This window comes from Staurois parvus, unplaced genomic scaffold, assembly GCF_062004578.1.
Source record: "Staurois parvus isolate SC_StPar_1 unplaced genomic scaffold, SC_StPar_1.0 ptg000701l, whole genome shotgun sequence".
Classification (NCBI taxonomy): Eukaryota; Metazoa; Chordata; class Amphibia; order Anura; family Ranidae; genus Staurois; species Staurois parvus.
In genome coordinates, this window is record NW_028318497.1 from 379,486 (window position 1) to 667,843 (window position 288,358).

General features: G+C 41.0%; 1 protein-coding gene across 3 annotated transcripts; it reads left to right on the forward strand.

The window, feature by feature from the left end:
- Positions 1 to 63,802: 63,802 nt before the first annotated feature.
- On the forward strand, positions 63,803 to 210,558 carry MACROH2A1 (macroH2A.1 histone). 3 transcript variants are annotated; one of them, XM_089653135.1, is made up of 9 exons: positions 63,803 to 63,992; positions 77,303 to 77,488; positions 90,676 to 90,782; positions 102,383 to 102,580; positions 108,882 to 108,992; positions 116,703 to 116,802; positions 148,723 to 148,812; positions 159,934 to 160,108; positions 160,727 to 163,140. In XM_089653135.1, the coding sequence occupies exons 2-9, from the start codon at positions 77,317 to 77,319 to the stop codon at positions 160,746 to 160,748; spliced, it is 975 nt and encodes a 324-aa protein (XP_089509261.1). In that variant the 5' UTR covers positions 63,803 to 63,992; positions 77,303 to 77,316; the 3' UTR covers positions 160,749 to 163,140. The 3 variants fall into 3 exon arrangements, with proteins under 3 accessions (XP_089509261.1, XP_089509259.1, XP_089509260.1); XM_089653133.1 differs by lacking the exon at positions 160,727 to 163,140 and adding an exon at positions 206,863 to 210,558 and having other exon boundaries at positions 63,806 to 63,992; XM_089653134.1 differs by lacking the exons at positions 116,703 to 116,802; positions 160,727 to 163,140 and adding exons at positions 122,370 to 122,460; positions 206,863 to 210,558 and having other exon boundaries at positions 63,808 to 63,992.
- The last annotated feature ends 77,800 nt before the right edge of the window (positions 210,559 to 288,358 follow it).

A 288,358-nucleotide genomic window follows, 5' to 3' on the forward strand; every position in this document is an offset into this window, starting at 1 on the left:
CAGGGGCCAGCAACACAGTGCCACCTACAGAGGTGGGATAGACTGCACCTATCTATAGGTTATTGAGTCCTGTGCTAAAACTAGCTAAACAGTCCTAGATCAAAAAGAGTTAACTAGAATAACCGCTTTAAGTGTGCCCTATAGCAGAAATACTGCTATAGGGCAGACTCCCTGCACAAAATCACATATATATATATATATATATATATATATAAATATACATAATTTTGCATTTTCGGGTAGGGGGCGTACACGTGCCACCCACCCGTGCTGCCATTTGTGGCCTTGATTTTCGATCACCAGGTCCCGGCCAGTGATTCAGCACCCGGCAATCGACAAGTATCACTGAAGGGGGAGAGACCTGTATGTAAACAACACAGATCTCTCTCCTGTACTCTGTACTCCTGTACTCTGCTTTGTATGGTTCTACAGAGCCATGCAAATCAGTGTGCTTACAGTGTAAAGCACACACACACAGTTAACCCTTTGATCGCCCCATATGTTTACGCCTTCCTGCCCAATGTCATTAGTACAGTGTCAGTGCTTTTTATTAGCACTGATCACTGTATTGCTGTCACAGGGGATGTCAGTTCCCCCAGTGTCAGAATGTCCACCGCAAACCTGCTATAAGTCGCTGATCGCCACCATTACTAGTTGAAAAAATTAAATAAAAAATTCCAGCATATATATCACTATTTGTAGAAGCTACAGTTGTGTCCAAAATTATTCAACCCCCAATGCTGTAAAGGGGTTTAGGGACTATAGTGTACATTTGGAATTGTATTCAGAATCAAATCCTACAAGGACGTTGTAACTACCCAAATGCAACTAAAATGACATCAATTGTTTATGTAATACAGTAGTAAATGGTTCTTATGTGGTTTCTTCATTGCCACAATTATTCAACCCCTTAAAGACTACCACTCTGAAGAACAGAGGTTCATACAGGTGCTTTCCATCAGGTATTGAAAACACCTGTGGATGTCACCGAGCAGCAATCAAGCATAATAAGCACCAATTAGGCAGCTTTAAAATGACTGTGATACTCAGCTCCTTCTAGACATTTACTGGTGTGGTTACAAACATGGTGAAGGCAAGAGAATGGTCCAGGAAGACAAGAGAAGAGGTGATTTCTCTTCACAGGAAGGGCAATGGCTATAAGAAGATTGCAAAGATGTTAAACATACCAAGAGACACCTTAGGAAGCATCATTCGCAAATTCAAGGCAAAGGGCACTGTTGAAACGCTACCTGGTCGTGGCAGAAAGAAGATGCTGACTTCGACTGCTGTGCGCTACCTGAAGCGTAGAGTGGAGAGAAGTCCCCGTGTGACTGCTGAGGAACTGAGAAAAGATTTGTCAGATGTGGGTACAGAAGTTTCAGCCCAGACAATAAGACGCACACTGCGTAATGAAGGCCTCCGTGCCAGAACTCCCAGGCGTACCCCCTTGCTGTCTCCAAAGAATAAGAAGAGTCGACTGCAGTATGCCAAAAGCCATGTGGACAAACCACAAAAGTTGTGGGATAGTGTTCTGTGGACTGATGAAACAAAATTAGAACTGTTTGGGCCCATGGATCAACGCTATGTTTGGAGGAGGAAGAACAAGGCCTATGATGAAAAGAACACCTTGCCTACTGTGAAGCATGGTGGAGGGTCAATCATGCTTTGGGGCTGTTTTGCTTCTGCAGGTACAGGGAAGCTTCAGCGTGTGCAAGGTACCATGAATTCTCTTCAGTACCAGGAGATATTGGATGGAAACGTGATGCAGTCCGTCACACACCTGAGGCTTGGGAGACGTTGGACCTTTCAACAGGACAATGATCCCAAGCATACCTCCAAGTCCACTAGAGCATGGTTGCAGAGGAAAGGCTGGAACATTTTGGAGTGGCCATCGCAGTCACCAGACTTAAATCCGATTGAGAACCTCTGGTGGGACTTAAAGAAAGCAGTTGCAGTGCGCAAGCCTAAGAATGTGACTGAACTGGAGGCCTTTGCCCATGAAGAATGGGCGAAGATACCCGTAGATCGCTGCAAGACACTTGTGTCAAGCTATGCTTCACGTTTAAAAGCTGTTATAACTGTAAAAGGATGCTGTACTAAGTACTAAGATTGAATGTCACTTGGGGGTTGAATAAAACTGATAATGCTGTGAGCACAGAAAAGACATTTGTGGTTATTTCATTATAACTGTTATGTTATATTTGTCTCACCTACAAGTGCCTCTTTAATGTAAATGTAAGCAAGATGACTGAATGATCAAAAGCAATGTCAAACTGGCCAAAACACTCAATTTCAGTGGGGGTTGAATAATTTTGGACACAACTGTATAACTTTCACGTAAACCAATTAATCTACACGTATTGGGATTTATTTTTTAGCAAAGACATGTAGCAGAATACATTTTGGCCTAAATTTATTACAAAATTAGATTTTTTAAAATTTTTTCACTGGATATGTCTATTAGAAAATGTTGAAAATATTGTTTCTTTCAAAATTGTCGGTATTTTTTTGTTTATAGCGCAAAAAATAAAAAATGCAGAGATGATCAAATACCATCAACAGAAAACTCTATTTGTTGGAAAAAAAAGGACATAAATTTAATTTGGGTGCAGCGTTGCATGACTGCGCAATTGTCATTTAAAGTAACGCTGAGCCGTATCACAAAAAATAGCCTGGTCAGGAAGGGGGGTAAATCGGGAGGGCATGTGTATAACATGGGCTGCATATAAACTCTACTGCAGTAAACAGGTTTACCTATTAACATACAGCAAGGTGACCACTACACATGCACATTGTGTCACAGACCGAACTATCTGGTATAGTATATATGAGATAACAACAAGGGGACAGATATACCTCTGTTACCAATCTTTAAATATATACATATATACACCCCTAAGCTATAGGCACAAATAGTAAACTGTTAAATATAGGAACACTTGTCTAATAATCCCTGTTCCTGGCCGAGATAAAATACAGCAGCTCCTGCATGGATGGTCATGTGTTTAATTCTGTCTCTACTTCCTGGAAACTCCCCTTTTTAAAACATCAAGTCGTCTAAGTAGGGTTTCTGATCCAGCTAGCAGGGGACAGGAAGTACTAGTCTATTATTATTATTATACAGGATTTATATAGCGCCAACAGTTTGCTCAACGCTTTACAATATAACGGGAGACAATACAGCAAAAATACAGTTCAATACAAGAGGGATTTCAGGGCCCTGCTCCTTGGAGCTTACAATCTAGAAGGGAGGGGCTAGTGGTACAAAAGGTAGTAACTGTGGGGGATGGACTGGTTGGAAGAGTAGAAGATTCCAGTATTAGCTGAGGGCAGGATAGGCTTCCCTGAAGAGATAGGTTTTCAGAGATCGCCTAAAAGTGAGCAGATTAGGCGATAGTCTGATAAATTGGGGTAGAGAGTTCCAGAGAATGGGGGAAGCTCTGGAGAAACATGGGAGGAGGAGACAAGGAAGCTAGAGAGTAGGAGGTCTTGCGAGGAGTGGAGAGTACGGTTTGGGTGATATTTAGAGACAAGATCGGTGATGTAATTTGGGGCAGAGTTCTAAATGGATTTATACGTTATTGTTAGTGTTTTGAATTTTATCTGTTGGGCAATGGGAAGCCAGTGGAGGGATTGGCAGAGAGGGGTGGCAGATACAGAACTGTTAGTAAGGTAGATGATTCTGGCAGCAGCATTCATAATAGACTGAAGAGGGGATAGCCTTCGATGAGGTAGGCCAATGAGGAGGGAGTTACAATAGTCAAGGCGAGATATAACAAGGGAGTGGATAAGTTGCTTAGTGGTTTTCGAGGTTAGGAACGGGTGTATCTTGGAGATGTTGCGGAGGTGAAGTCTACAAGATTTGGACAGTGATTGGATTTGGGGCTGAAAGGATAGATGGGAGTCTAGGATTACACCTAGTACCCTGGCATGAGGGGAGGGACTGATGATTTTGTTATTGATCTTGATGGAGAAGTCAGGGGAGGGGGCACGAGCTGGGGGGAATACTAAGAGCTCAGTTTTGGAAAGATTGAGTTTGAGGAAGTGGAGTGACATCCATGCCAATATGTCACTTAGTAGGTTAGTGATGCGAGAGTAGACTGAAGGAGTGATGTGAGTGGTAGAAAGATAGATTTGTGTGTCATCAGCATAGAGAGGTACTTAAAGCCATGGGAGTTTATCAAGTGACCAAGGGAGGCGGTGTAGATGGAGAAGAGAAGGGGTCCAAGGACAGAACCTTGAGGGACTCCTACAGAAAGAGGGAATGAAGAGGAGGAGGCAGCATTATAGGTAACACTGAAGGAGCGCTGCAATAGGTAGGAGGAGAACCAGGAGAGAGCAGAGTCTCTGAGGCCAAGAGAGTGGAGTTTTTTGAGGAGGAGGGGATGGTCAACTGTATCAAAAGCCGCAGAGAGGTCAAGTAAGAGTACGGAGTAGTGGCCATTGGTTTTAGCAGTTAGTAGATCATTAGTGAGTTTTAGTAGGGCCGTTTCAGTGGAGTGTAGTGAGCGAAAGCCAGACTGTAAAGGGTCAAGAAGGTTGTTGTCAGTGAGGTGGGAGCTCAGACAATTGTAGACTAAGCGTTCTAGGAGTTTAGAGGTAAATGGCAGCAGGGAGATGGGTCTTAAGTTGTTCAGGTTGGTGGGGTCCAGGGAGGGCTTTTTAAGTATGGGAGTGATGTGTGCATGCTTTAGAGGGGAGGGGAAGGCACCAGTAGAGAGGGAAAGATTGAAGATGTCAGTGAGCATAGGATGGAAGAAGAGGGTGACCGTAGTAGTTGTGAGGGGACAGAATCCAGGGGGCAGGTGGTAAGACGGGCTTCTGACAAAAACCTTAGTGACCTCTTCGGTAGTGGCAAGATCAAAAGAGGAAAGTGTTGAGGGAGGTTTAGTATAAGGTATGCTAAGTGGGATGGATCTCTGTGCAGTGGCAATGCCCCTACGAATTGCGTCAATCTTGTTTTTGAAATGATTTGCAATCTCGTGAGCAGTGAGTGAGGTACTGGGTGGGGGTGAAGAAAGTAGAGAGTTAAAAGTAGAGAAGAGACGACGAGGACTATATGACAAGGTATTAATGAGAGTGACAATGTAGGCTAGTTTGGCAGCATGAAGGGAGGACTTGTATGTTAAGAGAGCAGCAGATTTATATAGGGTGAATGCTTGTTGAGATTTGGTTTTACGCCACAATCGCTCCAGCGCACGACTATGTTGTTTAAGATTTCTGGTGTCGTCAGTCTGCCAAGGTTGTAATGGTCATGGCCTGATGCTTGTCTAGTACCAACTAACTCTATGGTAATTACAAGCAACAGCTACTTACAAATACAGACAGCAGAGAGAGAAGCAGATCCATACACTAGCTAGATGTCATGGTCACAGAACATATTTCAAGTCTGGTGGTGGATAGGTGCAAAGAAATGCTTTGTCCAGACTTTGAACATAAGAATAAAAGAGTAGGAAAAACTGTCTCCCTGTTGTGATAGAAAATTAGATCTAGGCATATGGCCCAGGCAGCATGATCTTTGTATGTAGTGTCCTGCCCCTACCAATGGTGATGTGCTGCCCCTACCTATCCTGCAGCCACAGCCTATATTGCATAAATCTGGCCTTGCATACAAAAAGGAAATGAATATGGAGAATGAGGGGATAAAGATAGGAAGAGGGAGGAATAAAGATGGAAATATAGTGACAAAAGCCAAGTATAAATTATGCTTAAGTTAAAAAGAAGGCTTCAGAAATTGGTTGCTGCAATTTAATGCTCTGAGTCCAACATAATATAATATGGTATTGCAAATTTTTTATTAGCACATTACATTATGATGCATTATTATGAATAAGACATGCTACCAATCAATCAATTTTGTTCTTCAAGTTATACAAGGTTTTATTTAATAATTGTTTAAATTCTATTTATTAGGCTACGGTTAATGCTATATATAAACCATTTTTTATTCCTTTTACACAAGACATTATACAAATTAGCTATACAATTCCTTCATGCTTTTTATTTTTAGCAAAATCTATTACTAGTTAGTAAGATTAAATCGCAAAATCACTTAATGTTTTAACCTTGTAATTTGTAATGATATTATTTATATGATTTTTATTACTCAGTTTTATATTAACCTGAAATATGGCTAGTATAGTAACTGTTAAAATGAAATGCTGTAACCTCCATGGTTCATTTTGTTTTTAATCATTATAACTATAGGCACTTATACATGTATAGTTGGCCATTCATTCTTGTTAATATTAGGTTAGCATTGTAGAAAGAATGCCACAAGTGTGTTTGGCTTACAAGTGTAAAAAATGTGCATACTTTGAGTAAAAATGTTTGATTCAGTTTTTCTAAACAAAACAATTCCATTATTTCCTAATTTTTTTTATCTTCAATTGTTTGCTTTATACTGTATATACACTATATTGACATAAGTATTGCAACACCCCTTCAAATCATTGGATTCAGGTGTTCCAATCACCTCCATGGCCACAGGTGTTTCTAATCAAGCATGTAGGCATGCAGACTGCTTCTAAAAACATTTGTGAAAGAATGGGTTGCTCTCAGGAGCTCAGTTATTCAAGCGTCGTACTCTGATAGGTTGCCACCTGTGCAATAAATCCATCCGTGAAATCGGGAAAAACCCCCTTCCTGTTCCAACATGACTGCGCACAAAGCAAAGTCCATAAAGACATGGATGAGTGAGTTTGGGGTAGAGGAACTTGACTAGTCCTGACCTCAACCCGATAGAACAACTTCGGGATGAATTAGAGTGGAGACTGCAAGCCAGGCCTTTCTCGTCCGACATCAGTGCCTGGTCTCACAAATGTGCTTCTGGAAGAATGGTCAAACATTCCCATAGACACACTCCTAAAACTTGTGGACAGCCTTCCCAGAAGAGTTGAAGCTATTATAGCTGCAAAGAGTGGGCCAACTCAATATTGAACCCAACAGACTAAGACTGGGATGCCATTAAAGTTCATGTGCATGTAAAGGCAGGCTCCCCAATACTTTTGGCAATATAGTGTATTCACAATATTCATATAAATAATACCCTTCATTCTCAGCAGTTTTGCATTGAAACTGCAAAATATATTAGAATTTAAACTTCTGTAAGTCTTTACTTTACTAGGTGTGTTGAAAATGACAAATGTATTGGAATTTAAACTTCTGCACCATATAATGAATACACGTTTTCAAAATGTCAATAATACATTAAAAATATATTACTAGCTATATTAGCAACCTTTTTTTTATATTTTTGAGCCAGGTGCTGGCTATATCATTATACCATTCAGGGAAATTTACAGATGAGACTATGATTAATCCTTTTCCCCCTAGTGCCCAGTACTGGGACTGCTACATCATTTCCTGTTACAAAGATAGAAATGATCCCATCCTGGATCTAGGGCTGCTATGTCCCTATATTATAGCCAACTAGAAAATTGTCTGCTGTGGGACTTCAATGCAGCCATGACACCATGAATACGTAAAAAATATGTTTTTATTGATACAAAAATTACTTATAAAAGAAACAATAAAACCTTTGATTTGTCTCTGGCATAAATATTTACAGTCTGTACCTTTAGACAATATTAAATACCTGATATAATCTTCATCAAGGGAAGCCTATTCAAAAAGTACCTGTAATGTAAAGAGAAAAACAGCAGAGTACTCGTACAACTCATATTTAGCTGCATCACAATACATATATACCATAATGATTCAACTCCAAGACTGTAATAAATTACCAGAAACCAAGCAAGGTCATTAGAGAGTTGGCCTGTAAACCCTCACTTACCCCACAGTTCGTCACCCAACCCCCAGGGAGCCAAAAAGAGCCACTCCAGGCAGGGCAGATGGGACCTGTTCAGCTGCCAATACTATGTGTAAAACAAAATAAAATTTAATATTAAATTATATCATTATACCTTTCTCTTTGTTCTATAACATTGTTGTCAAAAGTAGAAGTTATTAAGATTAAACATAAATATTTAATATAAATATAAACTAAGGAAATTAAACCATCCATTTACCCTATGCGGTATAGTGCTAGGAGGTGGAAATCTGTTTGATGGCTTTTTGAAGGAAGATATCAGAGTATTTGTAGCCTCCTCAACCTTCTGCAAAATCTAATCCAAAATCGATTTGGTCATTAAAATCCATTGGTACGTTCTCCTCCAATAGGGATGACAGGTCTCTAATGGCCTTGAATTCCGCGGTGGTACAAGATGACCAATCAAAAGAATTGGGATCAGTGTAAACGTTTAAATAGAATTTTCTGAATAAATAATTGAAGATCTTTAATGAATACAAATTTATTCGAATTTTGTTGAGGACAAAAAAATCAAACCTCGAGCGAATCTCCAGCGTGAGTACATACGAGGACAAATTAGCTACATTGAATTGGTTCTTTCTTTCTGTATCTGCACTACATATGGTTCCATACCTTGACCCCTTCCTCGAAGGGAAAGAGGAACTCCCCGTGAAGATAAAAAATGTTAATTAGAAGAGAATGAATCACGCTAGACACGTCCGAAAGGGAAGAATCTGAATCCCCCATCCCCTCACCTTGTGCGGGATCTGCTGCATGTGATCCACCATGTGAATCATGTGTTCGCTCCAATGGAGCAACTATTTTTTTTATTTTTTTTGTGCTCTGTGTAACTGTATTATCACCATTATAATTATATTGTTCATGTTTTGGAAAGCTTTTGACCTGAATGAAAGAGGAAGAAGAAAAATTAGAAGATAGATACATGGTAAAATTGAATGCACGTCTTTCAGGACATTCAACAAGACTACTTTGTGTGTTGAGCCATTTATTCTCTTTACCTGCATTGAGTGCCATTTTATCACGCCAGTATTTCTTTTCTTTCTTTTGCAAATAAGTCCTGTAGTTGAATCATTGTGGTATATACACTATATTGCCAAAAATATTGGTACACCCCTCCAAATCATTGAATTCAGGTGTTCCAATCACCTCCATGGCCACAGGTGTATAAAATCAAGCACCTAGGCATGCAGACTGCTTCTACAAACATTTGTGAAATAACGGGTCGCTCTGCAGAGTCAATAGCTAAAGACCTCCAAACTTCATGTGGCCTTCAGATTAGCACAACAACAGACAGTGTATAGATAGCATCATGGAATGGGTTTCCATTGCCAAGCAGGTTCATCCAAGCCTTTCATCACCAAGTGCAATCCAAAGCGTCCATTGCAGTGGTGTAAAGCATGCTGACAATGGACTCTAGAGCAGTGAAGACATGTTCTCTGGAGTGAGGAATCACGCTTCTCTTTCTGGCAATCCGATGGATGTGTCTGAGTTTGGCATTTGCCGGATCAGTACTTGTCTGACTGTATTGTGCCAAGTGTAAAGTTTGGTGGAGGGGGAATTATGGTGTGGGGTTGTTTTTCAGGGGTTGAGCTTAGCCACTTAGTTCCAGTGAAGGGAACTCTTAAGGCATCAGTATACCAAGACATTTTGGACAATTTCATGCTCCCAACTTTGTGGGAACAGTTTAGCGATGGCCCCTTCCTGTTCCAACATGACAGCGCACCAGTACCCAAAGCAAGGTCCATAAAGACATGGATCAGCGAGTTTGGGGTGGAGAAATTTGACTGGCCTGCACAGAGTCCTGACCTCAACTCGAGAACACCTTTGGGATGAATAAGAATGGAGACTGGGAGCCAGGCCTTCTCATCTAACATCAGTGCCTGACATCTCAAATGCGCTTCTGGAAGAATGGTTAAACACTCCCATAGACACACTCCTAAACCTTGTGGACAGCCTTCCCAGAAGAGTTGAAGCTGTAATAGCAGCAAATATTGAACCCTACAGACTAAGACTGGGATGCCATTAAAGTCCATGTGCGTGTATTGTTATGCAGCTAAATATGAGTTGTATGAGTACTGCTGTGTTTCTCTTTACATTACAGGTACCTTTTGTATAAGCTCCCTCTGATGAAGATTATATCATATACAATTGAAAGGCATCAGATAAAGATAATCACAAATATTTATTGTACAATAGGGTCCGGTGGCCAATCTGTTATCTGTTGTTATCAAGGTCCTACCTTTCCTCAGGGCTTGTGCTGCTCCATGTGCTGGCATCCATCTTAGGTCTGCAAAGCATTGTGGGATCCTTTATGCTTTCAGCCCTCTGCGGCTCCTCCCAGGAGGTGGCGGCTTATCACATTTAAGTCTGCTGTTTGCTGATGTCCATTGCATTCGTGTCCTGTCTGTTGCACAGAAGCAAGCTCCTGTTTAGTTAACTCTTTGCTCTCCTGGATACCGACTCGACTTTGGCTAAGACTCCTCCTGGCTTTTGACCCCGGCTTTGGCGACCATTCTTCCTGGCTTCTGACCCCGGCTCTGGTGACCATTCTTCCTGGCTTCTGACCCCGGCTCTGGCGTCCATTCTTCCTGGCTTCTGACTCCTGCTCTGGCGATCATTCTTCCTGGCTTCTGACCCCGGCTTTGGCTACGATTCCCACTGGTTCTCGACTTGATTATCCTGGAAGACGACCTCGACAGGGGAACTTCTGTCCTACCAAGTCATCCGCTGTTGCTGTCGGACTTGCATAGACTCTTGCCTTGTTTCTGTGTAAATAAACCTACCTTTAATTGCACCTCCTTGTGTGTCTGGCTCCTCACTCCCTGACAGTTGTTTAACCCCTTGGGTTTAAGGGTTTCAGAACCCAGGAGGCAGGGCGGGGTTTAGGGTCATGTGACCGCCGTGACACACCGTCACGGCGGTCACATGATCGGGAAAGGTCCTGATCGAAAGAGGAGATCGGGACCTTTCTGTGAGTACCGGACATGTGTGCTGGGAGTGTGCAGGGCGTACGCTCTGAGCACATATGTTTTTTTTCAACAGAACGGAAATGTGCAGCCATTCGGCGTCTAGCAATTATATAGTTGAAGCCTATTACTCATGACTGTATAACCTGTTAAAATTTGCTAATTGGTTATTTTTAATTTACCAGTGTTCTGATTTTATGTGTTAATTGGGGTGGTATATCCTAAACCCATTATTTCTGTAGTCTACTCTTTTGAGCAAGTCTGATATACAGTAGAGGTGTTACTAAAGAATTGTTTCTCTTGCATTATTATTCTATACTGTTGAAATATGTCTGAACCCATAGTGTCAGAGGTGTCGGGAGGTATCCAAAGAAAAAAAGGTATACAGCTCAGGCAAACAATCCAGATCAATTCACAAAAGGTGCAGGCTCTGGCTCGACACCACACACAATGCAATAGAAAGAAGGGTCAGCCGCACACCAGAGGATAGATGAATATAGTGTGTATTTATTGATCCATAGAACACACAAAACACCAGGACATGAATACAGGACCTGTTAACATGTTTCACACGATCTCGTGCTTAATCATATGGGGTATGATTAAGCACGAGATCGTGTGAAACGCGTTAACAGGTCCTGTATTCATGTCCTGGTGTTCTTCCTATTGTGTCGGGAGGTATGCAAGGTCTGGGCAACTGCTGGGGACAAGCATTATCAAGCAGCCCCTGAGGGGGTAGTGCTACGTGATTAAAAAAAAAAAAAAGCAGATTGTTAATGTGCCCCCTAGAATGTGTTGGCTTGCTTTTTGGATGGATTTTGGAAGAAATCTAAAAAAAAAGAAAAATTTAACTTTGAACCATTGCTTTCTCCTATCCTTTTTGATCTGCTCTTTTGCAAGTTTTTTTTGGCAATCGGGTGGTGCATCTTGCTATATAGGTCAATAAATTCTGTCTCTGAAAGAGAAGAACTTTTCTCCAAGCAGCCAATCAGCTTCTTTAGCTCATGTTGCCGCTGGGTGTTAAAACAGTCAAGGGAGATTCTGATTGGTTGTTTAAAGGGACACAAACAAATCTTTTACACTGCAAAAATGAGGAAGACTGTGTTTCATTACATTGTGTTTACAAAGTTCCAGGGATGGGGTATAATAGTAACCTCTCGTTGGGTTTGTCTGTGACAGAGCACCCATTAACCTATCGGGAAATGCTAATTGTTGGTAGGAAGGAAACAGATCAATCTTTAGTCACTTTTTATATATATTGGAGTGTCATTTCATTCCATCATTAGGGGGTGGGCCCTATTTAATAGAGCACCTATTAGCTTTTTTATATGCATTTGTTACAGAAAATGACTCTAGCACTACAAACATGTTTAGAGCTCCAGAAAAAATCAGGCAACCCAAAACGATTATCATCAAGATTGATTTATCATTATCTTGAAAAAATACTGCATCACTCAGACCCAGGCAGAAAGTGCATGCAGTAGAAGACAGAGGCTAAGCAGACCTACTATAACCACTATCATTCACTATGTGTACTTTGTCTGGTTCTGAGTGAGTTGCCCATTGTCTTGTGCTATTCACATTACCTATTATGCTGCACTTAGATTAACACCCCCCGCTGTTCTTCTCAGCTGTTACAGGTTCCACATCTGTTAATTCTGTGTGTATGCCCTGATGCCTTGCCTTTGCTGACACATGGACCTATGATCGATGAAAAGCATATTTTTACTGATTTTATGTGATTTACTATTTGTTATTTTTAATAAATGTACAATATCCACTACACTTAGATTGTGCACTCTGTTGTGTTTTAGCTGCCATTATAGAGATCTCTTCAATCTGCTGGAGGTGCTGCATGAAGGTTTTCTGGATTCAGCTAAAATTTATCCTCAAAAGCTATGAGGATATGTTTATGAATTAAACACCAGACTTCTCTAGATTTTAGAATTTTCTCTAAATTTCCATATGCAGTTATGGGCTAAGAACACTAGTTTTCCCTTGGCATCATATCACTCCCTATACTCCTCTATGATGTAAGAAAGTTGAGAACGACTGCTATCCATCCCTCTCAGAAAACTAATTTGGCAGGTGATCTGAGCAGTTATGTGACCACAAGCCTTTAGAGCAAAAAAAAAAAAGATATTATAATTATCATAAAGCTAAATATTGTTTGCCATTGCAATGAGATAATCAATGGTATTCTCTTTACCGGTCAGTGGTGATAAAGTTATGGCTGATCAGTATACCATTTATTGATTAAAATGAACATATATTCATTAAAGAAGTATAAACCCAAAATAAAAAATGTAATATTTTACAGCTTACCAATTCCTTGATGTGATGGCTGCATTAGTTTTCTTTTTTTTAGGCTTTCTTTTCTTTGTTTTCACCTGTTTTTAAGCAGTAAGTACCGTATTTTTCGCTCCATAAGACGCACTTTTTCCCCCCCAAAAAAGGGGGAGAAATGTCAGTGCGTCTTATGGAGCGAATATAAAGCGGCCGGTCCGGTATTTCTGCCGCCACCATGTCAGAATACCGGGCCGGCCGCTCAGCTGTTCTCTCCTGCAGGGCCTTACCTGTTCCTCGCTCCAGCGCTGCACAGTCTTCCCGCGCTGGCTTCTGTGACAGCCGGGTGCCCACTGCGCATGTGCTGCCCTTTGTGAATGATCCGGTGTCTTCTGGGACACATGACAGGTCCCAGAAGGCGCCGGGCCATTCACAAAGCGCAGCGCTTCCCGCGCATGCGCAGTGGGCACCCGGCTGTCGCAGAAGCCAGCGCGGGAAGAAGAGTGAAGGACAACTCCGCGGAAGTGGGAGCGGGTACCTGTCAAATTCAGGTACCCGCTCCCCCTCCCTCCCCAAAGGTCAGCAGTCTCTGGTCATTCCCTTCACTGTCTGCAGTCTCTGGTCATTCCCTGCACTGTCTACAGTGTCTGGTCATTCCCTGCACTGTCTGCAGTCTCTGGTCATTCCCTGCACTGTCTGCAGTCTCTGGTCATTCCCTGCACTGTCTGCAGTCTCTGGTCATTCCCTTCACTGTCTGCAGTCTCTGGTCATCCCCTGCACTGTCTGCAGTCTCTGGTCATTCCCTGCACTGTATGCAGTCTGTGGTCATTCCCTGCACTGTCTGCAGTCTCTGGTCATTCCCTGCACTGTCTGCAGTCTCTGGTCATTCCCTGCACTGTATGCAGTCTCTGGTCATTCCCTGCACTGTCTGCAGTCTCTGGTCATTCCCTGCACTGTCTACAGTCTCTGGTCATTCCCTGCACTGTCTACAGTCTCTGGTCATTCCCTGCACTGTCTGCCGTCTCTGGTCATTCCCTGCACTGTCTGCCGTCTCTGGTCATTCCCTGCACTGTCTGCCGTCTCTGGTCATCTCCTGTACTGTGTCCGCAGTCTCCAGTCATCTCCTGTACTGTGTCCGCAGTCTCTGGTCATCTCCTGTACTGTGTCCACAGTCTCTGGTCATCTCCTGTACTGTGTCCGCAGTCTCTGGTCATCTCCTGTACTGTGTCCGCAGTCTCTGGTCATCTCCTGTACTGTGTCTGCAGTCCATTGCTTCAGAATATTTTTTTTTCTTGTTTTTCGCCTCTAAAACCTAGGTGCGTCTTATGGTCAGGTGCGTCTTATGGAGCGAAAAATACGGTAATTTGTATTTCAACAGAACTAGCTGTCCTTCCGATGTAACAGTTAGAGGGATGAGACAAGCCATTTACCCTTCACAGAGATGCATACCATGATCAGTTTTTACTTATTTATGTCAAGCCTTTTTCTCAAAAGGAACAATTAGCTGTAATTGCTTAAAAAGTAAGAGTTTGGCTTCAATTTATTTAGTGTAACTAAATGTGCTAGTCTATCTAACTCTCCCCTGTCCCCTGGACTAACAATGCTGCTATCCAAAGGTGTCTCTGTTGTTCCTTCATCCAGAGTGTAGACAGACACTCTATTAAAGGAACTGTGTTACTGGCTCAATTACCAGGTGAAAACAGAGGGAAAAAAAGAATAAAAAATGAAAACGAATGCAGCCACCACATCTAATGATTGGTAAACTGCAATATATAAAATTTTTGTGTTTAATACCTCTTCAAGATAAGTGAACATTTTCCCTATTACGTGTTATTACTCAATTAAATACACCCCTACGTATCAGTGTTAAGATCAATTACACTAAAATATATGCAACTTTTTGGCATCCAACTAAAATACTGTATGTTGTACATACTGGGAATTCTTATGGTAATCATTTTTATTAAAAGCATGGTAACGCACCAGCAAATAAACATCTAGATCTGCTCAGTCATGCCAACAAATAAACATCCAAGTGTCTATTGCTGTAATTCCTTAGTTAATGTAACTTATGCTTTTCTACAGAGCTGTATCATTTCAAACATAGTTTCAATACTTTTTTAGGGAGATGAGTTTCCCATGGCTTTGTTACAGCATGAATTCACTATAAAGCCTCATGCACACTGGGCGTTTGTCCAGGTCCTCTACAGAAAAAAAGACACGTTTTGCTAATGCGTTTAGGCATGTTTAAACGCATCAAATGTTTTGGAGCTCATTCATTTCATTCTGTATCAATTTATTCTGGCCATTGGAATGAATATATGCTCAAGGCCTAAATTAACCTAGTTTTTAAGTGCATTTACACATGATTAGGCGAGTCAAATTTTTTTTTTGCCCAAAAGGTCCTCTCCTGAACATGCAAGTGATGGTTTTTTTTAGCCTGTAAACCAGGGGTCTCCAAACTTTTTAAACAAAGGGCCAATTACTGTCCTGCAGACTTAAGGGGGGGCTGGACTGTGGCCATTGGGAGTAGAAAAGGTCCATCAGTAGGAAAAAACAATGCCTCATCGTTGGGTGTCGCTGGAAGAATTAGTGTCCTATAATTTCTTGTCATTGGGCCCCATTGTTGGTGTTATTGGGATGAATTGTGCCCCATCATTGGTGTCATTATGCCACATAATTTGCCCTATAATTTCTTGTCATTGGGCCCCATTGTTGGTGGCACTGGGAGGAATTGTATCCCTTCATTGGTGTCGGTGGGGGGGGAAGGGATTATTTCTCATTGTTGGTATCAGTGGATGAAAACAGTGCCAGAAGGGCTGGATAAAAGTAAGCAAAAGGCCGCATCTGACCCCTGAGCTGGAGTTTAGAGACCACTATTCTAACGTTCCTCTTTTAACAGCCTGTAACTGCCCATGTGTGCCTTGGTACATAGGCTAACATAGAGGTGTTTTTAGAGGCTGAAGAAAAGCCATTAAAAATCCACTTGTGCAGTGTTGTCCTTGGACTCTACTCTTGCTTTAGGACTTGTATTGCATGACAATAGACAAAACTCTTATTGTATCCTTTTTCTTGCATTTAGTTTCTGCCTTTGTTTTATTCTGGTACTCTACTTTCACAGACTTTACAACCAAATAGTATTCATTCACCATTAAACATTTTTAGAATTGAGCAGGGAAGAACCAGGTTTCTGTCCTTTTATGAAAAATACTAGCAAATATGTGGTCAGGCCTGGAATATATAATACAGGATAACTCCATTAATTGGACATGATAACATCATATTACAGAATCTAGTGTGTTTAAATAAACCATACAAAAATATAAAAGGTGTGTGGCCTTACAGAATATCCAATGCATTTAAAAGGTTGAAGGTTGTATGAAACGGTCCCAAAACATTTTTCTTCTAGAATTGGCAATACATGTTACATTCTGATCATACAATCTCCTCTAGCTTTACCAGCAAATGTAGTGTCAGGGTCTAAGCTACTGCATATGAATGTAACAGATTGTTTTTGTAGAATTTGTATTGTAGTTTACAATACTTTTTACATATTCTGTTATAACCTGTAACTTTCAAATGATGAAAGTGTTCCTTTATTTTCATGTTTTAAATGCCATTTTCCTATTCTCTAAGTTTTTTTTTTTTTTTAACTTCGGACATGAACCACATTTACTTTAATCCTTGTAACCCATATAGGATGTAAAAGCAATCATTTCTCTTTCTCTCTGTCTGCATTCTTGCAGCCATTGAGAACTACTGAGTGAGCTGTGATTGGTCACAGCTTGTCACATGGTACAATGCTGTTGTGAGTAGCCTTGTACCATGTGACCTCTGAGCATTCACAGATTTCACACGTAGTAAGCAATGATGTCACAAGTGACATCTTGCTTACTACTTTGCATGTGATCACTGATTGGCCAATCAGCGATCACATGATCGGGACCTCGTACAGAGGTCCCGTCCGACGATCGATGTTTCCCTGTGTCCGGAGGACACAGCGGGCACCGGATCGCGTTGCTGCACGCTCCCACGGAGCGCGCACAAGCAAGGTGCGGGGAGGCTGTTTATAAACGGCCATCCGACCCTGCAGTGCCACTGTCTGGCCGTTTATATACAACGGCCGGACGGGAGGTGGTTAAACCTACTGCCCATGAAAATATGCACCGATTTGCCATAACATTATGACTAATGACAGGTATAGTGAATAACACTGAGTATCTCTTTACAATGGGTGGGATGGTAGGAACGTGGGTGGGATATATACTGTGAGTGAAGATATTGTCCCTGAAGTTGATGCGTTGAAAGCAGAAAAAATGGGTAAGCATAAGGATTTGAGCGACTTTGACAAGGGCCAAATTATAATGGCTTGACCAATATTTCTCATATATATTCAATTGAGGCACCCTTTAGAATTGTGCACAATCTAGGGGGACACCAGTCTGAGGCTTAGCGTGCCAGAATGCTTGTGCATTTACTGAATGTGTGGAGGTGCCATTAAGAATTAATGGCATCTATGCGTGTTTGCAAAAGGCAGTGCAATTTCTTCCCCCAAATCCCCCTTCCTAGCACAAATTCTGTTCTTATTCCCGCCTCAAAGTCTCCTAAACCTCTCATTCCACCACATCCTTCTCATCACTACAAGAGTAGCGATAGCAGCAGAGAGGAGAAAGAGAGCTAGGAGGAGGTGTGGGCTGTGCTCTCCTGACACCCCCAGCTCGTCTCCCTCCTGTCTGTATACAGGAGATAACATAGAACAATCTACCATAGGGACTGTACAAGGTTTGATTACTGCCCCCAGCCACAATTTCTGCTGCCAGAAGAGAATGTGTAGAGGAGAATGGTGGGCGGTAATCAAACCCTGTACAGTCCAATTCATTCCTGTTTACAGACAGTAGGGAGACAGCACAGTCCAAACATCCTTCTGGCTCCCATCTCTTTTCTGCTGCTATATGTACTCCTGTCAGCAACCCAGAATGCTGTGCTTATGTCCTTAGCAACCAATGATGCGATTGGTTGGAAGGATGCAAGAAGGCAGCCCACATAGCATTCTACAACTCAAAAACTGCACCTCTTGGGCATGTTCCCAGTCTGCAGTGGTCAGGACCAAGCAAACGTAATCCAAGGAAGGAAAACCAGGAAACGGCAAGGTCATGGGCGACAAGGTCAGGGTAGACCAAGGGTCATTGATGTACAAGGGGAGCAAAGACGTGGATTGAACCTGTAGTCCAATCCAATGGAAGAGCTACTGTAGCTCAAATTGCTGAAAAAGTTAATACTAGTTCCAATAGAAAGGTGTCAGAACATACGGTACATCCCAGTTTGTGATGTATGGAGCTCAGTAGCCGCAGACGGGTCAGGGTGTGTTATGTTTCACATGACTGACATATGCCTTTAAGTGTTCTTTGTATTTTGTCTCTGCTCCTCCCTTTCCTTTGGTTTAGTTCTTGCTGTATACATAGCCCACCCTTTTTCCCAGTAATACATTTCAGCTTCAAGCCTCATGTCATGAAGTAGATCACATTATGATCTTTTGACCTATCCAATGTTCATTGTTGTAAGATTTTCTCAATTTATGGAATAAACTTCACAAGATCTACAAGGTGTCATCTGGATCAAGTCACTGCCTGTGTTATTCATCTAAGATTGGAGTTATCGCTATCTCATCACAACTGTAAGTTACAGAGATCACACTTTCAATGCTTAGATTGGAGTGACAGAACAGGGTGCCTATGCTGAACCGTGTCCACAGCTAAAAGTGCCTACAATAGACACATGAATATCAGAACTGGAACAATGGAAGAAGGAGGCCTGGTCTGATCAATTCAAGAATGATTAGAGGAACACAACAACGAGTTTTGGTTGGTAAGGTTGAATAAAGACATTGGTCCATCCAGATCAACACAAGGTGTGTGCGACTACTGTTTTCCATATCCTTGTATATTGTGTTCGCCAAAAAAAAAAATCTAAAAGATTTTTGAACTATTTATACTACACAAAAATATATTGTTAAGTTGAGCAAGGTTGCACAGGTTAATAAATACTGTATATTGCGAAGAGAACAGTAAGATGTGAGTCAACTATCTATAGTATAAATATTGTTCTCTATGCTAACTTCAAGCATCAAAACTCTGAGGGCTCATTTATACTTTCTTTGATTTTACCACACATTAATACGCCTACAGCTTCAGCAGGCATTTTGTATATCTTTTGGAGGCTTCTGTGATGCTTTTTTGAAGCTTTAATGAAGTTTGGCAAATTCCCTGTGTGTTTTGAATTTCTATTTGTTTTAAAGGTTAAGTGTCGGGACCCTTGCTTTTTTAATATTTCTATAAATGATATAGGGTCTGGGATTGATAATACTATTTCAGTCTTTGCAGATGACACCAAGCTTTGCAGCGGAATAACGTCCTTACAGGATGTCTCCAATTTACAAGCCGACCTCAATGCACTGTTTAATTGGGCAACTATGTAGCAAATGAGGTTTAATGTTGATAAATGTAAGGTTTTGCATCATACATACTGGGGGGGGGGTAAAACTGGGGGGAATCAATGGAGGAGAAGGAACTGGGAGTTCTGGTAGATCACAAGCTTAATAATGGCATGCAATGCCAAGCTGTAGTTTCTAAAATGAGCAAAATCCTCTCTTGTATTAAAAGAGTTATATACTCCAGAGAGAGAGATATCATATTACCCCTGTACAAATCATTAGTAAAGCCTCATCTGGAATATTCAGTTCAGTTTTGGGCACCAATTCAAAAAATAACATTGGAGAGCTGGAGAAAGTACAGAGAACGGCAACCAAACTGATAAGAGGCATGGAGGAGCTCAGCTATGAGAAAAACTTAGAGAAAACTGAATTTATTCTCTCTTGAGAAGAGGAGTTTAAGGGGGGATATGATCAACATGTATAAAAACATCAGTGGTTCATTTAGTGAACTCGGTGTAGAGTTATTCACCCTTAGGTCATCAAAGTGGACAAGGGGGCACTCTTTACGTCTGGAGGAAAAGAGATTTAATCTCCAAATATGGAAAGGTTTCTTCACAGTAAGAGCTGTGAAAATGTGGAATAGACTTCCTCAAGAGCTGGTTCTGGCCAGCTCAATGGATTGCTTTATTTGCTTTATAACTTTTTTAATTTTTATGGTTGAATTAGATGGACTTTTGTCTTTTTTCAGCCAGACTATGTAAAGGGGCTCAGCAGATCCCCAGCTCATTAGTATCCACGCTCAACAGACCCCCAGCTTATTAGTGCCCTTATTCAGCAGAGTTCTCGCTCAGTAGTACCCCGAACTCTGCTAATACCCCATTCAGTAATAACCCCAGCTCTGCTGATCCCCCACTCAGTGGTAACCCCCCACTCTGCTGAGCCCTCGCTCAGTGGTAACCCCCAGCTCTGCTAATCCCCCACTCAGTAGTAATCCTCAGCTCTGCTGACCCTCTGGTTTGTTGATCCTCCTCTCTCTCTGGTCCCCACTCACCTATCACTATATTGCTCCTATACTGCACATCATGTGTGACATTGCTAGTTTCTCCTACTCTGGTCTGCCAGCTCTGCTAATCCTCGCCGCTCAGTCCTCTCTCTCCAGTCCCCACTCACCTTCCGATATAGCACTCCCACATTGTGCATCACGGGTGCCATCTGCTAGTTGTCCAGACCCTGCTCACCTCCCTGCTGCTCCACACTGCACACCAGATGTGACATCTGCACCAGACACTCTCAGTGTGCACATGAACCATAAGTGACTGCTGCTGATGTCTTTCCAGTTTGCTTGTTGGTTTCCCAGTGCTTCCTGAGATATCCCATACCTCCAAAGCAAAGCTAACTCTGAATATATACCCCTAAAATACTGCAGATGCTGCTAGTGTGCATTGTAATAGACTTCTATGAAGACTTTGGAGATGCTTTGAAGCACCAAGAAAGAGACATGGGGTATAATTTTTTAAGCAAAGCAAACGCAACAGTGTAAAGAGGCCTGTAAGGTAACCATTTTGTTTAGTGAGAGACACTTTGGTTGACATTAAAGGCTCTTTCACACAGGTGTTAAACTCTAAAGCAGCCTTAAGGGCTTGTTCACACGACTCTTAACAAATGCACATATAGAATTAATGCACTTTAATAGTAGAGTTTGATTTGCTTCTAATGCATGTTCAAACCGCTCCCCAAACGCCCTATGTGAATTTTTGGTGCGTTTGACATGCATTATAGGCATTTGTGTTGTGGCTTTAACGCACCTTTAATAAATTGTAGTGTTGTTAACACGCCACAACAGCACTGCAAACGCCTGCCAGCGCGTCTACCTAGCTTTACCATAAACTTGAATGGGAGGTGTTGAAAGGCTTCAAACTCCTTCACACTTGACATGACGCTTCACTTTTGATTCGAAGTAATGCGAACGCTTCATGTTTTGATAAAATGAATAGCACTGAGTGCTGTCCATATTAACATTTGCATAGGCATTTGAAGAGTGTTAAAAACGTCCCTCAAATGCTTGCTTTCAATGCCAGTGTGAACTAGGCCTAATGGGAGGTGATTAGGGACCAAAGAGAGAGAAAGATCAGCAAACCAGAGGAGCAGCAGATTGTGGTTAATACTACGTGGGGAATTAGCAGAGCTGTGGTTGCTACTGAGTGTGGGATCATCAGAGCTGGGGGTTACTACTGAGTGGGAGATCTGCTGAGGGCACTAATGAGCTGGGGATCTGTTGAATGGGGGTATTAATGAGCTTGGGATCTGCTGACGGGGTGTACTACTGAGTTGGGGTACTACTGAGCCCCTTTAAAACAAATAGAAAATAAACACACACAGGGCATTTTCATTAAAGCTTCAAAAAAGCATCACCAAAGCCTCAATAAAACACAAAGTCTTAACCAAGTGTAAATGAGCCCTTATATTAGTCCCATGCTGAGAACCACGTGTGATATCATCTAGTTTCTGCCACCTCGGTCCCCCAGCTCTACCTATTCTCAATCCTGCTCAATCTTCTCTCCAGTCCCTGCTCACCTCCTGCTATATTGCTCCCATGCTGCTCACCACTTGTGACATCTGCTAGTTTCTCCTGCTCTGGTCCCACAGCTCTGCTGATCCTCCACCGTTCAGTCCGTCCTCTCCAATCCCGCTCACCTTCCGCTACAATGTTCCCATGCTGCCCACCACATGTGCCATTTGCTAGTTGCTCCAGCCTAGTTCCCACTCACTTTCCTGCTGCTGCATGCTGCACACCAGATGTGACGTCTGCACCAGACACTCCCAGAATATATATTGTACATATAATCCAGAACTGACTGCTGATAATGTCTTTCTGGTTCTCTGGTTTTCCGGTGCATCCTGGGATATCCTCATATCTCCAACACCTCCAAAACAAAGCAAAGCTAACTCTGAATAAATGCCCCACAAATTCTGCAGGTGCTGTTAGCAAGCGTTGCGATACACTTCTGTGGAGGCTTTGGAGATGCTTTGAAGCCCCAAAAAAGCAACATAGGGTATAATTTTTTAGAACAGCAAACACAACAGTGTGAACAGGACTTTTATTGATTTATTTTATTGATTGGCATTCAGAGTGCCTTAAAAAAGCGTGTCAAATGCCACATTTTGAAGCAAGTGTAAATGAGCCCTAAAGGCAGGTAAAGGATCTAGATTTTTTTTTTTCGATGACACTTTTTTTTAATAAAAAAACAAGTTTATTACATATCCAATCTCTAAAAAGGTCTGAAATTTAGGAGTGGTTATGCGATAATGTGACCATTATTAACATTTCATTTAGGTGTCCGTTTATGAACCAGCGGTAATAGATCGCTGCTCCGTTCTCCGGCATTCTCGGAGAACACAGTTCTCCTGTGAATGCAGTTTATGAAGCAGTTCTCCGAACGAAGGGAGAACGGTCTCCAAACGCTGGAGAACGGTCTACAAACTCTGGATAACGGCTGATTTTACTATAATCTCGCGAGATTACAGTAAAAGATCAGTTTACTAAACAGAGGTAAATTATCTCTGCTTAGTTTGCGGTCCCTCTGATTCTCCAGCTCTGGGCTGGAGAATCTGGAGGGAGAACACAGATCTCCAGCGAAGGGCTGACATGATCTCCTGAGTGTCATAAACTGTGAATGACCAGAGAATAGCTGAAATCCCTTGAATCGCAGCTATTCTCTGTGTCATAAACGGACACCATAGATGGATGTCATGCTGCTCTTCTGGCTTCAAAACTATGAGTCTCTACATACAGTATAAGGAGCTATGACTCATGTGGCAATCCTGTCAGAAATCTTGTGTCCTTGTTACCTCCTGTGCACTGAACTAAAACATCAAACAGTGGTATTGGCCTTCCCAGCTATCCTCTGCGAACTATAAACACCTTTCCCTTTGTGTAATGAAGGAGGGAGTGTGTTTGCAGTCCAAATAAGGAGAGCAGCAAAATGACAACACTGCTCCTCCATATATACAGTATAGTGAGTGAGCAACGGCACACAGGACAGGAAGTTTATTACTAGCAGGCTCACATGGTGAAAATAAAGGAAAAAGGAAAAGCCTGCAAAAAAAAAGAAAAACTAATGCAACCACCAAACGTAAAGGAATGGTAAGCAGCAATATATTACATTTTTGTTCCTGAGTTTAGATACATTTTAATGTGTGGGGAGGGAAGTGAGAGAGAGGGCGGGGAAGAAAGAACGAGAGAGGGGGAAGGGAAAGAGAGAAGGGAGAGAGGATAGAAAGAGAGGGGGAGAAGGTGTGGAAAGAAAAGTAGAAGAGATGGAGTGAAAGAGGATAGAAAGAGTGGGGAGAGAGGGGAAAGCTTGAGAGAGAAATCTGGGGAGGGATAAGGATGACAGCCCAAAGAATTCACAAAGCTCATGATCCAATAATCAAAGATGTGCCAAAATTAATTTCTTCTTCTATATAAAGTGTCCACCAAACGTAAAGGAATGGTAAGCAGCAATATATTACATTTTTGTTCCTGAGTTTAGATACATTTTAATGTGTGGGGAGGGAAGTGAGAGAGAGGGCAGGGAAGAAAGAACGAGAGAGGGGGAAGGGAAAGAGAGAAGGGAGAGAGGATAGAAAGAGAGGGGGAGAAGGTGTGGAAAGAAAAGTAGAAGAGATGGAGTGAAAGAGGATAGAAAGAGTGGGGAGAGAGGGGAAAGCTTGAGAGAGAAATCTGGGGAGGGATAAGGATGACAGCCCAAAGAATTCACAAAGCTCATGATCCAATAATCAAAGATGTGCCAAAATTAATTTCTTCTTCTATATAAAGTGTCCAGTGCAAAAATATATATTTTTTATAGTAAAGTGTCCAGTGCCAGAAATATATTAAAAGCGTGCTAAGAAAGTTCCAGCCATCATACTCCTTATATCACTCCAGCACGACCAGATGTCCGTTAGGTGTTTCGTCTCCCAACAATCTGCCCCTTGAAGACGTCAGGAGACGAAACACGTAGGGTGGGTTTGTGGACGGGATATCACAATACTAGCCGGGTCAGTGCTCATAGCCAGATTAATGGCTGATGTCAGCTGTTCACAGTATATAGTGTGCTGTTTACTAGTGTTGTGAGCAGCACTAGAGAATATAACTGATTGCTGAATGTTTCATTTTGATAAATAAATAGTGGTTTTACATTATGAAGGCTTTCTTTTCTCTTCCCTTTCGCTGGTTTATGTTGGGAGCTGTTCATCATTACCAACAAGCCAAGTGACATTGCCGGAAGAATGATTTCTCCAAGTGGTTATTGAGCTAATGCACCTGTGGTTGGTTACCAGCAAATATCTCTGGTGAGTGTTTGGTGTGAATGGTGCTAGAGGACATCTGGTTTCTGTGGAGTGATATAAGGAATTTGATGATTGGAACTGTCATCTCATATAGTTAATATATATTCGGCTCTGGACACTTTAATCAAAACAATAGTGTTTGTACTGGACACACACACATATATATACAGTGGGGATCGAAAGTTTGGGCACCCCAGCTAAAAATTTGTATTAATGTGCATAAAGAAGCCAAGGAAAGATGGAAAAATCTCCAAAAGGCATCAAATTACAGATTAGACATTCTTATAATATGTCAACAAAAGTTCGATTTTATTTCCATCATTTACACTTTCAAAATAACAGAAAACAAAAAATTGGCGTCTGCAAAAGTTTGGGCACCCTGCTGAATTTATAGCATGCACTGCCCCCTTTGCAAAGCTGAGACCTGCCAGTGTCATGGATTGTTCTCAATCATCGTCTGGGAAGACCAGGTGATGTCAATCTCAAAGGTTTTAAATGCCCAGACTCATCTGACCTTGCCCCAACAATCAGCACCATGGGTTCTTCTAAGCAGTTGTCTAGAAAACTGAAACTGAAAATAGTTGATGCTCACAAAGCTGGAGAAGGCTATAAGAAGATAGCAAAGCGTTTTCAGATGTCAATATCCTCTGTTTGGAATGTAATTAAGAAATGGCAGTCATCAGGAACAGTGGAAGTTAAAGCAAGATCTGGAAGACCAAGAAAAATATCAGACAGAACAGCTTGCATGATTGTGAGAAAAACAATTCAAAACCCACGTTTGACTGCACGATCCCTCCAGAAAGATCTGGCAGACACTGGAGTTGTGGTACACTATTCCACTATAAAGAGATACTTGTACAAATATGGTTTTCATGGAAGAGTCATCAGAAGAAAACCTCTTCTACGTCCTCACCACAAAAATCATCGTTTGAACTTTGCAAATGAACATATAGACAAGCCTGATGCATTTTGGAAACAAGTGCTGTGGACCGATAAGGTTAAAATTGAACTTTTTGGCCGGAATGAGCAAAGGTACGTTTGGAGAAGAAGGGGCACAGAATTTAATGAAAAGAACCTCTGTCCAACTGTTAAGCATGGGATTGGATCAATCATGCTTTGGGGTTGTGTTGCAGCCAGTGGCACAGGGAACATCTCACGAGTAGAAGGAAAAATGGATTCAATAAAATTTCAGCAAATTTTAGATGGTAACTTGATGCCATCTGTGAAAAAGCTGAAGTTAAAGAGAGGATGGCTTCTACAAATGGATAATGATCCTAAACACACCTCGAAATCCACGGGGGATTACATCAAGAGGCGTAAACTGAAGGTTTTGCCACGGCCTTCACAATCTCCTGACCTCAACATAATTGAAAATCTATGGATAGACCTTAAAAGAGCAGTGCGTGACAGACAGCCCAGAAATCTCAAAGAACTGGAAGACTTTTGTAAGGAAGAATGGGCAAAGATACCTCAAACAAGAATTGAAAGACTCTTGGCTGGCTACAAAAAGTGTTTACAAGCTGTGATACTTGCCAAAGGGGGCAGTACAAGATATTAACTCTGCAGGGTGCCCAAACTTTTGCAGACGCCATTTGTTTGTTTTCTGTTATTTTGAAAGTGTAAATGATGGAAATAAAATCTAACTTTTGTTGACATATTATAATGTCTAATCTGTAATTTGATGCCTTTTGGAGATTTTTCCATCTTTCCTTGGCTTCTTTATGCACATTAATACAAATTTTTAGCAGGGGTGCCCAAACTTTCGATCCCCACTGTATATATATATATATATATATATATATATATATATATATATATATATATATATAATAATGGGAGAAAAAATGAATTGTGGCATATCTTTGATTATTGGATAACGATCTGTATGAAAGCACGTCACTTTGATTGAAACATTGATTGCACTGTATTTCACTTTTGAGCACTGGACACTTTATTGGATTATGCATTTTGAATTTTTTTTTGTAGTATTTTTAATTATGTATCACATTGCATAGCAGCTAATGAATTTAGTTTGACTGTGTAGCACATTTTACATTTCATATTCTATTTGGTGCTAGCGCTGTTTTATTATCTATTTATTTCTGGGTGAATCTCTCATCTTAGAGGCAGCAGCTGCACAATTTTCTGTAATTATTTATAACATCTGTGATGCAGTTCATTCTTTTTCAATCACAAGATTGCATTATCATAAACAATTCAGCAATGGCAGCCTCCATGGTTTCAAAGTGACTTTAATGTGGCTGGATAAGGAATTCAAACTCCTAGGGCTCATTCACACTAGTGGTTCGGGGCAGCAGTAAAATTCTGCTGCTGAGCTGCGCTTTTATGCCCCCCCCCGCTAACTCTTTTAGCTGCAGAGGCAGTGGCCAGGGGTGTACCCCCAGTTAATTTCAAGTGAATGGGGCTACTCTACAAGTGCTTGCACATGGTTGTGGTACGCTAGTTTAGAGGTCTAGGGTTTAAGGCAGGTGGTGAGGAGGCAAAGCAGGGAAGGTTGGGCCAATGAGGTCAGCAGTAGATGCTGGGGAAAGGATGTACCTAGACAGAGGGCAAGAGCGTGGTGTGAGGAGAGGAGGGAAGTCACTAAGTAAAGAATGTGAGTAAAAAGCATTGAGCTGTTTCCAGCATTGAGTCTGCAAGTAGCCAATATTTTAAGAGGTGCGTCCCCCTGTTCACAGAAAGGTATGAACAAGAGAAAAATAATCTCTTTTTTTTTTTACGGATAGTCTGACCTCTGAACTGTGCATCACTTATATGTGTGTCACTAACACAGATCACAACTACAGTAGCTGCTGAGACACAGAAGGGAAATTGAACAACATTTCCCCATAGTTGTTGTGCAATGTAAGGGCAGAGTGGGTCCCACTCCCTGTGGGGCCAAGTGAACCACGCACTTTGCACACCTGGAGGATACTCTGCTGCTAAGTAGTTCAAGTACCCTTTGTGGAGCTCTTTTTTTTTACAAATTTTATTTGAAGCACACAAAAGTGACACATCATTCATGTCACTGTACAATGGGTGCATTACACTGTAATACGATCCTATCCAATGCGCTGCAATAAAAATCAGCATGTCTGCATTTATTTATTGCAGCTCATTGCAATGCACCTCCAGGGTGTGTTGCGATGTGAATAGGATACATAGCAAACAATTGTTTTCTGTGTGTCTTAGCAGTGGCCTTTGTTCTTCTAGTGCAGTAAAACACAAGTCACCACACAATATGCAAAAAGGGCCTAAATAGTCTGTTAAGCCTAGGTTTGTATTAGTGCTCCTGCATAGTCATGCTATTTTAATGTGTTTTTTTCACGCATACATTTTCAAGCATTTTTTGTAGGATGAAGAGGAAAAAATGCGTGTACCCTATATTGTCAAAAGTATTGGGTCACCCCTTCCAAATCACTGGATTTAGGTGTTCCAATCGCCTCCATGGCCACAGGTGTATAAAATCAAGCACCTAGGCATGCAGACTGCTTCTACAAACATTTGTGAAAGAATGGGTCACTCTCAGAAGCTCAATGAATACAAGCGCGGTACCGTGAAAGGTTGCCACCTGTGCAATAAGTCCATCCGTGAAATTTCCTTGCTACTAAATATGCCACAGTCAACTGTTAGTGGTATTATAACAAAGTGGAAGCAATTGGGAACAGCAGCAATGCAGCCACGAAGTGGTAAACCACGTAAAATGACAGAGCAGGGTTAGCGCATGCTGAAGCATACACTCTGCAGAAGTCACCAACTTTCTGCAGAGTCAATAGCTAAAGTCCAAACTTTGTGTGGCCTTCATATTAGCACAACAACAGTGAGTAGAGAGCTTCATGGAATGGGTTTAAATGGTCAAGCAGCTGCATCCAAGCCTTACATCACCAAGTGCATCACCAAGCGCAATGCAAAGTGTTGGATACGGTGGTGTAAAGCACACCGCCAATGGACTCTAGAGCAATGGAGTCGTGTTCTCTGGAGTAACAAATCACGCTTCTCTGTCTGGCAATCCGATGGACATGTCTGGGTTTGGCCATTGCCAAGGGAATGGTACTTGCCTGACTGCATTGTGCAAAGTGTAAAGTTTGGTGGAGGGGGGATTATGGTGGTCGTTTTCAGGGGATGGGAACTCTTAAGGCATCAGCATACTCAGATATTTTGTACAAGTTCATGCTCCCAACTTTGCGAACAGTTTGGAGATGGCCCCTTCCTGTTTCAACATGACTGCACACCAGTGCACAAAGCAAGGGCCATAAAGACATGGATCAGCAGGTTTGGGGTGGAGGAACTTGACTGGCCTCCACAGAGTCTTGGCCTAAACCCGATAGAACACCTTTGGGATGAATTAGAGTGGAGACTGCGAGCCAGGCCTTCTCGTCCAACATCAGTGCCTGACCTCACAAATGCGCTCTGGAAGAATGGTCAAACATTCCCATAGACACGCTCCTAAACCTTGTGGGCAGCCTTCCCAGAAGAGTTGAAGCTGTTATACCTGCAAAGGGTGGGCCAACTCAATATTGAACCATACGGACTAAGACTGGGATGCCATTAGAGTTTATGTGCATGTAAAGGCAGGAGTCCCAATACTTTTGGCAATATAGTGTATAGTGATTGCATATTTTAAAATAGTATTTGTAAAGTTAAGCAACTAATCTGTCTGTCACTTTGCCCAATCAGGGCTGGTCAATTACATCATAGTGAGTCCTCTATGGCCAGTCCTACCTTTTTATTAGTAAAATCAGAAATACATGAATATCACATTGAACTTTAAATGGACATGTGACCCCAAGGGGGCAGACACAGTTGGAAAAGACAGTCTTAATTCACATACATTACAATGCATTCTTAAAGTACATGTAACCCCTAGCTGAATGACATTTAGTTTGTTAGTTTTCACCATGTATCATAAACCATCGCCATTTTTTTCTTTTAGAAAAATACTGTTTTTCCTTATTTATTGCTTCTCAGTGTTGCTGATTCATAAAATCCTCTTTGGGGTGGAGGAACTTGACTGGCCTCCACAGAGTCTTGGCCTAAACCCGATAGAACACCTTTGGGATGAATTAGAGTGGAGACTGCGAGCCAGGCCTTCTCGTCCGACATCAGTGCCTGATCTCACAAATGCACTTCTGGAAGAATGGTCAAATATTCCCATAGACACACTCCTAAACATTGTAGATGGCCTTCCCAGAAGTGGTGAAGCTAGCTGTTATAGGTGGAAAGGGTGGGCCAACTCAATATTGAACCCTACAGACTGGGATGCCATTAAAGTTCATGTGCGTGTAAAGGCAGGTGTCCCAATACTTTTGGCAATGTAGTGTACATACATTTTCATACATAATGAAGAATAAAGTGATTTACATTTTTGTGCATTGCAGCATGACGGCAGACACAGGAACAGCCACACTAGTAGGAAGAGGACCTAAAAAGCAGGACACCTCATCATGAGCCAAGCATATTAAAAACTTACTATACTATACTAATGTTATTGTATTTGCTTATTGAATTAAAAAGGACAGTACACAGTGCCTGGCTAATGCAAGCCAGTGACTGGCTGATGAAAAAGGTACATAGACGAATGATAAATGCACATGCAAAACTGATGGAAGAAAAATTAACTAGACATATCTCTTAAACATATATCAATCTACTGTATGCAATATTTATAAACAAAAAAAGAAGTATAATTAAAATAATGATTATTTCCCAAACACTGGGATGTATGCAGGTTGGTTGTTGTAGTCAGTCAACACATCATAGTAATAAATCCAAAGGAAAAAAGTGCCTGGGGATCTGAAAGCACGCCAATTAGCAAAGTGTTTTCTATTCTTCAACAAAGCAGGGTGAAAGGAAACAGATAGGTCATGACCCTGTCAATAAAGGCATGAGTGGATGTTACAGGATCACTGACTGAACTGAATGATATTTCTGTTTGGAGTTGGACATATATCAATCAAAAGAACACATGAAAAGATATCCAAAATAGAAAAGATAAAAAGTTTAAGCGTGAGATGTGTTTGAAGGTACATGATTAAAAATTACAAACTAAACATGTCTGATTTTTTTTAGGCCAATTTAATACAGTGCCCCATATTTATATTTTATTTAGTAGTGTGGTTAGTAGGGATGAGATTCAGATTTAGGTTGAACTTTCATTTGCAATGAATTTTCATGATTCTAATTTGATCAAAGTGCTTACCCAAAATGCCTTGCACAGCCTTTGTCCCTGATTAAAGACTCACAACAGCAAAAATGGTGTAGAAACTGGGTAAGCTAGTCCTCCACTATACATGTTTGTAAGATGGGTCCACAACTTCTTTCCATATGGCCGATATGCTTGGCTGGGTCCCATCTATATATACAGGGTCTCAGGGTGTCATGCTTGGGTTCAGTCCAAACCCACATACTAAATCTATATCAGAAAAGGGTGCGTGTCCCTACACACCATCTAGCCAATTGATGAATCTAAAATATAACCTTTATTCAAATATATAAAATGTATGCTCAGCTGAAATTAATACCTATTGGAGTGGAACATATTGCGCACAACAGTGTGACTGGATATCATTGCAATTATTTACCTTACATCCAAATTGTTAATAACACCAGACCAAATCAAATACCATACCGTTTTAGATAAAGTGACGCTTGAATATATAATCTCTGTTAAGGAAATGGAATTACCCCATGGACAAAACTAATTAGATAGTATAATCTGTCTTGTTACAGATACTGTATGTAATACGGGTACACTCATCCACGGGCTTAAATGTCAGCCTCTCATGGTCAAGCCCCACATACTGCCACATGAATGGATGCTAGTCCTAGACCTCTTCTCCCCATCCTACTGGTCACCAGGGCAACCGATAAAGCACTATAGCCAGCCCTCCTGTATGGGGCCTGAGCCCCATCAGTTCAACAGGGGGGCACCAGAACCTGACAAGTAGGAGGGCTGGCTGTACCGCCTAATTATTGAAACTATGCTTCAGTTTGTGAATGAACTGGACACCTCTGTACAGAGTGCTTCCTAATCATTTACTCTCCAGTGCAGCTGGGGCTGCAGAGAAAGGGACTGAGGAATGTCCTCAGTCCTTTTCTCTGTCTCAAAACTGAGACATCAGGGGTCGGTTTAGAAATGTTTCATATTTATTTCATATGTTTTCATTAAACTCCCCTAGCAGGACTGACAAAAATATATTAAAAACCTGTTAGATGTGTAAACAAAAAAAGTGAAAAATATCAAAGGAATGCTGATCACTGTTCAGAGAGAAAAGAGTGATTACATGTAAGTGGCCGCTATTAGCTATGGGAGCTGCAGCCTCCCATTCAATAGGGCTGTCTCTTGCAGCTAATCGTGGGAGCCCCTGTTAGGATTCTTCCATATAATTGTGAGCCGGTGCATTTGCAAGTGTGTATGCACCCTAAAAAAAATGTCTCATTCTAAAGAAAATACCTACTGATCCTGCCAGCTGCATCATCCTCTGTTGTGCAGAGCTACGCTATCTTTATATACCTCTATCTTCCAGCATTGTAGCACCTGCGCTATTAAAACTATGTAAAAACATTATGTCTGCTCACTGTCCCTTATGCAACTTCACAGCAACACCTGTGAGGGTTTCCTGAAAATGATTATTAGGGGTTCTAGCTAGGAGCATCTGTCATTTACTCTTGCAGCAGTCCCACAAAACTGATTTTGATTACTATGCTCCACTATACACCATCAGTGCTCAGTGAAGATATTTACAGACATAAATAGACAAAATAGCAAACGAGCTTTTTAAAGACATTAAATAAAGGCTAATTTTTGCTTGGAAGCTTTAGCGTTTACAGATGCCTTAACAAACTGTGCTTGAGTGTTCACAGATGTTTACAGAACCAAAAAGAATTCTAAAGCTGGCCATTCACGCATCGATTTTCAGATGATTCATGCTGAATCTGACAATATTTGATCCATGGGTGGTCCTGTTGACAACACCTGAATTGGTTTTTCAATTGTTTTTTTTTTCTTCAAACAAGCTGGGTGGAAAATTGCTGACCAAACAACGCCTGGCTCCAATCAGATGTGAGCACTTTTATTTGTTTGGTAGTAGGGGGGCAGTCAGCTTCAGAAGCAAGTCCTAAAAGCCAAAGTGGTGGCAGTGCTGCACACAGTAGAGGCCACATACTGTACAACAGCAATTCCTTGGTCAGAGTAACCAATCCACACAAAGTAAGGTAAAACTTTGGAGTACAGTATTGGCCAGCACTACAGAGGAAAAAGGGTACTCATTTCAGATGATTGTAAAAAGAGCACAGTGTGACAAGGCAGTGGGAAAAGCGAATAGAATTCTAGGATGCATCACCAGAGGGGTCACCAGTAGGAGGAAGGATGTCCTGATACCCCTATATAGATCTTTGGTGAGACTTCATTTAGAATACTGTGTCCAGTTCTGTAGACCTCACCTACAAAAAGATATTAATAAGATAGAGGAAGTCCAGAGCAAAAAAAATGGCGAAAGGTCTGACAGATAAAACATATCAGGAGAGACTTCAGTAACTTAGTATGTACAGTCCTAAGGAAAGAAGGAAAAGTAGAGACATAATTTTAACATTTAAATACATCAAGGGGGTGAAGAAGGTTCAATAAGGCAGCATTTTCAATATGAAACCAAGATCAACAACACGAGGACATGACCTCAAACTATGGGAAAGTTTAAATATAATCTTAGTAAGTGATATTTTACTGAAAGGGTTGATGCTTGTAACAGAATTCCAGCAAAGGTAGTCAATCAACAGTAAATGGTGTCAAACATGCATGGGGCAAACACACATCTAAAGAAACAAAAAAAAACATTTAAAAAAAAAAAAAAAAAGAGTAGACTCGATAGATCACTTGGTCTTCTTTCTTCCATCACTTTCTATGTTTCTATGTAATTGTCTGGTTCATGAAGCTGTATTCATTCTCCTTCTTCACAACTACGGAGCAGTCATTATTCAGTCAGTTTTGCTGATGTGCTGATTCTTCCTCCATTATTCCTACCATACCCTGCCAAACTAGCCATGAGAAGTTACTGGAATGCTTGCTTGAAGAAGTCCCAAGTATAGAAAGGTTAAAATGGTGTGCATTTGGTGTTCTTTTCTTCTCATGAGAAGGACTGGCAATGGCAAATGGAGGAAGAGAATAGGTTGAGCAGACTGTGAAAGGATTGGTTAGTACCTGTTAGTGATCCTGAAGAGTCCACATTTCAGTAAGGGCACAACAGGTACACAGTAGCAACAACAATACTTTAAAGGCTAAGTTCAGCTTTTCAGACAGAATTTCACTTTTCATAGGAAATAGGAGCCTTTTTGAATGCCTTTTATGCCCACGCCATTCCATTGTGCTTATCTCTCACTTACCTAGTCCATGGCAGCCTTCAGTCTGCACCTCTCTGTTCAAAATGTCAAAAAATGCATTCTGAAGCCTGACTTCCTTATCCCAACCTCATATCCCATCATGCACTGCCTTACTGCATCACAGAATGGGCCATTTTTTACCTCTCTGGGACACACCTCCCTCATTACTATGCCACCTCTTTTTTTTTTATTTCCATCCACTTTCCTACTTCTGCCTTTAAGTGTACCATACTCTGTATAGTCGAATTGTACAATCTTCTTTAGATCTACCATCAGCTATGTAGTGCAAGGGACTGCCCGATTTGATACAAATGAATTAGATTGTTCAGGTAGGTCCTCCAATTACATAGTTTTGGTAAATCTAAGGGAAATTGTACAGATATTGTACAATCAGATTGCATAGTTTATGGCCAGCTTTATACAAGTACATGGGAGTGAGTGGGTGGAGACACTCAGCTGTCATCGTTCTAGTTAAAACACACCAATTTCACTTTCAGGTCCAATTCACATCTAGCATAGTAAGGAGCACACATTTTTTACAAAGGTGCTCTAGTGCCAAAAGTGTAATCATACCTGAGTAGCAGAAAAGAGTCCTTAGAGTCCATTTAAGGCAGAGTCCATAATTAGCAAGTAATCCACAAGAGATAACAAGGAGTCCATAGTGGGCATTAATCCTTAAGTCAAATAGTCCATCCATGGTATACTAAAGTGCAGCAAGTTCCCAGGTTCCCATCCCCTCAGGAAACCCCATGCTGGAGCGTAGTCCTATCGCCTAACAGCTTACATTTTGGAAGTATTTCAGAAAGACATCCTCCAGAGGACACTCTTTGAGGATAGAAGAGCTCCTATTTATTTGGAATGATCCATAGGGGGCAGTGTATTTTAGGGATTTTGTCAGGAAAACTTGGCCTGCAGCATTAAACCCTTCCTCTCAGATCCATTCACCTAGCAAGTCATCCTAAGGACACAGTGTACACAACAACATTATAACAGTTTCACAGGAAAGACAGCTGACCAAGATAACTGCAGAACTTGAGTCAGCATAGACATAATAATTAACCTATTACGCAGCCACCATTTTTTTTTCAACAGAAGGCTGTCCCTTCTGGGCTCCAGAACTAACAATGACACCCTGAGGGATGAGGACCCCATGGACAGATGTGTTTCATGGATGGAATGTTTACTATAGCTGGCTTAATATGTGCTTGAGGTGTTGGCCCTGCCTGCTACATGTCTCCTTTTAGAGAAAGTCCATACCCATGGATTCAATTTTGTAGGAAAATATCTGCCTGTGCCTATAAATGTCTCTTTGACCTGCCACCAAACTGTAGTGTCATGTCATTGGCCAATTGCTACCCAACCATACCTGAGGGCTGCAGGTCTAATGTATTAAAATTATTTTATTATATAGAGAAATGTGCTTATAATTTTTTAAACTATGCAGTACTGTGCTACAATCCATTTTTTACACATCCATACCTGAGGTCCTAAAGACCCTTTTTTAGGATGAATTTTGGCTGATTCACTTATCACTACTGGTTTGGGTTTACTCCTAAAAATTCATTTATAAATGGTGTCCATTCTCTTTTGGTTCTCATCTTAAAGTGGTTCTAAAGGCAGAAAGTTTTTATCTTAATGCATTCTATGCATACCCCCTTTATACACACTCCCATGTACTTATGTTCCTTGTGTACACTTCTAGCCCCATCAATTCATCATGTAATGGAGATGAAGACAGGCAAACATGTTTTTAAGTCTAGCCTGTGTAACATGTAGGCAGGTGCCTACTTTTTCATGTATTTATTGTGTATTTATTGTGCATTGTGTACTGTTTAAATTTTTGGCTGTTGCTGTAAAGGTTGGGTTGTGACACAGCTTCTCTTGCAGCTATGTCACTTCTTCTTGTAAAGAGTATAAATGTAGGGGTGTCAACCTTGTGACGGGGAGTCCAGTGTGGGAAGTAGGCTAGTGAGGAGCTGTATCACCATGTAACTTTTCTTCAGGCCTCAACCCCTTCAATGTGACCCTTATTCTTTAGGTTCTCCACTTGCGATGGACTTGTTGCTTTGGACTACTGCACCTTAAGGCACCATTCATTTATGCATAATTATTTTTAAGCACCGCTAGGGACAGCGTAACCAAATCAGCACAGCCAAAAAAGTAAAACCATAGATCCTATTCATCGATATCTAATACTGTACTGTACGCATGTGCAGGAGAAGAACTATGTATTTATTTATGCGCAGCTGTACAACTGCTATTTTTAAGTCTGCAAGTAAAATATGTTTTACTGGGGAAGAAGCAATTGGAGTGGGGAAACAAGGTGTATCCAATGTGTAGCATGGTGTATGCAAAATAACTTTATTCTAGGTGTTAACTCTCCAGTCTAAGAGGAGATGCAATTGCAAGTGTAACCAAGTGAACCCTTGCGGTTAAGTGAATGTCAAGGAACATTGGAGTCAACCTTTATGGTTGTGGAAAGGTAGAGGTAAAAGAAAGAGTAGAGACCAGCTGGCAGTGGAAGCAGGTGATGGTGGCAGGTGAGGGAAGCCCCAGTACTGTGAAAAAGTATGTACTTCATATTCTCCATTTAGTAGCATGGTCTCTTGGAGTCTTCTATGGTACAGGAATCGCTTAGGGACCTAGCCTGGGGGTCACGTTAGGCTACGCCTAACATTAAGGCAGTTCCCCAACTTAGAGAAGAGCTTACACTGTGTTCAGTATAAATACAAAGCTCCTCTGAAGACATAGTGTCCAATGTCATACACACTGTGCCCTAGTAGTTGTTGAATTAGGAGGGATGGGCTGAGCCTGCACTCATACCACCAGTGTAGCATACCCGTTAACTCCCTCCAATCGAGCACATAGCAGGGAACTCATACGTGCTCACTGTTAACTCCTTTGCTTCCAGCAACCTGTGACCAGGTCATGAGTCTTTGTAATGCTAGTTTGCTCCCGGTTGCTATGGGAGACAGACTGCTCAGAAGGGAGCCAAATATTGACCCTTGCTATCGGAGGGCCTGCCACCTTACCAGGTACCATGCCTGCAACTTGTTGCTTCTTGTCTTGGTTACACTTAGTAATGGCTTTCCTCTTCCTTGACTTGCTAAGTAAATTTCTGGTTGTTTAGTTTAATTTCATGTAGTGTGACTTCATTCCCCATATGTGCTTTACAGACCCTGGCTCTTTAGATATGCCAGTACTAACATGCACCCCTTTGGATAACTTCAGACCAGGCTCAGAACAGTTAGTGTAACTTTACTGGAGAAACGTCAACATTACAGTCCAATATGAACAAGTCCATTCCCTAACTAAAGTTGTGTGCTGCCCAGGCATACCTCTGTAAGCTGATAGCTCATGCAAGTAATCTCCATTGCTAGCTGTCCTTTAAAACCCCAGTGTCTTCTATGGACTGCAAGGTGCAGAAGCCCCTCTGATGAGTCAAGCCAAGAGCGGGAAAATCACTGGCCCAGGACCTCAGCCTTCCCATATTTTTATAGCACAGGTGAGACCCACAAGCCCAGGAACAAACCATGCACAAGTTAGCACTTTGTCTTTAGCCTGGGCCATCGGCTAATTTCCTAAACCCAGCATTACAACCTGCTTACAAACAGTCCTTGCAACATGTCTTTGTTTATCACCTATCACATTCTGTCAAGCCTTCCTGAGGCTTTTACTCACCAAACCAGGAACAAAAAGATTACATTCTCTACTTTCACAGGGTCTCCATCTAGCAGAATCCAGAAGTCTGGTTACAAACTCCTAACTAAATTGTATAGGGTCCCATGTACCCTACACAAGATTTTCCCCTCCAAAGTGTTGGAAAGGTCAGAAAGAAAAACAGACTTTAAACCATATTTATTTTCCTAAACATTTATGTATTAAATAAAGCCATGATAAAAAAAAAGTAGTTGTTCAGTGGGTCATGTCAGGTTTACATCAGGTTCAGGACAGGATTAGGTCAGGATTTTATCCTGTTCAAACATATGCAGTTTAGAAATGGTTTCCATTGAAGTCAGTAGCCTGAACCTGACGGCACTGCTCAGAAATCGTACATGACTCTTTTTCAAACCGCAATAAATCCACACTGCCAGTGCACCAAACAGGTGGCGCTTGGTATCCAGCTGCTATGAGCCGCCAGGGTGTCATATGATCACTATGACCAATCATTGTGATTACATGAAAGCCATTCCTGACAGCTTGTTTACTATTGTAATGCTGTGATTGGCTGACAGCTATCACATGGTACCTAGCACCCTGTGCCATGTGATTATGTGTAGCCAATCACAGCATCACAATAGTAAGCAGGCTGTCATGAATGAAAGCCATTCATGAAAGTTAAAACTAATGCTTATAACAGTTATCATCACTGTTATAAGCAATAGTAGTAGTACAGTATCACACAGACTAAATAATACACACTGATTTGGGTTATTTTTTCCAAAATTAGATTTAGAACCCATACACACTAAAGTTTTTTATTTATTTTTTTTGTTGGTTGTTATTTTTACCAAAGAAATGTAGCAGAATACTTTTTTGGTCTAAATTTATGAAGAAATAGTATTTGCCAAATGGTATAACAGAAACTAAAAAATAAACAAACCCAATAGTGATTAAATGCCACCAAAAGAAAGCTCAGTTTGTGTGAAAAAATTATATAAATTTAATTTGGGTACAGTGTTGCATGACCACACAATTGCTAGTTAAAGTAGCATAGTGATGAATATCATAAAAAATGTCCTGGTCTTTAAGGGGGTAAAGCCTTTTGGAGGTCAAGTAGTTAAAGTGATACTAAACACACACTGTATAATTTACATTATCCCTCTCACTGTATGTGGATGATGGCACTTTGGGATACAGAGTAAAAATAAATAATATAAATAAACTGTTTTAAATTGCCATACAAATATATCTACTTCCACTCCAAAAGGTTCTACCCCCTTCATTACTAGGCCTTTTTACACTATTTAGCAATGTGTTAATTTAAATGGTAATTGTGCGGTCATGCAACACTGTACCCAAGCAAAATGTATATAATTTTTTTCACACAAAGAGAACTTTCTTTTGGTGGTATTTAATCACCACTGGGTTTATTATTTTTTGCGATACAGACAAAAAAAAAAAAAAAAATCGAAAAAAACATTCATCATTTTTTGCCAAAATATATTCTGCTACATGTCTTTGGTGAAAAAAAGTCCCAGTAAGTGTGTTTTGATTGGTTTGCATAAAAGTTATATCATCTACATACTATGGTATATATATTACTATCACAGCAGGTATCATCGGGGAGGGGGGCAAGTGGCACGTACCACAAACCTGGAAGCCTTCAGCAACGTGCCAGTACGCCGATTTGCCTGCACGAGCCACCCATTTGCAATACATTTGAAATCAAATCAAATGCTCAGAGTAGAAGTACATTGAAATACAGAATATGATGTGTGTTTAATGATACTTTAAATAATATTCCTGGGGTTTGCCCTTAACCTGTTTGTGAAGTGGTCCATCTGTACAATGTATACAACCTTCTAGAGCAAACCTGACATTTACACAAGGAAATAAAAATTATGTTTTAATTGCCGCTAAATGACAGCTTTAGCCACTTACTTTATACACAAAGCGGCCAGGGATTCTCTTAATCTATGCCAGATCCTATTCTAGAGGAGGACATAGACGTTAAGGGTGGGTCACCCACAAAAGAGCACATGCGCCCCCCTACTCAAAATCCACATTACACAAGACCCTTATGATGCAGCACCCCCTCCCCTCCCTGAACCATACCAGGCCCTCTTCCCCACAACCCTAGCCCTGGTTCTGCTGGCAAAGGGCTTATCAGAATCTAAAAACCCCTTTTAAAAATTAAGGGGCACCCAAATACCAAGTCCTTTATTTAAACATAGAAAAAAAACAAGAATTTCTCAAATCTAAATCACATCATTCAGCAACGTAGATCTACATCATTCACAGTTAATGACATCCACTGACTACCAAAGGAAAAAATTTGCTGACCAACATTCGGCACAATCGACATCTCCTGGTCCCTGCCTCTAAATCTAAAAAAAAGGGGTAGAGTCTCCAAGATGAGGTAATTGACCAAATATAGCCATATGGCCATATTTGGTCAGTGGTATCAGCACTATCCCTGCCCCTTTGTTTAAATTGCTGGGTATTCCCTGACAGTAAATGAATAAGGCTAGGTGATGTCACTAGTTGCTAAGGACACAGTGGGTGCTGGTGCTTCCTTAAAAAACAAAGTCGAGAAGCTCTCAGATATGGTAAATGTAGAAATACCACGACTATACATGATGCTCAGCTCTCACTGAAAGAGCTAACACCTAGTGGCCAATTAGGGAAATCACACTGGGCACCTGTGTCCTAGCCTACAGCATTGTCACAGACATAGATACATAGTCCTCTATATTCTGAAGTACCAAGCATTTTCTGCACTATCAGCAGCTGAGCAGAGGAGCAAAGGATGCTGTTGGGGGTGGGAATGTTAAGAAAAACCGGTTTTGCCCTGCACAGTTTCTGCTGTATTGCTTGGCCTTCATATATATGCATCTCGCTTAGTGTTCAGATGCATATTTATGCCATAGGACTCTGAAATTAAGAAAATATATTTCACCTAATAAAATACATTCCAATGCTAAGAATGCAAGATTCATCCTGATTTTTATATTGCAACAGTTACTAAAACATGATTTTTAGATGCATTATAAACAGAATTGATGCTAACATTTGGGTTCAATAACATATAAGATGCCTAATAATGTACACATATAACAAAAATCGAGTAAGAAGACAGTATGCATCAAGAGATCAAGAATTACTGTCCTGCACAAAAAGAATTCTGTTCTATACTAGCAAAGTCAGATTAAATTAGAAAAAATACTTTAAAAATGCTGTTTTTGTGCGAATCTAAAAAAATAAAACATACTGTAGCGTCAGAAGAAAACTTTATGGCTGCCACAGTTCAGAAAACTACAAATAAATCCATACAGTAATTTCTCTACCTATTTATATTGCGGCTGAAGTTTTAAGTACCAAGGATGCTAAATTATATGTAGACATCATATTTATGTATAAATTTACAATGAAATGGCCTACGTCTTTCAGAGAAGTTATATTTTATGTATGTAAACACATAAAAACATTTCCATATGACTGCTGGAATGGGCACTTTATTGTACACTGCTTTGTTCATTCTTTTTGAGGACAATGCATACCCGATCGGCACCATCATTTTTATGATGTAAGTTCTATGCTAGGCGTCAGTAAATGTCTGATATAGCTGATGTTATTCATGTGTTTTATTTTTTTTTACTCAGATTTTATGTATCTATGCAGTTTTACCAATGTAACAATTACAAAAAAAAAAGGAAAAGAGTGGGAGTTGGGCTGTAAGGGAAGCAAATGTAATAGCAGCAACTAAACATAACACTCACCATCCATTGTTCAGAATACATTTACAAGATGAGCATTGTATATAGTAATAATTGTACATAATAATAAACAAAGAAAAACCTAGTCTATTAGTTGAGCAAAACAGATCTGAGAGGACCATGATAGGTAAAACTCTCTTTCCACAAGATTGAAAGGCTACAGGAGAGATCTCTAAGACTAGGTATGGTATACAATGTTACCCCTAAAATCCATGTATAAGCCAGTTGTTATAAAAAGATGTATAAAATATGTTAGGGGGACGTCTAGTTTATATTTCATTAGAGTCTAAGGCCATTGTTTTCTAACCAGCGTGACGAGATGTTAGCATTTTCTGGCACTATCTCTCTGCTGGTAGGCAAGTTCCTCAATAGTAACAAGTAGGCACATTTCTTCCAACTATTCACCAAGTGATGGGTTTGAGCCACCCATTTTTCTGCAATAAGTTTTCTGGCAACAAATAGCTTCTTTATTGAAATACCCTAAAATACAAATAAGACAGTTACAGTCTAACTACATATAAAAAATATGACTACTATATTAGATATCACTGCCCAATACTGAACCAGTTTGGGGCATTTTCAGGATCCTCGATCCTTACCACATTTAGTACAGCAGTGGTCCTGAAAGTCCATTGTAATAAAAAATGTGGGTGTTCTATAGGTCTTTTGTAATGTAAATGAGTAAGTCCACACATCCAGGAGGAGGAAACCTCAGTAACAAAGTCAATAATGAATCTCATTTCTGGATGGAGATAATGCTTGTTTACTGTATATTTGCATTGGAGAGGGTATTTTGAGACATATTTAAGAGTGTAGGTATAAAACTTTAGTAGAAGTAGCTTGTGTAACAATATCTAATAGTGCCATTGGTGTCTAGGGTAAAGACCCGTACACACAACAAGAAAATCGTCTGAAAATTTTCATAGAAGGACCAATCATCCGATAATCGGATAGTTAGTACACAGCTTTCGAGAGCCAATCATGTCAATTCATGCGACAATATCCAAAGGGACAAGCGCGAAAATTTGACTGTATGATTTTCATTTAATCAGTACAGTAGTCATCTGAAAATACAATACAAATACATGACATCACTTTCAAAATTCTATTCAGCTGCATGTAAGTTGAGTAACCTCTTTATTTTTGATATGGACTTACTGATCTGCTAAAAAACGGCAAACAAAATTGCTAAAATACTGCCAAAAAAAAAATGGACGATCATTCGTTCATAACTCTCATCGTGTGTACTAGGCATAAGGCTTTGGGTTTGTAAAACATGCCATATTTGTAGGTATTGAAGAAAATGATTGTTGAGCTGGTATTCCTTGGGTAATTATTGAAACAATTCAGGTATCTTGAGAATACAGCTGTGCTACTGTTACCATGCCAGCGTTCTGCCATTGCAGAAAGAGGAGAAGCCTGGCTAATTGCAGGAAACACTTATTGGATGATAGAGAAGAGTATTTACTGAGCAAAAAATATCAGAAACCACCAAGCACGGACTGTTCCAATACTGCACCATCACACTATCCAATATTTGATTTATCAAGAGAATAATTAATGCAGTCTTTTTGACTGGTGTATTCGCAGGGTAAGATGTATTTTATGACAATGTCAGTTTCATACGATACATCGTGTAACAGGGAAACTTTAATTCCAAGCTGGACTACAGGCAAATGGTAGAAAACAATTGCAAACTACATAAGCATTTACACCTTTTTGTAATTCTTTCATACCAACCTTGTGATTTATGTACCCTTGCTGCATTACACAGCCAGTCATACATATCTGTCTAGCTTCTGCTGAGCATTTTTTTTGTTTGTTGTTTCAAGACTAAAGAGTACTTTAATAATTTTAGTAAGGTAATTCTGAAAGATATTTGTAACGCCCTGCCCTAAATTTAGTTTTTGGCTCTGCTGTACTCAGCTGAGCAGCATTTTTGCTTCTAGGTCTCATCAGGTCCCCCTAACCCTGGTGGTTGACTACTCCTGCCTGCCTCTGGAAGATGCTTCCAGATATATAGCAGGAGGGTTAGCCACTAGGTTATGATTATTTATCTGACCTCAGCCAATTCCAGGGAGGGGGTGCCTGGAAGGTGCAGCTGATGAGAAGTTAAATGTTTGGGAGGGTCTGTTCAAAGGGCTCTCCTGGGGCCTCTGCCCCTGGGAAGCTGCCTGTGTTACTGAAGAGCTGTTGCTGTCAGCCTTCAGGATGTGATTGGCTAAAGAGCTGGAGGAACCTGGACTGAAAGGAATTTGCTGGAAGAAACTGTGCTAGGAAGCTGCGCTGGAGAAGGACCCCTTTCATTGAAGAGTGTAGCAAGGAAGCTGGTTGGGGACCCGTCTCTGGATACTGTGAGTAGGGCATTTTGCCTAGAGATCCAGGTGAGCTGTTGCATTGAAAGTTAGACATCAGAGGTTGCTACAAGGACTGTGACTGCTCTTACAGAGTCTTATGCAGGCCATAGATGGGTCAAAAATCGGCCGATTTTTCGGCCGAAAATAAAATCGGCCGATTTTCGGATCGTTAATGGGCGATTTGGTCGGCCGTTTTTCGGTATTTTGGCCGGTTTTTTTTTCGGTAAAGTTGGAAAAAAATCGGCCGATTTTGCCGATCGGCCGATTTTCGCGGCAATTAGTGGGCAAATCGGCCGATTTTTTACCGATAAAAAATCTGCGCATGAGCAGTGACCTGCAAGAGGAAGACAAAAAGAAGAAGAGGATGAGGATGAAGAAGAAGAGGATGAGGATGAAGAAGAAGAAGAAGAGGATGAGGATGAAGAAGAAGAAGAAGAGGATGAAGAAGAAGAGGAGGAGGATGAAGAAGAAGAAGAAGAAGAGGATGAGGATGAAGAAGAAGAAGAAGAAGAGGATGAGGATGAAGAAGAAGAAGAAGAAGAAGATGAGGATGAGGATGAGGATGAAGAAGAAGAAGAAGAAGAAGAAGAAGAGGATGAGGACGAAGAAGAAGAAGAGGATGAAAAAGAAGAGGATGAGGATGATGATGAAGAAGAAGAGGATGAAGAAGAAGAAGAGGATGAGGATGAAGAAGAAGAAGAAGAAGAAGAGGATGATGAAGAAGAAGAGGATGAGGAAGAGGATGAGGATGAGGAAGAAGAGGATGAGGAGGAGGATGAAGAAGAAGAAGAGGAAGAAGAGGAGGAGGAGGATGAAGAAGAAGAAGATGAGGATGAGGAAGAAGAAGAGGATGAGGATGAAGAAGAAGAAGAAGAAGAGGATGAGGAAGAAGAAGAAGAAGAAGAGGATGAGGAAGAAGAAGAAGAAGAAGAGGATGAGGAAGAAGAAGAGGATGAGGATGAAGAAGAAGAAGAGGATGAAGAAGAAGAAGAAGAGGATGAGGATGAAGAAGAAGAAGAAGAAGTAGGATAAAAATAAGAAGAATTCCAGTCCAGCAAAAAGTGTCTCTGCAGAGAGCTCCGCTATTTCTGACAGTTCTCTGACAGTTCCTTGACATTTACAGCAGTTGAAACATTGTATCTATTTGTTTCCGAATAAAAACATCTGTATCCTAAATGGAAACAAATAGATACAATGTTTCAACCGCTGTAAATGTGAAGGAACTGTCAGAGAACTGTCAGAAATAGCGGAGCTCTCTGCAGGGACACTTTTTGCCGGCTGTAGAAGGGCTGAAAATCGGCCGATTTTTTTTACCATTGATGGTAACGTCGGCCGCTTGAACGACCGAATTTTCATTTTTTAAAAGAAAAATCTGCCGTTTTTCTCCCCATCTATGGCCTGCATTAGACTAGCTGTCTGTCCCCTCTGCCTCCAGCAATACTTAAGGTTGCGAGTAAAGGGCTTTGCCTGAGAATTTGTCCTCTAATGCCCATTTGTGCTTTATTTCCTACGTCCTCATCCCTCCACCTGCCTGTGTTCAAGTACTGCAATAAAAGTTCAAAAAAGACACCCCTAGACTGAGCATGTGTTTGTTGGTGTCCTGGTGAACTGGTGAACCGGTACCTGGGCTGGCAGCTTCTGAACAGGTAAAGGAGACCTGGCTCATTTTTAGACACCCCTCTGTGGGATAGCGCAACATATTAGTTTCTCCATTTGATCCAACAGGACATATGTACTGTGATGCAATGCAAAGCATATGCTATAGAGCTGCATTGCCTATTCAAAATGAAAGGCACTGCAATGCATCAACATAAGTAATGTGTGTTAACATGTGTTGTTGTAATGCATATGATACTGCAACACACTGAACTGGAAGGGTGTTAATGGGCTGGTAATATTATTAAACATTTAGAATGTGTCATATGGGTGACTTGTCTTCCTTTTCAAATTATAGATAGAATGAATATGAACTTAAAAGAGCTGGCTCATGAAGCATTTTGGATATTTCAGTTTAATACCAGAACACTTGTAATATTGCTGGGTATAAACTTATTTACTACTCTACATATTAAATGTTTGTAATTACGTTTTGCATTGCTTTGCGATCATAGTTGATTGTATTGTGTTGATAGTTATTGTTGCACAATTGACTTTATAGTTATTTTATATTTTTTTCCTTGTTATGCAGCGTTAAGCTTCATACATGATTAATTTAATTACTACAATCCTCTCCTTTACCATTAAAAAGAAACTAGAAATCATTCCTCCTAAACTGAAATGATGGCACGAGAACAAAAAATATTTCCTGTGTCAATGCTTAGTGAGAAGGATTAATAAAACTTCATAAGTGATATACAATGGATCACACTTGGGTCATTACTGCTTCTGCGGCTAATAATTAGGATAAATCTGTAGAAAAATTAGAATCATAATTAGAGATGAGCGAATCGAAGTAGGCGAAGTGGAATTCGCTTCGAATATTAGAAAAATTTCGAAATTTTTCCTAAAATTGCGGCGACATGTGCGGCGACGGAGCGGGGATGTCTGGGAAGGCGCGCAGACAAGGCGCGCTGACCCATAATGCATTCATTCATGACATGTGATCGCATTAGCCAATCAGCAGCCAGCCAGCCAGCACTGTGTAATGGTCGAGCTATAAATGGCGGCCATTTTAGAATTCTCCATTTGCCTCCAGTCATTCAACAGAGGCAGACCTGGCTGTCTTCAGGGAGAGAGTTAGGGACACAGAAACGTTACTTAGGGACATAGAAACGTTAGTTAGGGCCACAGAAACGTTACTTAGGGCCACAGAAACTTTACTTAGGGACACAGAAACATTACTTAGGGCCACAGAAACTTTACTTAGGGACACAGAAACGTTACTTAGGGCCACAGAATCGTTACTTAGGGCCACAGAAACGTTACTTAGGGCCACAGAATCGTTACTTAGGGCCACGGAATCGTTACTTAGGGCCACAGAAATGTTACTTAGGGCCACAGAATTGTTACTTAGGGACAGACACAGAATTGTTACTGAGGGACACAGAATTGTTACTGAGGGCCACAGAACTGTTACTTAGGGCCACAGAAACGTTACTTAGGGCCACAGAATTGTTACTTAGGGACAGACACAGAATTGTTACTGAGGGACACAGAATTGTTACTGAGGGCCACAGAACTGTTACTTAGGGCCACAGAAACGTTACTTAGGGACACAGAATTGTTACTCAGGGACAGACACAGAATTGTTACTTAGGGACAGACACAGAATTGTTACTGAGGGACACAGAATCGTTTGGGGGAGGGGCTCTGACGTCACGACGCCAATAGCAGCGGAACGGCGAGTACTGTCTTTGTGTGAGGGCACACATCTATATAAAAACGCTCTGTATTATCTTGTGGAATGTGAGTTCGCATTTGTCTGGAAACTTATTAAACCCCTTTATAAAGGATAAAACACCATGTGGGTATCTCTTTCTTTTATGGCCTAAACCAGAGGAATACAGGGAAGGAAGAGGTGATAGGAAATAGACCCCGGACAACACGAGGGGAGATATCTATATCCATCCATCCAGCCCTTACAACCCAGAAGGAATTGGGAGGCCATCTAGTGGAAGGAAAGTAGAACCACAGACTACCTCAATAATAATATACTTTCTATATATTTGCACAAATAAATTGGGACTATCATATGTCATTTAAAGCTAAAGGATAAGAAATATACAGCTTACATCACCATTTTTTGTTGCAATAAGTGAAGTATTGTTTGCACAGTTTTCCATTATTGTATATTTTTTATTTTTATTGTTATTTATTTTTCTATATATTAATTTGATTATTACACTCCATTATATATATATTTAGCATACATTATTATTTTGGGGCAATATTTGCAAATTTGCACATATTTATTTTTTGCACATATATATCACGGTGCAAGGAGGGTTTCTTTGCACATTTTTTATGTTATACAAATTAATTTTCTGCACAGTATTAAAAAATTTTTTAATCACAATTCAATCAATTACAGCACTGGGAGTTTTTAATATATATCACATCACAATGTATTAATATTTATGTAATATTTATTTAGATTTATTTATTTTATATATCACACATCACTAAGAAAAATTTCTTTTTAGGAGCGCGACACATCCAATATCTTATTTGTTCATTGTCACACAGAATCGTTACTTAGGGCCACAGAAACGTTACTTAGGGCCACAGAAATGTTACTTAGGGCCACAGAATTGTTACTTAGGGACAGACACAGAATTGTTACTGAGGGACACAGAATTGTTACTGAGGGCCACAGAACTGTTACTTAGGGCCACAGAAACGTTACTTAGGGCTACAGAAACGTTACTTAGGGCCACAGAATCGTTACTTAGGGCCACAGAATCGTTACTTGGGGCCACAGAAACGTTACTTAGGGCCACAGAATTGTTACTTAGGGACAGACACAGAATTGTTACTGAGGGACACAGATTTGTTACTGAGGGCCACAGAACCGTTACTTAGGGCCACAGAAACGTTACTTAGGGACACAGAATTGTTACTCAGGGACAGACACAGAATTGTTACTGAGGGACACAGAATTGTTACTGAGGGCCACAGAACTGTTACTTAGGGCCACAGAAACGTTACTTAGGGACACAGAATTGTTACTGAGGGACACAGAATTGTTACTGAGGGACACAGAATTGTTACTGAGGGACACAGAATTGTTACTCAGGGACACAGAATTGTTACTGAGGGACACAGAATTGTTACTGAGGGACACAGAATTGTTACTCAGGGACAGACACAAAATTGTTACTCAGGGACAGACACAGAATTGTTACTGAGGGACACAGAATTGTTACTGAGGGACACAGATTTGTTACTCAGGGACAGACACAGAATTGTTACTCAGGGACAGACACAGAATTGTTACTGAGGGACACAGAATTGTTACTGAGGGACACAGAATTGTTACTGAGGGACACAGAATTGTTACTCAGGGACACAGAATTGTTACTGAGGGACACATAATTGTTACTCAGGGACACAGAATTGTTACTGAGGGACACAGAATTGTTACTGAGGGACACAGAATTGTTACTGAGGGACACAGAATTGTTACTCAGGGACACAGAATTGTTACTGAGGGACACAGAATTGTTACTCAGGGACAGACACAGAATTGTTACTCAGGGACAGACACAGAATTGTTACTCAGGGACAGACACAGAATTGTTACTGAGGGACACAGAATTGTTACTCAGGGACACAGAATTGTTACTCAGGGACACAGAATTGTTACTCAGGGACACAGAATTGTTACTGAGGGACACAGAATTGTTACTGAGGGACACAGAATTGTTACTCAGGGACACAGAATTGTTACTGAGGGACACAGAATTGTTACTCAGGGACAGACACAGAATTGTTACTCAGGGACAGACACAGAATTGTTACTGAGGGACACAGAATTGTTACTGAGGGACACAGAATTGTTACTCAGGGACACAGAATTGTTACTGAGGGACACAGAATTGTTACTCAGGGACAGACACAGAATTGTTACTCAGGGACAGACACAGAATTGTTACTGAGGGACACAGAATTGTTACTGAGGGACACAGAATTGTTACTGAGGGACACAGAATTGTTACTCAGGGACACAGAATTGTTACTGAGGGACACAGAATTGTTACTCAGGGACACAGAATTGTTACTCAGGGACACAGAATTGTTACTGAGGGACACAGAATTGTTACTGAGGGACACAGAATTGTTACTCAGGGACAGACACAGAATTGTTACTCAGGGACACAGAATCGTTTAATTAAAGAGTATGTCAGACAAGATGCATAGGAGTGGCAGAGGAGGCAATGTTTTAGGAGCGAGCAGACGTGGCAGCAGAGGAAGGGGTCGAGGCAGCACTAGTCGCAGCCAGAGGCCAGTGCTCCCGGTGTCATCCAGCGGTCGTGTCTCCACCGACAACCCTGCCGTCATCGATTGGTTGGCTCGGTCGTCTTCCTCTTCCCAGGTCACCTCTGACACCTACAGCCAACAGTCGGTGGGTACGTCAGACACAACCGTTAGTTGGCATGGCCCGGGGGCAAGCCCACTGAAATCACGTGTCCTCGACCTGCCCCTGTCCTTTGGTGTTCCCTCACCAAGCGAAGTATCGTATGCTGTGGGCTCAGCCCCACTGTACAGTGAGGAAGAGGTAACAGAGGGCGGTCAGGAACGGGGGGAGACATCCGCCTCTTCAGCAGCCAGGCGAAGAAGTAGTGGCGAGGAGAGTGGCGAGGTAGCCGGTCTAGAGACAGGTCTGTCTCCTGACCCACACGCAGCCGAGGGGGCTAGTAGTGAGGCGGAGACCCTAATTGATGATGATGAGGCTGATCGCACTTGGCAGCCTCGTCGTCATCAGGCTATTGCTTCCGCATCATCAGGAGAAGAGGGTGCCAGCTTGGCAGCGAGCAAAACAGTCGGTGGGTTGCCCAGGAGGCAGCAGGGTCGCAGCAGTGTCAGTGGAAGCAAACGGCCACGGAGTACAGCACCAGCTCCACTGCAGCCTACCACCATGGCCAGTAGTGGTGCCGGTGTGCACGGAGGAAGCAGCAGTCAGCCAGTGAGGAGTATCGGGGGCAAAGTTTCCTACTCGGCGGTGTGGCAATTTTTTGTCAAGCTGCCCGAGGAAGTAAACATAGCCGTATGTCGACTATGTGGCCAGAAAGTCAAGCGTGGCCAGGGGGCCCATGTTGGCACTACAGCTTTGCGGCAGCATATGCAGCGTCGCCATTTGGTGGCCTGGGAAAACCGTGATAAAGATACGGCGGTTCTGCCTGCCCCAGCCCAGGGTTCCATTTTGTCATAGGGTGCTGGCAGATTACGGGCCTCCCATAGCTGCTGCCAGGCCCCTAATCTGCCATGGGCCCCTGTACCGCCTCCTCATGCTGCTGCCAGGTCCACAGTGTCTCATGCCATGTGCCACTTTCAGGTCTCCTCACACTGCTGGTGTGTTCCATTTTTTGTCATAGGGTGCTGGCAGATTACGGGCCTCCTATAGCTGTTGCCAGGCCCCTAATCTGCCATGGGCCCCTATACCACCTCCTCATGCTGCTGCCAGGTCCAGAGTCTCTCATGGGTCCCTGTACGGCCTCCCATTGCTGCTGTCTCCATCGCCACACTCTGCCATGTGCCACTTTCAGGTCTCCTCACACTGCTGGTGTGTTCCATTTTTTGTCATAGGGTGCTGGCAGATTACGGGCCTCCCATAGCTGCTGCCAGGCCCCTAATCTGCCATAGGCCCCTATACCGCCTCCTCATGCTGCTGCCAGGTCCAGAGTCTCTCATGGGTCCCTGTACGGCCTCCCATTGCTGCTGTCTCCATCGCCACACTCTGCCATGTGCCACTTTCAGGTCTCCTCACACTGCTGGTGTGTTCCATTTTATGTCATAGGGTGCTGGCAGAATACGGGCCTCCCATAGCTGCTGCCAGGCCCCTAATCTGCCATGGGCCCATGTACCGCCTCCTCATGCTGCTGCCAGGTCCACAGTGTCTCATGCCATGTGCCACTTTCAGGTCTCCTCACACTGCTGGTGTGTTCCATTTTTTGTCATAGGGTGCTGGCAGATTACGGGCCTCCTATAGCTGCTGCCAGGCCCCTAATCTGCCACGGGCCCCTATACCGCCTCCTCATGCTGCTGCCAGGTCCAGACTCTCTCATGGGTCCCTGTACGGCCTCCCATTGCTGCTGTCTCCATCGCCACACTCTGCCATGTGCCACTTTCAGATCTCCTCACACTGCTGGTGTGTTACATTTTTTGTCATAGGGTGCTGGCAGATTACGGGCGTCCCATTGCTGCTGCCAGGCCCGTAATCTGCCATGGGCCCCCGTACCGACTCCTCATGCTGTGACGTTGCAACAAGGTGGAATTCAACCCTACATATGTTAGACCGCCTTTACGAACAGCGAAAAGCCATCACAGATTTCCTGATGTTACAAGCGGATAAAGGTACTCCCTGTGTAACTTAGATGTCAGCCATTGGCAGCTCATGCGTGACACCTGCGCTTGCTCAGGCCCTTTGAGGAGGCCACGCTATTCGTGAGTCGGCAGGACTATGGGATGAACGACGTCATTCCTCTGTTGCACGTCCTGGAACAAATGCTGTTAACAATGGCTGGTCAGGGTGCGGTAGACGTGGCGCACAGATCTCAACGCCACATGACCCCTGTGGGGGCAGGACAGGAAGAAGAGGAGGAGGTAGAGGAGGACATTGGTGCTCAGGAATTATTGAGTGAAATGGGTGGTTTTTCCACTCAGCGGACAGGAGTGGAGGAGCAGGAGCATCTGGTAGAGGAGGAGGAGGAGGAGACAGAGGACCCAGACGCACCGTGGCAGTATGCTGTGGAGATGGAGGCAGGGAGTCCCTCGCATTCCTTGGCACAAATGGCCCATAGCATGCTCGGTTGCTTGCGTAGCGACAGCCGAATAATAACCATCAGACAGAGGGATGACTTTTGGCTGTCCACCTTGTTGGACCCTCGCTACCGTTCAAAAATGGTGGCCTTTTTCACACCTGCTGAGAGGGAGGCCAAAATAACGTACTATAAAAACCACCTATGTAGTCAGCTGGTCTATGCCTTTCTGCGCCAACGTCCATCCTCAGACACTGTGGGCCCTGTGCGCTCGCGTTCCGCTGCCATGGCAGCAGGGGAGGGGTGGGGTGGTAGGAGCAGTGGCAGCTCCACCAGCAGCGGCTGCCTCAGTCTGCAGTCGATGATGAGTAGCTTTCTTCACCAGCTCAGTGAGGAAACTACTAACCAGCCGCAGCAGCAGCAGCATCAGGTGGACCTGGAGCAGGACCTCAAACAACAGGCTCGGGCCTACTTGGACAGCACCCTGCCAACCGAGGTAGACAATCCCCTTGACTACTGGGCAACGAAACTTGACCTTTGGCCCCAACTAGCTGAATTTGCCCTTGAAAGGCTGTCATGCCCGGCCAGTAGCGTGGCATCGGAGCGCGTGTTTAGTGCGGCAGGAGGTATTGTAACTCCGCGGAGGACACGACTGTCCACCCAAAGTGTGGAGAGACTCACGTTTGTGAAAATGAATCAGGCGTGGATTAGTCTGGATTTCAAACCACCAGTTCCTGACACAACTGACTAAATCCGCCATGAATCATGCCTCAAACATGTGCCACTTTCAGGTCTCCTCACACACTGCTGGTGTGTTGAATTTTTTGACATAGGGTGCTGGCAGATTACGGGCCTCCTATAGCTGCTGCCAGGCCCCTAATCTGCCATAGGCCTCTATATACCGCCTCCTCATGCTGCTGCTAGGTCCAGAGTCTCTCATGGGTCCCTGTACGGCCTCCCATTGCTGCTGTCTCCATCGCCACACTCTGCCATGTGCCACTTTCAGGTCTCCTCACACACTGCTGGTGTGTTCCATTTTTTGTCATAGGGTGCTGTCAGATTACGGGCCTCCCATTGCTGCTGCCAGGCCTGTAATCTGCCATGGGCCCCTGTACCGCCTCCTCATGCTGCTGCCAGGTCCACAGTGTGTCATGCCATGTGCCACTTTCAGGTCTCCTCACACTGCTGGTGTGTTCCATTTTGTCATAGAGTGCTGGCAGATTACGGGCCTCCCATTGCTGCTGCCAGGCCCCTAATCTGCCATGGGCCCCTGTACCGCCTCCTCATGCTGCTGCCAGGTCCACAGTGTCTCATGGGTCCCTGTACGGCCTCCCATTGCTGCTGTCTCCATCGCCACACTCTGCCATGTGCCACTTTCAGGTCTCCTCTGGCCACTTTATTAGGTACACCTGTTGAATTGCTTGGTAACACAAATTGCTAATCAGTCAATCACATGGCAGCAACTCAATTGTTTTAGGCATCTAGATGTGGTGAAGACGAGTTGCTAAAGTTCAAACCGAGCATCAGAATGGGGAAGAAAGGGGATTTAAGTGACTCTGAACGGCATGGTTTTTGGTGCCAGACGGGCTGTCTAAGTATTTAAAAAACTGCTGATCTATTGGGATTTTCACGCACAACCATCTCTAGAGAAATTGAGACTCAGTAGACTAGGAAACGTTTTTCCAATCTTCTATTGTCCAATTTTAGTGAGCCTGTGTGAATTGTAGCCTCCGTTTCCTGTTCTTAGTTGACAGAAGTGGCACCCAGTGTGGTCTTCTGCTGCTGTAGCCCATCTGCTTCAAGGTTCGACATGTTGTGCATTCAGAGATGGTATTCTTCATACCTTTGGTTGTAAAGAGTGGTTGTTTGAGTTATTGTTGTCTTCTTATCATTTCAGACTAGTCTGCCTATTCTCTTCTGATCTCTGACATTCACAAAGCATTTTCATCCACACAACTGTCGCTCACTGGATACTTTCTCTTTTTCGGACCATTTTCTGTAAACCCTAGAGATGGTTGTGCATGAAAATCCCAGTAGATCAGCAGTTTTTGAAATACTCAGACCAACCCGTCTGGCACCAATAACCATGCAACATTCAAAGTCATTTTAATCCTCTCTCTTTCCTGTTCTGAAGCTTGGTTTGAACCTCAGCAAGTCGTCTTCACCATATATAGATGCCTAAATGCATTGAGTTGCTGCCATGTGGTTGGCTGATTAGCAATTTGTGTTACCAAGCAATTGAGCATGTGTACCATGAGTGTACATCATTTCTTTGATGTTTAATATCAAACATGGCTGCAGCTAGATGCCATTACAATAGTATTAATTCTTCCCTTAGGTGCAGGACTTTCTGTTAAAAGTGATCCAAGCGCAAATTCGCCACTGAATCACTTTTAGAAAAAGCGGGAGGGGTCACCCCCCCCCCCCCCCCCCCGCTGCTTTCCAGTGGTTCCTGGGCTTACCTGGACAATTGGTAGCTCTGGGAACCAATCCAGCGCAGGCTATGCATGAAGGTAAAAAGTTTATGTGTGCAGATTCCCCCCCAGTACTCACCTGAGCCCAATCTTGGTCCAGCTATGTGCAGGAAAGCAGTGGCTCCCCCGGGTCTCTGCTTCCTCTTTGGCTCAGACACAGCAGCAGGAGTCATTGGCCATTAGCCACTGAGGAGAGTGAGGGGGGCAGGGTTAAGACACACTCTACAGTGTTTTATGGAAGCAGATAATGGGGCTTGAGAGTGAACATGCACCAGTGCCCCCCATAGCAAGCAGTTTGCAATGGGGGCCCTGCTCAGGGGAGAAGAGCTAGATGCGCCAGTAGGGGACCAGAGAAGAAGAGGATTGTGGCTGCACTGTGCAAACACACTGCACAGAGCAGGTAAGTATAACATGTTTGTTATTTAACAAAAAATAAAAACCTTTAATATCACTTTAAAACTGCTTTAAATGTTATTCCTCCTGTGAGAGAAAATAAGCACAGCAGAATAGTTACATGATGCAAAAACCGTATTCACGAATTCCAGCAACAATTCAGTTGTTCAGGTAGGGCTTCAAATGATCTAGAGATTTGCCTAGGTTTTATTATTGCACCCTAAATATTTTGTGTAGAGTACACAGCAGGGGCGGACTGACCATTTGGAAACTCGGGCACTGCCCGAGGGCCCGGGGTCAGTAGGGGGCCCCATGAGATGCCCCTGCCCCTGGTACCTTTTTCATAGGCTTTTTTGAGTTTGGGCAAGGACACAGGGGCCCCATGATCCCCTATTGCCCGGGGGCCCCATTAGTTGTCAGTCCACCCCTGGTACACAGTACATCATGGCAAAGAAAAAGACACACAAATACATCTCCACAATGCATGCAGATTTGCCATATTTTAACCTGTTGAAATGCTGCAAAAACAAAAAAATACCATTTGATCTGGCAGAAATTCAGTATGCTCATATATTCCTTTGTGGGCTGATTTTGCTACTCTGAAAACCCAACCAACATTGCCAGCCCTGCCTACAGGACTTAAGAACTTCAACTATCCCTGATCCCTCTATGTCTCCTAAAATAGCCCTGAAGAGAGGTTTAGGGGTATTTATGTGTAGTATATACTCTTAAAATAGGTAGTTGGAAAAAGATTAAAAAAATAAACTGCTCACTCTAAATGAATCAGTTCTGTGTATCCCTTTGACACAAATGCTCTTAGATGCTGTGTATGCAATACTGGAGCTGTGAAAAATCTTTACAAAAATGTTGTTGGTGGGCCCCTTTTGTTGGTTTATGTCAAATGTTCTTTTAACCTTTTTTCTTAAGCAGTCCAGATGATTATTACAGCTCCTGACAACTGGGTTACTAAACCCATACCAGTAAAATCAGCCTGTATATGCAGTAAAGCATGCTTGTTATACTCACTGTGGAACTTAAGGGGTTAATCATCTGCATTGTGTAAAAAGGATGTTTGATTCTGTCTTCTCTGCTCCTCCCCTTCTACTGTCCCCAACTCATCTCCTGATAAAACAGAACCTTGGAGGCAGGCTGCACATGCACTCTTGGGAGAGTACATATGATCAGAAAAGGCCAATCAGCACTGTCCAGACAGAGGGTCAGGGGTCCTGCAGTCTCATAGGACGGTAAGAGGCAAATTAAAACTCCTCTTATAAGCTTTAACCAGTGCTCTGCTGGACAATGATAGAAATCACAAGACTGCTCTAACTGCTAATGAGAAAAGGTATTTAGCAGTTTATACAAAAAAGAAAAAGTGCCAAAATACCGGGTGTAACCACCCATTGAAATGCATTTCCCTGACTCACCACTAATAGGGTGTGGATTCTTAAACCAAACAACATAGAAATAGATATTAGCAGCTGACAAGAGCAGTCCTGCCACAAAAGCGGTATATAATGAATCCCATGCGGAGTAATAATTCACTATTATAGTGGATGCAATTATTGTTTATTAATTACAGGAATAATTGCATCCACTATAATAGTGAATTATTACTCCGCATGGGATTTGTTGTATACCGCTTTTGTGGCAGGTCTGCCCTTGTCAGCTGCTAATATCTATTTCTATTTAGCAGTTTATATTTACTAAAATAATTGCATCTCCATATTGTGTGTACTGTGGGAGACCAGATATAGTGAATACAGGGCTCTGGGTTTATTAACACTTTAATTTTTTATATATGATAAATAAATGTAGATTATTACATAATTGATCATGGTTAGTTCCGTTTTTTTAACATAGCTGATTGTTGATTATGAATGTAACATGTTGGAAAATAGGCTTTGTAGCTTAGAAGCTTTGGATGTTTGTGCACACATATGTGTTCACATTAAAAAAATCATTATAAATGAAGTGATATATTTGTGTCAGCCATATGGAACTTCACTATTTTATGAAATTGGCTTCTTCGATTCATAAAAATCCAATAAAACGCACATTTTAGCTTTCAGTCAGTTTTAAAATATAGCAATAAAATTATCTGTGCTGGCTATACCTGTTACTTAGTTCAACATGAATTCTTGACTCCTCCACCGTAAAGTTATGTCACAGCTGTACGAGGGATACTCGAGGCAGCAAACTCAAGGTGATCGCAAATCTTCCCGTCATAATATTAAACTCTCCCTCATGACTTCTGGACATGTTATTCATCCGATAACCAGAAACACCTGGCTACAAGGAATTTTCTGCTACAATTCTGCCTTCATTTCCTCCGACAGTAAAAACTTAATGCTTGCAAAGGTGAAAGAAAACAGCCGTTAATCATGCAACTCACCATGGTTGCCACCATTACACTGATACTAGACTTTAAATTAAATTTTAATTCCCATTTGATAGTTCACTATGAATTATTTTTATTTGTACCATTCTCTTCATACATTTGCACTGGGGATGATTTGTTATGGTTCCATTAGTAAAGACTATACTATGATTTTCAGCCTAAAATTTAAAGTGCCTGGAAGTGTTGAACAAAACAGAATATTCAATAGTTTGGCACATTAAGTATATAGCAATAGAGCTTTTATTAACAAGTTAGCACAGTGTTCATAGTACGAGTATGTGTTTTGTTGTGAGTGAAAATGTAAGCTTACAGTAACTCCAACTATATTTTACTTTGAATTAGCCCATCATTTCAGAAGCACTAGGCTCAGCTGCTACCTGGGTGCTACTTGCATGGAGTTTTTAAGATTTCTTTCTGTTTGCATGGATTTTCACCATGGCTCCTAATACCTCATACGTTTCAAAATTATACCCATGATGTCTGTAGAAAGTAGCCCAGAATTTATGGGTGTGTAGAGTGGCAACTAGTTTTCCACCCCGCGTGCACTGTAAGGGGACATTTATACCTGTCCAGTTTGATGAATTGCATGTGTGCTATATTGAGAGCTTCTAGGCAGGTGTAGGTTGACCTCCCTGCACAGGTGGTGCTGTTGCAACCATCCTGCCAGGAAAGGGGAGAACAAAGGGAATGTACCTTCATCTTAGGCTTCCATACCTGTAATCAGGTGGACTGCAGTCCGATTGGACTCTGCCACCCTGGCTGACACCTGCAGCCATCTTTAGTGAGGGAAGTGCCTATAAAAAGTGCTGCCTCACTTTAGTTGGCATGCAATTTGCGTGTAGTTAGGTCAGGGACAGGAACATGCTGGATAGGGAGAGTGTGCCTAGCATGAGGGAGAGGTTCCAGAGGAGGAGGAACAGCATAAGGGCTGCTTTGGGGTACCTTTCCGCTACTAATCTTTTGCTGCCTACTTCTTCTCAGCTGCCCTCTGCGTCAGGTGCTGTCGGTCTCCATGCATCGCTCTTCGCAAGTACTGTATGATCTTCTATGAGTGTTGCTTCCAGCTCTGAGCCACTGCATAAACCCTGTTACTGAATCTTGGGATGTTTTTAAAAATACATCTCTTGTAATTTCATCCATTGTGTGTGTCGTTCCTTCCCTCCGGGGTGCCTACTGCCTGGGCCCCCACAGTCTACAGGCAGACTATTCACTTTGAAAGTGATGACAATGCTACGCAGTGACACAGATGTATGGTGGAGTTGCATTGGTGTGCCATACAAAATGACATTCAAAATTAATGGCACTGCAGCATACAAATGCATGTAAATTTCTTTAATGTAATGCAATGACATGAATGGGCCCTTGAAATTATTATAATAGTCTACAGCTGGGTTTGCATCCAGAATTGTTTTGCCAGCAGCAGTTGGGTTGTGTAAGCAGTTTGGCATTGTCCAGTGCCACCTTTTAATTTGCCATTAATCAAGTTTGTTTTTATTTTTTGGAATTTTCATGAATCATCTCAAGAATGCCCAATGCATAGAGCGAGGTTTATACTTTATACCCTAAAGTGGTATTAAACACGAAAGCAAACATTATATTGCAGCTTACCAAATCTTAGATGTGATGGCTGCATTCATTTTCTTTTTTAGGCTTACTTCAATTTTCATGTGGTGACTTGGCCAGTAAGTCTGATGTTTTTCAAAAGAATAAGCTCTCCAGCAGAATGTTTCAGTTACAGGGATAAGAAAAACCATTTACCACTGACAGAGGTGCTTACAATAATTAGCCTTTATGTAAATTCTTTAATGCCAAAGAAAAAAAACTGTTTGCTGTACCTGCTCTCCTCTTCCCCTGATTGAGAATGCTGCTGTCCAACGGTGCAACCTGTGCTCCTTCATCCAGAGTGGTATCTGCATAATACAGAAGGTGTGTTACTGACCAGATCTCCAGGTAAAAACAGAGGGAAAAAGGCCTACAAAAAAAAGAAAAGCAATGCAGCCACCACATCTAATGATTGGTAAGCTGCAATATATTACATTTTGGGTTTAATACCATTTTAAGCTGTTGTGTCCTGCCCTCTACTACTACAAATAACAGGCTAGCCTTAGTATTACACTGAAAAAAATCAGACATCATGGCACCTTCTCTTTTATCACAATGCTGTATAAATCTCTAGATAGCAGCTGAAAAACTTTGCGTAAAAAACAATACAAACAGGGATGTCAAACTCAATTTCATTGCGTGCTGCATCAGAATTATGGTTGCCCTCAAAGGGCTGGTTGCAGCTGTAAGACTACACAAATGTATCTACTCTTTATCATATTAACCCCTTGACGCTGAGCACACGCAAATATGCGCCCTCTCGGTGTCTGGGCCTTGATGCCGAGTGGCCGCATATTTGCGTGCAATTAGAAAATACATATGTGCTGAGAGCACACGACCTGCGCGCTCCCAGCACATATGTCCAAGACTCACGGAAAGGTCCCAATCTCCCCTTTTGATCGGGACCTTTTCCGATCAGGTGACCGCCGTGATGATGAATCACGGCAGTCACATGACCCTAAAACCCCGCCTCCCGGCTTCTGAAACTCTTAAAGGGTCAGGAGGTGCAGGCGCTAAGAGGTTAAACAACTGCCTCTGCATTCGATTATTACTGGTTTTAGTAATCACTTAAGACACTTAAGTAGAACTACAGGCAACATTTTTAAATTTTTTTTTTTATTTTGGATAGAGTGAGTCCCCAGTCACACTGTTGCAACTTTTTCAAATCGCATGACAAGTCGCACCCTATTGTCCATAATGGAACGGTCATATTGGTATGATTCTGACTCCGTCAGAATCGCACTGATTTTGAAAGTACTTCATGTAGTACTTTTTACAAGTGACTTGCATAGACATCTGTGCATGAAGTCACACAGATGTATTCCAAGTCGCATCTGAAGTTGGACTGACATCCAACTTTGAAAACGTACGAATTCAAGTGAAGTCGTACGATTTCAAAGTGGAATTCAGTGTGACCAAAGGCTAAAGGAGGGTTATAACCTCTGTCAGATTTTTTTTTGCCATATGTGTCCCATTGCAGAGATTTCCCTTCACTTCCTGTTCCATAGCCAAGCAGGAAGTGAGAGGAAATCCAAGCAAATTAAGGGAATTCTTTGGGGACCCCAGAACCAGTGTTCCTATTGGAAGATTTCCTCTCTATTACTTTTCTGGGGACAATCCAAAATTTGGGATTTTCTTTTGCTTTCATATTCAATGATAATGGTAAATAGGACAAATAGAGACTTAACGGAGCAAATCTCTCTCCACTCCATCCAAAACTAAAAAAACGTTTTGCCTTTAGTTATACTTCAAGCTGTGAAGGACAAGTGCAGACTGGCACAGAGCCCATTCACACTCCTATAGCAGATGATGCTAGTCTGAAAAGGAAGGTAGCACACTGCTGGAATTATCCACAAGAAACTTTTCTGGTGACTGCACAGACAGAACAGGTTCTGCCATGGTGTTCTGTATAACAGTCTCCAATAAAGTTTCTTGTGAAATATAAGAAAGGTGTGCCTGTAAGTAGGTGCTTACAAGGGTTGTATGAAAAATAAAGTTCTCTCTTATTTTTGGGTCACCTGTTATAATATGTTAGTATTGTGTATACTTTGTATGTCGGGTGCTGTGAGTTAAAGAAGTTAGGAAGAGGTTAAGGTTACTAACTCCCAGGTGTTCATGGTCCTGCCCTTTTTGTGGGCCCATAAATACACAGGGAGGTAGCCATTCAGGCTCCTGGGGCCTTCGGCAGGCCTTGCCTCCCCATGGGAAGAAGCAGAAGAGGTGCTGCAAGATGTGTCCTCAACTTGGAGGTGCCTTGACAGGGTGCCAATTGGGGGTGCAAACTAAAGGACTTTGCACTGCTTTGAGGTATGGGATGGCAGCCAGATTAGGAGCATCCCAAATTGGGAATAGAGAGAGAGGAAGAATTAACTGTACAGAGACTGTGTGCTGTATCAACTGAATACTTATTGAAGGTTCCAAGTTAACTGTTAAGTGCCTGGTCTGAAGTTCTTTTAAAGGGGTGCACTAGGGACATAGTGTGTCCAAAGAACAGAACCTGTAAGACAAAAAGGGGGATGAAAAGGGGAAGCTAGAGAGCCACCATGAAGGGGCTTGCGGGAATTTGGCTACAATGCCATTGCTATGAGTATTCTATGAGTAACCAGGACTGCTGCAAATGCTACAGCAGCCAGCCAGCAGGAAGGGTGGTACCAAGCATGGGCAATGCTTGGTACCTCCTAGTAGTGATGGGGTTGGTGATATGACCCCCTCCCTAGCGTTCGGTGCCCCACACGCATCCAGGACCAATATCACGGTACAGGGACCCTATGGACCTAGCTGGAGGTACTGGGAAAGAGAGAGAATTGGATCCTGTGACGGACTGCCTGATGCCCCAACTGGGCACAGCTTCCTCCACTCTGGAACTAGAATATAGCAAATTTACTCCAAGCATCAGACAGAACCAATATTGGAGTAAAACAAGAACTGATTTTATTAATATTACAGCATTTTTACACAAAAACCTTCCCCCTAGATTGGTATCACTCACATTACAAATCCCAGGACAAAATTACATTACATAAACAAACATACACAATAAAACAATGGGTCAAATTCCAAACTAATTTTTTTAGAAAATTGGAAATTCAGTGCATTTTGTAATCCGATCGTGCCACCAATGATTTTGAAATTTGATCAACCAAGCCTTTAATTTCACCCTCATGTTGCTACAGAAAAGAATTTTTGTGGCCAAGAATTTTCTTTTCTTTCCAGGTCACGGCTCATGCTCATTTTTTTTCAAGTACATTTCTCCCATGATTCTTCCATCATTGATTAGAAATTTGTTCGTTTTTCAAAAAATTTCCAACATGCCCGATCACTCAAATTTGATGGTTGCTTGAAAATCGGCTGTTTATGTGGCTCACTAATGGTGCGAAATTCAAATGAAAATTCTTAGAAAAGATGTTCGAAAGAAAATTCTTTCGGAATTCGACCCGTGTGTTTGGCTTTACTTATGTTCAGCCTGCTCCGGTCCAGTCACATGATCAGCTCCCCAGTGTCAGCTGCAGTAAAGAAGAGGGAGTGCTGTCAATGGATGGGCCATAGAAGCCTATGGGTGATGTCAGTCCCAACTTCCACGGTGGGTGCTCTCTCCTCTCCCCTGCAGCCACCTCTGGCTGACATAGGGGATCACATGACCAGAACTGGGGGGGGCTGAGGATAAGTATACACAGGTTACACAAGTTAATTAATATAGTTGTTAGGATAGGGGAGGGGGTTTTTGTTAAGACTAGTTAGGCTTTAGCTGGAATTCCTCTTTAAAGTATTACTAAACCCATGACCCTGCATTCACTATATCTGGCCTCCCACAGTACACAGAACATGGAAATGCAATTATTTTAGTGAATATAAACTGTGAAATACCTTTTCTCATCAGCAGTTAGAGCAGTCTTGTGACATCTATCAGTGTCCAGCAGAACACTGGTTAAGACTTATAGGAGGAGTTTTCATTCTCCCCTGATTGTCATATGAGCCTGCATAACCCCTGACCCTCTGTTTAGATAACGCTGATCACATGAAAAACAAAACAAAAAAAGCACTATTTAGCAATACACACCAAACTGAGCATGTGCAGATGGATTGGGGACAGTGGAAGGGGAGGATCAAAGAAGTCAGGATCAAACACAATGTGGAGGATTAACCCCTTAGATTCCACAGTGAGTATATCAAGCATGCTTTACTGCATATACAGGCTGATTTTACTGTCTGATTTAGTAACACTTTAACTATACTTTATCCAAAACAAAAAAAGTTTGGGCTTTCCATACACTTTAGAAAGTGTCTTTTCAGTCAACACTCTGCTGTCAGGCTCTGTCCCCAGCACTCAGTGTACTTCTCCATTTGCAGCTGTGTGTAGACAGGAGGAATTCATGTACAGTAATAGACAAGGTAGAGACATATTGCTGGCCAATGGAAGTCCACCTTGTATTTTACCAATGAGGAAGACTGTAGGCCGGCCAATGGAGGAGTGTGTTACACCGTCAGAGCACAGTTGTAGGGGAGAGCCGGCTCTCAGGCTGCAATGAGCCATTTCTATTGCTCTGTCTTGTCTGACAGACCGTGTACAGTAGAAGATGGGATGTGACGCTCCGGGCCGCGGTGGATTGTGGGATGTGACAGACACAGCCTAGTCTTCTCAGCTCATACAGGAATTGAGAAGACACACAGTAGACATATTGCTGGGAGCTGGACTGTAAGTACATGACATGCACTGGAGGGGGCATTGCTAGAGCCGGGGGCAGCATGTCCTGTGCTGTGCTGTGTAATGGGGGCCAGCACATGGAATGACAGGAGTGCAGTGACACCTGCTTCTTGGAATTCAGGGGAAGCTCCCCGCACCTGTTTCCCTCCTTACCATGGCGCTGTCATAGGCGGATCGCACCTTCTTCTACTCAGATCTCTGTAGAGGTGATGTCAGAGGAGCACCGATCTGTGTATGACAGTGTGCTGAGCAATCAGGACTCAGCAATGTGCTCTAGATCACTTCATCCAAGTGTATAGAAATAGAAAATACCGCAAACAGCTGTGTTATAATGTGATCACATTGTAGAATGAAACAACTGATGGAGACAGGTGATCCTCCTCTCTATTAGCAGTTTACTGTTTATGACAGCTGGGGTGGTAAACAAGTTATTTTGGAAAATCAGTCAACTCTTCCTATTCATATTATTATTATGATTATACAGGATTTATATAGTTTGTGCAGCGCTGTACAATATAAGGGAGACAGTACAATTACAATACTTTCAGTACAGAAGGAATAGGAGGGCCCTGCTCCTATATATCTATATATATATATAGCACTATATACTGTATATACACACATGCTTATGGGTTAAATATAAATTTACTTATGTGTTCATTTATATATATATCACACACAACTTTTTGCAAGTATTGCAGGTATAAGATGTGCATTATTATTTTTTACTAGGAGCCTGCAGTGCATTGCAGCAGATCACAGGTGCAATCTCAGACTTTTGCAGGCAGTCTCTGCAGGCAATTACAGAATTGCTGACCATACACATGTAGATTTTCAGATGAGAATATTCATACGAAAGGTCGTATGAAAATTCTTTGCACATTCGATGAGTGGACGAATGTCGTTCAAAAATTGTCTTTTGCTTTTAACATTTGTGAACTAGAGCGCCATACACTGTCTGAAAATTCGTTTGATCGAGAAGTTTTCCTTCATGCCCCTTCTACAGCTGGCCATACACATATAGATTTTCGGCCGAGAATATTTGTAAGAAAAGTCGTATGAAAATTCTTTTGTCTTTTGCTTTTAGCATTCGATTTTCAAATGAAGGTGATTTCTTAATGATAACCACATACACTGGCCGAAAATTTGTTTGATCGAGAAAAGTTTTCATTCCTGCCCCTTTGAATTTTTCTGTCACTGCTGTCTAAAACAAACATCAATTTGACCTCGCTAGCGATTAGAAAATCAAACGAATATTCTTAAAAAGAATGTTCTCGACCGAAAATCTATACGTGTATGGCTAGCCTAATTATCCCGTCCCTGCTGTAGAAAATGAACATCGATTTGACCCCACAAAAAATTATAAAAACTTACGAATATTCTTAGAATGAAAATCCTCAAAAAAAATCTATGTGTTTGGCCAGCATTAGTGTACAATTTCTGTGCGATTTCTGAAGACTGTATTGCTACTTGTGAAGATTTTCAACGATTTCTTGCAATTTGCAGTGCGATGTCCATTGTATTCTATGTATGTGAAATCACAACAAAACTGCAGAAAAAGTAATGCAAGAACTACTTTAGAAATCATGCTGCAGCAAATCGCGCATGTTAAGACACTGACATTCACATTCATTAGATGCAATTTTAGGTGCGATTCAATTTACAAATCGCACCTGAAATCAAACTGGTGTGACCGGGCAACTAATGAACTACCAAGAGCACTCTCTAGTGCCCCGGTAGTATATTGAGAACTACAAGCTGGCAACCACAAAGGATGTCGGTACTTGTAGTTCATTCATTCACAGACCTCTGTAAATGAATGACACAGCTGTGTGGGTGGAGCCCCGCACAGCCACGTTCTTTTCAAATTGTGACAGTGGGTGCAAGGAGAAGATCCCCTGTCTGCTGTCACAATGAAGGGGGGAATCGGCGAGCAGCTGCTGGGGCGCTAACATGTTACTACCCCTAAAAACAGGTGGAACATGAAACATGTTCCCAAAGGTGAAATTATCCTTTACCCCCTCCTGCCACAGCCCTTTAATTGGGTCTTAGACCGTGTTCACATTAACTTGTACCAGCTATGTGATTTAAACAGCATATTTTTACATGTTTCTTTGTGTCGCATAGGGCAGCCCATTCACTGGAATGGGCATATCAGGTGGCCACAGTCATCATGTCATTGGAGACCATCTCAGAGGTACCTAATCACAGCTAGGGACAAGGAGCTGTTGATGACAGCTTGGTCAATGTGTTGGAAGTGGGCAGTGAACGCACTCTCAGCACAGAAACCTCAGCCGCCATAGACGCAGATGTGCAGCATGTGGGCATTAAAGCAGAAGTAAGGATGTTTTGTTTTTCATAAACCAGTACATCTATGCTGCTGCATCGCTGTGATGCTGCAGCTGTCCCACGTCAGCCCCAAGACCGAGAACTGAGTAATCACATGACCGCTGATCGCTTAGCTCTCAGTCTACTCAGAGCAGAGAGTGCTGACTGTCAATCAACACTCTCTGCTCTTCCAGCACTCTGAAGGGTTAGATGCAGCTGGCTCCAGCTCTCAGTTAGTTCACACCACTAACTGTGTAGCTACTGTATATCAAATCACTTTCAATTGTATATTTACCAGACCAGAAGCAAATAAGATAACTTTATGGTAAGAGTTACACTTTAAATGCCCTATCAGCTTATGTTTACATGGTCTGTCCCATGGGAGAGATTTGTTTTCAGCTCTCACCTAGAAGTTAGAGAAAATGTCTACAGCGTGAGAGGTGTTTCCCAATAGGCAGATATCGCTAGAATCCGTGAAGATTACCCCTCATCTCTTTTGTTCGCAATTGAAAATTTTTTATTTTTCACATCACTTTCTGTCAGTAGTCACCTGGACAAATAAAGGGTTAAAGCTTTGCAGGGACATAGCAATAACAGCTTAACAAGGGGGTCTAAATCTTCCCTATACCATCCAAACGTAAAGAAAATAAGTCAGGACATGCATACATTTACTTCCATTCTTACACTGTTGCATTTATCGCACACATTGCAACACACTAAACGTGTCTAACTTCCCCAAAATAAAAATAGTGCCAGTTTCCATCTCAGTGCAGTAGGTTTTTAGACATGTACGTTTTTTTCCCCAAACTTTTAGTGTGTTGGGAGAACCATAGAAATCAATCACAACACATCAAAATACATGCTCAATGTGTTAAGACATCAGATAATTAAAGTGGTTCTAAAGTCTAATTGTTTTTTTACCCTAATGCATTCCCTGCATTAATCTAAAAAGGTAAAAAAAATCCCACTGTTTTCTACCTTCACCCTGCAACGCTCATTTGTTTCCTCCACCGATCCAGCGCTGCCCCGTCTACAGCACAGCTCTCCTCTCTTCCTGGTCACACAAGAGATACTGAGAGCATCGTGAGCCATTTGCTTCTGCTGCTGTCAGTCAAATCCTGTGAGAAGGGAGTGGGGGAAGCATGGCTGAGCTGCACGGTGAGCGTTTAAGGACACACACAGCCTGCCTCGAGAGCGAGTCTGCACAGGTGCCCTGTCAGCAAATGGCTTGCTGAGGGGGAACTCAGAGGACAAGAGGAGCAGACAGTGAAGATCGGGGACCACCAAAGAAGAGATAAAGGGCCGTTCTGTGCATTACCATTGCACAAAACAGGTAAATATAACATCTTTTTAAATTTATTTTTTTAAAAAATCCTTTTGAATCACTTTAAGAAACATTGCTCTTTGATGATCCACCCTATCCACTCCAATTTCTATATTTAAAAGCAAATTAAAAAGTGCATATCAATGCACAAAAAACATGTTGACACATAGCAATGCACTTGCCTAACAGTGCAAAAAGTGCACCTCTCTGCAAAGACATGGATCTAAATGAGCCCTAAAAAAAATACACTATGTTGCTAAAAGTATTAGGACACCCCTCTAAATCATTGGATTCAGGTGTTCCAATCACCTCCATGGCCACATCTTTCATCTGTGAAAGAATGGGTCACTCTCGGGAGCTCAGTGGATTCAAGCATGGTACCGTGATAGGTTGCCCCCGTGCAATAAGTCCATCCAGCAAATTTCCTTGTTACTAAATATTTCACGGTCAACTGTTATTGGTACTATAACAAAGTGAAAGCAAATGACAGAGCGGGGTCTGCGCATGCTGAAACGCACAGTGCGCAGAGGTCACCATCTGTCTGCAGAGTCAATAGCTAAAGACTTCCAAACTGTGTGGCCTTCAGATTAGCACAACAGTGCTTAGAGAACTTCATGGAATGGGTTTCCATGGCTGAGCAGCTGCATCCAAGCCTTACATCACCAAATACAATGCAAAGTGTCAGATGCTGTAGTGTAAAGCACACCACCACTGGAATCTAGAGCTATGGTGATGTGTTCTCTGGAGTGACGAATCACGCTTCTGTCTGGAAATCCGATGGAAGTGTCTGGGTTTGGCAGTTTCCAGGAGAATGGTACTTGCTTGACTGCATTGTGCCAAGTGTGAAGTTTGGTGGAGGAGGGATTATAGTGTGGGGTCGTTTTTCACGGGTTGGGTTTGCCCCTTAGTTCCAGTGAAGACATTTTGGACAATTTCATGCTCCCAACTTTGTGGGAACAGTTTGGGGATGGCCCCTTCCTGTTTAAACATGACTGCTCACCAGCGCACAAAGCAAGGTCCATAAAGACATGGATGAGCAAGTTTGGGGTGGACGAACATGAGTGCCCTGCACCGGCCCTGACCTCAACTTGATAGAATGCCTTTGGGATGAATTAGAGTGGAGACTGCAAGCCAGGCCTTCTCGTCCAACATCAGTGACTGACCTCACAAATGCGCTTCTTGAAGAATGGTTAAACATTCCCATAGACACGCTCCTAAACCTTGTGGACAGCCTTCCCAGAAGAGCTGAAGCTGTTATAGATGCAAAGGGTGGGCCAACTCAATATTGAACCCTACGGACTAGAACTGGAATGCCATTAAAATTTATGTTTGTGTAAAGGAAGGGGTCTCAATACTTTTGGCAGTATAGTGTATATGTTTCTGCACATGATTACTTTATTTTTAACCTAAGAATTTTAAAAAATACAGCTTGTAAACACATTCTTTTGTAATTTAGTAAATATAAAATATTGCATATGAATATTGTGTAGTTTTATCCCCAGAACAGGTGAAGTGTTAGGGTTTTTTTCACGTCTTTATTTGCTTGTGTCATGAGCATTGTTGGCCAACACCGCCTTTTGTGTTTAAATGCAGCACAGCTCAAGCATATATAAGTAAAAGGGTGCATTTGACCCGCTTCACCTGGATTTTAAACACATCTCTATAGGAATTGTCATACAAACTAAACTATTTAAGTACATAGGACTCTGCTGACGGTGGAAATACATTTCAAAGTACGTTAACTGCGTACGTACACAAGCCCTATCTCTAGTAACAGCCAGCTGAAAAGGCTTTTGTTTACAGGCTCTGTAGCTCAGGCTGTAATCCACACACAGTGGATGACTCCTTATTGGACATGGCTCAGACATCTGTTGTGGAACTGCAGCTAGTCGTTCTGTGTGAAGTTACATCAGATCAGCAACGGCAGCTGTCAGCCTATTCGTTTAAATGGGCTGAGCGATCGATGCTAATGGCATAACCCAGTCATTCCTGCAGTAGGAATCCACAAATTCGTGCTGCAGGAATCTGGAGGCTGCAACAACCCGGCCTCATGAAAGGGGTCTTGTTCACCTAAAAGAAGTGAATGGTAGCACACCAAACTCCCATATGGACAGCTGTTGTGAATGATGGCAGGGAGACGTTGGTGTTCAGTGGAATATGTCATGCCTTGTGTTTGCAATGTTGTGGATACAAACAGCTATTTTGTGAACTGCACCTCATTGTTTTGAAAAGGAATGCATGAACTGTACACTCATTCATTCTCAAGTAGTAATTGTGCAATAGACACGTCCAGACTTGTTTCAATGTGTTTGCAGTTTAGGTCTGCATGAGTATGTACAGTTGCTGCAGGTTTCACCTAGCATTTCCAAATGGCTAAAGTATATATAAACTCAGTACTGTACATGTCTCTTATTTGCTCCCTGTTGAGTTGTTAAATATACCACTGAGTTTTTTTTTTTTCAGCTATTCAGCTATTTTATTCATTTGAGGTAGTTATATAGTGCCAACTATTTATGCAGTGATTTTCAACTATATACACTCACCAGCCTCTTTATTAGGTTCAGATGGTAGGGTCAGAATTTGTCGTAAACCAATGTTTCTCAACCTTTGTCCAGTCAGGGCACCCTTGAAAAGTGTTTTTGGTCTCGAGGCACCCTAGTCTAAAGGCTTGGTTCACATTACAAAATCGTGTGTTCCCAACACACAGACAAATCTGCTACTGTTTAGCAGATACACAGGGGTGCCATTAATTCTTAATAGTAACCCCGTGCACTGCTGATTTTTTTTTTTTTTCTTTTGGTACAGTGTGATTTTTTTTAAAAAAGGATGGGCGACTTCTTCCCCTGCCTTTCTGTGGGTAGCACAGCCCATTGAAATGAATAGGCTGTCCAATATGTTGTGGCATCGATGTGAACAAAAGGCTCATTCACACATGATATTAGGGGGCGGTAAAACCACAGGGTTGAGCGACATTTTTACTATCCCATCTGCTCCCCCTTAGCAGCCATGGTCGTATACTTGCTGTGGCTGTGGCAAGAAGTATACCCTCAGGTGAAGAGGACCACACTGCAACTTCCCTACAACCATGTGCACTACACATGGTTTTGGCACGGTGATTCTCCATTTAAGGGGTTACAACAGGAATTAAGGAGGCACCGTCTGTCAAATTCCTTTGAAAAACGATCCTTCAAGGATCGCTTTTCAGAGAAGTAGCAGTCCTTGCCGCCATTTTGAATGACCCCTAAAAAGCATTTCTGATTGTACAGGATTAGGGGTCAAAATTGTAATGTACACACATGCATATAAATGTACTGTACATTCACAAAAATACATTTTGTATACTGCTGAACTAGGAAATAGAAGAGTGGCACAAGACAGTTGTCTTAGGAAGGGGGGGCAAACGTGTAAATCTGTCCCTGTCGGTAAGCAAATACAGGGCTTCTCTGCAACTTTCACCATTGCCATGCAAGCCTGAGCACCGTCATGCCACCAGGAACACCTGGACACAGTACGTCACATGTCAGACATGGAGACACCTATACTTCATTATCACAGTAATGGCAGCCAGCATGTAACAGAGTACATAGCAGGATGTCTTGGGCACTGTCCCTGCCTGTCACCTCTGGGTTGTGCAGTCTGGTCAGCCTCACCTGGTGCAGACCACTGATGCCATCTGTGTTGGTACTAGTGCTGTCATTGATCACCTTTCTGAGTTTGTGCTCTACATCTCCCCCGCCTCCAGCAGATCTCCAGTACAGGCAAACAGGAACTCAGCCCCCCCAATACAATTGTACCGTGTGTCCATCATCTCATCTGTTCAGATTTCCCGATGGCAGATGCCTCCTCTGCCAGTGGGGTTAAGTCTTTTCCTGGTTGGTGCAGGACCCTTCCACTGGCGGAGCTGCCCCTTCTGCCTGCCCCAATCGAGCACTACTTATGCCGATCTACACTTTGGCAGAGCAGTGGGAGCTCAGTCAGATCTGATTGCTATTCTCAGGCAGGATGCCAGGGCACCCCTGACGACCTCATATGGCACCCCGGTTGAGAAAGGCTGACGTAAACAACGTGAAAGCATGGATCTACCCTGCCTTGTTTCAGCAGTTCAGGCTGGTGTAATGATGTGGGGGATATTTTCTTGGCACACTTTGGGCCCCTTAGTACCAGTTGAGTATTGTTTAAACTCCTTAACCTACCTGAGTATTGTTGCTGACCATGTCCATGCCTTTATGACTTCTGATGGCTACTTCCAGCAGGATAATGCACCATGTCACAAAGCTCAAATCATCTCAAATCGGTTTCTTGAACATGATAATGAGGTCACTACTCAAAGGGCCTCCACAGTCACCAGATCTCAATCCAATAGAGCACCTTTGGGATGTGGTGGAACAGGAGATTCGCATCATGGATGTGCTGCTGAAAAATCTGCAGCAACTGCGTGATGCTGTCATGTCAATATGGACCAAAACCTCTGAGGAATGCAACTTGGTGAATCTATTCCAAGAAGAATTAAGGCAGTTCTGAAGGCAAAAGGGTGTCCAACCCGGTACTAGCAAGGTGTACCTAATAAAGAACCTGATGTAAACTTGACGTGAACCTGTGACCAGCTACTGTATCAATTAGTTGTGAAACCTGAGCTCAATTCGCCCTGCATATCTGTGAATCAGCTCATACTCTCTAAATCAGCATTGACTATTTTAATCCTTATGCTACTAGCATTAGTAAACGGATAGGAAATTATATCATATTTACTTTTTCTTTAAACTTTTGTTTTTATATTTCTTCTGTCACTTCCTGATTTCCATGCTTAGGCGAATTATGCCATTCATCCCAGCAGTCTTTAGGAGAGGAGGGATGATTCTCAGCTCAGCCTATGCCTGAGCTAAGGGCAGATTCCAGGAAGTAGTTGCTACATGAATCAGCTGCCCTTACTCTGGCCATGGCTAGAAATGCCAGGGGGTCTTTCAGTATGATTTCTCAGCATAATAAAGCATGGAGATATGGATGGGGGAGTTTGCTTTAAATAATAAAATTGAATTAAATCGCATTTTTGGTTTGTGGTGCACAGATGCAGTTCCACTTTAAGTAAGATGTAAATCCACATCCTGTTGTTTGTTAGAATTTATTATAAATGCCTTATTAGGTAACTAAAAATTTACTGATGGTTATGAGGAGTAAGAGAAACTTACAAAGAGAATTTTGTACCTTACATTTTTGTGGGATTTTGAAGGCAACCTTGAAACATATACAAAGAAGTCACTTGTTAAAAAAGATCAACATTTTATTTTAGCAAAAAATATTTTTTGTTTTGACACATTGAAGTATATCTGATAGGTAGTGCATACCTGATCATTCCAACTCTGGAATTACATATTTCTGGAGACCGGACAAGGCGCCATGTTGGAGACTGCAGCCGACACGGAAAGAATGCGGACTGCACAGAAACAGGGGAAAGAGTACCTTACCTCACTGCTCTCTGTGACTACAAATGCAGATCCCCCAGAAATTTAGGGGACCCTTTCCATGATGGGGACATCAGTATAAGACCTCCCCGCCAGAGAATAAAGAGCCAACCTTCACAAGGAAAGCATGCACATTACATTTGAAAAAGTGGCTACATAATCTGGACAGCAAAACATAACTTAATCAAAAAGAATATACAATAAATGAATTACATTGACAAGAGAATCCCTGCAGCACAAAATAGAATGGGAACATTCCCCAATTGGGAGGGAGTAGATCATTCAATGTGAGAACGCCTTGAGAACAGTATCAATCAGTTTTACTAGAAGCAAAGCCCTCTAAAAAGGGTCTGTAGCTTTCAGATTCATTTAAACCGGGATGGTGAGTAGCGTCAAGGCACCTAGTCCAGCGCATTTCTTGCTGTAATAGTATCTTGTTCCAGTCGCCCCCTCTAACAGGAATATGCATTCTGTCTAAAGCTGAAAAATTCACTTTGGCATTTCGTATTTAATGAAATTTAGCAACGTGTCTTTCCAAAGGTACATAAAGATTACTTATTCTCATAGCATGAACATGTTTGTAGATATTAAATAAATAAATAATGCAGCGCTTAAACTATAAAAGTGACAATATGTAAAAGTGAAGCACAGAATGATGGAGTGCTGGAGTGACCACAGAACATAAAGTGTTTCGTCAGATGTTGACGAGATAAATAGTGACTGGAATATTTAATGGTGACAATAGTGAATAGTCCCAAACAAATTATTATGGCCATACCCTTGTAAATATTGATGAGCAAAAAGTCCAAAGTATTCCGTAAAATATCCGTGCACGTGACTCCATGATAAGTGATTGCTGTATGAATGCACCCACCAGAAGCGCAATAAATTTGCGCATAGAATCATATCCAACAACTCCACGGTGGACATCTGGGCACAGGAAAGGAACTCCACTGGTTTACTGACAGCACACAGGAAAATACCCCAGACATCAATCACTGGACCCTCACAGCATACAGGAGTTGCTCCACTTGTACCTCTCCACCATAGATAAATGTTGATCCCTTTGACAACGTGCATGCGCACGAAACGCGTCAGTGAGGAGCCTTACCGTACTGACCTCACGCCACCGAGGCCGCATGGAAGGCCGGCGGCCATCTTTGTAAGTGTGCTGCCAATACTCTGTATCCACGTGGATATCCTTTCTTTTACAATAAAATACTACACTATCAGTACTCCTATTGTGGCTTGTGTTTGCGAGCCATTTCATTTAAGATGGAACATATCCCTTTTGGCAACATATATCCATGGTGGAGAGGTACAAGTGGAGCTATCCCTGTATGCTGTGAGGATCCAGTGATTGATGCCTGGGGTCTTTTCCTGTGTGCTGCCAGTAAACCAGTGGAGTTCCTTTCATGTGCTCAGATGTCCACTGTGGAGTTCTTGGATATGATTCTATGCGCAAATTTATTGCGCTTCTGGTGAGTGCATTCATACAGCAATCCCTTATCACGGAGTCACAAGCACGAATATTTTACAGAATACTTTGGACTTTTTGCTCATCAATATTTACAAGTGTATCACCATAATAATTTGTTTGGGACTATTCACTATTGTCACCATTACATATTCCAGTCACTGTTTATCTCGTCAACATCTGACAAAACACTTTATATTCTGTGGTCACTCCAGTGCTCAATCATTCTGCGCTTCACTTTTACATATTGTCACTTTTATAATTTAAGCGCTGCATTATTTATTTATTTAGTCACATTTGAGGATGTAGGCGTTCATCCTTTGCTGCTAGCTGCTTGAAAAAATCATGCGCTTGCTTGCTACCTACCTTGTATGTTTGTAGATCCACATTCACAAGACACAAGATAAACTACTCCTTTTGTCTGACAGTTTACAAAATGTTTAGAGATAAATTTATCTCCATTCGGTAGGATAAATTGTTTATGATTGCTAAGTAAGGAACATTCTCCACAAGGGAAAGTGCCAACATATTTGCATGGATCACATCTCTGATCTCCTTTATATTCACATTGTACAAAAGAGTCCTTTAGAGATCCTGTCCTTCTATAGGTAATGGAAGGATTCTTACCCACCAATTTACCAATAGTTGGGTCTTCTGGCAAGACTGACCAGTGTTTTTGTAATATTTTTCTTATTTTGATATGTTCATTAGAAAATGACTCTGACACCTCTTCTTTATCAGCCTGTTTCTGATATTTAGAACGAAATAGAAGACTGTGCCTGTCCAAATTCGTTACACGATTGAAGTCCTTTTTTTAGGCCTGTTTTGTATAACCTTGTGTTAACAATCGTCTAGTGAGCTCATTAGCCTCTCTCTGAAACATGCCATCTGGTGGGAGGAACCACAGCAAGCAGCAGGGACATGTTAAACAAAACACCTAACATACAGCAATAGCAGCAGTATCCAGAGAACTGGAGAAAGTGCAGAGAAGGGCAACCAAAATGATAAGGCACAGAGGAGCTTAGCTATGAAGAAAGATTAGTTGAACTGAATATTCAGTATACCTACTTGAGAAGAGGCAATTTAGGGGGGATATGATCACAATGTTCAAATACATAGGTGGTCCATTAGTAAACTTGGTGTTGAGTTATTCATCTTCACGGTCAAGAAGGCACTCTTTATGTCTGGAGGAAAAGAAATTTAACCTCCATATATGGAAATGCTTCTTCCCAGTAAGAGCTGTTGTACTGGTTTAGTTTCTGCAAACATGTTTCTGGTTGCGTTTTTACAGTACTGATTGTTTTGAGGTCTGTGATCTAGTGTGGGAGACTGAGGTTTGTGACAGACTGTGGGATCCTCTGGTAGATTTCAGAATGCTGCATCACTAAAAAAAGCCATAGAACTACTACTACATTTTATGAATGAAAGTAAGAATGAAATGACTCTAAAGGTGGAGTGATCTGCAGATCTGAATAGTTCTGGTGCTGCTACACATTCTCACAGATAGACACACATAAATTGGGAGAGGCACTGGCAGGTATCATGTGTTATCAACAGTTTTCATCTACAGGCTGTGCTGGCTCCTGTCCTAAGGTAAGTAAATTACCACCATTTACTCCAGTTGTTTGGGTGTCAGTCTCTTCTGGGGCCCACCATTCCATGGACATCAGTGGTTTAATAGGTTAATCTTCCCTGGGAGCCACTATCCTTATGACACCAATGATTTGAAAGACTTTTTTTTTTACCTGGGGTTCACTGTCCCACGGACACCAATAATTGGGTGGCTATTCTCTACTGAGGGCCACTTTCCCACTGACACCAATGAACTGAGCAGCTTTTCTTTCCTGGGGTCACAGTCCCATTGACACCAATGGATTGAGGCACTATTCTCTGCTGAGGCTACATATCTCACCAATACCAGTGATTTGGGGCACTATTCTAACACTAGTGGCCACAAAGCCACTTACAATAATTTGCCAGCTGTTCACCCATTAGTGGAGTAATCTGCTGGCTGTTCTCTCACAGAGTCCCACTGACGTGAATGGTTCAGTAGGCTATTCTTCCACTGAGGGCAACTACTCCACTGACACCAATGATTTGCAGGCTATTTCCCCACTGGTGGCCACAGTCCCACTGATGCCAATTCTTTAGAAGGTTATTCTTTCACTGGGGGCAACTATCTCACTGACACCAATGATTTGGAGGTTATTCTCCTACTGAAGAGCAGCTCTCCAACTTTTTTGTGTACTTTTTTGTTATAATGTCTGTTTAAATTACAGTGAATTGTATTCTTGACTGATTACCCATTTTAATATATATTCTGCAGGGTTGAAGAGTTGAGTATCACTGCCGTGAAGGACCCAGGAGTTAACCAGTATCTTACTGGGTCCATTTACTGGTAGACCTGTGGCAAATGCCCTTATTGCATATATCATTAAATGGCTTTATGCATACTTTGTACAAATTAGGTTTCAATCACTGGCAGGCATATTGATATCTATCACAACTGTAGTACACAGTGACAGTACGTTGTTCCTCAAACCAAAAAGAACCTGTTTGTAGTAGCAACAGATGTTTTTGGAAGGGTTAAATCAAGCTAAGACTTTCAGTATTTCTTCTGTTTCTGTCTACCATATTACAGTATTTTTTATGGATGTGTTATACTTCCAGTTAGGAATGCACTAACTTTTTTTTGTCTTTGAATCATCTATAGTGTGATAACTTAGGATGTCGAGCAGAGGTGGGAAAAAGAAGACCACAAAGACCTCAAGGTCTGCAAAGGCTGGGGTCATATTCCCAGTGGGAAGAATGCTGCGTTACATAAAGAAAGGTCACCCAAAGTACAGGATTGGAGTTGGGGCTCCTGTGTATATGGCTGCAGTCCTGGAGTATCTGACCGGTGAGTATTGCCGCCAGTAACTTTACGATAATATTTATGTGGTCATATTAATTTTCCTTTAATAATTGTAAGGATTTAAAGACATATTTAAAGTGACACTAAATTATATCCTTATTCTCCAAAAAATAATTCATACACATCCACTATTTAATGGCTCTGTAATCTATTTTTAATGAAATTATTTATTTTTTTCTACCTTCTTGTAACATCCTTTGTGGCTCAGGAAACTCCCTTTCCCTCACACTTCCAGTGCACGTCAATTCTGGTCATGTGCATCGCTCTATACAGACCCCATATTCCATACTCCATAAACACTGGACTGTCTCTAACAGGAAGTTATATCACAGCAGCCAAAAAAAAACTTGGAGATTTGGAGGAGGCTGACAGCAATAGAATGTACTTTTTGAGTTAAGAATACAAACTTGAATATTTTTTATAGTCAGACTTTTTAAGTTTTGTGAGCTGTATGGTAGATAAAATAAAACTAATGTATTTTAGTATTTTTTTTTTTACAACATTTACTTGAATGAAACGTTTGGCATGCTTACTTTCTTGCTTTTCCACATTTTTTTATTTTGTTTTCCATATATAGGTTTTTAAATGCTACCTTTAGTGATCACCTGTGGGTGATAAATGTGAATAGCTTATAAATCATATCCACAGGGAAAGTAAAAAATCCTTCCTTCCTTGAACTGCAAGAATGAATTGCTTGTCTACAAAAGCAGTTTTAATTACCCCATCCTCTGAGTTCAGGGCTCGTGCAAGGAATTTTTCTATATAGGTAAAGGTGCATTTTGGTGCCACCCCTTCGCCTCCCCCAGTGCCGAAAAAGTTCCGGCACTTGGCTCCACTAACTTGCCCGGCAGGGAGGTACAAGTTTGGGCACCTGGGGCAATTGCTCTTTATGTCTATTGGGGTACCCGGGGGTTCCAGATGCTATGATTTTCCCCTCTGTGGCAGCTGGCATCTCTGATTTGAAAGAGCAGGGATGTTAAGAGGATACTGTAAGTACTAGGGGGTGCTTTGGGAGGGCAGAGGACTTGTACTGGGGGGGGTCAGATTTCATATACAACCCCACCTCTAGCACAAGTCCTTTCCCCTCCCAAAGCACCCCCTAGTACATACAGTATCTTGTTACCCTCTCCCCCAAATCATTGCTAGTATTCATTTTTGTTTCCCCCCTTCCCTGCGTCCCCCTCCCCTGCAAGTGTCATGTATATCATACTCACTACAGATCTCAGATCAGCGCACTACATGTAGAGTGGCCTCCCTCCTCCCCACCTTTTCCTCCTGTCTGTGTACAGGAAATCATCACAGCTGGGGAGGGAGAGGCGACTCCATTCTGCAGTGTGTCAGTGTCAGGAGAGGCAGCTGGTGAGATAGATGCCGGCTGGCATGCAAAAATACAGTCATATCGTGAGGAACACCAAATAAGCCGCAGGGCAGCCAGCTGTCACTAGTGCCCACACTAGTGTGCTCCTGCCCGGCATTGATTTACCGTTCTGGGATTTCTTGTAATAATCAAGCCTGAATCCGGAAGCGGAAACTAGTGCCTTGACGGGTAGGAGCACGCTAGTGTGGACTGTTAGGAGGCATGGGAATGGAGAGCAATTAGTTAAAAAATCCCAATCTGTAGCCACCCTCGGGTTTTACCGCCCTCAGGCGGTTGCCTTAGCCGCCTTAGGCTGGCGCCGGCCCTGTTTGCATTTTTCTAACAGCCAGTGCTGTCCTCTATTCCCCTACACTTTTTCTTGTGTACTGTTTTTCTGGATCCTCATGTCCAGTATGGGCCATGTATTGTACTTGGTGATGTCAGAGGGCATGCAGCTACTGTAGCACAGGGGAGAAGAGACTGTAGAAACCAGTTTATAAGCACAGAGGAACCCTGGAGGAATGGAAGATTGGGTAAGCTAAATTGCTTTTTCTAATCCTCTAAACGTAATTGAGTATTTCACGCTTGCAATGTAGAGGCAGTCCCTGGGTTCACTTTAAAATTTGTCTAAAGAAACCTCTTTTCCCTAATTTTGGATAGAATAGGGAAAGGTTAAAATGGCGGTCTTTTTTTTTTTTTTTGCTATCTTTTCAGCGTGATGGAAGTCTAATTTTAGGGCTCCTTCATATGAGCTGCCTGGGGGCAATAAAATCAGACAATTGAGTCATGGTTTTATTGTCCACCAACTTCCCGCCTCAACTGTGGCAAAATTAAATGGCATGTTGCTTAAGTCATGCGGCATTGCAACCTATTCAAGTGAACGGAACCACATCTCAACTGCCCTGCAGCCGCATGGAAAAACAGATGGTGAGGAGATGACATATCTCCTCCTCAACGCATGTTGAATGCCCTCTGAAAAGGTATCCTCCATGATCACTTTGAAGAGGAGTGGCGATGCAAGCTGCACATTTAATTGAGCCTTAGACAGCAGTCACCTGAAAAAGTGTTCCCAGTGGAAGATTTCCTATTTCTAGTTCTGGTGGTAACTCAAACTTTTTGACTAACCTTAAAAAACCCTGACCTTCATTCTCAGAGACATTGGTGATCAGGACAATTAGAGAGTACAGTAATTCTTCCTGATGGGGACACAGACAGCAATAAAAACCTGACTTTAAAATATTTTTCTCAACACAGGTTTATTTAAAAGCATCTAGAAAACACCATATAATTCAGATTGACTAACCCTTTTTTTTTCAGAAACTTAATTCTTGTGTTATTTCTTTACCTATTACTGGTTTTATATTTTGGTTAAAGAATTGGATGTTATGAAGCTGTTTGGGTAAAGAGGGGTAATGCAGACACTAGTCTGGAGGAGGGATTCAGGGAAAAATGTCTCTTCCACTCAGTACCACCTATTGAATGTACTGCAATTGTAATGTTACTGTGAATGAGAGAGGAGGTGTGTCAGTGACCTCACTTTTCCAACTTGGGCTTCTGAGCATAGTGGTCACAGACATTCACCTGCTTCCATTGAATGTCAGTATGGGAAACTGCAAGTGATTAAAAATAAAATCTCTGAAATTCAAAGGTAATTAATACATTTTACAATATAGTTGGGCTTCAGAAATATAAATACAACTTTACTGGTGTATCTACAGGTAAGCTTTTAGGTGATTAGAGATTAGGGATTTCAGGTTCACTGCTACCATGGGTTTATGGTGAATTCTGCAAGTTCAAAATTTTTGGGATTGGGCAATTTTTAAAAAAACGTAATGCACTTAAAGGCCTTTAAGTCATGACGAGCAGGGTTAAAAGGGCCTTTAAGACGACTGTTGGATAAGCCAGACCCTTTGCTATAAAAGGGGGGGTCTTAGAGCATCCAGTGTCAGTGTATTGAAAGTTGCTGTAGGAAGGTGTTGGGTGGAATAACAAACTGTATGGAGAGAAGCTAGGATCATTTAGGAAAGGTAATGTGTGGAGTCAGCTGGCGGCGCTCGGGGCGGATCGTGTTATCACAGCCTTAAAGGCACCCCAACACCTGGTCATGGTTTCAGGAGAGAGAGGAAAGGAGAGTCCCTAGTGGTTTGAAGGAAGAAGAGACCGAGTTGGTGGAACCTGGATGGAATTATATTTATACGCATTGAGAAAGTATTTTGAGGTGAGAGTTCTGTGAGCACAGAGGTGGCACTTTTATTGTGCAAAGTTATTAAGGAGCATGTGTGAAAATTATGGTGTTGGATAAGCACGCACAGAATAATATGTGGACTTTATAAACTGATTTATTTGCACAAGGAATAATACCAATTTTCACATTTTATGTCTATATCACATACAGTTAGGTCCATATATATTTGGAAACAGGCACAATTTTAGTTTTTTCAAGGTATTTTCCAAAACATATTTTAGCTATAGTTATATAATGGATATGGGCTGAAAGTGCACACTCTCAGGTTTAATTTGAGGGTATGTACATCCAAATTGGAGGAAGGGTTTAGGAATTACAGCTCTTAAGAGTAGCAATCCCCCTTTTTTTAAGGGACCAAAAGTAATTGGACAAATGAATATAATCATACATAAAATGTTAATTTTAAATATTTTGTTAAGAATCCTTTACTGGCAATGACTGCCTTTAGTCTGGAACCCATGGACATTACCAAAGACTGGGTTTTCTCCCTTCTGATGCTTTGCCAGGCTCTAACTGCAGCTGTCTTCAGTTGTTGTTTGTGGGTCTTTCTGCCTTTAGTGTTGCCTTCAGCAAGTGAAATGTATGTTCAATTGGGTTGATATCAGATGATTGATTCAGCCATTTCAGAATATTCCACTTCTTTTCCTTTAAAAGCTCCTGAGTTGCTTTTGCAGTGTGTTTTGGGCCATTGTCCATTTGTACTGTAAAGCGCCGTCCAATCAACTTTACTGCATTTGACTGAATCTGGGCTGACAGTATATCTCTAAACACTGCAGAATTCATCTGGCTGCTGCTGTCTTCTGTCACATCATCAATAAACACCAGTGACCCATTACCACTGGAAGTCACGCATGCCCATGCCATCACACTGCGTCCGCCATGTTTTACATATGATGTTGCGTGCTTTGGATCATGAAATGTTTCAATCCTTTTCCACGCTTTTTTTCTCCCGGTCATTCTGGTACAGATTAATCTTAGTTTCATCTCAGTTTCATCCACCGAAAGAATGCTTTTCCAGAACTGGTCTGGCTTTTTTAGATGTGTTTTGGCAAAGTCTAATCTGGCTTTTCTATTCTTCAGGCTTATGAATGGTTTACACCTTGTGTATTTGCTCTTGTGAAGTCTTCACTTGATTGTAGACTTTAACAATGATTCGCCCACCTCCTGGAGAGTGTCCTTCAGTTGTCTAGATGTTGTGAATGGTTTTTTCTTTACCATAGAGAGGATCCTGTGATCATCCATCACTATTGTCTTCTATGGACATCCATGCCTTTTTATGTTGCTGAGTTCACCAGTGCATTCTTCTTTCCTCAGAATGTACCAAACTGTTGATTTGGCTGCTCCTAATGTTGCTGCTATCTCTCTGATGGATACAATGGTCTGCTTCACTTGCATGGACAGCTCCTTTCAACGCTTGATGTAGGTTCACAGCAATAGATTCCAAATGCAAATACCACACTTAGAATCAACTCCACTGTAGAATCATCTCTAGACTTTTTACCTGCTTAATTGATGAAGAAATAACGAAGGAGTAGCCCACTCCTGGCCATGAAACAGCTTTTGATTCCATTGTCCAGTTACTTTTGTCCCTTTAAAAAGGGGAATGGCTACTCTTAAGAGCTGTAATTCCTAAACCCTTCCTCCAATTTGGATGTACATACTCTCAAATTAAACCTGAGAGTGTGCACTTTCAGCCCATATCCATTATATAACTATTATTATTAATATTATATACAGGATTTATATAGCGCCAACAGTTTGCTCAGCGCCTTACAATATAATGGGAGACAATACAGCAACAATACAGTTCATTACAAGAGGGATGTGTGAGGGCCCTGCTCCTTGAAACTATAGCTTGAATATGTTTTGGTAAATACCTGAGAAAAAAACTAAAATTTTGCCTGTGTTCAAATATATCTGGACCTAACTGTACATGGTTATATTTATTTATTTACTTAGCGTTTGTTTATATAGGTTTGCACATATGAGTGATTCACATAAAATAAGGTAATGAGATTAGAGCAGCACAACATTACTTGCTGCAAGTAATTAAGGCTGTGGGAATTTCCTCATTGTTGGGATCGCTCAGCGCCTCTAAAATTACAGTTTGCGATTGTTTACCATGGAAGTAACCCCTTTTTATTATGCCAAATTATGCCAGTGGTCAATCTCTCAGTGTTAACCCACACTGAGAGATTGACCACTGGCATAATTTGCTGGGCGGAGTGTCCCGTGCACTCTGCCAAGTGTCGGAAGCATCTTCCCACTGCTGCTCCTACATTTCAAGACTCACAATGAACGCCAATCTCCACTTCATTTCTACTGACAGTCTTCAGGAACAAGGTCACCTCCTGCCATCTGACCTTTGCCAGATACCCACAGTCTGGGTTTTTGTGATTACCTAAGCCCCTGAGCTTAGTTGCATCACTGCCACAACATTTCTGTATCTAGACACAGAAAGGACAGTACCAGTGCAAACGGTGACACCAGCTCACACTCCTCTAATGATTCCAGGGACATTTGTTATGTTCTCTCCAAATGCACTGACATCTGCAATCCTATGACCATATGACCACATGACCACCTCGTCATCAAGTTCTCTTTAGCCCTGTCGGGTGAGACCTGTCTTATTGTCCTGACCTCTACTGCAGTCACTTATGACTTTGTAGCCAAATTAACCCAGTTTCTCTCTGGCGATGACTTGCAGGTGATCCAAATGAACACTTGCACCACCCCATGCATAGTCTATTGCTGGTCAGCCTGCAGCCTTAGAAGCGGCCAGACCATTGATTCTCCGGACTATCTCTGACACAGGGCCTCCTCAGTCTCCCCCCCCTATGAAATTGTTTGAGGGTTCACAGTCTTCTTCCATTACATCAGATTTACAACAGACTGTTTTGGCTCTGCTTGACGTGTTATCTGTATCTGTAGGATCAGCCTGCTGCTCCAATCTTGGGTCTTTTAGAACTTTTACTGCTGAAAAGACCTCACACCTGTTTTTAAGGTATTCCTCTATGGGGTTTGGAAGCACTCCTAGACACTGCTAAATGTCTCCTGAAGGAGAATGTGCCAGTATGTAGCTGCATAGTTTTGCAGGGATGCGGCCAGGCTGAGCAGTGTGTAGCAAGGAAGCTCCAGAGATGGAATGTGGCGCTTACTTTCTTTTAGCTGGGGGGAAAAGTGACAGCTGAATCTCTGAGCTATAGTGAAGAAAAAAAAGCAGTAATTACATTTTAAAAACCGGCACCATAATAAATAAAACAACGTTGTGGGGTCACCCCTCCATTCATACCAAGCCCTTTGGGTCTGGTATGGGTTTTGAGGGGAACCCCCATGCCAAAATAATCCATACCAGACCCTTAGCCGAGCATGCAGCACGGCAGGTCAGGAAACGGGGGGGGATTGAGCGCCCCCTCCTGAACCATACCAGGCAACATGCCCTCAACATGGGGAGGGTGATGTGGGGCAGGAGGGACTTCCCCCCCGAAAGCATTGTCCCCATGTTGATGGGGACAAGGGCCTCTTCCCCACAACCCTAGCCGGTGGTTGTGGGGGTCTGAGGGCAGGGCCCCCAGATCCTGCCCCCCCACGTGAGTGAGTATGGGGTACATGGTCCCACTACTCATTCACAAAACACAAAAATTGTAGTGTGAAAAAAGACAGAACACTGTCTTTGACAAGTTCTTTATTAAAAGAAAAAAATAAAAGATGTCCCCCGCAGTAGATCTAACGTCAATCACGATGTCCACCGCTGCTGACCCGAAAAAAGAATAATAAAAAAAAGGCTCCGCTCCCGATGCTTTCTCCCGGCCGTCTGCCTACTCCACTGGCTTGACAGCCCTTAAATATGTAAGGGGGGGAGGCCACCCAGTGACATCACGCATGTGACCCCACCTCCTTGTGGCGTTATCAACTGGGGCATGCTGGTCAATGATGTCACAAGGAGGTGGGGCCACACACGTCATGTCACTAGGTGGCCCCGCCCCTTACATATTTAAGAACTGTCAAGTCAGCTGAGAGGCAGACAGCAGGGAGCTATCATCGAGAGCAAAGCCTTTTTTTTTTAAATTCTTTTTTCCGGTTTGGCGGTGGCGGACATCGTGATTGGCGTTGGATCTACTGCGGGGGATATTCTTTTAGTTTTTTCTTTTAATAAAGGACTCGTCAAAGACCGTGTCCTGTCTTTTTTCACACTACACTTTTTGTTTTTTGTGAATGAGTAATGAGACCATGTACCCCATACCCATTCACATGGGGGGGCGGGATCTGGGGGCCACCTTGTTAAAGGGGACTTCCAGATTCTGATAAGCCCCCTGCCTGCAGACCCCCAAAACCACCGGCCAGGGTTGTGGGGAAGAGGCCCTTGTCCCCATCAGGGGGGAGTGAACGATTGCGTGTCCCTGCAAAGCTGGGAACACGATTCTTCACTTTCCCCAGTAAAAGCACCACCTAGTGTACACCAAGCACATAGCTAGCCACACAGTTAACCTTTGATCACTCTAGCTGTTTACCCCTTCCCAGCCAGTGTCATTAGTACAGTGTCAGTGCATATTTTTAGCCCTGATCAGTGTACTAGTGTCACTGGTTCCCACAAAGTGTCAGTGTAAAAATGTTCGTCGCAATATCCCGCTATAAGTCGCCACCATTACTAGTATTAAATATAATTCCATTATATGTACCATAGTTTGTAGACGCTATAACTTTTTCGCAAGTCAATCAATATACGCTTATTGGGATTTTTTTAAATCAAAATATATAGCAGAAAACATTTTGGCCTAAATTTGTTTATAAACGCAAAACATAAAAAATGCAGAGGTGATCAAATGCCACCAAAAGAAAGCTCTATTTGTGGGAAAAATGGCAAATTTAACTAGTTGCCGACCGCAGATAGCCGAATGACGGCTAAACTGCGGCCGGCCAGTTCTGAGTGGACGTCATATGAGGTCCTCCCAGAACGCGCTCTCCCAGGGGGCGCGCACCCGGTGATCTCCGTGATCGCTGTGTCCTACGGACACAGCTGATCACGTGATGTGGTAAAAGGCCAATCATACCGGCCTTTTACCACGTGATCAGCGGTGTCCAATGACACGCTGATCACAGGGAAATGCAAGTGCCGGTTCTCGGCTGCACTTTCCTCACGCTGTCAGATCGTGAGGAAAGTACTGCCGAGAACCGGCAGTTGTCAGAGCGAGGATCGGCACCGATCATCAAGGCACTGATTATCAGTGCCCTGATGATCGGTGCCCAGCAATGCCACCCGCAAGTTCCGCCCACCTGTGCCCAGCAGTGCGCCCACTAGCTCCGCCCACCTGTGCCCAGCAGATAACCCACCTGTGCCCAGCAGTGCACCCACCTGTGCTCAGCAGTGCACCCACCTGTGCTCAGCAGTGCACCCACCTGTGCCACTCTGCAGTGTCACACACCTGTGCCCAGAAGTGCCACCTACCTGTGCCCAGCAGTGCCACCCACCTGTGCCCACCCACCTGTACCCACCAGTGCCGCCCACCAGTGCCACCCACCTGTGCCCACCCACCTGTGCCCATCAGTGCTACCCACCTGTGCCCACCCACCTGTGCCCACCAGTGCTGCCCACCAGTGCCACCCACCAGTGCAGCCCAGCAGTGCCGCCAGTCAGTGCCACCAGTCAGTGCCCAGGGGTTGTGCCAGTCAGTGCCGCCAGTCAGTGCCCAGCAGTGATGCCAGTCAGTGCCGTCTATCAGTACCCATCATCAGTGTCACCTATCAGTGCTGCATATTAGTGCCGCCTATCCGTGACACCTCATTAGTGCTGTCTATCAGTGCCCATCAGTGCCGCCTATCAGTGCCCATCAGTGCTGCCTCATCAACGCACATCAGTGAAGGAGAAAAAATACCTGTTTGAAAAATTTTATAATAGAAACAAAGAAACTTTTTTTTTTTTTTTCAAATTTTTTGCACTTTTTTAATTTATAGCGCAAAAAGTAAAGCGCCCAGTGGCGATTACATACCACCAAAAGAAAGCTCTATTTGTGAGAAAAAAATGATCAAAATTTCATATGGGTACAATGTTGCATGACCGCGCAATTGTCAATCAAAATGCGGCAGCGCTGAAAGCTGAAAATTGGCCTGGTAAAGAAGGGGGTATAAGTGCCTGGTAGGCAAGTGGTTAATTTATGTACAGCATTGCATGACCGTGCAATTGTCAATTAAAATAATGCAATGCTGTATCGCAAAAAATAGCCTGGTCAGGAAGAGGAGTAAATCTTCCGGAGGTCAAGTGGTTAAAGTATCTGTTTACCTTACCTGTTTACCTTCGCTTCTTGTCCCAGATGCACAACAGGATCTAAATAGAAATCTCTCCAGAGTGAGGGGACCACTTTGTCATCAGAATAAACCTCCCCTTTGAAAGATTTTCTCTCACCTCCCATTCTGTAAAGTTTGTGTATTCCTTTTTTCTGTTCCAGTCACAACGATCGCCAGGAAAAGTAGAGAGTGAATCTCACTTGCTGGGGCAGAGGGTTCTAACACTTTTCTACTCTAATTTAAACTTTAAAGTTTAGCTGTGGATACATGTTCTATGATTGGAGAAAAATTCCTTTACTTTTAGGTACTTTTGTAAAATCTGATGGAGTTGATGAAGTGATTGTAAAGCTTAATTTGTTTTTAATTAAAATAATAAACATGTTATACTTACCTGCGACATGCAATTGTATTGCACAGAGCGGCCCTGAACCTCCTCTTCATAGGTCCCCGGCTGGTGCTCTAGGTTCCTCCTCTTCTCAGTGTGCCACCACAGGAAGCCACTTCCTATGGGGGTACACCTGCAGACTTGCTCCTGGCCTTTGTGCATCTATAAAGACATAGCGCAGCTTGGCCATGTCTCCTCCTCACAGGATTTGATTGATAGCAGCAGGAGTCAATGGTTCTGTTGCTGAGTCCTATGAGGAGTTTAAGAGCACTACTGCACTGAAGCGAGATAGAACACAGGTTAGTATTTAGGGAGGTGAGGGAGAGATATAATAAATGGGACATTTTTTACCTTAATGCTGAGAATGCATTAAGATAAAAGATGTCCTGTCTTTAGAAACACTTTAACATATGTCGAGCCATTCTGCTTGTTTAGGCTGTTGGGTGCTGGCATCACCACCTTAACTAAGGGAAACCATCGGTTTCCTGCTGCGCTTTGCGAATAGGCCACAGTCCTGTGGGACCTTGGAAGTGTTGGAAGCGGAGGGGGGAGGAGGCAGAAAAGCGCAGCTTCCACTTTTGGGTGGAACTTCGCTTTAACCGCTTCCCATCTGTCCTATAGCAGAAATACTGATACCGGGTGGCAGGGGTGCAGTAAATCACGTATATATACCGTATTTGCCGGCGTATAAGACAACTGGGCGTATAAGACGACCCCCTACTTTTCCTGCTAAAATGTAGTGTTTGGGCTATACTCGCTGTATAAGACTACCCCTCTTCCAATGCACACCAGTGGGAGGAATAGTGCCCCATCATCGGTGTCAGTGGGAGGAATAGTGCCCCATCATTGGTGTTAGTGGCAGGAATAGTGCCCCATCATTGGCATCAGTGGCAGGAATAGTGCCCCATCATTAGTATCAGTGGCAGGAATAGTGCCCCATCATTAGTATCAGTGGGGGGAATAGTGCCCCATAATTGGTGTCAGTGGGAGGAATAGTGTCCCAACATTGGTGTCAGTGGGAGGAATGGTGTCCCATCATTGGTGTCAGTGGGGGGTGGAATAGTGCCCCATCATTGGTGTCAGTGGGGGGTGGAATAGTGCCTTATCATTGGTGTCAGTGGGGGGGGCGGAATAGTGCCCCATCGTTGGTGTCAGTGGGGGGGAGGAATAGTGCCCCATCATTGGTGTCAGTGGGAGGAATAGTGCCCCATCATTGGTGTCAGTGGGAGGAATAGTGCTCCATCATTGGTATCAGTGACACCAATGATGGGGCACTATTCCTCCCACTGACACCAATTACACTTGCTGACCCTGTTCTAGTATGGTGCTGCTGCAGCCAGCATATGTGGTTGCAGCAGCACCTCTACACTGAACACTTACCTGCTGCTCCTGCACTCGATTTTCGCAGGGCCGCTCGGCTCCGCCCCCTCGTCGGTGATTGGCCGCCTGTGTTCCTTTCCTGAGCTACAGTTCTGGCGGCCAATCACCGGTGAGGAGGCGGAGCCGAGCAGCCGTGCGAACATCCAGTGGCCGAACTGAAGGAGCAGCCACGCTTCCTGGACCGGATTGTCGTGGGAAACAGGCCCTGCCCACCCCTGTAATTAGTGTCCCTTCCGTTGGAAGGAGGGGGGGGGGCGGCGGCACTGCGCCGCCCCCCTACAAAGTGTCAGTATGCCGTATACCGGCGTATAAGATGACCCCCGACTTTTGAGAAGATTTTCAAGGGGTAAAAAGTCGTCTTATACGCCGGAAAATACGGTATGTGATTTTGCATTTTCGACCTCGGCTGTCAATCGCTGGGTCCCGGCTGGTGATTACTCGCTGGCACCTGGTGATCGCCAAGTATCTCCGACAGGGAAGAGACCTGTGCATAAACACATGTCTCTCCACTGTCAACTCCTGCACACTGCTTTGTATGGCTCTGCATAGCAGAGCCATGCAAAGCATTGTGCTTACAGTGAAACACAGACACAGCCAACATAATGAAACAGCGCACAGTTAACCCTTTGATCACCCCAGATGTTAGCCCCTTCCTGCCCAGTGCCATTAGTACAGTGTCAGTACTTTTTATTAGCACTGATCACTGTATTGGTGTCACTGGGGATATCCGTGACACCAAGTCAGTTCCCCCCAGTGTCAGAATACCCGCCGCAGTCCCGCTATAAGTCGATGATCGCCGCCATTACTAGTAAAAAAAAAAAATCCAGTACATATACTGCCATTTGTAAATGCTATAACTTCCAGGTAAACCAATTAATTTACATATTGAGATTTTTTAGCAAAGACATGTAGCAGAATACATTTTGCCCTAAATTTATGACGGAATACTGTTTTTTTTTTTTTTCTCAAAAATGTCTTTTTTTTTGTTTATAGTGCAAAAAATAAAAAACTCACAGGCAATCAATTACCACTTAAAGTTCTATTTGTGGGGAAAAAAGGGACACAAATTTCATTTGGGTGCAGTGTTGCATGACCGCGCAATTGTTAGTTAAAATAACGCAGCGCCGTAATGCAAAAAATGGCCTGGTCAGGAAGGGGGGTAAATCCTCTGGAGAGCAAGTGGTTAAAGTGTTCTCACAGTAAGCAGTTTCCATGGCACCCCTCAAGTTTGGTGATTGGTCACTAGGGCACTGCGTAGTGAATGTCACATCTTCTCCCATACTCAGGAGTTTCATGTTTTACCAGATTTCCATGAGGAGTTTTAAGTGCTGAGGAAATGCTGGAAAGGTATGGACAGTGAACATATAGTGCCTGGAATTAAACACTGAGGTGTCACACTGTACAGAGATCATTTAACACTTCAAATAGGTTTTAGTTTAGTGTTTGATTCTTTCTAGCTAAATACTGTATTTTTTAGTTACCGTATTCATAAAACTTATACATTTACAATTTTTATATTACAGCTGAGATTCTTGAGCTGGCTGGAAATGCAGCTAGAGATAACAAGAAAGGCAGAGTCACGCCCAGGCACATTCTGCTTGCTGTAGCCAATGATGAAGAATTAAATCAGGTAAGGAATCTTGGATGTTGAAAGAACAATTTGATTTGAACCTTGATAAATAAATAGTGTTACATACATTTAACAGTAGAATAATTTTTATCAGTAGCTGAGATGACGTGACCTGTGGAAGTAGTTCAATAGTTGATATAATTTAATCCTATGTTATTAGAAATACGGTATTTAATCAGTCAGAGATATGTTTTGAATTGGCATTTGAAAGACAGCTTCTAGGCTAGAGTTGACACCTAGATGTCAATAAAACTGTCTCATCTGTGTAGCCATAGATTGCCACCTTCTTGAACCTAAAAGAAGAATCCTAGGCATTTTGGCTACACAAATCAGCAGAAGACAGGGAGAAGGCTCCTGAATGTCTGTCAGCTTTGATTCATACAAACAATTCCGAGGAAACCATTTCTCTCATAAAAGCTTAAATATTAGTTGCAGAGAGATGAAAATAATTCCTTCTGATTGGACACATTGTAGGCTACATGTACAAGTAAAACTGTATTTGTAGCCTATGTAGAATCCCAGAGCAACACACAAAATGGTTATATGGCACCTGATTGCAACAGCTGAACAGTCACGATTGGACTGACTCATTGGTGTTGGAAAATCCTATCCCTGACCAAGTTATTCTGAACCGTTTCTGGCCCATTCAGCTCTGGGCACTTCAGAGCACAGACGTCCTATGGGCTGGTACAGGAACATCCCTCAGGGTTGATTGGCCAAGGGCTAAAGTCTAGCCCGCATCCATATTTCAATAAATTGAGGAACCTGAGATATGGACAGCGAGATTCGTACGGAGTCAGTTCCATTTGACTGCCAAATCTTGGACTTTCTTTGACTTGCTCCAGCTCCAGGATAAATCTTGGTAAAAGTTTTATTTCTGTTTTTATTCCCTTTTTATTTTATAGCGAATAGCCAATTGTGTGTGTCTATTTTGTATTTTCTGTAACCCTTTTTTTTCTTAGCACATATTTAATGCACTGCCCACTTTTGGAATATTAAATCATAAAATGAAAAAGTGACTTCTCTGTACTAAATAGGGCTCATATCCCTGGAGAGATTGTTGTATTGTAGTGCCTATGTGCTCAGTCTAAGTTCATTGCCAATCTGTATGCTATTGCACTGTGTGTTGGCAGATTGCATGCAGATTGTGTGTGTGTGGTGGCCCAGCAGACCAGTCTGCAGATAAACTGTTGGGTGGTGGCAAGCTACCGTTTGTTGTGTGTCTGGTATGTGGAAAGTGGAAGAGTGATTAACTTTGGGGTTCTAGCTTGTAGTATAGCTGAAGGAATCCTAGAAGGGTATGCCAATTGCTAGACTGCTCCCCAACCATTAGAGTGCACCATATTGTATATAATATTCTTATCTGCCTCTGTGTGCTCAGCCAGTTAGCTTTGAGTGGAGTCCCCCTCTAGTGGTGGCCAGAGGTAATGCGGGATGTGAAAGGGTTTCACAGCCAGTCCTATATGCTTAAAGCGGAGCTCCAGTACCCCTAATAAATGTTTGGTAAAAGCAGATCCATGATAACCTTTCAAATAGCATTAACAATTGGAATAATTCAATAGTAAAAGCATTGTAATTACTTAGTAATTATTAAAAATGTACCATGATCTCGGAAGCAAGCAGGCGCCATGATGGCTGTGGGCATCAGAAGCCCACAGGTATTTATTTCTCGGAAGCGGTGCTGCTGGCTACCCCAGCATGCACCACTCGTTTTCGCGCCTGCGCAGTACAGACACTGCTCAGCGCGATGTACACACTCTGCAATTCCAGCATAGAGCACAGCGTAGGACACAGCAAGATACAGCATCCATGTCTTCCTGTAATCTGGACTCCGGTAGAATACCGTGAAACACCTCCCATTCGCGTCATTTCCGGTTTCCAAGTCCCACGATTACAGGAAACCAAGGACTGGGATACAGGAAACTACATCCCAGGAGACCTTGCAAATTGCCTTATGACGTCATTGCCTAGGCGGCCGGGACCGGAATTGCAGGCTTGCAGTGGATTTAAAGGTATGTATATAAAGAAAAAAAATATCCAACTTGTTCTTTGTTTCACAGGGACAACATAATCAAAAGTATGAAAAATGGGTAGAACTCTGCTTTAAAGTAAGCCCTCCTCATTCCCTCTTTAACCCAAGCCACAGACCATGCCCCGGTTAGCTAGTCGCTGTGGGTGTGCGTTTATTTGTAACATATAGTATATATGCTCAAATGTTCTATTCTATACAACGTGTAAACAATTATGCTATGCAGATTTATGTAGCAGATTGTATGCAGAATGGGCAAAATAAAACAAAATGAGAAGTGCTTAAAATATACTAAAGTAATTCAAAGCACAGACAAACTTCACTGCCTACACCCCCCTTTCACCTGCACTTTTTTAATCCTCTCTTACCTTTTAAGCGGAGTTTTCTTCAAAAAATTAACTCAGGCCGTCCACTCTTCTTTAGCCGCTGTATTAAAGCTGATGGCTCCTGGTATTTGGAAGGTACATATCCCAGGAGGTTTGAAGAGTAGAGGAGATATCATTCTCACCTAGGCAAGGGGTGGGTGGAGCTGAATAAAAGTAAATAAAACAAAAAGAGTCAACATTTTAGATTCTGGGGTAGGTGAGGATTGTAATAAATTAAAGTCTATTAATATTGTGAAGGTCCCCTTTAACTTGATAGAGATTAGCAAGTGTAGATGCCAAATATTATTGGATGCATACTCTTCTCTTTTCTGCTTATCAGCATGTATGTTTGTCAACATATTTGCATGCCACACACTTTATAGCAGCACAGGGCAGGACTAGAAGCCAATAAAGTGCATTGTTAGAGGCCACTGCAAAGTTATATTTAGGTACTTACACTGTGTTAAAAAAAAATTAGAACATAATGATTTATTTATGCATTTAAAGCTTTCTTTTGTATAATTTATGACTGCCTGGAGTACAGCATTAAACATTCAGGGTCAATTTATACCACAATTTATGCGTTTCCACATACGTGTTTTTGATGCACTTGATGCATTTTCCCTTCTTTTTTTTATTCATCTCAGTTCAGGACATGTGTGTTCTGGTGCATTTTTGATGCATTCTGGTGCACTTTTCTGCATTTCAGATGCATTCCATACAGAAAATGCATTATGTTCTAATTTTGTTGACGGCACTGGAAAGCACTGCACTTGTGTGAACTAAGGCTATTGAAATACATGGAAAACACTGTGCATGTATTTTTTGGTGCAGATTAAAAACACACTGGACTGCATCAGGTGTGAACCAGCACTGACTGCATATTCAACAGTTAAAACATATGAAGAATAGTGCCAGTAAATGTGCAATGAATGCATGGTGAAAGTCAGTTAGACCAGATGAATGTTTTGCCAGGGTATTTCTTTTTTTCCCCCCAGATATTACCACATGTTCCATGAGGTATGTGTATAACCATGCATCATAGATCTTGGGTAATAGTGAATAGAATTAGATTACTTCTGACACTGTTTATTGTAATTATACATTTCAGTTCTATGTGCAGTCACTTCAAATAAAGTGCATTAATCATATGGACCTGTACCTGATTGGGATAAAGTCCTAGAGTGAAGGAGTGGTGGCACCCTCTGATGTACTTTTAGCACTTTTAGATTCGGTTAACAAGTGGATCTAAGTATCTGGTGACTGGCTTGTGCAGGTGGTGGTGATCACATGGTGATTGAAGCAAGAACTCAAAAATACAGCAGTTCAGTGATTGTATGGATATTTATAAAAAGGACAATGGATATTAAGCATTTTGAAGCAATATATTTCTTTTTATTTGTTCAGTTTTCCCAAGGTTTGCACAGTTTAAAGGTATAGGCCCATATGATTGATGCACTTTATTTAAAGAGGTTGCACATATGTAAATGTATGCATGGATGCACTTTATTTAGAGTGATTGTATGGTTTGCACACTTTTAAGTTACAGGTCCATATGATTAATGCACTCTATTTAAAGTGATTGCACATACAACTGACATTAATACATTTTATTTGAAGAGATTGCACTGTTTTTGACACCTTGGATTTTCATTGACATGTACAATACATCCAGAAAGTATTCACAGCGCTTAACTTTTACCACAGTTTGTTATGTTACAGCCTTATTCCAAAATGGATTAAATTCATTTTTTTACTCAACATTCTACAAACAATACCCCAAAATGACAACGTGAAAGAAGTTTGTTTTGAAATCTTTGCAATTTATTAAAACTAAAAAAATAACATGTACATAAGTATTCACAGCCTTTGCCATGACACTCAGAATTGAGCTCTGGTGCATCCTGTTCCCACTGACCATCCTTGAGATGTTTCCACAACTTGATTGGAGTATACCTGTGGGAAATTCAGTTAATTGGACGTGATTAGGAAAGGCGTAAATTGGTCTATATAAGGTCCGACAGTTAATAGTGCATGTCAGAGCACAAACCAAGCCATGAAGTCCAAGGAATTGTCCGTAGACCTTCCCAGACAGGATTGTATCAAGGCACAGATCTGGGGAAGGGTACAGAAAAATTTCTACAGCATTGGTCCCAATGAGCACAGTGGCCTCCATCATATACAGTATAAATGGAAAACGTTTGGAACCCCCAGGAATCTTCCTAGAGAGGGCCGCCTGGCCAAAATGAGTGATTGAGGGAGAAGGGCCTTAGCCAGGGAGGTAACCAAGCACCCAATGGTTACTCTGAAAGAGCTCTAGCATTTCTCTGTGGAGAGAGGAGAACCTTCCAGAAGAACAACCATCTCTGCAGCACTCCACCAATCAGGCCTGTATGGTACAATGGCCAGACGGAAGCCACTCCTCAGTAAAAGGCAAATGGCAGCCTGCCTGGAGTTTGCCAAAAGGCATCTGAGGGACCATGAGAAACAAAACTCTCTGGTCTGATGAAACAAAGATTGAACTCTTTGGCCTGAATGCCAAGCATCATGTCTGGAGGAAACCAGGCACCGCTCACCACTTGGCAATTACCATCCCTACAGTGAAGCATGGTGGTGGCAGCATCATGCTGTGTTTTTCAGCGGCAGGAACTGGGAGACTAGTCAGGATCAAAGGAGAGATTAATGCAGCAATGTACAGAGACATCCTTGATTAAAACCTGTTCCAGCGCGCCCTGGACCTTAGACTGGGACTACGGTTCATCTTTCAACAGGACAATGACCCTAAGCACACAGCCCACATAACAAAGGAGTGGCTATGGGCCAACTCTGTGAATGTCCTTGAGTGGCCCAGCCAGAGCCCAGACTTGCACCCGATTGAACATCTCTGGAGAGATCTGAAAATGGCTGTGCACCAACTCTCCCCATCCAACCTGATGGAGTTTGAGAGCTACTGCACAGAAGAATGGAAGAAATTGCCCAAAAATAGGTGTGCCAAGCTTGTATCATCATACTCAAAAAGACTTGAGACTGTAATTGGTACTAAAGGGGCTTCAACAAAGTATTGAGCAAAGGCTGTGAATACATGTACATGTGTTTTTTTCATTTTTTTTATTTTTAATAAATTGCAAAGATTTCAAAACGAACTTCTTTCATGTTGTCAGTATGGGGTATTGTTTGCAGAATGTTGAGGGAAAAAAATGAATTTAGTACATTTTGGAATAAGGCTGTAACATAACGAAATGTGGCAAAAAGCGCTGTGAATACTTTCTGGATGCACTATATGCCTTGTTTTTGATCAAACAATTTAGATTTTATGCAGCTGCTAAGGAGTTTTTTTAATAATGGGTTCATAACACTAGTTTTAGATCTGTTATCCAGTGTATGATTTCCAGCTGAACACTAGAGTGCGCTGTGGTAACACTTTTCACCTCACCCTTTTGCCTTTTTAGTATTTGGCTAGCTGGTGTAGTTATTTTTTCATACATCAAAGTTTTCAGTCAATAAAGTTGTAATGTTACTATATAGATTCCCCCCCCCCCCATTGTAACAGTCTAGGGATATATATATATATATATATATATATATATATTTATTTATTTATTTTTGATAAACTACAATTCTCTTCAGCTTACGCATATGTACATGTTAGGGTCGGTATTAGTATTTTGTCGGATAGAGTTGTTGCAGTCATCTGAGAATTCCAGGCATGATGCAGAACTTACTGTAAATCTACCTGGTGAACATGAGTGAGATTTTTTCTTTTTTTAACACTGGACGCAGTGCAGGCACTAAATGGAACTGAGATTTACTCAAGTAGGTCGAGGGATTTTATCTGACACACTTGATTATGGATCCTTTAATGCAAGGGTCCCCAACCCCCAGGCCATGGCCTTTTGATGAAATGAAAACGAGAAGCGCACCAACCTTGCGCATTACCTCAGTAACCAAAATTTATTAATTGTAAAAAATATACTCACAAACAGCGAATAAAATCAGGCATGTAAGTCCTCACAGGGACTTGAAGATAACATGAGTCCCATCAGGAGAATGGGTGTTCAGTATAACTGACGCGTTTCGAAGGGGGTCCCTTCTTCATCAGAGCTAACTGAACTGTGAGTGCTCTCTCCTATATATACTCCTGGACTGAACCTAGGCCCTCCCCACTGGGTTGGGCAGTCTCAGGTTAGTAGGAGGGGCCAAGATATCGTCAACAGACAATCACTATTTGTAATGCCATCAGAGAGAAATAATATAGACAAACATGTCACTATGGACACCTATCCATTAAGACATCCATTGACTAACAATTTATGTTTATTTTTACATTATTTGCTATATACTCATCCAGCATCATGACAAGCCCTCTGGATGAATTGTCCATTTGATACATCGCCCACTAATGAATCATGGAATAAGACTAACTATTTACTATCTATTATGTTTCATCATGTATTATCTATCATCATCATTTCCATTGGTGTCATCGCTAAGTTGATATATTACATGCATACTAAGTGGTGTATGCAAAATGTGGTTTTATATATTTTATATTTTACGTTTGTCTATATTATTTCTCTCTGATGGCATTACAAATAGTGATTGTCTGTTGACGATATCTTGGCCCCTCCTACTAACCTGAGACTGCCCAACCCAGTGGGGAGGGCCTAGGTTCAGTCCAGGAGTATATATAGGAGAGAGCACTCACAGTTCAGTTAGCTCTGATGAAGAAGGGACCCCCTTCGAAACGCGTCAGCTATACTGAACACCCATTCCCCTGATGGGACTCATGTTATCTTCAAGTCCCTGTGAGGACTTACATGCCTGATTTTATTCGCTGTTTGTGAGTATATTTTTTACAATTAATAAATTTTGGTTACTGAGGTAATGCGCAAGGTTGGTGCGCTTCTCGTTTTCATTTCATTCTGCAGTGTTGATTGGGCTTCCCCAGCCTTGTTTTGGAGCCGCACAGCCCTTTATGCATTGGTGGACGATCCCTCCAGGCCTGGTTTTATCTATTCGCCACCTGTCTGAGTCCTAGAGCGCAGGAGAATTCGTCTTTGATTTACCATGGCCTTTTGATGACTGAGCAGTACAGCAGGAGGTGAGTAGTGACTGTGGTTGCCTCATATCTCCTGTGCGGCCATGCCATGAGGGGATCAAATACTTATTTCCCTCATGAACATGCAAATCAGTGCATAATTTGTTAGACATGCATTTCTTTTGAATTTTTTGTTGCTATTCTGTCTCTTAGTGTTACAATTCACCTAAAATTCGATTTTTAGACTGGTCATTTCTTTGTGATTCAAAATCAGCAGGGTATCAACTATTTATTTCCTTCACTGTAATACTTTCATAAACACTGCATTTCATATTCCCAGAATGTTTTATCAATTTTTCCAAAAATTTCCATCACCCCCAAAAAAGAAAAACAGGCTTCAAAATTTCTAGCAATCTTACATCTCTAGTAAAGAGTGCCAACTCTTAGCCAAGGGGGAAAGTACAGCCCGGAGGCCTATGCAGCTATTTGGCCCCCTTCTCACTCTCCCTTTTCCCTGCCTCCTCCTAACCCCCATCTGCCACTTTCGTCATCCATGTAAATTAAAACACAAGAAAAAATGAAACAATAAATCACATTTTAGGACTGATCACAATAAACAACTAGAGAACTCTTTAATCTTTAAAGCAGAGCTCCACCTAGGAGATGAAGCTCCGCTTTTCTCTCTTCCCCCCCCCCCCCCCCTCTTCTGCTGCCTTATTTGGCACCTTTTGGTGGGCAGGGGGGAGTTTTGACAGATACCCACTCTCAGCTCATTTTTCCATGGAAGTTCTTCCCCCGCAGCCTTCTGGGACACTTCACAGGTCCCAGAAGACTGCGGCCCATAGCAAAGCTCAGCTCGTCATGCATGTGCAGTAGTCAAGATGACGTCTCTGGCACCCGATAGCTGATTGAAGAATCTGCTTGGGTGAGGACACTGCTGGATGCCTGGACAGGTAAGTGCCAAAATATTAAAAGTCATCAGCTACAGTATTTGTAGATGCTGACTGCTAATTTTTGGGGGGTGCTGAACCCCTTTTTTAATCTTGTACCTACAAAATACTGCATAATTACTGTGCTACTGAGTAAGAGACTAACTTACATAAACCTATATTTAATTTTAAAACATCCTGCCATTTATACACTCAGATACAGTCAGTGGCTGAGAAATACTTTGTTGCCAGTATTAAACAAAGTATATTTAGTCGCCCTTATATTAGAAGTCCCCCCTTCACATCTGGAGTCCCCTTATACATCTCTTCACATCAGCAGTGGCCGTTAAAGTGGTTGTAGAGGCTCAAGGTTTTTTTTTACCTTCATGCGTGCTATGCTTGAAGGTAAAAAACGTTCTGTGTGCCGCCCCCCCCCCCCAATATTTACCAGAAATGTGCATGCATACCTCGGCTCTCTGGGGACTCTGCCTCTTCATTGGCTGAAACAGCCATTGGCTCTCGCTGCAGTCAGTCACAGCCAGTGATATATGAGGAGATAGAGGGGCGGAGCTGAGCCTGTGTGTCAATAGACATGAAAAGCAGTGTCTCAAGAGCAAGCCTACTTGGATGCTCCTATAACAAACTGCTTGCTCTGGTGATACTCTGGGACCTGAGAAGAGGAGGATCAGGGCTGCCCTGTGCAAAACCACTTCACAAAACAGGTAAGTATAACTTGTTTGCTATTTTTAATGCCTTAAACCCTTTTGCTGCCAGGCCATGTGCTCCACTTTTAAACTCAGGTGGCCAGACCATTTTTGCAATTTTTTCCATTGCTTTTTATTTTATTTTTCTCTTACAGCTTTCCGAGCTTGTAAAAGTCCACCCCCTACCCAAACCATACATTTTCAGAAAGCACATGACTAGTAGAATAAAAAGAAGGTGCTACTGATTTTTAAGGCCCTACAATATATACACAACTTTATATTAAACTATATTTTCTCTAAAAATACACTAAAATCATTATTAGCAGATAGAAACACAGCAAATGTTACAACATTCTTCTAAATTTCTACTAAATTTAAAAGCTTAAGCTTTATTGACTTAACAACAAATATTTGTCAATTTTAAATTGTGCCTTTTTGCAAAATGGTGAAAATCGAACTCATGCAAAAAAGGAAATAACTAAAGCACTCTAAATAAATTGAGGTTTCATTTTTCACTTACAGCTTTCAGAGTTTGTAAAAGACCCCCTAAACCATATATTTTCTAAAGCAAATGACCAGTAGCATAACATCACCATAGGCTCCGCCCCCTTGTCTGAGCTCAGCCGAGTTTGCTCGATACAGGGTCGTCTTCCGAACTGTGCATGTGCAGTTGCAAAGTCGGTCGAAAGCCATTTTTGTTTTTTATGACAAACGCCATCTGTAACAGCTGAACCTGCCTTTTTCCGGGGCATGAGAGTGGCCTGGGGGGCAATTGCCACCCTGCCCTAGGCCCTGTCCACCTCTGCCCTTGTCCTCTGTAATGACCTGAGAGTGAATAACTCTACACCACGTTCACTATATGGACCACTTGTGTATATCTACATGGTGATCATATCTCCTTCTCCATGCCTCTCATCTGTTTGGTTGCCCTTCTCTGAACTTTCTCAAGTACCCCAATATCCTTTTTGTGAATTGGTGCCCAAAACTGAACTGCATATTCCAGATGAGGTCTTACTAATGATTTGTATAGGGGTAATATGATATCTCTCTCTGCAGTCTATACCTCTTTTAATACTTGCATTATTAGGTCTGTGATCTACAGTACTAGAACACCCAGATCATTCTCCTCCATTGACTTCCCAGCTGTTCTCCTGCTGTGCTTATCTTTACATTTATCAACATTTACCACTTCAGTCCAAGTGACGTACCGGTACGTTGTGGGGTTGAAATGGTCATACCAGGATGATGCTTGTAGTTACAGACACTATCCTGGGAACTTTTTTTTTGGCCGTAGATGCTCTTTTTTCTAAAAGTAATCCTACCGGCTAATTATCTGCTGGGTTGCTTTTACAGGTGACGGAAGCTCTCCCATGCCTGCGGCGATTAATAGACATGTTTGAAGACTGGACCGTCCACAATCATCTCTATGGTCTAAGAGGCTTTTGCAAACAGGGTGCCTTCTGGTTTCTATAGGGTGTCTTGGCAAAATAACCAGAAATTTACACAAATTTCTCAAAAGTTGTTGACAAGCCAGCAACTGAATCAAGCCTTACTTTTTCTTGCACAGAGCCACAGGTTTATATTGTGCAGCATTAAAACCTTGGGCACCATGCAGGCTAGCCACTGGCATTCTAACAGCCAGTGACGTCATCAGTTAATAAGCAGGACATCGAGCGCCTGCACAACATCCTTGTTTGCCCTCCCCCCTGCAGCTCTGGTGTCATGTTAGCAGAGAAAGGAGAAACTGAGGAAGAATATAAATGCTGGAATACTAGTCAGTGCTAGTTTAGGTGGAGGAATAAATTAATAAATCACCTCTAATGTTGGGTTTCCCACCACGTGTGTGGATGCTGCTGCATTATGTAAAACTATTAGTTTCGTAGTGAAGATTACCTGTCGCTACCCGTACTATTACAAGGGAAGTTGTTCATCCCTTGTGATAGCAATAAAGTTGATCATTGTTTTTTTTAAGAGACAATGTAAAAAAAAAAAAAAAATAATAATAAGAAAAAATAATTGTAATCAACCTATCCCACCGTGCTTGCGCACAAAGATGAATGCACGTGTTGCTATCGGACGCATTAGTAAACAGCGATCGCACCAACATGTGAGGTATCACCATGAATAGTAGATTGAGAGCCATAATTTTAGCACCAGACCTCCTGTGGAAATCTAAAGTGGTAACCTGTAAAGGCTTCTAAAGCGTAACCTATGGATAATTTAATGTATCATAGTTTGGAGGTTCTAAGTAATTTTCTATTAAAAAAATGCAGATTTTTACATACAGTATATGTAAGAAGTGTCAAAATAGGCCTGATCTTAAAGTGGTTTAAAATGAACACAAGCTCAAGTTATTTACTATATTTCCCTATGCAAAGTAAACACACACTTCTCAAAGAAAACCATTCACTTTGTATAGTGAACAGTCTCTACTCCTTTAGTAAACAAATCTACCCATACATATACATAATATGTGATTGCATCTTACCTAAATCTGAATTTTATAAGATTTTTTTTTTTATTATGTTGTGTTAGCTATTAAAAGGTGTCACCATTGCCAGCGGTGGCGTGTTACCAAATATTCATCCTGAGCTGTTGGCAAAGAAGCGTGGATCCAAAGGAAAGCTGGAGGCTATTATTACACCGCCACCTGCAAAGAAAGCCAAAACTACATCACCAAAAAAATCAGCTTCAAAGAAGCCAGGTGCCAAAAAGGGAGTCAGAAAATACAAGGTATGCATCCACTACTGGTCCAACATAATAAGTTATGATGATATACTGAGAACATGTAAAATATAAGACTAAGGCTTCTTTTGCCAAAATTAGTGCTAATCCTATATAGGTTGACACGTGAATATTAGTGCCTCAACTGAGACTGTAGCAGTTCAGTTCTGCATGATACACTGAACTTTCTGAAAATGGGTTTATACAAGCAATATTGCAAGAACCTGTGCATTGCACCTGTGATGAACTGATCTTGGTCACAATGCTCTGCAGGCTTTATTGAAAAAAATTAGTAAATGCACATTGATTAAGAGATCAGTATCCAGGGCCGCTGTTAGATATCACAGCCTACCTGACAGGGCTCATCTCCAAACTGCCAGGGCCCCCCCCGCCAGAGAAAATATAAAAATTATATTTATGGTAAAAAATACACTAAAAACATTATTAATGTACACAATCCCAACAAAATTTATGTTAAATCTAAATGATAAAACTATACTGAGTTAATAAATAAAGCTGTGTGTGTAATTGAGGTCTTGGGGCTCATTCACATGGGTTCTGTGGCCTGTAGAGTGTGGATCATTGGTTTGTTTTTGTGTGTGGAGCCGCTTGGACCTGTTTGCAGACAACCTATGTTACACTTTGGAAACACTGCAGGTCATAATTTGACAGGCATATGGGTGCAGGTGTAAAGTCCTGAACTCAGACAGTGAGCATTCAGGGCCACTTCCCCACGCCTGCACACCTGTCAGATTAAAACCTGTGTACATACAGCTGCTGTGTCCCCATAGTGTAACAGGTGGCTCCAGCCACATGAACAACCCACTCATTCATGCTGTACAGGCCAGAGGACCTGTGCGAATGTGGCATTTTTGACAATTTTTTTTCCTCAGCCCATTCATTTCAGTTGGCTGCCTAACGTGTGGGAACATGCAAAAATGCTGCAGGCATATTATTTTAAAAGTGTGTCGCACCTAACCGCACAGTAGTGTGGTGCCATGCGTTTTGGTGGCTGTGAATGCATCTGTGTTTGCTAGATGTGTGGAGGTGCAATTAAGTATTCATGGTGCCTGCACACATCTGCAGAGGGCATTGCTTTTCTTTGCTGTGCAGGAAAATGCCTGCTCTTACATGCTTTTCTGCACCACAAATAGTGTGAACAATTCCTAAGGGCCAGTTCACACTATAGAAACACAGTCTAGATGTGTTCTGGATGCGTTTTTGCATGCACATTTTACGCGGTTTTAGCACGTTCCGGTGCATTTTTGATGCGTTCCAGTCCATTTTTCCCCTCTTTTTTTCTTCAATTTAATTATGGGCATGTGCGTTCCAGTGCTTTTTTTGGTGCGCTTTAGTGCATTCCGGTGCATTTTTGATGCGTTTTACCGTGTTACAGTACAGTTTTGTGCATAAAAAGGGCTTTTTTTCTGAAGCCAGAACGCACTGGAACTACAAGCACTGATGTGGACTATGACACTGACAACCATATAACCTACTTTCTGTGCATTTTGGATGTAAAAAAAAATCAACTGAAATGCATGTAGTGTGAACTGGCCCTTAAGTTTATTATAGTTAAGGGAATGGGACTGACTAGGAATTGTGAATTCAATCAGACTAGTGGTGAGATACAATTAGGAATCTTATAATAATACTAGATTTCAGCTGCAGGTGATAAATTAACAGAGTTGAGCTGTGATATATAGATTTGCAGAGAGAACAGGTGATGACAATGGGGGGGGGGGGTCAAGTTGTATAAGGAAAGAGGTTTGTAGAAGTGAACTGAAAGGGATCAGTCTGGGGGAGAGGAGAGAAACAAAGTTGCAATCAAATGTAAACAGAAAGAAACGTGAAAGTGTCTAACTTGTGGAGCAGAGCAGGAGCACCTGGAACATTGACAACACTGAGCCCCTGTGTGACAGGATGCCAGGAGGCTAACAATGGAATTTATCAGCTGCAGATGGGCCTGTCAGCTGTCCATGCCTTCCACTGCAGCTGATGGGGCTGGGCCCCCTACAGGAGGGCCAAGGGTACGCCCTTATCAGTGGCCCTGTCAATATCCCTTCATTTACTACTCTTTTGCAAAAGGTAGACTAAGCTTTTGATATTTTCTCTCTCACTCTTTTTAAATATACACTGCTCGAAAAAATTAAAGGAACACTTTGAAAACACATCAGATCTCAATGGGGAAAAAATATCATGCTGGATATCTATACCAATATGGACTGAGTAATGTGTGAGGAATGTAAGGATGCCCCATCATTTCATGGAAATGAAAATGATCAACTTACAGAGAATTCAAAGACACCCTGAAAATCAAAGTAAAAATATGATGCAGCAGGCTAGTCCATTTTGCTGAAATTTCATTGCAGCAACTCAAAATGGTACTCAGTAGTTTGTATGGCCTTGTGCTTGTATGCACGCCTGACAACATCAGGGCATGCTCCTAATGAGACGACATATGGTGTTTTGGGGTATTTCCTCCCAGATCTGGACCAGGGCATCACTGAGCTCCTGGACAGTCTGAGGTGCAACCTGGCGGCGTTGATATCCCAGAGGTGTTCTTTTGGATTTAGATCAAGAAAGCGTGCGCTCCATTCAATGATATCAGTTCCTTCATCTTCCAGGAACTGCCTGCATACTCTCACCACATAAGGCCATGCATTGACGTGTACCAGGAGAAACCCAGGACCCACTGCACCAGCATAGGGTCTGACAATGAGCCCAAGGATTTCATTCTGATACCTAATGGCAGTCAGGGTGCCATTGTCTAATCTGTAGAGGTCTGTGCGTCCCTCCCTGGATATGCTCCCCCAGATCATCACTGACCCACCACCAAAATGGTCATGCTGGACGATGTTACAGGCAGCATAACCTTCTCCACCATGGCTTCTCCAGACCCTTTCACGTCTGTCACATGTGCTCAGGGTGAACCTGCTCTCATCTTTGAAAAACACAGGGCGCCAGTGGCGGACCTGCAAGTTCTGGTGATAAATGCCAATAGAGCTATATGGTGCCGAGCAAGGAAGCACAGGTCCCACTAGAGGATGTGGGTCACTCAGGCCACACTCATGAAGTCTGTTTTTGATTGTTTGGTCTGAGACATTCACACCAGTGGCCTGCTGGAGGTCATTTTGTAGGGCTCTGGCAGTGCTCATCCTGTTCCTGCTTGCACAAAGGAGCAGATACCGGTCCGTCGGATTGGTTAAGGACCTTCTTTGATGCTCTCCAGCTCTCCTAGAGTAACTGCTTGTCTCTTGAGACTGTGCTGGGAGACACAGCAAACCTTATGGCAATGGCACGTATTGATGTGCCATCCTGAAAGAGTTGGACTGCCTGTGCAACCTCTGTAGGGTCCAGGTATCACCTCATGCTACCAGTAGTGACACTGACCCTAGCCAAATGCAAAACTAGTGAAGAAGTCTCAGAAAAGATGAATAGGGAAAAAAATGTCAGTGGCCTCCACCTGTAAAACCATTCCTGTTTTGGGGGTTGTCTCATTGTTGCCCATATAGTGCACCTGTTGTTAATCAGTTTCAGCTGCTTTGGTGTTCATGATATTAACAACCCCCTCTGTTACTTAAGTGAGCAGATCAATATCCCAGGAGTTTAATTGACTTGATTTTATACTCTGATTAAAAAGTTTTTTTGAGCAGTGTATATATGGTACACACATTTTTCTTCTTTTATGGAGAGGGGGGTATCACCATGGAAGATAACTTATTTTGATAAAAGGGGGACTAGGAGCTATTATTCCCATTTTTCTTTTAACTACATAGTAGCCACTGATATGAGGCATAGGTGTACCAGATGTTTCAATTCCCAATACAGGCATGCTAGTTTTAGGTTTGTAGGTTTGTAATAACTCATCAATGTAGAAAGGATAAGAATGACAGCCCTGGAACTTGCTCCTATAAATCCAATTCAGCATCATCATCTCCCATATATTCCCAATAGGTCTCTTTTATGATGGCCAGCAGATTTGTTGATTTTAACACTCGGATGTGGGCTGAATCTTAGTTTGCATGGATCACTTCACCCATCTCTAATCTTAATGTCATACAAGCAAACTTTAACTTCATAGGTCTACTGCACAGTGGAAGATACTTATAAAAGTGTCACAAATAACTGTTTTTACATACATAACACCAGTCAACAAGTTTCAAACTCATTTTTCTTTGTAAGCTGGAGTATAAATGGTTACTGTAAGGCAACACAGGCAGTTCTTATTTTATGCACATTGATATATGTGGCTCTGTGTTAATTTATACATGTATTTCAGTTAATGTGGAAATGTTATTTAACTGCTAATAATTTGAAAGTAAGCATTTTACTTCCTTGTACTTATTTTAGGTATAACATCTCTTGTATTATAAAATGTCTCATAAAGACAAAGCTTTCTCTGTCTAAGTTGCCTTGACTGAGGTCACATTAAATAGCCACTTCCTGCATCCTGGACTTGGCTTATTATAAATGTCAGAAGGTTGCATGTCTCTCCATTAAAATAAACAGTGACATTGAAATGATACACTATTTAAAGGCAATTTAGCTAATATGTGTTTTGAGTATATGGTTGTAATAGGAAATACAATATTGCACAAGAACCTGGTGGGAAGATTATGTAAAAGGTCAAATCAAAAGAGTGGACTATGAGCAAAACCAAGTGCTTAGTCAGGAATAGGTTACATTTACTGACATTATTAGCTGTGAACATACAAGTAAAAAGAGGAAGTAAATCAAAAATTAACAAGATCTTTGCATGAAGTTGCACTATTCAATGACATTAGAAATGAATTGCACAATGAGACACATGAGTTGATTTACTAAAGTCACATAGGCTGTTCACTTTGCAATGGAAGTTACACTTTGCAAGGATATTTTTTCGCAGAGCTTAGTGAATGTGGAGACATTTCACTTTGCAAAAATATGCAATCACATGCAAGGAAAAAAAAAAGTTTTTACTTGGACATGATTGGATGATGAAATTTAGTAGAGCTTCATCTCATTCACTAAACTCTGAGGAAAATTCCCTTGCGAAGTGAACAGTCTATTTGCCTTTAGTAAATCAATCTCACAGAGAACAGAACAGGGAATAAAGGATATTTTGTTAGACCTTATTATTCAAGGGACTTTAAGACTGGCCATTGATGGAAATATGTCTCCTCAATCAAGATTGGCAAGGATTTATCTGTTCATCCTTTATTGAATTGCCGGAGTGTCAGTATCTGCTATATGATTGTGGTAGTAGTCAATTTTGATTCTTTGCTTATCACAGTAGCAGGGAAATGGATTTGAACTGCTGATGGAACTGCTGATGCAAAGGTGCATGTTAAGGCTTTAAGAGTATTGTTTATAGAAAAATACCTTTTGATTGGCTGAACATGGACTTATTTCTCTTTTCAGTCTGGCTACCTAAGACCTGCCAGAAATACACTCAGCTCCTAATTTTCTTTTTTAAATTTATACCAAATGCCCTTTGGTGGACTGAAATGGACTTTGTGTCAGCCCAGGCTAGTTTTCTTTTGTTAAAAGAGAAGTATAGTCAAAGCATTTTTGGCTATACCTTTCCTATAGATCACAGGTGCAGTTCGTTCTGTGTCCCATTTTCAGCTGACAGAGGGCTAAAGCTCACTGTTGGCTGATGTCACAGAGCCGGTTCAGGCTCTGAAAAGATCCTGACCATATGGTTGGGATCCACCCAGAAATCTGGACCAGCAGCTGACTCCCTCCACTGAGCGCTGGAGGGACTGTGAGCTGGTGACTGACAGGCATTGCTCTCTGCTCAGAAGAGAGGGGAGAACTGAGCGATCAGTGGTGTTTGATCGCTCAGTTCTCAGTGCAGAACCGGAGCTTCGAATCAATACTGCATTCACCAAAGTGAGTTTGTTTTTTAATCCCACCCAATTGCTTCATCGACACAGTTAGGAACTAATAGTTCTGTAGTTCAAGATAACTGTTGGGAATCCTTGAGATAACATAGGAAGTGTGAACAGAACACAGAAAAGCTCTGAATTTCTGACGATCAATAACAGATATGACAAAATGCTTTCAATGTTATATTAAGCAGGCCAAAAAGCAAATAAGAGAGGATTGGTTGCACTTTACATGCACGTCAAAAGGTAGGTATGTTTTGGTTCCTGCTTTCATGTGTTGTTCACTTAGTAGTTTTGGAGATACTACAGGTTTAGTTTAATTTATTTGACAAGTTCATAGATATTATATACTATAATATTTTGTACATATGGTATTATTTAATATAATTACTTGTTCTGTATAACAACATCCTCTGTGTTTAATCATTGTATGCATGCAGAAGAAGCAAGGGGAAGTTAGCAAAGCTGCAAGTGCAGACAGTACGACAGAAGGGGCACCGGCCAATGGATTCACTATCCTTTCTACCAAAAGTCTTTTCCTGGGACAGAAGGTATTTCTCACTTTATTAAATGGCTACAGTACTGCAGTCTAGACAATATACAAAAGCAGAAAGAGAATATTTAACCAGGCTACAAATACATCACAATTTTACTTTATGCATATATACTAACTAATCAAATTATAGTAATGAAGGAGCAGAATATAAAAAAAAATATGTTGAAGGTTTATGTACTTAATGTGGCCTATTTTTAAGGCACATGGTCACTTTCTACCTATAACAAATTTGCTATGCTTTATTGATTTTTTCAGTTGTGTGTTATCACTTTTAGTTCCCTCTTTTTATAATTCTGTACTTTGTCCTTTTTGATCCCACTTGAATTTTTATATTTTTTTGATTGCCATGTGTAATTTATAGGCACATATAGCCCCAATGTGTAATGAACATATGGCTGTTGTAACCGTTATAACTTGATTGTAGATCCCACTCATGAACAGTGAAACTTACAACATCCTCAGGAGAGGAACAATAGATGCAGGAGAGTTTGAGATAAATTAAATTAAAAAAATGTAAACAAGCATACAGGTAGTTTGAAAACATAAAAAGAAACCATATATCTATTTCCTTTATTTGAGGTAATAAAGGTAACTTACATTTAATACTGTGTGGCCACTAAACATAATATGCAAGTTGCTTGCAAAAGATGGTTGATGATATTCACAAACAAATATGTAAAAGTTTCAAGAGCCCATCAGAAAAAAAAAAAAATTTTAAATTAAAGTTGATATTGTTGGAAAGACTTTATCTCTAGTAAAATAGTATGACAGTTAACAATTGATAGTTTCAAATGGCAATTCCACTTTAATTAAAAAATATAATTGCTGCAAAAGCCATTTTGGTATTTGGGCTAAAAAAAATGTCTTGTTTAATCTGCAACCAACACAGATTATCTAAACATGGCTTCCTTGTATGGGAGAGTCGAGTTCTGTACACTCTCAGTGTAGAGAATGACCCCAAAAATGTAATTTTCTGTTTTATGATTGGCTCACTGCTTTTCCCAGTAGTCCATCATGTCATGTTTACGCTTCCATACAAATAGTGACAGATAGGATCAAAGAAAAACTAACTCCACAAAAACGTTATTTAAGTAATTTTAGATAGAGCAGCAAAGGGTTAGCCAGGAAGAAGGGTCAGCTGCGCATCGGAAGATTGATGAATATAGTGTATATTTATTGATCCATAGGACACACAACACCAGGACATGAATAGAGGTCCTGTATTCATGTCCTGGTGCTTTGTGTGTCCTATGGATCAATAAATATACACTATATTCATCAATCCTCCGGTGTGCGGCTGACCCTTCTTCCTGTTGCATCGTGTGTGGAGGCGATCCAGAGCCTGCACCTGTTGTGGATCGATCTGGCCTGAACGGTATACTTCTGTTCTTTGAGGAAAGTGTTAGAGCCTGAGTCAGGCTTTAATTGCTATATCTTTGTCAGATAAATTCATCCCTCTATTTGTCCCAATGGCTATTGTCACAGAGATAGAAAGTGATGAGAAATTCAAGATTATACAGTCCTGAGAAAAAAAAAGAGATGAGGGGTAGTCTTCAAAAGGCAACACCTATTATGGTGACTACTGACTAAAAGGAAAACTTGTAAATATTTCCTCTCACTTAAATCTATAGGACAAGAAATGAATGGAAATCTTTCCAATAGGAGATCTGTGTTCCTGTTTTGGAGATTTCCTGTCACTGTGAGGACAGAAGTGATGGGATATCTTTCCAATGGGAAAACAGACAATAACACCTTTTTGTTGGAGTGGGGAAAGTTTAGAATTTTTGGCAAGGTTTTTATTGCTGCCTGTTCCTTCCTGGTCAGGTGATGGCAAGAACACACATTTCCAATACGGGTACTGCAAGGACAGAAAGTAAGGGAAATCCACCCTAGTGGAGCTAGACTAGAGACAGAAATATAAAACATGCAGAAAGTTTAACTCTTCCAACGTCTGTTGCACTATATTTCTGACCAGGGATAGGCTATTATAAGTATCAACAAAATATACCAGACTTTTTAGGTACCCCAATGACACATTTAGTTTATATTTAAGATCATTTTTATTAATACCATTTAAAATACTTAAACACCAAAAAGTAAAAGACAATGCTTCGAAGACACAACTGCTGTAATGCCCAAGCCCTCCTTCCAGCACTTATTACTAGCATATATAATAGCTATATCATTACATTATTTCATAAGTTATTATGAAATTAAAATTTTTATTTTAAATAACCATACACCACGTTGTGTTGTACTACTTGTGGGGGGTGATGAAGATTTTTTTTTTTTTTACACTGATTGCTTTTACACCCATAGAGGCTGTAAAAGCAATCATTTCTCCTTCTCTCTGGCTGCATTCTTGCAGCCATTGAGAAAAACTGTTTGAGCTGTGATTGGTCACAACTCGTCACTGCTGTTGTGAATAGCCTTGTACCATGTGACCTCTGTGATCATTCACAGATTTCACACGTAGTAAGCAATGATGTCAGAAGTGACATCATTGCTTACTACTCTGCATGTGATCACTGATTGGCCAATCAGTGATCACATGATCTGGACCTCGCACAGAGGTCCTGTACGACGATCGATGTTCCACTGTGTCCGGAGGACACAGCGGGCACCGGATCGCGGTGCTGCGCACTCCCAGGGTGCGCGCACAAGCAGGGGTTTAGGAGGCCATTTATAAATGGCCACCCGCCCCTGCACTGTTTATATACAACTGCCGGACGGGAGGTGGTTAAAAGGTCAGGTTTCTGTGATGTAAAAAAATGAGACAAAGATAAATAATTTCAGAACTTTTTCCACCTTTCATGTGACCTATAAACTGTACAACTCAGTTAATCAACAAACTGAAATCTTGTAGGTGGAGGGAAGTAAAAATCTAAAATAATATGGTTGCATAAGTGTGCACACCCTTAAACTAATAGTTTGTTGAAGCACCTTTTGATTTTATTACAGCATGGCACATCTTGACACTCTTCCTTGCGAAAACACTTCAGATCTGTCAGATTGCAAGGGCATCTCCTGTGCACAACCCTCTTCAGATCATCCCACAGATTTCTGATTGGATTCAGGTCTGGGCTCTGTCTGGGCCAGTCCAAAACTTTAATCTTCTTCTGGTACATCCATTCCTTTGTTGATTTGGATATATGTTTTGGGTCATTGTCATGCTGAAAGTTCCTGTTCATGTTCAGCTTTCTAGAAGAAGCTTGACGGTTTTGTGCCAATATTGACTGGCATTTGAAACTGTTTATAATTCCCTCTACCTTGACTAAGGCCCCAGTTCCAGCTAAAGAAAAACAGCCCCAAAGCATGATGCTGCCTGCAACCATGCTTCACTGTGGGTATGGTGTTGTTTTGGTGATGTGCAGCTTGGATGTTTTTCTTTGTAAGAAAAGGCTTTCTTCTTGCCACTCTACCCCAAAGCCCAGACATCTGCAGAATACGGGAGATTGTTGTCACATGTACTACACAGCCAGTACTTGCCATATATTCCTGCAGCTCCTTAAATGTTGCTGTAGGCCTCTTGGCAGCCTCCCAGACCAGTTTTCTTCTCGTCTTTTCTTTAATTTTGGAGGGACGTCCAATTCTTGGTAATGTCACTGTTACGCCATATTTTCTCCACTTGATGATGACTGTCTTCACTGTGTTCCATGGTATATCTAATGCCTTGGAAGTTCTTTTGCACCCTTCTCCTGACTGATACCTTTTAACAATGAGATCCCTCTGATGTCAGGAAAGTCCGAACAGCTGAACTTTATTTGAGGTTAATCAAAGGCACTTTAAATGATGTCAGGTGTGTACTGACTCCTATTTAACATGATTTTGAATGTGATTGCTTAATTCTGAACACAGCCACATCCCCAGTTATAAGAGGGTGTGCACACTTATGCAACTGCATTATTTTAGTTTTTTGTTTGCTTTCCCCCTAAAAGATTTCAGTTTGTTTTTCAATTGAGGTATACAGTTTATAGGTCACATTAAAGGTCTCATTTTTTTTTACACACGTTTTATAAGTCACAGAAACCTGACATTTTAACAGGGGCATATAGACTTTTTATATCCACTGTGTGTGTGTGTGTGTGTGTATATATATAAATACATACACACACATATATACATACATATATATATATATATATATATATATATATACACACATACATACATACATACACATATATATATATATATATATATATATATATACAGATATACACGGTGTGAGTGTATGTGTGTGTAAAGCTGTAAAGCGCTGTGTAAATTATCCGTGTCTTATAAGAAAAAAAAAATTTATTAATTAAAATACGTTTTGGGTTTGATGAGACTTTATCTAACAAACTGAAGATAAAATTTGATTGGTTTTTATGCACAGCTGCTCCAGAATCTGGCTACTCCTGTTTTGATTTATCCCCTTCAATATTTGTTTTGAGTTAAGGGAAGTGGTTATGTCCAGGGAAAAAGGAGGATATGGTCTATCACCATGGATGCATTTCTAAGCTTGCAGGGGGTTTCCACACATGCATGGTCTCTTCGGGGATTCTGTGCATGCATAGTTCTTACCTCCATGTCATGGAGAGAAGGCTTGAAGGCATAAGCCCACATTTGGAGGCATGTAGAGAAGGGAACTAGGGACTCGGCCCAGACTGCATGCATATAGGAGAAGGATGGGATTACCCTCTCTCCCTCTTCCTCCCCCCAATCATTTTAGCTTAATGTTTTTGATGGGACACTGGGGCTTGAAAATGAGCAGGTGAATTTTATATTTTGTACGTCTATTACATGACTAGCATCAATGAATTATTTGTTATATAGATGCCAGCAAGCATGGGAGTTAGGATAGCCAGGATAATATGTGAACACTAATGTAAATTCTCCCTTTTTGTTGGTTATAGAATTATTTCAGACTCTAGCATTATATATGTGGACTGGTATAAATAAAGTTAACAAATACTTGTACCATACATCTAGGAGCAGTGAATAGCAATTGTAATAGCACCATACGTATAAAAGCAGTGTAGGTATAAAGATATAGAATACTAATACAAGTTCCTCATGCATATTAAATATGCTTAGGTTCTGTGGGACCTCTCTTTACCCTCATGCCTTTGTTTTCGTCTCATTTCTATATTTCAGTCCATTTATGAAACTAATTGAGAGTCAAATACCTCCGATCCATCATTGAATTAGTGAAGGCAATATGGCCATTCAAATGGCCATTCGAATCATATGGCCATTCAAAATAAAATGGTTGTGATTTATAAATTAATGTATTGGTATAGATACAGTATATACAATATGTTGCTAGTAAGTGCTGGAAGGAGGGCTTTTCTGTGCTTAATGGTTTATAATAAGTGTGTCTTAGAAGCATTGTCTTTTATGTTTTTGTGTTTGTTTGCTGATGCACACCATGAACATTGTGTTTTTAATCCTTTAAACTTTTATAAATTTCTAGTAAACAAAGAAAAAATATTTTACCAACTTCAGTGTTTTACAGATAGAGGGTTGTGTATAAAACAAACCCATCCAGGATATTATAATTGAATATTTACTTTAATAACAAAACCATTTCAAAACTGAATTCTGTCACTTGTTTTATTAGTCTGCCGATTTGCATTTTGTGTACATCATTAGTGCAAATTAGTACATTTTTCCCTGACCATAATTTATGTTCACTGACATAATGCACTTTAATGCCTAATTAATTTAGAGTAGCAGTAGTTCTAAAATAGGAATATTTCAGATGCTTAGGAAATGTTTGCCTTTGGTGGTAATATTGTTTGGTGCATTTAAAAAAGAAAAACTGCATGACATCTTATTGTTAAATGGTTAGGTAATTCTAAAATTGGGCACTGTACATAATTATTGGCCTAAAGTATATGAAATAGTGTAAATCTAAACTTAACCTATAAAAAGGATGAAGATGATTATGTTACAGATTTTGGGGGTGAGGATCACGGATGGCTTTTTGTCAAGAGGTCTAGAACTAAAGAACGCACTTGATGCATCATACAAATAAAACAACTTTTACATATTTTTTTTGTTGAATTATATCAATAGATGTTTGGCAAAAAAGAAATATCTGCCTATCTTTACAACAATCTCCCAAACCTTTATGTCTTGGCTGAAAGCTGGGCCTGTGTAGCTGGTAAAGCTCTAACACATCCTAATAGTTTTGAAACTTGCCAATAAGTCTCACCCAACACATTCATATTGACCTATCACCATGTTAAGCAAGATCAATAGTCCATTGGAATGTGCAATGTAGGCTGGTAAGGAAAAGTGCCAAGACCTTTCCTGTTAAAATGGTCCAGTCGTCAAGCATGCACGCAGGAGTTACAGCCATGGCACAGAGTTCTGAAGGGACGGTGTGTGTATGTCATCCCTTCAGAATGCATGCACCGTGCTGCAAACACATTGAACGGTGCACGTTTAGGAGATATTCTTTGTACCTACAGGTAAGCTTTATTATAAGCTTACCTGTAGGTACAAGTTCACCAGAGGTGTTTACTACCTCTTTCAAGCATAACTAAGGGGTTTGGATACAGTGGTGAGCAGTTAGAACCTTTGTCATTTTTTTTAATGCTGTCTGTGTCACTCTCACTCTGATTTACTCTCTCTAGCTATGCTTCTCATCAATGTCACAGGGAATGAAAGTGAGGGTAAATGTTAGAGGATATCCTTCATTTTAGAACGTTATCTTTTCACTTCCTGTTGAGTTTACCAAACAGCAAGTCAAGTGTAATCTCCCTATTCAGACACAGATTGCAAAGAATGGTTTTAACCTTCCCCTATACTATTCTTTTTTTTTTTTTTTTTTAATTGGCTTTGGATGTATTTTAAGAAAAATGTTTCAGTTCAGGTGTTATATACAGTATAGTATGTACCATATTGTGCAAAGATAAATTTTCAGCGATGCAGCAAACCTCTTTAGGATATGGATTTTTGATAGTCAGTATAAATATGGGCTAGGGCACATGTTTGCTCCCCATGTGACAGCGCTCAGTCCATGCTGTATAGATCATTAAGGCACCAAGATCTGGGTAATACTATACCTTGACAGTGTTTACAGGGGAGAGGATGACAACTCTTACAAAACTGAAAGTATTCTCTTGCTCCTTGTGGTGCATACTATGCAGAAGCACATTGTTTTCTCAAGTACAGTGGTGTAGACTTCAGGGAGGTCACAAACCTGGATGTGCTGTATAAAAATTGGTGCTTGGATCACAAAATTGACTGAGCAGAAGTAGAAATCTATTAGCTGGTAATGTAATTTCCATTAATTTGTTCAGCAACGTATTTGTCTAAAGTTTAGCTGTAAGCTAAATTTGGAAAGTAGGAACTAGAGATTTAATTTGGTTTCCCACAAATATTATATTTTAAAAAGTGAAATGTTACTATCAAGCAACAGTTACTTGCTCCATATTTTATTAGCCATATTAATAATAAGGTTATATGAATTTCCATAAGTACAGGATTGTTCTGGGATACTGATGGTGAAAAATGTGTGCTGCTACACTGGAAAATGTAACTAGTTAGCCATAGACATTATTCAGACTACCTACTAACTGCTACTGCTTTTTATACTGCTATGACATTTTAATTTTGACAATCCCGCTTACAGCTCTATCGCTTATTCCTCTTCTGCTTTCTGACCTTTCACACTGCACTACTATCTTCCTGCTCGTGCTTTTCTTTGCAGCTGAACCTCATTCACAGTGAGATCAGTAATTTAGCCGGATTTGAGGTGGAGGCTGTTATCAACCCTACCAATGCTGACATTGACCTTAAAGATGATATAGGTAAATGGGACGTGGGTTTTATATCAGCTAACTGTTGAGAGACAATTATAAATTTCAAAACTGCTGAACATTAAATGCCTTAAATAAATTGAAAAAAAAAATAAGCAACTCTACATCTCCAGACTTTTGATGTTCCTCTTTTATAATTATCTCTCACTGTAAGCTGCTTTTTCCTTACATTTCATTTTTACTTTTTCAGTATCTCACAGATGATAATCTCTCACTTTTTCACTACTTGCACTGTTAAGATGCATTCAGTATTGTTCAAAACAATGTTTGATTTCTAAATGAATAATTCACACAACCAGATGACTAATGTGATATTTGAAAACTACTTTTTACGGCAAATATTTACTAGCATTGTCCATGATCAAGGCTAGCAGATCTTTGTAACTTAGCTTTAATAGTGTATATTAAAATTAAATCATGTTTCACAAAGTACATTTTACTGTTGCAGTCTATATTACATGGCTTACATTCACATACAATACTTTAGTTTCATTTACTTGTTTAATATGCTTTTCTTATGCTGTTAATAATAGTTTTCCAACAGCATGTCAATTTTGTTGGAAATTGTGGAAATGTTAGGTCCCATTGAGTTTGCCGTCATCATTATGCTTGTTGTGTGCCATGTAAAGTTATATAAACTACTCGCTATGAACACCTAGGTATTAAATGCTCAATATCAGATGTATTTATTTTACACACAAACAGATTTTACATGTAGTAAGAAAAGTTAGGAAATTATCTTCTGATGAGACTGATAACTCATGTCTTATTAATATTTTTCTTTCCATTTCATTTGGCAAAGTTGGTTGTAGTTTGGATAAAGTTTGACAGTCAACATCAACTTAAAATTATGTAAACATGCACAACTGTCTTTATAAGTATATTATCCAGGAACCTAAAATGATCTTAGTCAATAGTACTAAAAATTATTATACATTATAAATTATAAATTATTAAAAATATTGCTACTTTTTCCAGAAATTATTTTTTTTTTCAGTCTTTTCTTCATTCTGTGCTATTAGTGCTCATACTCTTAGAAATAAAAGTCCTACAGTTGTCATAAATAGGTATGTTTTGGTACGTTGGCCTAGCAAGGTAAGGTGAGAAAATAATTTTATTTTAAAATTAGGTTAATTTTTTACAAATAATAAATTATTAAAATGTTTCTGATTATGTAGAAAATCAGATTATAAATGTTACAGCAATATGTAAAAACTGTCAGGCTGGGTTATTTATGATAAATCTGTGGGTTGTGCTTACTCTTCCAACATCATGATCATGAATTTTATGTACAAAAAAGTAATAACTAAGGGGTGTGTTTACCAGTGTTTTCATCTAAGATTCACACAACTCTTACACAAGATTCACACATTTTCACAGACAATTGCGAAAAGTGCATGAATCATGTTGAATGTTACGTGAATCCTGCATGAAATTTTTAACCCTTAAGTCATGCTATTTTATGAATCAGTCGCAATATTTTTAAGATGGCGAAATAAAATGTTCTATAATTTAATTATTTAAAATATACTCTAAATAAATAATAAAAATAAGGTAATTTGTTGAGAGGTATTACCTACTATCCTTGTCTCATAATCTCATGGAAGAAAACTAGAGACTGATTGTAATAAACCTCTATATGCTAAAGCAAACCTGGTCTTTGCCCATTTAGGGAAAATCAACAGATTTGTTTTAATGCCCTTCCACCTATTAGCATATTATTACCTTTCCTTCTACCCCCTGCTACTAGCTTCAGCTCTTGGAGTTGACGGAAATAACTAGTAATAAGGAGGTGTAGGTGAGTTTACATTACTCCCTGTGATCACCAATCAGTGCTGTCACATCAGGAGCCCATAGCTAAAACTGTAAGCTAGAGTTGTCCATACACCATTAGAATTTTTGTTCAAAAAAATTTGTTTTCAGAAAGTTTGTCAATTTATTCATAATTAGTAGGGTAAAATTGACAATCGTGTTCCACTGTAGTGATTAGAAAAATGTAAGAAGATTTTTCTTTAATGAAAATTAAAATGTTAATATGGTTTTCATTTGTCCTATTTATTTAAATCATATTTATTGCAATTCGCATGTGTATACCAAAATTGAACATATAATTCAATACATTGGCATAACAATCAGATTACATTTTCAGGACCTTAATGGTATATAGACTGTTCTAACGAAAGATTTTCTAAATTTTCGTAAGAGCGTTCAAATTGCAAGCAAGCAACAAGCAATTCATAGCATACACAGGGCTTTCATTTCACTGCAGGCAGCTGAATAAAGCAGCAAGGGAGCAAAGGAAAGGTGGAGCAGAGTTTCAGTTGAATTAAAAAAAAAAAAAATAAGTCAGCAGCTACAAAAACTGTAGCTGCAGACTTTTAAAATAGAGCCACTCACATGTCTTCTCCCCCTGGCGCCGGCATCTTCAGTGTGGGCACCCTGCTGTTACAGCTTGCGGCTTCACAGCCGGGTGCCCACTGCACTTGCACAAGTAGCGCAGCGCTTTGTGAATGGTCCCGTAGTCTTCTGGGAACTGTCACATATCCCAGAAGACTACGGGGAGGGAGGGGGGAGGACAGCTTCTGCTTCTGATCGCCTTAGGCGATTGCACCGCAAGTAGAAGCGGGTACCTGTTAAATTTGGGGACCTGCTCCCCAAAGGTGCCAATCTTTAACGGGAAGCAGAGGACAAAGCCTTAAAGCAGAACTTACCCTTTTTGGTGGAGCTACACTTTAAGTATATGCGTCTGGGGAGGTCTGCCCTAAAGTAAAGCTGTTGAACAGCTTTCATAGCACATATTTTCTTTATGTTTTTAATGTACCATGAATAATGCATATTTATTAAATATTAGTTGTATTTTAAGTGCAGCTACAGTTGCAAGAAAAAGTATGTGAACCCCTTGGGATTACGTGGAGTTTTGCATGAATTGGGCATAAAATGTGCTCTGAACGTCATCTAAGTCACAACAATAGAAGAACACAGTCTGCTGAACATAATACTACACAAACATTAGATGTTGCCATGGTTTAATTGCACATAACATGTAAACATTCACAGTGCAGGGAGGAAAAAGTATGTGAACCTTTGGACTTAATAACTGGTTGACCCTCCTTTGGCATCAATAACCTCAACCAAACGTTTCCTGTAGTTGCAGATCAGACCTGCACAACAATCTGGAGTAACTTTGGACCACTCCTCTTCACAAAACTGTTTCAGTGTAGCAATATTCTTGGGATGTCTGGTGTGAATCGCTCTCTTAAGGACATGCCACAGCATTTCAATCGGGTTGAGGTCAGGACTCTGACTGGGCCACTCCAGAAGGCGTATCCTGTGCTGTTGCAGCCATTGTTTTGTTGAATGACTTGTATGCTTTGGGTCATTGTCCTGTTGCATCACCCATCCTCTGCGGAGCTTCAGTTGGCGGACAGATGGTCGTACGTTTTCCTGCAAAATGTCTTGATAAACTCTGGAATTCATTTTCCCATCAATGACAACAATCCGTCCAGGACCTGAGGCAGCAAAGCAGCCCCAACCATGATGCTCCCTCCGCCATGTTTCACAGTGGGGATGAAGTTTTGATGTTGGTGTGCTGTTCCTTTTTTTCTCCACACATAGTGTTGTGTGTTCTTCCCAAACAACTCAATCTTGGTTTCATCTGTCCACAGTATATTTTGCCAGTAGTGCTGTGGAACATCCAGGTGCTCTTTTGCAAACTTCAAACGTGCTGCAATATTCTTTTTGGACAGCAATGGCTTCCTCCGTGGTATCCTCCCATGTACTCCATTCTTGTTTAATGTTTTCCTTATTGTAGATGTGTCAAAATGTTAGCATGTGCCAGAGATTTCTGTAGGTCTTTAGCTGACACTCTGGGATTCTTCTTTACCTCATGCAGCATTCTGCGCTGTGCTCTTGCAGTCATTTTTACAGGACGACCACGCCTAGGGAGAGTAGCAACAGTGCTAAACTTTCTCCATTTGTAGACAGTCTGTCTTACCGTGGACACATGAACATCAAGGCTTTTGGAGATACTTTTGTAACCCTTTCCAGCTTCATGCAAGTCAACAATTCTTGATCGTAGGTCTTCTGAGAGCTCTTTTCTGCAAGGCACGGTTCACATCAGACAGTGCTTCTTGAAACCAGTAAACCCAAAACAGGTGTGTGTTTTTTAAGGGTAGGACAGCTGTCAGCAACACATCCAATATCATCACACTGATTGGAGTCAAGGTTGGCTCACTCCTGGCTCCAATTAGCTCTGGGAGAAGTCATTAAGCTAGGGCCTCACATACTTTTTCCTCCCTGCACTGTGAATGTTTACATGTTATGTGCAATTAAACCATGGCAACATCTAATGTTTGTGTAGTATTATGTTCAGCAGACTGTGTTCTTCTATTGTTGTGACTTAGATGACGTTCAGAGCACATTTTATGCCCAATTCATGCAAAACTCCACGTAATCCCAAGGGGTTCACATACTTTTTCTTGCAACTGTATATACTGATTTATTAAAGGTGTAGACTGATCTTTTAGTAAAGTGAATGTTCGTTGAGCTTGGTTAACAAGGTGAAGCTGCGTTCACTTTAATATTCCAATCATATGCCAACAAATTCTTTTTATTTACACATAATTGGGTATTTAAAGTGAACATAGGTATACCTTATTTATTGCCAATCACTTTGTGGGAATAACGTTTAGTCTTTTTAGTAAATTAATCTCACTATGTATTGTTTTCTCACTTATCCTCTATAGGGCTGCATGAGCATTCCTCTTTATGCAGAGTAGCAAAAGGGATGTTTTTCTCAGAAAATAATTTCTGTAGAAAGTGGTATTTTTAGAACTGGAATTGGCATTTAAATGTGTGTAGAATTTGTGACATACTTTAGAGCAGAAAAACAATCTGTATGCCAAGACAGTGAATGTGCTTGAAGCTTTAGAGCCGGTTCACACCACAACATGCGTGTTTTGCACGTTCCCACTGCTGAACACGCAGGAGCAGAAAAAGGCGCAAAAAGTAAAACATTTTAAAATCGTGCCACACCAAATCATTTAGTACTGTGGTACCAAGCGGTTTGGTGGCCATAACTAGTGTGCTTTTCCTAGGTGTGTTAAGGGTGCCATTAACATTTAATGGCACCCACGCGTCTAACGAGGGCAGTGCGTTCCTGTGCAATACAGGAAACACAGACAAAATCACATGTTTCTTGCACTGCAGTTGCTGTGAATGGGCCCTTAAGGCTCCAGTACAAATTATATTGTGTGAGAAAATCATAAACTACAACCAACTTATTGTCCTTCAGGTCCAATATGCAATACAATTATTTATTTAGTCATTTGTATGAACAGTGTTATCCAAATTTTAAAAATTAATTTTAAAAATATAATGTTGCCTTCATGAACACCTCCACTTCTGCTCCTTTCAGTATTTCATAAATTAGGTGGATTTCAGTATATACTTAAGTTTTAAAGGTAGGAATACAAGGAACAAGGTAAACTATAAACTAATGAATGCACCATGTGTCCCTTATCCAACCTAGTTGACGTACATGTGTTTGCCTATTATAGTTGCAAGTTGTAAAGGCTGACATTGCCAACCTCGAAAGCGATGCTGTCGTTCATCCGACAGGCTCTGACCTCTACACCGGTGGTGAAGTAGGTAATGAAAAATTTAGTGATGCAGCATTTCATACCTATATACAGTATATGCATGGTTATTTAGGAGAATAATTTGCTGTATTCATGGTTGAGTTAAGATAAACTAAGGGTAAGCATACTAGACAAACACTTATTGCCTACAGCCAGAAGCAGCATGTCTGCAAAAATGTTAAACTGTTTCTGCTAGATGTTTCCGTTGAATATTATATATACGAAGCATCGAGTATTAAATTTTTTTAACTTCTAATTCAATCAGGAGATACAGGTATTATAGGGGTTACTGAGCTTTAAGACATCTGCCTCTGACTGTCCAGATACATACAATGTATTGAGTGATTTCGTGATAGTTGGCAAATCAGACAGTGTTCCTAGAGGCAGTTAAATTTCTCTGGTGACTCAAGCTCCTGGCATTTTAAAAAATAGTCACAAATTTAAAGATTACATTCAACCAGTATATACCTGAACTCAAGGAAGATATTAAATCAGAACTAAACGTCCTATCATTTTCAGCCAAGGAAGCTGCCATCTTAGCTGCTTTTTAATCTGCAACTGCCATGGTGCTGCACATGTGATTCGTTATGACACCAGCCATTTGATGGTTTGACAGTTTGGTTGAGAGCACAAGCAAATGTGACAGCTATCTTCCTGGCTTGCCAGGATTGTAACTGTTTTTTGAAATCATTAAATTGATGGGTTAAATTCCATTTTACAAGATCACCATTCACCCAGTTTTGTATTTATTAGACATCAGTATACGTATGTTTTCAAAAGCTAGCCTAAGTATCTGAATTTATCTTTATAGTAAATTCTCATAGTTCCTTGAGGAGCAGGACTGGGAGAGCAATTTCAGTCAGTTATGCTCTTCTGCATTACACAGTACTGTCAATCTAACACTGACAGTATGTTGACAGAAGAAGAGATAGTCAAAAAGAAGGGTCAGTGACCAAGCTGTAATTCTTAACTGCGTGCCTGAATCACAATGCAGGATGAACAGTAAGTATATGTATTTCAACTGCATATTAAACTGTTTTTATATTTAAGGTTGTCATTTTTTGATGGAATCAGTTTCCATAATGGGTGTAGTGTAATCTCTAGCAATCAGTCCTGAGGCACTTCTAATATTAAGAAAAATAACATTTTAATGTAGTCAAGCCTAACATTTTCACTTCCTAATTTATCCTAAAATGTATACATAACAAATGATGTTGAATAGTTATATAAGGGAAGCATTGCATTTATCAATTTGTACATATCAAGTACCGGTCTTAAAGTACAAGTGTTAAAGGTATAGGTTCACATAGCATCATAAGCTTTCAGTTTCTAGGCCCTAATGATGTTAGAACAAAACATTTGTGCTTGTGCAGAAATGACAATTTGTTAACACCAGAACGTGATGCGAGAAATCCACTTTCTGTGCACATTTCCCACACCACGTTCAAAATGCACCGGATGTGCTGTGGATGTCAATGCATTCCTAACACCCCCCAAATGCAGATTGGAAGGAGTAGGAAAGAGGGGAAGGTAGAAGGTATAGGGGGTGAGTGAAGTAAAATGGAGGTGCCTGAGGTTAATCAGAACCTCAAAAGAAGGTTTCTATATATTTCTATAAATATATAAATTGTCAGAAGTGCATAATCAGAATCGACAGGTATATATGCATTATCCAGGGCTTCCGAATTTTTGTGGAATTTATGCCTGTAGTCATGTAACAATGCTGAGAACTATTCATTTGTCAGATACTGAGACAATTTACTCTTGACCTGTGTCACAGAGGGTATGGCTGATTTCCAGGCCTTTGCTGGCAGCTGTTAGAATGAAGGTTATAAGCTTCAATTAAGAGATATTACAGCCTTCCAGCTTCAGCCTTCCAAGAATTTTTCAGGATGCTTTTGCCCATGACTGTAAATGTAAATTGATAGACATCAGTCCAATTAGTGTTATATTTTAGGGCAATCCCACCAGATACTAATATTCATATTTTCAGTGGAAATTAATTTGAAATGATTTGTAGTGAAAATTGTATTTTCACTACATTTTCATTTTTAATTTTCACAGTAAAAATGTTGCTTTGTAATATATCCTTTTTCTTTTGCTGTGGAAGGATTTTAAAGTGGAAGTAAACGCAAAACCTAACTAACTCTAAACCTTCTCTTAGCCTCATTCTAAGCCTAATCTATCTAATCTTGTAAGGTTTAGAATGTGGCTAGCGTAGGTTTAGAGTTAGTTAGGTTTTGCCTCTACTTCCACATTAAGTTTTAGCCAATGAGGAGTTCTGGCTCAGTGTTCATTCTGTTTAATAGACCAATAAACTTTGTTATGCTATATTAGGCAATTTAATTTTTTCAGTTTATAAATGTACTGTATATTACTAAAGAGTTTGCATTAAGTAAATAGATACATGTCAAGCCTTAGATCAAAACGAAAGGGATCACTACTCATCTTTCCAATGGTCCTTCACTGGCGCCGGCATCTTCTCCCGTGTGCTGCTTTTTGGCCATCTTGACTGGCCGGCACAGGATGACATCACTCACAGGAGCTAGTCATTCCAGCACACAGGGATCTGATCAGCCACTTTAAGCTGAGCTCAGTATGTGTAGCTCAGTTTACATTTTGGGGTTTGTTGTGAGCAGGTATGTAGGGGTGTTTTTATTTTTTTTGCAGAAGGGACATTGCATTTCTGTTGCTTGCCTGCTCACAGCTTGTAACAGTGGAACTTCAGTTCTGATTAAAAATGTATGCATTCCAATGAAAGAGTGACATATTACAAAATTGTCCATAGGCGACCATTTAAAAGTCTGAGTTTGCCGTTAACCAGAAATGATGACCAGGGGTGTAGAAATAAAAAACAAAAAACAAAAACTACTTGTCAGGGGACTAAATCAGGGTCCCAATCTACTTGTCCCTCATGACAATGCACTTGTCCTGAATAAAAAATATATATATATTCCTCCCTGCCTGTCTCCAGTTCCACACCCAGGGACTAGGGGAAGGAGGAGACTTTGCAGTGTGATGAGACACTATCCTAACATTCAGCAGAAGCGCACGTCCTGAGCAAATAATTGAGGCGCTGACCCCCCCAATGAAAAAAAACAAAAAACTTTGTTCCTTCAGGTTACCCTTGCACTTGGTTGCTCAGTACAAGTGCATGCTGAGCAGCCAAATCAAGCTCCAGTGTAGAATGAAGATCTGTATGCAGGGCAGCAACTGCGTGTGTGCCAAAATCTGGGAAAATAAGCCAAAGCCGAAAAGGTACCTGAAGTCACTTAACTCCTTACATACCGGACTACAACACAGGCACAGAGTTTTAGAACTGTTGTGAAATCCTGTATCCCCCCCCCCCCCATGCGTGAGTTTCTGAATGCTGACCATTAAAGTGCCTGTATTGTAGTCCGGCATGTAAGGTTTTTCCTGATCCTGGCACTTGTGCAGTTGCTGCAGGGGATATAGATCTTCGCGCTATGTGAAGCTGTGTAGCCGTGAAGTGGTTAAGAGTAGTGGGCTAGGTCTGGTGTGTGAAGCTGTGTAGCCATGAAGGGGTTAAGTGTAGTGGGCTAAGTCTGGTGTGTGAAGCGGTTTGCCTCTCCTGAGGGAAGGGGAAGCCTGATCCCTGAAATTGCTTACAGAGTTACATTTGTTTTTCTCTGAATTTATTAAAAGTCACTCCTCATCTCCAAAGCGCTTGAAAATTGCCTACTTTCCACTCAGATACACCACATTAACTTGATGGAGGATAATTTGTCTATTTTATTTATTTGCTGGATAAGATATCAGAAACAATCAACTTCAGAGGCTGCTCAGACGACATGTGCTGAAGCCTCAATCCTGGCACACTGAACAGTAGGAATAGGGGTGGAGAAGGAGGACAGATGGCTCTTGAGAGGCTTTGCAAGCAGCAGGCTGGCAGAGAGAGCCAAGTAATCACACTGACCATCACAGACACGGGGAAGGGAGAGGCAGAGGAGAGGAAAGGAAATGCAGTGATCATTATCACACTCACTTTGTCAAACACATCAGCTGCAAATGCTCATCCAACTTCAGTGCTGACAGCCGGACTAGAGCTGTTTCTTTCCCCCTGTAGTAAGGTGCATGGCTCCCCAAGGCTGATCATCTGCTTGTACGCAGCAGGGCTAAGTATCAAAGAAAACCACCTGCTCAGCGCCCAGAACTGCATGTCACGGGCGTCGGGCGATACGATTTGCACGGCACAATTGTCACTTGCATTTTAAGGCACATCCACGTGCATTTATATGTTTATATGTACTTTGGGCCATGGGCTTTAAACATTTTTATTAATATTAATTTTATTTAACTTAAAATTTTTACTTAACTTTATAGCTACCACTAGGAGGCAGACAAGCCCCTATTTGACAGCATAACTGGAGGGACAGATTCTTTTTAAGGAGACATCAGGGGTTTATTAGCCTGCCTTGCTTATTCCCTGGCCACAGTGGCTAGAGATTTACAGTGCTGAAATGAGATGTAAAAAATACTTGTCATTCATTCATTGGAGGGGCAGTCATTGAATGGATGTCCCTCCACTTTACTTACTGACCGCTGCCTTGGCCCTCCTGTGTCTGCAGAAGGAGCAGCTTGGCCAGAGATAGGAATGCATGATGGAGGGGTAATGGGATCGGGTTCTAGTGTATGTGGAAGTGATCAGGTGGCTTAAGAGCCCACTAAATAAGTTCCTGTGGAAATCCAACAGTCAGCTGAAGATATATGAACACACTCCCTGCTTCTATAGCACCCTAGAGTCTGTTTACAAGCTTGCGCTGCTGCCAACGTAAGCCTAATATTGGTGACAGCCAAAGGTGATCATGACAGCTTTGGCTCGATACCCCAGATAACATTGTAGCCATGTTCCACAGTACAAAATAATGCATAGAAAATAATTAAACTATAGTGTCCTTTAATACTGCTTGGATCTGAACGTGTTGTACTTCTAGGAAGCCAGAAACATGAAAATTACCTTTTTCAGGACTTAAAGTGTATAGAAACCCCCAAAATATGTAATACATTTCAAGTTACTAGTTTTTAGATGTGGTGACTTGCTTAGTTTTCCTTTTTTAGTTTTTTCTTTATTTTCACCAGGTTCCTACTGTAGCACACCTTATCTCAGGGTTAAGGGTGACAACGATCATTCATTGTATTGTATCTACTGTGGAGCACTTCCCCCTTTCCATAATAAAGGGAGAGGATATCTGTAATGCTGACACACTTTGAGATACCATTGGTTGAGATAACACTGCAGAGTACACAAAACAGCATCGGCTTTCTTGCAAGATCAACTTTTTTTTTTGCATTTCTTAAACAGATATAACAAAACACTTTCTGTGGCATATTTCAGACCAAAAAGGAGCCAATAAGAGAAGTTAATTGATAGGGTTTACGTATGCTTTAAGGTGCCCATTGCTAGTCTGTGTGACAGTTGTCATCATGTCTTGATGAGCCTAGACAAATGCTTTTCTCCCCTTTATTTTACAACCCTGGTTTGTATTTGTGACAACCTAAAGTTGTGCTTGAAGTAAATAATTGTCCATTGGATCTTAATGGGCAATTTAAAAATATGACTTTTTTTTTATATTCTTAGCTTTTTCTATACATTATATAAAACACTTTCTAACTTCTCAGCTTATTTTAATTAAAAGTAAGTCAATGTACCATATCAATCTTTTGCTAAGAATAAAATTACCTGTATTCACTATTCTTATATTGAAGTAACATTACTTCCTTCTTCTTTAGAGTGATCTCTGAAAGCTCTGTTGGGAATGGCACAGTATACGGTATACTTATGGGAGAAAATGTGTATTCAGTTTTAATGTAGATCCTTATAGCTACAAATCTAGTAGACTTAGCACTAGGCATTAGCAAAATGATTTGGGGGAAATTAAACTTACATCAAAATCTCTGAATGTACCATTGGTTACATTTCAGCAAAGCAAAAACTTCTACTTTGTTCAGTGACTAAGAGATGTTTTCAAAAATGAAAAACATTTTTGATTTGTTATTATTTGTACTTTCACTTTAATTTTTTCCTATTTAATTACTGCAGGAAAAAAAAACAAGCTAATAAAGGTATGTTTTTGGCACAAGAACGAGTCCAGAATAGTTGAAAGCAGCTTCTGAAACACACAGGAGCTATTTAAAGCTAATTGCTCCCTGAAAAGCACCTACATTTCACCTTCCCAAGTGACTCCAATATATTTCACCAACATTTTGGGGAAACAAAAACTGTCAATTTCCCTTTTTCTTTACTCTTCCTCTTTTTGTAGGTTACTTAGTTGCACTTCATTGCAATCACTGTGTAACCATTCTGGCGTAGCCCTTTTCATTTAGCATTTACTGGTGTGACCTTGATAGTTTTGAAGTTGCACCAAGTATTGGAAATTGCACTAAGATGCATTAACACTAAATAAACAATAAATGAATTGCATCATTCATTAAACTACCCAGCACAAGACACGAATAGACATGGAATAAACTGCCACCTACAAAATGATTTGGACTGCCTACTTACAGCGACTCCCTGTTGGCAATAAGCCACCAAAGGCTGGTCTTCAGAAAATTGGATACTCCTCTGTAACAACCCTACATTTGTTATTGCACTGCATTGCCATACTTGGATAGTTGCAATCAATACGAAAATGGCAAGCGCAGTTTTCCTAGCACACCAGCTAGTCTACAAAAAAAAACATGCAACTGTATTTACATGTTTTCAATATGTTTGCAAATACAGTTAGGTCCATATATATTTGGACACAGGCACAGTTTTTGTTTTTTTTTCCAGGTATTTACCAAAACATATTCAAGCTATAGTTATATAATGGATATGGGCTGAATGTGCACACTCTCAGGTGTAATTTGAGGGTATGTACACTATGGTATGTAGCCACCCCCCTTTTTCAAGGGACCAAAAGTAATTGGACAATTGAATCAAAAGCTGTTTCATGGCCAGATGTGGGCTACTCCTTTGTTATTTCTTCATCAATTAAGCAGGTGAAAGGTCTAGAGTTGATTCTAAGTGTGGTATTTGCATTTGGAATCTATTGCTGTGAACCTACATCATGTGTTCAAAGGAGCTGTCCATGCAAGTGAACACAGTCAGGTTTAATTTGAGGGTATGTACATCCAAATTGGAGGAAGGGTTTAGGAATTACAACTCTTAAGAGTAGTCATCTCCCCTTTTTAAGGGACCAAAAGTAATTGGACATTTGAATATATTCATAAATAAAATGTTTTAATATTTTATTGAGAATCCTTTACTGGCAATGACTTCCGGAAGTCTGGAACCCATGGACATTACCAAAGACTGGGTTTCCATCTTTCTGGTGCTTTGCCAAGCTCTAACTGCAACTGTCTTCAGTTGTTCCTTGTTTGTGGGTCTTTCTGCCTTTAGTGTTGCCTTCATCAGCAAATGAAATGCATGCTCAATTGGGTTGAGATCAGGTGATTGACTCGGCCATTTCAGAATATTCCACTTTTTTTCCTTTAAAATCTCCTGGGTTGCTTTTGCAGTGTGTTTTGGATCATTGTCCATCTGTACTGTGAAGTGCCGTCCAATCAACTTCGCTGCATTTGGCTGAATCTGGGCTGACAGAAGCAGCCGGATGAATTCTGCAGTGTTTATTGATGATGTGACAGTATACCTCTAAACACCAATGACCCAGTGCCACTAGAAGTCATGCATGCCCATGCCATCACACTGCCTCCACCATGTTTTACAGATAACGTTGTTTTCTTTGGATCATGAGCTGTTCCATGCCTTCTCCACACTTTTTTTTCCCGGTCATTCTGGTACAGATTAATCTTCGTTGTATCCACCAAAGAATGCTTTTCCAGAACTGGTCTGGCTTTTTAGATGTTTTTTGGAAAAGTCTAATCTGGCTTTTCTATTCTTCAGGCTTAAGAATGGTTTGCAACTTGTGGTGAACCCTCTGTATTTGCTCTTGTGAAGATTCCCTTGATTGTAGACTTTGACAGTGATACGCCCACCTCCTGAAGGGTGTCCTTCACTTGTCCGGATGTTATGAATGGGTTTTTCATAGAGAGGATCCTGCGATCATCCACCACTGTTGTCTTCCGTGGACGTCCATACCTTTTTTATGTTGCTGAGCACACCAGTGCGTTCTTCTTTCTTCAGAATGTACCAAACTGTTGATTTGGTCACTCCTAATGTTGCTCTGATTAATTTTTTTGTTTTTGAAGCCATACAATGGCCTGTTTCACTTGCATGGACAGCTCCTTTGAACGCATGATGTAGGTTCACAGCAATAAATTCCAAATGCAAATACCACACTTAGAATCAACTCTAGACCTTCTACCTGCTTAATTGATAAAGAAATAGCAAAGTAGTAGCCCACACCTGGCCATGAAATAGCTTTTGATTCAATTGTCCAATTACTTTTGGCCCCTTGATAAAGGCGTTAATGGCTACTCTTAAGAGCTATAATTCCTAAACCCTTCCTGGTAGGGTGCACTTTCAGCCCATATCCATTATATAACTATAGCTTGAATAAGTTTTGGTAAATACCTGAAAAAAAAATTACATTGTGCCTGTGTACAGATATATATGGACCTAACTGTATATGGGGTATATGGGGAAGCCACACTACACCGTTAAGGCTCCTCTATAAAACCCATCTCTTTACAGCCGCTTGATCACATTTACAGTGCTCTGATGGGGCCCTGCAGTCATTCGCTGAGCTCTCTTGTTCCATTGGGGAGCCCAGGACTGCTGTAAGTAATTGGGTCACCTGTGCATAGAGGAGAAGGAGAAGCATCCATATCCTCAATCTTCTATGTGACTAATGAAAGTGGAAGTGACACGTATTTGTCACAAAAGCGAAAGGTATCCAAAGACGTGGTATTCACCCCTTGTGATAGCAATAAAGTTAAAGGAAAAAAAATGTTTAAAATAAATAATAAAAAAAAAAAGAAAAGCACTCCCATCCCCTGAAAATGGAAAAGAGGAGGTTCGGCATGCATATGTAGACAGTGATTGTACCACACGTGAGGTATCGCCACGAATGTGTGAGAGCAATAATTTTAGCATTAGAATTCACCATAGAATTAAATGTAGTACAGTATGATTGGTTGTCAAGACATATGTCAATATAATTATCATAAAAAGAGGAAAGTTTGCATTTGCAGACCATGTCTGGAGCTGTCTGTGAACTTTGTCCTAATAAAATGTTTCCCAGATTCTAGTGTCCATCTTAAAAAAAAAATACCACTGTGAATTAGAGAGGTCATTTAGAGTTCGACTTCAAAAAGTACAAATTTGAAATCATATTTTCCTCTTCCAATTTGTATAACTATTATCTATTGCTTAAGATGAATTATAAGTTATTAATACATATGTTAAATAATATGAAATATATGGGTTAACGTGAACATTCTACTACAAACTCTAAACTGATAACCTGAAAGGATTTTAAAGCATCGCCTATGGACAATTTTAGGTACCATAGTTTGGCGCTACTTCAAAGGCATGTGCAGTTATTAATTTTGACATGTATGAGTATGACCAGCTTAAAGGTAATTTTTTTAGTTTGACAATCTCTTACTTAGAGCTCTGTCGACTTAAAAACTTGAATATTAAGATCACCGTGCACACTCTGGAGGTGTTCAGACATTTGATAAATGTTAGGTATTCATCCCTGATGCCATATCTTCAGCTGGAATTAGTGGGTCTTATTGAGGATACAGATTAAGAGGGAGTTTTTATTCCTCATGAGAAACTATTTAAATTGAGATCAGTTACTACATGCCTTACTTCTCTGCTCCTCTGTGCAGCTGTATGAGGGTCCTGGGCCTCCTTGTTTAAGACAGTTCAACTTGTCCAGCACTATAACAAAACTTTGAGTGAAATCATGTCCACGTAGGATAAATCTCTTTTTTGCTTGGACAGGAACATTCAGACATTCATTCCTCATACAAAGCTTTCCTGCTTTTGTGGCTTACTTCCATGACTCTGGCTTCTTTCCTACCCTCAGATGACAGATTCTTTTTTTGGGAAGGAGTTTGGGCATACTGTTGGTGCTGGTCCATTGGTCTACAAGAGTTTAAACTCTTGCCTAATCTTCTGGAACTACGGGCTATTTGGCTGTCACTTCTTCACTGGATGATGCTCTTAACATGCCACCCAGTTTTGGTTCAATTGAGCTATGTCAAAGTGTTGGTTTATAGTAATTATCAAAAGTATAGCAGCAGGCTGAGAGGAGGGATCCTCATGTGGACAGAGCAGCATGTTCCAATGATGTCTATTGTTCACATTCCTGGCGTTGAAAATTTGATGGCAAATTTTCTCAGCCATCAGTGCTTCAATTCCAAGGATGTTCTCTTCATGAGGTGTTTTTGCGAGATTTGGTTGACTGTACATTTAGATCTGAGGGTGTCCCCGGAACAAGAAGGTGAACAGGTTTATAGCCAGGTTTAAGGATACTATCGCAGATGTGACAGGCACTCTGGTGGGTCCATGGTAGCACTGCTTCCTGATTTATGTGCTACTCCCCCTGAATCATCTCCCAAAGCTTCTTCCCAGAAGCAAGGTGGAAGAAATTCTTGTTGTTCTCATTGGCTCCTTACTGTTTCAAGAGATCCTAATTTGCAGACCTAATTTGTTTTCCCCATGATGGGGTGTCCTCTTAAGGGTGTGTGTGGGGGGGGGGGGCTCTGTTTGTCTATCTCTGGATCAAAGATGTCCTAGATCTGTGGGTTCAATCAGTGGTTTAAAAAAGGGTACGAAAAAAAAAATGTTCAGAACTCTACCTCCTCAAAAACAAATACCTTCAAATTCCAAAATGTCTCATGGAATCCGCAAGGTCAGCAGTTGCCTTCCTGAGATGGAGGAATACCTGACATCTATAGGTATTCAAGGTGCTAATCTGCATATTCCTATATATCCACTGCAACAGTTGTTATTATGTGCTTTGCAATGGCAGAATCCCATTTCCAGTGTGTCGCACTGCCTTCAGCCTATCCTCTGACCCCAGAGAATTCACAAAGATCCTAGAACCTTTCCTTGCCCTTCTCAGACCTAAGGGCATCTAGGACACTGGTTATCTAGACAACCTTTTCTTGAAGGACTGCTCTTCCTTACAGCTGTCTGCAAACATCTACCTTACATCGACAATTCAGAAGCTGCAGGCCTTTTTTGGATGATCATTTTCCAAAAATCTGCTCTCCACCCTTCTCTTCACCTAGAATTCCTGGGCCGGTACTGAACACATCACAAAGAACAGTTTTTCTTCCAGAAAAGAAGGTTCTCTCAGTGCCCAAGCTTGAGATTTGAGTTATAGGAGACACACTGCAATGATATTCTCCATAAGCATTCTAGGCCTCACAGTAGCCTCCTTCAAGGCTGTAACAGTCAACCAAATTTATTCAAAACCTCTCCCACACAACATATTGTCAACTTGGAACAAACATATTCCTTCTTTTCATCTACCCATGCTCCTGTCCAGCCAAGCAAAGAATTCCCTAATTTGCTGGATTTCCAGTGCAGCCCGTCTTTCATTCCTTATCACTGAAAAGTGATGACAACAGATGTTAAGCTCTCGGGCTGAGGAAGAGGAAGTACTGCAGTTCTTCTCAAGCCAGGGAACTTGGTCACCCAGGGATAGTTCAGAACAATACAAATCGTTCTGCAGCACTTGACCCTCTTCAGTGAGGATACCTATTCAGGGTGCAGTCAGACCATGCCATAGCTGTAGCCTACATCAACCATCAAGAGGGCTCCAGAAGTCATTCAGCATTGAAGGATCCATGCAGATAATCTCATGGACAGAAACTCACTGTCCAGTGATCTCAACTTTCCATATCCTGGGAGTGAACTAGAAAATAGACTGCCTCATCCACTATAGCCTGGATTAAAGGAGGTGGATATTTTCCTTGTGATGTGTAAGAAATGGGGAAATCCGGATGAAGACATCCTAGTCTCTATATTCAACAAATTACTTAGGTGTATGACCAAAACCAAGGATCAACTAGCACTAGCTTTGGATACCCTGATAATTCTTTGTTCTCAGTCTAGGCAGATTCTACCTTGTCTGCTCAAAAAGATAGTCAAGTGGAGAAAACTGATTCTCATTGTGCCATACTGGCCCAGGAGAACCTGGTACACAGACACACTCAGACTGCTCAGACAACCCTTGGCCTCTTCCCAACAGGCCAGATCTACTGTCCCTGGGACCTCTGATCCATCCTGCTTTTCAGTCTCTGGCTTTAACAGCATGACTGTTGAAATCAAGGTCTTAACAGATAGAGGGGTCTTTAAGTCTGTTATTCCCACCTTGCTGAAAGCAAGAAATGCAGCTTCCAGAAAGATCTACCACTATACCTGGAAAACCTTTTTTTGCCTGGTGTGCAGACAGGCAATTAAGTCCCACAGAATACTCACTGCCTCAAACTCTAGCCTTCCTACAATTAGGTTTGACCACAATTTGGTCTTGAGTACTCTAAAGAGTCAGGTTTCAGCCTTGTCCCCTCTTTTTTAAAGGCTTCTGGCTTCATACTCCCTTGCATAAACCCTTATTCAAGGTGTACCTTGGATCAAGCCCTCCTTGTAAAACCCTGTACTTGCTTCATACTCCCTTGTAAAAACCCTTTTGTCAAGGTGTACCTTGCATCAATACCCTGTACTGCCTTGGGATCTTAAAAGAAGTGTGGGTGGTTTTTCCCACCAAAATCATACCTAGATGGATGCAGCATCGGTGCGATGCTGTATCTGTCCCTCACCGGCTCTAAGGGTGAGGGTGCGAATTCAGCAATCTCATGACTGCTGATCACTGAGTTCTCACAGCCGCTCTAAGCAGTCACCGCTGTCTGCTCTCTCTCCCCCACTTGAGCTAACTTGAGCACTCAGCTGTGGAGGAGGAGAGAGCGACTGAGATCGCTGAAAGGCTGAGCCAGGTGCCGATCCTCTGGGGTGGATCATGACTTTAAAGCTGGGATCTTTCCCTAGCCTGGAACGTCTGAGTGACTTCAACCCACTGTCAGCTAAACAATTGGTATCAGGAGTACGGAACGAACTGCACTCCTGTGATCCACAGAAGTACATCCAAAAAAGCTTTGACTGTACTTTTCCTTGAACTTGGTTCTCTATGTACTGCAGAAACTATTTTTAAACCCATTAGGGAAATTCCTTTAGATGACTTCTCCTGCTCTTTATGGTTGCCCTAATGCCTGCCAAATGTGTCTCTGAGCTTGCAGCTTTCACTTGTAAGTCCACAATTGCTCTATGTAGAAGAATTCTGATTGCTAGTACTTGCACTCTCAAGGACAAATCTCCTCCTGAGCTTTTACTTGCCTATTCCACCAGATCAGTGGGTATTTCCTAGGCTTTCCAGCACCTAGCTCTGTAGCCGAGCTTTGTAAGGTCGCCACTTGGACCTCAGTTCCTACCTTTTCAGAGTTCTTCCAGGTGGATGTGCAATTTTCTGTTATTGCAGCGGCACTCTGAAGTTGGGTCTTTGATCCTTGTGGTTGCTGAACCCATTGGCCCGGTTCAGTTTGCCATGTGTTGCCCACCCTTCTCATTCATTGCTTGGGGATGTTCCAGGGACTATGAATACTTGTCCTGTGTTCTGTAGTGGATATCGTATGTACTCTCCAGCGCCTCAGGATATGCACAGCCAAAAGGGAAGCCAAGGGTACCAGGACAGCGACAACCAAAGGAAATGCTCCAGGGGTGCAGCCCTCCTCAGATGGGCAAATCAGCCACTGGATAGAGAGAAAACAGGTGGCGCACACACCTAGTGCATTATCCAAGGTTTATTGTAGGAGTGAAATAATAAAAACATACTCACAGACGAAGCATGTATCTAAAAAGCATAGAAAAATGACAATGGCCACAACGGAAGGCAAGGTGTTCTCACTGTCAGTGCAGTCAAATGGCTGACGCGTTTTGGGGATGAATCCCTTTCCTCAGAGCTGATGACCAACCTCTGATGCTGATGTATGATGAATGGAAGGTAAGAGCCTTGCTGTTGATGCCTGAGTGGGATGGTGTGGGAGTGTGCTTTATGCCTGTGGGGAAATGGCTGTGTACTGTAGTGTACAATTGAGATAAGAGTAATTTGACTTGCTTGCTACAAAACTGAGGATTTATGGAATGGGGTAGGGTTATAGGAGAGGCGACCAAGGGGCTTGTCCTCTAAAGGATTCCTAGCATCCAGTCACCTGAAAATATGAACCTATAACCCAGCCTACAACTATGAGTACTTTGCCAGTGTGCTATGGTGTACTTCAAGATACAGAATTTGCAGATAAGTCAACATTTCTCTTTTTACACTCCATCCAAAATAATGGACAGCTAATCCTTTTGGGCATGTACAGGTGAAACTCGAAAAATTAGAATATCGTGCAAAAGTTCATTTATTTCAGTAATGCAAATTAAAAGGTGAAACTGATCCGGCCCAGAGGGGTGGAGCCTGGACATGGCGGTGGCGGAGAGCTCTCCGATAAGACTCCCCCACCCAGGCCCCCCAGGAACCCTATCCGAGTCGGGATATGCCGGGGCGAGACCTACCTGAGATGCTGGGGCCTCGGTAGTGGTGTGGAGATCCAGGGATGAGGAGAACAGGGAGCTGTTGGCAGAGATTGACCAGATCCAGATCTCAGCAAGTAAGAGAGCCGGGAAGCCAGGTTGCCGGGAGACAGGAGAGCGGCGCGACCACGTGGTCAGCCGCAAAGGAGTGTTGGGAAAGGAGGAAGCCGGCCGGCGTCCCGAAAGGAGAGGAGTGGGATGGTCGGCTTCTCAGAGTACCCCCTGGCTGGATACCCGGACTGGAGAGAGGACGTGTGCCCTAGCATACCCAGGAACCACGGATACCCCTATGGGAGAAGATCTAGGGAAATATAATTGAAGCAACCCTGTGGAATCCCCCTGTAGATCGCTCTGAGGATAGTAGTTGGATGTCAGCAGTTTGGAGCCGCATTGGAGAGAAGGAGGGGAGAGCTGGGTGAGTGGAAGCAGCTTGAAATTAATTAATGTTTTTTTTTTCAAGTCATTTTCATGATACTGTTTAAAAGAGCAGAAGATGGAGAGATGAGGGGATTCCCAGGGGCTTTGAAGGAGAGATAAAAAGAAGAAATTAAGCAACCAAATAAGGAAACCAAGTGGACAATTTATTAGGCAAAGAGGGGACCCTATCATATAGTTGTAACACCTATTATCTTATGAAACTATAGAGGAGAATAAGCCCCACAGAAGATATGAAGAATAAAAGTACTAAAGGAAGTGGGCTTAAAGGGACCCAAACGGGAACAATTAAAAAATATGTCTCAGGGAAATGTGACCCCAGAAAGGCTACAAGGTATAAACGGAAAAGGGGAAGGTGATATTAGTCTGGAAAACAGCCCTAGATTATCATTGGGCTTGAATGTTCGTAATCAGCAAATAATCGGAATGGTGGAGTCGAGAGAAATGGAAAGTGATCTACAAGCACCAAACAAAAAAAGATGACAGAAATGTTTGGGGCCTTAGAAAAAATAATAAAGAATGAAATGGCAACTATCCGAAATGACCTGGGGCAGGTGCTGATAAGAGTGGAGGAAACGGAGGAGAAAATTAAACATCAGGCCCAAAACATTTCTCAATTAGAAAAAAAAATAAAGAATATGGAGAAAACCCAGGAAAAATTGTTGTATAAATTGGGAGTACAAGAAATCAGGGACAGGAGGAATAATCTAAGGCTGAGAGGTGTCCCAGAGACTGTAGAAGGGGAAATATTGCAAAAAGAAATTTGTAGAATGGACAGATCTGAATTAGAAGTGATTAAAATGGATGGTGTCTTGAGAATAGGAAAACGATATCAAAGTGTTGGGAAGGAAAAACCGAGAGATGTAATCGTCCAACTCCACAGATATGGGGATAGAGAAGAGATTTGGAGGAAGATTAAAGGGAACACAACGATTAAATATGGTGAAATGGACATTCAGATTTTTGCAGACCTTACACCAGAGACCTTGTGGAGAAAAATAACTCTGAAACCTCTGATAGAGCAGATGAGAAAAAAGAATGTGTCTTATAGATGGGGAACTCCAGTATGCCTGATTGGTTGGAAAAATGGAGTAACAGCTCACTTGAGATTTCCAGAGGATATTATTATTATTCAGTATTTATAAAGCGCCAATAGTTCGCTCAGCGCTGTACATTACCAAAGGGGGACAGAACATGTGACAGAACAATACCAATACAATGCAAAACATGAGGGGATTGAGGGCCCTGCTCTTTCGAGCTTACAATCTAGGATATGAGGGATTTTTGTGAAAGACTTGAGTTGCAAAGAATGGAGATTGCCGGATGGGAAGAAGAAAATAGAGAACAAGGAGAGACAAGACAAGAGGACTGGCAGTTGGGTAGGGAGAGAAGGTAGAGGGGGAGAGCGGATGAGGGGAGAGAAAGGGAAGGAAGGGAAAGTTTTTTTTGTTTTTTTTTTTCTCTCTCCCTCCTCTTGTTTCTTTCCGCTCCCCTCCAACTCCTCTCCGCTCTTGTGAGATTTTAATATCTCCTTCGGAAGTATATATTAGGAGGTTTGAGGAATAGTAGTGATATAGAAAAAATAGATTCACTGCCTAAATAGGGATCTTTTTGAGATCTTCCTCTGGGGGATATTGTGGAACTTTAATGAGTTGATTTAATGGATGGGGAGGTGGGTGGGAGGAGGAGCTGCCCATGGACGGAGTTCAACACCGAATACTAATCAATAGTGGTGTTTAGGTCCACAAATGATTAATAGGCATATTAGAAGCCTAAAAGTAGGAGGGAGTGGGAGGGAGGGGAGGGGTGGGGAGTGGGATGGGAAGGGTGTAATGGGGGAGGGTGGGTAGGAGGGAACAAGGGAAGGGTATTAAAGTCAACACTCTGCATAAGAAAGGGAAGTATAAGGGATTTGGTGGAAAAGAGGAAAGTGAGGAGAAAAAAAGAGATATAAGAAGTATGGAAGACTTACGGTTTATAACATATAATGTAAATGGGTTGAATTGTCCTGGGAAGAGATTTAAGCCATTCAAGGAGTTGAAACATAGAGAAGCATCGGTGGTCTTTTTGCAGGAGACACATCTTGAGATTAAGTCAAATATTAAGTTGAACTCTAGAAATTACCCAATATGGTATTATGCAGATTCCCCCATTAAGAGAGCTAAGGGAGTAGCAATAGGGTTTGCAAAAAACATAAGGCTGGAGTTGGAGGAAAGAGAAATAGATCCTGAGGGGAGATTTGTATTTTTGAGAGGTAGATTGCAAGAAATGGAATGTACAAACTGATGGCTTTTAAAAAGGGTCGTTTGATAGTGGCAGGGGACCTGAATTTCTGCATGGATCCACAAATAGACACAACCTCTTCTGCGCAGCAAGAGGGAGGTAGGTCTCTGAGAACTTTAAAGAAGGTGATGTATGACTGCCAACCGGTGGATATCTGGAGAGTAATACATGGGAGAGAGAGAGACTATACCTTCTTCTCTAATGCACTCGAGATTGGACTATATATTGGTTGATCATCAACTTATAGAGATGGTGGCTAAAGTAGAAATAGAGGCAGACCATGCCCCTGTTACATTGAAATTAGGGTGGGGGAGGCGGTCGACAGGTGGTATAGGATGGAAGTTGAACGAGGCTCTTCTCCTGGATCAGGAGATTGATCAGAAAATTAAAGAAGAGATTGAAAGATTTTTTCAGGGGAATGAGACGGGGGAAGTGTCGGTGGCTACAGTATGGGAGTCCCATAAGGCCTACATAAGAGGTATATTAATCACGTCCGGGGCAAAAAAGAAAAGGGAAAGAAGAGAGAAACTTAATGGATTGTTAAAAGAAATATTTGACCTGGAGCAGATACATAAAAGTAGAATAACAAAAGAGATAGGACAGAAGGTAATAAAAAAGAAAGAAGAACTAGAGATACTGATGGAAGATGAGAGAAGAGTTTTTAATAAAGTGGCAAGTGAGAGGTATAAATGGGGAGATAGACCAGGAAAATATTTAATGAGAGCCTTGAGGAAAAAGAAAAACGGGAATTATATAGAAAAAATAAGAAACCCCAAGGGAGAAATGGTTTATTCTACTAAAGAGATCGCCAAGGTTTTCAAGGAATACTATAACAAGCTGTATAATATAACTTCCCAGGATTCAGTAAATAAAAGTGCAAATTCGAGTAGAGAAAAAAGAAGGGTATATCTAAAAAAACGCAGGACTATCGAAGTTATGTGAAGATCAACTGAATTCCCTTGATTTAGAAATTACGCAGGAGGAAATAAAACTAGCACTAAAGAGTACCATGACCGGGAAAAGTCCAGGCCCACATGGATATACTGTGAGGTAATATAAAAAATATAGTGATTTAATACCTAAATTAAAGAAATATATGTACACCCTGGGTGGGGAGATGGAGATGAGGCGGGAATCTTTGCAGGCCCATATGGTGCTTTTTCAAAAGGAAGGGAAGGATGCTTCTCAGTGCTCTAGCTATAGACCAATCTCACTTTTGAACATAGACACTAAGTGATATGCAAAGGTCTTAGCAAATAGACTGAAAGAATTATTGCCAGAATGGATACAGGGGGATCAGGTGGGATTTGTCCCGGTGAGAGAGGGTAGAGACAATGGGTTGAGAACTTTGTTACTTATCCAGAAAGTTAGGAAGGGCAAAACTCCGGCGGGGGTGCTTTCAATCGATGCTGAAAAGGAGAGAGGTGGGAACCTATTGGGATGTCGAATGGAACAAGACAGGGATGCCCACTGTCCCCATTGTTGTATGTATTGTCATTGGAACCTTTATTGGCAACTATTAGAAAAAATATGGACATAAAAGGAATACAGATAGGAGGAATTGAACATAAAGTGGCAGCCTTTGCAGATGACCTGTTGTTCTATGTGGGAAACCCTAGGATAACACTCCCAAATTTAATGAAGAGCTTAAAGGATTATGGGGAGCTATCAAATTTGAAAATCAACCTGACAAAAACTGAGATCTTAAATGTAAACCTTCCAAATAGTGAAAAAGAAAAGATACAAAAAGAATTCCCTTTTATATGGAAAGATAGAGAGATAAAATATCTAGGAGTTAAACTCACTGCTTCATATACGAACTTGTATAAATCAAATTATATCTCACTTTTAAATGAGTTTAAGAAGGAATTAAAGAAATTGGGAGGAGGTAACCCGTTCTGGATAGGTCGCATAAATCTGATAAAAATGGTAATAGTACCTAAAATCCTGTATAAAATTCCAGATGATCCCAATTAAACTCCCGGAGGTTTTTTTCAAGGTAATTAAAAAGATGTTAACAAGATATATATGGAAAAATAAAAAACCTAGAATATCTTATGATTTGTTGAGTAGAAATAAAGAGGAGGATTGGGAGTGCCAGATATGAAGAGGTAGAATATAGAGCAGTAGTTCTAGCAAGAATTTATGACTGGACACACAATCCAGAGGGGAAAAGATGGGTTAAGCTTGAAAATGAATTAAGCGGAGTTAACTGTAGTAAAATCATATGGGTACCAGCACAATATAGAGGATTAAAAGATACCACGAGTGTTTATACATTAAATGTTTTAAAGGTTTGGGATAAACTGCACAAGCTTATGAAATGGGATTTTAATTCACAATTAATGTCACTAAGGAACACAGAGTTTTTCCCTCCAGGCAGGGAGGAGAGCACAGGAAAATGGTTTAAAAAGGAGGATATTCAATTGAGGGATGTTATGGAAGGGCAGGAAGTGAGAACACTTAAGGATTTGAAAGAGGACAAGAGGGAACTTTTCATTAAGATAGATGAGTGGAGATACCACCAATTGAAACACTTTGTTGGGAATCTTCCGAAACCTTTGAGATCGAGAGAGGATTGGAATTTGTTTCAGAGGTTCTTGGAATCACGTGGAGACGGGAAACGGGGCACGGAAAAAGTTTTTAAAATTCTCACTGAGTTAGACACACACGCAAAGCCGATGTATATTGTAAAATGGGAAAGGGATTTGGAAATAGAGATAGATGAAGATAAACAAAGGAAAATATATAGACTAACACACGAGAATATTAGCATGAGAGAGGTGGAGGTAAATTATAAGTGTTTAACAAGATGGCACATCGCACCGAATGTTGAATATAAGATGAATGGGGAGAATGCACTGGAGTGTTGGCGGGGGTGTCGAGGGATAGGTACGCTATATCACATATGGTGGGAGTGCCCAAAGATTCAGGGTTTTTGGGAGACAATGGTTTGATTGGGATAATATCTGGGATAAAGATAGGATTGGATCCAGAGGTGTGTTTATTACACGGTACAGAACTATCAGTGAACAAATACAAGGATTCGGGTATATGGTATTATCGGAATGCGGCAAATGGTCTGATACCTAAGTTTTGGCATAGGTCAGAGGTGCCGAGAGAAGAGGACTGGGTGGAAAGAATGAATAAGATATGTGGGATGGAGAAGCTGTATTATATGCAGGAAGACAGGATGGGGTTATATTGTAGGAGATGGGGAAAATGGGAAGATTTTGTGTCCAAGGTGAAATATATGAAGCTGTAGAGTGGGATATGTGAAAATACTTAAGAAAAGATATAATGGAAAAATGCAGAGTGGGTAGTTTTTTAAGGGGGGGCAGGGGTAGGTTCGTAGGGTGGGGGGTATTAGATAGGCGGTGGGGGGGGTAATGGGAATAAAGATAGAAAGGGATATAAATGATGGTTTTGTATGCTATATGAGAGTAATGATGGGACGTATTTTATATGAAAAACTAATAAATATTTAAATTAAAAAAAATAAATAAAAGGTGAAACTAATTTATGAGATAGACCCATTACATGCAAAGCAAGATAGTTCAAGCCGTGATTTTTCATAATTGTGATGATTATGGCTTATAGCTCATGAAAACCCCAAATCCACAATCTCAGAAAATTAGAATATTGTGAAAAGGTGCAATATTCTAGGCTCAAAGTGTCCCACTCTAATCAGCTAATTAAGCCATAACACCTGCAAAGGGTTCCTGAACCTTTAAATGGTCTCTCAGTCTGGTTCAGTGTCTGGTTCAGTAGGAATCACAATCATGGGAAAGACCGCTGACCTGACAGTTGTGCAGAAAACCATCATTGACACCCTCCATAAGGAGGGAAAGCCTCAAAAGTTAATTGCAAAAGAAGTTGGATGTGCACAAGCAGCAGGGATGACCGCAGCCTGGAGAGGATTGTCAGGAAAAGGCCATTCAAAAGCGTTGGGGACTTTCACAAGGAGTGGACTGAGGCTGGAGTCAGTGCATCAAGAGCCACCACACACAGACGGATCCTGGAAATGGGCTTCAAATGTCGTATTCCTCTTGTCAAGCCACTCCTGAACAACAAACAACGTCAGAAGCGTCTTACCTGGGCTAAAGAAAAACAGACCTGGTCTGTTGCTCAGTGGTCCAATGTCTTCTTTTCTGATGAGAGCAACTTTTGCATCTCATTTGGAAACCAAGGACCCAGAGTATGGAGGAAGAATGGAGAGGCACACACTGCAAGATGCTTGAAGTCCAGTGTGAAGTTTCCACAGTCTGTGTTGATTTGGGGAGCCATGACATCTGCTGGTGTTGGTCCACTGTGCTTCATTAAGTCCAGGGTCAATGCTGCCGTCTACCAGGAGATTTTGAAGCACTTCATGCTTCCTTCTGCAGGCGAGCTTTATGGGGATGCTGACTTCATTTTGCAGCAGGACTTGGCACCTGCCCACACTGCCAAAAGCACCAAAACCTGGTTCCATTACCGTGGGATTACTGTGCTTGATTAGCCAGCAAACTCGCCTGATCTTAACCCCATAGAGAATCTATGGGGCATTACCAAGAGAAAGATGAGAGCAATGAGACCAAACAGTGCAGAAGAGCTGAAGGCCGCGATTGAAGCATCCTGGTCTTCCATAACACCTTAGCAATGCCACAGGCTGATAGCTTCCATGCTATGCCTCATTGAGGCAGTCATTTGATGAAAAAGGGGCCCAAACCAAGTACTGAGTACACATGCATGCTTATACTTTTCAGAGGTCCGATATTGTTCTATGGATCCAGCCCACTGACTCTACCTCCCCTGCTGCACTCTCCTACGGCGGTTTCACCTGGACCCACTCACCCAGGCCCAACGGTCGTAAAGGTGGTGGGGTTGGCCTGCTCCTGTCACCGCTGAGCACCTTCCGAGTCCTCCCAAACCCCCCCTCCCTATCCTTCTCCTCCTTCGAGGCCCACTGCGTCCGACTATTCTCCCCAACCCCCCTGAAGATTGCTGTGATATACCGGCCTCCTGGATCCATACCCCGCTTCCTGGAAGACTTCTCCTCCTGGCTACCCTTCTTCCTCTCCTCTGAGCTACCCACTATCATCCTTGGGGATTTCAACATCCCTGTCAACCTCGACAACCCGGACACAGCCCGTCTCCTCCACTTAACCTCCTCCTTTGCACTTGCACAGTGCATACAATCCACCACCCACTCCGACGGTAATATCCTTGATCTTGTCTTCTCCAACCGCTGCGCTCCCCACAACCTCACTAACACCCCCTTCCCTCTCTCTGACCACAACCTGATTACCTTCTCTATCTCCTCATCCTCCCAACGCCTACCCCTCCAAATGTCACACTACTACCAGCCGTAACCTCCGCAACCTTAACCCTGCCTCCCTCCACTCCGCAGTTGATCAACTCCATGACCGCATCCTCCCCCTGTCCTACCCCGACTTGGCTATGACCGCCTACAACAATGCGCTGTCAACAGCCCTTGACTCACTAGCGCCTTTAACCACACGCAACATCAGACCCCGACCGCTCCAGCCCTGGCAGACTGATCACACCAAAACCCTCAAACGACACAGTCGTGCCCTGGAGCGACTATGGCGCAAAACCAAATCCCAACAAGCCTTCACCTGATACAAATCTGCCTTCCACACCTACACCTCCTCCCTCCATACTGCCAAACAAGCCTACTTCCTGACCCTCATCAAGGCCCTCTCCTCCAATCCTCGCCGACTCTTCTCCACCTTCAACTCTCTACTCTCGCCACCCCCACCTCCACCCAGCACCTCACTCACTGCCCTTGAGATTGCCAATCACTTCAAAAACAAGATTGACACAATTCGCAAGGACATTGCCGCAACTCACACGCCTTCTCAACCCGTCCCCTCTCACACAGCTACCCCCTCATCCCCCCTCCCCCTCGACATAACCCACAGGGACTTCGTCGCTGCTCAAACTCCCTCCAACCCCCTTCCCCCTCACTCAGCTACCCCCTCTACACCCCTCTCCCACGGCCCCACCACTGCTCTGACCTCCTCTCCCACCCCACCCTACATTCCTCATACTGAAGCTCCCCCAACACTCCGCAACTTTGACTTTACTACCATCGAAGAAGTCTCGAAGATCCTCTCTGATGCCCGCCTCACCACCTGCCCCCTTGACCCTATCCCCTCACAACTCCTACAACCTCCCTCCCCCTCCATCCTACGCTCCCTCACCCACATCTTCAATCTCTCACTCTCCTCCGGCACTTTCCCTTCCCCTCTGAAACATGCACACATCACCCCCATACTTAAAAAGCCCTCCCTGGACCCCAATGACCCGAACAACCTCAGACCCATCTCCCTGCTGCCATTTACATCTAAACTCCTCGAGCGCCTAGTCTACGCCCGCCTATGCTCTCACCTCAACGACAACAACCTCCTCGATCCCCTACAGTCCGGCTTCCGTCCCCTACACTCCTTACACTCCCCTACACTCACTCCGAAACTGCCTTACTCAAACTCTCCAACGACCTGCTAACCGCCAAAGCTAATGGCCACTATTCAGTGCTCCTACTCCTTGACCTCTCTGCGGCCTTTGACACAGTCGACCACCCCCTCCTCCTCAAAAAACTACACTCCCTCGGCCTCAGAGATTCTGCTCTCTCCTGGCTCTCATCCTACCTGTCACAACGCTCTTTCAGCGTTACCTATAATGCCACCACCTCCCTCTCACTCCCCCTCTCTGTTGGGGTCCCTCAAGGCTCTGTCCTCGGGCCCCTTCTCTTCTCCATCTACACCTCCTCCCTTGGCCAACTCATACACTCTCACGGCTTCAACTACCACCTCTATGCCGACGACACACAAATCTATCTCTCAACCCCCCACCTCACCCCCTCGGTCTCCGCCCGAATCACACACCTGTTGAGCGACATATCAGACTGGATGTCGCTCCACTTCCTTAAACTGAACCTCTCCAAAACCGAGTTTCTTGTCTTCCCTCCAGCCCGGACACCACCCCCCATTGACTTCTCCATCATGTCCAACAACGCCACCATCAAACCCGCCCCGCAGGCCAGAGTACTTGGTGTCATTTTGGACTCCAACCTATCCTTCCAGCCCCAAGTCCACTCTTTAACAAACTCGTGCAGACTCCACCTCTGCAACATCGCCAAAATCCGCACGTTCCTAACTCCAAAAACCACTAAACAGCTCATCCACTCCCTCATCATATCACGACTCGACTACTGCAACTCCCTCCTCACTGGCCTGCCTCGCCGCTGGCTATCCCCGCTTCAGTCCATCCTGAATACGGCTGCCAGACTCATTCACCTTTCCAACCGCTCCGTTTCCGCCACCCCCCTCTGCCAATCCCTCCACTGGCTTCCGATTGCGCAACGGATCAAATTCAAAATGCTAACGCTGACGTACAAAGCTGTCCACCATACTGCCCCGAACTACATCACTAACCTAATATCCAAGTACCGCCCAGCACGCACACTCCGCTCCTCACAAGACCTCCTTCTCTCTAGTTCCCTGGTCTCCTCCTCCCATGCCCGCCTCCAGGACTTCTCCAGGGTGTCACCCATCCTCTGGAACTCCCTGCCCCAACCCATCAGATTATCACCTACTCTCCTCTCCTTTAGGCGCACCCTGAAAACCTATCTCTTCAGGGAAGCCTACCCCACCCCCTGCTAACTTGCCGACCTCCTCCACTCTTCCTACCACTCCATCCCCCACAGCTATCTCCTCCTGTGCCACCATCCCCTCCCTCCTAGATTGTAAGCTTGAAAGAGCAGGGCCCTCGATCCCCTCATGTTTTGCATTGTATTGGTATTGTTCTGTCACATGTTCTGTCCCCCTTTGTAATGTACAGCGCTGAGCGAACTATTGGCGCTTTATAAATACTGTATAATAATAATAATGTACTATCCTTGTTTTATTGATTGCATGTTATATTCTAATTTTCTGAGATTGTGGATTTGGGGTTTTCATGTGCTGTAAGCCATAATCATAACAATTATGACAAATCACGGCTTGGACTATCTTGCTTTGCATGTAATGAGCCTATTTTATATATTAATTTCACCTTTTAAGTTGCATTACTGAAATAAACTTTTGCATGATATTCTAATTTTTCGAGTTTAATCTCTATAAATGAGGATCAATGGCTAAAGTGCATTCATTCACTGTAAAAGTCTACGTGCTGCAATAAACTTCATTGTTTTGTTTGCATAGGGAAACATTGACACAAAAAAAGCTCTGTAATGTCAATGCTGTAGTCCATGATTTGGAATGGGAAAGCAACAAATAGCTTGCTAAATGCTTGTCAATTTAAATTAATGGTGTGTTTATGGATTGAAATTCAAAGTCAAATCACATTATTACTCTTTAGAAATACCTATACAGAAAATATATTATAGCATCTGTGCTGTGTTTTATTGGTAATTTAGTCCTCATAGACTTGTACTTTCTGCAGTCTGATAACTGATTGTATAACCACTTAAAAGAGATCTCAATTTAGTGTGTTTAAGTGGTACTATCTGGCATGAGTTTTTTTTAAAGTTAGCTTGTGTCTTCCGCATTTTATGAAAGTACACCAAAAGTCCCGTGTGATATATCTTTGGTGCCCTTTCAGAAAATGCACTGAAAACGAGGCACATAATAGCAAGTCTGTGGGAAACTGTGGGTAACCTGCACAAAAACCACGGGTATACCCACGTGACGGCCAAACTGTAGCACAGTTAGTTATTTGTTGTTGTTCTAGCTGATACAATTCACATATATTTGAATTATCAGTTGCTTGGCAACCTTCTTACTGGAGGTTTGGATTCAATTAAAAAAAAAAAAAAATATATATATATATATATACACACATATACATATATAAGAGAAATATATAAAGCTTACTTTGATTTTCTTTTGAAGTTTCAAGTATGAATAAAGAAAGTTGATCAGAAGTGGATGTATGAATAAATAATACAATATTTGAAATATTAAATAGGACCTATCTGTTGTTTCTGTATAGGTAGTGCCTTAGAGAAGAAAGGAGGCAAAGAGTTTTTAGAAGCAGTAATTGAACTGAAAAAAAAGAATGGACCTTTAGATGTTGCTGGTGGTAAGTATATGTGTAAGTGTGTGTGTGTGTAAAGTCTACATTTGGGGAGTAGAGAATCATTAAAAATGAAATATTACTGTATCAACCCAGGGGAATTTTCTTCTAAGGTAAACCTGTCATCATTGAAATGAGAGGGCTGTCCACTAGAAAATGATAATTCACTAGCTTTTATGGTGACTCATTGGTTTTGAGTCACTGTATCAAACACATTAGAGTAAGGTCTGAATTTTTAATTCACCTACTGACCTGGAACACCAGGTCAGTGATTCAAAATTCATATATAGGGTTCCTGGATTTAAAGTGTACCTAGGTTTTAGTCTAAGGATCATTTGTTTTTTGTCCCGTGGAGAAGATTTACTTCTACTTTGTGTCTTGGAGATACAATAGGAAGTGAGAGGAGATCTCTCGAAAAGTTGAGGAAATCCTCTTAGTTGTCATCAAAACAGGTTACCCTTTGAAAGATTTCCACTCTCTTCCTGTTCTGGTGACAGCGGTATGTATGTTCCATTCTCAACACTTTCTGTCCCATTGACAGTAGACACAAGGGCAAATAAAGAGGGAGAATCTCCCCAGCAGCAGAAACCTGACATCTGTTTGAATAATTCTAAACTCTATCCAAAACTGAAAGAAAGAGCTTTGTCTTTAGATATACTTTAAATCTTGCATCAGAGCCTTGTAGGAAAGGTGCAGAGCAGGTAAAATTATCTGGGAATGACAAATTTGAAAAGTGCTTGTACTCAAAAATGTGTCTTCCTTTTTTTTACAGTCAGGTCCATAAATATTGGGACATCGACACAATTCTAACATTTTTGGCTTTATACACCACCACAATGCATTTGAAATGAAACAAACAAGATGTGCTTTAACTGCAGACTGTCAGCTTTATTTTGAGGGTATTTACATCCAAATCAGGTGAACGGTGTAGGAATTACAACAGTTTGCATATGTGCCTCCCACTTGTTAAGGGACCAAAAGTAATAGGACAATTGACTTCTCAGCTGTTCCATGGCCAGGTGTGTGTTATTCCCTCATTATCCCAATTACAATGAGCAGATAAAAGGTCCAGAGTTTATTTCAAGTGTGCTATTTGCACTTGGAATCTGTTGCTGTCAACTCTCAGGATGAGATCCAAAGAGCTGTCACTATCAGTGAAGCAAGCCATCATTAGGCTGAAAAAACCAAACAAACCCATCAGAGAGATAGCAAAAACATTAGGCATGGCCAAAACAACTGTTTGGAACATTCTTAAAAAGAAGGAAGGCACCGGTGAGCTCAGCAACACCAAAAAACCCGGAAGACCACGGAAAACAAGTGTGGTGGATGACCAAAGAATTCTTTCCCTGGTGAAGAAAACACCCTTCACAACAGTTGGCCAGATCAAGAACACTCTCCAGGAGGTAGGTGTATGTGTGTCAGTCAACAATCAAGAGAAGACTTCACCAGAGTGAATACAGAGGGTTCACCACAAGATGTAAACCATTGGTGAACCTCAAAAACAGGAAGGCCAGATTATAGTTTGCCAAACGACATCTAAAAAAGCCTTCACAGTTCTGGAACAACATCCTATGGACAGATGAGACCAAGATCAACTTGTACCAGAGTGATGGGAAGAGAAGAGTATGGAGAAAGAAAGGAACTGCTCATGATCCTAAGCACACCACCCCATCAGTGAAGCATGGTGGTGGTAGTGTCATGGTGTGGGCATGTATGGCTGCCAATGGAACTGGTTCTCTTGTATTTATTGATGATGTGACTGCTGACAAAATCAGCAGGATGAATTCTGAAGTGTTTTGGGCAATGTTATCTGCTCATATTCAGCCAAATGCTTCAGAACTTATTGGACTCCGCTTCACAGTGCAGATGGACAATGACCCAAAGCATACTGCAAAAGCAACCAAAGAGTTTTTTAAGGGGAAGAAGTGGAATGTTATGCAATGGCTAAGTCAATCGCCTGACCTGAATCCGATTGAGCATGCATTTCACTTGCTGAAGACAAAACTGAAGGGAAAATGCCCCAAGAACAAGCAGGAACTGAAGACAGTTGCAGTAGAGGCCTGGCAGATCATCACCAGGGATGAAACCCAGCGTCTGGTGATGTCTATGTGTTCCAGACTTCAGGCTGTAATTGACTGCAAAGGATTTGCAACCAAGTATTAAAAAGTGAAAGTTTGATTTATGATTATTATTCTGTCCCATTACTTTTGGTCCCTTAAGAAGTGGATGGCACATATGCAAACTGTTGTAATTCCTACACCGTTTACCTGATTTGGATGTAAATACCCTCAAATTAAAGCTGACAGTCTGCAGTTAAAGTACATCTTGTTCGTTTCATTTCAAATCCATTGTGGTGGTGTATAGAGCCAAAAATTTTAGAATTGTGTCGATGTCCCAATATTTATGGACCTGACTGTATATAGATGGACATTGTCTGTCTGGTTCCCCCAGCTGGTGTTCACTGATGTGTGGGACCCTGGCAGCAATCTTTCCCACCTTATGGCTCTGATGAAATTTATCACACAAAAACATTAGACATATGTACCTTTTAATGGATTCTAGAAATTAACAGTAGGTAGCCTACTTAGAAGTATAAAGTAATGATTTAAGTGAAAAGCCAGGATTTCCAGAGAAATTGTAGGTTGGAGGAAGATTAATACAACACAGTAAAGCCCCAGCACCAAATTTACCCCCATTCTACTCCATCCAAAATATATATTTTTTGGTGGAGTTTATCTTTAGCCTATTAGGACCAATTACATTGATTGTATTAGCTGCTTGAATTTTTGTACTTTATTATTTATATAAATTACAGTGAAATGCTTTCTCCTAGTCATCAAAATATTTTTTGCTTTCACTGTATCATCTATCAGGTGTTTCATAACATCAGCATTAAGCTGTGAACTGCTGTGCACTTTGAACCAGAATTCCTTTACCAACTGTGATACTAGCTTATTTGTAAAATGCAGGACTCTTACCATTAACCTGCAAAGTTCACTAAACGTACACAGTTTCTATTTTTAAGAACGACAAAACTTAACAGACTCACATCATGGTTCGATTCTAACTCAAGAATAAAAGTCGTTGTGTGAAGGTGAAACATTTAAGCTGCCATATTGGCCACATTTTGCATATAATTCCCCATCTGATTACAGGAATGTCAGGTTGTTTTATTAGATTTCTCCTGAATTTATGATGCATTCTCCATATGCCAAATGAAACAGTGGAACATAAATTAGAACAAATTGGAAATGTCCAGAGCTCAACTTCTTCAATATGTTAGGGAACAACGCCCAACTACACAATTGTTCTTGGTACTCCCCGTACTCCATGAAATTTATAGGTGACCCTAGTTTTCCTGCAAACACTTCAATCTTGGTCCTTAATGATAGCTCTTTTATGTCTGTGCAAAAAAAGAAAAGCAATAACGGGCCGAGAAGGAGTGTATTCATACCAAATAAAAGCAGGTTTTCGGTCACCTTTTGAAAGATGTTGATTTGAAGAACACTGGCTTTCAATTACTTGCACATATTGCAATATTAATGCACAGCAGTGTCTTGGACTGTTTAACTTTAAACTTGCAGATGAATCTTGACATCGAACAGCAAACTCTGAATATCAACACTTAGGTTACTTTTTATTGTCATGTTTGCTGAGAAATGTTAAACATTTAAATCTTTAAGTCTTCAAGCAATGTACTATTTGGGAGCTTTGAATGCAGAATAGATATGTTTTAAATAGAAATGTAAAATAATATTTAGGCCTCATTCCGACCTGTGTACTGAAAACTTAGTCAGAAAGACCCAGGTTTTTAAGAATGGAGATTTGGTACAATGATAAGGGGTCTTTGTATAATACCTAATGCTCCGCACATCTAAACTACTATATACAAATGTTTGGAAGTGCACTGCTGAACACATGTCAGAACCAGAGCTTAATATAATGAAGAAAGACCTGTTTTCAAGAAAACATCAACAATTGTAATACACTATAAGGCTACCAATTGTTGCTATATGGAGCAGCAAACAGGCAATCATTACACTACCCTAATGACAATAACATAGAAAATATGTTGTTCCCAATAAAAACAAAGCCATATGGTTGATATATATAACCTTCCTTACATTAGGGGTCAGTGGAAAAAGAATCTCCCTTATAGTCTATTGGAGTCAGTGTGACATTTATTATTCCCACTGACCACCAATGTAAAAGGAGATTCTTCCTCCAATGGACCACCAATGTAGGGACATTTCTTGCATTGGTGGCAGTGGGAAAATTCAGAAGCACATATAAATCATTGGTGTCATTTTCACTACTGATATATACATCTCCTGCTTGACATCTGGATATGGAGAACTCGACCTGTACATCATGTGCCACATATTTGTGTAGAATACATATTGTACTTTAGGTTTTTTGAGATTACCAATCTAGTAGTGAGTATTGTATATGTTTTTATACTAGGGAGGGGCCCAGATTTTTTAGAAGTGTTATTGATATTTTAAGGATATTTGGAATAAAATGATTACATTTTAACTATTATCTCATATTGTGCCAATGAAGTCTGTTGTTGTTGGTGGATGGATATATTTTCCCCCTTCCCTGTTCCATTCCTTTTTAACATGTTGTTGAAAACAGCCTAAGCACTCGCCATGTCCCTCACTTGTTAACAAAAAGCTGGCAAAGAATGTCTCACTACTCATTTTGTTTACATATATAATCAAACAATAGTGCTGCGCTCCCGTGCTAATTAATTATTATACTAAAGAATTATGTGAATCCATAAAATTTTATACCATACAGTTGTGTCAAAAAATTATTTAAATCATCCTCCTAAATTAAATGAAATATATTAATGACCAAAAACAATAAATTCCCTCAATCCATAAGCAATATATCCCATCAGCATGTGTCCAGAAACATATAATAAAGAAAAGTCCTCCTTTCATGAAATATTATAAAAACAAACAAATGGATTTATTCCAACACATGGATGGCTGCAGAATGAATAATGCTCTATTGTGCGCTCACCTCCTTTTTCAGTACAGCAGTCCTTGGTACCATAATCATTGTGGTCATATATGTATAACTAATTACATTTATTAATTTAATCCACTAGTTATACATTTTTGAGTTTCAACTTGGTAGTGTCTAGTGTGTCTAGTCATGCAACATTGCAGCCAAAGGAAATTTATGCCCTTTTTTTTCCTACAAATAGAGCTTTCTTTCAGTGGTATTTGATCGCCTCTGGGTTTTTTATTTTTTGCACAATAAACAAAACAAAATCAACAATTTAAAAAAAAGACAATATTTTTGACATTTTTCTATTAAACATGTCCAATAAAAAAATTTTAAAAATCAAATTCCATCATAAATTTAGGGTAAAATGTATTCTGATGCATGTCTTTGCTAAAACAAATCCCCATACGTGTAAATTAATTGATTTACGTGAAAGTTATAGCGTCTACAAGTAACGGTATATATACTGGAATTTCTGTCATTCTGACATTGGGGGGGAACTGACTAACTGCCACTGACATCCCCAGTGACACCAATACAGTGATCAGTGCTACAGTTGTGTCCAAAATTATTCAACCCCCACTGAAATTGAGTGTTTTGGCCAGTTTGACATTGCTTTTGATCATTCAGTCATCTTGCTTACATTTACATTAAAGAGGCACTTGTAGGTCAGACAAATATAACATAACAGTTATAATGAAATAACCACAAATGTCTTTTCTGTGCTCACAGCATTATCAGTTTTATTCAACCCCCAAGTGACATTCAATCTTAGTACTTAGTACAGCATCCTTTTACAGTTATAACAGCTTTTAAACGTGAAGCATAGCTTGACACAAGTGTCTTGCAGCGATCTACGGGTATCTTCGCCCATTCTTCATGGGCAAAGGCCTCCAGTTCAGTCACATTCTTAGGCTTGCGCACTGCAACTGCTTTCTTTAAGTCCCACCAGAGGTTCTCAATCGGATTTAAGTCTGGTGACTGCGATGGCCACTCCAAAATGTTCCAGCCTTTCCTCTGCAACCATGCTCTAGTGGACTTGGAGGTATGCTTGGGATCATTGTCCTGTTGAAAGGTCCAACGTCTCCCAAGCCTCAGGTGTGTGACGGACTGCATCACGTTTCCATCCAATATCTCCTGGTACTGAAGAGAATTCATGGTACCTTGCACACGCTGAAGCTTCCCTGTACCTGCAGAAGCAAAACAGCCCCAAAGCATGATTGACCCTCCACCATGCTTCACAGTAGGCAAGGTGTTCTTTTCATCATAGGCCTTGTTCTTCCTCCTCCAAACATAGCGTTGATCCATGGGCCCAAACAGTTCTAATTTTGTTTCATCAGTCCACAGAACACTATCCCACAACTTTTGTGGTTTGTCCACATGGCTTTTGGCATACTGCAGTCGACTCTTCTTATTCTTTGGAGACAGCAAGGGGGTACGCCTGGGAGTTCTGGCACGGAGGCCTTCATTACGCAGTGTGCGTCTTATTGTCTGGGCTGAAACTTCTGTACCCACATCTGACAAATCTTTTCTCAGTTCCTCAGCAGTCACACGGGGACTTCTCTCCACTCTACGCTTCAGGTAGCGCACAGCAGTCGAAGTCAGCATCTTCTTTCTGCCACGACCAGGTAGCGTTTCAACAGTGCCCTTTGCCTTGAATTTGCGAATGATGCTTCCTAAGGTGTCTCTTGGTATGTTTAACATCTTTGCAATCTTCTTATAGCCATTGCCCTTCCTGTGAAGAGAAATCACCTCTTCTCTTGTCTTCCTGGACCATTCTCTTGCCTTCACCATGTTTGTAACCACACCAGTAAATGTCTAGAAGGAGCTGAGTATCACAGTCATTTTAAAGCTGCCTAATTGGTGCTTATTATGCTTGATTGCTGCTCGGTGACATCCACAGGTGTTTTCAATACCTGATGGAAAGCACCTGTATGAACCTCTGTTCTTCAGAGTGGTAGTCTTTAAGGGGTTGAATAATTGTGGCAATGAAGAAACCACATAAGAACCATTTACTACTGTATTACATAAACAATTGATGTAATTTTAGTTGCATTTGGGTAGTTACAACGTCCTTGTAGGATTTGATTCTGAATACAATTCCAAATGTACACTATAGTCCCTAAACCCCTTTACAGCATTGGGGGTTGAATAATTTTGGACACAACTGTAATAAAAAGCACTGACACTATACTAATGACACTGGGCAGGAAGGCGTTAACATCTGGGGCGATCAAAGGGTTAACTGGGCTCTGTGTCTTTTACTGTGTTTGCCATATGTGTTTTACTAGGGAAACATGCTGCTTTGTATTGCTCTGCTATACAGAGTTATACAAAGCTGCATGCTGGTGCTGACAGGGGAGAGATCTGTGTTGTTCACACACAGAGCTCTCCCCTTTCACTGTTCATCGGTGATCGCTGGGTGCTGGTGAGGAATCTCCGGCCAGGACCCGGTGATCGACAGCTGTACCTACCAATGGTGGCGCAGGTAGGTCGGGGCGCACCCCGGAAATGGAAAATCATGTATATATGTTTGTAATACCATTTTTTATATTTAAATATTTTTATTGAGAAACAAACATAGTAAAACGTAAAACAAGATGGCAAACAATAAAAGAGAAAAAGAAAGGGCCCACCCACAAGGTGGAACAAGATTCAGAATCATAAGCATAACACTGGTAGATAAATAAAAAAAATTAGCAGACAATAGCATCACAATTCACATACAAAATGTCGTTGCCATCAAAACATACAGGTTTCATAGATCAATAAACAAAAATTAAGTCAAAATGGACCAAAAATAACAGAGAGAAAAAAAGGTGTTTCAACAAATAGTAGAAAAAGAGAGGAAGAGAGACGAAAAGGAGAGTACTCTTAATTGAAAGAAAAAGAAAAAAGAGAAAAAAAAAAAATATAAGAGGGGGGGGTCAGCTGCCAGCTCACGATACAGTAATATAAGTAATCCAAGGATCCCAAGTCCTCTCAAATCTGGACACATCATCAGAGACGATGCTCGTCAGTTTATCATTAACCATTATCCAGTTGAGTTTTTGTTTCACCCTATCCAGTGGGATCAAGGATTGCTTCCAACTCCTAGCTATGGTAATGCGAGCCGCCAAAATGATATATAAAATTAATTTAATCGATTTTTTGGGAACATCAGAGGGTAGTATATTAAACAAGGCCACTTCCGGCGATCTACGGATATTAATTCCTGTCACTGAGTAAAGAAAATTAAATATGCGGATCCAGAACCTACTCACGACTGGACATTTCCACCAGACGTGGAACATGGTGCCCTCTTGACCACAGCGTCGGAAACAGCCAGATGAAACGGAAGGATACATTATGGCTAGGCGAGCAGGAACCAAATACCAATGAAGTAGCGTTTTGTAATTAGACTCAACAAGATCAGTGTTAATCGAAATCTTCGATAGGGCATGGGCCGCAGTCCGCCAGGTATCCAAATCCAACGAACTATTTAAATCCCGTTCCCATAGAATCATGTAAGATAATTTAGTTAGGGGATCAACCAACAAAGCATAAACAATGGACAAGCGACCTCGCATCATCCCACTTGCCCCACAGGAGACCTCGAGGGAAGTAAGCGCACAAGGTTCTGTGAGAAGTCTAAGTTTGCTATCAATAAAAGAGCGAATTTGACGGTAACGAAATATCTCTCCACGAGGCATCCCACAAAAATTCACAAAATAATGAAGAGACCGTGGGCGAACCCCATCCAAATAATCACCAATACGTAGCAACCCCTTATTAATCCACCATTGGAACCTCGCAAAAGACAAACCCGGGGCAAACTCAGGATTACCAAACACCGGAGCCAACGGGGTATGCGGAGAGAAGAAAGGTTTACGAGCTCGCCATCTATCCCACACTGACAATGAATAGGATAGAGTAGGACACAAAATAGGAGGGCGCAATCTATTGGGAAGCCACATGAGAGTACCAATAGCATATGGACGGCACGAAAGAGCCTCAATCCCAACCCATTGGGGGACATATCCCCTGGACGTAGTACAAGATAGTTGTGCTATTTGGGCCGCCTGAAAGTATGTGAAAAGATTAGGGAGTCCCAAACCACCATGCCTCTTCAAAGAAAATAAGGTAGATTTGTTCAGCCTAGGGCGCTTTCCCCTCCATACAAATCTGGAGACTGCAGCCTGTAGTAAGACTAGTTCTCGTTTGGGAATCAGAATTGGTAACGTCCTGAAATAGTATAATAATCTAGGTAGGAAGGTCATTTTATTAGAATTAATTCTACCGAACCAGGAAAGTGAAAGATCCTGCCAGGCTAGTAAGTCATTTTTAAGTCGTTTGAAAAGCGGGAGATAGTTGGCCTGGTACAGCTCCGAGAAAGGTTTTGTAAGAAGAATCCCCAGATAGAGGAGAGAACCAGGGGCCCACTGAAAATCAAAGTTTTCCCGGCAGTAGCGAACCTCTGAATCGGGTAACGAGATATTTAAAGCAACAGTTTTAGATTAGTTGAGCGTAAGACCGGAGACCTCAGAAAACCGATGAAACAGATGGAAGAAACCAGGTAGAGACATTCGGGAATCAGATAAGTACATAAGAACATCGTCGGCAAATAGGGCGCATTTATGAACCCTTTGACCACAGATAACACCCGCTATAGAGGAATAGCAATCGCAAGAGGTTCCATCGCCAACGCAAAGAGCAACGGAGAAAGAGGACATCCCTGTCTAGTTCCTCGCTCTATCGAAAAAGGGACTGATTTATGTCCACGAATGGAAACTTGAGCTGACAGGGTAGAATAGAGGGCCCGCAACAGCGTCGTAAAATAAGGGCCAAACCTGTCCAACGTTCTAAACAAATAGTCCCAGGACAGACTGTCGAATGCCTTCTGAATATCCAGTGACAGTAATAAAATTTCCCTTTGCGACGATCCATCCCAATTGGACTGCACAGCTGACAGCAAAGCTATAGTCCGCCTAATTTGGTCCGATGTTTGTCGACCACTTATGAATCCAGATTGGTCATCATGAATGTATAAAGCCAAGAAGTTATGGAGCCGTAAGGCCAGAATTTTAGTAAGAATCTTTAAATCACAATTAATTAAAGAAATAGGCCGGTAATTGGAGACCACAGCGGCATCCTTGAAAGGCTTGGGAATGACACTAATGAATGCTTTATTTTCCTCTGGGAGAACCACTCCCCCCTCCCGCAAATAATTAAAGTACAGGGCCATATGGGGTATCAGAATGTCCAGGAAAGCTTTATAGTAAGTATTGGGAAGACCATCCGGTCCCGGGGCCTTATGAGAGGCCAGGGATTTCACCGCATTCCCAACTTCTTCACAGGAGATAGGTTGTTCCATTAGCTCCCTATGTGCCTCCCGGAGGGGGGGAAATGAGAGACTCCAAAAAAGCCTCCAGAGAGGAAGAAGAACAACCCCCCGTGGGCGAACTATAAAGCTGAGAGTAAAAAGACTGGAATTTGTGGAGGATCTTACCCGGATCCTGGGATAACGAACCGTTGTCCAGTCTGAGCTTGGGGAGGGCCGTCTGGGAATGTCTAGGAGTCAGCTTGCGTGCCAACAGGGTGCCAGGCCTGTCCCTCCAAGTAAAGAATTTATGATTAGACCAACGAAGTTGTGTAATACCATTTTTTAATTATTTTTGTTTAAAAAGCTTCAGTAAGTTGATGCATGAATCATTTAAAAAAACAGATGTTTTTGCATACTCAACCTATACATAGAACAGTATTTAATAATGGTGTAAAGGATCGTTGGTAATCAGCTGTGCAGCACTTGGAAAAGTCTCTGCCTTATAGATCAATTGTGGGGAAACACCTGCAGATCTGCAGTACTTTCTTAATAAAATGTATTTAATTCTACCACATTAGCTTGCCAACCAATTAGGGCAAAAAGTCACAAGGGGTCCAAGTGATGCAGCTAAATTGACAAGTCTCTCATTTTTAATAAGAGACCTGTCTGTGTATGACAGCCCTTAAAATGATGTGAGACATACTCTTCATCTATCTAAACAACGGTCTGTGATGAAATACTGTAGAATGTTAAACAGAATTTATAAGGGTGAAAAACTTATCTGTGTGTGTTCTGTTTTTGATTAGCTGCTGTGAGTTCAGGCCATGGGCTGCCTGCAAAGTTTGTAATCCACTGCAACAGTCCAAGCTGGGGCTCTGACAAGTGTGAAGAGCTGCTGGAAAAGACAGTGAAGAACTGCCTGGCTTTAGCAGATGAGAAGAAAATTAAGTCAATTGCTTTTCCCTCAATTGGCAGTGGAAGGTGAGTGATATTTCACTGTAGCAGCCAGTGCCATTGACTTTAAACTCAAAACTAACACTGATTATAAGCAGCATCGCCGTTTGATGTACAATTGTAAAAGATGTAGATCTGTATACTGTGCAGTTATAAAAGGCATAGGAAAAAACTGCCAGTTTATTGCTGCCTAATGGCTAAAGAGCGTTCAATACAAACATTTGTACAAAAATTATCATCAGTACATTCAATGACATGTCTTTCGAAACCAATTTCTTTTAATGTGATTTTGGAGTGAATGGACTTTCCCAAATAAAAATCACATTCACTGTTAGAAATGTGTTTGAGAAAATTTTCCATCCTATTCCTTCAAATTTTCATATCACTGAAAATTGGCTGATTGGTCACTTTGGTCCCACTTATAATTAGAAAATCAAATGAAATGAAAATCAAAGCTCTTAAAAACTAAATTTTTAGACAAAAATTCTTCTAAGTCCTGCCAGAACTGAATTTTGCTTTATTAAGTTGAATATTAGACTAGCAGTACCTACCTTATTTTTATATCTATATGGATCTACATAAGTAAAATCTCCCTGCTAGAGTTCTCTGCATCTCTGCTCCATGCCTATTTTATGTCTCTCTTAGGTTTAAACGGAGCCTGTCATGACTGAAATATGGGAACTTGCTGACTTGTGTTTCAAGGGTGCAAGGTTTCAAACTAACAACCTTTTTTGCTTTTGTGCAGCCATTAAGGCCATTACTCTTGATGTTAATACTTGTAGCGCATCAGTGATGTATTTAAAGCACTGATATACTGTACAGCTTAAAACTGATTTTTTTTTTTCTAATTATTATTACACACCCAGCCCCCATTTTAAAAAATGTGATCATCCTCATTGCTCATCCTGCTTCATTGCTATCCCCGTTGACTCTTATTTTGTACCATTGGTCTTTTCTGGTTTCAGTAAAGACAAGGATCATTCAACCCACTTCCTGTGAGCCTGGACTGTCATGGATGCACTTCAGGGTGTTTGGTCAAACAACCTGTGCTAACAGTACTCCTGTGCTGAGTGGTGCTTACATGAAGAAGGGCCCATGACACCACTGGACCTGCCAGAAGATGGCACTTAAAAAAAATATATCTAAAAAAAAACTAAGTTTTAGGAGGCTTAAAGAAGAGGGCCGAGCAAGAAGAGAATTCCGTTTTAATAATGTATGCATTGTTGTATAGGACAAGATGATCCATTCCAAAAACAATCCAGCATGTGTAAAAGTGTTTTCACACTGAGATAATGTGGCAGTCATCTCAATTACATGGATATGCACAAGGAGGGTACAAGAGTTTGCTTAAATTTCAATGGGAAACATGCAAGTCCTTCCCTTCAACTTGCAGCCTAGTTCTTTAAATTGATTCTTAAGGATCCTCCACTTTCCATGTATTCTGTCATTGGTTCTAAGATGGACCAAGACAGCTGGGTCATGCCCAGCCCCTCCCAGTAATTTATCAAGGTGAATAATTAATTAGAACAGAACTCCTCACCAAACTATCTCATACATGTGCAAACCCTCTTTATAATCAAAATTGTATCTACATCATTATTGGTGCAAAAATACTCTGCTGTACAAAATGTGTGTAATGACCATCAATAATTGGAAAAAAATTAAATCTGTACTCTGTGCAAACCTAAATATTATAATGATGTTAGATCTTTCCATCCACCATTGCAACAATCTCATAATTTGTCTATTGAGTATTTTTGCACCAATAATGATGTAGATACAATTTTGATTATAAAGAGGGTTTGCACATGTATGAGATAGTTTGGTTAGGAGCGCTGTTTTAATTAATTATTCATCTTTATATATCACCTTGGTTTCCAAGGATTAGATAGCTGCTCTTTTTTTCTCCCCCCTTCTGCATATATACGCATCCAGTGGCACCATCAATTATTTATATACAAAACCAGTAGTTTATCAACCCGATCCACCACATGCCGAACCCTGGCACCAGGGAGACCGCAAACCATTCGTTGGAGGCGATTCTGGTGACAAAATAATTCTATCAGTCCTTCTGATTATAGAATCCCCTATTACCATCAGCTGTCTAGGCCTTCCTGCACTACCCTCACCACCCAATTGTTTTTGCATTAAACAAGCTGCAGTGCAGCTTGAAGTGGCATGTCACTTCTTCATTAGGCATGTCACAATACAAAGGTCAGAGCCACTTAAGTCCTGTTGAGGACATCCCCGGTTCTTTAAAACCAGTAAAATATTAAGTATTGCACTGCCAGAATCAATAAAAAGCAGTGGGCTTAATTTAAAACTGTATCCATTACATACTGAAAATATGGGATTGCAAATATTATGCATTTTGGCAGTTTCTCCTATATAATCTAGAAAAAACTAGACACAAACCTTAATTGTATACAAAATGATGCATATGAAATATATCTCATACCTTACTCATTTTCATGTAATCACTCAGTGTTAATGGTCAACTGTGATAAAGTATACTCAACTATAAAAAGGACATAAGAGCTTTAAAAATTTCCAAAAGTTTAAATAAAGGGACTTAAGACCATCTGGATGAAGAGTACCTAATATATAGATCCACAGTGTATCCATGTTACAGAGTGTCTAGATCTGGATTTATAAAATCCACTGTAGGGTGTACAACTGTAACCCTTATTGTCCATGTGCAGACTTCCGCCAGGGGTTTTTAAAGCAACCAGAATAACACCAGAAATGGAGTATGTACAGAATTTTTAACCTGCCAAATGCTAAACTGATGACCTATAGGAGGCTTTTAAAGTGTTGCTTGTGGAAAATATAGGGTACTGACGTTTGTCGCCATTTCACAGGTGCACGCAAATTTAAGGTTTAACATGTTTGGTATCTATTTACTTGGTGCAACCTCGTCTTATAGATTTTACCAAAAATTGGGTAATTCATTGCGCTTGTGCGCGCTAAATTTAACTTTAGTGTATATGTTACCGAAATGTTTATTTTCCTAGATCTTTGCAGTAATACTGTGTGACATAAAAATTTTAATTGCTTCAGTTTTATTCTCCAGGTGTCTGCTTTCAGAAAATCTATATTCTTTTGGGAGTTTTATGTAATCTTCAATCCTAAAATTATTTTTCTAAACTTAAGTGCAAAAAAACAAAAATTGCTCTGGCTGCGAAACGGTTAAGGATTAGTCTTGTAAAAGGAGTCCATAAATTCATCTACTGTCCAGAAACAATAATGAAGTAATACATATTAAATAGCCAAAAACATTATTTTAAATTTATCTGAACAAAAAAAGTCCGAAAGAAACATGTTGCCTAGCATGGTCTGAACATATGGTTATTGAAGCATATTGTATTAAATGCTTATTTAATTAAAAAAACATCATGATATGAAGAATTAGTTTATAAACTAAGTCATACACATTCTAAAACAAATGAATACAGTTTATCAAAAACTGTTCTTAAGTTTCCCTGTAATAAATTGTAAAGTGATAAAAAGATATGTAATAAGAGAAACGTGGAGGCTGCTGTTTACTGACCTCCTTCTGAAAATGTTAGTTGGCTGGCTGTCTCCAGCTTCAGGAATTTCTGACTGGCTGATCCAGGACAATCATACAACAAATTCAAGTTAGAACAAACCATTTTTACAATTAGGTCCAAATATATTTGGACATAGGCACAGTTTTAGGGTTTTTTTTCAGGTATTTACCAAAACATATTCAAGCTATAGTTATATAATGGATATGGGCTGAAAGTGCACACTCTCAGGTTTGATTTGAAGCTATGTACATCCAAATTGGAGGAAGGATTTAGGAATTACTGCTCTTAACAGTAGCCACCCCTCCCCCTTTTTCAAGGGACCTAAAGTAATTGGACAAATGAATATAATCATAAATAAAATGTTCATTTTTAATATTTTGTTAAGAATCCTTTACTGGCAATGACTGTCTGAAGTCTGGAGCCCATGGACATTACCAAAGATTGGGTTTCCTCCTTTTTGATGCTTTTCCAGGCTCTTCAGCAAGTGAAATGCATGCTCAATTGGGATGAGATCAGGTGATTGTCTGGGCCATTGCAGAATATTTCACTTCTTTTCCTTCAAAAGCTCCTGGGCTGATTTTGCAGTGTGTTTGGATCATTTTCCATATGTACTGTGAAGCGCCATCCAATCATCTTTGCTGCATTTGGCTGAATATGGCCTGACAGTATATCTTTAAACAATGCAGAATTCATCTGGCTGCTTCTGTCTTCTGTCACATCATCCGTAAACACCAATGATCCAGTGCCACTGGAAGCCCGTGCCATCACACTGCCTCCACCATGTTTTACAGATGACTTTGTGTGCTTTGGATCATTAGCTGTTCCAAGCCTTCTCCACACTTTTTTCTTCCTGTCATTCTGGTACAGATTAATCTTAGGTTCATCCGTCCAAAGAATGCTTTTCCAGAACTGGTCTGGATGTTTTAGATGTTTTTTTGGCAAAGTCTAATCTGGCTTTTCTATTCTTCAGGCTTATGAATGGTTTGCACCTTGTGGTGAACCCTCTGTATTTGCTCTCTTGAAGTCTTCTCTTGATTGTAGACTTTGACAATGATATGCCCACCTCCTGGAGAGTGCTCTTCACTTGTCTGGATGTTGTGAATGGGTTTTTTCTTTACTATAGAAAGGATTCTGCGATCATCCACCACTGTTGTCTTCTATGGACATCCATGCTTTTTTATGTTGCTGAGCTCACGAGTGCGTTCTTCTTTCCTCAGAATGTACCAAACTGTTGATTTGGCCACTGCTAATGTTGCTGCTATCTCTCTGATGGATTTGTTTCATTTTTGAAGCCTTATAATGGCCTGTTTCACTTGCATGGACAGCTCCTTTGAACACATGATGTAGGTTCACAGCAATAGATTCCAAATGCAAATACCACACTTAGAATCAACTCTAGACCTTTCACCTGCTTAATTGATGAAGAAATAACAAAGGAGTAGCCCACATTTGGCCATGAAACAGCTTTTGATTCAATTGTCCAATTACTTTTGGTCCCTTGAAAAAGGGGGGTGGCTACATACCATGGTGTACATACCCTCAAATTACACCTGAGAGTGTGCATGTTCAGCCCATATCCATTATATAACTATAGCTTGAATATGTTTGAGTAAATACCTGAAAAAAAACAAAAGTGTGCCTTTGTTCAAATATATATGGACCTAACTGTATTTGGGATGGGTGACTTTTACATTTTAAAAGTAACTGCTTAGCAATTTATATTTTCAGAAGGTAAATCAGTTATGGCTGCCTACCTACTTCTCATTGCATATAAAGTAGCAAAGTATTATAAGATCTCCGTCTTTAAACACCTCATACGTGAAAGAGTATATATAATGAATACAATATATGTGAAACAAATAATAAGTAAATTGTCAAAACTATTCTTTTTTTCACCATAAAGTACCATTTTCAAAATGCCTAAAACATACTATGCAGGGCCTTACATTCCATCTATAACTTTATTGAGTTATTCATCACTAATACAAGTGCTATACTCATACATTTTGTGTAACTGTACACTGTTCCTAATATACCCAGGCACATATACATCTGTCGCTCCAGGACCAAGAAATAATAATCATTTTTAAATAGACTGTTCTTCATGTAGTTAGTTCATAAACATATTGTAATGAATTTGCACTGTGATAACATGTGTGGCCGCTGGCAAATAAAGTTGGATATAGCCAAACCTAAAAAAGTTACACCCAAAAAAATTTATTGAGCCTCCCACCGCCAAGCACAAATGCACACATCGGGCATCTATGCATGAAAATGCAATTGTGATACACATGTTGCATATTACAGCGTATGCTGGAATAAGAGCAATATTTCTAGCACCAGACCTCTGTAACGCTGAATTGATGACCTATAGGGAGCTTGAAAGCGTTGCCTTTAGAAAATATAGGGTACTGAAGTTTGTCACCGTTTCACAGGTGCACACAAATTTAAGGTTTGACATGTTGGGTATTTTATTTACTCTGTGCAACCTCATATAAAAAATTGGAACTACCACTATTTTATTTTCTAGGGCAGGGGTGTCAAACTCAATCCTGAGTGCAGAGTTCAGGAGTGCGCTATGTGCAGAGTGCAGTTTCAGGGTGTCAGGAACCATAAACCAGGCAGAGACAGAAGGTGCAGTTAAAATCACACCTTTAATGAAATAGCAAAAATAACACAGTTCAGGAACGTAGTCAAAAACAGAAACCAGGGTTTGGATGGCAGAGCGGGTAATCAGACAAGCAGGGTCAGGAAACCAGAAGTCAGCGTAGCCAGGAGCAAAAACCAGGAGAAGGAGTTGGAAGGGAAGTCAGCCAGACCGACTTGTACACAGGAACACAGGCAGGAATATACTGGAGATCAAAGACAATGGCCTGAGATGGTATTACTTGGGGCATCATTTGGTAACCATGGTAAGCGAACATAAACAATGTCCCAAGCTGGCATTTTTGTGGTATCAATTGGTTACCAAGGTTACTAAATGTAAACAATAATCTGAGATGGTATTTCATGTTGCATCCTTTGGTAACTAAAAATCATGAACAGAAATCAGAAGAGAAGTCAGCCAAACCAAGTTGTGCACAGAACACAGGTAGGAACACACTGGAGATCATAGACCATGCAAGGGCAAGAAGGAAATGAGCTAAGCTGCTAAAATAGCAAAAAGGGTTGGCTGTAGGCTGGACTAATGAGGCAGGTAATGGTATCCAGGTAAGTCACTGTAGAGACAAGTGGCTGGTAATTAAAAAAAAATGTGCATTGATTGATTTATTGTGGCTGGTAATTAACTGACAGCTGATCAGCTTCTGAGTACTGAAAGAAAAGAGCTGCTCGTTAAGTAGCAGGAGCCCAGTCTTGACAGTAACCCCCCCCTTAAAGACATCAGGCCTGAGGAGAAATGTCCGAGGATGAGACCAAAGAGCATTCCTCCGGACCGTAATCCCTCCAGTGAATTAGATATTGTATACAACCACAAAACCTACAGAAGTCAGTGATAGATTGTACCTCATATTCCTCATGGTTGCCAATCTGAACCAGACGAGGGCGTGGTACCGAGGTGTTATAACCTTTACACACCAAAGGTTTTAATAAGGAAACATGGAATACGTTGGAAATACACATGTTGGAAGGAAGATCTAATGCGTATGCCAATGGGTTAACTCTACAGATTATGCGGAAAGGCCCAATATCCAGAGGCACCAGTTTTAGTGAGGGAACATGAATTTGGAGGTTACAGGAAGACAGCCAGACACTTTCCCCAACTTGGTATGAGGGCGCAGGTAGGCGTTGGCGGTAAACATGTAGTTTGTATCTCTCTCTGGAGCATTGCAAGGATTCTTGAATCTGCACCCAAGTGGAACAGAATTCCCGAAGATGTTCCTTAAATGCAGGAATTCCCTGTGGAACAATTGTATCAGGCAACATGGATGGCTGGGACCCATACTTCACCATGGACGGAGATAATCGGGAGGCGGCATTGATGGCGTTGTTATGAGCAAACTCCACCCAAGGTAACAGTTCCAACCAGTTGTTATGGTGGTCTGAAATATAGCTATGTAGGAACTGTTCAAAGGCTTGGTTGTCCCATTCTGCGGCCCCATTGGGCTGCAGGTGATATGCCAAGGAGACAGAAAGCTGAATTCCCAACTATGTACAAAAGGCTCGCCAAAACCTGGATACAAACTGGCTACCCCGTCTGAGACGATAACTTTAGGTAACCCATGTAACCGAAAGACCTCCCAAGCGAACATTGATGCCAGTTCTTTAGACGTACTGTACCATGGGCCTCTTGGGTGCTTCTTTGATTAATGCTGTCCTTGTCTGGCCTGTCAGTTTAGGTGAACGGCCATGTTTTGGTAGGTTTGCAGTTGTGCCATACTCTTTCCATTTTCGGATGATTGATTGAACAATGCTCCGTGAGATGTTCTTTACTTGAGATTTTTTTTATAACCTAACCCGGCTTTAAAAACTTCTCCACAACTTTATCCCTGACCTGTCTGGTGTGTTCCTTGGCCTTCATGATGCTGTTTATTCACTAATGTTCTTTAACAAACCTCTGAGGGCTTCACAGAACAGCTGTATTTATATTGAGATTAAATAACACACAGGTGGACTTCTGAAGACAATTGGTTCCAGTACATTTTAGTTCGGGGTATCAGAGTAAAGGGGGCTGAATACAAATGCATGGCACACTTTTCAGATATTTATTTGTAAAAAATTTTGAAAACCATTTATCATTTTCCTTTCACATCACAATGTGAATACAGTGAAGGAAATAAGTATTTGATCCCCTGCTGATTTTAAATGTTGGCCCACTCACAAAGAAATGATCAGTCTAAAAATCGAATGGTAGGTGTAGGTGTTTTGTAACACTGAGAGACAGAATAGCAACAAAAAATTCATAAGAAATGCATGTCTAACAAATTATGCACTGATTTGCATGTTCATGAGGGAAATAAATATTTGATCCCCTTCACAAAACATGACTTAGTACTTGGTGGCAATTCCCTTGTTGGCAATCACAGAGGTCAAATGTTTCCTGTAGTTGGCCACCAGGTTTGCACACATCTCAGGAGTGATTTTGGCCCACTCCTCTTGGCAGATCCTCTCCAAGTAAAGGTTTGGTGGCTGACATTTGGCAACTCAAACTTTCAGCTCCCTCTACAGATTTTCAATCGGATTAAGGTCTGGAGACTGGCTAGGCCACTCCAGAACCTTAATGTGTTTCTTCTTGAGCCACTCCTTTGTTGCCTTGGCCATGTGTTTTGGGTCATTGTCATACTGGAACCCCCATCCACGACCCATTTTCAATGCCCTGGCTGAGGGAAGAAGGTTCTCACCCAAGATTTGACAGTACATTGCCCCATCCATCGTCCCTTTGATGCGGTGCAGTTGTCCTGTCCCCTTAGCAGAAACACCCCCAAAGCAGAATTTTTCCACCACCATATTTGATAGTTGGGATGGTGTTCTTGGGGTCATAGGCAACATTCCTCCTCCTCCAAACATGGCGAGTTGAGTTAATGCCAAAGAGCTCGATTTTGGTCTCATTTGACCACATACACTTTGAACCAGTCCTCCTCTGCGTCATTCAGATGTTCAGTGGCAAACTTCAGATGGGCCTGGACATGTGCTTTCTTGAGCAGAGGGACCTTGCGGGCACTGCAGAATTGCAATCCTTGCTGGCATAGTGTGTTACCAATTGTTTTCTTGGTGCCTGTGGTCCCAGCTGCCTGGAGATCATTGACAAGATCCTCATGTGTAGTTCTGGGATGATTCCTCACTGTTCTCATAATGATTGACATGCCACGAGGTGAGATCTTGCATGGTGCACCGGACCTAGGGAGACTGACAGTTGTTTTGTTTTTCTTCCATTTGCGTATAATTGCACCAGTTTTTGTCACCTTCTCACCAAGCTGCTGGGTGATAGTTTGGTAGCCCAGTCCAGCCTTGTGTAGGTCTACAATCTTGTCCCTGACATCCTTGGACAGCTCTCTGGTCTTTGCCATGGTGGAAAGTTTGGAATCTGATTGTTTGATTGCTCCTGTGGACAGGTGTCTTTTATACAGGTAACAAAATGAGATTAGCAGCACTCCCTTTAAGAGACTGCTTCTAATCTAAGCTTGTTACCTGTATGAAAGACACCCGGTAACCAGAAATCCTGCTGAATGATAGGGGATCAAATACTTATTTCCCTCATGAACTTGCAAATCAGTGCATAATTTGTTAGACATGCATTTCTTTTGAATTTTTTGTTGCTATTCTGTCTCTCAGTGTTACAATACACCTACCATTCAATTTTTAGACTGATCATTTCTTTGTGAGTGGATAAACATTCAAAATCAGCAGGGGATCAAATACTTATTTCCTTCACTGTATGTGCCACTTTGTTTTGGTCTATCACATAAAATCCCAATAAAATACATTTACGTTTTTGGTTGTAACATGACAAAATGCGGAAAATTTCAAGGGGTATGAATACTTTTTCAAGGCACTGTAGGCAACTTCTTTAGCGGATTGCAATGTGACATTTTTGAAAACCGGTCAACTACTATAGGAATAACTCCCTGGGAGTTGGGTAAATCCATAATAAAATCAATAGACAAGTGGGTCCAAGGCCTCTCTGCATGGGGTATGAGTTGTAGAATGCCTACTGGAAGGTGTTGGGGTGTTTTCTTCTGAGCATACATTGGACAAGCAACTACAAAGGCAATTACATCAGTACGGAGACTAGGTCACCAGCACTGTTGAGACATAGACCATATGAGTTGATTTTTTCCCTAGGTGCCCAGCTGCTTTGGGAGAATGATAGGTGCGGAAATTCTCAGCGACAAAGCGGTGGTCATGAGGTTTTTCAGGAGGAGAATGGATCTGAGAAGCCAGAATTCTCTTACCCAAAGATGAAGTGATAATAGTGCGAATAGTGGCCAAAATGCAGTCCAAAGTATCACAAGTGTAGGAACAGACTCCATGTTGGAAGAGGAGGAAAATGATAATGCATCTGCCCTTATATTCTTTGTACCGGGTAAGAATGAGACTGATGTAATTGAACCTTGACAGAAAAAGGGCCCACAAGTCCTAGGAGATGAGCGTTTAGCCTCAGACAAGAATATGAGTTTCTTATGGTCAGAAATGAGGATGTGAGCTAAGCTGCTAAAATAGTAAAAAGGGCTGGCTGTGGGAAGGACTAATGAGGCAAGTAATGGTATCCAGGTGAGTCACTGTGGAGATGAGTGGCTGGTAATTAACCGACAGCTGAGCAGCTTCTGAGCACTGAAAGAAAATAGCTGCTCGATAAGTGGCAGGAGCCCAGCCCTGAACCAGGGGTGCCCTATACAGGGGTGTGCTGAACACAGAATGCAGGGTTTAGGGGTGTGCTGTGTACAGAGTGCAGGGTTGAGGAGTGTGCTACATACAGAGTGCAGGGTTTAAGGGTGTGCTTTGCCCAGTGTACGGAGTTCAGCTCTCTCTTTCACAGGCTGTCTACAGCTCACTTCCGCCCTTCCACAGCTCTGAATTTTGCACCACTCTCCCCCATCCCACACCTCTGCAAATATCTCCCTCTACAGCCCTCATCTCCCCACCCAAAAGCTTTGAAAAAAGCGTGGCTGTGTGGGGGCTCCCCAACTGCAAGTATCAAAATCCTTTGCAGATGTCAGATTGTAGTTCTCAATTAACTACCACAACACTGTTTTGTGCATTTAGTATTATTTTTTTCAAAGGCGAACTTATCCTTTAATGGATTGGACACTGGAGGTTGATTTGGCTGCTCAGCATGCATTTGTACTAAGCACCCAAGTGCTTCCATGTGCAAGGATAACCTGAAGGAATAAAGTTTTTTTCTCTTGTCGGGACTGGCGCTACATTTACACTGCAAGGTCTCTACCTTCCCTGGTAGTTCCCGGGGGTGGTGCTGGAGACAGGCAGGGAATTGAGGAGGAGATAAACAGTGCAATGTTAAAAAGTATAAGTCGCAATAAATTCCCTTTTGTTTTTAAAAGCCCCAGACATTCCTAAAAGCACCTTAGATTTAACCGCTTGGTGCCGGCCGCCCACAAATGTGCAGCCTCCTGGTTCTTGTGGACCTATTCTTATAGAGGCTTGACAATTTATTAAGTTACCCATCACCTCAGGTTTGAGTATATTATTTATGATACCTGGTGTACACGGAGAGAAGGTTTCTCCATGGCGTTTACGCCCGGTGAAGAAATTGAACTAGAAATGCATAGAGCCTTCGTGTCCGAGAACTCAAAAACAACAACTAAAGTTGAGATTAGGACTAGCTTTAAAGAACATAAAAAACTAGTTATTAAACATCTTAATCGGAAATGGGATGTTTGCTTCTTGGAAGCTTACATCAAACAGAATATTATTCCACGTGGACTTAGGAGTAAAGTAGTTCCAGCAGAACATTTACGGTGAGGAACAGAAGTATTTGAACACCCTGCGATTCTGCAAGTTCTCCCACTTAGAAATCATGTAGGGGTCTGAAATTCACATTGTAGGGGCATTCCCACTCTGAGAGACAGAATTTAAAAACAAAATCAGGAAATCACATTGTATGATTTTTAAAGAATTTATTTGTCTTCGACTGCTGAACATAAGTATTTGAACACCTAAGAAACAGCAAGAATTCTGGCTCTCAAAGACCTGTTACTGTGCCTTTAATAATTTCACCTCTACTCCACTCATTAATCTAACTTATTAGCACCTGTCTGAGCTCTTTAAAGACACCTGTCCACCCCACAGTCAATCAGATGCCAACTACTACCATGGGCAAGACCAAAGAGCTGTCAAAAGACACCAGAGACAAAATTGTGGACCTCCACAAGGCTGGAAAGGGCTACGGGGCAATTGCCAAGCAGCTTGGTGAAAATAGATCAACTGTTGGAGCAATTGTTAGAAAATGGAAGAGGCTAAAGACGACTGTCAGTCTCCCTCGGACTTGGGCTCCATGCAAGATCTCACCTCGTGGGGTATCACTGATGATAAGAAAGGTGAGGAATCAGTCCAGAACTACAAGGGAGGAGCTGGTCAATGACATGAAGAGAGCTGGGACCACAGTTTCAAAGGTCACTGTCGGTAGAACACTACGCCGTCATGGTTTCAAATCATGCATTGCACAGAAGGTTCCCCTGCTCAAGTCATCACAAGTCCAGGCCCGTCTGAAGTTTGCCAATGACCATCTGGATGATCCAGAGGAGGCATGGGAGAAAGTCATGTGGTCAGATGAGACCAAAGTAGAACTTTTTGGTCTAAACTTCACTCATCATGTTTGGAGGAAAAAGAAGGATGAGTTGCATCCCAAGAACACCATCCCTACTGTGAAGCATGGGGGTGGTAACATCATGCTTTGGGGGTGCTTTTCTGCGAAGGGGACAGGATGACTGCACTGTATTAAGGAGAGGATGAATGGGGCCATTTATTGTGAGATTTTGAGCAACAACCTCCTTCCCTCAGTCAGAGCATTGAAGATGGGTCATGGCTGGGTCTTCCAACATCACAACGACCCAAAGCACACTGCCAGGATAACCAAGGAGTGGCTCCGTAAGAAGCATATCAAGGTTCTAGAGTGGCCTAGCCAGTCTTCAGACCTAAATCCAATAGAACATCTTTGGAGGGAGCTGAAGCTCTGTGTTGCTCAGCGACAGCCCCGAAACCTGACAGATCTAGAGGAGATCTGTGTGGAGGAGTGGGCCAAAATCCTTGTTGCAGTGTGTGCAAACCTGGTCAAGAACTACAGGAAACGTTTGACCTCTGTAATTGCAAACAAAGGCTTCTGTACCAAATATTAACACTGATTTTCTCAGGTGTTCAAATACTTATGTTCAGCAGTGCAATACAAATAAATTCTTTAAAAATCATACAATGTGATTTCCTGAATTTTTAAAAAAAATTCTGTCTCTCAGAGTGGGAATGCACCTACAATGTGAATTTCAGACCCCTCCATGATTCCTAAGTGGGAGATGCTTAGATAAAGGCCTGTGCATTGAACAAGGAGTTAACGGTATGAAACTTATTGTTGAAGAAGAAAAATTGCAATTGGAGGAATTGGATTTAGCTATAAAAAAAAGTGTAGCGGGACTAGATCCTTTTAAGAATCAGGATTGTTTTGAAAAACAAAATGAACAACTAAGGAAGGAAATGGAAAGAGTTAAAAAAAAATCTTAGAACTACAAAACAAATTAATTTAGACGGGTTCTTAAAGATTGGGAAACAGGTGAGATATTTGATCTCACCATAAAAAGAGGTAGAAGTTGATCTAAGCGAAGATTTTTTTGTTCACATTCTAGATCAATGGGAGAAACAATTTCTAGTGAAAGTGACTCGGAGAGTTTAGGTAAATTGGTATCTTTTTTAGATCAACAAAATGGGGATTTTCCCTTTGTCGATCAATCTCAAATAGGAAAAGGGACCAAAAAGAGAACAGCAGAATCCTTAAAAAACAAACAGGAGGACAAAGACAGGACAAGGAGTCAAAAGAGGTAGTTGATAATAATCCTCAAGATAAGAAAGTAATCAATTTGGCAGATTTTCCACTTAGAGATGAACATATTACACTGCTTAATAAAGGCATGTCCTTTTCACCAGTGACGCCCATGGACGATTTTGAGGTCTTCAATTATATATCAATATCGATATCAATTTGTTCTTGAGAAAGGTATTTTTGAGATTAGTACATAATAATTCTGAAACATTAAGAGATTTGAGCTCAGGTACATCCATGGAGGACAATAAATTACTGGAAATGCTGATATCTCTCATGGAAGAAGGCGATGAATATAATGAAGATGATTCAGAAGAAGATGGCCACCATGACATGGTTTTAAGAACTGATTTAAATAGTAGATCAACAAAAATGCCCAAAATACGCTCAAATATGAGGATAGCAGCATTTCTGGATTTAGTAGCAACCGATCTTAAAAATCTTGAATGGAAAATGCCAATAACTGACAACCTCACTAAAAAAGAGAGAAGAGCACTTTGAGAATTAAAAGAGGCTAAAAATATTATAATTAAAAGAAGTGATCAGGGTGGTAATGTAGTCATTTTAAATGAACGGAACTATGTAAAATAAGTAAAACGCCAATTAGGCGACTTAACTACATACCGTAAACTAACTGTTAACCCCTTTCCCATCTTGGTCAAAAAGCTAAACTCTATATTGGTATTGGGCAAAGAGGCTGGCCTTCTTACTAAAAAGGAGTTTGAGTATCTCAGGATTGAGGAGTTTAATTATCCTTCCTTTTATATCATCCCAAAAATACATAAGGATTTGATAAATCCTCCAGGAAGGCCTATAGTCTCCGCAATACAGAGTCCCCTTGGGAAAGTATATTGTCCTGTTTCTCAAGGATATGGTTCCAAATTTATCTTCCTATGTAAGAGATACTAAAGATGTATTAGCTAAAATTGAGAATTTGAAAATAGATAAAAATTCCATTTTGGTTGGAGTGGATGTTGAATCACTATATACATCTATTCCACATGAATGTGGACTAAGATCGGCTTCATATTTCCTTGACAAATTATATCCCAAAATGGGAGGGCAAAATGAGTTTATAAGTGAGCTACTAGACTTTGCTTTGCAACACAATTGTTTTCAATTTAACAATACATTTTACCAACAGGTTAGGGGCACTAGTATGAGAGCACCATGGGCCCCAGCTTATGCCTGTTTGCATTTGGGTTTTTGGGAGGAGCAGTTTGTCTACAGGTCACCAATGTTTCTCACACATGTCAGATCTGGTTGAGGTACATTGATGATGTGTTCCTCGTCTGGAGGGGATCACTGGAGGAACTAAAACTTTTCTTGGAGGAGTTGAATTATAACTCCTTGAATATCAGACTTACATATACCTTTGACAAATGGCGTATTTTCTTCCTTGACCTTAGACTTGAGGTTGACAGGTTGCTCACCAAAACGTTCAAAAAACTAACTGCAGCTAATACGTTACTTGAGGCCAGAAGTTATCACCCATGCTCATTAATTACTGGGATTCCAGTTGGACAGTTTCTAAGGTGTCGAAGAAACTGTTCCAACATTAATGACTTTAGATTAGAGGCACAAGACCTCTATAAAAGATTTAGGGAATGAGGATATTCCCACTCCCGAATCAGAAGGGCTAGAAAACGGGCATATCAAACTGATCGAAAATTGTTACTGTCTCCAAAAAGGGAAGAAAAAGGGAAACAAGCTGTACAACCGGTCAGGATGATAACCCAGTTTGGAGCACAATGGGGGAAAGTAAAACATATACTGGAAAAACATTGGAAGATTCTTACACAGTGCCCTAATCTTGGTAAAATTGTAGGTGACCGTCCACTAATGGTAGCAAGAAGAGCACCGAATCTTGGTGATTTGCTTATTCACTCTGACCATCAACCATTAAAACAATCAACATGGTTGAAGTCATGTACTAAAGGGATGTATAGATGTGGAAAATGTCAAATTTGTAAGTTTGTAAATCGTACAGATATATTTTCAGATTCAAATAATAAAGCTCACTTTAAAATTCAAAGCCTTATAAAGTGCTCTACAGCTAGAGTACTCTACGTGTTGAACTGTCCATGTAAAAAAATGTATATTGGTAAAATTAAAGGCAGCTTAAAGTGCGAATAGGTGAACACTTTAGGGATATTAAGTCTAATGACCCTGAAAGCAATTTAGCTCAACATTATGCCAAGTACCATGGAGGCAGATTAGAGGGCACCAAAGTTAAAGGAATTTATGCACTCAATTTCCCACAGAGGAGAGGTGACTTTGATAGAGTACTCCTAAAACGTGAAAAACACTCGATATATAAACTTGATACTCTATTTCCAAAAGGGTTAAATATTGAATGTGACCTCCAAGTGTTTTTGGAAAAATAAGTAGATGTATAGTATAATAAATAGGTTGCGCCACCTTGTGGCAATTAGGATGGCTATCATCAAATCCCTCTAGCTAATGGCTATTTGAAAGAATGAATAGTCCCTCTTTCAGTGTACCCAGGTGTTAATTCTTTTAATTGCAGTGTATGACCAGTTTTTTGCTAAATAATTAGCCTCTTTTCCCAGTGAGTACTATTGCCAATAATTGATTTGCTTATGTGGGCGGTTACAAGCACATTATAAATAGAGTGTGAAAGGCAGGTGTCTCATTGGTCCTGACGAAGCCGAGTGAGATACGCCCATCGGCGAAACGTGTTGACGTCATACGTCAGACACGTCACTTCCGGCTGCACGTATTGGCGCCATACATGCTGACCAGCAGGGAAGCCAGCCATACACGCTGGCCACGAGCGGCGCAAGGCTGCACAAGCACCAAGGGAGGAGTGGAGCCCACTAGATAACAGTCCCGATGGTGGTGGCTGCCTCTGGGACTGCGCCTGTTCATTCAGACTAAGGAAACTCTGGAAGAGTATCACCTATGGCTTGAGTGGTGAGTGAATTGCTGCACAGCTAAATGGAATAAGGCGTATGTCCGCCATTTAATACATTTACCACAAGGAACACATATTGATTGACTGTCCATATGTCACCTATTTGTTACAGGATGGGGACAATATGTTTCACAATATAGGTGCAAGGTACCCTACACTTACAAGACACGAAGGACCCAGTATCTATACTACTACATCAATACTAAGGTAGTTAATAGCCCGCATGTCGCGGTGAAGAAACCCCTTGGGGCAGGGCCCTGCCATTTCTATAATACTGAGGAAATCAATGGTGATTCTTTCATTACTGACTCTGTATCCAAACAACATGGACATGTTCACTGTGATTTTATATTTCACCACCTACTCTTGCCTTTAATAATTTTTTGCAAATATTATAGAGGCTACCCAATCCCTATATGTTTTTACAAATTTTCACCCACATTGCCTGGTTAGGTTTATGGGTAACAACATTATTGTCACTTGGTGCTTGTTATCAGCCATTATTGCTATGCATGTTATGCCTATATGGTACAATTTTTTGATACACTTCCTGCATGGTGGTGTAACCAATGTGTCGGTGCTGCAAATATATTAGACAGGTTATTGTCACTATGTCTGCAGCACATTATCACAAATACTGGTCTTGATGTTGCTTTTATGTGATTTTAGGTCTGTTTTTGTATTATCTCATACTGAGGTGATGGTGAACCAAGGTATTTACCTTAATTGTCCACATGTGTATTGTGTAATAAAGCATAATTTTTGGAACTACTTCTAGTATCGCATTCTGTCCTTAATGTAACCACTTTTTTGTGAATCTCTTTTCACGTTCCCTTTTTTGTATCCCGGCGTCTGGGCCTTGACGCCAAGCTGTCGCACATTTGCATGCAATTAAGAAAAACATATGTGCTGAGAGTGTTGCCCTCAGCACACATGTCCGGTACTAGCAAATACAAATGCTCCTGCGCTTGGGGATGGACTCGATGCAGGCTACAACAACATTAAGAATGTCCTGGAACATACACACCTTGCTGCCCTCAATAGACCGGGAAATCCAAATATACTGAATGAGGAAAGAACAAACAGAGGGCGCACAGGCCTAGTGCATTACCATAAAAAATGTTTAATAAGAAATAAAGTAGGTGTTGTACTCACAAACGACAATAAAGTCAAGGCACGTCATAAAAGAACAGCTTGGTCAACATCGCGCTGAGTAACAGTCCGCAATAGGGAGTGTAGACATCCAATAGGCTGACGCATTTCGAGGACTTGCCTCTTCCTCAGAGCCAACTGACCAAATGTCTGCTCCCTCTTTTATATGCTCACTACTAGTTGAACCAAAGGTCACTTGGGCCATCCTGGACACTCCCCTATGCAGGTGGGGGAGTCACAGGGGCAATTGACATAGTATAAGTAAACACAAAAGATCTATAAAATATATAAATATATATGTATAAATAAAATCATTGAAACTAGTGACAATCATAAAATCATAAGAACCATAAGAAGTGTGCAAATAAAAATAAATAAGTAAAAAATTACATATATATATATATATATATATATATATATATATATATATATATATTAAAAATCCTTCCCTGGTGATGCACTGCACTACTCGTATTTAAATAAATGGATGGATGAATGGATGAACAACACTACGATACTGCCTAATGCTCTGCTTGCCATAGACAACCATGGGACATGGATTTAATGAAGAGAGTAGATCTGGAACCCTGCAGTGACACTTATTAATTCATAGAAATGCAGCCTACAGGGTGTGTATTATTATTCTAGTATAGTCATATGTGATGAAACATAAGCATGTGTGTCAATGCAGTACACCAAGGATGGATGTACATATGCGATACTATATACGGGGACAAAGGAGATAGGTCACTAGTATAAACAAATATTAATATAAAACGTTACAAAAAACTTCTTAATATAGTTTACAAAATTTAAATAAAATAAAATGAAATAAGTATTGTTACAATATAGTATAAAATCTGGTAAAATTGGTATAATGTATGGTATACGTGTGTATGCATAAATATGGAAGCATAAGAAATATAATATATATAGGAAATAAAGTAAAAAAAAAATATATATATATATATGTACACACAGTTGTGTTCAAAATAATAGCAGTCAGACATCACTAACCTGATCAATCACTGTTTTTGGTAGAAATTATATTTCTACATGGCAAATAATTTACTAGCAGGTGTAGTAGAGTAATAGAAATCCAACAGACCCAACAGTCATGACATGCATGCTGCTGATTCTGTGTAATTGAGTCACTAATTGAAGGGGGCATGTTCAAAATAATATCAGTGTGGAGTTCTATTAGTGAGGTCATCCATTCTTTGAAAAACAGGTGGCAATTATTGCCCTTATTTAAGGAAGGAAGGCAGCAAATGTTGTACATGCTGGTTACAGTACATTTCTCTCTGAAATTCTGAGGAAAATGGGTCGTTCCAGACATTGTTCAGAAGAACAGCGTACCTTGATTAAAAAGTTGATTGGAGAGGGGAAAACATATAAAGAAGTGCAGAAAATGATAGGTTGCTCAGCTAAAATGATCGCAAAATGCTTTAAAATGGCAACCAAAACCTGAAAGATGTGGAAGAAAGCGAAAAACTACCATTCGAATGGATAGAAGAATAGCCAAAATGGCAAGGACTCAGCCAACAATCAGCTCCAGGAAGATCAAAGAAGGTCTAAAGTTACCCATGAGTACTGTTACAATTAGAAGATGCCTATGTGAAGCCAAGCTATCTGCAAGAAGCTCCCGCAAAGTCCCACTGTTGAAAAAAAGACGTGCTGAAGAGGTTACAATTTGCCAAAGAGCACATTGACTGGCCTAAAGAGAAATGGCGCAACATTTTGTGGACTGATGAAAGTAAGATTGTTCTTTTTGGGTCTAGTGGCCGGAGACAGTTTGTCAGACGACCCCCAAACACTGAATTCAAGCCACAGTACACTGTGAAGACAGTGAAGCATGGTTGCGCAAGCATCATGATATGGGGATGTTTCTCATACTACGGTGTTGGGCCTATTTATCGCATACCAGGGATCATGGATCAGTTTGAGAATACTTGAAGAGGTCATGTTGCCTTATGCTGAAAAGGAAATGCCCTTGAAATGGGTGTTCCAACAAGACAACGACCCCAAACACACCAGTAAACGTGCAACATCTTGGTTCCAGACCAACAAGATTGACCTTTTCTAGTGGCCAGCCCAATCCCCGAATCTTAATCCAATAGAAAACTTTTTGGGTGACATAAAAAATGCAGTTTCTGAGGCAAAACCAAGAAATAGAGAACTGTGGAATGTAGTCCAATCATCCTGGGCTGAAATACTTGTTCACAGGTGCCAGAAGTTGGTTGACTCCATGCAACACAGACGTACAGTAGTTCTCAGAAACAGTGGTTATACAACTAAATATTAAGTGATTCAAAGGAAAGCAAAATCTTCAAACATTTTTCAGTTTATATAGTGAATGTTTGAGTTTGTAAAGAAGAATACAAACACTGCTATTTTTTTGAACAGTCTAATATTCACTTTGCTTCAGTTTTTTTAGAGGAACAACACAAATTTGATATATTTTTCTTCATGTTTTGATTTGGAATAGAATGTGTAGTGTTCCCAATGCATTTGTGTATATGAAAATAAAAGCTATTAGAAGGATTTTGAGCTTTATTCACTTTTTTCAACACACTGCTATTATTTTGAACATAACTGTATATCTATATCTTTTACACTTTTTATATATATTGTGACAGTATGAACGGCGAGGTGATAGATGGACGCTATGTGTTACCTTGCAGGCGATCATACTTTGACGTTTAAGGTGGAATCCACTCTGGGTTTTCGGGGCCACAATAGCAGAGGTGGTTCTGGACCGGATTTTGTGCTCCACTGATAACCACCAACAGGTGGCATAAATAAGGCAGGACTGGAGCAAGGAGCTGCTCGTGGCCTGGGACTCAGAGAGCCATTCCTGAGAGAGCTGTGCATGAAAGTGATTGTTATACAAACAAGAGGTTTGCTTATGGTTTTGTTTTGGTTGGTGACAGGGAGAAGCCCTTCACCAGTGAGAGAGGAAAAGTTCTATGTTCAGTTAGTGCCTGGATGGCAAGGGTTTATTTTGATGTTTTGTTTGTTTTAATATTTTGCAAACATTTTAAATAAAACGGACAACCAGTCAGATTTTTAAGAAAGCCTGCTGTGCGGTCTACCTTTTTCCCAGGGAAGGAGATCTCCCACCTGAGCTACCCCCGCTATATATATATATATATAGTGACAGTATGAACGGCAAAGTGATGGATGGAAGATATGTGTCGCCTCGCATGAAGTCATACTGTGAAGTGTAAGGTGGAGTCCACTCCGGGTTTTCGGGGCCACAATGGCAGAGGTGGTTCCGAACCAGAGTTTGAACTCCACTAATGACCACCAACAGGTGATACAAAAAGGGCAGGGCTGGAGCAAGGAGTCGCTCGTGGCCTGGGACTCAGAGAGGTATTCTGAGAGAGCTGTGTGTATGGACTATACCTACAAGAAAAGGTTTGCTGTTATTTTGTTTTTGTGACAGGGAGAAGCCCTTCACCTCTGAGAGAGGAAACATCTTCTGTTTAGTTAGTGCCTGGATGGCAAGGGTTTATTTTGATGTTTTGTTTATTTTGATATTTCTTGCAAACCTTTTTAATAAAACTGACAACCAGTCAGATTTTGATGAAAGCCTGCTGTGCGGTCTACCTTTGTCCCAGGGAAGGAGATCCCCCACCTGAGCTAACCCCACAATATACAGTGGGGATCGAAAGTTTGGGCACCCCAGCTAAAAATTTGTATTAATGTGCATAAAGAAGCCAAGGAAAGATGGAAAAATCTCCAAAAAGGCATCAAATTACAGATTAGACATTCTTATAATATGTCAACAAAAGTTAGATTTTATTTCCATCATTTACACTTTCAAAATAACAGAAAACAAAAAAATGGCGTCTGCAAAAGTTTGGGCACCCTGCAGAGTTAATATCTTGTACTGCCCCCTTTGGCAAGGATCACAGCTTGTAAACGCTTTTTGTAGCCAGCCAAGAGTCTTTCAATTGTTGTTTGAGGTATCTTTGCCCATTCTTCCTTACAAAAGTCTTCCAGTTCTTTGAGATTTCTGGGCTGTCTGTCACGCACTGCTCTTTTAAGGTCTATCCATAGATTTTCAATTATGTTGAGGTCAGGAGATTGTGAAGGCCATGGCAAAACCTTCAGTTTACGCCTCTTGATGTAATCCCCCGTGGATTTCGAGGTGTGTTTAGGATCATTATCCATTTGTAGAAGCCATCCTCTCTTTAACTAAAGGTTTTACACAGATGGCATCAAGTTGCCATCCAAAATTTGCTGAAATTTTATTGAATCCATTTTTCCTTCTACTCGTAAGATGTTCCCTGTGCCACTGGCTGCAACACAACCCCAAAGCATGATTGATCCAACCCCATGCTTAACAGTTGGACAGAGGTTCTTTTCATTAAATTCTGTGCCCCTTCTTCTCCAAACGTACCTTTGCTCATTCCGGCCAAAAAGTTCAATTTTAACCTCATCGGTCCACAGAACTTGTTTCCAAAATGCATCAGGCTTGTCTATATGTTTATTTGCAAAGTTCAAACGATGATTTTTGTGGTGAGGACGTAGAAGAGGTTTTCTTCTGATGACTCTTCCATGAAGACCATATTTGTACAAGTATCTCTTTATAGTGGAATAGTGTACCACAACTCCAGTGTCTGCCAGATCTTTCTGGAGGGATCGTGCAGTCAAACGTGGGTTTTGAATTGCTTTTCTCACAATCCTGCGAGTTGTTCTGTCCGATATTTTTCTTGGTTTTCCAGATCTTGCTTTAACTTCCACTGTTCCTGATGACTACCATTTCTTAATTCCATTCCGAACAGAGGATATTGACATCTGAAAACGCTTTGCTATCTTCTTATAGCCTTCTCCAGCTTTGTGAGCGTCAACTATTTTCAGTTTCAGTTTTCTAGACAAGTGCTTAGAAGAACCCATGGTGCTGATTGTTGGGGCAAGGTCAGATGAGTCTGGGCATTTAAAACCTTTGAGATTGACATAACCTGGTCTTCCCAGACGATGATTGAGAACAATCCATGACACTGGCAGGTCTCAGCTTTGCAAAGGGGGCAGTGCATGCTATAAATTCTGCAGGGTGCCCAAACTTTTACAGACGCCATTTTTTTGTTTTCGGTTATTTTGAAAGTGTAAATGATAAAAATAAAATGTAACTTTTGTTGACATATTATAAGAATGTCTAATCTGTAATTTGATGCCTTTTGGAGATTTTCCCATCTTTCCTTGGCTTCTTTATGCACATTATTACACATTTTTAGCTGGGGTGCCCAAACTTTCGATCCCCACTGTATATATACACACACACACACATTTTATTTATATATATATATATATATATATATATATATATATATATATATTTTTTTTTTTTTTTTAACTTTATTTCCCATATATTTTATATTTCTTATGCTTCCATATTTATGCATACACATGTATACCATACATTATACCGATTTTACCAGATTTTATACTATATTGTAACAATACTTATTTCATTTTATTTTATTTAAACTTTGTAAACTATATTAAGAAGTTTTTTGTAACGTTTTATTTTAACATTTATGTTTATACTAGTGATCTATCTCCTTTGTGTTGGTTATGAGTTAGAGAAGACACTAGTAGCTTGTGATGAGGCAGAACTTGGTTTACTTGTGTGGCTTAAGTTGCAAACATACAAAAAATTTCAGCAATCTGTAACAGCAGACATCTTGGTTATAAACAGAGAGAGAAGAGAAAAAGAACCAACAAGTTTTACAGATATGCACAATTGGTAACCTTAGTGTACAGTGCCATCTACTGGTCAAGTGATATTAACACACAATACTGTATATAGTACATGCTGTTGCATCCCCAACACCCCTTCTCAATGGCATGTGCATAATTATATGACATTTAGTCTCTTGTAAAAAAAAAATGACGTTCCCTTGGCAAAGGTTTGGTGAGTGCATCTGCAGTCATCTCCTCTGATGGGCAGTACTGGATGTCGATAACGCCTTGTTCTTGCATGTCTCTGAGCAGATGATATCTTACATCAATGTGCTTGGTTCTTGGGTTAATCTTCTCAGAGTGTGTAAGCTTTATGCATCCCTGATTGTCTTCAAAGATGGGTGTGGGTTGTGACATATTCAGTCCCATGTCTAGTAGAAGTTGACAAATCCAAATGGCTTCATGACATGCATGTGCTGCTGCTATGTATTCCGCTTCAGTTGAAGAGAGTGCAACAGTCACTTGTTTCCGACTAGACCAGCTTATGGTTCCTTGTCCATACTGGAAGATGTAACCACTTGTAGATTTGCGGTCAGTGGTGTCTCCAGCCCAATCAAAGTCCACATATCCAATCAGTTTTGGGTTTGAGGATGCTGGAAGTCGCAGCTTCATCCGATTTGTTCCCTTCAGGTACTGCATTACCCTCTTTACTGCATTCCAGTTGCGTTGACACGGTGTTGCGACTTTCCTGCAAAGTATTCCCACTGCTACGGCGATGTCTGGTCTTGTCACGTTGGCGATGTATAGCAATCTTCCGATTGCCCTGCAGTAATAATCATTGTTAGGTAACAAGTTTTCTGGTCCATTGTTTTTTGGATAATCTGGTTCCATTGGTGTTTTCACTTCCTTTGCATCTTGCATGTGAAACTGTTCTAACATTTCTGTAATTTTCTGACTTTGGTTAAGAAGATAGCTTCCATCCTCTTCCCGCTCTATTTGAATTCCTAGGTAGTGCGTAATGTTCCCCAGCTCTTTAATTTAAAAATTTTGTTTCAGTTTGTGAACTATTTGGTCATAGTCCCCTTCTTGTTCAAAACACGTCAAGATGTCATCGACGTATATTAGGATGTATGTCCATTTGTTCTCTTAATTCTTTGAATACAGACATGAATCTGCTGTACCTTTTGAGAACCCTTCTTTTCTGAGTATTTCGTTCACTTTTTCATTTCATGCTCTCGCCGCTTGCTTGAGCCCGTAGATACTCTTTTGCAGTTTGCATGCAAGGTTCTTTTCTTTCTCAAATCCTGGTGGCTGTTCCATGTACAGATCCTCCTTGATGTCTCCATTCAAAAAGGCAGTTTTGACGTCTAGGTGCTTTACTTGCATTCCCTTTCCGGCAGCAATACTAAGGAGTGTCCTTATGGAGCAAATGTCTCATCGTAATCTTCTCCAAATTTCTGGGAGTATCCCTTGGCAACTAATCTTGCTTTGTATCTATAGATGTTTCCTTCTGTATCATATTTCACTTTAAAAGTCCAACTGCTTCCGATGGTTTTGCGACCAGGAGGGTGTTCTGTTAGTGACCAAGTTTTATTTTCTTGAAGTCATTTTATTTCTTCTTCAGCTGCTTTTCTCCACTGATCGGCTTCCCTTCTCGGCAAAGTTTCTATGTCTTCCCAGGATGTTGGCTCCTGTGTTTGATGTGTTTTAGCAGCATATGATAACCTGCGGGGTGGTATCCCTTTTGTCATTCGAGAGGATCTTCTGATTTCTTGTTGTTCAGTGGGTTCTATTGGCTCGTTGATTGTAAGTTCCACTTCTTGTTCTGGCTTTTGTCCTGCTTCGCATGGGTCAGTGTCTCTTGCCGATTCAGCTCGTAAATCCTCTCCACATTTTTCAAGAATTGTATTATCTGATGCTTCACTTTCATCAAAATAAACACTGCGGCTTACTGTGACCTTGTTGGTCTTTGGACAAAGGATTCTATATCCCTTACTCTGCTCACTGTAGCCCACCAGAATGCCTTCTATGGCTTTGTTCTCCAACTTGGAGCGTTTTTGACTTGGAATGTGGGCATATGCTTTACAATCAAACACTCTGATGTGTCCTACGTTAGGTTTTGATCCATTCCACATTTCATATGGTGTACTCTCAATAGCTTTTGATGGGAGCCTGTTTTGTAGGTATGTTGCAGTCATTATTGCTTCTCCCCAGTATTTGTTAGGTAAGGCAGCGTCCAAAATCATACATCTGGTCATTTCTACAAGAGTGCGATTCCTTCTTTCCGCTACGCCGTTTTGCTCAGGAGTGTATGGTACAGTTTTTTGTGTATAATACCTTGTTTCTTTAGGTATGATTCCATCTCTTTATTCATATATTCTTCTCCATTGTCAGTGCGTATTATTCCAGGTTTCCTTTGAAACTTGTTGTTTGTCATAGCTACAAACTCTTGAAGTTTTTCTAATGTCTCACTTTTGTGCTTCATTAGATACGTTATTGTGTACCTGGAATAATCGTCGATGAAAGTCAGTAAATATCTGTTCCCACCAGGTGTGATGGTTTTCATTAGTCCACACACATCACTGTGTATCAGTTCCATGGGTTTAATGGTTTTACTCTGACTGGTCTGTGGAAGAGAGGTTCGGGTGGCCTTTGCTTTGATGCAACACGTGCACTAGCTGAGTGTGTGGCAAGGCAATATTTTCATGTCTTCTGATAGACCTCTCTTTGCAAAGTCCTTTATAGCTTCTGGGTTTCGATGCCCCAATCTTCTATACCACAGGTGGATGCACTTGTCATGTGGGTTATGAGTTGCCGCATTAGCCTTCTCACTTTCAGTGACGATTTTGTACAGATGTTCATTTAACCTTCCTCTTGCTAGAATTTGCTTTCCATTTTGAATTGTGCATTCATTACCTCTGAACTGGACAGTGAGTCCATTGCTTGCAAGGGTTTTAACTGATAGGAGGCTTCCTTCTAGGCTTGGAACATTTAGAACATTCTTTACAAGGATGCTCAGCTTGCCCCCTGATCGCGTTTTGCAGTTCAGAAATCCCTGCCCATTACCTTCCGCTGTAATACTTTTCCCATTTGCTAGGAAGACTTTATCTTTTACACTAAAATCAATTTCTGTGAAGAATGTCTCGTCGCTTGTCATGTGACTTGTTGCCCCTGAATCAATGTACTATCTGTGTGAGGTACTGTTCTGAGTCACTTTAAAATTACCACTCCATGATGCACTTTCATTTTCTTTCATGACCGCTTTAGCTCTTTCTCTTGTGGATAGCTCCCGCTTTCGCTGCTCAGCTTTCCAGATTGAACAGTTCTTTTTCAAGTGAACGGCCTTTTTGCACCGAAAACATACCCTGGTTTCTTTGCATTGTCTTATGCCTTCATGCACCTTCAGAGCTGCCTCTGGTCTCTCGTTCTCTTCACTATGAAAATTTTCCTTTCTTCTGCTGTATTCATCAATTAATTTTACCTTAACATATTCTAGCGTCAGTTCAGTTTCCGGTCTAATTTCTAGAGCATTTATAAGGGCACTGTATGATTCTGGAAGACTGCATAGCAGTAGTGCTGCTACATGATTGTCTTTCATTTCTTCACCTATTGCACCCAGCTGGTCCACAATTTCTAGCATAGCATTTACATGTTCACCCATTTCCTGCCCTTTTTCCAGCCTCATCTTATACAGTTTGCACAGCAGATATAGTTTACTGTTTAGGTTTGCACATTCATGCAGTTTTTGTAATGCAGTCCACATACCTTTAGCTGTGTTTTCTTTCCTTATATGAATGAGTTGATTGTCCTCCACTAACAGGCCTTTGACTGCTTTTGCTTGCCTGTTTTTTCTGTCCCATCCTTCCGGGTTGTCATTGGGTCTGTGTGTATCTAGTACCTGCCACAAGTCATCTTTGGATAACAGCATTTCAAGCTTAAACTTCCATAGCTGGTAGTTGGTATTGTTGAGCTTTGCTATTGTAAACTTCATATCTGAAGCACTTGCCATCTTTCAGTGAATTGGATACAACTCTTGTTTCCTCACACAGGATTTGGTAGGATTATAAATGCAGTACTTACTTGCTTGTAGTTTTCCTTTTTCCAGTGTCCGGAGCTGGGCCCATAACCTGTTGGTTATGAGTTAGAGAAGACACTAGTAGCTTGTGATGAGGCAGAACTTGGTTTACTTGTGTGGCTTAAGTTGCAAACATACAAAAGATTTCAGCAATCTGTAACAGCAGACATCTTGGTTATAAAGAGAGAGAGAAGAGAAAAAGAACCAACAAGTTTTACAGATATGCACAACTGGTAACCTTAGTGTACAGTGCCATCTACTGGTCAAGTGATATTAATACACAATACTGTATATAGTACATGCTGTTGCATCCCCAACACTTTGTCCTCTAATATAGTATCGCATATGTACATCCATCCTTGGTGCACTGCATTGACACACATGCTTAAGTTTCATCACATATGACTATACTAGAAGAATAGTACACACCCTGTGGGCTGCATTTCTATGAATAAGTGTCACTGCTGGGTTCCAGATCTATTCTCTTCATTAAATCCATGTGCCATCGTTGTCTATGGCAAGCAGAGCACTAAGCAGCATCATAGTGTCGTTCATCCATCCATCTATTTAAATGCGAGCAGTGCAGTGCATCACCAGGGAAGAATTTTTATATATATATATATATATATATATATATATATATATGTGTGTGTGTGTGCCCCTGTGACCCCTCCACCTGCATAGGGGAGTGTCCAGGACGGCCCATGTGACCTTTGGTTCAACTAGTAGTGAGCTTATAAAAGAGGGAGTAGACATTTGGTCAGTTGGCTCTGAGGAAGAGGCAAGTCCTAGAAACGCGTCAGCCTATTGGATGTCTGCACTCCCTATTGCAGACTGTTACTCAGGACTGTTGACCCAGTTGTTCTTTTATGATGTGCCTTGACTTTATTGTCATTTGTGAGTACAACACCTACTTTATTTCTTATTAAACATTTTTTATGGTAATGCACTAGGCCTGTGCGCCCTCTGTTTGTTCTTTCCACATGTCCGGTACTCACAGAAAGGTTCCGATCGGGACCTTTCCCAATTATGTGATCTCTGTGACAACGTATCACGGCGGTCACATGACCCTAAAACCCCGCCCCGCCTCCCGGCTTCAGAAACCCTTAAAGAGTCGGGAGGCACCGGCGCCAAGGGGCTAAACACGGTTTTGATTAACATTATTATTATTTTAATCAGGATAAGAAGATTTTCATGAGGGACAAGTAGATTGGGACCCCAAATTAGTCCTTGGACAAGTAGTTTTTATTTAATTGCCACACCCCTGGTTATAAATGTCCAAAGTTCCTTTTAAAACTCTAGGCTCCACAAAAAAAGATAATGGAAGCATGCAAAGCATATCTCCCACTTGGTTCAACTGAGGTATATAATCCTGAGGTGACACCTGATCACCCACAGGCATCCGAATTGCAGTATCCAAAGTACTACTCATTCATATGCATTTATGTTAGGGAACTAAAAAAATCAGTCCAGTTTGACAGTAACGAAGCATGGGTCAATACACAGACTTAAAAAAAAAAATCCCCATGCTTACTAAACAGAAAAAAATGCTTTCAGTTTGGGTGGCCATATGTGGGCAGTGAAAAGTTTGGTTGTCACTCCTCCTTTGCTGGGCCAACATGCAGACATGGTGCAGAAACTTACTTCATTTCCATATGTATACCACATTAGTATCTGTCCAGGTTTTCATTCAGTGGCCTCCCCCTCTCTACAGAAGTCATACAACCCCAATGCTAAGAAAGCTGGTTTGCTGTGTAAAATCTACATAAAAACATAATGCAATGATTTACAAATCTCAAAATCCTACATCAGGCAAAAACTAAACATTTCACTCCCAAAACTCCAGCAACTGGTCTCCCAGACGTTTACAGAGTGTTGTTAAAAGAAGAGGGGATGCTACAAGGTGGTAAACAGTACCCTGTTCCAACATTTTTTTGAGACATGTTGCTGCCATCAAATTACTTTTTTTTATAATGGTATATTTTCTCGTAATAATCATTTGATATATTCTATTTTCTATTGTAAAATATGGGTTTATGAGATTTGCAAATCATTTGCATTCGGTTTTTATGTAGATTTTACACAGCGCCCCAACTGTTTTGGAGTAGGAGTTGTATTATTAATTGGGTCATGTTGGAACAGTTTCCCACATTCAGTGGCTGTAGCCAATCAGCTGCAGCCACCAATTAGCCACCAATTAGTGTATTTTGATAGCTGATTAGTGTATTTACACAACTTAATTTGTGTAAATGAAGGAATCTTTCAGCTTAACAAAAAAAACATGTGTACAGCCAACATTAATTTGATTATCCCCAGCAGTGTTCAGATGCACTTTGTTGCTTGTAAAAGAACTCTGACTAGCACTCAATCCGGCCATACATGGACCGAAATTCAATCCATATACTATATGGGCAGGCTGGTTGTACTGAAGTCAATATATCCATCAAGTTCAGTACAACAAACCTATTAGTTTTTTTTTTTTCATGATCACTGTTGCCAGCCATAGCCGCCAGCAGTGGTTATTGTATTCTACCGGTGGGGAAGGCTCCCAGCACTCTCAGCCAACAGAACACAATAGTGCTGCAGGAAGGATTCCCCCAGCAACACTGACTGGTTGAAGGAAATAAAATTGCATAATGTATGACTTGCCTTAGACATGCATGTGTAGCCACATATTATAAATCCAGCCACTGGCATGGAATACTTGCACATTAGGGCAAACCTACCTTTCAATTTTTTACTCCCCAATAATGAAAGCTTCACCCTGTCCATTGCCACCACTGGCATATTTGCCAATGCTTCTTTCACACTTGTCATCCTTTTTTGTCCAGTGATCACGCAACACCTGCATGATGGAACTAATTTACCAGCTTCTGGTTCATCTTTTTGACAACTGATGACCTTTTGAAACTACACATTTTGTTATTGAATGTGGGTTACATAATCATACATTAAGCTGCTCTGTGATAAAGCACTGTATTTATTTTCAATGGGCTGGCAGTGCAGGATAACAAACTAAAAATACAGTCAGACCTATTTTTTTTCTTTTTAACACATCGCACCACAAGGCACAGATGTTTCACATCTGCAGATGCAGGCTGTGTACGTGAAAACAAACTGCTGGCATTAAAGTAAATGAATTTTTGGCAGAAGAGACAAATAGGCTCAACGCACCAAAATATACATGACTATATTATTTTTTTATTTACAGCCAGGTGACTGTAAATCTCAAAGCTCATCGGATTCAACTGAAAATATCTCACTTTTTTGAAAATATGGATCCTTATTGTTGTGTTCTTGCTTTGCAAATTGAGCCTAGTATTTTCAACCAAAAAAATATATGCTTTAAACGTAAGTAAGATTACCACAACTTACTTCATCAAGCAAAATGGACAGAATTAGGGTTGCAATAAGTGATCTGTTTCTACTTACCATGCTATTTTATTTATTTCACTTCCAATATTATAAAACAATTATATAGATTAAAATCTGAAAAGAAAAAATTAAAATGAGGGTGTGACCTTACAATCACCATCTTTGATGTCGGGTGGGTAATACTTCTGGGATCTGCATGCTGTTTCCATGCCTCTGGCTATAGCATCAAACAAGTACCATATTTAAATTGTGCACACCTCGCTACACCCTAACACATTCTATCTGATTTAGTTGAAAAATTTTCCCTATTTTTTTTTTTTTATGCTGGTTTTGATCCTTTGTTCTTCAGCTACAGAAAAAAATAGTGTGCAATAAGATTAACAAAAAAGAAAATATAGATTAAAAAGCATACAAAAAAGCGAAAGTATCCTGTAAACAAAGTGTGTACCAAACGATTTATAACGGTTTCTACCAATTTCACCACAATGGCTTCAGAAATGCCAATAATCATATAATCAGTAATAAGTACACCAGAAATGCATGTTTATAAAATGAATTAAAGGTCACCCACTGTGGTGTTTATCAAAGCATTCCCCACAGTTTCTCTTTCATTGCAAGCACAGTGACAGGGATTCATCACCCATTAACACCAGGACATTGAATATTCTTTGTAGGCACTGCTTCATACAGAATTAGCACAGGACGTTTTTTTACTTTGTGCTCAAACAGTCATAATAAATACATCTAAGGGAAAAAATGTAAACCTCCAAGGGTAGTGCAAAACCGTTTCTTAATTGTTCATCAAAAAACACAGGATCAGTAGAATTCTTGAGCAGTGGGTTTTACTGCTGCCTTAAGGAAAAATTAGAAATTGACAAGCCATTAGCCAGCCAAGTATAGCCCATTCCACTCCCATGATGCTTAAGTTTTTTGTTAGTTTTCCAAGAAAACTGACTTTTTTTTATCTTCATTGAAATGTTCATCTATTTTTCTGGACGATTTCTTGACAAAGTGTCCTTTTATTAAGCAGCGGTAAATTATCTCTGCTGAGCTCCCAGGCATTCTCTGAGGAGATCGCTCTCCTCTGAGTGACTGTTTATGAAGCGTTGTAGATTGCTTCTCCTTTTGAGGAGTGAAGCAATTTACAAACGCTTTGAACTGTGGAGAATGCCTCCTGTTACTGTAATCTCGCGAGATTTCAGTAACAGAAAATTAGTGAAGCACAGAGATGTCCATTTATTAAGCAGCAGTGAATTACCGCTGCTGAATTCATGGTCATATAATAATGTTAAAGCCCCCCTACACAAATTATGTAAATTTGTATTTCTAACCTGCTCTACTGGTTTTGGGGGGGGGGGGGGGGGTTGTGTAAGGCAGGGGTGAACATGTTCTCTGCTGATGATCTCAGTTTCATAAACCACCAATGATCTGAGATAAGCTGCAATCATCAGGATTGCAGCTCATCTCGGTTTCTTAAACAGACACCAAAGTTCCTACTTTACACTGCTAAGCTGGGACTCGTTGTTCAACTATCTGGATTGGCTAATCTTCAGTGGCACCTTCAAGGCTGTACCCAGATCCCTCTGGATAAAGTACTGCAAGAATAGCCTGTAATATGACCTTCAACAATGAGCTCTGCTTGTGGCGCTCCCCAGGCAGTTAGCGGTTTCTTAGCTTTATAGGTCTAGGGCTGTGACACAGCCTCTGGTGTAATCCCTGAAGTCTCCCATGGGACTATCATAAATCATTGTAGACATTTTAAATGTAAAGTGAAAAAACTAATATAAATAAATAATTATACAAACTTGTTGCTTGTTATAGCACCTCAATAGTAATTTCATCACACTTCGATAATCAAACAAAAATAACAATAGTGCAGCGCAACATGTGACAATTAAAAAAAACGTCCATAATCATGTCCATTAACTATGTTCTAATGACCAATGTGCTATAAGTGTGATCCTCTTCCTGAATATCACCATGCATGCACAACACCACATGTAAAAATGAAGGCTCACCTCCTGATATATCATAAGTGTAATAAAAGCGTCACACCCTTAATACTTTAAAGCAGCAATTCCACCTCAAAGAAACCAAATAACCTCCCCTCCTGATATGATCTCTCAAGTTACATTGAGGTATAATAGCACTTTAATATGTCTCCTGCTGGGGCTCCAAACCCTTGGTGGACCACATAGACGGCTGATGGTAGGCATCACATAGCTTTTCACTCATAATCATGGGTGTTGTATGTAAAACATAAAATGGAGGACAAATAGTGCTGTCTGTATATACTTGATTTTTAATAAAAGGATAGCATAAAAACACATAAAATCAAAGCACGAGTGCTCAAACAGCACATAGAAATCACATCACAGGTTTGGAAGCTCAATTCCCACCTGGAATAGTATCATATGTGTGGCTCTCTTTCCTATATGTGTTACACCCAGGTACAGGCTTCATCAGTTGGATCCTATAGTATGCATTTGAATACTTCTGCTAAATTATTTGTTGCACCAAAAGGCTTCACTGGGCAATATTCCATGGAGAAGTTTACCAAGAAGTGGGCAGTTCCTAGTGTAGATCCAGACATTTCTTGCCTAGACAAAAAATTGATCGTTCTTGTTGCGAATATCCCAGTGTTTTGTGACTAGTTGCCCCTGCCCTGCAACCTCGTATTGCAATTATGCTGATTTTCCAGACCCTAGGGGGGCAAATCTCCAAAAAAAGCTCAAAACCATCTTTACTGATTCATTTAGTTTGTGTCAAAGGCAGTAAAAATACTCTTATTTCCACAAGAAAATAAGCAAGTCTCAGTTGCCTAACTGAAAAAGAGTTTATTTCCTTTTTGGGCCCATGTTCTCTACTGCCATGGCCAGGCATAGATATGAGAATATAATGAGATTTATGCATTTCACTGACAATACACTCTGTTGTAATTAGTTTCTCGTAAAGCAAGGCACTAGTACAAAAAGAGTGTCTATATTTATTTCAGTTGGCTCTGTGGAATGCTTTTGTGCTTTACAAAGCAACTGGAAGAAGTTATTTCCTGAAATTTCAGGAAGAAGTCATCACAGACCTTTTGTATCCAGAAGGTGCTGTGACCTAAACCCTCAACCCAAATGCAGTGAGTCGGCTGCCTGAGAGGCATTTTCCTGATGCCATTCCTGATACCCTAATCCAAAAGTCACCACAAAAAAGATGTGTCTATAGCAGACACAGAATTAGACATAACACCCACTTTTTTGTCCCTCCTGTCCTGGCCAACCTGGTCTCTGGCTCAAAGACTGCTTCTGCTGCTACCATACACTAGTGGAGTATTAGTATCGGGTACAGCACGGCACAGTCTAGGGTGCACATTCACACAGGGTCTTGAAAGAAGTTAGGTAAACAGGAAACTGGCTGTTGCATTGTGGAAAGTTTACAGTTGTTGTCTTTTATTTTTTTAAGTTGCAAAAAAAGTTGAAAAAAAAACAAATTTAAAAAAGTAAAAAAAAAGTCATATTATTGTACGGATCACTGTCATGCTTCGTCGTATATATTTTTCCTTTTTTTTTGTCACAGATTTTAATTAAAAAATGTTTTATTAAGTTAATATTCGGCTGCAATACCGATCTGTTTATTCTGACAGCAACAGGGTGTTTCTCTCTGAATATACATCAGTGTGTGCAACGCTGCTGGAATAGATTTCTAATGCCCAACCAAGACCAGTGATGTACTGGTACATCACTGGACTTTGAGTGGTTATACCAGGATGATGCCGATTGTTTTTTTTAAAAGCAATCCTAGCAGCTGAATTGCTTTTACAAGCAGCAGGAGGGAACATTTCCCCCACCCCGCTGCCTTCCACAGCTTTTTTGGGCTGTCCCATCCCATTGGGGAACCCGAGAATGCAGCCGGAATTTCTGCTGGCTGAACATAGAGCTGATCAGAGACCAGAACAGCTCCAATCATCTTATATAGTCTAAGAAACAGGAAGCTACGAGCATTTCATCACTTTGGTTTTGACGGCCGTAAATAGTGACATTTTTAAATTGGAAAAGCATCTGATTATACAGATCTTGGTGTGATCAGATGCTTTAAGGGCAGAGGAGAGATCTAGAGTTCAATAGACCTTAGATTTATAGAAAAAAAAAAGAGTACCATTTACTGCCTATTGCTATCACAGGGGATATTTATATTATTTATAACATAACAATAAAAGTGATGAAAAAAAAAATAAAACAAACCGCAAGTGTCAGTCCTGTGTCGGTATGTAAACAGCAATTGCACCATGCATGTGAGGTATCACCGCAAATGTCAGATCGAGGGCAGTAATTGTAGCACTAGACCTCTTGTGTAATTCTAAAGTGATAGCCTGTAAAGGCTTTTAAATATTGCTTATGGCTATTAAAAATATATGTAGTTTGTCACTGTTGCACGGGGAATGCGCAATTTTAAAGCATGTCAGTTTTTTATATCTATTTACTTGCCACAACATCAACTTTTATTCTTCATCAAACAATTGGACAAAATATTTTATTTTTGTGCATTAAAATTAAAAGTGTACTTTTTAAAAAAAAATGTGCGTGTGAAAACTGCTGCACAAATACTGTGTGACATAAAAAATTGCAACACCCACCATCTTATTCTGTAGGTCTGTGCTTTAAAAAAAATATATAATGTTTAAGAGTTCAAAGTAATTTTCTAGCAAAAAATACTGATTTTTTTTTTCTTGTGAACAAAATGTCAGAAAAGGCTTGGTCTTCAAGTGGTTAGTAGATTGGATGGCATAAGTTTCTAATGTTGGGCATAAAATGCCAGGATAGCACAAAACCCCCCAAATGACCCTTTTTCGGAAAGTAGACACCCCAAACTATTTGCTGGGAGGCATGGAAAATTTTATTCATTACCACAAGTTTTTGGAAAATGAAATTTTTTCACGAAGTTGTCACTTAAATGGTATATTTCTCACATATGCCATAGGTATATGTAGAATCACACCCCAAAGTACATTCTTCTACTTCTCCCAAGTATGGGGATTTCTTTTGGCAGTATTTGATTATCACTGGGTTTTTTATTTTTTTGCGCTAAAAACAAAAATGACTGACATAAAAAAGCAATATTTTTTACTTTCTGCTTTAAACATATCCAATAAATAAAAATATATAAAATTTTTTACCTAAATGTAGGCAAAAATGTGTTCTGCTATATATTTTTGGTAAAAAAAACCCCCAATAACCGTATATTGATTTGCTATATTTATATATATTATTATACAGTGTTTATATAGCGCCAAAAAGTTTGCTCAGCGCTCTACAATATAGTGGGGGACAGTACATGAGACAATACAGTAACAGGACAATATACGAGAGGTTTGAGGGCCCTGCTCTTTCTAGCTTACAATCTAGGAGGGAGGGGATAGTAGTACAGGAGGAAGTGGCTGTGGGGGATGGAGAGGTGGGAGGAGTGGAGGAGATCGGCTGTTAGGTGAGGGTGGGGTAATCTTCCCTGAAGAGATGGGTTTTCATGGTGCGCCTAAAGGTGAGGAGGGTAGGTGACAGTCTGATGGATCGGGGTATTGAGTTCCAGAGGATGAGGAAAGTCCTGGAGAAGTCCTGCAGTCGGGTGTGGGAGGAGGAGACCAGGGAGCTAGAAAGTAGGAGGTCTTGTGAGGAGCGAAGAGTACGGGTTGGGTGGTATTTGGGTATCAGGTCGGTAAGGTAGTTTGGGGCAATGTTATGAATGGCTTTGTACGTCAATGTTAGTAGTTTGAATTTAATGCGTTGGGCAATCGGAAGCCAATGGAGGGAATGACAGAGGGGGGTGGCAGAAGCCGAGCGGTTAGTAAGGTGGATGAGTCTGGCCGCTGAGTTCAGGATACACTGAAGCGGGGATAGTCTGTGATGAGGTAGGCCGGTGAGGAGTTGCAGTAGTCGAGTCGTGAGATAATAAGGGAGTGAATGAGTTGTTTAGTAGTACCTGGGGTTAGGAATGTACGTATTTTGGAGATGTTGCGGAGGTGGAGCCTGCATGAGTTTGCCAGCTATTGGACATGGGGTTGGAAGGACAGATTTGAGTCTAGAGTGACACCTAGGACTTTGGCTTGCAGGGTGGGAATGATGGTGGCGTTGTTGGTCGTGATGGAGAGGGTGGGGGGGGGGGCACGGGCTGAGGGGAAAATTAGGAGCTCGGTTTTGGAAAGGTTTAATTTGAAGAAGTGGAGTGACATCCAGTCTGATATGTTGTTCAGTAGGCGGGTGATTCGGGCAGAGACTGAAGGGGTGAGGCGAGGGGTAGAGAGGTAGATTTGCATGTCGGTGTAGAGGTGGTAGTTGAAGCCGTGGGAGTGTATCAGTTGGCCAAGGGAGGAGGTGTAGATGGAGAAGAGGAGGGGCCCAAGGACAGAGCCTTGGGGGACCCAAACAGAGAGGGGGAGGTAGCAGCGTTATGTTATACACACACACACTGGAATTTTTTTATACTAGTAATCAGTGACTTATAGCGTGACTGAAATATTGTGGTGGACAGTAATACAAATACCATAATTAGTGCTAAAAATATACATGATCTCTGTATTAATGGCACTGGTTGGGAAGGGGTTCTAGGGACGATCAAAGGGTTAACTGTGTGCCTAGCTATGTGTTTTGTGTACACAATCTATCAGATCACCCTTGACAGGACGCAGCTCTGCCTTGTTTACAGATGCAATGCATCTTGTGGAGAACAGAGGAAACATGCAGGGTCTTTTTGTCCCCATGTGATGAAAAAAAAGGTAAAAAAATAAATTTACACGCAAGCACATAACATCCCCCCCAAAATAAATTGAGCCCCCCCCCCCCACAAACTGTATAACTGTATGCACATACAAACACACACGTCAGGGTGCCTACTCATGAAAATGTGGATTGCAATACACTTTACATATTGCAGCACATGCCAGAGTGAGAGTAATAATGCTAGTATGGGCTAGGCTATAGAGGCTTTTGAAGCGTCGCCTATAGAAAATATAGGGTACTGACGTTTATTGCCATTTCATAGGCGCACACAGATTTGAGGTTTGGCATGCTGATCTGTTTACTCGATGCAACAACGCCTTTTATATTTTACCAAAATTGTGAGTAATTTATTTCCTTGTTTGCCCTAAAATCCCCTCTGCGTTTCCTAGATCTTTGCGGTAATATCATGTGACATAAAAAATTAGAACTACCACTATTTTATTCTCTAAGGTGTCTGCTTTCAGAAAATATACAACCTTTTTGGGATTGTGTGTAATCTTCAGGCCTAAAATGATTTTTTTAAACGTATGCAAAAAAATACAAAAAGGGCTAAAGAAAAGAATACAGTCCCTACAGTCAAACATGATGGAGGCTCACTGATGTTTTGGGGTTGCTTTGCTACTTCAGGTACTGGATTGTCTTGACCGTGTGCATGGGATTATGAAATTTAAAGACTACCAAAGAATTCTGGGGGTGCAATATAGGACCCAGTGTCAGAAAGTTAGAACTCTGTCAGAGGTGTCATGGGTCTTACAGTGACCCAAAACACACGTCAGAATGCATCCAGAAATGGTTTAAGAGAAAGTGATGGAGAGTACTCAACTGGCCAGCATTGAGTCCAGATCTCAATCCCATAGAGTGCCAGTGGAGAGATCTCAAAACAAAGATCTGGAAAACAACAATCTTCCTGCGCTTGTGGAGTAGGCCCAAAGGCATTAGTGGACTACAGTCAAAATTTGGCCTTCATGGGGTGCACTTGCTTGCTGCCCTCACAAGACTGGAGAGGTCTAGGAGCACAGCAGTAATGATAAACAAACAGAGGGCGTACCGGCCTAGTGCATTATCCTTTAAACTCGTAAATTTGATGTAAAAAGGTAAGTTTTATACTCACAAAAGTCATAAAGGTGCAAATACATCTCATGAGTACAGCACAAACAGTCCGTAAATCATCAAAGGCCAAGTTCTCGAAACGCGTCAGCCTTTATATGTTTGATCGTTTCTGTACACTTTGATGATTTGCAGACTGTTTGTGCTGTACTCATGAGATGTATTTACACCTTTATGACTTTTGTGAGTATAACACTTACCTTTTTACATCAAATTTATGATTTTAAAGGATAATGCACTAGGCCGGTACGCCCTCTGTTTATCATTACTGCTGTGCTCCTAGACCTCCCCAGCCTTGTGAGGGCGGCAAGGCATGTGCATCCCATGAAGACCAAGTTTTGACTGCGCCCTCTGTTTGTTTGTCATTATTGCAGAGGTCTCAAAACAGCAGTTGGGGAAAGGAACTGAGAGATCTGGAGCAGTTATTGAAAAAAGAGCGGTCCAAAAATACAATAGAGAGGTGTAGGAAACTCTTTGATGATTACAGAAAGCGATTCATTTCAGTTATTTTTTCCAAGGGGTGTGCTACCAAATATTACATTGAGGGTGCCAGTAATTTTGCCCAGTACATTTTTGGGGTTTTGCGTGGAATCTGTCAGATTTGGCTTTTTGTTAATCCACTTTTTTGTGTTACACCAAAATGAAATATACTTGAGAATGCCTAAACATTTGTAATTGCAACAGTTTTCTGGGCAAAGTGGTCCATTATCTGACAGAAATGCAGGGTGCCAATATTTTTAGTCATGACTCTATATTTTCTACAGCATTGTAATAAATATACAAAAACTTTTTATGTGTAAGCATCAAGTCTGACATTTTGTATTTTTTCACTGAAGGCATAGCAATGTAAAGTTGTTTAAACTATTAACACAAAGTCATTATAGAAATGAATTTTATTTAAAGAAAAATCAGTATTGTGAAAACAATTGCAGCGCTCTAGTTGGTCAGCATTGGAACTCAAAACATCTGTTAGACAGACATGACTTCTGAAAGCAACAGAAACGGCTTAATTCCTTTTTATAAATGGAGAATAGGATTATGCCTTGAACATGAGGATAAAATAAATCACATTCTACTTCAAGGAGAAGCATAAGAATTATGTCCATACAGCTAGAATAAAACATTTTTTACACAGTATTTCTATCTGTGTAGTAATGGTACAAATCCCACATTTGTAGGCTAAGAACTTTCTTTTTACATTTCTATCTATCATAAATGTTCCTGCTGCCACTATTCATTATATCATTTACAGTATGTTAAATGCAAATGGAAATTTATATTTCAGAATGTAAAAAAAAATAAAATGTATTTTGTAGATGATAAAAAGCATATACTAAGTCAAAACCCATAATAACTAAAATGTACAATAAGACAGGCCTAGAGTTGTTTATAGGACACACATTTGGAAATTTTTTGAGGCCAACTCACCTCCTTAACCACCTCCTGTCCCGCCGTTGTATATAAACGGCTGGATGGTGGCAGTGCAGGGGCGGGTCGCCGTTTATAAACGGCCTCCTGATTGTGGTCGCTCCTTGAGAGTGCGCAGCACCGTGATCCGGTGCCCGCTGTGTCCTCCGGACACAGTGGAACACCAATCGTCATACGGGACCTCTGTGCGAGGTCCCGATCATGTGATCACTGATTGGCCAATCAGTGATCACATGCAGAGTAGTAAGCAAGATGTCACTTCTGACATCATTGCTTACTACGTGTGAAATCTATGAATGATCAAAGAGGTCACATGGTACAAGGCTATTCACAACAACCTTGTACCATTTGACATCTTCATCACCCCCCACAAGTAGTACAGTGTCACCATGGTGACACTGTACTGCTAGAGTGACAGTATGTAAAAAAAAAAATATATAAAAAATTGGTTATAAACTAATTTGGGTTATTTTTTTTTACTAAAAAAACAATAAATTGTGGCCAAGATTTATGATGAAATATTTATTTGCAAAATGTTATAAGAAAAACACTTTTTTTCAAAATTTTTGGAATTTTTCATTTACATAGCAAAAAAAAAAAATCCCAGTGGTGAATAAATACCACCAAAATAAAGCTTTATCTGTCTCAAAAAAAATGCTAAAACATTCATATGGGTACAGTGTTGCATGACCGCGCAATTATCATTCAAATTGTGATAGCACTGAAAGCTGAAAATTGGCCTGGACAGGAAGGGGGTAAAAGTGTCCAGACTTGAAGTGGTTAATCTTCATATTTTTATGGTCTTTTTTTGGTATCCATTCATGCACCAATTATTGGCAGGTGCTTAATGACTCATTCCATAGAGTTAAAATATTCCGTCTTGAAATTCTAACTTTCTGAAAACATAACCGGATTTACAGTAAATTGACTAATTTTAGTGATTTTTATGAAAACAGTAGTGGGAAAAGTACAACAACAAAGTCTTTTGAACATTTTTGTATGAACTGGTTGAATTATGCATAGGTGAGGTTTGGCCATGGTAGCTGAAAATCATCATAGTGACCCAGTACTACCCAGGGCTTTAAAGGCGGAAAAATAAAAGTAACCTGATTGGGCAAATACCTGAAATTTAGCCATTGTAATAAACAAAATGGGTATAAAACAGATAATTTTATATAAATATAAAAATTGATTTTAACATTTATAAATAAAGGTTGTGTTATAGGTCTAGTGGGTGGAATGCACAGGAGCATAAGTGTGTCAATTTGCACAATTTGTCTCAATATTTCTATGAAAGACAAGCAATAAAGCTCTATAAAAGTAATTTTTAATATACAATATCCTTCCAAGTCTGATTAGTAGAATGTGCTCAGGTCAGCACAGGACCACATAAAGGGCTGGTAAAAAAAAAAACAAAATAAATGATAATACTTCAAAGGCAGTAATGTGCGAAACTACATTTCCACAAATATTCCACTAAACAACTGGCGAAACATTGTACTTTGGCTGAAGTGGTAACAAAGTGGATTTGTGTGTTAAAACCTCTGTTGTTTTTTCCTTGTGTGCGTCCAGACTGAAGAAATAGTCATTTGCTTCATATCTTAGAGTCACTCAAACGGGTCTCTTCATTGGAAGAAATACCCTTATTTCGATTACAAATGTAAAATATTGCACTTTTACTTTTTATCACAGTGACCATTCCAAATGGGCACAGAGACAGCAATAAAAAAATTAACAAATGTACTAAACCTTCCTTTCTCTAAACAAGCCTAGAAAAAATATGTTTGCTGGAAATGCACCTTAACACCAACAAGGGCAATTTGAGTAAAGAAGGGAGAATTGATAATAGGATTTAAGTACAGCAAGTCTTCAACATGACAGTTGAAAATTAAATGTTATTGTCTGTGTTCTCAGTAAACTAAAAGGGCACCGGTGAGCATTCTCGTAGTTCATTGATTCTTCCTGCTATTCATTAATTCTCTGCCCAAATGGGATGTACAGGCAGACAGCTGAGAGTCTTCAGAGGCCTGGCATTGCACCCATGATCTGCTGATTGTGGGTGCAATGCCTTACAGGCTGCAGTGTAAAAAAAATAAATGCACATTTTTTTACCTGCAAAAAGTTGAGTGCATTTATTATTATTATTTTTTTTTATAAAAGGCAAACTTAGCCTTTAAAACACTGCCCCCTCACAACTTTGTTCTCGCAAATGAACTAAAAACTGATACGGCGCAATCAGTCAGATTTGCAAAATGTCCTAAACCATCTCCTATTCCAGTTGTGCCAGTACCTCTGCAATTAAGGCTCACAGGATTCTATTCAAATCTGTTTAAGCCCAACAGGGGAATTTGTCCTATTCTGTACTTAAAACCTCTCAACAAATACCTTCAAATTCCAACATTTTGCATGGAGTTTGCAAAGTCAGACTAGCCCCTTTAAGACGAGGAATATATGGCATCTATAGACATCCGAGATGAATATCTACATGTCCATATTTATCCATCTCATCAGCACTTTATGCATTTCACAGTGGCAGACAATAACTTTCAGTTTGACAGAACTCCCTGTCTTAGTGGATTTCAAGGCCAGCCCTAACAATAGACACCAGTCTTTCAGTCTGGGGAGGAGTGTTCCAGCCCCTCACAGTCCAGTGAACATGGTCATCAGTGGAAGCCAAGCTCCCCAGCAACATCTTGGAGCTTAGAGCAGGTTCATTGGTTCTAAAATGAAGACATCCATTGTGTGAGGACACACAGTCAGGGTACAGTCAGACAATGTCACTGCTGTAGCCTACAATAACCATCTTGAGGGAAACACATCAGATAATCTCCTTGACTGAAACTCACTGATCAGAAATCTTTGCAGTCCCCATCCCAAGAATGAAAAATTTGAAAGCGGACTACCTTAGTCGCCACCACCTGGATAAAGGGGAATGTGTCCTTCACCCAGACAATCTATCTGATATGTCAAGATAGGGGAATCGGGATGTAGACATCCTAGCCTCCAGATTCAATAACAAACTACCTCTGTTTGTGGCCAGGACCAAGGATCATCTGTCCCTAGCTTCAGATGCCTTGTTAATTCCCTGGTCTCAGTTCAGGCTAGTCTACAACTTCCCTCCAGTGCACAGTGCAAATTCTAACTCATTGGCTCAAAACAATAGAATAGAGGAAAATGGTGATTCTAATTGCATCAAACTGGCCTCGAACAATTTTGTGCACAGACGTACTCAGATTTCTATCAGACGATCCCTGACCTCTTCCCAGCAGGCGATATCTGCTATCCCAAGGCCCTCTATCCTGTTTAACAGTCTATGGCTTTAACTGCATGGCTGTTAAGTCCAGATCTTAAAAGAGAGGTCTCCGAGGTGTTTTTGCTACCTTGCTAAAAGCCAGAAAAGACACTTCCAGGAAGATCTACTATAGTGCCTGGAAATCCTTCTTCACTTGGTGTGAACACAGGCATTTTTATCCCAGAGATTACTCTATGCCTCACATTATGGCCTTCTTAAAATCAGGTCTTGACCAGAACTTGGCAATTTTTTTTCATGTTAAATAGAGTAATAGTTAAGCATTAAGACAAGAGAAATTTTGACTTGCATGTAAATTCCATATCTTGGAGTTCAGGACACAGGCCACCCTCCTTTCCATTCTTTGGTTACTCTGCATTACTTCAAAACTGAGGACTCACAGTTTGAGATGTCTCAAAAGCTCCAGTCACCTGAATGTATGAGCCTATAATCCCAGGATCTATGAACATTTTGCCTGTGTCCTCTACTGTACTTCAATATAAAGAATTTGAAGTATGTCGAAATTTCTTTTTTTTTTACTTATTCCCATGCATTGTTGCATGGGTTTGAGACATTAGAAGATAAAATGTACTGTAAATGTCTGCTATTTTTTTTAAATGTGGTAGAAGCATGCATAAAGCTGACCTTTAAATGTTGCTATTTTTCTTTATGTGTATTATTTCCCATTATTTGGTAATAAAAGATACAAAAGGTTCATATATACGCTTCTCATTGAATCCTTTCAGTTCTTCTGCTGTTGGTTACCTAATCTTTGCTAAATGGTCATTAGGGAGTCATCAGCATAAAGACATTGAACTATCTTTTGTATCGCTGTTATTATTATACAGGATTTATATAGCGCCAACAGTTTGCACAGCAAAAAGCAAAATGAAGGTAGACATTATAGTTCCAATACAATTTGGTACAAGAGGAAACAGAGGGCCCTGCTTGTTAGAGCTTACAATCAAGGATTATCACTGTTACCAAGTCTTGTACGCTCATCAACCACTTTATTAAGTACACCTTGCTAGTACTGGGTTGGACCCTTTTTGTCCCTTCAGAACTGCCTTAATTCTTCATGGTATAGATTCAACAAGTGTTGGAAACATTCCTCAGAGAATTTGGTCCATACTGACATGATATCATCACGCAGTTGCTGCAGATTTGTTGGCTGCACATCCATGATGCGAATTTTGCATTCCACCACATCCTAAAGGCGCTCTATTGGATTGAGATCTGGTGACCATGGAGGCCATTGGAGTACAGTGAACTCATTGTCATGTTCAAGAAACCAGTTTGAGATGATCTGAGCTTTGTGACATGGTGCATTATCTTGCTAGAAGTAGCCATCAGAAGATGGGTACACTGTAGTCATAAAGGTATGGACATGGTCTGCAACAACACTCAGGTATGCGGTGCGTTTAAACAACTCTCAATTGGTACTAAGGGGCCCAAAGTGTGCCAAGAAAATTTCCTGCACACCATTACCAGCCTGAATTGTTGATACAAGACAGGATGGATCCACTCTTTCATGTTGTTTACACCAAATTCTGACCCTACTATTTGAATGTTGCAGCTGAAATCATCTCATCAAACCAGGCAATGTTTTTCCAATATTTTTTTGTCCAATTTTGGTGAGCCTTTTTAAATTGTAGCCTCTGTTTACTGTTTTTAACTGACAGGAGTGGCACCCGGCATGGTAATTTGCTGCTGTAGCCCATCTGCTTCAAGGTTCTACATTTTGTGCATTCAGAGATGGTATTCTGCATACCTTGGTTGTAACGAGTGGCTATTTGAGTTACTGTTGCCTTTCTGTCAACTGACTTCAGTCTGCCCATTCTCCTCTGATATCAACAAGGCATTTTCATCCACACAACTGCAGCTTGCTGATAGTTGTGTGTAAAAATCCCAGTAGATCAGACGTTTTTAAATACTCAGACCAGCCCATCTGGCACCAACAACCATGCCACAGTCAAAGTCACTTATATCCCCTTTCTTCCCCATTCTGATGTTAGTTTTGAACTTCAGCAAGTCTTCACCACATCTAGATGCATAAATGCATTGAGTTGCTGCCGTGTGATTGGCTGATCAGCAATTTGTGTTATTAAGCGATTGAACAGGTGTACATAATAAAGAGGCCGGTGAGTCTATATAAAATTAGGTGCAAGGATAGGTCCACCAAAAGATTATCTGCTATGGTTAAGAACAAGACCAAAAGAGAAGAGAATCTAGAAGTGCTGATCTCCTGGGTCCTTTGTAGGACTCTCACTGGTACTTTCTGCTGACTTCTACATCAATTCTGTATCCTAACGGAGTGGAAGTCACAGGGAGGAACCACTGAGCGCTGAAGAAAACCCAGGAGATTAACACTCCCACAATGCTAGTTTCCTATGGACTTCAGGGTACCAATTCACAGCATCTGAGCAGCATTTGGAGGCAAGGACAGCAGAAAGGTTTGATGTTTACTGTCACCGATAACATGTTGTTACTGTGTTCAATTTGTGCCCATAGATATTTAGCTAATAACACTGATGACTCTTAATAACAGATTAAACAATATCCACCAATGCATAACATTGTCACTGTTGCACAACTTGTTCTTAATGGATATATAAAATAGTTTGCTTTGAGTAGCTCCTAAAAGTAAGTAAAGTAAGTAAAAAGTAACAGAGAAAATGTTACAGTGAAAGCATCATATTTAATGGGCACAGTGAGTAATTCAGTGACTTCTTAGGAAGGACATTTTTTTAATTCAGCCTAGGATAGCTGTCTAGGTCTGAATGTGACAGTGGTTTTGGGATGATATTTATTTAGCACACGAATAAGGGCCAAATGTGGGTGTGGCATGCATTATGAAAATACTGTAAGTTATGTTGTGTTATGTTGATTATTATTGCTATAATTTTAACCTTCCTTTGTTTTTTTTACCTGCAGAAATGGCTTTCCAAAGCAAACAGCTGCTCAACTCATTCTGAAAGCTATTTCCACCTATTTTGTGTCTACGATGTCCTCTTCAATCAAGACTGTGTATTTTGTGCTGTTTGACAGTGAAAGCATAGGCATATATGTGCAGGAGATGGCAAAGCTTGATGCCAACTAAGCCTTTCAGTCCAGCAATCCCCTCTCCCCCGACATTTCTCTTCACTAACAATATAACCTTCAGCTATTTTTTTGCAAAACTGTACTGTAATTTGAGAAAACATGCTGATTTAAGGAAAGCAAGGATTCCACTTGACCTTTCTAAAATATTTTACATTGGCACTGATAGCTGACATTACTTCTGTTGATGCACTATTATCTGAGGCATTGTCCTAACTTCGTTAATTTAGAAGATTTTTTATAGTTTTATTTTAATGAGTTATGAAATTATATAGGTTGTAGTTGGGAGTGTATTGTCTTTTGTATGTGAATGACATGAAAGGAATATTTTGTAAATGTTGTGGTTCTTTGATTGTACATTATGTGGCTTTGTATATTTTCCTCTCAATATGAAACAATCCAATCTTATTGTCTTACAAGCCATGATTTAAACACAATACGTGGGTTTATTTATAAAATATATAGGTAAGGATAAGCAAGTATCCACGGGAACCAGTCAGTTATTAGCTTTTACTCCTGAACCATTCAGAAGGAATACTAGCTGGGATTTGACTGGTTTGCTCTGGGCAATGCTGTCATTATTTTTGCTCCAATTTTTATAAATTAGCCACGTTGACTTAAAATACTTTTAAATTGATATTGGAGTTTGGCAGACACCTTAAGTCAGTTTTTGTAAATAGTTAATAACTGGATTGATTTTGGATTATTTGAATCATTATGTCACTAGAGATCATTTACAAGCACAAGGTAGATTTGTGAAATAATACTGTATGTTTATTTTAGTACACAATAGATAAAATGCAATGTAAAATGAAATATGAAGAAACCATAGCACTCAGAAATTTTGATTTTGATTTACAGAAACTAATATTGTTATATGTATATAAAGGATGGTAACGTGACAAAACTGGTCCTGTTTAAAAATTTGTGTTTACTTATTACGCACATCTGCTTATGTCTGTTTAGGTGGTAAGAGCAGGCCATGCCAATAGAAGTAATAAAATTTGCATGGTGGCAAACTAGTTTTTTTTTTTCTCACTTGATATGGAATGTCTGAATATACAGGACTACCTTGTCTCACCAAAGTATTACCTGTGAACTTGAAGTGCCTGTACTAGTTGGATATCTTCTGTGATATACCTGCAATCTTGATCATTTTTCATAATGATTCTTTTTTGGTTGTTAGAAATCAAAGGAGATTGCTGGTCTATCACTATATTGGCTGAGCTGAAAATGTTAAGTGCATGGTCTGCAGTTCCTCTTTGTACATTCATAGAAATTAACTTTTGATTTAAAGAACAATTCAGTATCTTTTTAATGCGAACACTAAATTTGCAAGTTAAAATACGTGCTTGCACCCTATGTGCAAATCTTTGCTTACATCCACATTTTATATTATCCATATGCCAGCATGCTTAGTTTGTTTTACCAGCATTAGTGGGAAAAAGATGAAAGGGTTCCATCCTCTGAGGAAAGTATTGTAATCATCCCCTCCATTGGAAGTTCTTTGATTTTTCTTTTTTTTTCATTTTTGCCAGTAACTGAGCATATAGTAGGGCATTTCTATCTCCACCTAAATCCCCCTTATCTCCTGCTTTTTTTCTTAACTTTTCTTAAAAATGCATCTGTCGACAAGTGAGAAGGCAGAACACAGGACAGAACTGGGAGGAGTCAGTGTATTTGGAATACTAAGAAGGAAGTGTGGACAGTCTATGGCCTCTGACCTGTTTAGCCAGTAGAGCTGAAGCCAAGAGGGCGTAGAAAATCCCAGTTCCTCTACTGTTGCTGCACATTTGTTTGGAAATGCATGCACTTTTTTTTCTACTTTTGTTTGCATTAATAAAAAAAATCTTTAAATCCAGCTGCCATCTTTTAACTATGATAGGCTTGAGCTGTACATAATTCTATAAATGAGTTAATGTGCATATAGCAATTTAGATATATGAGTAAGACTTTGTAGTCCTTTTACACACATGGAGAAAAAGATTACTGCTGTGAAGACATTTTCTTACGATACATTACAGAAATGTACTGTGCACAAAATGAAATTAGTTTAAAATGTAATAGACAAATAACAAAATATGCCTTTTCACATTTGTATATGCTAATTTTTGTCTGTTTGATTTGTCCTTTAAATTGAAATTTCTTAAATGTATGTATAGCCATTTTTTTTTTACTTTGGATAGAGTAGAGAGGGGTTAACAATCTTGCTAGATTGTGTCTTTTTTTTTTTTTTTTGCTTGCGGTCTACTATTGGGGAAATTTCCCCTCTCTTTTTGTCTGAGAGATGCAACAGGAGGTTGGAGGAAAAACTCCAACATTTTGAATTTTTCCTATCTTTTTTAATGAAAATGGTCATTATTAAAAATATGGTGGTGAATTTCCCCAAAAGGAACACAGACAGAAATGAGAACTTGAGAGATTGTCTAATCCTTTACAACTCTATCCAAAACAAAAAAAAGTTTCGCCTGGAAACCTAGATATACACTTTAATAAAACTAAAGATTGGGACATTAATGATCCTTCCATAGTGACCATGCCTGAAAAATATTTATAAGAGCTTAAGTGTTCATGAAAAATTACTTGTGAAGGATTTATAGCACTAGTGTCACCAAATCTAATTTAAAGGCACTGATTTTAGCCTGTTCTAAATTTAATATATCCATGATAGTTGAGTAAGGTGACTGTAGCATTCTGATCTGTATAACCTATTTGCAATTGAGCCTCTCCACTACTATCTTTCCTAAGCTCTTCGCCACTTTTCTTGTACCACAATAATGTGTAGTCTCTATTAGCCTGACTGGCTTTAAAAATTGCATTACTGCTATAAATATATTCGTAGTTAGAAACTCTACAACAGACGTATACCTTTCCTGAGCTGCAGTACCCTGATGATGTCTTCGAAAGATACATGTATTTTGTTCTTTTGTAACCTTCCTGTATTCACTGCGAAGAGCAAGATATCTAAGAAATCCTAAGCAAATGCATGAAGACTCCAGGTTACTCACAGTAACATTGCTTCAGTTCCTAAGCAGTTCTTTACCATATGGCAATAGTACCATCACTGTTCTGTAAATGCAGAAGAGGAGTTTCTGTGGTGGGGTGCTAAGTAAATTGATCATTTCCGGAGCAGATTTTATACATTGTGTGCAATTTTATTTAATTTGTTTTGACAAAATCTATTTTTTGTCTGTTTAAATAAATGTTCCCCAATGTAGCCAAAGATTTAACTAATAGTTATTTTCTTGGCAATCATAGATAATCATATTATTGTAGAATGGATACTTCACAATGTAAAGCTAGAGGCACATAGAAAAAGGAGGCTTTGTTGCCAAAAATTACCATCCAAGTGCAAAATGTGCAATACAGATCTTACAATAACTTTGAGTGACACGTACGATACAAAGCTTACATTGTGCCAGATATTGTGATGTAGTGACACTGTGATGTGCTAATGTCATTTTTAGAGTGGATTCAGATTTCCTGAAAGTACTTGTTATTTTGTTGCAAATAAATTGTTGCTAAATTCTACTTCAGATGTTGTCATCTTATTTTGAATGGGCTGATTAATGGATACCAGATCATATTCTGTCACTTGTCAGCGCATTTCTTCTACGGCTTTCAGAATTGATGGTGTGTCTGTGATATGGTGAATGCTCCCAGTTTTGGAATGGTCTATGACTACTAGTAAAATATAATCTTGGAGTTCCCATACAAGCAATTCATGCTTCTTCATATCTACAGTATGTACATGTTACTTGTAAGCACAAGATGTAGGTATTCACCTACACCTTGTGCTTACAAGTAACATGTATGTAAGTTATGGTCATAACTACCACTTAAATGTACTGTAATAATGTTTTTTTCCAGCATGGGGTTTTTACCTGTTTGGAACATCCCAAATGTTTTCCCCTAGCAAGGTGCCTTGTCCCTTTTGTTGTTAAGGTCCTCACCCAAATATCTCTGGCTTGGTTGTTTGTAGATCTGCGGGGAAACTTATCGGAATTTAGAAGTCCCCTTAAGAAAAAGGGGCCCCTAGATATCTGCCCTCTATGTAAAAAAAGGGGAAATAGTAACAAAATGAACATAAAAAGTTAGTGCCCTGTGAGCAAAATGGTAGCTAGCACAGAGGTCAATATACATAAATCCTCCTGGGTAAATGGGTAAAGTGCAGCCCCTATATATAGCTAATCATAAAAAGTGAAAAACTTGCATAAGTAAACAATTCAAACAATTCTGTGAAAAAACAACACGTAATCCAATAAATAAATACAGTGATCTGATAAAATTAAATAAGTAAGTAGTAGATTATAGAAAGTCCATCAATCCTCAAATAATATAAAATTGCACCAGTCCATAAAAGGTATTTGCCAAAGACTTCCACCATCTGTATGTGAATGACTGTTAGTGGTGATTTCCACACTGTGCACAAAGAGGAACCATCACCACCACTTCACACTCACCAAAAGATATGACTGTACAGCATTATTGCAGCAAAAAGCACTCTTATCAAACCACCCAGGCAGGCTCCACTTCTCCACACAGATTTCGGTCCCTTTAAGTCAAGACAACAACCAGGTGTGCAAGGCTACACATCCAAGGAAGAATAACAGATGTCACTGGTAGCATTTGGTCTGTGCTGGTTGGCAGTTAGGAGTGTAAATCGCACATCAGGAGGTCTCCATGTTCTTCTGCTATGGTGAAGGTGGAGCCTTGTACAGCTGGTTGTTGCTTTAAGGTGACCGACATCTGTATGGAGAAGTGGAGCTTGCCTGGGTGGTGTGATAAGAGTACTGTTTGCTGCGATAATATTGTGCAGCCATATCTTTTGGTGAGTGCGGAGTGTTGTTTATGGTACCTGTTTGTACACAGTGTGGAAATCACCATTAACAGTCATTCACATATGGATTGGTGGTGGAAGTCTTTGCAACAGATCTTTATGGACTGGTGCAATTTTATATTATTTAAGGGTTGATGGATTTTTTATTATCTACTTATTATCGATTCATCTATTCCATTTTACCAAATCGCTGTATTTATTTATTGGCTTTATTGGATTACGTGTTATATTTTTCACAGAATAATTGTATATGAAATATTTATTTAGGCAAACTTTGCACATTACATGGGTAGATATATGTAGGTGCTGCACTTTATATACATTTACCTAAAGGGCACATAGTACCCCTCGTTACTCATTCAAAACATTTCTGTTGAAAAACAAAAAGGTAAATAAATTCAACCAAACCATGACAAAAATAATGTTTTGTGGTAAAACTCTGTCCAATCTCTATGAACAATTACCAGCACTGACAAATCCTCACCCCAAAATTACAGCTCCCTGGCTGGCAGCTGAATGTCAACAAATTGGTCAGAGATACTGGCTAATGTCACTGGCAACTTATAGTTCCACTCATATGTGGTTGTCAGGGCTCCGGGTATAACCAGAGGTATGTGAACTGACGCAGGGAAACGCAGGCTTCAGATATGTTATAAACAATATAATTTATTAATACTAACAATACAAAACGCAGTGCAATACTAAAACATAAACACAGTGCAAACGAACCAAACCACCCACAGATAACAATACATACAATGCAAGCGTAGTCAGGCAGGCCGGGTCAATAACAATCGGGCAGGTAGGAACAGGAGGAGCAGGCAGAGAGTAGATAGGTCACGAGCCGGGTACAGCAACTAACGGGCAGGTAGGTACAGGGGGTCAGGCAGAGAATGGTCGGGGTCACAAGCCAGGGATCAAACAGGAGAAGTCAGCAGAGGTCAGGATCAGGCAGGGTCGGCAACGAGTCAGTCAGGCAGGAACAGAAACAGGAATGCAGGTAACAAGATACAGGGGCCCATGGTAAAACACACACCAAGGCACAGACTGCAGGGCTGGCCATCCCTTAAATACAGCTCCGTAATCAGCTTCAGGTGTTTGGCTGACTGCAGGGTTGAGTCTCTGATTGCTGAGAGCACCCGCTGGCCAGCCCTAATACTGCAGCCCACAAGGCAGGTGAGTCCCACCATTATTGGCAAGTCCATTCCTGACAGTGGTGATGAAATCCCCTGGGACCCTCCTGCCACTTTGTTATCAAATATAAGTTCAGAAGGGAAGGATTTGCCATTTAGCAGAAATGTATATAAATGTATTTTACTGCACAGTAAAATAGATATCTATTTTTGGGAGCTATGCTATCACACCACATGTTTCACACTTCCACACATAAAAAAAGCAAAAAGAAAAACTTTAAAATGTGCAGTGTTCCCTACTTAAATATAATAAAGACGAATGTGATATGTGTATTTATAATATATCAAATAAAATAGTAACTAATAACTACATTTATATATCTCTTATCAAGCATGTATTAAAGTGGTTGTACAGGCTTAATGTTTTTTTACTTTCATACATTCTTTGCATGAAGGTAAACAACGGTTTGTGTGCAGCAGCCCCCACCCCATGAGCCCCAACATGATCCAGCGATGTGCACGAGAGCCTCGGCTCTCCAAGGACTCTCCTTCTCCATTAGCTCCCACTGTTTCTAATCACAGCCAATGAGGAGAGAGAGGAGGTGGGGCCGAGCCGAGGCTGTGTGTGCGTGAATGGACATGCAGAGCAGCGTGAGTCTGTTTGGGTGCCTCTATTTCAGTGGCGGATGAAGTAGAGAGTTGTAGGTAGAGAAGGGTTGATGGGGACTGGATGGGAAGTTAATGAGAGCGATAAAACAGGTCTGATTGGCAGTGTAGAGGCAGGAATTGTAATATTGGAGGCCAGATTTATATTGATTGAAATCTTTTCATGAACTCCAGTCTAGTCAGTGAAGTATGTTTCAGGGCTTTCTTTGCTCACTTTTGTTTAAAAGTAAAGGCTCCTTACAATGGGATTTCCACACATGGGGGCTCGACATCATTAATTATATGAAATTAATATAGCCTCCTGGCTAAAAAGCAGCCCATCTTGGGCTACAGTGGCTCTTAGTCTAATAAGAGGGCCCTCAGATAACAGCATCCCAATGTAAAGGTGTAAAGGGTACACAGTATCCCTAAACATTCACAAAAAATGTAAACTAAAAAAAAACACACATTGTTTGAAAAATCTTTTAACAAAAACAAAATGCCCAAAATAACCCATGGTGTACTTGCACCACCAATCACATCTCCCAGTTATATGGATCCTCATCAATCACTTTGCCCACTGACCTAACAAAAAAAAAACCCTATGATCCACGCCTAGTCCTGTCGCTTCACTCCTGCCAAATGACAGGTCCAGCAATGGCAGCTCATATATACAAAGTGGCAGGATGTCCTGGATTACTAAAACACAAATAGAGTGTACCAGCCTCGTGAACTTATTCATGAATAAACATTCCAATATACTCACAAAAGTAAGTGAAATCAGGCACAATAATAATCCAGTAAAGACAATCCAACGAAGATGCTCGAGGGATAACCATCAGCAGGGAGTGAAGCTTATGTATTTCAAGGCACAGTGAATGCAATGAATATATAGGACTCATGAAAATAGAAGCAACTATGAGCCCTGCCTCTTACCACCTAAAGCAGGAGGAGGGGCCAAGGTAAATCTGGTTAACCCCAAAAGAGCAGCCAACCAACCCTACTATCAAATAAATCAACCCAAAAACACATTAAAGTTTCAAATCATGCAACAAATAATAGAACAGAAAATAAAATACATTATATCAAAAGATAAAATAAATATAAAAAAAATTAACGGAGCCATATAACTATACCAACTGCAAATAGAAATATTAGATGTCTCCAGGGGAGAGGAAAACACATAAATAATAAAGATAAAAAAGCTAAATCAGGGCTTAGTGTCAGGGTCAAAGGTCAGGATCTGTGTTTTAGACAGAATTAGAAAAAAAACTTTTTTTCATCAGTGTCATAGTCACAGTATATTTATTTAAAAAATTGCCTCAAGCAACCCACAACCACCACAAAAACTTAAATATCTTTAGTCACATCATACACTTTCAATTTATGATATCAGCATTGCAATAGAATACAAACATTAGCTATTTTGACACTCCAATATGTTTACTTTGAAAAATCTTGTTCTCCTCCTGTTGTGAGTTCTGCCTTTCTGCTGCCGATCTCGTTACACAACTCCCTTCTGCATGCTTCTCCTTTTCTGTTTACATTTCATCTCTAAGAACTACATATCCCATGGTACCTTGCTTTCTGCAGGCAGTTATTCCTGTATTGACTGCACCTGCTGAAACTCCTCCTCTCAGTACCTCTGTAGTTCAGAAGACATGTTCTGCGAAATGTGTGACATAGCAGTGCCTACTCTCAGGGCATAGTGAATACCTGTCACAGAATTAAAGGAAATAAATGTGTGGGAATCTTCACTAAGTATACATATATCAAGATCATTCAGTTTATCCACTTGCCGACCAGCTCACAGTAAATGTACGGCACAGGCAGGCATGCCGACATACTGGTATGTCGCCTATGCACATGCGTGCTGGCAAGCTCCCTAGGGCGGCTGGGGTATCGAGTGATCACTATGACCAATCACAGTGATCACATGATATTATGTAAGCAAACTGACATGAATGGCTTTTAGACATGAACAACTTGCTTATGCTGTGATTGGCCCACAGCTATCACATGGTACCTGGCACCCTTACCATTTGAGTAGCTGTAGCCGATTGTCAACAGTAAGCAAGTTGTCATGAATGGAAAGCCATTTATGACAGTTAAAACTATTACTTATAACAGGGATCATCATTGTTATAAGAAATAACAATACAAAAAAAAAGTCAACGTGTTGTTGACCAATGATGGGGGAAGGAGGGTTTAAAATGCCAATGATCATCAATAATTGTGGGACTGTTGTTTTTTTTTGGGGGGGGGTTGTTTAAAGTGTTTTGGGTTTGTCCATCCTAGCCATCAACCTTTCCACTGGCAAATTGAGGTGCGCCTAGCCAACAAAAAAACACCCACTGAAACCAAGTGAAAGTCTTTTTTTATTTTTTGTCCACCTTTATTACATGTTTCTTCATTTACAAAAAAAGTGCCAGAAAATGAGATCATCTTATTGTGTCTACTTTCCAAAAAGGATTATTTTGTAGGGTGTCTGTACTGCCCTTGCATATTTTTATGTCTTATAATAATAAGTGAGGTAAACTGTTTTTTGTTTGTTTTTCATTTACTTTATCTAGTAAATAATAATACACACTTATTAAATACAAAAATTAAGGCTATATCTAGCTAAAAAAAATGTATTTGAGTACTGGTTTGCATAACCAAATAATTGTCAGTCAAACTTCCACAGCACTGAAAAAGGCCTGGGTGGGATGCTGGTCCTGAAGTGGTTATTAACGAGACCCATTTTAAAGCTATAATCTATAATGAGAAAGATTGTATTTCAAATGGATTTTAATTCCATATTGCTGAGATCAGATAGGGCAAATCATTTAAGAAGGAATTTTAAGGAATTTTCTAATTTCTTCTAATACCATTGTTTAACATTATTTTTTTAGCTGCTAAATGCCCTAATTGTTCTTTTATGTGATATGTTGAAAAAAGAATCTGATCGCAGAAAATATTGCTCAACTTAAAGAGATAGCTTGTGGTTATGTATGCTACATTTTGTACATGGCTAGATAATGCCTAAATTGGCAGAAGAACTGTGAAGCTAGAGAATAATTGATAGATCTCAATAGTTCAGGTAAGTAAAAGGATTGTTTTATATCCCTAGTGTAAGACCTACTTGGGAACTGACATGTTTCAAAAGCTCACAAAATTTAAATTTGTGACCGATTCCACTCCACGCTGTGTTGTTCAGAGATTTAGCTCATTCCTCTGTAGAATCCAACTTAATGCTTTTCCAACTCATGTTTAACCATTACAAACAGTTCCCGAGTCAAAATGCCACCATTACATCTGAAAATGGGAATCACCCACATATGACATTACTTTGGAGCATTGCATATCAAGTAGTGTCAATATTTCCCAGAGAATCATAAAAAACACTCTAAGTCTGACAGGTTCTTTTCACTTACTTGCTTAAAGTCAGAAAAATTGTATTTTTGAACCTTAAAATTACTAGACGCTTTTGGCTTAAGAGAATAAATTAAAGCTGAGCCAAAGTATACCTCAGCTGTGATGCAAGGACCAACTGATTTGCTTTCCATCTGGGAGATTAAATCCCACTGCCAAAAAATGGCACCACAATAATTAGCTGTCAATCAAACTGCAAAAAAAAAGACAGATTGCTTGGGATAATTAAATGCCCTGCAGCTTCTCATTAGATTTTGCAGTACTTACAGTTTAATTTTTACATCACTCTTATAGGGGAATCTGAAAGCTACAAAAAAAAGTGTACCCAAGTCTGAAATCAATTTTTGTAGTAACTGTATTGTGTGAAGATTAGGATAGATAGATAGATAGATAGATAGATAGATAGATAGATAGATAGATAATATTAAAAACTTTACTTGTTATTTCCTTACAATATATATCTATATATATAGATATATATATATATCTTATAGCAATATGTGTTTACATACAGTTTATATTCTAAATGAAAAGTAGACCTCTGCTTGTAACCTCACACCTATAAACACAGAGGTGCATTAACCAGATGAAGAACCAATTAAGCAAAAATAGAGCAACTGTTGATGTGTACATTTAAAGTACAATGAACTTCCAGTTCTAATTACATTCACAGAGTGCAATAAAGCTGAATGGGACAGGCAACAATAGCAATTCTAACTTGCAGCAGTGCCCCAAAGAAACAACGTAGTGTAGAGGTAGAGATTTAGAGCCTAGAGTTGTTAATTGCTTTGGCACCACTCAAAGTAGAGGTGGAAGCATATCCCTGTGTCCCAGAGCATGGGGTGCAGGCTTGTCCTGATACCAATCCAGAGGGCTAGGAAATGTAAAGAGATAAGGATCGCTGCTACTCCCGATCATCCCAGGGGTATAAATGGTAAGGATCGGACTCAGCCTACATGTCTCTTCAGGCCACTCCTTATCGTTTATTCACCTGGGCTGGTTGGGAGTAGCGACAATCTGTTCCCTTTTACATTTAAGCTGGCCATACATTATACAATTTTCTTGTACGATTTCTGTACAATTTTCTTTAGATTTATCTTCAGCTATGTAGTGCAAGAGCCTGCCCGAATGGATAAAAATTTAAAGTGTTTTTTAGGTTTGACCTCATATATGGTTTTGGAAAAGGCTGAGCTGGCCAGGGTCCTGTTCAAACAGGGTTCAGTGAGTTTCATGTTTCAAGTGGGGTACATAGTACCTGTACTCGTTTACAAAAAAAAAAAGTTGTAACCTAGAGATTGGGCTGGTTAGCCATGTATTGTTTTTAAATGATGTCATTGTAAGACGTATCTCAAATAAATATGTAAACTTACTGGTATTAGCATGACTAAGCCTGAACAGACAACCTAGAACCTAGATTGGAACCTAGATTCGGACCCAACTGTCTGTTCATCCCTAATTGCGATCTGTTGAATCTGTAAAGGGAAGTCCAAAATTTTACAGTTGTTGCTAGAGCAAATGGTGAGGGGAAATTTTGTTAATCAGGACCACCAGAATCTCAAGCTCCAAGAATGCAAACAAAGCAGCTGTGGATTCCAGGCAATTTCATTCATGACCATATTTGACCACTGACGTCATTCAGAGTCCCATAAGCTGTTGTTTAGATCACAGCAGTACCAGGGATTCTGTTATTTAGCGGCAATAGTGTGGTGGGTTGTTGTGGCAGTGGGACAACATCAATGGGCAAAAGTAATGTGATCAGGGAAGGACCTACTGTACATTGCTGGATGGCTTGATTGATTATTTACATTAGGGACGTTTTTTAAATTTTTATGAAAATAAGCTTTTTTTCATGATGTGAGTGTCTTCATTTACTTTTAACTGTTTGTGGGAATCAAGAAAGGTTAATAAAGCACCCTTATTTACATTCTTCTTGCAATCAGGGAAACTGGCTGGCTGCAATGGTCTTGTGGCACTGACTGGTGTAGCTAGTCATAAGGTACACTGTTCTGGCAGTACTGGTGACACTGGGCCAGGTGACTGGATGCAGTGTTTATTTACACTACACTGGGGGCTAGTGATCAGGACACTGTGGGCTGGCTGGCGCTGGTGAGTGTGTACATAAAAGTGTGCAGGCATGCTCTGTGAGCCACAGAGATTGTTCGGGTGTATTCATCCACATTGGCGCTGCTCCCGTTCAGTCGTTTATTATTATTATTATTTTTATTATTATACAGGATTTATATAGCGCCAACAGTTTGCTCAGCGCTTTACAATATAACGGGAGACAATACAGCAACAATACAGTTCAATACAAGAGGGATAGGAGCTTACAATCTAGGAGGGAGGGGCTAGTGGTACAAAAGGTAGTAACTGTGGCGGATGGACTGGTTGGAAGAGAATAAGATTCTATTATCAGTTGAGGGCAGGATAGGCTTCCCTGAAGAGATAGGTTTTCAGAGATCGCCTAAACATGAGCAGAGTAGGCGATAGTCTGATAAATTGGGGTAGAGAGTTCCAGAGAATGGGGGAAGCTCTGGAGAAGTTCTGAAGATGAGCATGGGAGGAGGAGACAAGGGAGCTAGAGAGTAGGAGGTCTTGCGAGGAGCGGAGAGTACGGTTTGGGTGATATTTAGAGACAAGATCGGTGATGTAATTTTGGGCAGAGTTATAAATGGCTTTATACGTTAATGTTTTGAATTTTATCCGTTGGGCAATGGGAAGCCAGTGGAGGGATTGGCAGAGAGGGGTGGCAGATACAGAACGGTTAGTAAGGTGGATAAGTCTGGCAGTAGCATTCATGATAGACTGAAGAGGAGGGATAGCCTGCGATGAGGTAGGCCAATGAGGAGGGAGTTACAATAGTCAAGGCGAGATATAACAAGGGAGTGAATAAGTTGCTTAGTGGTTTCCAAGGTTAGGAACCAGTGTGGAGATGTTGCGGAGGTGAAGTCTACAAGATTTGGACAGCGATTGGATTTGGGACTGAAAGGACAGATGGGAGCCTAGAATTACACCTAGTACCCTGGCATGAGGGGAGGGATTTAAGATTGTGTTATTGATCTTGATGCAGAAGAGGAGGGGGGCACGGGCTGTGGGGAATACTAAGAGCTCAGTTTTGGAAAGATTGAGTTTGAGGAAGTGGAGTCACATCCATGCTGATATGTCACTTAGTAGGTAAGTAATGCGAGAGGTGACTAAAGAGGTGAGGCGAGGGGTAGAAAGATAGGTTTGTGTGTCATCAGCATAGAGATGGTACTTAAAGCCATGGGAGTTTATCAAGTGACCAAGGGAGGAGGTGTAGATGGAGAAGAGAAGGGGTCCAAGGACAAAACCTTGAGGGACTCCTACAGAACGAGGGAGTGAAGAGGAGGAGGCAGCTTTATAGCTAACACTGAAGGAGTGCTGCGATAGGTAGGAGGAGAACCAGGAGATAGCAGAGTCTATGAGGCCAAGAGAGTGGAGTTTTTTGAGGAGGAGGGGATGGTCAACCGTACCAAAAGCCTCAGAGAGGTCAAGTAGTAAGAGTATGGAGTAGTGGCCATTGGTTTTAGCTGTTAGTAGATCATTAGTGAGTTTTAGTAGGGCAGTTTCAGTGGAGTGTAGTGAGCAAAAGCCAGTAGGGTCAAGAAGGTTGTTGTCAGTGAGTTAGGAGCTCAAGCGATTGTAGACTAAGCGTTCTAGGTGTTAGAGATAAATGGCAACAGGGAGATGGGTCTTAAGTTGTTCAGGTTGGAGGAGTCCAGGGAGTGCTTTTTAAGTATGGGAGTGATGTGTGCATGCTTTAGAGGGGAGGGGAAGGCACCAGTAGAGAGGGAAAGATTGAAGATGTGAGTGAGGGAGCATAGGATGGAAGAAGAGGGTGACCGTAGTAGTTGTGAGGGGACAGGATCCAGGGGGCAGGTAGTGAGACGGGCTTCTGAGAAAACCTTAGTGACCTCTTCAGTAGTAGCAAGGTCAAAAGAGGAAAGTGTTGAGGGAGATTTAGTATAAGGTATGCTAAGTGGGATTAATGTCTGTGCAGTGGCAATGCCCCTACGAATTGCGTCAATCTTGTTTTTTAAATGATTTGCAATCTCGTGAGCAGTGAGGTACTGGGTGGAGGTGGAGAAAGTAGAGAGTTAAAAGTAGAGAAGAGATGACGAGGACTGGATGACAAGGTATTAATAAGAGTGACAAAGTAGGCTTGTTTGGCATCATGAAGGGAAGAATTGTATGTTAAGAAAGCAGATTTATATAGGGTGAATGCTTGTTGAGATTTGGATTTATGCCACAATCACTCCAGTGCACGACTATGTCGTTTAAGATTTCTGGTGTCGTCAGTCTGCCAAGGTTGTAATGGTCGGGGCCTGATGCTTCGTGTTGTTAGAGGAGCAAGTCGGTCTAATGTGGATGAAAGCAAACTTTTGTAGACAGTAGTGGCCAGGTCAGGACAGGGGAAAGATTCTGTCATAGAGTTGGTCAGTTGCAGAGTGGAAAGGAGCAGGGTTCAAGTTATGAAGGTTACTGCGGGTAATTGTTTGCTGCTTGGAGGGATAGGTGTTTGAAGACGAGGACACTGTGAAGGTGATGAGATTGTGATTAGAGAGAGGAAAGGGGGTGTTTGTGAGGTTGTAGGGAGTGCAAGATGGGAGAAAACAAGGTCTAATGTATTCCCATCAGAGTGAGTGGAGGACTGTATACATTGTGCTAATGCAAAAGATGAGGTTAGGTTGAAGAGTTGGGATGTAGCCGGGTTGTTGACATTAATAGGGATGTTAAAATCTCCGAGAATGATAGTGGGTAGTTCAGAGGAGAGAAAGTAGGGTAGCCAGGCGGAGAAATCATCAAGAAAGCGTGACACTGGTCCAGGAGGCCGATAGATCACTGCAATCCTCAGAGAAATGGGGGAAAACAGCCGGATGCAGTGAGTCTTGATAGAGGGAGGGTTAGGGAGGACTTGAAAGGTGCTCAGTGGGGATAGAAGCAAACCAACCCCTCCTCCTCCTTTCCGACCACTGGGTCTGGGTGAGTGGGTCCAGAGAAGGCCTCCATAGGAAAGTGCTGCGGGAGAAGAAGAATCTGCTGCTTGAAGCCAGGTTTCTGTAATTGCTAGTAGGTTAAGGGAGCAGGAGACAAAAAGGTCATGGACAGAGGTGAGCTTATTACAGACAGAGCGGGCATTCCAGAGCGCACATGAAAAAGGGAGGGTGGTTTTTGGGAGAACGGGGACGGATATTAAATTGATGTTTATATTTACATTGGTTAATTAACATACCATGGAGAAGCCTTGTAAAACAGACAATGTTCATATCTAGTATACAACTGATGAGATAAGATCTTCTAGCACATTACAAACTGGGTTAATTATGGCAAAAACAGTTCCACAGCCCCTCATAAAGAAAGAAAACTAGTGGCATTTTACAGTGCTGGAGTTTCCAGAAAAGGTAAGCACATGTAACATATATAAAGCACTGTAGGTGTTATCCTAATTTGGCAGGAAAAGTGGAAATACACTAACTCTTTTGCTGCTATCAATGTATACCATACAGCAAGAGGGATGGGGGGGGGTTACACGCACTCCAGGCTGCTACAGCAGCGGGGAATTAATGTAAATCTGACAAGCTGTCAATTGTACAGCTACCAAATTGCTTCCACAGACCCCCCTTCCGTGTTTCCTGTTCCCAGCTATCAAACATTTTGGGCCCAGGACCCACATGGCAGGTATCACCAGGTAGAGGAGAGGGAGACCTGTGAACATCCATTTGCTTATCTCCCTTAGCTAGTAAGAACCCTGAAGCTTCACTTCAACTGTCTGCCGTCACTTTTCGCAGCTGCTATGGTGGGGGAAGAAACTTATAGAACATAGTCTGTACTTCATTAGCTTTAGTTGAGCACAGGGGAGACATCAGGGGTCTAATAGACCCCTAATGTCCCATTACAGAGAACTTACTACAGTATACGTATATGCCATTTCATAGGGACTATTGGTCCCCTACTGTATGTGATAGCAATAAAGTTAAGAAAACAAATGGGTACATACAAGTGCTTAAATCCTGCCCTCTGTACCATTCACACTTATGTAAAAAGCTTATGGCAGGGGTGCCTACACACAAAAACTTTGATTGCGCTACTGAAGTGAGAGCAAGGATTCATGGTTTACTCTAAACTGACGTACCTGTAGAAAGCATCGTCTTTTGGGTATCAAAGTTTGCCACCATTTCACAGGCACATACAATTGGAAGGCTTGACATGTTTAGTATATTTTTAGTCAAAATAAGCTCCTCTTATACAGTTTACATAGAAATGGGTAATATATTGAATTTTTATGCACTAAAATTAACCTTATGAATAGTTTCCTTAAAATTGGGCTTGATAAACTGTTTCACTAATATGTGACATGTAAAATAAATGCAATTCTCCAGGGTCTCTGCTTTCAGAAAATATTCACTGTTAGGAGCTTTTAACTAATTCTAGGCGTTAAATGAATATTTTAATGTGTGCAAAAATTGAAAAAGGTTTAAAGGACTACATCTATACCTTCACGTACAGCTTGAAGGAATCCCATAACATGTTATTTAGAGGATTTGTGTATTTTTAATGCTGCTCTTTAAGATGCATGAAAATATCTTCTACCTACTAAATGATGTTCTAAAAAAAGGGTGTTTTTTGCTTTTTTTTGGCAGAAAAATTAGATACTTCCATCAACTGCATTGGGTTTACTGCTGGGTTTGCGGTGACGTGTACCGTACTGCACATGAGCGCACTTGCACGCTCCTGCGCATGCGCACCGCCACAGCCCGAGTGGATTCGTCGCCGTCGCACGGCGACAGGATCCATGTCAAAAGGTTTTGTAGTAAGTCATCGTAAACCCGTCTGAGCCTGGGCTCTTGCCCGGCTTTAATTGTGCGATGGCCTTTTGGAGTTCTGAAAGTGTCAGTGCCCCATCTAGTTCACTTGCTTTTGTTTGTGAAATAGGTTTGGGAAGGTATTGTGTTAGAAAAGCCTGGATAATGTCTGTACGTGATCTATTATCTTCTGTTGGCCGTGGAGCTTGTGGGAGGTTATAGAGGGTTGTATAATAACTTTCAAATTCTGCTGCTATGTCCGGGGATGTTTTAAGTATTTGACCTTGCTGGGTATGGATTTGGTGTATGGTGCAGGCTGATTTTTTGATTGCAGTGCCCTAGCTAGGAACTTACCACTTTTGTTTCCATGTTTGTAGAACAGTTTTTGAGATAAAGCAAAGTTACATTTGGTTTTCCTTTCCAGTTCTTCCATTACTTGTTTACGGGCAGTTACTAGGCCAGTATCGATTGTCAAGGCCTGTTTACGTTTATGGGAGCACTCTAACTGGTGTACTTTCTGGAGTAACGAGTTGAAAGAAGCCTGTGCCTCACGCTTTTGTGAAGCCAAGATTGCAAGTAGAAGCCCAAGTGTCACACACTTATGTGCTTCCCATTGAGTGAGCGGGGTCGTTTCTGGGGATACATTTTCATGAAAGTGTGATTGAGTCCCAATGACAACGGTCTAGCACCTGTATTATAATCGAGTGCAAATAATTATGTGGGTAACAGGATCAAACATACGGGCAGCAACATCATCATAATGCTGTAGGGAGAGCATAGATGTGTATGGGAAAATCAAAGGCATGGGGATTGTTCATGTTGCGGATGGCATACGTGAAGTGTCCCCCTCCCACTTATTCAACGATTCAAGCAGCAGGAGAAAAGGGAAAATGTGGTGCACTTATAATACATCTCCTAAAAGGCCAGTAAAGTTAAAACAAATCATGGTATGATTTTGTATTGGAGATGTGTATCACCTATGCATAGAAATTAACATTTGCATGACTATAAAATATAGCATTTCAAACACATTGTGTAACATGACTCTTCATCTTAATATCGGGTAGCATTAATGGAGGAAAATTCACCTATAATATTTTATGGTTGCTAGGAAGTATAGAAAAAAAAAAGGGGGTGATGAATGTCACCTCCCTTAGGTCCCCAGGTGGAGTCAACCATCGCATACAAAGGAGTGTTTCCTAGGAATCGGCAAGGTTGTGTCTCGGGGGATTGGGCGTGAGCGGGCTTCTCCTTTGTGCGAGCACATGTATATTTCTCTCAAGATTGTTACCCGAGGGGTCCAGGTTGGAATCATCTCTACAACGATTGCACCGCCCCATGTTAGTGGTATATGCTTCGTCAGATCCCACTTTTGGATAGACGGATTCCTCAAGAATGAGTGGACAAGTGTGGGCTTGAGCAAACATTGGGGAGCCGTGTTCAGGGCCCAGTGTCATTGATGCTCACCAGAGCATTTGAAATGGCCATGGAAGGTAGTAGTTGCAGGAAGGTTGGTGACATTCGTTTTGGTCTCCTTATTCGGTTTAGCTAACCAAAAGTGAAGTCTCTCACCAAAGACCATTTGGAGGGGCGACTGCACCGTAGCGCTTGTTAAGGCCAATGTTATCAACAATAAAAATCTGCATATAGGCAATCTGAAAATAGTCATAAGAATTACAGGTATGGAGAGAATTTCTATCAAATACTAGCAACCCTCACAACCTGGCAAAAAAGGCAGTAACATACTCACACTAGCCATCTCTGTACAGCAGGGTGTTACTTATCAATTGCGGGGGAACCGGGTTAGTAAACACTATACCATGTATTTTTCTTGACAATATAGGATCCAAAAGGAATTATGAATTAGCAACCAAATGCATATAATTTCTATAAAAAAGTGAGAACAGAAACTTGACATGTAACATTGATGGGTATTGAGGGAGTCCTATGATACACACATACCCCACAGCCTCGGTAGAAGGATGTCAGGCAGCCTTCGCAAGAGAATTAGTGGGAGACAGGTTCAGGATAATAGCTAATTATTATACCGAGAAAGTTGAGGTTAATATTCTGAGGGTAACGTTACTAGAGACAATATTTAAACATCCAGCACTATCCTTCTTTAATTATAACTAGAGATGAGCGAATCGAACATGACGAAGTGGAATTCGTTCCGAAGATTTGGAAAAATTCTATTCGCGACGAATCCGAAGATTAGCAAACTTCGGATGCACGAATCGAATTTTCCCAAAAATGGCGGCGACATGTGTGGCGACGGAGAAAATGGACAGAGAAGATGGGGCGGGGATCTCTGGGAAGGCGCGCAGACAAGGCGCGCTGACCCATAATGCATTCATGACATGTGATCGCATTAGCCAATCAGCAGCCAGCCAGCACTGTGTAATGGTAGAGCTATAAATCGCGGCCATCTTAGAATTCTCCATTAGCCTCCGGTCATTCAAGAGAGACAGACCTGTGTGTATTAAGGGACAGAGTTAGGGCCACAGAGACTTTAGGGCCACAGAATCGTTACTCAGGGACACAGAATCGTTACTCAGGGACACAGAATCGTTACTCAGGGACACAGAATCGTTACTTAGGGCCACAGCTATCAAAGAATCGAAAATTTAAAGTGACATACACCCTTTTTTTTTTGGTGGCTGTCGTGCACAGTTGGTGCTGCAGTTTGCCGATTGTGCAAAATAAACTGACTTTCTGCTTCACAACCACTATTGTACATTCAAAGAGTTAAATCCATTTACACGCCAGCTGGCGGTAATATTTTTTGGGTGATTAGTGCATTCCAGTGACACAAACGTACAGTTTCCAGCCAACGGCAAGCTGCAATTGACCGATTGTGTACAATAAACTGACTTTCTGCTTCACAACCACTATTGTACGTTCAAAGAGTTAGATCAATTTACACGCCGGGTGGCGGTAATATTTTTTGGGTGATTAGTGCATTCCAGTGACATAAACGTACAGTTTCCAGCCAACGGCAAGCTGCAATTGACCGATTGTGCTAAATAAACTGACTTTCTGCTTCACAACCACTATTGTACGTTCAAAGAGTTAAATCCATTTACACGCCGGGTGGCGGTAATATTTTTTGGGTGATTAGTGCATTCCAGTGACATAAACGTACAGTTTCCAGCCAACGGCAAGCTGCAATTGACCGATTGTGTACAATAAACTGACTTTCTGCTTCACAACCACTATTGTACGTTCAAAGAGTTAGATCCATTTACACGCCGGGTGGCGGTAATATTTTTTGGGTGATTAGTGCATTCCAGTGACATAAACGTACAGTTTCCAGCCAACGGCAAGCTGCAATTGACCGATTGTGCTAAATAAACTGACATTCTGCTTCACAACCACTATTGTACGTTCAAAGAGTTAAATCCATTTACACGCCGGCTGGCGGTAATATTTTTTGGGTGATTACTGCATTCCAGTGACATAAACGTACAGTTTCCAGCCAACGGCAAGCTGCAATTGACCGATTGTGTACAATAAACTGACTTTCTGCTTCACAACCACTATTGTACGTTCAAAGAGTTAAATCCATTTACACGCCGCCTGGCGGTAATATTTTTTGGGTGATTAGTGCATTCCAGTGACATAAACGTACAGTTTCCAGCCAACGGCAAGCTGCAATTGACCGATTGTGCTAAATAAACTGACTTTCTGCTTCACAACCACTATTGTACGTTCAAAGAGTTAAATCCATTTACATGCCGGCTGGCGGTAATATTTTTTGGGTGATTAGTGCATTCCAGTGACAGAAACGTACAGTTTCCAGCCAACGGCAAGCTGCAATTGACCGATTGTGTACAATAAACTGACTTTCTGCTTCACAACCACTATTGTACGTTCAAAGAGTTAAATCCATTTACACGCCGGCTGGCGGTAATATTTTTTGGGTGATTAGTGCATTCCAGTGACATAAACGTACAGTTTCCAGCCAACGGCAAGCTGCAATTGACCGATTGTGCTAAATAAACTGACTTTCTGCTTCACAACCACTATTGTACGTTCAAAGAGTTAAATCCATTTACACGCCGGCTGGCGGTAATATTTTTTGGGTGATTAGTGCATTCCAGTGACAGAAACGTACAGTTTCCAGCCAACGGCAAGCTGCAATTGACCGAATGTGTACAATAAACTGACTTTCTGCTTCACAACCACTATTGTACGTTCAAAGAGTTAGATCCATTTACACGCCGGGTGGCGGTAATATTTTTTGGGTGATTAGTGCATTCCAGTGACATAAACGTACAGTTTCCAGCCAACGGCAAGCTGCAATTGACCGATTGTGCTAAATAAACTGACTTTCTGCTTCACAACCACTATTGTACGTTCAAAGAGTTAAATCCATATACACGCCGGGTGGCGGTAATATTTTTTGGGTGATTAGTGCATTCCAGTGACATAAACGTACAGTTTCCAGCCAACGGCAAGCTGCAATTGACCGATTGTGTACAATAAACTGACTTTCTGCTTCACAACCACTATTGTACGTTCAAAGAGTTAGATCCATTTACACGCCGGCTGGCGGTAATATTTTTTGGGTGATTAGTGCATTCCAGTGACATAAACGTACAGTTTCCAGCCAACGGCAAGCTGCAATTGACCGATTGTGCTAAATAAACTGACTTTCTGCTTCACAACCACTATTGTACGTTCAAAGAGTTAAATCCATTTACATGCCGGCTGGCGATAATATTTTTTGGGTGATTAGTGCATTCCAGTGACAGAAACGTACAGTTTCCAGCCAACGGCAAGCTGCAATTGACCGATTGTGTACAATAAACTGACTTTCTGCTTCACAACCACTATTGTACGTTCAAAGAGTTAAATCCATTTACACGCTGGCTGGCGGTAATATTTTTTGGGTGATTAGTGCATTCCAGTGACATAAACGTACAGTTTCCAGCCAACGGCAAGCTGCAATTGACCGATTGTGCTAAATAAACTGACTTTCTGCTTCACAACCACTATTGTACGTTCAAAGAGTTAAATCCATTTACACGCCGGCTGGCGGTAATATTTTTTGGGTGATTAGTGCATTCCAGTGACAGAAACGTACAGTTTCCAGCCAACGGCAAGCTGCAATTGACCGAATGTGTACAATAAACTGACTTTCTGCTTCACAACCACTATTGTACGTTCAAAGAGTTAGATCCATTTACACGCCGGGTGGCGGTAATATTTTTTGGGTGATTAGTGCATTCCAGTGACATAAACGTACAGTTTCCAGCCAACGGCAAGCTGCAATTGACCGATTGTGCTAAATAAACTGACTTTCTGCTTCACAACCACTATTGTACGTTCAAAGAGTTAAATCCATATACACGCCGGGTGGCGGTAATATTTTTTGGGTGATTAGTGCATTCCAGTGACATAAACGTACAGTTTCCAGCCAACGGCAAGCTGCAATTGACCGATTGTGCTAAATAAACTGACTTTCTGCTTCACAACCACTATTGTACGTTCAAAGAGTTAGATCCATTTACACGCCGGGTGGCGGTAATATTTTTTGGGTGATTAGTGCATTCCAGTGACATAAACGTACAGTTTCCAGCCAACGGCAAGCTGCAATTGACCGATTGTGTACAATAAACTGACTTTCTGCTTCACAACCACTATTGTACGTTCAAAGAGTTAAATCCATTTACACGCCGGCTGGCGGTAATATTTTTTGGGTGATTAGTGCATTCCAGTGACATAAACGTACAGTTTCCAGCCAACGGCAAGCTGCAATTGACCGATTGTGCTAAATAAACTGACTTTCTGCTTCACAACCACTATTGTACGTTCAAAGAGTTAAATCCATTTACACGCCGGGTGGCGGTAATATTTTTTGGGTGATTAGTGCATTCCAGTGACATAAACGTACAGTTTCCAGCCAACGGCAAGCTGCAATTGACCGATTGTGTACAATAAACTGACTTTCTGCTTCACAACCACTATTGTACGTTCAAAGAGTTAAATCCATTTACACGCCGGCTGGCGGTAATATTTTTTGGGTGATTAGTGCATTCCAGTGACATAAACGTACAGTTTCCAGCCAACGGCAAGCTGCAATTGACGGTGCAGAAGCTGAACGTCCTCCTGTCCAAGTTGCTGGTGCTGCAGTCCCTCCCTTTCCAAGTGGTGGACTCAGCACCTTTCCGAGAAATGATGGCTTGTGCCGCGCCGCGGTGGAGAGTGCCAATCCGGCATTTCTTCGCCAAAAAGGCAGTGCCAGCCCTGCATTCACATGTAGAAGAGATGGTGGGCCAGTCTTTGAGCATGTCGGTCTCTGCCAAAGTGCACGGCAGCGCCGACGTGTGGAGCTGTAACTACGGTCAGGGACAGTACATGTCATTTACGGCCCACTGGGTGAACGTGGTGCCGGCACAGCCGCACCAGCAACTTGGACAGGTCACGCCGCTTTTGCCTCCACGTTTGCACGTCCTTGGTCCAGCAAAGATGTCCACCTCTACCACCTCTTCTTCCGCCGTGTCCTCAGCCGCCACCCCCGTGCCAAGTCCCATTACCCGACCGGCATATCACATGTGCAGGGCGCAACGGTGTCACGCTGTGCTGCACCTGGTATGCCTTGGCGAACGTAGTCACACAGGGAAGGAACTTCTGAGTGTAATGAACAGAGAAATCGACAGGTGGCTGTCTCCGCGCAAACTGAAAATCGGAACCATGTTGACCGACAACGGAAAGAACATGGTGTCTGCTCTGCGTCAAGGAAGGTTGTGCCATGCGCCATGCATGGCTCACGTGTTCAATCTGGTTGTCAAGCGGTTACCTCATAAAATTTCTGCATTGCATCTGCAATCACAACGCTGACTTCCTGGATCGCCACTCAGCCATTGGACTCTTGATAGTCGTCTCCCCACACTGCTGCTGGGGGGACTTTTTAACCTAGGCCTGTGTATGGCCTTCAATTGAAGCTGCTTCCGCTCCGCCACTCTGCCATTGGACTCTTGATAGTCGTCTCCCCACGCTTCTGCTGGGGGGACTTTTTAACATAGGCCTCTGTATGGCCTTTAATTGAAGCCGCTTACGCTCCGCCACTCTGCCATGGGCCTCTTGGGTATCCCAGAAGCTGCTCAGCGGGTCAGGGCAATAAAGCTCCCGGTTCGCAGGTTGTTCCGTCTTATGGATGGAAGTACGACGGTATATGATCTTCTTCGCACCCACGGCATCACCTCATAGAATCTCTGCATTGCTTCTGCAATCACAACGCTGACTTCCCGGATCGCCACTCAGCCATTGGACTCTTGATAGTCGTCTCCCCACACTGCTGCTGGGGGGACTTTTTAACCTAGGCCTGTGTATGGCCTTCAATTGAAGCTGCTTCCGCTCCGCCACTCTGCCATTGGACTCTTGATAGTCGTCTCCCCACGCTGCTGCTGGGGGGACTTTTTAACATAGGCCTCTGTATGGCCTTTAATTGAAGCTGCTTACGCTCCGCCACTCTGCCATGGGCCTCTTGGGTATCCCAGAAGCTGCTCAGCGGGTCAGGGCAATAAAGCTCCCGGTTCGCAGGTTGTTCCGTCTTATGGATGGAAGTACGACGGTATATGATCTTCTTCGCACCCACGGCATCACCTCATAGAATCTCTGCATTGCATCTGCAATCACAACGCTGACTTCCCGGATCGCCACTCAGCCATTGGACTCTTGATAGTCGTCTCCCCACACTGCTGCTGGGGGGACTTTTTAACCTAGGCCTGTGTATGGCCTTCAATTGAAGCTGCTTCCGCTCCGCCACTCTGCCATTGGACTCTTGATAGTCGTCTCCCCACGCTGCTGCTGGGGGGACTTTTTAACCTAGGCCTGTGTATGGCCTTCAATTGAAGCTGCTTCTGCTCCGCCACTCTGCCATTGGACTCTTGATAGTCGTCTCCCCACACTGCTGCTGGGGGGACTTTTTAACATAGGCCTCTGTATGGCCTTCAATTTAAGCTGCTTACGCTTCGCCACTCTGCCATGGGCCCCTGTACCACCTCCTCTTGCTGCTGCCAGGTCCAGAGTGTGTCATGGGTCCCTGTACGGCCTCCCATTGCTGCTGACTTCATCGCCAGACTCTGCCATGTGCCACTTTCAGGTCTCCTTACACTGTTGGTGGGTTCCATTTTGTGATAGGGTGCTGTATGGCCTTCCATTGCTGCTGCCTCCACCGCCACCCTGCGCCATGTGCCTCTGTCGTCTGCTCACGCTGCTGACGGCTTCCGCTTTTTAACCGAGGCCTGTGTTTGGCTTCCGAATACTGCTGCATCCACCGCCACCCTGCGCCATGTGTCTCTGTCGTCTGGTCACGCTGCTGACGGCTTCCGCTTTTTAACCTAGGCCTGTGTATGGCTTCAGAATAATGCTGCCTACACTGCCACCCTGCGCCATGTGCCTCTGTCGTCTGCTCACGCTGCTGCCAGGTCCATACTGATTCATGGCCCCCTGTACCGGCTCCTCATGAACGTGGTTCAGCGGGTTTGCATCACTTAACGGCAAATTGTTGACAAACGCTGGGACGTTCAGTGTTGTGCGCATTAAGCCAGACACCAAAGGGCAGCACAGACCTGTTATTACTCGCTCAAGCATGGCTGAACAAAACCAGTCTCTACCACAAATTAGACCCAGACCTGCCCAGGGTCTCGTAAGTAGATTGCACGGAGGAGTAGAGTTCGTTATTGGAATTAACTGTGAGGGACTTTTAAACCTAGGCCTGTGTATGGCCTTCAATTGAAGCTGCTTCTGCTCCGCCACTCTGCCATTGGACTCTTGATAGTCGTCTCCCCACGCTGCTGCTGGGGGGACTTTTTAACATAGGCCTCTGTATGGCCTTCAATTTTAGCTGCTTACGCTCCGCCACTCTGCCATGGGCCCCTGTACCGCCTCCTCATGCTGCTGCCAGGCCCGTAATCTGCCATGGGCCCCCGTACCGACTCCTCATGCTGCTGCCAGGCCCGTAATCTGTCATGGGCCCCTGTAACGCCTCCTCATGCTGCTGCCAGGTCCAGAGTGTGTCATGGGTCCCTGCACGGCCTCCCATTGCTGCTGTCTCCATCGCCACACTCTGCCATGTGCCACTTTCAGGTCTCCTCACACTGCTGGTGGGTTCCATTTTGTCATAGGGTGCTGTATGGCCTCCCATTGCTGCTGCCTCCACCGCCACACTGTGGCTCCACACTCTGGTTTTGGCCCCGTGACTGCCCAAATGAGTGAAGTGTGCGGTGATTCTAAGATCGACGGCACTCATCTGCATGTCATACTGACTGACAGTATTATTTCTCTTCCCCAGCAGACCCCAAGGGCATTTAAATTAAAGGTACAGTGTTCTGCACTAATATAAAGGCTCTCTGAAGCCTAGAAACACCCTTTTTATAAGTTAAATTCGCAGCGAATATATTCGGCTCGAAGCGAATTTATTCGGCGAATTCGGCGAATCAGCCGAACCGAATTTTTGAATAATTCGCTCATCTCTAATTATAACACCCCACCAAGTCACTTTAACAGTCCTTCCCCTGAAGTACATACATAAATAAATCAATCTTTAAGCGAACTTGATTATAGAAGACCTAAATATAAGTGTATAAAGTCCCAAAATAAAAGTCCAAAAATAAAGGTCCAAATAAAATCCCCAAAAAATTATCTTTGTTGGTACTTTCTCAAATCTTCGTGTTATCCAAACCGCCTTTTTGGTATAATCCAAAAATAAATCTTCATATACCTCAAAGAAAAAACTCAACATAGTGTTTTATCAAATATTAACATAGAAGTGCCACACGTGTTACATGCATAAAACTACCGTGCCACAGCAACCGTGAAAACAACAAAAATCCCTCTGCCTCAAATGTTAATCCACTGCACAAAAAATAACAGAAGTGCATAATTACCCTCAAGGTAGTAACATAAGCATAGATGAGATTATTTCCAACTTTTTTTATTCCTTCAGCCTTTCCAGCCACTTCCCACAGGCCTCATAAACAGACCAGGGATCAGTATATGTCATCAATAATCACAGTACTTTATTATAGCAACTTACATTAAAATAAGATGAAATCGGCTTCACACACAGAGAATATGATTCCACAATCGAGCCTCTCCTCAGTGGTGTTTTAGTAACCTTGCCATACCACTCCAGAGGAGGAATAAGACATCTGTGGTAGGTTCCCCAATAACCATACACTTGTATGGAGGATTCCAGGACAAACACAACCGCGTGTTCCAGGAACAAAAATGGCCGCCACAGCACTTCCGGAAGAGCGTCACTACGTCACCACGTCACGTGCCCCAGACGCGTTTCATCACATCCGGACTTTGTCAACAGGGATCCCAAAGGCGGTTTGGATAACACGAAGATTTGAGAAAGTACCAACAAAGATAATTTTTTGGGGATTTTATTTGGACCTTTATTTTTGGACTTTTATTTTGGGACTTTATACACTTATATTTAGGTCTTCTATAATCAAGTTCGCTTAAAGATTGATTTATTTAGTTACTAGAGACAAGCCTTACGATGAGCCGGGGAGGCTGGGAGACTGTCCCCAATTGCGGGTCTGTGCCTGGTCGGTGAAGACGGAGGTCGAGGGGAAAATCTACGGTGTCTTGATCCTCCAGGGTTTTTGGATGGCTGGTCTTCCATGTGTTCATCCCGTCTGGGGTGGTAAGCGGAGGTCTCCATACCAGTTAGGTAGGTCTACTGTTGGGATATCTAAGGTCTTGCAGAATGGTTGTACATTTTTCAGGAGTCGTAAGATAGCTACTCGCCCCAAGTGTGAAGCTGAGAGATCAAAGGGGAATTTCCAGAGATAAGATATGCCGCGCGAGCGAAGTAGATCAAGCAGGGGACGTAAGTCCTTTTTGCGTTGAAGGGTGATGTGTGAAAGATCTTGAAATAATATAATTTTTGCTCCGTTGAAGTTAATGCGATTTCTATCTCGTGCTGTGAGTAATATTTCTTCCTTGAGCCGGAAATCCACTAGACAGCAGATTACATCTCGTGGGGGTTCTGTTTCCCTGCTTTGGGGTCAGAATGCCCTGTGGAGACGTTCAATCTCAATAGGTGACTCCTGGGATCTTTCAAGTAGATCGTTAGAAATGGCCAGGACCGCGTGTGATAACTGACCCGCCTCAGTCTTCTCGGGTATGCCATGCACCCTTAAGTTGTGGCGTCTTCCCCTGTTGTCCAGGTCTTCAATATGGCGATTAATCTCACACAGATGGGCGGCATAGGTATCTACCAGCTGGCAAGTGTAATGAAGGGGGAGTTCCTGTGTGATTACTTTGTCCTCCACTACCTCTAGCCTTTGTGCCACTCCACTGCTTGCAGATCAATGTGCAGGTCTGCAATTGCTGCAGAGAGGGTTTATTTTATGTCTAGAGCCACTGCTTACAATCCCCCATAGTGAGTGGGTTTCAGGAATCCAACTGCGGTAGCCTCTAGCACTCCACAGACCGGATTCCCCCAAGGCGCGGAATCTAAGTCCCTACCTGCTTGTTCACCAGGGCCCCTGATGGTGGGGATGGACTTGGAGCAGGCCGAGACCAGGTCGCGGCCCCCGGGTTCACCCAGCTGTGGTAGAGGCACCGTAGAAGGTGTATAGCGGGTAAGAGTCTAATGTGAGGAGGTAACTAGAGCAGCGTCGGGCAGGCCAGGTCAGTAACAGTGGTGGCGGTGTAGTACAGAATCAGCAGGCAGAGGGATAAACAGGTCACAAGCCGGGTTCGTCAACAGGAGGTCAGAACGTGCGGGGTTAAGCAGGAGAATGGTCAGACAAAGCCAGGGATCAGAACAGGAGACGAACAGCAAATCAGGGTCAGGCAGGGTCGGCAACAAACAATCTACTCTCAGGAACTCAGGAACACAGATAAGACCATATGGCAATTGAGCATTGCAAGAGCCAGATTTAAATAGCCCGCCCGACTCCTGGGTCCTAGTGCTTGCCCGGCGCCGTCATTGGTGACAGGCGCGCCTGGGTCCTAGTGCCCACCTGCCTGTATGTTTTGTCAGGATTCTACGCATGTACAGATTTGATCGCCGCAGCGATCTTTTCATTCCCTGACATTTCCCCCCCCCTTACAGGCAGCCTCCGGATGCCCAACCAGTTTCTCCTTTGAGGCTGGTTGTGAAGGAATTCCTGCATTAATCTAGGGGCATGGACATTCTGGGCAGGTTCCCACGAATTTTCCTCTGGCCCATAGCCTTTCCACTTGATTAAATACTGTACCTGACCACCCCTCCTACAATCCAAAATTGCTTACACCTCAAATTCTTCCTCCCCATTGATGTCTATGGCTTCTGGAGGTTTAGACCTGCGGTCTAAAAAGGGGTCTGGAACAACAGGCTTCAACAACGATACATGGAAGACTGGGTGTATCTTGAGGGATTCAGGGAGAGCCAACTTAAACGCTACTTCCTTAATCTTACATTCTACCTGGAAGGGCCCCACAAACATGGGTGCCAATTTTCTGGATGGGCAAGTCAGTTTTAGGTTGACCGTTGATAACCAAACCCGATCCCCAGGATGTATAGCCAATTCTCCCTTTCTCCTCCTGTCACAGAACCTTTTACTGTCCTCTTGGGCCTTAGCCATTGTCTCTTGTAGTAGCTTGTTATTGGTAGTGAAGAATTCTAAGGTGTCCTGAGCCGCCGGGACTGAGTTCTCAGGAACCACGTCTGGCAGGAAGGTAGGGTGAAACCCATGATTAGCAAAAAATGGGTATTGGTTAGTGGCGGAATGATTCGCATTGTTATATGTGAATTCCACCATTGGTAGAAGTGTCAGCCAGTCATCCTGCAGGAAAGATGTATAGCATCTCAGATACTGCTCAAGCGTTTGATTAGTACGCTCTGTCTGCCCGTTTGTCTGGGGGTGATATGCTGATGAGAAAGACTTAATCTCCAGCCCTTCACATAATGCTTTCCAGAATCTGGAAGTAAACTGTACTCCACGGTCCGAGACAATCTCTTTTGGCACTCACGGTGCGGTCTCGGGAGGGTGGCAATTCAACAATAAAGTGTAACAAGATCATGCTCCAGGGTCGGTTAGGTATTGGCAAAGGTTTCAATAGGCCCCAGGCCTTGTTTCTGGTGGGTTTGTTTCAGTTACAGACGGGGCAAGATTTCACATATGCTTCACAGTCCTTGGCCATGTTTGGCCACCAAAATGTACGTTGTGTCAGATCTAATGTCTTATGTATCCCGAAGTGTCCCGCTAGGGGATGGTCATGACAAAACCCCAACACCAGGGATTGAACCTCCTTGGGTACCACGACCTGTTCCCCCCTCCAAAAAAGACCCTCCTTGTTCAGCAGGGAGACCCCAGGCAGGTCAGGAACCCGGTTGGAGGCAGCCTGCAATTTAGACAGTAGTTCCGACTGTAGCAATAGAAAGCTACATGCCGGCAGGATGGTGTCTGGCTGGGGCGTTTCCCTAGGATCCTCAAACATCCGAGAAAGGGCATCAGGTTTAGTGTTCTTTGACCCAGGACGATACGTTATGTGAAGACTAAATCCTGCGAAAAACAGTGCCCATCTGGCCTGGCGTGGATGGAGGCGTTTGGCTGTTTTTAAATACTCCAGGTTTATGTGGTCAGTATAAACCAGAATGGGGTGTAGGGCCCCCTCTAGCAGATATCGCCATTCCTCCAGAGCTGTCTTAATGGCCAGTAACTCCCTATCCCCAAAATCGTAGTTCCTTTCAGACGGGGATAGCTTCCTGGAGAAAAAAGCCACTGGACAATACTGCCCCTACAGCCACTTCCAATGCGTCTACCTCTAGTATGTAGGGTAGGGATGCGTCAGGGTGGCTCAGATTGGGAGCCGTTGTGAATAGCGTTTTCAATGCGTCAAAAGCTGTCTGTGCAGCTGGAGTCCATTGAAAATGAACTCCTACCTTGGTGAGCTGGGCAATGGGCGCTACCAGGCCTGAAAAGTTCTTTATGAATTTTCTGTAAAAATTGGCGAACCCAATAAATCTCTGAACTCCCTTCTTATTCGTGGGGGCAGGCCAACCCAGGATGGCCGAGATCTTTTGTGGGTCCATAGCCATCCCCGTAGTGGAGATTATTAAACCAAGAAATGAAATGCTTTCCTGTTCAAAGCAGCATTTCTCAGCTTTTGCATAAAGGCCATGCTGACGGAGGCGTTCCAGCACACTCTTAACATGTCCCCGATGTGCTTCCAGGGAAGAGGAAAATATCAGGATATCGTCCAAGTAGACAATGACAAAGATATCCAGAAAGTCCCTGAAAATGTAATTGACAAAGTGCTGGAAGGTGGCCGGTGCATTACATAGCCCAAAAGGCATGATAAGGCATTCAAAATGTCCGAACCGAGTGCGAAACACCGTTTTCCACTCGTCCCCATCACGTATCTGAACCAAGTTATATGCACCCCTGAGGTCCAACTTGGAGAAGATGGATGCCGTCCTCAACCTCTGAAACAATTCTGGGACCAAAAGGAAGGGGGTAGCGGTTCTTGACCGTAATCTTATTGAGGTCCCTGTAATCAACACACGGTCTCAGGGATCCGTCCTTCTTTTCAACAAAGAAAATCCCTGCCCCGGCCGGGGATGTGGAAGGGTGGATAAATCCCTTCCGGAGGCTCTCGTCTATATATTCTCTTAAGGCCCCTACTTCCCGCTCAGATAATGGGAAAATGCAGCCGAAAGGAATCTCGGAGCCCGGGAGTAGATCGATGGGGCAATCATAGGCCTGATGTGGGGGAAGAACCTCTGCTCCCTCGTGGACTAAACACGTCCAGGAATTGGTGGTAAGCTGCAGGTACCATTTGAGCTAACTCGGCATCAGAACTTACAGTTAACAAGGCTGGGATATCTAGTGATGCCCTAGGTAGACAATGTTCCCGACAGTATCGTGAGTGGAACTGGACCGACCCGGTCTTCCAGTCAATTTGGGGGTCGTGAGCTCATAGCCAAGGGAGCCCCAAAATAACTGGAAATGGGGGGACACGATGGCGTCCAAGCGGAGAAACTCCTCGTGATAACCCACCACCGTAGTGTGTATAGGAGGGGTCTCCCAGTCTACCATCCCTGATTTTATCCAAAACCCATCCGCCATAAAAATATTCACCCTGTGTTCTTTGCCGAGCAACAGTATCTGGTGCTGGGTAGCGAAACCGAGGTCGACAAAGCAACTACAGGCCCCGGAATCAATGATAGCCATCACCTGTGTGCTTCCTCTGGGGAGCTGAAAAGACACAGGTACAGCCAAGTGAGTGGGGTTGCCTGCACATACAGCAGATATATTAGAAGAAAAAGCAGAGAACTTACAGTCTTTCTCTGGACAGGAACGCACCATATGACCCGCTGCTCCGCAGTAAAGACACAGGTTATTGGCTCGATGCCTCTGTCATTCCTCAGTAGAGAGAGTAGGCCGCATCAGGCCAAGTTGCATCGGCTCGGCCCCCTCGGACGGCTCTGGGCTCCGACTGCCGACACTGACCCTTGGCATAACAGGTACTCTAGGCATCATCCATGAAGTTCTCTGCCCCTGGCTGGACCTCTCTTGTCTCCTTTCCCGCAGTCGGCGATTGATCTGTATGACCCGATCGATTAAACCTTCCAAGGAGTCTGGAATTCCTGTTCTCGCCAACTCGTCCTTCAGTGGTTCTGACAGTCCCAACCAGAACTGGTGGCGTAAAGCTGCATCATTCCACTGTGTGTCTCCACTCCATTGCCTGAACTCAGCGGCATAGTCCTCCGCTGCCCGGCATCCCTGTTGTAATGAGTAGAGAGCTGTCTCGGCTGAGGCGGCTCGATGTGGGTCATCGTACAATTGTGCCATCGCCTTAAAGAATGTGGCGACAGTACTTAAATGCGGGTGGTGGGCCTCCATCAGGCGATGAGCCCATCCCTGGGGCTCACCCTGCAGCAAAGATATGACAAATCCTACCTTCACTGATTCGGAAGAGAAGGTCCGGGGTTGCAGGTCAAAGTACAACTGGCAAGAATTTTGGAAGGCCCTGAACTTCCCTCGGTCCCCACTGAACCGCTCAGGGGTCGGTACTCTTGGCTCTGGCGGAGGGATGGTAAATGATGCTCCAACTGCAGACCCCCCTGCACCCGTGGCCAGAGGTGACCCACTGAGCCTGGAGTTGTGGAGTGCTGGTTCGGCCAGGCTCTGGACCTGTCCCTCCAGGTGCTTGTATCCCTCTTCCAGGGTCTTCACTGCCCGTGTGAGTGCCGCCAGATGTTGGCACATCTCTTCCCAGGGTGAAGGTCCTCCTCCAGACTCTGACATGGCCGTATGGTTCTGTCAGGAATCCAACCATGGTAGCCTCTAGCACTCCACAGACCGGAATCCCCCAAGGCGCAGAATCTAAGCTCTGACCTGCTTGTTCACCAGGGCCCCTGATGGTGGGGATGAACTTGGAGCAGGCCGAGACCAGGTCGCGGCCCCCGGGTTCACCCAGCTGTGGTAGAGGCACCGTAGAAGGTGTATAGTGGGTAAGAGTCTGATGTGAGGATGTAACTAGAGCAGCGTCGGGGAGGCCGGGTCGGTAACAGTGGTGGCGGTGTAGTACAGAATCAGCAGGCAGAGGGGTAAACAGGTCACAAGCCGGGTTCGTCAACAGGAGGTCAGAACGTGCGGGGTTAAGCAGGAGAATGGTCAAACAAAGCCAGAGATCAGAACAGGAGATGGACAGCAAATCAGGGTCAGGCAGGGTCGGCAACAAACAGTCTACTCTCAGGAACTCAGGAACACAGATAAGACCATAGGGCAATTGAGCATTGCAAGAGCCGGGTTTAAATAGCCCGCCCGACTCCTGACAGGCTCCTGGGTCCTAGTGCTTGCCCGGCGCCGTCATTGGTGACAGGCGCGCCTGGGTCCTAGTGCCACCTGCCTGTATGTTTTGTCAGGATTCTACACATGTGCAGATTCGATCGCCACGGGGATCTTCTCATTCCCTGACAGTGGGGATCCTGCTGGCATATGTGCTGTGGCAGACGGACTTCTGCAGCGAGAGTGAGATGCTCTGGGTTTGGAGTGTGAAGAGGCAGCATGGGAGGAGGCCACACTGCAATCCTGGGCCTGGGTCTGGAACATCTCCAGAATACTGCAGCTTAGCTGGCCGTTCGTCGGGCGGGGGGACCACGATCATGGGGTGGGAGCTTTCCCGGAAAGCTTTCCCCATGTTAATGCCGACTCTCCGTGTGTCGGAGCTGTCGGGTTTAGGCAGCCATCATCCTCCGGGCTCAAGCCACGCCCCCCTGATGGTAGTTTAGGATCCACATTATACAGAAAACCTTCATCACGCTCCACTATTTTGCATGACACCAGTTCACACCCTTCATCACTGTGATCAACTATTCCCTATAGTCAATATCTTATCAAACGTAATTGCACACGGCAAGGTAGAGGTAGAAGCAAGGGTGTTACAATGTCTTATGCTACGATGCTACAGTAGATCTTGTCTCAAGAAAGCTTATAACAGAGTCAAAGACTAAAACAGAAATACCTTAATTAATACAAATAAAAATTAGATCCCACAATCAGAATGTTAGATTAATTACCACTTTTGCATGTCAGCACAGACAAGTCTGCCAGATAATGTAAAATACTTGCAGATGAGGTGGTTGCTAAGTATGTTAACAGTTATCCTGAAATCACTTATAAAATTTCTTGGTCCCTGAAAGGCAAACTAGTTTGGGGCCACTACAGCAGATTACAGCACACCCAGAAAGGGGCCATAAGTTCTTCTCCCTGTGTAATTACTGTTAAGTTTATGAAGAAGTCTAAGGTAATTACTTTACCAAAATTGACAAAGTTTTAGTTCAAAATGTTTTGCCAATTGCAAAACAGAGGTCGTATAATGTGTTGTAATTGTGGTGTTTTCTATATTGGAAAGACTAAAATACCTTTTTTTTTAAAAGGATACGTGATCATGTCTCCTTAATTGCCAACCACAAAATGGAGACTCCTATCAGTAGGCATGTTGGATTATATCATGGGTTTGATCTTTCTTACATTCAGTTTTTTTGCAATGGAACATACTGTATACCGCCTCATGAATGAGGTGCAGATATTGATACACTGTTTGGCTGCCACCAAATTTCCAGGTCTCAATGACATTATAAGTTTAAAACTATTTCTATGAACAATTATGTTGTGAGATATGTAATTTGTGATAAGTGGTCTGTCATTCGATCTTTGTCATTTTTAGAGGTCTATGGGTCCCTCACTCGGTATTTGTATGATCATTATATTTTTTTATTTATGTATGTGTGGTTTAGCATTTTTGGATTATTTTTGGTAGATTAAATATACATATGGCCCCTCCTATTATCTTATCTGATAAATCCTTTGAAGATGAATACTATCCCAGGTTAATAGTTGAATTAAGAAGGCATATTCCTGAGTATTTTTGTTTGTTTTTATTTTTGTTATATCATTAAATATTTTTCAAAAGCAATAGTTCTTATGCATGATGGCCAATCTCCCCAGTGTTGGTGGGCAATACACAGGCGTGTTGGGGCGCCACTGAGGGTTGTCAGATCGCTGTGGGAGTCCACCCCCCTGATATTGGTCACTGTGTGTTGGCACCCATTGATTGTCCCACGTGTGTGTTAGTTGACCTGTTATAACATCTTTTGAGCATGAGGTAGTGGCTACCTTTCCATTCTGGTGCCCACAGTTCCTGGGGTCATTAAGGATGACCTACTGGAATTTTCCTTGCTCACTTTATTGGATATACTCCCCTGTGGAGTTGGGATTTTCCTAAATGGCGGCAGCTGGTCACCATATAGTGCGCCGTGACGTAGTTTCCAGTCGGGCATTGCACATGCACGGTGATATCTAATGCACCCGCGATGTCAGACGCCGACTGGATAGGAGAGGTACAAATAGGCGGCCATGTTCACATTCAGTCGCCATTGCATGTTGTAGTCTGGAGGGCCCTTTATCTAACCCAGAAACTAACTCAATTCCCAGTGAGTCAGAATGGCTTTATGGTGGGTTGGTAGAGGCACTATTGCAGACTTCTTTGATAGAGTTTTTCCCATATTTTTTATTCCTATAGTTTTGGCAGATCCTTGTGGATGGTTTCTCTATATATTTTTGGATGTGAAGGTTCCACCTATTACCTGATATGGGAGGAAATTTACTTTCCTTTGTGTGTTAAATCTTTTCCCTACTTCAATCCTCAGGGATCCCCCATATTGGTATGTTATATGAGTTTACATATTTATATATCATATATGTTTTTCATTACTGGGTTGTGTACTAGATACATACAGTATACACTTATATACTGTATATATTCATTTTTCCAGATGGACTTGCGGGAGTAAATTGTACCTTTCCTGTGATTGCCGAAACACCCTTTGTTTCTGGGGGTGGTGTCCAGTCATGCATGAGTAAATTTGGTTTAGAATAAAGGGAATCTTAGTGGTAACAACTGTCCTGGTGAGTGTCTTTTTTAGAGGATTTAAACGTATCTGTTTTTTTTGTAAAATACAGTTTTGCTTTATCTTGTAATTTGCATATATAGTTAGTCTGGCTGAAAAAAGACAAAAGTAAATCCAGTTCAACCATAAAAAGAAAAAAAAAAAGTTATAATCCTACACCCACAGCTGATCCAGAGGAAGGCAAAAAACCCAGCAAAGCATGATCCAATTTGCTCCTGCAGGGGCAAAAATTCCTTCCTGATCCCCCAAGAGGCAATCATATATTCCCTGGATCAACTTTACCTATAAATATTAGTAAGCAGTTATATTCTATGTATCCAAGAAAGGAGCCAAGCAATCCACTGAGCTGGCCAGAACCAGCTCTTGAGGGAGTTTATTTTACATTCTCATAGCCTTTACTGTGAAGAAACCTTTCAGTATTTGAGATTAAATGTATTTTCCTCCAGAAGTAAAGAGTGTCCCCTTGTCCTCTGTGATGACCTGAGGGTGAATAACTCTACACCGAGTTCACTATATGGACCACTGATGTATTTATACATGTTGATCATATCCCCCCTTAATCTCCTCTTCTCAAGAGAGAATAAATTCAGTTCATCTAATCTTTCCTCATAGCTGAGCTCCTCCATGCCTCTTATCAGTTTGATTGCCCTTCTTTGTACTTTCTCCAGTTCCCCAGTGTTCTTTTTGTGAATTGGTACTCAAAATTGAACTGCATATTCCAGATGAGGTTTTACTAATGATTTCTACAGGGGTAAAATGATATCTCTCTCTCTGGAGTCTATACCTCTTTTAATAGGAGAGAGGATTTTGCTCACTTTAGAAACTACAGTTTGGCATTGCATGCCATTATTAAGCTTGTAATCTACCAGAACTCCCAGATCCTTCTCCACCATTGATTTTCCCAGTTGTACTCCCCGTAGTATGTATGATCCATACATATTCTTAGCCCCCAAGTGCATAACCTTACATTTATCAACATTAAACCTCATTTGCCACACAGTTGGAAAATTAGCTCTTAAAGCTGAGCATTTTTATTTTTACTGTATGTGTTTGATGTTTACAGCTAACAATAAATGAAATCATGTTATGGTCATGGCTACCCAGATGTTCTTTTATATGGACATTCGTAATAAGCTCTGCATGGTTTGAGATTACCAGGTCCAGCAGAACATCATTCCTAGTTTCAACCTCTATGAACTGTACCATAAAATTGTCTTGAAGTAGGTTTATAAATTTTTGCCCTTTAACTGTTCCTGCAGTACCATTACTCCAGTCAATTTCCGGGTAGTTAACTGCTTAAGGACCACCCTATAGCAGATATACTGCTACAGGGCAGCACCTGTGCACAAAATCAAGTATATATATATGTGTGTTTTGCATTTCCAGGTAAGGGGCATGTGCGAACCGCACGCCCTACCTGCGCCCCCATTCTCGGCTGCGGTTGTCAATCACCGGGTCCCGGCCGGTAATTACCCGCCGACACCTCGTGATTACCGGCAATCACTGACGGGGAGGAAGACTGTTTTGTTTACAAAAAGTCTTCCACCCTGTCAGCTTGAGCACACTGCTCGGGATGGCTGTGCTGTGCATCAGTGTGCTTACAGTAAAGCACACCCCCCCACCCCTTAGTAAAACACTCCCAGCACATAGTTAACCCTTTGATCGCCCCTCACATTAACCCCTTCCATTGCCATGAGTACAGTGTCAGTGCCGATCATTACATGGGGGATGTCAGTGACTCTGAGTTAGTTCCCCCCCAGTGTCAGAATGTCTGCCACAGTCCCGATAAAATTCGCTGATCGCTGCCATTACTAGTAGAAAAAAAAATCCTGGTTTCTATAAAGCCATTTATAAATGCTATAACTTTCACATAAACCAATTAATTTACATGTATTGGGATTTTTTTTAGCAAAGATATGTAGCAGAATACATTTTGGCCTAAATTTATGATGAAATTAATTTTTTTTTTTTTTTTTTTTTTTACTGGACATGTTTAAGACCAAAAAATGGCCTGGACAGGAAAGAGAGTAAATCCTCAGGAGGGCAAGTGGTTAAAATCCCCCATTATTATCACTGTCCCAGCCCTTGCAGCCCTTTTGATCTGTGCAAGGAGTCTTCACCTCCTCATTAACACTGAGAGGCCTATAACAACTCCAATAATTACCTTTGTAGTACGCACGTGCAGTTCCACCGATAATGCTTCAGCCTCATCACACTCTCCATCAACTAGATCCTCTTTCACACTCGCTCAGAGATCACTTCTCACATAGACACAGACACCACCACCTTTCCTTTTTACCCTGTCTCTCCAAAAGAGAACATAGCAGTAATATTAATGCATTCCCGTGGGAGGAATATCTAAAACCAATCTAAAGTATATTACTGGAACACCTATTGGAATCCCTTATATCTGGCTATAATCCATGGAGATTTAGAGGCAGAAAAATGGAGAATCCAACAAGAAAAGGTGGTTCCCTATATAACCAAAGGCGCATTTGACCACCATAACTGGGGTCAAAGGATCTCGTGAGTGAGCAAAGGCGTCCCTAGGGTTGGTGTCACCCGGTGCGATAACACTTGGTGACACCCCCTCCGATGATCCCCGCTGCCCCTCCCAGTAATTTATCAACCCAGTCCACCACATGCTGAACGTTGGCACCAGGGACACAGCAAACCGGTTGAGGCGATCCTGGTGACAAATTATTCTATCAGTCCTTCTGATTATATAATCCCCTACTACCGCCAACTATCTAGGCCTTCCTGCACTACCCTCATCACCACTCCCAGATGGTCTGCCCTCCCGCCTGTTAGGGATAGCAGTGACATCCAGGGCTACCAGCCCTGAGCTTGCCACCCCCACATCTTCACCCAACTTGGCAAATCTGTTTTGGTGCACAAAACCAGGGCCAGCCTTCCTTTTCTGTGAGCCCCTACCACTGCCTCTTGTTACAGTAACCCATATTTCTACCTGATAATCCTGATTAGCCACTCCACATCAATCCAATTAGCTACCTACTCCGGGAGCAGAACACCCCTTTCAAGCTTGTTGGTTCTGCCCAGTGTTGCAACTTGCTCCTCCAGATCTCTAACTCGAGCTTCCAGAAGAGAAACCCGCTCACATCTGTCGCAGCGGTATCCATCCTGGAGCTGTTGCTCCATTGTTACACACATGCGGCACACTGTGCACTGCACAAAACCTTCAACCCTGCTACATGTTGAATTTTGAAAAATATGTGATACTATACCATTGTGTTTTTACACGCAATCCCATTCATGTATTTTCTATTCCTCATAGTGGTATCTTTCAGTATAAAGTTTCCTGTAAATCTCCTGAAGAAGCCATGCATGGCGAAACATGCTGAGAGAATGAAAAAGTAATCATGAAAAATATGGATACCTGAATTTGTTTTCAACTTTGATTGCACTACATTGTTTCTTTTATTGTTATATCAATAAATGAGCATTTTTAATATACATTGGTTTATATCTGTTTGATTTTGGCATCTTAAAAATCCCTTAATTTTGGTGTTTTCAAACTGTCTAACTTGTGTAGCAATGATCATGGACACTGTTACCAGTGATGACCATATGTAAAAAAAAGACACACACACAGACAATATTGCCAAACGTATTGGGACACCCCTCCAAATCATTAGATTCAGGTGTTCCAATCACCTCCATGGTCACAGGTGTATAAAATGAAGCACCTAGGCATGTAAACTGCTTCTACGAACATTTGTGAAAGAATGGGTCACTCTAAGGAGCTCAGTGAATTCAAGCGTAGTACAGTGATAGGTTGCCACCTGTTCCACAGTCAACTGTATTATAACAAAGTGGAAGCAACTGGGAACAACAGCAATTCAGCCATGAAGTGGTAGGCTACATAAAATGACAGAGCAGGGTCAGTGCATGCTGAAGAGCACAGTACGCAGAAGTTGCCAACTGTCTCCAGAGTCAATAGCTAAAGACTTCCAAACTTCGTGTGGCCTTCAGATTAGCACAACAGTGCATAGAAGGCTTCAAGGAATGGGTTTCCATGGACAAACAGCTACATCCAAGCCTTATATCACCAAGTGCAATGCAAAGCATCAGATGCAATGGTGTAAAGCAAACCAACACTGGACTCTAGAGGAGTGAAGATGTGTTCTCTGAAGTGACGAATCACACTTTGTCTGGCAATCCGATGGGCATGTCTGGGTTTGATGGTTGCCAGGAGAACGGTACTTGCCTGACTTAATTGAGCCAAGTGTAAAATTTGGTGGAGGTGGGATTATGGTGTGGGGTTGTTTTTCAGGGGTTGGGGTTGGCCTGTTTGTTCCAGTGAAGGGAACTCTTAAAGCATCAGCATACCAAGACATTTTGGACAATTTCAGGCTCTAAACTTTGTGGGAACAGTTTTGGGATGGTCTCTTCCTGTTTCAACATGACTGCACACCAATGCACATAGCAAGGTCCATAAAGACATGGATGAGCGAGTATGGGGTAGAGAAATTTGACTGGCCTGCACAGAGTTCTGATTTCAAACCGTTAGAACAACAACCGTTATTGCCAAAAGTATTGGGGCACCCCTCCAAATCATTGGATTCAGGTGTTCCAATCGCCTCCATGGCCACAGGTGTATAAAATTAAGCATCTAGGTATGCAGACTGCTTCTAAAAACATTTGCGAAAGAATGGGTCACTCTCAGAAGCTCAGTGAATTCAAGCGTGGTACCGTGATAGTTTGCCACCTGTTCAATAAGGTCCATAAAGACATGGATGAGTGAGTTTGGGCTGAAGGAATTTGACTGGCCTGCACAGAGACCTGACCTCAACCCAATAGAACACCTTTGGAATGAATTAGAGCGGAGACTGTGAGAAAGGCCTTCTCGTCCAACATCATTGCCTGACCTCACAAATGCGCTTCTGGAAAAACTGTCAAACATTCCCATAGACACACTCCTAAACCTTGTGGACAGCCTTACCAGAAGAGTTGAAACAGTTATAGCCTGCATTGGGTGGGCCAACTCAATTTGAACCCTACAGACTAAGACTGGGATGCCATTAAAGTTCATGTGCGTGTAAATTCAGGTATCCCAATACTTTTGGCAATATAGTGTATGTAATATGTTGAGGTGGCTGTTGCCCTCTAACAAGGTTAGCTAATAAACGTCCAGTCTGGTTACCAAATGTATTCTGATCAACTTGTTCAAAATATCTAATGGGCTCATTATATTCCACCAGCCAGATCTCAGTTTCCCCCTTAACCTGCATCCATCTAGATAGATTGTTGTCAGTCATAGACTGCTTAAATTTATTATTAGCTAGTCTAGCCTATTTACTAGCTTCCATATATTTAGCTAGTGCTTCTCTGCATTTGGTATTAGTGTATGCCATAATTCTGCCCCTCATTACAGTTTTTGCTGTCTCCCAATATAATTTTAGTCTCTAAGCTGAGAATTGTGACTCTCATATTCTGACCACTAAGCCTGTAATTTTGCTTTAAAACTATCTTTGTCCTATAAATAAGAGGGGAATCTCCATACTGGTGTACTCATGGCAGTTACCCTATTATGTGAAGTTAATAGAATTGGAGAATGATCAGATATGAACATCATCAGCAAAATAGTGGCTTTAAGCACATACAGCAATACATTTTCACCAACCAAATCATGTCAAGCCTTAATAGTGACCTATGAACCATGTAACATCGCTTGTTTACTTCAGTATGTGAGGGATTGGATGGGAAATACATATTTCACCAATACAGGGTTGGAACAAGAGGTGGTTTATCCATTAGGTAACCTTCTTCACATCCCATTTAATCAACAACCTACTGGGTTTAAATTGAATATACTATTTAGGGTACTTTATTAGCATGGAGGTAAACCAGGACACTTTACCAGTACCTTGGCTTTGTATCCCTATATACTCTACACTGACCTTTCCACTTGGTAACTCAGATAAATTATTTATTCTATGGGCAGAGAGATGAATTAGGAGATGGAGGACTTAATATTAAGGAGTTGGGCTTCTATTCGGAAAGTCACTCCTAACGAAAATTGGAGGGAGATGCAGCTTAAAATATTACATAGAACCTATTAGGCTCCATGCACACTGGGCATTTTATTAACGCTGGTAGCGATACCTGTGTAAAGTCACATTAAAAACACACGTTTTTCAGCGGTTTTTAGCATTTTTGCATTAGCATTTAGCTGCATTGTTCCGCATTTGTGTTTTTTAGCTTTTTTTACACAAACAAAAATTAAAGTGTTACTAAACCCGGGACCCTTCATTTACTATACCTAGTCTCCCACAGTACACAGAACATGAAAAGGCAATTATTTTAGTAAATATAAACTGCTAAATACCTTTTCTCATCAACAGTTAGAGCAGTCTTGTGACTTCTATCAGTATTTAGCAGAGCACTGGTTAAAGTTTTAGGAGGAGTTCTCTGTCTGGACAGTACTGATTGGCCCTGTGCTGATCACATGCACTCTCCTAAGAAAAAAAAAAACCTCTCTAGCAATACACATGCAAATGTGCAGAATGCCTACAGGTTCAGTCTGTCTTATCAGGAGATAAGACGAGGACATTTGAACAAGAGGAGGGGAAGAGAAGACAGGATCGAGCGGCCCTTTTACACCATGCAGAGGATTAAGCCCTTAGATTCCACAGTGAGTATAACAAGCATGCTTTACTGCATATACAGACAGATTTTACTGTTGTGAGTTTAGTAACACTTTAAATAACATTTTTGCTTAAACAAAAATGCAAGTGTACCGTGTTTTGCCATGTTTTTCAGCGTTAGAGCATTTTTACAGCTAAAAAAACTCTAGAAACCCACTAGTTTGGGTTTTTTTTTTCCAGCCAAAAAAACCGCCCCTGTCAAAAAACACAAATTAAAGCCTATGTGTGCATGGACACATAGAATACCATGCCAGGGAGTTTTGTAAACAAAATCATGTATATAAACGTCATTTTGTATTTCCAGGCAGAGGGAACACGTGCGTTGTGCGAGCCCCCAAACCGCACCGCCATTACCAGCGATCACTGACAGGGAGGAGGGCTGCTTTGTTTACCAATAGTCCTCCTCCCTGTCGGTTTGGGCACACTGCTCTGGATGGCTGAGCACAGCCATCCAGAGCAGTGTGCTTTCAGTGAAGAACACCCCCCCGCCCCCTAGTAAAACACAGTTAACCCTTTGATTGCCCCTCATGTTAACCTATTACTTCCCAGTGCCATTAGTACAGTGTTAGTGCTTTCTTTTAGCACTAATCACTGTATTGGTGTCACTGGAGATGACAGTGACACCAAGTCAGTTCCCCCTAGTGTCAGAATGCCCACTGCAGTCCCGCTATAAGTCGCTGATCGCCACCATTATTAGTATAAAAAAAAATCCAGTATCTACACCGCCATTTGTAAATGCTATAACTTTATTGGTAAATCAATTAATTTACAGGTATTGGGATTTTTTTAGCAAAGACATGTAGCAGAATACATTTTAGCCTAAATTTATGATGAAATTTGATTTTTTACATGTTTTTACTGGACATGTTTAATAGCAAAAAGTCCAAAATATTGTTTTTTTCTCAAAATTGTCTTTTTTTTCTAGTGTAAAAAATTAAAACTGCACAGGCAATCAAATATCACTGAAAGAAAGCTCAATTTGTGGGAAAAAAGGACGTAAATTTAATTTGGGTGCAGTGTTGCATGACCGCGCAATGGTCGGTTAAAGTAATGCAGCGCTGTAATGCAAACTGCTTGTTTAACAGCTTCCTGACCGCCCTATAGCAGAAATACTGCTACAGGGTGGCACGGGTGCACAAAATCACGTATATATACATGATTCTTGCTCCCGTCATTTTCACGCCCCTCCCAAATAGCTTCAGATTGCCCTTCAGTACACCAGTAATCACATTTAACCCCTTAATTGCCAGGAACACTCTCATACACAATACACCTCCATTGCCAGTATAGTGTCTGAATAGATCAATATCTTTGATCAGATCAGCACTATACCAGAAAAAACACAGCGTTAGCGTTTAGCCCCTACACTCACCCCCCCCCCCCCCTTCTCCCCCAGCAAGTGCAGTGTCAGTAGGTCACTGTCACTTGATGCATTGCACACAAAACCGCAGTATTTGCAGAATCAGGCCTGATCTCTGTTAGCAATTGCCGGTAAATTTTGATGACGCTCATATGCAGTAGAGTGCCAGTACTGTGCCACGCTACCTTTTGGTCTTTAGTTTGTACATCCTGGTCTTTCACATACCAACACTGCAGTATCACTTGGTGACGTGACGAGCCCCATAAGTGCAGTACAAGCTGGTGCGGTGGAGAGCACAAGTATTGTCCCGCAGCCACTAAGAATACGCACACAGGCCCATAGAGCCCCTAGCATACTTCTGGATGTGCTTGCAAATCCCGATTGGCGGCCCACATTTCTGCAGCACCCCCCTTTCACTGTCCAACCCAGAATTCAGGTGGAAACAGCAAATTTAACTACTCCCCTTGATTTTTGGAGCAGTTTTTCACGGAAGATCTGTATGCATTGATTGTGGATCAAAGCAATTTATATGCACAACAATTTATTGCTTCCAACCCAAATTCAAACCTTGCCAGACCATTCGCATGGAAACCCATTCTGGTTTCCGAATTTTATTGGGGCCTAACCCTCAACATGGGCATTACTAAAAAAAGAATTGCAGTTGTATTGGACCACAGACCCGATTCATCATATGCCCATGTTCTCTGTTGCCATGGCCAGGAATAGATATGAGAGTATAATGTGTTTCATGCATTTCAACGACAATACACTCTGTCATCCTCAGGGTAACCCTGAATTTGACAGACTCTACAAAATTCAGCCCCTTGTAAATCACCTTAACCAAAAATTAGCAGATGTCTATACTCTCCAGCAAAACATCTGCGTTAATGAGTCCCTCATTAAATTTTCTGGCCACCTTGCATTCAAACAATTTCTACCCAGTAAGCGTGCCAGATATGGGGTCAAGATGTATAAGACCTGTGAGAGGATAACAGGCTATACAAAGAAGTGTACGATTTACGAGGGAAAAGATAGTCACATGGAGCTCCCCGGATGCCCAGACTACATGGGGAGCAGAAGCAAGATAGTTTGGGACTTGGCGTCATCCTTTTTCTATATGGGGTACCACTTATACGTGGACAATTTTTATTCAGGCGTGTCACTATTTAGACATTTGTACAATCTTGGAACTGGCACATGTGGCACCATGTGACCTGATGTGTGCCCACCATTAGAAGTGGGTGGATGCAGGGCGGTATATTCTAATGGTGGGCATACCACACACTTTTCTGGCAGAGATTTCTTCTCTTTTTTTCATTCAGTTCCAATCAGTGCCATCTATCAGTGCCAGTCAGTGCCACCTTTCAGTGCCCATCAGTGCAGCCTCATTAGCGCACATCAGTGAAGGAGAAAAACTACTTATTTACAAAATTTTATAACATAAACTAAGAACACAGTTTTTTTATTTCAAAATTTTCAGTCTTTTTTTAGTTTGTTTAGCAAAAGAAAGCTCTATCTGTCTCAAAAAAAGATTAAACATCTTGTTTGGGTACAGTGTTGCATGACCACACAATTGTCATTCACAGTGTGACAGCTCTAAAAAGCTGAAAATTGGCATGGGCAGGAAGAGGGTAAAAGTGCCCGATAGGCAAGTGGTTAAATATACCTGAAAAATACCTATTAACAAATTGGATTACTCTGGTTATCCCTTCTCTGGTAGATACTGTATTCACATACAGTAGCTACCCACTTTTAAAAGTTTGTAAATATATTGTTTATATCACAAAATGACACATATGAAGCTGCCATAACCGTATTAAAATTATTTCTACAGAACTGTATGTTTAATTTTAATGTTCTCATAAGCTTTATCATCTTAAACTTATACTTTACCTTTTTACTCCCCATGGGGATTGGTGTTCTGTTACTAAATATTAAAGCCCATTGAAAGTTAAGTTTAAATCAGTGAAAGGCTGGCGATTTTGAATCGAGGGCAGAATCTCCACACCACGCATGTTTGGGTACCATTCATCACTGACACCTCAAATTCCGCATGATTTTTCAGACAATAAAATAAAAAATATTTTTAGAACAGTCTTAGTGAGTAAAGGTTTCTTGAATGTGCAAATACTGGTGAAATTCTTCATTCCATCCAAGCATTACCAATGTGAATGGCCAACACCATATTTAAGCAAGTCAAAGGCTTACCAGATTCTCAGACCTCTTCATTATAGGAGGTCAAGTTGGGCTCAGTGTGAATGTGACTTCCGTCAGACAGATGGACTATATGGGACCCAATACTCTGCTCTGATATAACCAGCTGTTCCAAAATTAAAGATCAGGGTTGGCTCATAAAAAACAATAAAGAAGTGCATCTCATAGTGCAGTAAATTCAATTACTTTATTGAAACAAGCAAGATTGCACTTACAACAGTGCTGAAGTTACAGGCATCAATCATTACACATGGGTGTTCCAAGATGGCGGACAACACGATGATGTCAGAAAAGAAGCTCCACCCGACATGTTTCGTCATAAACAGACGTTTTCAGGGGCTAGGAGACCGCTCTCTGTCACAGCGTTGATATAGACAAAAAGTAATTACGGGAACCGAAAGTAAGATCCCTACGGGATTAAAGGATGTTATAAAAATGGAAAGCAATGTCATTCAGGCCTCTTTATGGTGGCTAGATGCAAAGTCATAAGCCAATTATGTATATATGACAGAAAAAAACTATACAATATCAACATCAAAAATAATTTGTCTATGATTCACAAAAGTGGTGAGTATGACACCATAATTTAATCTAATAATAAAACAAAGGATATTCCAAATTGATGGCATTGAAAAGTCAAACCTTAAAAGGCACCAGGGAGCCATCTAGTGGTTAACAATCACTACACTGATAACCTAATTAAAAATGTAATGAAATAAATAACAATTAAAAACAAAAATTAATATAAACTCAAAAATGTAATAATAAAAAAATTCAATAAATAGCTAAACTGAATAAAATCAGCATAACAAATATAAAATACTTGAGCTGTGTTAACAGCTCATATTCATATTCCCTTAAGAGTAATCAACTAAGGTGGAGAGAAGGGTCAGGCATGGTAGAAAGACTAATATTGTAGGGGTACAGGGGAACATTTAGGCATTGGTAATAAAGGCATTTATATCCCAATCAATATTTAACCCCCAAACTTAAGTGTTGATGAGCCCTAATAGCGTAGCCAGTCAATGTCTTTGATCACCACTACACCAGTTACAGTGTCGACAGACCAGTGTAGCTAGAATCAGTGTTCCTGATTGCCACCACACCAGGCCAGTGTATGCCAGAGTTCCCTAAACAATCACACAAATTTCAGTGTCACCTGACAAGTGTAAGCCAGCCACAGTGTCCTTGGTTGTTGCCACACCAGTCCCTGTGTCATCAGACCAGTGTAAGTCAGCAACAGTGTTCCTAATCACCACTACACCAATGAAATGTTGCCTCTGCCTGCCGCCTGTACTGACCCTGGTCTGTTTATTGACCATGCTTCTGTCTGCTGCCTGTATGCTGACTCTCTGCCATGTGAAGACAAGGTGCTTGCTGTTCCAGCTCAAACCTCCCGGACCCAATAATGTGACCCTGCATGAAGAGGTCTCTGGGGCTGAGCTGTGTGTTGCCATGCGGAAGACTGAAGCCTGCACAGGCGGACTGTATTGGAATAGACACCAGACCTAGAGATTAAAGCCTCCTAGTCCCCTGCAACTGTCTTCTGTTCCTGCTTGTTCTTGGGGCATTTTCCCTTCAGTTTTGTCTTCAGCAAGTAAAATGCATGCTCAATAGGATTCAGGTCAGGTGATTGACTTGGCCATTGCATAACATTCCACTTCTTTCCCTTAAAAAACTCTTTGGTTGCTTTTGCAGTATGCTTTGGGTCATTGTCCATCTGCACTGTGAAGCGGCAGCCAATGAGTTCTGAAGCATTTGGCTGAATATGAGCAGATAATATTGCCCGAAACACTTCAGAATTCATCCTGCTGCTTTTGTCAGCAGTCATATCATCAATAAATACAAGAGAAGCAGTTCCATTGGCATCTATACATGCCCACGCCATGACACTACCACCATCCATGCTTCACTGATGAGGTCGTATGCTTAGGATCATGAGCAGTTTCTTTCCTTCTCCATACTCTTCTCTTCCCATCACTCTGGTACAAGTTGATCTTGGTCTCATCTGTCCATAGGATGTTGTTCCAGAAATGTGAAGGCTTTTATAGATGTCGTTTGGCAAACTGTAATCTGGCCTTCCTGTTTTTGAGGCTCACCAATGGTTTACATCTTGTGGTGAACCCTCTGTATTCACTCTGGTGAAGTCTTCTCTCGATTGTTGACTTTGACACACATACACCTACCACCTGGAGAGTGTTCTTGATCTGGCCAACTGTTGTGAAGGGTGTTTTCTTCACCAGGCATAGAATTCTTCGGTCATCCACCACAGTTGTTTTCCGTGGTCTTCCGGGTATTTTGGTGTTGCTGAGCTCACCGGTGCATTCCTTCTTTTTAAGAATGTTCCAAACAGTTGTTTTGGCCATGCCTAATGTTTTTGCTGTCTCTCTGATGGGTTTGTTTTGTTTTTTCAGCCTAATGATGGCTTGCTTCACTGATAGTGACAGCTCTTTGGATCTCATCTTGAGAGTTGACAGCAACAGATTCCAAATGCAAATAGCACACTTGAAATGAACTCTGGACCTTTTATCTGCTCATTGTAATTGGGATAATGAGGGAATAACACACACCTGGCCATGGTACAGCTGAGAAGCCAATTGTCCCATTACTTTTGGTCCCTTAACAAGTAGGAGGCACATATGCAAACTGTTGTAATTCCTACACCGTTAACCTGATTTGGATGTAAATACCCTCAAATTAAAGCTGACAGTCTGCAGTTAAAGCACATCTTGTTTGTTTCATTTCAAATCCATTGTGGTGGTGTATAGAGCCAAAAATGTTAGAATTGTGTTGATGTCCCAATATTTATGGACCTGGCTGTACATGTTGTGTGATTAGGGTTGTATGGGGATTTGTAATTGTGTAGGGTATTTTTATTTTTGATTTAACGATTAAAGAAAAATAAAGATTATAAAAATACATTAGGGTGCCTGCTTTCCTAAATGTGATCATTTGTGGGTGTTTCTCCTGTCCTGGCACTTCAGGGCTTCAAGAAAGATAATAGGTAGTCAGGAAATTAGATGCATAATTTATACTTCTTGAAAGCCCAAAGGTGCTCGTGGAATTATGGCCCATCTGTGCATGCAGGCTGAATAAAAACATGTAGTATCTCAATACTTGGGAGACATAGCAGAATGAGTTTTGGGATGTAATTTTAAGTATGCCCATACTGTACATGAGAAATGTTAAAATGACAACTTGAAAAAACTCACTATGCCTTTTACTAAATAATTTGGACCATCCAAAAAGAGTCATTTGAGTGGTACTTGCATCAGGGCCGGATCTAGCCTTTCTAATGTGGAGGTGCAGTTAAATATGTCAGAGGGGCAGAGGATTGAGGTCAGCAGGGCAGTGTACAGGGGTCAGCAGGGCAGAGGATAGGGTCAGCAATTCGTAGGGCAGTGTACAGAGGCCATTAACCTTTAGGGCAATGTACAGGGAACAGTAGGGCAGAGGATAGTATAGTGGAAGAAAAGGACAGTATAGTAGCAGGTTAGAACAGTATAGTGGCAGGCTAGGGCAGTATAGTAACAGGTTAAGTAAGTGTAGTTGCAGATTAGGGTGGTATAATGGCAGGTTAGAGCAGTATAATGGCAGGCTGGGGCAGTAGAGTGGAACATAAGGACAGTATAGTGGCAGGTTACAGTAGTATAGTGGTAAGCTAGGGCAGTATAGTCACAGGTTAAGGCAGTATAGTGACAGGTTAGAGCAGTATAGTGGCAGGTTAGGACAGTATAATGGCAGGTAACAGCAGCATAGTGGCAGGCTGGGGCAGGTTAAGGCAATAAAGTGGCAAACTTGTGCAGTATAACGGCAGTATAGTGGAAAACTAGGGCAGTATAGTGGCAGTCCAGGGTAATATAGTGGCAGTATAGTGGCAGGCTAGGGCAGTATAGTGACAGGCTCTGGCAGTATAGTGGCAGGTTAAGACATTATAGTGGCAGGCTAGGACAGTATAGTGGCAGGCTAGGGCAGTATAGTGGCAGTATAATTGCAGGCTGTGGCAGAAAAGTGGCAGGCTGTGGCAGTATAGTGGCAGTAGGGTGGCAGGCTAGGGCAGTATAGTATATAATAAAAGCAAAAGAAGCAAGCGCACGGACTCACACAAAGCAGCTGGCATAAAAGGATGAACCCCTATATCCTCAAAAACATGAATAAAATGTAAAACGTAGCGCTGTACAATATTACAAAACCAAGGTGCTTGAAAATAAAGTGACAATAATGACAGATTGTCTGTTGCTGAGGATGTGAGGCTGGAGAGTGTGTGCCCAGGGAGGAGGAGGAGGTGGATTGCGTTATTCCTTCTGGCTCTGTTCATGGTGGAGAGGTTACCTGAGTCATCCATGTAATGCAGTGAGAGGCCAGTGGTGGTGCTGGAGTCATCCCTGTAATGCTTTAAGAAGCCAGTGGTGTTCTTCTTGTCTCCATACTATGATCTTTCTGGTGGAAGTTTTCCCTAACTGTGGAGGAGCGGGATATATTGCTATATGCCTTTAATATGCTCTTCTGGTGAGTGCATTCATAAAGCATTATCTTGCATGGAGTCATTAGGGCAGTATAGTGACAGTATAATGGCAGGCCAGGGCAGTATAATGGCAGGCTAGGGCTGTGTAGTGGCAGGCTAGGGCAGTATACTGGCAGTATAGTGGCAGCTAGGACAGTAAAGTGGCAGGCTAAGGCAGTATAATGGCAGTATGTCAGGCTAGGGTAGCATAATGGCAGACTAAGGACAGTATGGTGGCAGGTTAGGGCAGTATGGTGACAGTGGCAAACTAGGACAGTATAGTGGCAGTATAGTGTCAGGCTGTGGTAGGTTAGAGCAGCACAGTGGCGGGTTAGGGCAGTATAGTGGCAGGCTAAGGTAGTCGAGTGGCAAACTAAGGCAGTATAGTGGCAGGCTAGGGCAGGTCCCTTGCCCCACTGGGCCCCCTGCTGACCCGACAATCCTCTTAGCTGGGAAGTATACTTACTAAGTTTGTAATGCTGCAAGGACAGGGAACATGCAGCCCAAACCAGCACCCCCTAGATCCGGACCTGATTTGTATTGTCCTGGCATTTTAGGACCTCAAGAAATTAGGCAGTTAGTACATGAGGATTGATCAATTTTGAAAAATTCTGTATATACCATTAGTTTGTAGACTCCTTTAACTTTCACACAGACTAAATAATACACACTGATTTGCGTTCTTTTTACCAAAGAAATCTAGCAGAATACATTTTGGCCTGAATAATTTATTTAGGAATATTATTTATTGGGAAAGTTTTATAACAAAAAAAATCCTTTTATTTTTTTAATTGTTTGGTCTTTTTTCTTTTTTTATAGCAAAAAATAAAAAGCCAGTGGTTACTAACATACCACCAAAAGAAGCAAACACCTTCTTCATTTGTAAGTTCCGAAATTGTATTTCAATCACATTTCAATTTTAAAATTGCATCTGTTAAATAACATACTATTGTGTTTATTACTTTTTAAAATACAGTATTCCTACTTAGCAACATTCTACAGATAATTGTTATATGTGGTATATCTCCTCCTCCTAACATATAATTTATTGAAAACGTACACATTATCCAAAGTTATTTAAGCATATTATTTACACTTTATGATCAATGGGCACTATTTCATTAGTTTATATTAATTGGCTCTGCTACAGCTAATGTTTTTATTCTAACTAATGAGGCTTACATTTAATATGCAGCATAGGTGTATTATAATCCACATGGAAATCCCTTTAATAAAAGTATACAGCAATCACTACACTGCAAGACGTAATGTCATTTCAGCGGAATCTCTTCTTTCTACAGAAGAGGGAGCTAGGGTATAACATGTAGGATATTATTCTGCAATTAATACAAGCCAAGGTTTAAACAAGATACTAAGATATATAACATATTATCCATCTAAGAATATACTGACATATTGAAATTACATTGTAACATATTTAAAACAGACACCCCTATATCACCTACATGCTTTCATGAGCAAATTATATTTTGTGTTCGGAACAGTATCTGGGTGTCACTTTCTGAACTTAGTTTACGTGTTATGGATGTGTCAAACGAAATGTAATCTTATTCATTAAAATGTTTAAAATGAATGTCAGAATGCTACATTTTCATATATATATATATATATATATATATATATATACACACACACACACATACATACATACACACACACATATATATATAGTGTTACAGATAATCTGAGAACTCTAAAAATTAGATAAAGATGTACCGGTAGTATTTAGCACACTGACGAATTTGACTGATACCTTATTAGGCTGAAGTTAAAAAAATACTGCAGTTTATTAGAGCAAACTGTTGCATGCAGAGGAATTAGAAAACTGGGACTTGTGCCGCACATAAAGTTATAACACAGATTAATACATGACAACGTGTTAAAACCTATAAAGATTTGTTAACAAAAAATAAAAATAATAATCATATGTGATCCTCATAAATAACGTATGACACAAAAGATTTTATTGACTAAAGCTGGAGAGCACAAAATTAAACTCACTTCTGCATAGAAACTAATCAGCTTCTAAACTCAGCTTTTTCAATTAAGCTTTGCCAATAAAACTTGGAAGCAGATTGGTTTCTCTGCAGAAGCAAGTCAAATTTTGCACTATCCAGCTTTAGTAAATAAACCCCAAATTGTGTATATCAGTTCAATAAGATAACTAATATAATCTCCAAATAAAGTCTGTTTGTTGTATTCTCTTTTTATCCAATGAAACAATGCACATCCACCGTGTGAGGTGTAAGATGGAAATGTAAGTTAATGAATAAATAATAAAATGTAATTAATCCATACTAAATAATTTCATCAGAAATGCCTGGTCTTTTTATTTTGTAAAGTTGGAAACTGTATGTGCTGCAGCCGCTTTTGTTATTGATTTCTCTTTATTTGATAGGTAAGTTCAAGAATGTTTTTGTATGCATGCAAGGAATATGTCTGTTTAAAATTCCAAATGTCTAAATGACAGTGGTATGGTTGTAGAGAGATGCTGCAGAGCCAGACAAAAAGAACATTTAAGAACTTTAGCATTCCACTGCTTGGCACTGGAATTGGATATTTGTTTTTTTCCCTTTTGTCATGTCTCTTAAAATAACTGACTTTGTAAATAGACTTACTAGTTTTGAATGTTGGAAACATTCTGGTCTTGTATACCTTCATAAATTGTATAATGGAAGTAATATACTATCTTTTGATCTTAATGTAGAACAGTACCACATTTTCATTTTTCGAACATTCTCTTTATGGTGGTGACAGCATCTAAAAAGGGTTTAATTGGTGATATATATAAAGCTTTATTTAGGGAAATTCATTCTAACACTTTGATTAAATGTAGACAGATATAGAGTCAAGATATAGGAGATCTAAACGAGGATCAGTGGACAGCAGCATTAGAGCTTCTTCAAGAAGTTTTGCTTTTAGGCTCTCAAAAGCTTACACAGCTTTTTATATTGCATAGAGTCTTTTATAACCCTCAAAAATTGTTTTCTTGGGGTCACCAACCTTCATCAAGTTGCCATTGTAGTGTACATATGGGTATGTTAATTGACATGTTATGGCACTGTCCTAAATTGTTTTGGTACTGGATAGATATATGGTATTTCAAATTTTATCGGAACTTTGTTCAATTCAGTTGACTCCCAACCCTAAATTTGCTCTTTTGGTATATTACTGGAGGACACACCATTTTTCCCAGACAATGTTATTTACCCATTTTTTATTTCTTGCCTGTGAGTTGATTTCTCAAAGTTGCTATCTCCTAATCTGCCAACCTGTGCCCAATGGTGCGTGTCGGTAAATGCTCTGCTGGATAGAGAGCGACTCACTTATAAGCATAGGGGCTGTTTGAATAAATTTATTAAAATTTGGTTGTCTTGGCTATCCTCCCCATATGTAGATGCCACTAATGCGGATGATCTCCCTGACTCTACTCCCTGATAGTGTTGCTGCTCTATGATGGGTCTATAGTGGGGAATGTAATTGAATTACTGATTGTGATCAGTGATGGTTGCTACAAATAAGAACACGTTTTATTTATTTTTTATTTTATGTGGACATTTGTTTTATTTTCTATTTGTATTTGTGTAAAAAAAGAAAGGGAAAAAAATAGACAATAAAAAGTTTCTGATTAAAAAAAATACATTCTTTAAAAAAGGGTTAGACATTCAGGCATAACCATCAGTTCTTAAAATAAATAGACTGCAAGAATATGCAAGTGGTGGTGATTGGATCCATGTAACCAGAGACTCTTTAGCATGGCCCATTTTAGAAAATATTTTATTGTGAGAGTTGGCAGAGAGATTAGAGGAATCCACATATACACAATAACTTTTTATTTGAAGGTAATGGTGATCATGGATTAGGATTCTTTCGTTTTGTTAGCATCCATTTAACTGGGCTTATTACATCTGAGGAGATGGGAAGGTTTGCTCGATAATGTGACCACTGTGAATGGTTGTCGCAGTGATCACGTGATTGGGAGCTGGACCCACCAGCTTCCAATGAGAATAGGCCAGGAGCTGTCTTTGACAGCTCAGTAACTGTGCTGGGATGATAAAGTAAGCACACAGAAACCTTGACCGCCCATGGAGGCATGTGTGGGATTAAAGCCCACCCTCTATGTCCATACACATATACGTTAAGTGGATGTCAAGTGATTAACTTTGAGGTGACTAAACATTTTTACATGCTAGTACCTTCATATTTGTTTTTCGGCCATCAGAATGAGTTTTCTACAAGTCTGGCTTCACTCTTAAAGTGGGACATTACACATAACAACTAATAATGTTCTTTAGCAAGGAACATACATTCCACATTAGTAATTATGCTACTAAAGTTAGTGTGTGCTGTCAATTGTTGTAAAAAGAGCTGGCCTGAAGTGGTCTAGTAGGACTCAATTTTCTGACTAAAGTTCCACTTTAACAGCTATTGAGATACAATATCTTCCTGGTGCATTGTTTTCAATTAGTCAACTGACTAATAGGCATTTATTATAAGGAAAAACAGTATAACAGTGCAAAACACAAAAGTAGTATATCTACTGTATATGTAATGAGCATATCTGGCTTATCCTATGTACAAATATAATTAAAACCTATGCATGCAAACAAGGTTTAACAAGCATTGATAAATGACAACAAATCCGATGCTGGTGCTCCAAAACAGTATGGTAGAAATACGCACTCACCAGATGCGTAATGTATATACGCATTAAATATATCAGTATAGGTCCCCTTTAGGAGTCGGATATGATCCTGGTCAAGGATAATCCTCCCTCTGGCAAAGGTGGTGCTGTCAGAGCTCACAGGAGATAAGGGATCCAGTTAGCCAGAGGTCCCTTTAAGGTATGGATGGGTGTAGATGCCTGTATGCCAGGTACTCCCTTCTCTGGATACTGCAGTGGGCTGGATCAGATGGGCTCTGTAAATTAATTGCTCATAAGACCATAAAAAGTGCCCATAGTGTTATAGGTAAAATCCAAGTAATTTATTAATAGATCGAATTTGCAAATTCATAAAATACCATAAAAACAAGTAACATCATAGTAATTGATTGTATGCAGCAAATAAAGCATGGACTAACCATCCAGAAAGCAGGATAGCCGCCGGGCCTCCATGTGGCTCCGGCGGCGTGACGTCACAGCGCATTGGCTCCTCCTAACGTGTTTTGTGCGCAGGCACTTCTTCAGAGGCGGATACCAATTAAACCAAGGTTTAACAAGCATTGATAATATTATTCAAATCAAGGTGTTATATTGGACACAGGTATATTTAAACTACAATGTAAAAAGACTAGGTTGATACATTCAGAGTGCAGCCCAGGGCTTTATATTGGTGTGGATGGACAGAGCAGGATGTGCTCCTTCAGGGACCAGCACCTGATACACAGAAAGTCAGTGGGATGGCATACTGAAGTCTTCAAATGTGAGAGGAACCAATGCATGCTGTGATGAGGTTGCACTCCCCTGTAGCAGCTGTCACTTATAAATCTTGGCAGCTGTGTGGGGCTCTGACAAGACCTGAACATGGTGGGTGTTGGCTGTTAGTCTGTTCCCCGCTCTTTCTGATCACGCTTCATCTCAGCTTCCAGCACCTTTTGTAGAACTTCTGCTACAAGACTGCTACTCCTCTACATTTTGCAGCAACTTGCTTGATCATGCGGCACCTAAAGCTCAAGCAGCATGTTTAGCACATCCCCACTTATTCTGTCCAGTGCTATTGGCGGGGTCTGCTGAATCTGACCATTGCAGAGAGATGTCAGTGGCATTGATGACTAGATCCTTGCCAACTAAATCAGGTCTGGTCCACTGAGCACTGTATCCCCTCACAAGAACAGGGGAGACACTGAGGTGTGTAAAAGTCTATTTACACTATTATACAGACAAGGTCCAACTTTTGGATAGTAAAAGCATCCTCAGAGGGATGGAGTGCAACTTCATTGGCAACTTAAACACCTTCTTGTAAATAAGCCCTTAAATATGTTTTGGTGCAGATACAACACAATAATATACAGTTGTTTCTCAGCCTGTCTCACAGGTAAAAAAATGCTCACTCAGCAGTTCTCTAGTACCTTGAAGACCTGCTGGATTTTTGTGATAAATGTTATATACACTATATGGCCAAAAGTATTGGGACACCCCTCAAAATCATTGGATTCAGCCATGAAGTGGTAGGCCACGTAAAATGACAGAGTGGGGTCAGTGCATGCTGAAGCACACAGTGCGCATCAGTTGCCAACTGTCTGCAAAGTCAATAGCTAAAGTCCTCCAAACTTCATGTGGCCTTCAGATTAATACAACAACAGTGAGTAGAGAGCTTCATGGAATGGGTTTCCATGGCCGAGCAGTTGCATCCAAGCCTTTCATCAACAAGTGCAAATCAGAGTTGGATGCAGTGGTGTAAAGCACGCCACCACTGGACTCTAGAGAAGTGGAGATGTGTTCTCTGGAGTGACAAATCACACTTCTCTATCTGGCAATCTGGTGCACATGTCTGGGTTTAGCGGTTGCCAAGAGAATGGTACTTACCTGACTGCATTGTGTCAAGTGTAAAGTTTGGTGGAGGGGTTTATGGTGTGGAGCTGTTTTTCAGGGGATGAGCTTGGCCCCTTAGTTCCAGTGAAGGTGACTCTTAAGGTGTCAGCATACGAAGACATTTTGGACAAATTTGTGGGAACAGTTTAAGGGTGACCCCTTCCTATTCCAACATGACTGTGCACCAGTACACAAAGCAGGGTCCAAAAAGACATGAATGAGCGAGTTTGGGGTGGAGTAACTTGAATGGCCTGCACAGAGTCCTGACTTTAACCAATAGAACACCTTTGAGATGAATTAGAGTGGAGACTGTGAGCCAGGCCTTCTCATCCGACATCAGTGCCTGACCTCATAAATGCGCTTCTGGAAAAATGGTCATACATTCCCATAGACACACTTCTAAACCCTGTGGACAGCCTTCCCAGAAGATTTGAAGCTGTTGTAGCTGCAAAAGGTGGGCCAACTCAATATTGAACCCTATAAACTAATACTGGGATGCCATTAAAGTTCATGTGCATGTAAAGGCAGGCACTGTTTACTATATTTTTGCCAACATAGTGTATCTCTGAATGAGTTGCCAGGCTGGTTGGACCAAATTCCACAAAGTGTTGGATACATGATATGGAATGAACACTTCCTAATATTTACAGTCCAAATCACCAACCTTTCCTTTTTTGAGACATATATTTAAAAATTACTGGGATTTCATTAAAGCTACTTACAGTAATTCTAGCAGGATATTTAACTTATGTTTGGCTCTAATATTGCACTCTTCTTTTAGATTAGCTTGTAATACAATTTCTCATTTAAACACTTTAAAATGTGCTTTACCTATAGCCCAGTTGATAGATGCCTGGCATGTCACAATATTTTACTTTCTTTTATGATTTTCAAAAAGGCCTCTCAGTTCTGATGATTCTGATGAAAGGCCTCTCAGTCATGATTTCAGATCATATTCCTGTTTTGTTAGAATTGCCAATTTGTATGGAAATTGAATACATTTCTCCTTCATGATCCAGTAGCTGTTCAAAAGTTGGAGGATCATCTATAGAAGCCCATAGATTATGCAATTTTCCTTCCAACATGAGGATCAACTTCAGTACAACCAACTTGCCTGTACATGAATCAAATCTCAGCCGGGCCCTATTAAACTGGCTGAGATTCAATCTATCTATGGCTAGCTTTAGACTTTATTTTAGGGAAAATGTCCAGACTGACTAATATTCTACATCTGGCTGATCCTAGCAGATCAAGAAGCTACTTGCTGAGATCCAACTGTTAGAGAGCCTTTACAGGTCCTCAGGGGCTTTAAAGCAGAATTCCACCTAAAAGTGGAAGCTCTGCTTATCTGCCTTCCCCCCCCCCCCCTCCACTGTCACATTTGGCACCTTCTGGGGGGGAAGCAGGTACCTGGTTTTGACAGGGCGAACTGAGACGGAGGTTTGCCCCTCCCCACAGCCATCTGGGACACTTCACAGGTCCCAGAAAACTTTGGCCCATTCACAAAGCACAGCGTGGTTCGCACATACCCAATAGGAAGCCAGCTGTGAAGCTGCCGGTTTCCCTTAGTCAAAATGGCAGTGCCAGCACCCGACAGCCAAATGAAGAATCAGCGAGGGGTGAGGACACCTCTGGATCCCTGGACAGGTAAGTGTCCTAATTTTAAAAGTCAGCAACTACAGTATTTGTAGCTGCTGACTTTTCATTTTTATTGGGGGGGGAGGCAGGGGCCGGAGCTCTGCTTTAACTATTTTGATCTCTAAATGAGATCAGGTAAAATTGCTATTATATTCCTCTACATGGTATTGCAAAAATATTATGAATTTGCAAACAAATCTGAAAAGCTTTTTGTGAGGGCACTTTGGTTCAAACTATCTGTCAGGTATATTTCTAAAATTAAAGGCATTTCAACTCTATAGTCCATTGCACTACGGAGATAGATTAATAATTCTACCAAAACTCAAAGGTTAGATATATCTTGGGTGAAACAGAAAAATCTTAAACTGCAAAAAATGATAAATTATCTTCAAGCTGCTAGAGTCCCAGTTATCTCCAACTAAATGTTTTGAGTCCTGGAATTTGATATAGCAACTGAGGTATACCAGGCGAGTAACACTACAGCCCCAGGCAAAAGCCTGGGGCCTGATAGTGTTTTGTTTGTACAATATAAAACATTCCAGGCTTGATTGCATGACTCTATAATTACATAACCTTTATTGGCCCTGGTTCACAGGTTCATGCCGAATTTCTTATAGCACACATCAGTCATAGCCGAGCCAGGCAAAGATCCATCTTGCTGTATCAGTGGTTGGCCTTTATCTCTATTCCTATATATTTGGTACCTGAATATTAAATTATGTGCTAAATATTGGAAAATAACAGTTCTAGGTTTAACTAATTAACTCACAAAATTCACTCAACACCTAAATGATGTTTTACCACCTTTGAAGGAAATTTTAGAAAATAACTCTCAACAGAAGCGTGCATTTGACATAGAAAGGTCATTGCTAAAGAGTTTCTGGGGTTGATTTGCTAAAGGTAAATAGAATGTGCACTCTGCACATGCTGTCTCTCCAGGGCTTATTAACTGCTTCCTGTCCACCCTATAGCAGAAATGCTGATACAGGGCGGCACAGGTGCGCAAAATCACATATACATACGTGATTTTGCATTTCCGGGTGGGGGCCAATCGCAGACACGGGTTCCAGCTGGTAATTACTCACCGGCGCCCAGTGATTTCCAAAGATCTCCGACGGGGAGGAGGACTGTTTTGTTTACTAACAGTCCTCCTGTCGGCTCGGGCACACTGCTGTGAATGGCATCCAGAGCAGTGCGAGTACAGGGAAGCACACTGAGAAGGCCCCCTAGTAAAACACTCCCTGCACACATATCTACAGTCAGGTCCATAAATATTGGGACATTGACACAATTCTAACATTTTTGGCTCTATACACCACCACAATGGATTTGAAATGAAACTAACAAGATGTGCTTTAACTGCAGACTGTCAGCTTTAATTTGAGGGTATTTACATCCAAATCAGGTGAACTGTGTAGGAATTACAACAGTTTGCATATGTGCCTCCTACTTGTTAAGGGACCAAAAGTAATGGGACAATTGGCTTCTCAGCTGTTCCATGGCCAGGTGTGTGTTATTCCCTCATCCCAATTACAATGAGCAGATAAAAGGTCCAGAGTTCATTTCAAGTGTGCTATTTGCATTTGGAATCTGTTGCTGTCAACTCTCAAGATGAGATCCAAAGAGCTGTCACTATCAGTGAAGCAAGCCATCATTAGGCTGAAAAACAAAACAAACCCATCAGAGAGATAGCAAAAACATTAGGCGTGGCCAAAACAACTGTTTGGAACATTCTTAAAAAGAAGGAACGCACCGGTGAGCTCAGCAACACCAAAAGACCCGGAAGACAACGGAAAACAACTGTGGTGGATGACCGAAGAATTCTTTCCCTGGTGAAGAAAACACCCTTCACAACAGTTGGCCAAATCAAGAACACTCTCCAGGAGGTAGGTGTGTGTGTGTCAAAGTCAACAATCAAGAGAAGACTTCACCAGAGTGAATACAGAGGGTTCACCACAAGATGTAAACCATTGGTGAGCCTCAAAAACAGGAAGGCCAGATTAGAGTTTGCCAAACGACATCTAAAAAAGCCTTCACAGTTCTGGAACAACATCCTGGAGAAGGAAAGGAACTGCTCATGATCCTAAGCATACCACCTCATCAGTGAAGCATGGTGGTGGTAGTGTCATGGCGTGGGCATGTATGGCTGCCAATGGAACTGCTTCTCTTGTATTTATTGATGATGTGACTGCTGACAAAAGCAGCAGGATGAATTCTGAAGTGTTTCGGGAATATTATCTGCTCATATTCAGCCAAATGCTTGACAACTCATTGGCTGCCGCTTCACAGTGCAGATGGACAATGACCCAAAGCATACTGCAAAAGCAACCAAAGAGTTTTTTAAGGGAAAGAAGTGGAATGTTATGCAGTGGCCAAGTCAATCACCTGACCTGAATCCGATTGAGCATGCATTTCACTTGCTGAAGACAAAACTGAAGGGAAAATGCCCCAAGAACAAGCAGGAACTGAAGACAGTTGCAGCAGAGGCCTGGCAGAGCATCACCAGGGATGAAACCCAGTGTCTGGTGATGTCTATGCATTCCAGACTTCAGGCTGTAATGGACTGCAAAGGATTTGCAACCAAGTATTAAAAAGTGAAAGTTTGATTTATGATTATTATTCTGTCCCATTACTTTTGGCCCCTTAATAAGTGGGAGGCACATATGCAAACTGTTGTAATTCCTACACCGTTCACCTGATTTGGATGTAAATACCCTCAAATTAAAGCTGACAGTCGCAGTTAAAGCACATCTTGTTCGTTTCATTTCAAATCCATTGTGGTGGTGTATAGAGCCAAAAATGTTAGAATTGTGTTGATGTCCCAATATTTATGGACCTGACTGTATATAGTCCTCCTGCACTCAGAATGTCAATCTCTATATACAGCCACCAACACCCTACCAAATACCACAATGGAAAATTGTTAAATATAATCCCTGCACACAGTTAATCCTTTGATCGCCCCTCATGTTAACCCCTTCCTGCTCAGTGCCATTAGTACAGTGTCAGTGCTTTTTTTTTAGCACTGATCACTGTATTGGTGTCACTGGGGATGTCAGTGACACCAGGTCAGTTCCCCCCCAGTGTCAGAATGTCCACTGTATTCCCGCTATAACTCACTGATTGCCACCATTACTAGTAAAAATAAAAATCCCAGTATATATACGTCATTTGTAAACGCTATAACTTTCACGTAAACCAGTTAGTTAGCACATATTGGGATTTTTTTTAGCAAAGACATGTAGCAGAATACATTTTTAATTACATTTATGATGAAATTTGATTTTTTTTACATTTTTTTACTGGACGTTTAATAGCAAAAAGTCAAAAATATAGTTTTTTCTCTAAATTGTCTTTTTTTTTTAATAGTGCAAAAAATAAAAAAATTGCACAGGTGATCAAATACCACCAAAAGAAAGCTCAATTTGTAGGAAAAAAAATGATGTAAATTTAATTTGGGTGCAGCATTGCATGACCGCGCAATTGTCAGTTAAAATAATGCAGTGCCGGAACACAAAAAATGGCTTGGTCAGGAAGGGGGGTAAATCTTCAGGAGGGAAAGTGGTTAATTGAGAAGAAGCTGTGCTAACTCCCATCATCCAATGACCAATATGAAGGCAACAGTGCGATTTTTGTTAACCACTTGGATACATTTTTAAATTTATATAAACTGTTTTGACACAGATGGTTAACCCTCAGTTACCCTGTTTAACTACTTGCGCTCCATAAGATTTTACCCCCTTCATGACCAGGGTATTTTTTGCTATTCAGCACTGTGCTATTTTAACTGGCAATTGCTTAATCATGCAACACTGTATGCAAATTAAATTTGTAGCATTTTTTTCACACAAACAGCTTTCTTTTGGTGGTATTTGATCGCCAATGGTTTTCTATTTTATGCAATATAAATGAAAACTACTTCTACTTTCTGTTATAAAACAAATACAGTACAATCCTGAAAATCAAATTTCTTCATAAATTTAGGCCAAAATGTATTCTGCTACATGTGTTTGTTAACAAAAATCCTAATAAATTAATATTAATTGGTTGTGTTAAAATTATAGCGTCTAAGAACTATGGTATATAAACTGGAATTTATGCAGCTCTTACTTTCTGACTGCCCCTCACAATTCCTGAGTTGCTAAAATGCCAGGGCAGTACAAAAACTCCCCAAATGACCCCTTACTGGAAAGTAGACACCCTGAAGTCACTAGTGACACCAAGACAGTGATCAGTAAAAAAAGGATCTGTACACCGTACTGATACTGGTGACAGAGCATTGAAAGGGTTAACTGGAGGGCGATCAAAGGGCTAAATGTGCCTAACTAGGTGTTTGTCTGTGCTTACTAACAATGACACAGGCTGTGCTGTGATTCGCTACAGTCAATCAGCAGGTCCAGGTCAAAAAATAATTGGCTAAGACCTGCTGCCAAACTTGTGCTGTGGCAAATCACAATCACAGCACAGATGGGGCGGGGGGGGGGGCCATACCCAGAAGAGATGGATCACACATACATGATTCAATCCAGCCACGGCGCCCACACACATTAAATGCACTGGGTGCCAGTAGGGATGTACAAGGGGCAGGAATGAATGGGCAAACTTTGACACTATGAGGAAGTCCCAAAGCTTTGCCTGTTAGAATAGCTAGATATTCTTATGTAAATGCAGACTTTTTAAATTCTGTGCTTCTCTTTCCATCCTGCAGAGAGCAGTACATAACCAGTATTGGGTGCATGGTCCTAGCAAGTCAAACATGAACACTCCTGGCTTCTTCCCCTACCCACACATGCACAATCCACTTTTTTCACTCATGCAGAATCATGAGCTACAAAAGAGCGGCCTGTGCATGTGTGGGCAAGGAACAAAGCTGGAAATTTCTGGGGCTGAACATTCAACACTGGGTACATCTTACTACCTTAAGGACCGGGAGGGCAATTATATGAGCAGCCAAAAAGTAAGCATTTATTTGCAAAACAGAGCACATCCTTTTCATTTATTAAGGACACCATAAAGTACTGGAATATTTTTGGGAAAGGGTGAACTCCTTTAGAGATGATGAATGTGCAGGCTCCTTCATGTGTTGACACTTCACACCTGCAACTTTGATTTTGCAATATTTTTATTAAAAGAAAAGGGACTGTACTATACTAGAATATTAGCATACTATGAAACACCAAAGTGACGATGTAGGTTGATGATCCAAACAAAGACTTGGTACTGTGCTACTGCAATAAAGGAAATCAGTCATTTATGCCTTTAAGTCACTGACTGAGACAACGATTAGATACTTACAGACATATAAAGAGATATACACAATATAATATATTTGTGAAAATACCTATCAGCACATACAGTATATGGAGGACAAATAACTGCAAAATTACACACCAAGCAATTTAAAGGAATTATCAGGAAGGACTGCAGTGTTGAAAATAGTTTGGACCCTCTTTTCAGAGTCATCAATGTCACTTACATATATATTCCCTTGCTATAATTTCAACAGAGTCTATCTCCATTATAAACTCACAAGGCACAAGCAATATTTTGTGTGTACACATGTATCTACCAGGGGCGGACTGACCATTTGGAAACTCGGGCACTGCCCGAGGGCCCGGGGCCAGTAGGGGGCCCCATGAGATGCCCCTGGTACCTTTTTATAGGCTTTTTTGAGTTTGGGCAAGGACACAGGGGCCCCATGATCCTCTATTGCCCTGGGGCCCCATGAGTTGTCAGTCCGCCCCTGGTATCTACTTGTTTTGTCTCTGTCCTCTGCCACATCTCCACATTCACTACAACATTCATTCCATTTATGTGTTCACTGGCACGTATAGAAATGCTGGCATTTTACTGCGACATTGGACCCAATCCCATTATGCAGCCTCAAAAAAGTGTTAGAGACAGATAATTAGCATTAATTGCTGGTTTCTGGTATATGCTTTAATAACATATTTATCTTACAGTCATCAAACAGAATACAAAAAAACCACTGACATGATCTAATGGAATTGATGGTCTGGTATTGTTCAAAAGAGATTTAAAACTTAGTAATTTTTTATGTCTAAATAAAAGACAGAAATGTAGGCAAATACCTCCACATAACTATGTATTCATTATAAAACTCTTACTTTAAACTACCCCTATTTTTTACCCCCACAGCAGGACTCGCACTAAGAGAAGGAAGGGCAGCATGTAAGCCAAATGGTTCTTCTTTATTGAAAATGAACGTTACTGTAGCACTTGAGGTGAGCACAGAGATGACCATCACAGGCTGGGATGGGTTGATCCCAAACATATATTGCTTAAACCCCTAAGCAATACATGTCCCCCCCCTCTTCCCCCGAAAAAAATGCATAAAAAGCATTTTATGACTGAAAACTACCTAAACCTCAAACAGCATATATTTCCTGAAAACAGAGTGCCTGTATAATAAAATATGGTAGTTGCACATTTATGTCTTTGAGCAATAGTTTTTCGAACCTATATTTTCTGTAAAAATGCACTAATACTAACTTTAAAGCACATGACATAATTCAAATTATTTTCTAAAGTTTTAGGATGTGCAGCATGTACAAGCAATACCCAATATGTGTTATGTGTTACGCAATTGTTGTTTATGCTCACATGTGCATCCTGGAAGTACACACGTTTTTGTACGTGTATGAGCTTGGGAGTGGGCCCCTTAAATTTTTTTGGGTTTTATGTATTTTATTCAACTTTATTTTTTAATTAAATTTTTTTTTTACTTCACTTTTTTACTATAACAAAATGTGATAGCATAATGCATCAAGAACATCAGGGGTCAATTATACTCTTGATGTCTCCTCTGCAATGTTTTCAAACGAATCAAATATTGATTGTATTCAATCAATATTTGATTATACCTCAATCAAGTATTCAGTTTGCTCACATTCCTGGTTACTGGCAGCCAGAAAGTGACAGCGGCAAACCTGAAATTGCTTAGAATGATGCATCTCTGGATTCACAAAAATGGTGGAATGTAAGTTTGACAATCCTCTGCTCCAACTGCTCAGCCATCCTGAATACTGTCTAACTTAAATTATTGGCTTTAGTCCAGAGTATTAATTGGGCCACGAGTTCAGTTCAAGACCAGCCCATTGTATTTTTACGGCTGCAGGGTGGCAGTTCTGCGCAGAATCATGTATATAAATGTGATTCTGCATTTCCAGGTAGGGGGCACACGTCCCAGCTGTGCTTCATCACAGCACATCCCAATCACTGGGTGCTGGAGGGTGAGTGGCCACTGCTACCTGGTGATCAGCGCTGAGACTCATAGAACACAGCTCTGTCAGTGAAAACAGCAAAGTGCTGTGTTCAGTGACAGGCAATCTAGTTGATTTTTAATTCCCTGCTAAGCAGGGAATAAAAACAACTAGGTCCACAGTAAAAGCAGCACATAGTACACACACAAACACGTTAGGCACACATATAACGCCTTGATCGCCCTAGATGTTACCCCTTCTTGCCTAGTGTTATTAGTACAGTGACAGTGCATATTATTAGCACTGATCACTGTAATAATGGCACTGGTGATTTCAGTGGTAGTTTGTTTCACCTAGCATCAGTTAGTGTCAGATTGACCACTGCAGTGTCACAGTCCCGTTATAAGTTGCTGATCACTGCCATTACTAGTATAAAAAAAAATACATAAATAAAACATTCCAGTATATATCCCATAGTTTGTAGACACTTTCATGCAAACCTATCAATATACACTTATTGGGATTTTTTTTTTTTTACCAAAGACATGCAGAACACATTTTGGCCAACGTTTATTAAGAGATTTGATTTAAAAAAAAAATCCTGAGATATAATTTATAGCAGAAATTAAAAAATATATTTTTTTTCAAAATTGTCTGTCTTTTTTCTTTTTTATAGAATGAAAAACCCAGAGGTGATCAAATACTATCAAAAGTAAGCTCTATTTGTGTGAAAAAAAGGATATCAATTTCATTTGGGTACAGTGTTGCATGACTGCGCAATTGTCACTTAAAGATGCGCAGCACTGCATAGCAAAAAAGAAAGGAGGTAAGTCTTCCGGATAGCAAGTAGTTAAAAAGGGTAACTCTGGGGGTTAACCATCTGTGTCATAGAATTTCTGGCCTGTATAACACTGGGACCTAACTCAAGGTACATTTTATTTATTAAAATGGACCCTTATAAGATGTTATACAGTTTAGGTAAATTTAATGAGTAGGTCTGCTCCAGAGATGGCATGGGAATCACTATGAGACCTGTGCTGAGTTTTAAATGTTAACAAAAGTAAAAGTTACCAGTCTGCTTGTGTTGCTTGACATAAATGCCTGGACTGCAAAACTGGCTGAACAGAATTAAAGATCTTTTAGCAGGTAACACAGTTTATATACAGTATATGTATTTTAGATTTTTTTTTTCTTTTACTGCCTACAGTTCTGCTTTAAAAAATAAAATAAAATACAAGAATAACACAAATAGCCTGTAGTAAGGACTAATTCTGGAATAAGGAAACATAAGGAAACTCTACTAAGATTTTACCTGTACCACTATATCACGGCCTATTAAAACTACTTTAAATTAAATTGAAAAAGTTAGTTTGCCATAGTAAGTAGTTTTCCAGGTAAATTGATTTTCTTACAAACTATGCAGGGCACATTAGCTAAGACATTTTTGCATGGGATGGAAACAGTAATTTTATGGATCTGCAGTTAAATGAATGTAACCAATGTGTAAAATAATGTAATAAACAAAATGCACTCAGACAACTGTGCCAGATTATTGCAGCTCAGGGAACAGTAATACATGTGCCAACAAGTTACTGTGTATGCATTTAGTGCACTCATTCAGTTTTGTATACAATAAAATGTTCTTTTTACTAGTGCCAAAGCTGACTGTGCCATATTAATCCTGCAGCATATGTAAGCCCAACAATTGTAGTATAGAAGAAATATACAGCTCACAATGAAAACTGCCATGAACCAGTAGGTTTATTTCCTCTCCAGTGATCCAAGATCATTGATTAGATTCTCTTCTATTCAGTTCATTTATTTTTCTGAAAATGTGTGTGTTTGAGTGAGCGAATAGGGTGGCCAGGTTTCATTTCAGACAGCTGCACCAGCCAATATTACTTCTTTACAGCTTGCATGCACAGTAGAAAAAAATCAACTACTGTTAAATTAAAGTGTATTTAAACCAAAACAAAGAACTGCTCTTATTTGCTCCCTTTTGCCTATTAAATATACTATTTAAAGCATTTTATTATATCTGTTTGATAAGTGGTTTAGCTGATAACTTCCTGCGCTTTTTGCCTATGCTGTACTATTATCAGTTAAATCAGGGGTGTCCAACCTCTTATCCCTCTGATGTTGCCCATGACCCTTTCGCTCTGTGATGGCAGGTCGACAAGCCCAGATCGCGATCAACAGGTTGCTGTCCCACCATCCCAGAGAATCAGAGTGCATGGAGACGACGCTGGCAGCGGAGAGAGCTGGAGCCACATAAGCCAATGCTTCCTCTGTAGCACCAACTCTTGTCCTAGGTAGAGTGATACTAAGTGCACTTTCAACTGGGACCTTTCTAGCAATCAGCAGTGGCTTCTAGAGTGATGCAAACAGAAGCTGGAAGAAGAGAAGGTCAGTGTTTTTTTTTTTTTATTAGTAATGGCGACGATTAGCGACTTCGGCGGGCAGTCTGACACTAATTGACACTGGGTGGGAACTAACTGCCACTGACATCTCCAGTGACACTAATACAGTGATCAGTGCTAATAAAAAGCACTGATCACTGTACTAATGACACTGGGCAGGAAGGGGTTAATATCTGGGGCAATCAAAGGGTTAACAGTGTATTGTGTTGTGACTTTGTGGTGATTTATAGGGGATTTTTTTTATCTCTGTGCTGCTTTCTATCTCTCTGATTTGCAGAGAGATAGAGAGCAGCACATTCCTCTGACAGGAGAAAGGTCTGTGTTGTTTACACACAGATCTCTCCACTGTCAGCTTCCCTGCAGATCGCCGAGTCCCAGCCATGAATTGCTGGCCAGGACCCAGTGATTGACATCTTTGTGAACCAACGACAGCACGGGTAGGGCACGCACGCATGCCCCCTACCCGGAGATGCAGAATCACGTGGGAGTTTCAGGCACGGCACATAGCTGTGAAGGAACGGCATGGATATACCATTCCTTCAGAGTGCATGCGCCAGTATTGTCACAGGCAGGTGCTCCACAGAATATCTCCAAAATGGTGAACATTTAAGAGATATTCATTTTACCTACAGGTAAGCTTTATTATAATTTGTAAATATATACAAACTGACTTTACTACCACTTTCATTGCTCCACAGTGCCTGCAGCTACAGAGGTCAGTGAGGGGTTGTTTTAAAGTCTATTTACTAAATGGTAAACATTTGTAAATACTTCACACAATCAACGCATCAATAGTGTAAACATCAGAAGCTCACTTAGTTTACCTTATTACAAATTCTTTGTAATCAACTGCAGCCAGAATCCATAAAATAGCTGAGATGGGCACGTGTTTACAGTGTTAAGCATGTGCCAAGTAACATCTTTACTGTCTACTCCCTGTTTCATTAATCATCATCAAATCAGGTTAAAATCTCTATATTTTTTCTACATTAGGTTTCCATATGTGAAACATTTTCCTATTCAACCAGAATGTGGAACTCCTTTTCACAGCCTGTTTATAGAAAGCCAATAGCTCAAGCTAAAATTTAGACACAAAACTCACCACAAATACTCATCCCTTATTAAACACTATAGTCCAAAGTTCCAGGTAAATAAATTAAGCTTTAGGCCTCTGTTCACATTATGCTTGCATTAAGAAATGTGTAAAGAAACACATTACCATGTGCTAGGAAGCCTATTGGTTCGCAGCATTTACAATGCAAGAACAATTGCAATTACCCCTTTTTCTGTTTCAATATTCATTGATTCAAGTTTTAAACAATAGAATAAAAATATAGCTGTAGGCCTTTGATGGAATATTCAAGATGTGTACACCACACGTCAAAACATGTAGAGGCTGCTTACTGTTGTTAAATTTGGCGAAATCCCTACATCATATCCAGTGTCTGGTATATGGTACACACGCTGAGGTCCAGGAAGTGCAAGAGCGGTGCACAGATGCTGAGTGTATTGGTGCCGAGATATTGGGCACCACGTTTTGTAAGTGTAAATTTTTAATACTGTTTATTGTCAAGTCTTACTTAAATACTGCACAATGAGAGATTCTCTCTTTGTGGTCCTTGGGTGACATTGATGGAGAGACATCGGGTACATATGACACGTGATAATTGGAGGAAAAGTGAGGGACAGCAGTTGGAGAGCATCTGGGGCAAACAGTGCTTTATGACCTTTTCTTTTAAATAAGTGGGTCATGGATCTTTGGTGAGTGCATTGTGGTGACACAGGAGGTGAAGCACTTTAGGAAGATTCGGTAGCACAGAAACAGTATTTCCATATTGGTGTTGGAGTGCATGTAGTAATATTTATTGTTTAAGATATTTTGGTTCATGGCATTTGGAGATTGAGTGCGGGGTGTCTATGGGGAGTGTAAGCACCCACCTATAGTTTCACTTATATACATTGAAATATACTGTCCTAAGGCAACCAAGGATAAGCAAGTTAAAAGACAAGAAGCCAGTATTCTTGAACGAGTAAGAATTATGCAGGCCAGAGCCAGATGCCCACTTTATCCCTCATCAGGACATAACAGAAGAATGACCATCATGATACAATACAACCCATCATGAACAATGAGAGGTCATCATACCATCACAGGAAGAAAAGAAAGAAGAGAGCTAGAGAAGAGAGTACAGTTTGTCCGAACACCAGACCCTGTTGCCAAAGGAAACATTGTTAAGAAGGATAAGGTTAAGAAAGAATTGTAAATAGCTTATCCATGGGTTCCAGACCCTCTCAAAACTGGTAGAAGTGACATGCAAAATGCTAACAATCTTTTCATTGATCATTATCCACAATAGTTATATCAATAGTTATATATATAATATATCAAGGTCCGAGTAGATCTGAAGACTCCTTCTAGAGGTTCATTAAGTAGTGCAACCTCTGGGTTTTTAATAATATGGTCAACGAATAGATCAGGGCATGAACTCTTATGTAGGAGCATACTGTATATGTAGGAACCATTGGGTTACTGTATGTAGAGGTGCTACTGTAATTATGCTTGAAATTCTGGAAACTAAATATAGATGTATTCATTTTTATTTATGTATTTATTTATTTTTGTTTCTGCTGCAATGTTATAAAGAAAATATTACCTGCAAATCAGGTTCTTGTCTTCTACTGATATTTTGGTGAACTGAAATCAAATTAAAGTTAAAGGATAAGTTCGCCTTTTGGACAAAAATAAATGAAAATTTTTTTTGCAGGTAAAAAAATGTGCATTTATTATTTTTGTCCAAAGGAGCCTGGAAAGCATTGCACCAGCGATCAGTAGATCACTGATGTCATGCAGGTCTTCTGCAGACCTATCAGAATATCTGTTTGCCATATGGGATGTATGGTCAAGAAGATATACTGACAGGAAACTTCAATGAACTACCACGGCACTGTGGAGCTAAGGCTGTCGGGACTTGCAGTTCATTCATTCACGGAATTCCATGAATGAATGACGCTGTTGTGTGGGCAGAGCCCCTCGCGGCTGCACGGTTTTAAAATTTGACAGATAGTACGGGGAGATTTCTCCCCATACTATCTGTCAGAGGTGGGGGGGGGGGCGGCGGGAGTGGCTGCAGCTATGGGAACATGTTACATGTTCCCATATGCTACATGTTCCACCCTAAAAATGGGTGGAACATGTAGAATGTTCTAAAGGCAAATGTATCCTCTAAGGATATGCTTCCAAGAAGATATAGGCCTCATGTAATCTTACATTGCAATAAATGCATATTGACTGCAAATAATATGTGCACATTCTGTTTGTGATACCAGAAGCCTTTTTAAATTGCTGTATAATCCAAAAAGGAATGTACACATGTGGAATCCAGAATTTCCTTTCTTATAAAAAAAAGTGTTTTATTCCTGCAGTTTTTATTCTACATTTACTTACTCTACACTCTGGCAACCAACCACCCATGCATGTATGAACTTAATATTTTTAATGCTTTTCCACTGTTGCTTATGCAATCAGACAGTCAGTCACCTAAAAATTAAGAAAAACATAATGTATATATGTATATCTTACAATTTCAATGCTAAGATTTATAGACAGAAAACAGACCTATTTGTTCACTAGAAAACCTAATGGTAAATAAAGAATATGTTTTCTACTTTTTAAATCAATTTATTTTTGCTTATGGTCTACACTTACATTAGTACTTTAATCTACACTGTCTTTACATTTTACATAAATAGCATTTCAGTAAGATTGGTTGTAGGAAGACTGTGATGTTTTGAAGTGGTATTGCTTCAATCCCAAAAAAATCAGCAAAAGAATTTTCATCATTAGTAATTGCTGACACTAAGGGGCATATTTATGAAAAAAAAATGCACAGTAATTTTTGCAGTGAAAGTATATGTATATGTATGCTGTTCGAATGGGGGGAAAGTGTTATTAGGCCATTTCCTATGCTGGTCAAATAATATTCATATATTTAAAATAGAATTTCCAATTATATTTAACTCTAGTAGCCAAATGTGGCGTTTTCCATTTTCAATAAATATAAAAAAATTCACCAGTACAGGAAATAGCCTAATAACATTAGTTTTTGCCCTAGTCATACAGATTGAATGTAAATGCAATTGTTTTATAGATATACCCCTAAATTTGAAGTTTACAGTATACAGATGCTGTACCCATTAAAAAAAGGAAAATATGAATGTATCCCTATTAGAGTTCATTCCCACTAGCTTTGCTCTCTTAAGAGAGCATCTGTCAGGTGGTGAGGAGGCATTGCATCACCTCCTCACCACCTGCTTTAACCCCTTGAACTGGCCACTGCCTCTGCAGCTAAAGGGGATAGCAGTTGGAGGGCAGTAACAGCACAGCTCAACTGTGAAGTTTTACCGCCTCCTCAACTGTTAGCATGAATGAGACCTTGTTCTTGTTTATCATCAAGACAGTAACAGTGAGGAAGATACTAAGTAGCAATTGTAATAGATACTTGCAGAAAAACACTTTTTATCTAAATTTTACATCTGGGATAATTTATAAATGTGTGTTTAGGTCAAATGGGATAAGATCAGTGTAAAAACTTTAAAAGAAGCATTTTTGCATTTTGCATAAAAACAAACCCCTATAAAATACTTTAGTGCATTATAAAATTTAGCGCATGATGTCTATATTTCAAATAGCGAAATAGATCGTGGGGGAGGATCAGGCAAGTTGTCAGCACATCAGTGAAATCCATACTGCTAACTGATACATAGTTTTGGGTTGTAAACTAATCCGACCTTGCGGTTCACAGCAACATGAATTTACAGCAGTAGCAAAAAATAAAAAAAAGTCAAACAACAATGTTGATACATTTTGCTATCATACCGGACTTTTGTTTTATGTATGTAGTGCACTGTACATGGTTCTCTACCCATCACATATTAGACCCATTTAAACCATAGGACTCCAAATTAACTGCATTTTTATAGACTCATATAAAAAGAGAGAGCACTTGTGGCATAGTTAGATGTTAAAAAGCCACTGTACATAAAAATAGGTACAACATAACATCCTGTGAAGGGCATTTAACTAGCATAAGCCAAGCTAGTAAAGATGCACCCTATGTAGTGGGATTTAAAATTAGGTTTATGTCAAATGCAATAGCCACTAGTATATTTTGTGCTCCTATGATAGACATAACAGTGCAAGGTTTCCATATGTACATTGTACTATTAAGATCATTATTTTCCTGTTTTATTATAGTTAGATGCAAGGTAATATTTCTGCAAATTTCAAGATTCTATGTGAATCAGGTAACAGGTTATATGCAAATATTAGTGGATCAGCTACTGAACTAAACATATGTAATCCACCTTTTCTGATATTTAATTTACAATAAAAAATAATAAAAATAATAATAATAATATTAATAATAATGTGAAAAAAGATCCCCCCCTACCCAGATGTATGAGCTAATATTCATATCGCTACAGGCATGCTGGCCCTCTGTTTCAAATATATGGGGTGTATTTATAAAAAAAAATGCAGAGCTATATGTCTCATGAAAAAGGATGTACATGGTGGCAAAAACTAGTGTTATTTGGCTATTTTCTCTCTAGGTCAAATGTTTTACATTCCTACAGAATAGCACAAATCAGGAAAATACCTTATTATGGCCCCTAGATGGAGATCATAGTAAATAAATAATTATTCCCTATGATCATTGGATCCATCTGATGTGGTACTCTCCCATATATTCTGTATAAATGGAGAACATTAGCTTTACAACAAAAACAGACTAATATCATTACTGTTTGCATATATTGTGTAAATGTTGCATATATATGCAGTTTCACAGGATGAATGCTCTGCACATTTTTATTAAATACATTCCTATGAGTCCCTCCAGATAGCATCCGACATGCCATTCAGAAAAAGACAGTTTTTTTTTTTAAAGAGTGCCTGTTAATGGATAATAGACTACCCTGGGTAATATAGGAATGCATTTATGAAACTAACCTCCCCTATAGGGATAGTAAACTGACACTTTTCCACCAACAAAATGTTATAGGTGGTTCTCTGGACTTTTCCTGTTCATAACAGCACAACATACAGTAAAGCTGAATTCCAGGTATGGCTTTTTTGCATAATTATATTTGTCCAGCAAATGAATATGCCACATGTCGGATTCCTGTGGACCCACTGTAGTAGTCACTGCTACCACATCTATCACCACTGTCTTCCGGATACCATACCAGGCATCTGCCCTGCTGCATAGTGTACACAAAGGGATGGAGGGGTCACTCATTCAACATGTGCACTATTCAGAGGATTCCTTGTGTTCAGCTTTAAAGTATATAATGACGCACCTTTTTTAATGTTCAGATGAAATAAGGCAGGGTTAGAACCCCTGATATTAGAATAGTAAATCAGTTTATAAAAAAAAAAAATCAAAAACAATAGTTTACCAAACATTTCCCCCAAAATATATTAAATAGAATATCCAAACAAAATGTACTGTTTCTTATCAGTAATAAGTTTTAGGTGGACTTATTGCATGCTTAAAGAATATTTATGTGATTTATACAGTAGACAGAATATTGTATTGGTGATGAAATTGTTATTTTATACATTTTTATATATTTAAAAAAAAATAGTAAATATTAAATGGTTAAAATCCACAGCCAATACATTTTACAGGGCACCATGCAGATTGGTTTTTAATACATTCATTGAGGATTTGGTGGATACTGAAAGACTTAGTTATCTCAGCTTGTAACCTTTTAATTTGAGAGTCTTGCTACTTGATTTCAGAACACACATGTTTTAGGTTTTGTAAAAATGTAACCTTTCACTGTATTACCTTTGGTTCTCCTCCTACCTATCCACAGGTGAGCTAATAACTATTCATATAAAACATGGCTGTAAAATTGTGAAAATTTAAAACAATTTTCCTTTCTGAAAACTAAGAAAAGAGACACAAGTGTAAATATGCTAGGATTTAAAAGGTGGAATTTGGGTTTACAGGGAAGTCTCATTCCATTGGCCTTTGTAGATCTGTTACCATCATGGCAAATGTAAATGTTGCTTGCTTGTATTACCCTTACAGTGATTTTAAATTAAATGGAAAAAATATAAATATGTCAGGATTAAAAAGAAGGATTTGGGATTTAAAGGGAAGTATTAATTGTCTTTTACATATTTATTATCGTTATGGAAAATGGAACTTTTCCCTTTTTGTGCTACCATCACAGTGATTGCATGTTGACATTGTGAGATAAGCAGAGAAGTAAAATTGACATTGCTCTATCAAACACTTTGAGTTAGATTTACTAAAACAGGTGTACTCAGAATCTGGTGCAGCTGTGCTTGGTAGCCAATCAGCTTCTAACTTCAGTTTGTTTAATTAAGCTTTGGCAATAAAACCTAGCAGCTGACTGGTTTCTATGCAGAGTTGCACCAAATGTTGTACTCTTGAGTTTTAGTAAATAATCCCCTTTTTAATTAAAAACATTGTCTATGCCAGAAAAGCTAAATGCTGTAGGAATAAGGTGATCTTAATATGTAAGTATAGCCATTAATTTCTAATCTTAGATAGAGTAGAGATTGATTATAACTCATGTCAAATTTTTATTGCTGTCTTTGTCCCGACTAGGTAGAGTCACTCTCTCTATGTGTCCTGGTGACCATTAAAACTAATATGGAAAGTGATGGGGAATGTCAAATTTTACAGTTGACACCTGAGCAAGAGGTGAGGAAAAATCTTGCAATGGGACATCTTTTCCAGTAGGATATACTGAGGAATTCACTTCTCTTTGGAGTGATTTCTTCTGACATCACTAAAGTGAGAAATTGTGAGAAATGAGAAGTCTCCCCAATATACTGACAAGGGTTCTAAACTTTCACTACTTTATATAAATTTTTTTACCATAATAATTTTTTATTTGGTTTTAAAAATATAGTTAGTTAAAGCCAAAAAAAAAACAAAAACAAAAATAGGACAGTGAAAAGCTACACAATATCACAGTATAGGACCTGCGGTAAAATTTAACAAAGAGAAAAAAGGAAATATTGAATAATTGCTAACAATCCCTACTAGTTCCACAAAATAATAATTTTAGAGTATTCAACTACTTTATTTTTTAAGGTTAACATGCATGCTTTTTTATGTCTTTGGTCTGGTCATGTGACATCATGCATCTTCTTCTTTCTACAGGGGTTGGGTCCTGAATGCTGCAGAGAGCCTCACTCCATAATGACACATAATGGTGACACTCTCTGCAGCATATTTCTGTGAGCCGTGGCTGTGCACCCCAGGGCAGGCAACCTAAGCTCACAGGAAGTGGTTTAATGAAGCTGGTCATCATCAAACCTAGAAAAGAACCTGTGCAGATTTACTGGTGAGGTCTAAGGAACTGTTTTATGCCAAGTGACAGGTGTCATGCTAGAAAGTCATAGCTTGACATTATCCATTATATTATAGTATTTCCTTTGACCAGTATCCATTTTAAATGGTAAACAGATGACCATTTCACTGACTATGAATTAATTGATTCCTAATTAACCCTTTCATGGCCTGAGTTGAAGCCTAAATGCTTATATCAAATTAAGTATATAACATATAACTAATTTGCCAAACTAAACTTGTTTTAATTTCTTTATGGATATATAAGATTTCTATCTGGCATTCTGTTGTAATGTGTATATTATGTATGCATATTTTTTTAGATTAAAAATCATTTTTTTAAATACTGTAATTATGCCTAACAAGTACAGTAATAAAGAGTCGAGCATTGCCATTTGTAGGTTGCATCCAATGACATAGTCAAAAATGTTGGTACCCCTGCAGTTCTGTCTGATAATGCACCACTTCGCCCAGAAAATTGTTGCAATTACACATGTTTAGGCAGTCTCGTGTTTCTCTCTTTTGCTTGTATTGGTGTGACACAAAATAGTGGAAAAACAAAAAGCCAAATCCAACACATTTCACACAAAACCCCAAAAATGGACTAGAGAAAATTATTTGCACTCTAAAAATTGTAAGAAATAATTGCATTCCAAGTTTTTGATGCTCCTGTAACTTGTAATTAAACTCGCCTGTATCAATTAACAGATTTTAATGTTCCTGTGTCCACTGTGTCAACAAGTTTAAAGCCCATGGCACTGTAACTAATCCCCTTGGATTTGGATGAAAGAGAAAAACTTGATCAAAGATTGCAACAAAGGATTGTTCGAAAGGTAGATAAAGAACCTTCATCAACTTCCAGACAAATTCAAGCTGACTTTCAGGCACAGGGTACAACTGTGTCAGTTCGCACTATATGTCGCAATCTGAATGAAAATGTATGCTATGGTAGGAGACACAGAAGGACACCTCTGTTAACACAAATATAAAAAAGCCAGATTGGAGTTTGCCAAAACTTACCTGAGGAAGCCAGACTCATTTTGAGAGAATGTGCTGTAAACGGACTAAACAAAATTATAGCTTTTTGGTAAAGTCCATCATTCTACTGTTTTCAGAAAAAGAAATTAGGTCTTTAAAGAAAAGAATACAGTCCCTCCAGTCACACATGGTGGAGGTTCACTGATCTTTTGGGGTTGCTTTGCTGTTTCAGGCACTGAATGTCTTGTCCATGTGCATGGCATTATGGAATCTGAAGACTACTAAATAATACTAAATAATTCTGGGGTGCAATGTATGGCCCAGTGTCAGAAAGTTGGGTCTCCGTCAGAGGTCATCAGTTTTACAGCAGGATAGGACAATGACACAAGCACATGTCAAAAAGCACCCAGAAATGGTTTCAGACAAAGCACTGGAGAGTACTGAACTGGCCAGCACTGAGACCAGATCTCAATTCCATGGAGCACCTGTGGAGAGACCTCAAAACAGCAGTTGGGAAAAGGACCCCTTTCAATCTGAGAGACCTGGAGCAGTTGGCGAAAGAAGAGTGGTCCAAAATTCCAGTAGAGAAGTGTAAGAAACTCATTGATGGTTACAGGAAACGCTTTCCATTATTTTTTCCAAGGGTTGTGCTAACAAATATTAAATTGAGGGTGCCAATAATTTTGTCCAGTCCATTTTTGGGGTTTTGTGTAGAATGTGTCAGATCTGGCATTTTCTTTCTCCACTTTTTTTGTGTCATACCAATGCAAACAAAAAAAAGATAAACATGAGAATGCCAAAACATTTGTATTTGCAACAATTTTCTGGGCACAGTGGTGCATTATCTAACAGAAATGCAAAGGTGCTAATATTTTGGCCATGACTGTATGCAGGCTAAGGAAATTTTTTTTCTGCATGAAATTTAGCCATCATGTGTGCAATATTATGGGCTGCTATGGTGATGACATCTTTGGGAACCACATTAATTGAATCCTAATCACTAGATGACACCTCCAGTTATTTGACAGTGGAGTCTGAGAACTAGGCACTTGCTTGTTCCTAGTTCTTAAACATTCTCACAGAATGTTGCATCACTACTTATAGCATTATTAGCCAGATCGCAGACACCAGCTGGTTAATGTACACTATATTGCCAAAAGTATTGGGGCCTCCCTCCAAATCATTGGATTCAGGTGTTCCAATCACCTCCATGGCCACAGGTGTATAAAATCAAGCATCTAGGTATGCAGACTGCTTCTAAAAACATTTGCGAAAGAATGGGTCACTCTCAGAAGCTCAGTGAATTCAAGCGTGGTACCGTGATAGTTTGCCACCTGTTCAATAAGGTCCATAAAGACATGGATGAGTGAGTTTGGGCGGGAGGAATTTGACTGGCCTGCACAGAGACCTGACCTCAACCCGATAGAACACCTTTGGGATGAATTAGAGTGGAGACTGTGAGCCAGGCCTTCTCATCCAACATCAGTGCCTGACATCTCAAATGCGCTTCTAGAAGAATGGTCAAACATTCCCATAGACACGCCCTTAAACCTTGTGGGCAGCCTTCCCAGAAGAGTTGAAGCTGTTATAGCCACAAAGGGTGGGCCAATTCAATATTGAACCCTATGGACTAAGAATGGGATGCCATTAAAGTTCATGTGTGAGCACAAGCAGGCATCCCAATACTTTTCGCAAAGTTAGTGTATATTAGTAGTGAGATCTTTGTTTTATTGATACCGATTTATTAAACTGTGAAGTGAGGGGAAGCAGTTAAGTAAATTAGCACAAATATCCAATCATGTACAGGGGAAAGGCTCTGATTTATTTACTATCTAGTGTTTGACTGACCTGGAATAAACATGTAGTCAGTGATGCTCAAACTCTTGTCTTTGATATTTGTTTCAGGTCAGTTATTTTGCTGGGTTGATTTACTAAAGGTAAACATGCTGTTCACTTTTCAAGGGAATTTTCCCTTAGCTTAGTGAATTAAATAAAGCTCTGCTGACCTCATTTATTTATTTATTTCAGGTACTTCTATAGCACTGTCAATTTATGCAGCGCTTTACATATATATTGTGTATTCACATCAGTCCCTAACCCTCAAGGGGTGTACAATCTAAGGTCCCTAACTTACATTCATACATACACATACTAGGGACAATTTAGACAGGATCCAATTAATCTACCAGCATGTCTTTGGAGTGTGGGAAGAAACCGGTGTACCCGGAGGAAACCCACGCAGGCCCAGGGAGAACATCCAAACTCCAGGCAGGTGGTGCCGTGGTTGGGATTCGAACCAGTGACCCTAGTACTACCAGGCAGAAGTGCTAACCATTTAGCCACTGACCTCATCTAGTCATATGCAAAAATACTGATTTTATGGGGTTTTCTAGCATGAAAGGGTATTCTTTGCAAAATAGTATTTCACTACAAGCTAAAGGAAAATTTCCTTGTAAAGTGAAAATACCCATTAAATGTGAACATCCTTTAGAGGTTTCCTTTGAGAAAAAAAAAGTAGATGTCATTAAAAAAAAACATTTCATGGTGCCTGGATTATCATAACTCCCAGAATATAAAATATAATAATTTATAAATATTTAATAAAAGCTAATTGTCAGCATGAATTCACAGAAGATTGAAGTGCTCAAACAAATCTGATCTTTTTTTTGAAGCAAGTACGCAAGAGGAGGGTGCACAAAAGACAAAGCAGTGACTGTGGATATAATATTCTATATTGGCACAGTTCCCCACACACGGCTAATGTGTAAGTTAAAATCTACAGACTTAGAAAATGTAGTTTGTAAATTGACAGAAAACTGGCTAAATGACCAAATTCAGACAGCAGTGATTAATGATTCACACTCTGAAAAGGTCATCAATATACTATTTAACTATGCAACTACAGTAATAGCTCGATTCACAAACTTAATTTGTTCCACAACTCTGGTCGCGAACAGAGGCAAATGTTCCCATAGGGCTCAATGTAAACCAGGTTAATCCGTTCTGACCCCTACGAATGTGGTCGCAAACCGAATTTGGTCGTCAACAGAATCAAATTTTCCTATAAGGTTTAATATAAATACGGTTAA

Excerpts from the sequence above, each read along its gene's own strand:
- MACROH2A1 (XM_089653133.1), top strand. The coding sequence starts at position 77,317 with ATGTCGAGCAGAGGTGGGAAAAAGAAGACCACAAAGACCTCAAGGTCT. Across the intron at positions 77,489-90,675 it reads AGTCCTGGAGTATCTGACCG|CTGAGATTCTTGAGCTGGCT; the intron begins GTGAGTATTGCC and ends TTTATATTACAG. Across the intron at positions 116,803-148,722 it reads TGACCTTAAAGATGATATAG|GTAGTGCCTTAGAGAAGAAA; the intron begins GTAAATGGGACG and ends GTTTCTGTATAG.